This window comes from Ambystoma mexicanum, chromosome 3q (genome assembly GCF_040938575.1).
Source record: "Ambystoma mexicanum isolate Mex_15411 chromosome 3q, UKY_AmexF1_1, whole genome shotgun sequence".
NCBI classification, from domain to species: Eukaryota; Metazoa; Chordata; class Amphibia; order Caudata; family Ambystomatidae; genus Ambystoma; species Ambystoma mexicanum.
Window position 1 is genome coordinate 908,649,087 of NC_090926.1, and position 288,358 is coordinate 908,937,444.

Sequence of the window (288,358 nt, forward strand, 5' to 3'; positions counted from 1 at the left end):
CAGGGAACTTTGATGGAACTAATTTAAATGATTTTGAGAAACGTGAATTGACTCCCCTGGGATGCTCACTTTTAACAAATAGAAGTAGACCTAATGTTACTTCTATTAGGCCATCTGATAAACTATCTCTTCCTTTCCAAACTCTAATTTCCTTTAAAATGGCTCCGATAGGCAATAAGGACGCTGTGCCCCCTTCCTACTCTATTAATCATAGCCCCGATTCAGTCCCCTTTTGTGTACAAAGAAATGGCACTCGGCCAATGGGAGATTTTGAAGGTTGTGTGAACATTGTAAACTTGACCGGGGAGAACAGGCCTCTGTATGTAGGGGGGCCTGTTTATTTCGTTTGTGGTAGTTCAGCATTTCCCTGGTTGCCCAAGGATTGGCAGGGAACGTGTTATTTAGGAATCCTGTTACCTGGGGTATTTATAGCTAGTACATTGGAAGTTTCTAAGGCTCGCCCACGGCGGGACGAGAACGGAGATACCCCTGGGCAAGTATTGGGAGATATAGAGAAATCAGTTGTGCCATTTTGGGGACAGATAGCAAACTCTGAAAACATTAGGGGGCTAGCAAGAGTACTGGAGAGAACCATCAACCGGACCACGGATATACTCTACAATATGACACTAGAACAAAAGGCAATAAGATTGGTAGCGCTCCAAAATCGGATGGCATTAGATGTCATCCTGGCAGAACGTGGTGGAGTATGCAAATTAGTTGGGTCCGCTTGATGTGTTTTCGTACCAGATACCTCACCGACAATTTTCAAAGCAATACAGAACTTGCACATTCTTAGTTCTGTGGTGCATGTTCCCGTGGGAGATTGGAATATTAGCGCCTGGTTCTGGGATTCTCTACGATCCTGGGGTTGGAAGGTGCTTTCTGTTATCCTGGTTATTTTGGGAATCCTGCTATTCCTTTGTTGCTGTTTCCAATGTCTACCTAGTATATGTGCAATGCTAGGGGGATGTTGTGCTCAAGCGGTGAGCACAGTAGGGCACAAAATGTATGCCCCAGACACAGCATCTAAAGAGTTTGTGTTACAAGAGGTTCTGATGAACGACCTAATGGCTATAGACATTACAGATAATGATTCAGGATGTATGGACGACAATGCATGGAGTTATTTACAGAAGTATTAGAAATGATATTAGCACTTGGCATAGGCCAAAAGGAGGGTTTGTCGGAATTGAAACAATATTATGCCTCCTATCACAACAATTGTATGTGTATTGGCCTACGCCAAGTTGTCTAAAACATCATATGCGAACAAACTCCACGGCAAGGTCTTGACCTTAGAGAAAAGTAATATAAGTCGCCATCTTGGATTAAGCCGCCATTTTAGGTTCTCTTGTAATATGGAAGTCACCCTGAACATCAAAATGGAGGCCGAATGTCATTCTGAGTAAGATTCTGGCCGTAGTGACCTCCGTACACATGAATAATTAATATGCCTGCAGGCCACTTGTCGGGGTCGCGCACTGAGATCTTGTCCTACTGTTGACCTATGTGTAAATGTACAACTATATCAGCGAAACTAATCAAAATGCATATATTATAGGATTGACCTGGCAAGGAACCCATGGGCCCGACTCGTAGAATGGTTAACCCGCGAGAGGGTTGGCCAAGGGCTGGACAAATAGTATAAAAGACCCAAGTATTCCAATGTACGGTCTCTCTCACTAATACATCGAACCTTCGTTGAAGTTCGTTACGTTACTCTGAGAGCCGAATAGCTATCCGTTTGTCAATTGACTTTGGTAACTGTTGTAGCTTTTAAATAAAGCACTTGTATGTTCTTTGTAACCTGTGTTGGTGTGTTTCTTTTTGGGCTTCCCGGCCTCATATTATTTTTCTGTTTCCACAGTATGACCAAGAGTCTGGGAGTCAGACCAACAACTTCCCACCCCACCCACTCCTGTGGTCTCATCTTACAACCACTGCCCCTAGACAGTCTTCATAAATCCAAATCCCTACTCCAAGTATAAGTGAACCGACCCATTCTGAGTCCCAAGTCAATCTCCTTGTTGTGGGGGTACCCTCCACCACTGCTCCTCGCTGATCCAGGTACTGTGCAGTTGATTCCAACCAGTTCCACGCTTTGTGCTGTGATGCAAAGAACAGAGAGTTTCCATCTGCAAAACCTTCAACTTCACTGAGAAAAACATCATATATTTTATATTCATTTCCCTGAGTTGCCTCCTCACTGCATGTAAGGACCTGCACTGCCTTTGGACCTCCTGTGTGAAATCCGGGAAGATGGATGACTGCATTTTGCCCACATCATAATTACCAACTTTTCAGGCTTCCTACAGGATAGCATCTCTCTCCCACAAATGTAATATCTTGGCCACTATCACGCTTGGTGGACTACTTGTGGCGGGGTCTTTCCTGGCACCCTCTGTTTCCTCTCCACCATGAAAAATTTCGAAAGGCCCTTCAATTTCGGCATATCCAAGAACAGTTTTTTCACAAATAACTCAACAGTGGGGCCTTCCTCTCCCCGGGACTCCCATTAACCATATATTACAATGTTGGGAATGACCTTCCTCATCTTCTGCCTTAGTCTTCAGTGTTCTTGTCGTCGCCACAAGGCCTTTACCTGACTTTGAGACATTGCATAACATCCTCCAACCTGCTCACTCTGCTCCTTCTCCGTCACCCTCACACATACCTTGCGTAAGTCTGCTCTAACCAGGGATACATCCTCACCAACCTCCTTAATACTCTCTTCCATCGAGGCTCTAGTTGCCTGGATTGCTTCCATCAAATTGTCCAGAGGGACTGTTATGTCAGCACAGTAAACCTCTCTCACCACCACATTATTTTTATCTGGTTCCTGCTTGGGGTCCTCATACTTCTGCATTTTATGCTGTCTCTTAAGCATTTCGTACTATATTGTGCTCCAGTCATTCAATCTATTCTCCAATCTCAAGAGAGCTGCCACTCCAGGCCACTTTAAGAATCGACTCCACACTGTGTACCCCAAGCACTCCTCCCAAAACGAGTGTGCTAGCAAACACCAGTCCGTGTCACCAGTAGTGACTCCAGTCCAAAAATGAAACATAGCTCGAGCTCATCAGGTATCCAAAGTAAGTCCTACATCCCCACCTACAACTTAACAACTCAGGGTATCTTCTCAGCAATCTCAAATGGGCTCCCTCTCTTATGATGGCCTGCCAGGTATATGGGTTAACCACCCAACTCGTTCTCTGTATTCCAATCTCGGCGGGCTGCCCCCTGCCTCCATTGCCGCACACCCACCATCTCCCACTGCCTTCTCTGGCTGCCAGTGACTGCCTCTCCGGTATCCCTCATCACTGCTCCATGTGGACAGGTGGCCCAACCACCACCCCTCTCCCAACACATAGCCAGCAGGCCACCCTATGGCCCACCGCTCTCCTGTCGCATCTGCTGTTCACTGGTGACTCCCATTCCTGAGTCCCTCTTCACCGTTCTACATGGACAAGCGTCCTGACTGCTGCTGCTCGCCCAGCATGAAGCTGTCCCAACTGCATGGGTGCCCAGGCCCTTCCAAGATGGCACCTCTCTTACCACTGTGTTAGAACAGAAACTACCCTATAATATGAATAGTATGTTGGCCAGAAACCAATCGCATCATGTGACAAATATCGCAAATGCAGAATCGTCAATGTAACCAGAGGGCGTCCATTTTGTGAAATGTCAGCCATTTGCTTTCTTCCTTTCTGTAAAAAACGCTTTGCAAAATGTATTCTATGCTTCTAACTCATACACGGTGCAAGGCCACGGCCTGAATACTGAAAGACTAACACAGACAGGAATGTCAAACGATAAAGAAATACATTGTTTTCCTCCCTCATGAAGTCCTTGAAGGCGAGCAGAAGTCACATCTAATCAACGGCCCAGGTGCCGGCCTCTCTTGCAAACGCTGTAGTAAAAGGCTGTTAAAGCATGAATTATATTCTTTTAGCTGTACTCCTTTGCGGAGACTGGTATTTTCTGTATCAGAACTGTCTGACCCTTGGTTCATGAATAGAAACACATAGATAACGTGCTAAGGAATGTTTCTCTCCTACGAACATGATAGTCTTGTTGAACTAAGAGCTTTATCTTCCCCATAACAGAAAGTTGTCTCTGCTACTGTTGCTAGAATAACTATATTTAGACTGAATAGAGACTTGTCATAACGTGTCAGAATTGTCATGATTGTCAGTCACTGAACCCTAGCCTGAACGATACATTTATGGGCGGTTTGAATTGCCTTCAAAGATTACATGTTATTTATATATATTGCTGCTTGAGCGTTGCTCGCTCTCTTGCGTCTCACGAGGTCTGGGTACACATGTTGCGAGATGTTGAGACCCCAGTCGGCCGACTGAGAATACTTTGAAATAAACCAGACTTGTTTGGAAATCGAACCTCGTGTCTGTTGTGTCACATGGTTGTATATGGTTATTGTGCCTTAGTTTCCATATGCAGTCTTTATGGCCTAGCAAATATGGTGCCCGAATAGGAACCCTCCCCCTTTTGCTCCATCATATACGTTGAGTTTGAAGAAGGCAAAAATGAGTTGGGGACGAATCCGTCGAGCCGGGATCGAAAGGTGTTCGGGGTGCCCCTGTTGAAGTGATGAGAGACTCCTTTGTAGATTTGTACACAGCAGATCCCTGATTGACGAGCAGCGCCCAGAGAGCATTGAGGCGAGGGTCCTGGAACAAGGCCGATTGAGCCAGACACAGAGTCACGTCGATTCTTGGTTGCGTCTGTATACGGACAAATTGCGTCCTGAGTGACAAATTGATTGATCAGGTGAGTCGTGCCCCGATTCTTAAACGTCCTGATATTGATCGAGAGTTTCTCTTGCAAGATCAAATGACCAGGGTAAGAGAAGGGTAAGGACCATGCCTGGGAAATTGTCTTTCTGCTTAGTGGGATTTTTTCACTGCGGTAGACAATCTTTGGAAAGTGGCCAGGTCGCGCCACCCACGGGGTCGCCGGCATATGAAATGTATGTAAAATACGGTATAGGGGCAATAGTGTTTAATGCGATTTGGCATAGGCAGAGCAGACATGTATCAGACTTACAGTGGCCTAATGATGGGAGCTTTGAATTAGCACATATAGAACACTTAGAATCAGTATTGCTACACATGAAAGCCAGACCTATCGGCATTCGATGGCGTGAGAGACTGGAGGAAGGAAGCTAATCTCCGTTACAGAAGTAGAGAGAAACACACGCGCAGACATAAAACGAACACAGAGAAAGCACTAGAGCATGATCAGCATCAACAGACAGAGACCCTTAGGAACATGGACAGGGCTTTCCAATTAGGTGTAAAGAAAATATATCCGCAGCAAGATTTGCATACATCAGATGAGCTAATAAACAAAATTTTGAATGAGCGAAGAAACGAACATCAAAGTACTGACTTAGTTGCACCTCCTCCTTACGTACCTCCCATTCCCTTTGTCCCATCTGCACCAGTAGCCAGTTCCTCTCCCCCTGTGCTTGTGACATCATATCCTCCACCGCCTTCAGAGCAAGAATTTGCCGCTTTAGTAGGCAGTTCTACAGAGATGTGGCCTGTGCAAGGAAGCAGTAGAGTAACTCGAAGTACGGTTAGCAAAGACAGGAAAGAAGAGCTTGGACCTTGGGCAGAAACATACATTGAAGGTGGCGATGAAGCAGCTGTGCAAAGTTCCATATCTGATCATAGAGGCCTTGGTGAACAGCAGGTATTGTTAGAATGTATGGGAAATTATCTTGTGAAAAAATGGAGTGATTTGACTGACACATTGGCACCGCAAGAGTTGCATGAGTTGGTTGTTCTTTCTCATTTGCGAGATAATGCGACAAAGTACGAGAATGTAGGCCGAATATTTGGGTTTAAGCACGAGCTTGATTGATTGCATAGAGAATTAATGAAGAAAGATAAACCGCATATGTCATATGTCCAGCAATGATTTTTTCTGTCGTTGAAACCCGTTAGTGAAGAGATGAGAATTTGTATGCGAGATACGCTTAGATTGATTACTGCCATTAGATGCTGCCATTTCTCCAATTGAAGTGCAAGATATGTTTAGTCAGTATACACCAGAAATGCAGAGAAAGGTATTACAGGTCATGGTAGAGTATTTGCAAGATGAATGTATGTAGAATAAGACATGTTGTCCCGCTGATTTAATGACGATTTACAAAAGAGCATTTTCGCCTGAAATTGGAATGACTGCTTTTTCTCTTGATTTAGCTTTATTGCTCAGTAAACAAACAAATTTAGAAACGCCTAGTTTGCAATTACCCATGAGGGAAGTGCCTCCCACGTTTGTCCCGAAAGTAGAAGTTGCTGCCGCAATGACTGCAGCGAACACGATAGACGCCCATTATACTACACAGTTTGTACATGTCCCTTTTTCTAGACAAGAGGTAAATAATATCAGGCAGATGATCCCTGATATTACGAAAAACCCGTCAGGATTCTATAAAGAAATTGAATCTGCTTTGAATTCATCTGTTTTTACATTGAGTGACATTGATTTATTGTTTCCCGTGATTCTTCCTGTAGACATATGGAATCAGGTTAGAAATAAAAATGACGCAGCGATATTAAGTGATACATGGGAGAATTTGATTACAATTAATGGTGAGAGAAAGGCTGGAGAAAAACCGCCGCAAGTTAGGTTGGCTTTACCACCGCGAATAGTAGAGAAATTGAAAACTTTGGTACCCGAGAAGAGAATAGTTTGGGATAAATTGACTGCTTGTTTACAGGGCAAAGATGAAGGAGTGACTGATTATTTTAATCAATTTGAAGAAGTATTTGCAGATTTTAGTGGTGAAGACTTGAGTACTGAACCCGGGAAGAGATTGTTTGTTGATAAGGGTTGTTACCGAAAATTCAAAATTTAATAATGACATCTGAATGTGCATGGCAAGCAAAAACACAAAGTGAAGTATTACACATGGCCCGGTATTATGAGAACAGAGTAAATGCAGAGAAGGACAAAGAAATAAGGCACAAAGGGAATTTGAAAACAAGAGTATTGATGCAGCAAGTAGCAAACAATAATGGAGGTGGCGGGAACGCACAATCCAGAGTCCAATTTTCAAACATGCAGAGTAGTCTAGTAGGTATTAATCAATATGCCTATTGTAGACAAGAAGGCCATTGGCGAGTACAGTGCCCGCAAATACAGAATAGAAATGGGACTTTCCAGAGAAGACAGAATAGAGGTCGGCCGGGAACACACAAGGACAGAATAGAAACCAAAGAGCGCCACAATTTCAGAATAACCAGGGGAATCAGAATCAGAATCAGTATCAGAATCAGAACCCACAGCGAAACAGCACAAGTGATGCAAATGTTTTTGACAATCTGTCCAATGCATATTACACTGGCGACTTTACATCAGACGATGTATTGTTTTACTAGGACAGCCCAAGACAGGGGTTCGAACCAGTATCTATTCCCGTAGACCAGAAAGGGCTCTACGTAGAAATGAAGGTTGGGAATAGGGAACAGATTTTTTCTAGTGGACACAGGTGCACAAAAATGTTTGATTGACCATCAGCAGGTTCCAAATATATCACTGTCAGGGCATAACAATGTCTCTGTAGGGTTCTCAGGTACACCAGTAATAAGTCCAGTGTCACAATCAGTACCTATAACACTAGATCCATTCACTGAGTCTTGCCCATTTCTTTTGATGAAAAATTGCGGTGAAAATTTGTTGGGATAAAATTTGTTGAAGAAATTGAATGCCGTTAATTATTGTTCTCCTGATGGAGTGTGTTTGACGATATTGCCACAAAGACTCCTGTATCACAATTTTTATCTAAACCATTACCGACTGAATTGAGTAAGGTACCGGCATGTATATGGGCAGTGGACAACAATGATGTTGGTTGTTTAAAAGTAGACCCAGTGAAAATTGTTTTGAAAGAAGGAATTACATTGCCGCGTATTCCGCAATATACAATTGCGACCGAAGGGGAGAAAGCATTGAAATGCACTGTGTCAGAATTGATTAAAAGAAACTTGATTGAAGAAACTTCTGGTCGCACTTGCAATAGCCTGATTCTTCCGGTTTACAAGAAAGGAGGCAATGACATACCGTATCGTTTCATAATTGATTTGCGCGGAGTGAATAAAGTTGTTGATCCACAATTTCCGTTAGTCCCGGATCCCAGATGTAACTATAATTTTGACCATGATTCCGCCATCTGTATTTTATTTTAGTGTTCTAGATTTGAAGAATGCATTTTTCAGCATTCCCGTACATCCAGATAGCAGATAGTTATTTGCTTTTACTCTAGGAGGACGTTCCTTTACATTCACACGAATTCCGCAGTGTTACACTGAAAGTCCAAGCATTTACACTAGCGCATTAAAGGAACAACTAGATATGCTAGAACTACCAGCAGGTTGTGTTTTGTTACAATATATAGATGATTTATTGTTAGCAGCAGGCACTGAAGAAATTTATAAAGAAAGTACAGTTGCACTATTGACACATTTAGCAGCACATGGACACAAAACTTCACTAAAGAAATTCCAGTATTGTCGAAAAGGAAGTAACCTACTGGGGCTACGTCCTTTCGAAGGAGGGAAGAAGATTGACACCAGAAAGAATAGAAAGTATCTCTGATATGCCTATTCCAAAAACGCAGAAAGAAGTCAGGGCTTTAATTGGCATGGCTTCATATAGTAGGCAGTGGATCGCGAGTTTCTCTATGATTGTGAAACTGATAGTGGCATTGACAAGGGAAGATGTTACCTTACCTTTGCCATGGAACATGGAATGATGGAATGTCAAGAAGCATTTGACCTGCTCAAAGCTGCATTATGTTCAGCTCCAGTTTTGGGCACACCAGATTATGATAAGAGTTTTAAGTTATTTGTAGATGAAAATAATGGTTGTGCTTTGGCTGTTCTGACTCAGGAACAAGGAGGGAGAAATAGACTATGCGGCTACTTCTCTTCCACGTTAGATCCTGTTGCATGTGATTTGCCACGCTGCTTGCGAGATGTTGCTTCAGCCGCCGCGTCAGTAAAACAAACCGAGGGTATGGTGCACCATTCAGTGGACGTTCTTTTAAATAGAACACAGACGCAACACCTTACATCAGGCAGGTTAACAAGGTACAAAATTGTTTGCACTGCATATCCAAATTATGAGGTGTTGCGCTTTGAATCCGGCCGAGTTAATGCCCCCTCCCAATGAAAAAGGGGATGAAAAAGAATTACCTCATGATTGTTTAATGGTTACGGAGCAAGAGACGAAAGGAAGAATTGATCTAACTGATACCCCACAGAAAGAGCCAGATGGAGAAATGTTTTGTGATGGTTCTTGTTTTAAATTACCCAATGGTACATCAACTGATGCATATGCCATCACTACACTGAAAAGTATTGTAGAAAGCAAAAAAATCCCATACAACTCAGCACAAGCCGCAGAGATAACAGCGTTAACCAGAGCATGTGAAAATTCTGCAAACCTCAATGTAAACATATATACTGGCAGTCAGTATGCATTTCTGGTGGTACACAATTTTGGTCGATTATGGGCTGAAAGGGGTTTCCTGACATCACACGGAAACAAAATACAACATGGCACTTTGATAGTGAAACTGTTGTCTGCACTTGCGCTTCCCAAACGATTAGCAATAATGAAATGTGAAGCACATAAAAAAGTAACATTTGATGTTGGAAAGGGAAACGCATTTGCAGACCAAATTGCGAAACAAACTGCCACTGATTTATACACAAAAATGTATGTTGAAAAAATGAAAGAAGTACCCTGCATGATAGAAAATGGTATTGCCATAGTTAAGGAGATGCAAGCAGAAGCTACTGCAGATGAAATAAAAACATGGTCTGAGGGTCCAGCAGAATTAGACTTTGAAGGTTGTTGGGTGGACAAAGCGAACAAAAGATGGATGTTGCCAAATGCCTATGTAATGGTAATGGTCACTATGGCCCACAGTCCAACACACATATGTTGCAAAATTGTAACAATTGTAAACCACTGTATTAATCATACATATTTTATATCAGAATATAGCAAGGACTGGATCCTCAATAAAGGACTCACCAGCGGAGTAGGGTTCTTGAACACGTCTGTGTCCGTGGCTCAGGAGAAACAAAGCTATAGGAATCCCCCTTAAACCTCTCTCTCACTCTGTGACAAAAAGCCCCGGATGGAGAGAAGAACTCCAGGGAAACCCTCGGGTGAATAAAACCCTGTGCGTCTGGAAATTGTCTGCTTCGGGTGTTTCTTCTAAGCAGGAACTGATTCGACTTAGCTCATCTGTGGTGTCTACTCAGAAAAGATGAGAATGACATAGTAAGTAATAATAAAGAGAAGATAAAGTATGGTGTGTAATGAAAGAGAAGCTGACGAGATTCACCCCTTAAATGCTGACTGTGGTGAAAAATGACACATAGACCAAAGATCTCGAACCTTGGAAGGATTCACTACCAAAGAAATGAGTGTTAGAGAAGAGTAGTGAGGAGGAACAGTGACTGTATCTCTGCCCGCTGGAATGTACCTGATATGAGAAACGGAATCGCGTCTGAGCTGTGAATCAAATGCCGGATATTACTACGGTAAAAAGAAGACTGAAACATAGAAGATTGCAGAGTTTAATGTAATCTAGTGATAGAGCTGAACTAAGAGGCTAGCACTGCCCTTCGTACCTCGGAGGTAGCCGGAGAATGATTGGAGTTGGAACGCGAAGGTAATCCGGGAGAAGTCTGTGTTAGCACAAGAGTTCATTCCTCCAGGGGGTACTACAGAAGAGGTTTCAGATCCGTGGATGGAAGTCAATACGCGCTGATACATAGAAGACAGAAATGGAAAGTGAGCATGAATAAAGTTCGTAATATGGACAGGAAGACAAAGCCTAGGTCTGTACTTATGAAGCGTTGTTTTAGCAGAGTAGCAACGCATCTGCTCGTTGTGGAGAGAGCCAGGTATGCTGTGCGCGGCGTTAGGGGGCAGAGCCAAGTTGCCATTCGGGAGCTGAGCAACTAGACTGCAGCAAGCGGATTGAACCGCCATCTTAGGAGTAAAAATGGATGCCGCATATCTTTGAGTCCAACGATGCCAGATGGACGAACGCCTCCTAAGGGGCGTGACATATGTGCTAAGAAAATTATTCAACATCTAGATACAGTATGGCAGAATCCACATATTAGAAAAACTGCTGACAGATTGGTCCACAATTGCATGACTTGTTTGGAACATAACATTGGAAAAGGAACATGGCTTAGTCTTCCCCACTAGCTGCTAGGAGTTCTTCCTCAATTTCCTTGATGCTGATAACAGTGTGTGGCTTCATCCTCCTTTGCTTGCCCCTTAAGGCACTTTTGGAATAGATTTAATCTTTATCAACTCCATTTCCTTTACACAAATGTGTGTCCAATACTTCTTGTACCGATCTGATTGAACTCCTGTGCCATCTGCATCATCTGGCAAGATAACACTTCTTCCCACATTCTGTTGAAATTATGCTGACCGCATTTCCATATCAGAAGCATTTCCTGAGGATGATGCTTTGGGAATCTTTTTGATTATAAGGCAGCATCAGTATTTCTTCCATCTCCCTGGGGGTGAATGGTTTCCCTTCCTCTTTGAGTTGCATGCTAGCAATTGAGAGAATAGTCCATTCAGCCTGGTTCTTAATCTTTTCTGATTCTAGATATGTATGCATCAAGTATCTAGACTCAGTGTGCTTTGCTCTCATCACCATTATAATGGCTTTCTTTTGTGACAGATTGTTCTTCTTCCAAAGTGCTTCCCTTAATTTTGTTGTGGTGGCATTAAATCTTCAGTCGGTCTCCAATATGTTCTTCTTGGTAGTATTCAACGTTACACTTCACTGAATGACCTCTCAGAGACATGATACATTACTCAATGGTCTCTCTTTTAAGATTTTCACATGTGGTGAATTTTATAATGCTCTATAATTGTATTTTCCTTTAATTTTCCTTTGCTGCGAAGTGCTTATTGAGTTTGTTAGGCTTTTTTTGTAAATAAGTTGAAAGTCCCGCACTTTGAGGGTCAAGTGGTTCCTGCAGTCTTTTGAATATTGTTTGGCTCTCATGCCCTAATCAGTGGAAAAATAGGGATGACTTTCCATTCCAGTGAGTATGTGGGGCCCAAACAGTACAAACATGTACTTAAGAAACTCCTCTTTCCAGTATTTCCACTTCTCAGCGAGTTCACATGCTGTGGGCAAGAATAAGGATGCTCCCAGCACATTGTCCATCTGTCTTTCCTCTTTAATGTTATTTGGGGGCTGTGATTTTACTGAGAGATGCTTAAGTGAAGAGTGTTTTGTTTATGCAATCATGAGTGTCTTTGAGGATTGTGCTTAATTTTCACTAGAGTCCATGCAGTAATCAAAGGTTAATATTTGCAGTGCAGTTAATATCCAAACCTTTGACGGAAGGTGTGTTGCTGAGGGTGACCATCTCCTTTCCTAGGCAACTGTTTCACATAGCATGGTATCATGTCTTCATAAGATGACAAGTGTGGAGATATTGATGGGAATGCTTACCTGAGGTAGATCCAGAGGACTTGTTGAAAGCAGAGGCAGTTATTGACACACTGCCCTTACTGTTGAGTATTCGGATCATGAGAGGAACAGCACAGCGTATGTCTCTGGTATCTTGATCTTGCACAAAGGGGCTTGGCTGCTGCTGCTCCTCGTCACAAGTAGTGAAGGTGTAGGTACAAGAGTGAACACCACAGCAAAGATCAGAGCATCAAAGGTAACTTTATTGAAGAGCATAAGTACATAGAAGTAGCTCTGACCGGGGTCCTCCTCAGCTGTCCCAGACATCAACTCAAACAATGTTTCCAGAGCACCTGACATAGCAGGTGAAAGTGAATTAGGGAACCAAAATGCAAACATGGTATTGTCAATGAGAGCGAATGTGGCAGGTGGCAGGGAAAGAGCAGCAGTGGGGGAGGTAAAGTAGGGAATGTGGACTGAGGGAACACAAAGATACAATACAGTACCTGCCTCTATGCTGGTTTGGCTGCGTGAAAGTGAACATGAATGAGAACTCTGAAGGACCTGACCAGATGATCTATTTTCTAGGAGCAGAGCTGTGCTGCTACTCAGTCTAAGCCTCTCAATTATGAACAAATACAGCAACAATTACAATTGTTAGAAGCACTAGGTGGGTTGATCTCAATTTTGCTTTGGGCTCAATGTACTGATGCAACACCAGATGCTGCAGAGAAACATTGACACATAATCGTGCAGTGCCATAAGCATTTGATGATGAAGAGGGCTGTGACCATTTTCTGGGTAACTGAGACTTCATCCCGACCCTCACCAGGAACCCCATTGTGAACTCAGTGCAACAGCATTATGTCCACCAATGGTAGTTACATCCCTGCCAAGGACCTTTAAAAGGCGTAAGCGGCTTCATGGAGATCAGGACATACTCAGGGATGTGAGGAAAGCAGGCATGCCCATCATGGTAACACATAGGATTGACCTTCAGGGAAAACAGAAGAACAGGATCACCGGCAGGGACAGAACTAATTGGAGAATGGCTCCGAGAGGAGGTATAAAAAGGCAGAGGAGTTTCCCCACATAATCAAAATAGAACCGCTGAACATCGACCAAACAGACATAAGAGACATTTTGCACCAAAGAACACCCAGGCTGCTCTACTTGGTGTTCATTAAATTAATGTGGTAGTCTGAATACTATGGCACACCCAGCACCCATGAGGGCATCCTATGTGTTTTTTTGGTTTGATATTTATCCCAAATCTGCTGTTGGGTTCAGCTGGTGTGCATCGAATAGTGTGTTTAAATTACACATGTCTATATTTTATTTGAAATTATGGTGGTTTCCACTCTTTTCATTAACATCTCTGATTTTGCTCCTGCTACCTTACACCTAATTCACAAATCCTAAAATGGGAGCAAATATGGAGAGGACTGGTGCATCCCTGAGATGCACTTGAGCAAATATTTGCTCCAGGCATCTCCAGATTCATCCCAGTTTAAGGCTTTGTGAATCAGGACTGCTCATGGATATCTCCGATTTGCTCCAATGGAAATCTTTGTGATTTGGGCCCATTGAATCTATCATTCAAGGGTGCAGTTTTGCACTTTCTTATTTGTTCTGGATTGAGGAAATATTTGGCCTGGGTATGAAGGAATGAACAGCTAAAGGTCAGACTTGCGGAAGTATTTAAAATTTTGATAATTGTTTCAGCAGTTATAAATAATAGTGTTCACAAAAATGGAGATTGCTAAATTGTTAAGGGAAACAAGAAACAGTAATGGAATGTGTGCAAAATAACTCAACAGAGAAACTTGGATTTATTTTAAAAGTTAAATTGTTTCCCATTCTTGTTCTCACGTGAACACCTTGCTTGGTGGATCTTCTCAGTGCTGTTGTTCGTAAATTCTCCAAAGACGGCAACAATTTTAGAGTACAAACAGTTTGTTTTGTTTTGTTTGTTTGTTTTGTTTATTTATTTGGTAATGCGCACCAAACCCTTAGGTAGCTGGGCGCAATAGGACATGGACAAGATAACTTAGAGTTTAGTTACAGAAGCATGTCAAGTATATACAGTACATACAAGAAATAAGTAGATTACTGCCACTTCCGGTTACAATAGAGTGGCTCACATATTATGTAATACATAATGCAATCGATAGGTAAGATCAGTGGCAAAATTCAAAATGGTAGTAGAGCAGGTGCAGACTGAGTAGGTAAATAGTCATTAGTTCAAAGCCATTTGAGTACATTCCATCTGAATTGAGGGTATGGTTGTTCCATTCTGTGTTCTAGGGGGAGGACGTTCCAAGATTGTGCACCTTTAACTGGAAAACTAGTTCCACCAGCTGTGGTCCGTTTAAATCTAGGGGTCTCTAACATGTGGGCATTAGTGGCTCTCATCGGTCGGGTAGTAGTTCTCCTGTTCATCCTTTCAGCAGGGTATGGGGGTGCTAAGTTGTTCAAACATTTGGAGGTGAGTGAGACTGTTTTAAAGAAGATCCTATCAGGTATTCTTAGCCAGTGGACCTCTCTTCTAGAAGTAGAAGTATGTTCTCTGAAGGGGATGTTCAACGCTGGTTTTAGGCATTATTCTGCAGTCTTTGGATTTTGTCCGTGACATATTTGTTAGCGCCTGAGTACAAGGTGTTGCAAAAATCTAGCCTGGACATTATAAGAGCATTAGCTAGGGTGATGCAACTCATGGTAGAGAGGAAAGGTGTACAGGCTTGATGAGCCTACAGGTGTAGGCTGTTGTAGATGCAAGTGAATTAACTTGTTTCTTGAATGTGAGTGAGGAGTCAAGGTAAAATCCTAAGGTCTTGACTCCAGCAGGCATCACCTTAATGAGGTTGTTGTCAATGTTGAAGGAGGTGTAACTAGGAATAGATTTTTTTTATATTAGTTTCAGAACCTAAGATCAATATCTCGGTTTTATCGTTTTAGAGGCTGTGAGATGCCATCCATGCCTGAATGAGGAGGTATATCTTATTTTCTAAGGCTGTGTCCTCAAGGAAGTTGCCCGAAAGGGGGATGAGGATCTGAGTGTCATCTGCATAATTTGTGTAAGTGACACCCAGTCTGTCCAACTTATCGAACAAAGGCTGAGTAAAAATGTTATAATGAGACACACAATCCCTGTGGTACTCCGCACAATATTTGAATTGGGTCAGCGGAGGCTGATGGGGAAAAGACTCTCATAGTGCGGTTAGCCAGAAAGGATTGCACCAAGGCTATGGCCTCCCAAGAAAAATGGGCTGCCGACCTTAGGTGGTTGCATAAGACTGCATGATCCACCAGGTCAAAGTCTGTCGATAGGTCCAGGAGAAGTAGCATAGCTGTTTTCCCATTGTCCTTTAGCTCGTCAATTTGGGTCTTAAGGTCTAGCAAGGCAGTTTCCGTGCCGTGAAGAGGGCGGAAGCCTGATTGCCGCAATCCTAGTAGCTGATCAGATTCCAAATAGTCCTGAATTTGAATGTAAGCTACTCTATCAATAATTCTAAGTAGAAAAGGGACAGTAGTAATGGGTCTAAAGCTAGTTGGGATGGTAGGGTCTAAGGTTTGTTTTTTAAGCAGGCGGAAGACCCATGATTGTTTAAGATTGTTGGGCACTGTATTAGTTTTGAAGGAAGCATTGATGAGTTTAGAGATGAAAGGGGCCACGTCTCTAGCTGTGTCCTTTATAATTTGGGCTGGGCAACTATCGCCCTTACAATATGAAGATTTTAAAGAGAGTATGATTTTCTCCGTCTCGGGAATGGAAATCATTTTGAAGCTAAACGGTAGGGTCATTTTATTCCCAGAGTATTGGAGGGGTTGCTGCACCGATGGGGGCAGTGAAGCCTTCTTGTTAGCTATTTTGAGTTGGAGAGATGCGATTTTATTTGACAGCACATTTTGTATGGCAGTGCACCATAGCTTGTCCTTGGGGGCATTGTCTGTTGGCTGGATTGGAGATTCCATTTCACGAAGGATGGTAAAAAGTTCCTTAGTGTTGGAATTTGCCTTAGCGATTCTCTCGTTGAATATAATCTTTTTAGTATTCATTATTTCTTTTTTGTGAAATTTGGAGTGGTCCGTTAGCTTAGCCTTATTATCGTCAGTAGGGGAGTGAAGCCAGATGGATTGAAGCTTTCTTTTCTGTAATCTTAATTCTTTAAATTGAGGAATAAACCATGTGTTAAGATGGGATTTATGTCTCCCTTTGTGCAATTTGATAGGTGCAATAGTGTCCAGAGCCTTAGTCATGGAGTTATTGAAAACCTCCACTAATAGATTTGGGTCTGAGTTGGTATCGAGGTTGTTAATGGATGGAAGGAGGTATGGGATTGGTTTTTCCACTGTAAGGTCCTTTTTTCTTCTGGTTGGGAGTGGGGGTGCCATGTCAATAGTTTTAGGGCTGAGGAGATCTAATGTGGCAGAGAAAGTGATTAGAAAGTGGTCGGTCCACGTTTGGGGCAATATCGGTGATGTCAATATTACAATTCAGATCAGCCACCCAGTCAAGTGTCCTTTCTTTGATGTGGGTAGGGAATAGGACTTTTTGTATGAGTCTGTGATGCTATTGATTGGGTATCTTTAATGTTGATGTCGTTGAAATCAAGATTAAAGTCCCCTAGCAGTAGGGTTTGTGAATGGTCTTTTGTGTTGGTGGCTATGAGGTTGGTTAAGTCCCCCTCGAATGTTCCCAGTGGACCCGGGGGTCTGTATACCAATTAGATAGTTAGCGTACGGTTATTAGATAGGGGAAGTTTAGCTGCGAGTATCTCGCATGATGAGCAAGATGGTGGGGTGGCAGGACTGATGGCTAGATTATTTTTTAGAAATGATAGCTAAGCTACCACCTCTACCGTTGGGCCTGTCTGTTCTGAGTATCTGATAGTTATCAGGTACTGCCACCATAAGGGTTGGTCCTGCAGCCTCATGAAGCCAAGTCTCAGTTATGGCAAGTATGTCCAAGTTCTCATTAATTAGGGTGTCAGCAATTTCAGTAGCGTGGGCCACCATAGATCTGGCATTAATAAGTGATCCAGATAGAGTCAGTGTGCTATTGATATTAGGGCTAGAGGGAGGAATATGAGCTAAGTCCAGGTTGTTAGGTCTAGGTGTCACTGCTCGTCTGGTCAAGCGGTCATTAGTTTGGGGTGCGTTAAGTATGGTGAGGCTGTTTGTATTAATTACTTTTTTCAGGTTCATAGAGACGGGTCAATCTAGACCTAAGTCTCATATTTCTATCCTTAGGTGAGCTTGTTGAGATAGTGGAAGCGGCCATAATGGCGAGGAGACCAAGTGTAAGTACGATAGACTGGGTCCTCTGGTTTTTATTTCATTCATATTCAGTGAGGTAAGTAGGTCAGGATGAGGCAAAGATGGGCTACTCAGGTTGTCACAGAATAGGCTAGAATAGGCTAGTTCTGGTTGACACAGTAAGGCTCGAATAACTTTGAATAGGGTAGGCTAAAAACACTTAACATAAGATAGGCTACAATCACTTTGCATAGGGTAGGCTAAAAACACTAAGCATAAGGTAGGCTACAATCACTTTGAAATGGGTAGGCTACAATCACTTAGCATAAGGTAGGCTGCAATCTCCATTAGTATATGGTGAGCCTGTCAAAAATCATAAGTACACTACCTCGGTGCAATTAGTATAGCCTAATGTCAATAAAACATTCTCATGCCTTTTGAAAGTGTGCAGGCTAGGTAGGCTGAGCACACCAAATAGTAATGCATGTAGTAGGGTAGGGCACATCTACTGGCATATGGAGGCTATGCTATGGCATAGCAGTAAGGGATCAACGTACAAAAAAAGAGTCTGTTGGTAATGGCATAGTTTAGTCTGGCTAGGTGCACGAACATTGGGTAGGTACAGTAGTGGCAACATGTATAATAGTTAAGTTAAGTCACACGAGAGAGGGTACGAGTTAGATTAATAATATCATCACACACAGTACAACATTCTGGTAAAGTGGCATGCATGAAGATAAGTCCAGTGTGGGATACTTGATAAGTCATTGGAGGTGGCAATTAAGTTATGTGCTGTGCGAGCGTGACGACAGTTCAATAGTATTATTAGAGCATACTTCCGGGCAAGGGTCCAATGGTATACAGAAAGGAGTGCCAGGAAGATCAGGCGGTAATGGATCTGCAGTGGAGGGGGAATGAGTGGGAATGACAAAAATTGTTGATGGAAGGAGCAAGTTTAGAGCGGTGTAGGTTGATCTTACCTCAATAATAATGAGGACGTCTTCATTGCACAAGCAGTGCGTGAACAGGTGCAGCACAGGGCCTTATCTCTGCGGGCCTTACCGGATGCAGGCCGGCTTCCACCTGCCGGCGGGAAGACTACTTTTAAATTTGAGCCGGGTTGCTTGGCAACGTGACACTGCACATTGCGAGTGGATGGGCGGCCATTTTAGGTAGCAGGCTTAGCTGGGGCTCATCTTTCAGATGAGTGGAGCTTGTGGTTCGGCTGCATGTGCAGCACGAGAGGGCCTTGGGAGTTACAAGCTTTCAATTAATATTCACATCAATGTGTCTGCCTCCCAAGCCACCCCTCTGCCCCACCCGAAGGACCAGGTACCATATTCAACTGGAATGTGCCCCTAAGTAATAGCAGCTTTGGGGATCTACTAATCCACTGGGTCCCAAATGCCAAACAACCCAACCAGTTCTCAGCCTGCCTACTGTTCCAAGGCATACTGGTCAGGACTGGTAAAGACTGAAAATGAAAATATACATATACTGAGTGATATTTTGCACAGTATAGTCTGATGTGCTTGACAGTGGCCTAGAGGTGATGCACCAAACACATAAAACTTGAACAAATTATATAAATCAGTTGTTTAATATTGATGACCATTGCCTCACACATGACCTATTTTGTGACTTCTCTTTTCGCTTACACCACTGGATTGTGGGAACAGCAGACTCATCACATCTAAATTGCCATTCATGGGTGGGGAAATATGTTCCCTCTCACGGTTGACAACACTTGAAATGTTTAAGATAAAAAGGAATGTTCTAGAAACCTACCTTCTTTTGTTGTATTTATTGATTATTTTTTACATTGTTTTGAAAGGTTTGTGTGCGAAAACAAGAGTAGATGATTAGCGAAGTCTAGCAACTGATGCATTGACCATGCAACAAAATTAGGTATGCTTTTCCAGATTTCTAGTTGCAATGGCAAATAAGAACAGTACCGAAAAGTTTGGAAGAATATATAACTGACGACTGGTGCCCACGAACACGCGCCATAAGACTGTAATCTTTCTGTAAATATGTATACAGCCTTGTTGTGTGGTTTATGACATGGGGCGCACTGACACCCAAACACACATTGCACCACAACTTCGAGATGGGCTGATTCCACATATTTACATGAACAAACACCAGTTGAAGTCAGAACCTAACCTGCAAAACCTGGAACACATTGCCAGTGTGTGGGTCTTACAGAAAACTTTACCTCCATCTGTAACGTAATATACGTTTTATTGAATTACGCACATTTTAAATCTGTGCACTTCATGAATAGTCATGTGTACTGCTTACGTAGAGTAAAGATGGAATAGAGACACACGACCCCACTTAACATTGTCAGGACAATTAAACCAAACTAGTGCCATTCTAAATTCTGGCAGCACACATAAATGAGCTTAAAGCGAGAACAAGCTTATATGCCATTAGTAAAGGTCTTCATTGTACAATCCTGAAAAATACATCCCATTTCCTCTAAATTTGTGATCCACTCTCCTAGCTGGGATCTACTTTTGGAGAGTCAAATTGTTGATTTGTTGGTATACCTGTTACACATGTGTGGCTCATTATCATTCTTCTCATTTGGACTTTTCTGATGTGAAATGGTGCTTATGATGCATGCTGTGCTGTTTCCCCTGGTTCACAGACACACTGCAAAACAAGCTTTGAAGCAACAGAGCACTGTAAAATGATAGGAAGCACTGATAGGGTACAATAAAACGGATACAATTAGAAGGATAGACTATTAAGGGTCCCCTAGAAAGGTCATGGAAGGAAGTGCTAAGAAGTCACCTTTCTTCTCCTGTGTTCAGGCTATGATAGGAATCAGTCCACAACTAGGCAACAAGATTGTTCCCGATTCCACCTGTCTCTCCTAGTGATAAACGCGGCAGAGCATACACTAGCAGGGCTCTCAGGAGGTAAAAGGTACAGTATAGGAATATACAATTCCATGAGGGAATGACCCCACAGTGTATTTCTTAAAATATATCTACATCTAGTTTTGCTGTGCAAATAAAAGGAAATGCAGTATTACATGTAAATTCAAAAAGGGGTTGTTCAAGTTTGTAAGTCATGACCCTGCCAAGTTGGGACACTGGGAGAGTTCAGGCACAACCAAATCCTCCAGACTGAGGGTGAAAGATTAAAAATGTCAAGGGTTACTACTACATAATAGAAATACACCAGTCATGAGGCCAAAGTTACAATTGTATTTATTAGCAAGTGGCCACTTGGTTCTCAACACCACCCAATGTGTGCAAGCAGACACCGTGAGATGAGAGACTACTGAACATTCCAAAATATACACATATTTATACAAATTCTTCACAGCCTTGGACACATCGTCCTGCCACTCTTCACATAATACATAACCTAGGGTTTGTGACCTAACTACATAACTAATTAATATTCCATCAAACAATTCACATGTTTTCCAAATACAAGACACAAGGTAACATTCTTCATTTTACTCGCGTATATTTGTCTACCATTTGTTCTTTGAGCTTTAAGTCAGTTAGTTCCAAGGAAAGAAAACAAGGATTTCTGCAGAAGAGCACGTTCAGCTATTGATTATTCTACTTTACTGTTTACTGTTTGAACAGGGAAGGCACTGTTGGGAAAGATGGCATCTAAATTACTGATTAGTACAGTTTTTGTTTAGCTTCAAGGTTCTCCAGTGCAGGATAAACAATCCACCTTAGCAGCTTCAGCATTCTTATCTAAGTTAACATCATAAAACAGCACAAAGTTCATCTTGCTGTGTTGAAGCTGAAAACACAAGTTCTGAACATGGAACAGAAAGAAGGAGGTGATAAAAATGGTGGACAACTCAAAATGGCAGTGTAGTCAGCCTGTTTCAAGTTCATTCAATGCAATATTACAGTGCGATGCAAATGTGCTTAGGCCAATATTTACTATCAGGCGGTATTATAGAAAATACATTTTCACAAGGGTTGTCCAAGTTAGAGTTAGGATAATTCACCAAGTCATGTTATCTGATTTGGGGGTATGGTTCAGTAGCTGATGACGCATGTCCAGTAGCCGTGAGGTGCAGACTGTGTTCCAGAGATGCAGATCAGGTAGGCCTGGGGCTCCTCGAGGCCCAGGGCTTGCAGATAAAGGTTTCTTTACTTTTGTGACTGCAGGCCTACTGACTCAAGCACTTACTTGCTTCAGTGGTACAGTCATCTCTCTCTTATTGGCAAGCCAACGCAAGCCAAGCAACTAGGCTTCTGTTGGGAGCGTAGGGTTTTGGAGGCATCAATCCAGCGGGTCCTTGCCAAGTCAAAGGGAGACAGCAGCACTAATGGCTCCCTCTGCTAAGTGGATGGCTGAATTCTCAGATCGCAACAATGGTTTGCCTTCAGAGTAATTGTTGGCAGACTGCTGCAACAGACATACCACGGGCAGTCTGCAGGGTTAGATTGATTCTCATTTTTCATGACGTTGATAAATAATAAATTAACCTATCCCATTGGTTGTTTATATAGCGCTTAATATCCAGAGGTTTCTAAGCATTGACCCGGAGATCGAACCTGTGTTGCCCAGCGTTGTTATGCTTCCAATGTGAGCGCGTTGCCCCTGAGCTATCCTCCCGACTTGCCTCATTGACTGACAAAGTTTAGGTGATGCTTCCCCTATCTTCTAGGTATATCGGAAGTTAGGCTTGCACTCGATCTCCAATCACAAACAGGTACCCTGCCAAACATTTAGCACCCAACCAATCATGGAAGTTCCCTAAATTGAAAATGTCTAGGGCGTCTTTTTGGCCAAGAACACCATTGAAAATGTCCAGGGCGTCTTTTCGGCCAAGAACATCGGATGTGATTCGGTCATGAATCCCAGGCATCATTTACAGATACTCACTAGAACTGACTTTGCTCCATTGGCCTTCCTGGGCTTGTGGTAGCCAACAACATATTTTGCCACATCTTCCTTTTAAATCACAAAACCAAATTTAGCTGAGTCGCTCTTTCAGAAATACTAAAAGTAATCACAAGTGAGTCTATGCCAATGTATGTGCAGGCTTCTTAATCCCAAATTCCCGGCTGCCACCATCATCAAGGGCACACACAGCTGACTAGGCCAGTTTACTGGCCAAGGACAAGATGGGGTCTCTTTTGGGCACCCCACCCGGAGAGACTTAAGATCTCATCGGGTGCACATTTGACAGAGTTTCACCTTTAGTAAGGCTTGTGATTATTTATGTTTCGTGTTGCATCCACTGACATGAAAGAGAAAATCAGGAAACGCACACTGAAAATGTTGTACTATTGATACAGCCCTACCCCAGATTCACTACATATAGAAAAACACAAATTGACCTGAATGACTGTGGTTGTTTGCACTATTGGGATACCATCATATCTCAGAAATTCTTTTAAATTTAAAATTCAATTTTATTAATTACCAAAATAAAAATGTATTAATCAAAACAAATCGTTCGTCTTATATTGAATCATACAAAAACATTTAACAATACATTATCATAAACGCTTTCTAAAAAACATTTAATTTCGACCAACGCCAAATATTTAATTACTGGAAAAAGCATCTCCAGATGATGTCAGACCCAGGGGACATTAGAAAACAACCACTCTCATACAAACGTGAAAAGGTACCACGGCCCAAAGAGAATATACTAACACTCAAATTACACATTTATGGGTAAATACATCACAATCTCAAAACAATTATGAAAAATAGTCGAGATTAATTAAAAGGAATTCACTGTTGCCTGATTTCTAGACTCAGTTCGTATAAGCATGCATCAATGTATGCAAACGTGCCCAACATAACATGCCATGTTTCTGTTCCTGACGCAAAACATGGCAAACATTCATCAGGGGCAGTTCATAGTGTCTTCACAATTGAATTTGGGAGAATGTAAATGCTCATCCAATTAGCAATGATCGGGAGAATTCTAAATCGATGAATGACTCAATCAAGGATGGGTTCTTAGAGACTGCCACCAACTCAGTAAATCCTACATGGGTAGGAGTCTGCCTAGACTGTACCTCGAGAGCAATCTCCACCTCTAACCTTTTAGAAAATAAGTCAATAAGCAAAATAAGGTACATCCTCTTCCCCCTTTCACTAGTGACGGGACCCAGAATGTCAAGTGCAATGTAGTCCCAGGGTTTGCTGGCTAACCCAGTGGCCTAAGTGGCTGTGCATAGTTCCTGAGTATTTTGTTGGTCTCCCCACACGCTGTGCAACCCCTCATCAGCTCATCTATATGAGCATCTAGCCTCGTTCACCAGTAATCACTCCTCAGTCTTCCGTTGGTCTTCAACATGTCCTGCCTCCGGCAACCTATGTCTTAGACCCTGTTGCAGCACAATGCGGCCCACCTTGCACAAACATTCCCCTTCCAGACTCAACTCATTCTTCATTTTGTGGAACCCTAACAGAGTATCCAAAGCCATCCCACGCCAACCAGTCCTCACGTAGTCCATAACACGTTTGAGATCTACATCTTGCTTCATAGCTTCTGCCCACTCACAAACCAGAAAAACGTGATCCATCTCTCAACATCTCCTTCTTCCTGTTCCACTTGAAACTGCTCCACTGCCCAAGAAAAAAATCTGCTACTATATTTTCCTTGCCCAGAATAAGTTCCAGCACATATTCATGCCCTTGCATTGATGTGACCCTCCTCATTATCCTCCACCACACCTCTTTTAGGCCACTACTCATAAACACCCCAACTAGGAGATTGTGATCTGTGAACACTTTATAAGGTCTTCCTTACAGCAGTGCCTTACATTTTTTGACTGCCCAATACAAACAGGGGACTTCCTTCTCAATCACTGTGACCCGAAAGAGTGACTCGAGCTATTTCAGATAAACAAAGAGGACTCTGAGCTCAGCTTAATATGGAGATCAAGCCACATGACATAGCATGTTAATGAAGGAGGAAGTACGCACCACAACACCAATTTTCAAAATGTAATTAAACATAGAAGTGGGACAATGCAGCCTGGACGTAGCACACATTGAGGACCGAAGAAAGCTGTGAGAGTATCACCAGAACACCGCTGGTAAGGGAGTGCTCTAGCACAGCAGAATGACCAAAAGCAAATTTGGAGTCATGTTGTGCTGGCCGTTGATTAGAACAGGAACCACCACGAATAATTGTGTGGGCCTCATTACGACCCAGGCGTTAAGGGTTAACGCCGTCGTTAACCCTTAACGCCTGATTCTGATTTTAACGGCTGCTTTTAGCAGCTGTTAAAATCCATGGCGCTAACCCGCCATGATGCTAATTACGCCACCGTAATTTATGGTGGCGTAATTAGCGCCTTCCCCACTCCCATTATGCCCTATGGGCAAAAATGGAAATGGGGAAGGGAAAATGGGAAATGGGGATTTACCGCCCCACTCACCTTGGAATGGGGCGGTAAATCCGCCATCCACCATGGTGTAAACGTAGTTTACACCATGGTGGTAAAGTTGGCGTACTTAGCGCCTGGGTCGTAATGACCCCCTGTGTGTGTGTACTGTCGGCCGCTATATTTTTTAGATGCGATTATGTAAAGATCCTATGCGTGGGAACTTGTCTATTTTGGATGACCGTAACACAAAGCAAAAAGACATCAGAAACACAGGAGCTGCAGCGCTGGATACAAAGATGACATCAGAAGATTATACCAGGTAACACTGAATAGATGAGATGACCGCACACTTGCTCTATCAGTGATTGGGCTAGGGATGTGTACACTTTGATCAGTAAATCGATTGCATTGCATCGCAGAGTAAGAAGATGAACATTGTGTGAGTGTGTGCCCGGGAACTCTGCCGAAGTAATATTAAGCACCGGCCCAGCAGTGGAACACATTAGACGAGGATGTCAAACTACAAAATGACAGCAGGTAAATTAAGAACTAAGAATGTAATCAGGCCCTTAAGGAACGGGACATTGATTTCGCTGCCTAGAGTTTGCCACCATTTTAGAATTGTGAAGGGGTCAAACAACTCAATTGAATGAGCTCTTTTGAATTTGAAAAGATAATGAGGGGTGATCTTATGGAAAGGGTGGTGTCAGGAATGCCCCTTGAGTATCTAAAGGAAGTGCTGTTACCATATGTCCTTGCACCCTAATAGTTAATACCCTCAATAGATCTGAATTCCCAGATTCTTTAGTTATCTATATGACTACAGGTAAGAACAAGATATTCCACAGTTCAACTCAAATATAGTTATTAAGAAGAGATGAGACCCAACAGGAATCACTGAATGAAGGGGGTATTGAGCTAGAGGGCGATACACCCAGTTGCCAGTCATTCTAAAGTGAGAGCATGGGGATTAGTATCCTATTATGGTCTAAGTAGGTATATGACTGCATGGGAATTGATATTCATGTTAATGTCGTTTCAGGTATAAAGAGAGAGTCGGCCTGAAATCACACCAAGAGTGTACAGATTAGTACTGACCCGAAGAACATACAGGTTATTTGTTGTAAATGTGTGCAACTCTAAACCCAAGACAGACAATGGGCCTCATTACGACCCTGGCGGAGAGCCATGGTGCAATTTGCACCATGGTCCATGGCGCAAAGCTGCCAACTCCGCCATGGGGGTTGGCGGACTTACCGCCCCATTCCGACCTTGGCGGGGCGGTAAGTCCCCAATCCCCATTTACCCTTCCCCATAGGGTATAATGGGAGTGGGGAAGGCGTTAATTACGCCACCGTAAATTACGGTGGCGTAATTAACGACAAGTCCCGTAGCGCCATGGATTTTTCCGCCTGCAAAAAGCAGGCGTAAAAATCACCATGGCGCTACGGGAACTCGTAGTCGGGCGGAAAGGTACGCCATGGTTTACGCTGGCGTAAACCCCTTTCCGCCAGGGTCGTAATGAGGGCCAATATATTTTAGGGAAGCTGGAGCCGGCATGCCCCTGAAGAAATTCCTTGATACGGTTTTTAATGTATAGAGAGGAATGAAACATGTAGAGCGCATGTGGTGTGAATCTGAATGAGAGAAGTAGGTTGTTGAATGAATTAATTGCTATTTTCTAAGCCTTGTGGAGTTATTTGCACTAAGAGCACTAGCTCTTTGATAACAAAAAGGGTGGTGAAGAGACAAGGACTGTTTTTCCGTTATTATTAATAACAATCGCTGAACAGTTAGTGTTGACAACACAGTTTTGCTAGATGATCTGTCTGTAGTATTTTTGATAGGAATATATTATTTATGTGTTTTGAATTATATTGAATTTTGTGGATTAATGAATTACAATTCTTTTTAATTTAAATATGGCGTTCCGTGTGACGACCTTCTGTTTTGTCTGAAATGACTAGACCCTTTAGCTTTTTAAGTATTTTGTAAGGATAATATATGATATGACAGTCTATTTATATAGCGCCTATACATAATGTGTTTCAAAGCGCTTCAAGGCAAGGGAGGGAACAAGGGAAAATACATTGACATTCTAACAGGCTAAGAACAGTAAGGATGTGAAATTAACTATTGTGCTCGACCTGAAGACATTAGCAAGAGCTAAGAAATAGATAAGGAAGGGAGGGGGAGAGTGGGAAGGAAATCGAAACAGACAGGCGACTACCGTACGAGGCCTGACGACATTTCTGGTAGAGCCGGAGAAAAACAAAAGATGAGGGCCTGGGGTGCAGAAAGGGTGGGGAGGAACAAAACAAACAACTATCGTAGTAGGCCAGATAGTGCCGGAGGGGACAGGGGCGGGGGGAAACAAGTAAGGGGAGGGGCGAGGAGACAGATGAGGTTGCTATCATGCTAGATCCAGGGACAATTCTGATAGAATAAATGCATAGAATAAAGTAAGGTGGGGAGAGGAGGAGATAGGAAAAGGGAGAAAGGGAGAGGAGGAGAGAACAGAGAGTAAGCAGTCAAAAAGAGTGGAGAAACAAGTGGGGAGAGCGAATACAATTGCAGAAGTCAGTAGTAACACATAATGTTGCAAGCCATGATACAAGATGAAGATGGGAACAGCATGATTCAGGGCCGCGATGAGTACAAGATGCAAAGGAAGTCCAGCATGAGAGTTGAGAAAGGGTGACACACCGTGAATCAATGAAGTGCATAAAAGTCAAATGCAGCATTGGCCACAAGACGGTGAGGTGAAACCAGAATGTATCAGGACAGAATCCTGCAGACGTAGGCTGGGGGATGGGGGGTGGAGCAGGGTAGAAGAATCAAGCAAAACAGGCAACATCTGTGTGCGAGAAGGGAGGGGGGCACAAGGGGAACCAAAGGGGGTGGGGATGGCCTGTGGGGACAGAGGGAGTAAACACATTTTGGTGCATGCTTACCTGCTGTCTGAGTAGGGGGTCTAGCACGGGGTCCTCCTGGTACGAACAGGTCCAAACAGGAATTGCCCTTTTCTTCATCAGCCCTTCACTTCAAACGCCCGGGATCTAAGAGTTAAGAGCAGGAAGGAAGGGGCAGGGCTAAGAAGGTAGGTGGGGCTTAGGCTAGGTGACCTATATCCACTTGCACCTGCTCCCCATCTGCAAAGGAAAAGAAGCTGGAGGGCTCCTTAAGTAGGGAAAAAGAGTAGCAAACAGGAAGGCACCAGGTGGACAGGGCTTGCTAAGTGGGGAAAAAGAACAGCAACCATGAAGGCACCAGGTGGGCGGGGCTTAGGCCAGATGACCTAGATCCACTTGCATCTGCTCCCCATCTGCAAAGGAAAAGAGGCTGGAGGGCTCCTTAAGTAGGGAAAAAGAGTGGCAACCAGGAAGGCACCAGGTGGGCGGGGCTTGCTAAGTGGGAAAAAAGAGCGGCAACATGGAAGGTGCCATGTGGGCGGATCATAGGCCAGGTGACCTAGATCCACATGCACCTGCTCCCCATCTGAAAAGGAAAAGAGGCTGGAGGGCTCCTTCAGTAGGGAAAAGGAGTGGCAAGTAGGAAGGCACCAGGCGGGCAGGGCTTGCTAAGTGGGCAAAAAGAGTGGCAACATGGAAGGTGCCAGGTGGGTGGGGTTTAGGCCAGGTGACCTAGATCCACTTGCACCTGCTCCCCATCTGCAAAGGAAAAGAGGCTAGAGGGCTCCTTAAGTAGGGAAAAAGAGCAGCAATCAGGAAGGCACCAGGTGGGGGGGCTCGCTAAGTGGGGAAAAAGAGCAGCAACCTGGAAGGCGCACGGTGGGCGGGGATTAGGCCAGATGCCCTAGATTCACTTGCATCTGCTCCCCATGTGCAAAGGAAAAGAAGCTGGAGGGCTCCTTAAGTAGGGAAAAAGAGTGGCAACCAGGAAGGCACCAGGTGGGCATGGCTTGCTAAGTGGGGAAAAAGAGCGGCAACATGGAAGGTGCCAGGTGGCCGGGTTTTAGGCTAGGTGACCTAGATCCACATGCACCTGCTCCCCATCTGAGAAGGAAAAGAGGTTGGAGGGCTCCTTAAGTAGAGAAAAGGAGTGGCAACCAGGAAGGCACCAGGCGGGCAGGGCTCGCTAAGTGGGGGAAAAGGGCGGCAACCTGGAAGGTGCCAGGTGGGCAGGGCTTAGGCCAGGTGACCTAAATCCACATGCACCTGCTCCCCATCTGGAAAAAGGAAAAGAGAGTGGAGGGCTCCTTAAGTAGGGAAAAAGAGCGGCAACCAGGAAGGCACCAGATGGGCAGGGCTTGCTAAGTGGGGGAAAAGAGTGGCAACCTGGAAGGCGCCAGGTGGGCAGAGTTTAGGCCAGGTGACCTAGATCCACTTGCACCTGCTCCCCATCTGCAAAGGAAAAGAGGCTGGAGGCCTCCTTAAATAGGGAAAAAGATCGGAAACCAGGAAGGCACCAGGAGGGTGGGGCTTTCTAAGTGGGGGAAAAAGAGCGGCAACATAGAAGGTGCCAGGTGGGTGGGGTTTAGGCCAGGTGACCTAGATCCATTTGCACCTGCTCCCCATCTGCAAAGGAAAAGAGGCTGGAGGCCTCCTTAAGTAGGGAAAAAGAGCGGCAACCAGGAAGGCACCAGGCGGGCAGGGCTTGCTAAGTGGAGAAAAAGAGTGGCAAAATGGAAGGTGCCAGGTGGGTGGGGTTTAGGCCAGGTGACCTAGATCCACATGCACCTGCTCCTAATCTGCAAAGGAAAAGAGAGTGGAGGGCTCCTTAAGTAGGGGAAAAGAGTGGCAACCAGGAAGGCACCAGGTGGGCAGGGCTTGCTAAGTGGGGAAAAAGAGCGGCAACATGGAAGGTGCCAGGTGGGTAGGGTTTAGACCAGGTGACCTAGATCCACTTGCACCTGCTCCCCATCTGCAAAGGAAAAGAGGCAAGAGGGCTCCTTCAGTAGGGAAAAAGAGCAGCAATCCGGAAGGCACCAGGTGGGGGGGGACTTGATAAGTGGGGTAAAAGAGCGGCAACCTGGAAGGTGCCAGATGGGCGTGGCTTAGGCCAGGTGATTTAGATCCACTTGCACCTGCTCCCCATATGCAAAGGAAAAGAGCATGGAGGGCTCCTTAAGTAGGGAAAAAGAGCAGCAACCAGGAAGACACCAGCTGGGCAGGGCTTGCTAAGTGGGGAAAAAGTGCGGCAACCTGAAAGGCACCAGGTGGCCAGGGCTAGGCTAGGAGCCCTAGACCCAATTGCACCATTTGCAAAGGAAAAGAGGCTCGAGGGCTCCTTAAGTAGAGAAAAAGTGCAGCAACCAGGAAGGCAACAGGTGGGCTGGGCTTGCTAGGTCGGGAAAAAGAGAGGCAACCAGGAAGGCGCCAGGTGGGCGTGGCTTAGACCAGGTGACCTGGATCCACTTGCACCGGCTCCCCATCTGCAAAGGAAAAGAGGCTGGAGGGCTCCTTAAGTAGGGAAAAAGAGCAGCAACCAGGAAGGCACCAGGTGGGCAGGGCTTGCTAATTGGGGAAAAAGAGCGGCAACCTGGAAGGCGCCAAGTGGGCAGGGCTTAGGCCAGGTGGCCTAGATCCACTTGCACCTGCTCCCCATCTGCCTATAGAGGGATAGCTAAATTGAGTCCGTAAACAACCCTCTTGTCTCATTGTGTAGTGAGGCTTCCCTACAGCAATGCCTTATATTTTTTGACTTCCCAAACCAAACACAGAACTACCTTTTCGATCACTGCGACCCGAATTTCAACTGCCCTTAATACTTGTGAGGCAAAGGCAACTATTCTGTACACCCCATTTTGTTTTTGCAAAAGAACATCCCCCAAACCCAAATCACTAGCATCAGTCAAAATACCAGTTTTACAATACGTGTCAATGTTCACTAAGGCTGGCGCACTCGCAATGGCACCCTTGACATCATTAAACTCTCTTTGACAAGAACTACTGCAATTAAATTCAACACCCTTTTTACACAGGTTACTGATGCATCTCCCTGCAATACCTGACACATTTAGCATTGTATTCAATGAGACCCAGAAATGACATAACTCCCTGCCTTTCTTTCAGTGGTTCAAAATTCACCAGTTCTTCTTGTGGCTCTATTCCTTTACTACTCAGTTAATGACCCAAATAGTCAATGGACGTCACCCTTAAGTGACATTTCTCCTTCTTGGTAGTGAGACCAGCCTGGACCAGTAGCTCCAGGACCTGCCTCAATTTCTGATAATGCTCAGTGTCATCCTTGCCCATAATTAAGATGTCATTCTGATGTATACCACCCTTTTGACATCCTCCAACGCCTTCTGATAAAACACAGCAGCAGATACTAGCCGAAAGGGCATTTTTTTTAACCTGAAAGTACCTTCATGGGTGACAAACATAGTATAGTCCCTCAAATTGTGGTGAAGTCTCACTTGGTGGTATGCCAAGGCCAATTCCAGAGTACTGAATACCTTTTCTCCAGAATCCAAGAACACCAACTCCCCAATATTTGGCAGTGTAAATGTGTCTCCCACCAGTAGGTGATTTAGCCCCCTCAGGTCAACACACAACCTCACTTGGCCATTTGCCTTTCGCACTCAAACCACTGTTGAAACCCATTCTGATGCATCCACCGTCTCAATGACACCCTCCTGATCCAGCTCACCCCTTCAGACACCCCAACTTCTCCACAAGCATTTCCTCAAAGATTTCTTTGGGATTCACTTTGTCATCCTTGGACACTGCAACAATCATTCCAGTGTTGTAAAGGTCCAGATCCAATGCTGCCAAAGGGGGGTACACATATCAATTGTACAAGTAAGGTGGTGGGTGACATTAGGAGTAAGGATGTCATTGAACATGGCACTGCTTTCATTAAATGGCATAGAAGCAGGCGCAGTGCGAGGAGTCCCAGGGTGGAACTCCAGGAGGGGTGGGTGCTTCATGGGCATCATGTGTAGTTGCATTGAACGGGCATAGGGTGGGGGTGCCCGATGCTGTAGGGTGGATTATAGTATGGGGTTCTTTCTTTGAGTAATATATGTACAGTAGAGAAGCCATTTTGGTTGTAGTCCCACATTAAGAAAGACATTCTCGCACACACCTCATAAGCAAAGAGCTGCAGGGCTTCTGTGACAAGCAGAATATATTTTCTGAACTTTCAGCAGAAACAGTGTGCTGAAATGTTTCACAGCTGAAGGTTGCCAGGAGAACGCAACCACAGTAAAGTTATTCTAAAAGGTACTTTCCAAGCCAATGAGCTAGGCACCTGTGTGTGCAAGGAAAATTGGCAGAGAAATGGAAATGAAATACTGTTAATTAAACTCCAGCCACGGTGTGGTCAGACTACACATGTTAGCAAGATGTGAGAAAGGAGATGGGGGGCCAAAGTATTGAAGATGGGACTATCGGGCGCGGGCTGGGGAGCCAATCAGCATAGGGAGGTTTTGATATCCTTAGGGTGCAACATTGTACAGTGTCCTCGCTGATGTCCATGGGGTACATTATGGTGGGAATGTCTTGGCCCTTGCCATATCAAGCTATTTTGTATATTGGACATTGCCAACCAATGGCTGTTATTTTTTGACTTTTCAGCAAAATTGTGTCATTGAGGGACGTTGTGGGAAAAGTTGTGATGTCACGAAGGATGATATTATAATTGTGGCCAAAAGTTCTAGCACCCAATTAGGATCATTTTACATATATTTGGCTATAGGAGACTGATGTAGTCCCACCAATCAGCACATGTGACCCTCCTTAAAAATGTAACCAAAAAGGTTGTATGATCATTTGATATGTTTTGTATAAAAAGGTCAGCCGCAGTGCACAGCATCCAAAGCTCACCATTCAGTTCGGTTCCATGGGGCCGACTGAACCGTGCTTCCCAGCTGTTTGGGTCCAATAAATTTGTGTTACTTCTTGCTTGGTATACACTGCTTTTTTAGATTACTTTTTCTTTCCTTAGATTACGTTTGGCGCTGTTGCCCTGGTTCACCATGCCCACTGGGGTCAATTTTAATTCCCATTTCGCTTTGCTCATATCAGCCCAACAGCTTCCCTCCGCTCTTTGAAACAAACACCTTGGCCATGGTCTTCTTACCTTTACACTTGACTAGTGCATCAAACACGTCCAGAATCTGTGTGCTCTACTATGGGAATTTGCTCTCACATTGGGTGCCCTCAGCTTGACCCCTTTGAACGTCTCCTTCCACACACAATTCTCAATAAAGTCAGAGTCAGAACTAATGACTATCGGCATGGGCACCGCAATGCCATTCATGCAGATGACTGCATAGGGTTTCTCACCCTTCCTGAGCCTGGACCCCACTTGGCTAACTGACCAACAATCCCCTTCCGCAACTTCTGTCGGACAACTCCCTGCCGCTTCCTCCCCTGAAATGCCACTTATTTCTCAGTACTGTGAGAAACCTGAGGGTATTTTCACTCGTAAACCCCTTGGATCCTCTGTGCAGGTGGCCAGGGAAAGGCCATCACTCTTGGATCCTGACCCTGGAGGTGGAGAAACGAGGGAGGATCACCTGGGTTGAGGGGCCTTGGGGACTGGAAGTGGGGTGCCGTCAGGTGAGACATGGCATCCTCCTTTTCCAGTTAGTGACCAACCCAACCCTTCCACCATCTTCATGGGCTGTTTTAAGCCAGTTCTCATTTCTTCTCATTTGACACTTGACAGTACTGGGACGAAGAAGAGTCAACCAAGAACAATGAAGACCACACTCTTGGGACGAGGAAGATGACTGCTAAGAACTGTTAAATTCAGGCATGGGCTGTTGATTGTGGTCAGGCAGGGCTGATTGGACATCCACACCTGCAGCCTGTCAAGGGGCTACAGGTGTATAAAAGGAGAACAAGCCCAACAACATAAGAGACAGTTAAAACTTGGTTGGTTTAGGAATACTTTGCATCATAGTGGTTGCGTGTTTGAGGAAACATGTTTGAGGAAACACGTTTTCGACATTTTCCGAAGATTGTACATTGTGTTTGAAGTTTACTAAGGAAAAATTACACCAAATGTTGAATGAAAGGTGTTCTGAATGCAAATCATGTTTCTTAAATAACTAACTGAATGAAAATCTTAACAAGTGCAACCCGTACCTATTGAATATTGAATTTAGTACAATCAATGTTTCTTGATTACCGAACAGAATGAAAATCTTAACAAGCGCAACCCGTACCTATTGAAGATCGAACTGAGTACAGCCCATGTTTCTTGAATACCGTACTGAGTGAAAAACTATCAAAAGAGCAGAACTGCTGCATACTTGGTCCAGAAGTAAAACAGAACTTAAAATTCAAGTGAAACCATTAGATACTGCAAACTAAAATTAATGATACTTTACATCCAAGTGAAACCCATATGTGCTGTATCCTAAAGTGAATGGAACTTTAAATATTGAAACAAAGAAAGGCATATTGAATACCAGACTACGTAAAAACGACATCTAACAGAATATTACAGTGAGAGCAGAATTTACTAAAGCTTGGAAGATTATTCCAATACAGTTACAATTTGTGCATGGAAAACCCACCATAAAAGAAGGTACAAGAGTGGCAAAGAAAGAATAAGGCATACTTTTGTGCTGCTGAGATTAAGTTTTGGGGAAGAGAACCCTGAGACTTGAGACATTTATTGACTTGAGACTGGAGTTTCAAGGTTCTTTGGTGCTTGGAACTGTGTTACTTGGAATTTGGGGAAGGGAACCTTGAGTATTGGTTAAAACCGTGTCATCTTGAACTCAAGAGAGGTACATTTGAGACTTTTTGGCTGGAACTATTTTATACTTAAGGGAGGGAGCTGAAAGGAAGCTGTGAGCTGGAAGAGGCTCAGAACTTTATGTTGGGCACTGTTTTCTTTTGATTGCTGACACCCCTAAACATTGTATAGATTAGCTGCGAGGGCAAGTATAGTTTTTGGACACAGACAGATTCTTCAGTTGAACTCTTTGACTTAGACTTTCCTTAGTTTTCTTTAGGTAGGGAAATCCCACCTTAGCATAGGGCAAGTTAGGCCTTACACCATCCTGACATTTAAGTTAATAAAAGTGCTTTGTTTAATTATTGAATCTGCTGTCTGTCTCTTGCTTCAGGATGCCTTCACAGTACAACATGAAAAGTATTCACAGCAATGTGCAAAGTGCCCCTTTTCTCCACACTTATGGCATTCCGCTTTAATTTTTGGACACATCTCTGAACTGGCAAAATGAAAAGTACTGCCATACATGAAGCACCTGTTGACCCCTGAGACCTGTTAGAGATATTTTGGTGGTATGTTTTGGTGGTATTTCTGGTGATATTTCTGTAGTACAGTGGTGAGCCTAAATATTGGGAACTGCCTGATAATTGTTCTTATACTGGGGTCACTAATGGTAAGCCAATACTGGACTCAGTACACTTAAGATCATAATTCAATGTCCCTGCAGTATTTTATTTACAATACCATGGTATGCCCTTTTGACAGTATCTCATGTATTAACCATGTGAACAAAATACTGTCATTCATACAGAGCCCCTTAGAAGTACCCAATTCACAGTGACAAGTTGGTTTTGTATTTGACCACATGTGATAAGGTGAATTACTGGTAAAATTAGTAAACCGTTTGCTTTATATCGGTCTGTATGATAACACAAGGAACCAGGACACATAATAAGTACCAAAGCTGACTTGTTTCTGAACCCAGATCACAGTATTTTATGATATCTAATTTTTTACCATAAGCAATATTAAAAATACCTCCTTAGTCCTGTGCCCATCTACAAGCCAATTCAAGTTATCGGGGTACAGAATAAGTAGACCAGACCTCTTGTTGAGAACTTCCTTGTACTTTATAGGCAATTGAGATTCATGACAGGCATAAAGCAAGATATGCAATGTGATTGTTATGGCATTCTTGGCCATAGACAACTGAAAGCGCAAATTTCCAATCCTTGTTTTTCTTTTGCAATGATAGCAAATTAAATTTTTCAGGTTAAAACACGACCATGAACATATTTACTAGTAACTCTTTCCCCACGATAAATTAACTTGTTCACATTCAACTTCAAATAGCCTCTTGCGATAGTTGGCCAGGACCCTGTGATTTCTAACCTTGAGACCTATAGTTTGTCTTGGCAGCCTAATGCTCACACTAAAACTGAAACTTGCTATTTGGACGATTAATAAAACACATGGAAAATTGCTGTCCCTATTTGTAAGTGTAAAGTATTGCCAGCCTGCAGCTGCCCACAATACAATCATACTATGTGTATTCACACAAGTAGACTCTCCTCAGTTAACTTAATCTTACCCAAGTAAATGATGTTTAATCGTGTGTGCCCCAAACTGCAAACAACCTCTGTCTAGCTGCCCAGACAGGATAATTCTTTATCTCGTTCATTCCCTGTGCCAGCCTGGAAGTAGCCCACAAAGTCTTTCCCCAGACTTTCTGCCTGTCAGCGACTGCCGAATGCCAGGAGGGTGAGCCAGAGATTAAGAGTACCCAAGACTGCCAGACTCTTTTGAGACACCAGCCCAAGAGAATGAGCCAGTCCTGCAATCTTTTTTAAGCCCTCTGCCTGATACTGCCCACAGATATAGATTTTACTTACATGAAATGTAAAAGTGCCTGCCTTTCTCTGTGATGTCATTCTCCATCAGAACCACCTCCCTTTCAAACAACCAACCCTGCAGAAATGTCCAGAGCGCGTGATTATCTTGTAACCTCTGCACAGAGCTTCAAGTAGCAACAGATGCAGATTGTTGCATTTCTCTGCGCTATTTTCCTGTCCTGGATCTTTTAGACAATACGCTAGCTTTGAGTGAATACATTCTCCAGATCGCATTCCTCACTGCAAAGCAACTTTCATTCTGCACATTTTATTCTGCACGTTTTATTCTCTTTTAAAATAAGCTGGCTTGTCATCAACATTTTGCATCACAGGGCCACTAGTGGGAAAAGTTTTCATCTTTGTTGAAATGTGGAGACTTAGCTCAAATTCTGAGCCTTAGCTCAAATTCTGAGCCCCCTCTCCCTATACTCCCTCCTTTGTTTCTGTTGGGACCTAACTAAAGAGTCACTGCAGAAACACACAATGATAACATTCATGTGGGTTCCTGGGCACACAAAAATATATATAACCTCAATTGTACCTTGATTTAAAACAGTTAAACCAATCAAATAAAGCTACACAAAATAAAAACATGCAAACGGCAATGTTCACATACCTCCCGATCTGTGTGTGTGTGTGTGTGTATATATATATGTATATATATATTATTTTTTTGGTTTGCTATTAAAAAATATTTAGATCTTTTTAGATTTTATTCTTTGATCGTTAATTTATATAATTTTCATTTTAAACCTTTAAAGTTTTCCTTTTAGTGATCAGTTATTTTTTTTGTATCTTTACATTTTTTTAAAATCATTGAAAAGAATAACATTAAATTCAAAACAACCATTAGTCCATGTAGTTGTGTCAGTGGCATCAGTCCAATCCTGGAAATGTTTGGGAAAACAATAAAAAATAAAATAAGATGTCCAAAGCAAGAGTTCAACCTTCATGCTATTAAGCACTTCAACTGGCCATCAGGTGGTGGTCTGCTGCTAAATTTCCACTCAGGCTCTTCTCCAGGAAATGCTCTTTAGTGAAGTAGGCCTCCATACTCTGCATGCAGGACTTCCTTCTGGTGTTACCATCTTCAACCCCTTCTTCAGTCCAGCGTTTTTTTCCTGGTGGGACACCCGTGGCTCCGAGGATCCCGCTTCTTCCAACTCCTGGGATGCTGGCGAGACAATCAATACATTTCTAGAGCAAAGAAAAACGTAGCACATTAAGAACCAAGTACATAACACTTATTCCCTGTCCACTTTTTTTGTTGTTGAAAAAACACCTGAAATCAAAAATGAATTATGTACATAAATGTACAACACATAACAATGATTCTTGATCTTGAACCAAGGATATTTCCCACAATCACCTGCAAGTGACATAGATTGAACACAAAAATCACTTTTATCTCAAACTATGAATAAACAAATAAATATATCAACACAGCATCAATCAAAACAATATAAATGAATTTAACATTGGCACAAACTTCAATTTCCATTCAAAATTCAAAATCCCAGCGAATCTAATCATCCATCACCCTGTGACACTACTTTCGTTCTTATATATTTCCTGTATGTATTCTCTCATATTTTTCTTTTTACTCACCCGTTAAACCTGTTTTCTTTTTTTTACCTCCTGAACCTTGTGCTCATATTTACATTCATGTACTCACCTGTTTCATCCCTCCTTCTCTCACATATAATTATACAAATATATGCAGTTTGGTTATGTTATGTTATCTGAATTTATTGAGCGTGTGCACACCAAGAGGCATCATGGTGCTTGTAACGTAAGAGGGAGATCCTGAGAGAAAAGATCAGAATATGAAATAGCCTAAAATAGAAAGGTTTTCTGCAGCCGACAGAAGATAAGATGGTCAACGGTCCCGCGTAAAGCGAGAGGCAGACTGTTCCAGGCTTTAGCAGCAGCCACCGAAAAGGCCCGCCCATGTGTATGTGAGAGTCTAATCCGGGGAATCGCCACACGCAGCGCAAATGGAGAGTGCAGGGCACGAGTAGGAGCATACTGCACAAATTTCTCCTGCCGTTACTCAGCTCCCATCCTGTAAAAGGTACGATGCATAATGCACATAGACTTGAAAAGGATGGGGCTCTCAACGGGGAGACAATGAAGCTGGCTCAACAGTGGGGAAATAGGGGCTCCAAAAGGGGGGCGAAAGATGGATCTAACAGCAGCATTTTGAAGTAGCTGAAGACGGTTTATCAAATAGTGAGGCTGTGCTAGGTACAAGGAATTGCAATAGACCAGGCCACTCAGGACAAGCGCAGCCACAACTGGGGCCTGGCAATCTGCGGGAATGAAAGGAAGCACCTTTCGAAGACTACACAGCTTAAAATGCCTGGTTTTACAAATCAGCACAGCCTGCTCGTCATTTGCAAGGGACGCAGAGATTTTTACCCCCAGATTCCTGCCAGAAGAAATAGACATGGGGAGAGGACCCAAAGAAGTAGGCCAACACTCTTCAGTCCAGAACCGGAAGGGCAACGAAGTCTCAACAACCAGGACCTCGGTCTTGCTGCCATTAAGGTTTAGCTAGTTAGTTCTCATCAATGCTCCCAGATCCTCAAGGCACTTTCTCAATCGAACTGCTGTGTCAGCTTGGGTAAGGTCAAGATGCACCAAGACTTGAGTGTCATCCGCATACGAATAGTAGCGAAACCCATGTGAAACAATAAGAAGAAGGAGAGGCCTAATATAAACATTAAACAGAACAGGTGACAGTGCCAAGCCCTGAGGGACACCACAGGAAAGAAAGACCGGACTAGAACGGAAAGTGGGAAGAGAGACTGACTGGGAACTTTCCGCCGGGAAGGCTGCAAACCAGTCAAGCACTTGCCCAGACAGCCCAGCGGCAGAGAGATGGGAGATCAGGGCAGGATGGTCAACCGTGTCGAAAGCAGCTGAAAGATCCAGCAACAGAACTGCTCCGACACTCCCCTGATTCACCATGCATACCAAGTCGTCTAGTACCGAGCTCAGAACTGATTCAGTGCCTCTCCCTGGCCAAATCCCTGACTGAAACGGGTCAAAGTAATTCTAGAAAAGTAGAACGCAAAGGGGACACCAATGCTTCCAAAACCTTCATCAGGAAAGGCAGAAGCGAGATGGAATGATAATTAGCTAGCACTTCTGGATCCAAGGAAGGCTTCTTTAATAAAGGAATCACCAGTGCGTGCTTAAGCGTAGGCAGAATCACCCCCGTCGTGAATGAAGCATTGACTGCAGCAGTAATGTGAGCAATTCAATTGACCAAAGTTTCTTTGAGAAGGGCAAGAGGTATGGCGTCGGCCGGAGATGCAGACTTTTGGTGCTGAGTAGCCCCTAGTACTTCTGTTTCAGAGAACGTGGGAAATGCAAACGATGAGCCATGCGTGGGAAAGGGCTCAGTGGGAGCCATATCATGAGGCAACTGCAGAATCCCACTGTTTATCTCTTCACGAATAGTGGCAATTTTTATCACAAAATGTGAGAGAGAATCACACAGAGCCTGTGAAGGTGGCACTTGGGCAGATGCCTTTACTGGAGGGAATAAAGACTGGACAAGATCAAAGAGGGCCCTAGATTTATTCAGGGCACCCTGTACCTTGAGGTCAAAAACATTTCTTTTAGTATCTATAACAGCTTTGTGATAGGCAGTAAGAGAGAGGCGGAAGATGGATTTAGCCTCTACGGAATAGCTGACCCGCCATTTTCTCCCTGCCTGTCTAAAACAAAGTTTAATAGCTATAAGTTCCTCAGAGAACCAGGGCTCAGAGGAGTGGGTTCTCTGCCTACATAGTTTAGCAGGGCCCAGTAAGTCAGCAGTTGCTTTAAATGAGGCCTCCATAGTGGCTAGGGAACAGCTGGCCACCTGGCCACAGTGATCTAGCAAGGAATCAGTGTGCTCGGATTTAAATACCCTATGCCAGCTCCGTTTGGAGATCGAGGGTTTTGCCACAGGGGAAGGAGGTGTCTTATGAATGATGGCGAATGGCACCAAACAATGATCAGACCATGTGACCAGACTGGGTGAAGCTATAGTGATGGACGGCACTGGTGTAAAAACCAGGTCCAGAATATTTCCCTGTTGAAGGGTGGGTTCGGTCAACCACGGCGGGAGTCCCAAGTCTGACAATAGGGCCATACAATTTGCCACCTGAACCATTGTAGCGGGATTTACAAGGAGATTAAGATCACCCACAATGAACAAGTCAGGATGTTTGGTCTGAAGTTGCAACACCAGTGCCGGGAATTCTATATAGAATATGCTGTCAACCCCAGGGGGACGATAAACCACAAGGACGGTAAGTGTTGACATAGTAGAGACAGTAATATGGGCCAATAGGCACTCCAGTTTCAGGGAATGCTTAGGGACCATACACATAACATTATAATTGGTTTTATAAATCAAGGCCACCCCACCGCCAGGATGCACTGCAATGCGTTCTACGTGTTCCAGTGCATAGTTGGGTGGCGCTGCACCATGGAGGGGCCAGATGCCGCTCCCATCCAAGTTTCTGTAAGAAACACGAAGTCAGGAAGATGGCTGGAGACCAGATCCTAACATTCCACATTCCATGGCATGTGCCACTAATGAACGGGTGTTAATCAGCCCGCACTGTAGGTGAGCCACCTGTTTGGTTTTAAAAATAGTGGGAGCCTTGATAATGCCTGTAGGCCAGCTGGTGCTCGTAGGAGCCAGTGACAACAGTGCACTACGTTCCAGTACAATTCTTCCCCCGGCGTTGAGTTCCACAAGTGTATCGGGAAGCGCCTAGAAGTCCTGCACAGTCCGTGCATGGATGGGCACAGGTGGGCTTACCTTAAGCGCGCCTTCAGCCAACTCACAGCGCGCCCGCTGCATGGACGCGATTCACTGCACATATGATGGCGGAGAATGCTGAAAGTGAGGCAAGGAGAACGCCCACTTCAGTAATAGAAAGCAGACTGGGCGAACAGCAAAGTCCAATATAAATAAAACTTCTTGGACTACTTAGGGTCAGTCACAGTGCACATTTACTCTAGACTGTGACCCTTTTTCTTATCCAACCCCTTGAGGCAAGCCATTATGTGTTCTATTTTCATTAGTAAGGGCCTCATTACACGGAAGGCGGTAAGGGTTAATGGTCACTGGTAAGGGTACCGGTGACCGTTAACCCTTACCACCTTACTACGAGGTCCCTTTGTGGGACCCGACCTTAACGGCTGGTGTAGACCAGCCGTTAAAATTGGGACCCGCAAAGGGACCCTCGTGCTAATTACGATACCACAATTTGCAGTACCGTAATTCGCTCCTTCCCCATTCCCATTATGCCCTATGGGGCAAAAATGGAAATGGGGAAGGGCCATGGAGAAAGGGGAAATTACCTGGAATGGGTTGGTAATTCCCCTTTCCTCCATGGTGGTACCGGTATGGTACCGGCGGCAACCATGGTGCTAATAGCACCATGGTTTACCGCCTACCGTGTAATGAGGCCCTAAATCTATTACCTCGTACAGGCTTGGTCCATAATTCCTACCTTACTTTGCTCTCCCTAACCATTAGCATAAATTGATCCTGGAGTGGTTTGTGGTACGAAGGACCAAAATTACATTTATTGGCTAGTTCTCTGAACTGCGTGATGATGTCCTCAATGAACTCTCCAACCCTTGTTCCTTGTTCCCGAATGCCAAAGTAGTAGCTCTGAAGAATTATACTGGATTTTTTGTAAGAGTGCAAGTCCATCTTGTGCAGAATGTCTTCATCGGGATGTAGGGATTCTCCACCAGCAGGTACCTCCCCCTCACCACGTGCAGGGGTATTTCGCGGTTTTGGGAGACTCTTTAAAATACTATGGCTATGCATGAGAAGCACCTGGCACCTTTTGACACTAAAGGATGGTCCATATATGGCTAAGACATAGTCCTGGAAGTCTTCTGTCCGGGTTTCCCATTTAATCGTGGGCTCCCCACGATTGTTGCAAACCAATCCTGTTGCTAGAACCCGGAAGGGTTTGTCACTAATAATTGAAAACAGATCCCCTTACCTCTTCAAATCCCCAATACCAAAAAGATTCCCTTGTCTCCTAAAATCCTCTGTGCCTAAGGTTTATCTATGCACTTATGACTAAGGCTACGGCGTAAGGCTATGGCAACACAATAGCAGGTATTACCTAGATCCTAGGCACTTCCTCAAAAGCAGTCATCTCCATGTTGATGATGGCCGTTTGCCCACAAGGAGACCCGTTGCCTTGGAATGCTCTCTGTGGCAATCACAGCCCTCAGATCCCTGTCGCTCTGGCAGACTCACCAACATGCAGCTGCTGTTTCAAAGCTCGCGCCGAGTCATCGGCTTCTCATCGCTGACTCAGTGACTTCACATCTATGTTGCTACTCCTCAACGGCCCTCGGTAGCTCATCCCGGATGCAGCAGATTTCCACTGGCACTCCACACCACCACACATGGCTCCAGCTACAGCAGAGCAGTCCAGCGACCCTGCCTGTCCCCTGGGAGCCTGAGAGAGCATAAACAAAGCAGCTGGGCACCACAACACAACCCGCAGAAGACCCTCCTCATCTGAACAAAACGGCACTCGGCATGGCCATGGCCACATTGGCACAGCTGTCTCCGGGGGGCAGAGCCTGGGGGTCCCTTCGATCAGCTCATCGCCACTGGTACACCAAAGACCACCGGTTGTGCAGGTGAGAACTTCTTTATTTCAGTAATCCAGAGTAAACAGAGTGCATGGGTAAAGAGTCCTCCAGGTAGTGCCTGCTCCTGTCCTGTCCTCTCACCAACTGACCTCTCCTTTCAACAGATTACAACAACCTGAACATTCTCACATCCAAGCATTCCATGCTGGAATCCCACCTCTACTTGAAAGTACACAGTTATAAATATTCTAATAAGTAGCCAGTAATATGTAAGCAAGGCAACATCAATCACATAATATAACAAACAGTCATTACATAATATTGAACATTGGACATTGAACAGACCTACATGGAGTGCATGGAGCCGACTGGAGTGCATGGAGCAGACTGGAGTGCATGGAGCAGACTGGAGTACATGGAGCGGACTGGAGTGCATGGAGCGGGCTGGAGTGAATTGAGCGAGCTCGAGTGCATGGAGCGGACTTTAGTGCATGGAGCGGACTGGAGTGCATGGAACGGATTGGAGCGCATAGAATTGCGCCACTTACATGGAATGGTTTGGAGTGCATGGAATGTTTGAAAGAGCTTGTAACCCATCATATCACATCACCACGCTTACTCTCTTCTTTACACCACCATTCAACTAGGACACAGAGATACTATGACACCATTCGGTCTAGCTGTTCTCATGCCAACATCTGCCTCATACTCCCAATCACTCTATAACTAAACACTGCTGGTTACAGATCCCCCTGCCAGGCGTTCTCCTCAGGCCTAACGCAGCCACAATCGGTCTGGATAAATCCTGCCAGAACAAACACATACTCTTGATCTCTCAACCACCACACCTAGCGCTAAGAAGCAGCTATTACACGAATGCCACACCCGCTGCACACATATCCGGTGCTCACACGCACCTTTGACTCTCTCTACTCTCTCTACTGACTTGAACTTCGGTTCCCAAGGGTGTTCACCCTACCAGTGCCTTCAGACCATACCAATGGTACATAAGGCGCTATATAAATGCAAAGTAACATAACATAACATATCCTGGCTTCCGCCGCAGAGCGGCCATGGAGTGTACAGCTGAGTGTGCAGACTTGGGCAGACCTCACCAGCCGCCGATAAGCTTGGCGCCCATGGAGGGCCCTTCAGAAGGCACGTTGGAGCTGGTTCCAGTGCCGGACTCAGCAAGTGAGGATACAAGTGAGGCTATCGTTCGTGCAGGTATGGCGTCTACCCTTACTTCTCCTACCATTCTGGCTTCCGCAACCCCTTACCCGCCCTCTCAACCCTCTGAACCCTCCCAACCCTCCTTTTCTATACCTTCTTTTCCAATCTTTCCTTCCCCTGTGACCCGTTCCCATGCCCTACCTGCCGACAGCCCCTCCGCGCCGAATCAGGCGGTGCCTCTCAGACGTGTTCTCCGGCTGCCAAAGGAAACTGTCATCTTCAAAGCCAATCTGAAGAAGCGGGGCGAGAAGCTAGCTGCTTCTAAGCGGATCCAGAAGATTACACCCACCGCCGAAATTCTTGATATTCCACCGAGTAATGCGCGTCGGACTTCAGATATGCTGGTGGGTGGCGCTGCCCCTCCCGCTGACTGTGTCCCTCCCATGCATGAGGAAAGGATCCCCTGGAACCCGACGCATAAAGCGAGTCCGACAGCCTTGGTACAGGTGGGCACGGTACCGGGTGACACCCAGATGGCGTGCCCGCCCCGGCGGGGGGGCTTTAACTCCTCCATTCATTCATTTACAGCACAAGAGAAATTGGCTACGTGATCTGTGGTGAAATTTTACTACTAATTATGTTCCTTTTATGTCATATCTCTATTTATTTCCCAGACTCTATTATAATGAGGAAAACACGCTCAATCCTTTAATAGACTAAACGCTGCATTTTTCTAAACGTTGCAGAAGGAATTAATGGAGACCTACTCCAGTTCATATATGTATTTCGATCCATATTTTATCAATTCGATGCACAGTTGATAGTAGGGCTGTTTAAAGATCTGAAATAAACACTCCATAGAAATATTTCAAATATTGTACGATCATCAAACCACAACATTTTTGTAAAACACCTACATTTTCTGCATCCTTATTTTTGCTGTCAAAACATAAATATATACATTAGGGGTGTACCGAATAGTAGATTTAAGTATTGGGCGGAGTGTGCAGCTGAGTGTGCAGACCCAGAGTCTTTCTACTGCCTCTACTCCTTCTTGGACATTGAACACACCTACATGGAGTGCATGGAGCGGACTGGAGTGCATGGAGCAGACTGGAGTGCATGGAGCGGACTGGAGTACATGGAGCGGACTGGAGTGCATGGAGCGGGCTGGAGTGCATTGAGCGGTCTTTAGTACATGGAGCGGACCGGAGTGCATGGAACGGATTGGAGCACATAGAATTGCGCCACTTACATGGAATGGTTTGGAGTGCATGGAACGTTTGAAAGAGCTTGTAACCCATCATATCACATCACCATGCTTACTCTCTTCTTTACACCACCATTCAACTAGGACACAGAGATACTATGACACCATTCGGTATAGCTGTTCTCATGCCAACATCTGCCTCATACTCCCAATCACTCTCTAACTAAATACTGCTGGTTACAGACCCCCCAGCCAGGCGTTCTCCTCAGGCCTAACACAGCCACAATCGGTCTGGATAAATCCTGCCAGAACGAACACATACTCTTGATCTCTCAACCACCACACCTAGCGCTAAGAAGCAGCTATTACACGAATGCCACACCCGCTGCACACATATCTGGTGCTCACACGCACCTTTGACTCTCTCTACTCTCTCTACTGACTTGAACTTCGGTTCCCAAGGGTGTTCACCCTACCAGTGCCTTCAGACCATATCAATGGTACATAAGGCGCTATATAAATGCAAAGTAACATAACATAACATAAGATATCCTGGTTTCTGCCGCAGAGCGGGCGCGGAGTGTGCAGCTGAGTGTGCAGACTTTGGCAGACCCAGAGTCTTTCTACTGCCTCTACTCCTTCTTGGACTTTGAACACACCTACATATTCTGGCTTCTGCCGCAGAACGGCCGTGGAGTGTACAGCTGAGTGTGCAGACTTTGGCAGACCTCACCAGCCGCCGATAAGCTTGGCGCCCATGGAGGGCCCTTCAGAAGGCATGTTGGAGCTGGTTCCAGTGCCAGGCTCAGCAAGTGAGGATACAAGTGAGGCTATCGTTCGTGCAGGTATGGCGTCTACCCTTACTTCTCCTACCATTCTGGCTTCCGCAACCCCTTACCCGCCCTCTCAACCCTCCCAACCATCCTTTTCTATACCTTCTTTTCCAATCTTTCCTTCCCCTGTGACCCGTTCCCATGCCCTACCTGCCGACAGCCCCTCCGCGCTGAATCAGGCGGAGCCTCTCAGACGTGTTCTCCGGCTGCCAAAGGAAACTGTCATCTTCAAAGCCAATCTGAAGAAGCGGGGCGAGAAGCTAGCTGCTTCTAAGCGGATCCAGAAGATTACACCCACCGCCGAAATTCTTGATATTCCACCGAGTAATGCGCGTCGGACTTCGGATATGCTGGTGGGTGGCGCTGCCCCTCCCGCTGACTGTGTCCCTCCCATGCATGAGGAAAGGATCCCCTGGAACCCGACACATAAAGCGAGTCCGACAGCCTTGGTACAGGTGGGCACCGTACCGGGTGACATCCAGATGGCGTGCCCGCCCCGGCGGGGGGGCTTTAACTCCTCCAGGCAGGAATTATGGTCCTATCGAAGATGTTGGGGCCAACAAAGGAGGCGTGAGCCATATCCCGCAGCTCAATACTGTCTACCCGGATCCCGTCATTACCAACTATCAGGAACACTTCTTACAGGATGAAAACTTTGAGGAGGGATCGGGCCCTAATGTTGACCAAATAGACAATGCTGCTAAGGTGAACGTTAACAAAATTTGTGTTATTGATATTCACACAATACCTGCGCGGGAGGATTTGAGGAGCCCAAAGGCTGATGTCACCGCTTCCCCTCCCATCCAAAGTGCCTGAGAGCTTAGTGTAACAAACTACAATCACTCCAAGAAGCAGCCTCTAGCGTCCAGAACTAACTCCATCGAGGAAAATCTTTCTGAGAACTGCCTTGGGATAAAGGACCTGCAGGAACCTTTCAGCCCTCAAGGGCGGGTCTCCCCCAAAGACACAGCTCAAAGCCTTATCAGTGAACCTGAGGAAGAGGGGCATGTTGACCCAAATGACCCTAATGAGCAAATGAAAAAGTCACAACGAGGAGTCTCAAATGTGGGATACCGCTCCACGGTACTGACCCAGCATTCCAAATATCATCGCTTTAACATTAGCAAAACAACAAAAAGACTGATGGCAAGACCTAAGGTACTAACAAAAATTGGTCCTAGGAAAGGACCGATTAAGCCTTTTAACGTGGACTCCCTAAATTACTTTTTCAAGAAGAAAAATGAGTCACTGCCGAACCAACTGAAAGAAATATCTGACAGTGAAATCCTGGACAGTATTTCCCAAAATAAAACACTGATTGAGCCATCACAAGCAATTAACACCGCTCCCAATAACAACCAGCCAACAAAAGAATCAGAAATGTTACTGCCCCTGAAGAAGATGGGGAGCACTCTGGTGCTTAGATGGCATTGCGGCAAAAAAGCTAAGGCTGACACTCGAGCTGATTGTTCGCGGAGTGGTAGTTTGGTGCCCATGACCAGCTCCACGGAAACGTTTGAACTTGAAAAAGACGACAGAGAGTCAAAGAAGACCAACCGACCATCTGGCTCAAGCCCACCTACGAAGTCTCCAAAGCAATTATTGCAGGGCCCCGGTCCTAAGAAAGACAGATCTCTGGAGATGATGACGCCAGGGCCCCAAGAAAAACTATTGACTCCAACACAGGTTGGGACAATTACAGCACCACCTGGGCAGATGCCGAGAAAGTCAGCCTGTGTGAAGGAAAGAGGGTGTAGCAACCCTATAGAATTGATGCATACCCCTATACCGATGCGAAGACTGAGTGAACTTCAACATCGTTCTTCCCAAGACTCTCCGCAAAAGAAAGTGATTTGCTAAACATCATGTCCACAGTTACGATCGCGCTTGCGCCATTCAGCAAGCTTTATGAGAGCATAAACGATACTCTGCATGATCAGACATTGCTCATTGCCCTGATGCACACCAAGCCGAACTATCTGGAAGGTTTCATTGTCGGGACTGAGGGTAGTCTGGCATCCAAGATAGAACAGTCTTTCAGGGATCGAGCACAATCTTCATGTAGATCGAACTCTGTCAAGGAGGTTTCGGGAGAACGCACTCACAGAGTATCGAAGTATACACAAACAAACTTTGACATAACCATTGCTGAAAGTAAAGATCCACCTAAGATGACAGTCCACCACAGCCAGAGAACCATGGCCATGGACCCAGTGCAACCAAACGACCCCTTGGCTGAAATAATTGCCATAATTGAGGAAGAGGAAGAAAAAAAAACAGGCCAACTCACAAAGTGACGAAATCATCAAAGGGCAAGGTAAAGCCGTAAATCCCTTTTCATACACAAAGGCACCAGAAAGTAATAGAGGTCAAACCAACACACCAAAATCATCAAATTCCAACTGATGAACGAAACAGAAAGTTTATCGATTCTGGGATACGACCTAACAGAAGCCACTTGTTTGATCGACCCTGTGAAAACGACTAGGAGAGCCGACAGGGAAACAGAAAGTTCAAAAACAATCTTGATGAACCTCAGATCGAACACGCAAATACTACAAAAGCAGGATGGAACACCTATGCACCTCTCATGTAGAACAAGTATCTGAGAGACGAAGAGTCCTTACAACCTTTCAACTAGATCCGAAGAGTCAGAATAGGTGAACACGCAAGGACGATAGCTCTGACGGACAAACTGCCTAAGCACCCAGATCCCCACCCTCAACACAAAATGCTATGCCATTAATGAGAACCAAAGGAGCACGGGATAAAAAACCAAAACTGTGTTTGTGGTCTAAGACGTCCAGTAAATTCCAACAAAAAAACTAATCACTATTGGCAAAGGATGGAAGACAACAAGCCTCAAAGGCGACGACGTGGAAGGGAGGAATAACAACACTAGGAAAAGTATCAAATTTGGTTGTTTGAACACGCAAGGTTTTGAGCACCTCACTAAAACAACTGACGTTAACCTTGGCCAATTTGATATACTTTGTCTACAAGAGACATGGCTGATCAATAAACCTCAACTTGACGGCTTCGAATTAATCTTCAATGCAGCAAAGAAAGGGGCAATCGGTCGGCCAACAGATGGTCTCATAACTACAATAAGAGCAGGATCGGCATTGACGTGTTCGAAGTGCTCTCTTCGCAACACTGGCTCCAGGCAATTTTATTAAATTGGAAACACACATCTGATGATTCTTACTCCCAGAGAGTGGAGAAAATTCTCCTAATTAATGTGTACTGGAACCCAGAGACAACATCCAATGAGGAATTTATTAAAGTGATGCGGAACATTTTGGATGTGGTGGATTAAAAAAACTTGGAGCATCTCCCAATTATCAACGGTGACTTTAACGCTGCATGCGAAGGTATTGATCAGCATGCCAAACATCACGATCAAAACCTCCCAGTGAGCAGACGTGGGAAGTTGTTGGAAGACCTAATGGCAGTGAGAGACATGCATAATTTACATTGGCTGCGATCAAAAATAAATCTAAAGATTCCATCATGGCAGAGAGGAATTCAATACGGGACGTATATGTATCAAAGGACCTGCTCTCGGAGATTAATAACTTCAGGATACAGTCAACAACGTTTAGTGATCATAATCTTCTCATCACAGAATGCCTTGCAACCAGGTCTCAACTCTTCGTCGAACATTCCACCTATTGAAGTGGCATCCGGGGGGAACCGTGTTAAAATTTCAGAAAAAGGTCTCCTCCTAATAGACAACCAGTACAAGCTACTGTCTGTTGATGGGTTGAAGCCTGTAGAAATCAGTAAGGCTGACTGGCATTACACCCCCCTACTGACAAGGTTCTCGATGACCACCATGAAATCAACCAAAGCTCAGGCAAACCACCATCACTGCTACAATCGAGATCTAGTCGGAAAAAGACAACTTCACAGAAGCCTCAAGAAAATCTGTCAGAAAGCACCGTCACCAGAAACCAACGCGAGATGGCTAACAGCCCTTTGCAATTATAGGAGGTGGCTAACGCACTATCGGCATAAATTATTCCATCAAGTTTATGCTCTGCGCAATCTGTGGGAATAAAACGAAGGAATTTTGGAATATGATTAAGGGGACATCAAACAAGATGAATGACAACATACAAAACAACGTGGGAGAGGCCCGTTGGATATTGCACTTTGCCTTCCTGTACGCCCCGATACTGGGTGATGCTATACAGAACGAGAATCCCACTGGTGCGAAAACAAGGGCCAAAGCTATCTGGAACATCCCTGCCAATAAAGAAACGATCTTAAACAAAATCTCCAAATTAAACAATTCAAGGGCACCAGGTCCTGATGGGATCTGTAACTTGGAATTAAAAAAACATCCAGAACTGTGGGCCAATATAATGAGTAAGATCTCTTCCAACTGCAACAACACCCAGGACATTCCATCATCTTGGAAAAAAGCAACCATCGTCCCCATCTTCAAGAGAGGAGCTACGGGTGATCCAAAACATTACCGACCAATCGCTCTGCTGGACGTGATGGGGAAGGTGTTTGCCTCCTTGGCCCTGGTGCTTTCTCAACATGGCTTCGCACAGCAGATTTTGCAGACCCCTTTCAGAACGGTTTTGTCAAAAACTCAGGAACTACCAAAAACATCTTGTTGCTAAGTACTATGAAAGCCAAAGTTCTCCAGGGAGGTCCTCCTTTTTACATGGCTTTCATTGACCTGGTCCAAGCGTTTGACCAGGTCAATATTCAATGCCTGTGGACAAAACTCGAATCAAAAAATTGTCCTCGCAAAGTTTTGGACCCTATCAAAGCCCTCCATCAAGACACATTTGTACGGGTACGTCTCAGTGCAGAAGGCCGTCTGTCAGAAGAAATCCAGACAGCCAGAGGAGTAAAGCAGGGGTGTCCCCTTGCGCCTATGCTATATAACTCTTATATAGCAGACTACAGAGATTCAGCCTGTGTGGTCAGACATTTTCCACCATCGTTAGGAGGCTCAAAGATAGTGAGACTCCTTTATGCTGACAACATAATCTTGATGGAACTTACCCCTATAGGCCTTCCAAGCCAACTCGACAATTTGGTATCCTATTTGAAAAAGAACAACTTACAATTGAACAAAGCAAAAACCAAAATTCTGATAATGGGTAAAACCACAAAAAGGAATCAGAAACTCTCATGGTACTGTGAAGGTCTTCTCTTAGAAAAAGTGTGCACCTTCAAATACTTAGGAATAATGCATAGCATTGACAAGGAGGACGCGGCTATGCAAGAATCTCTGTGGATCAAACAAAAAAACCTAACGCCACAAGCGAAGGCCGTAGATAGGAAACATGGAAGATTCTCCTTTATTCCCACCTTAAGATTCTTCAAGATGAAGGTTGTCACTGCCTTGATATACGGCATGGTTGCTATGCCATTGGCCCCGAATTCAATCTGGGTGAAATTAGAACGTTTCTTCTGGCGAGGCGTTTTGGGGTTGCCCAAATCGACAGTGATTGCGCTCATAAGAAGAGAACTGTGCCTGTCATCTTTGTTGGCAACCAAAATGAGAGCAACTCTAATGCTCTATCGAAAAGTAATAAATGCCCCGGAATCCAAGATGCAGGACCTGATCATAAGGGAGACAGAAATTGGGGTGAATCGGATGATAAACAACTGGGAACAATTCAACTTGACCATTTTGAAAGAACTAAACGTAACAGTAGAAACGCTGATCCAAAACCCAAATAAAGTCTCAAAAAAACTCTTCAAAGCCGATTGGATTCACACGATGGAAGACGCCAATAGCTATTCTTTGACTGCAAACTTACCGTCGACCCCAATGAAGCTCAACGAGGTACGAGGATACCTAAAACAATGCCCTGATAAAAGGCTGAGCAGAACATTTCTAGGATTCCGACTAAACCAGCTGAAAACCAACGAAATCTTAGCCATTCAAAATCAAGTTCAATCAAACAAGTGCCGCTTCTGCAAAGACAACCTTCAAGTGGAAACCTCTAAATGTTTGCTGTTAGACTGTGAAGGTCTTGTAAAAGAAAGACGCAGGTTTCTAGCGGATCCACTGGAAAACTTAGGCTCTCTTAATTCAGACAGCCTTTGGGCTCTGCTTACAAGTGGAAACAACAAACGAGGTGTGATCGGAGTGACCCTTTTCCTGAAGTCGCTGAATCTGTCATTCTTTGGGGAAAAAATTAAAGAAGGGGAAACCGAACAATCTTGCCTCGATACACCTCCACGTAATTTGGAACAAGACGAAAAGGAAACATAACGTTGGCTCCTATTGTGTGGAGGATTTTAAAAATATCTTTTTGTAAAAATTGCATTGCAATTAAACCAAAAATAAAAAAAATTTAAAATAAAAGTATTGAGGCGAATACTCCGTCTCGGAGGAGCCTGAGAAACTCGGAAAGAAAAAACGCAGCGTTTTCCAACACAACCGCGTTGTTTCTGCCTGAATCTGCTTTCCCATTTGGGGCTCTCGTGCTCCCCACGGGGAGCCCGAGAGCCCCAAATGGGAAAGCAGATTTAGGCAGATAACGCAGCATTTCACATTTTCCATTTGGGTCTCTCGGGCTCCCCACAGGGAGCCCGAGAGCCCCAAATGGGAAATCAGCTGCAGGTAGAAACACTACGCGGCATGTAAACATAACCGCGTGTGTTTCTGCCTGCTGTTGCTTTCACTTTGGGTCTATGGTGCTCCCCTGGGAGCACCGGAGACCCAAAGTGATAGCCACAGCAGGCAGAAACACACGCGGTTGTGTTGGAAAAAGCTGCGGTTTTTCTTTCCAAGTTTCTCAGGCTCCTTCGAGCCGGAGGAGCCTGAGAAACTTGGAAAGAAAAACCACAGCGTTTTCCAACACAATAACGTTGTATTTATGTTTGCGGTCACTTCAAAAGCGACCGCAAACATAAATACAACGTTTTCAAAGCTGCGGTTTTATTTCTAAGTTTTCCGGGCTCCTCCAGCCCGGAAAACTTAGAAAAAAAACTGCAGCTAGTGCTTATTTAAAAAAATAAACAAATAGCACTTACCGAGATTCAGCTGCAGCTTTCCTGCTCTGGTCTCGGGTCCCCGTCCTCCACCTACAGCACTAATGAAGGGAAAGCCACCCAGCGGTAGCCTTTGTTTACAACAGCTGGCTGGCTTTTCCTTCATTAGTGCCGCAAAAGCAAAAGCCAGCACAGGAGTGCCTCCATTTCACAAAATGGATGCGCCCATGTGCTTGCTTTTGCGAATTTTGAGCTTGAATAGCTCAAAATTTTACATAGGAAGCTTTAAAACGGAGAATGCTAGTATTTTTTTTTTATGTTGCCTATCTATTTTTTAAATAAAAATGTTTACTAGACCATCCCTTTAACTAAGCTAAAAAAAATGAGATAAGTAATACTTACTTCAAAAAATGACTTAGGTTCTTACTTAAGATACTTATTTAGCTTGCTAAATCAGCCCCACATGTATATTTATGTTCATTTTATTCTATATAAAAATGGTTATTTTGATTGTCTTTGAACAAGAGTTATTGATAACATATTATACACACAGTTTCTGATCTCCTCGTTTTGAACATATTTCATACGTTCACTAATCCTTTCCAAACATAGTCATACACAACTTCAATCACCCGAACATTAGTTCCCTCTCCCTAAATTGTATTTTACATACATTCATGACGGTTGGGCAGTCATTTGGGTTTTTCATTCTAAAAAAGTATAACTAACAGGGTAATTCATAGAATTTCGCACAAAAGTGGCGCACGCGGCTGGCGCACAGTGTCCCGTGCGATACACTGCGCCAGCCGCGTGCGATAAAATCCATTTCATCGCACAGCGTATTCATGGATTTTAGCCTCCAAAACCAGCCGTGGCGCAGAGTGGGGCAGCGACCCTGCAGCAGCGCCATTTACGCCCCCAGGAACGCCCTCGCGCAAGGAAAAGCCATCAAAATTCCCAATTCATCGCAAATGTCTGCGCTAACCCTGGACCAGTTCACAGGGCTGCCAAACAGCAAACGCCAAGCGGGGAACATGTATTTCAGTGGTTCGCGGGAAGTTTCACACGCAATTGTCCTGGTTACGTGTACATCAGGGGTGCACGTGAAGTAATACATGCAAATCCATCAGGGCACGTGTATTCCAGGGGTGCGCGGGAAGTATCCCATGCAAATCCATCAGGGCACGTGTATTCCAGGGGTGCGCAGGAAGTATCACACGCAAATTCAGCAGGGTACGTGTATTTCCGGGGTGCGCGGGAAGTATCACACGCGATTCCATCAGGGCACATTTATTTCAGGGGTGCGTGGGGAGTATACACGTGAATTGGCCATGTGGGTCCTCCCAGGTGTTCCCTCTACACCCTCCACAGCCCATGCAGGCAGCCCACACCACAGGGGACTACCCTGCACCCCTGCTCATGTCCTGCAGGCAGCCCCTCCACCATGGGCATGCCCCCCAGCCAACCCACATGTCACCTTGCACCACTGATCAACAACGCATGTCTCCCAGCACCCTCACCCCCCAGCACTGTGGGGCACCTGCTAGCAGGCCCCCACACATGTCCAACTCATGTCCCCCTGCACCCCCACCCCCCTGCATCCAGGGGCACCCTCCACCAGGCCCCACTCATGTCTCCCTGCACCCCCACCCCCCTGCATCTAGGGGCACCCTCCACCAGGCCCCACTCATGTCCAACTCATGTCCCCCTGCACCCCCACCCCCCAGCACTGTGGTGCACCCTCCACCAGGCCCCCACCCATGTCCAACTCATGTCTCCCAGCACCCCACCCCCCACCAGTCAGGGGCCCCTGCCAGCAGGCCCTACTCATGTCCAACTCATGTCTCCCAGCACCCCCACCCCCCACCAGTTAGGGCACCTGCCAGCAGGCCCTCACTCATGTCCAACTCATGTCCCCCTGCACCCCCACCCCCCTGCATCCAGGGGCACCCTCCACCAGGCCCCACTCATGTCCAACTCATGTCCCCCTGCACCCCCACCCGCCAGCACTGTGGGGCACACTCCAGCAGGCCCCCACTCATGTCCCCCTGCACCCCCAACCCCCAGCACTGTGGGGCACCCTCCACCAGGCCCCACTCATGTCCAAATCATGTCCCCCTGCACCCCCACCCCCCAGCACTGTGGGGCACCCTCCACCAGGCCCCACTTTGTCTCCCAGCACCCCCATCCCCCACCAGTCAGGGGTACCTGCCAGCAGGCCCCCACTCATGTCCAACTCATGCCCCCCTGCACCCCCACCCCCCTGTATCCAGGGGCACCCTACACCAGGCCCCACTCATGTCTCCCAGCACCCCCACCCCCCACCAGTCAGGGTCACCTGCCAGCAGGCCCCCACACATGTCCCCCAGCCAACACGTCATCACAATCTAGATCCCTGGCCCTTATGGGCAGCCTCCACATGCCAAACACCCACCCAAGTATTGCATCCACCCACTTAGAAATGCCAATTACATGATACAACCCCAATGGCAAGTATGTAAATGAAGACATGTCCCTCACATACACACAATGGGTGTCAGTGAATGTCAAAACCCATATCATGACATGCATGAAACCAATGAGATGATACTACACATTGAAGTATGATGAAAAAATATGCATTAAAAGCAACATAAATGCAATCAAAAATAAACAAACGAAAATGGGAATTAAAAACAAAAAGCAGCATGTCCGTAAAATAATGTAAAACCACAAATCATAATCCAAAGGAAAGGTGTCCAAAGTCACAGTTCACAAAAGTAAATCCAATGGAAAATTAAAACCAAAAACCATTGCTCCATGGGTAAAATCAAAATAAAAAAAAAATCCAACAAGTCAACTATATACAGATAAACAATCCAGGGTCCATGATCCCAACAGAAGAAATGAAACCTATCTAATAACACTACCTAATAAAAAAAACTATATACAAAAATGTGGTCCATTGTCCAAAAGGTCCAAAAAATATAAAAAAGCAAAGGAAACCTAACACTAACTACAGAACTATTTACAAGGGCAGCGGGCCAGTCCGACGGCTCACTTCGGGATGTTCCGGGCCAGGGCATCATCAAACTCCTGCTCAATGTCCCGGAGGCAGTCCTCCTCCATGGCCCCGAGGGTCCGCAGGGCCGACGACATGTTCACCTCCAACTCCCTGCGGATTGCCTTGAGGCACTCGGCCCGCCTCAGGGCCCTCCACATGGAGTTCTCCGCCCTGACCATCGTGAGCTGTGCCTCTTCTTCCCGCTGCTGCTCCGCATCTATGGCGTGGCCCAACCGCTGCCACACGGAAGACACTTCCCGTCTTGGGTCCTCCTGCCCTCCGGCCGATGCCTGCTCCTCCGATGTCGAAGGCCACGAGCCATCATGGCTCCCACCTCGTTGCTGTTGCTGCTGTGCCTGTGCCCGTGCCCTGGCTCCTGCTGCCTGCACATCCTCCACCGGCTGGGGTGCAGTCATTGATGTGGCCACCCCTGCTGGACGTCCGACTCCCGACTCTGGCAGGGATGCCTCCTCCACCAGCCTGGCCGCACCGTCAGAGGCAGCTCCACAGGGCACCCAGGTGACAAATGGCACGGAGGACGACTGGCGCATAGGGTGTTCAGTTGAGGAGGGGGTCGGAGCAAGCTGCAGCAAACGGAGGAATCCGGCCTGGGTGACCTGTCCCAGTAGGCCGACGCAGTCAACGAGCCATTCGAGATGACGTGCAGTCTCCTCATGAAAAGACTGCAGGTCACCTCGCATGGCCCGTTGACGCAACGCCACACCAGTCAGGACAGGCTGAACCTGTACCTGCATAGCCACGTCCGCAGGCAGAGGAAGGGCAGTTGTTGTGAGCTCATCCCCTGCCTGAAAACGGGTCTGGACGTAAGCATCCCTGCTGGTGCAAGATGATGCAGTGACAGGATCAGGGACAGGATTGCACACAGGTACCTCCGCGGTGGCCTGTGCTGCCTCCTGTCCCTGGTCCTGCACTGCACCACTAGCACCAGTGGAATCCCCACCTCCAGACCCCGTCTCTGTCGCTTGCACAGCCTCCTCCTCCACCAAAACCCCCCACCAACCTGGATGACACCGTGCCATCTTCCCCCGTTGGGCCCCATTCGAACTCCGACCTCTGCCTCTTGGACCTCCCCCCGGCAGCTGCAGCCTGGGACGCGGCACCAGACTCCTCACTCCCCGACGAGATCACAACCTGGGAGGGGAGCCGGGCTTTGCGTCTCCGGCTGGCGATGCGATTCCCGCCGCTGTGCTCCACAGCACCTTCTCCGCCCTCTTCATCAGTTGACGCTGCAGACAGGGAGAAATAAAACACAGGCATCAGGGCATTGTACAATGGACACATACACACATGACAGTTGTACATGAGTGGCATTGGCAAACCTCAGACATGGCATCACAATCGCCAACACACATGTCATTTCAACTCGCACACATGAGCCATACCACAGCCATATCGCAACAGCCAGCACCATCCTTACACATACAACAGCATGAGCAGGCAAAGGTGAGCCAGATATCACATGTAACACAGGGAGTGCACTACACATGCACACACACCACCACACTTGCATGCATGTGTACACCTCTGCCAACTGTCGCAGTGTTCAGATTGGCATCCATGTCACATCTGCCAATCAGGCTTCCACATCCCGCTGTCACATGCATCCATGTTGCATCACTGTTGCACCCTTGTCAAATACACACACATGCACATGTACACAGTGCTGATACATGCAGCTGAAAACAACATCCATGTGTGACATCACGAACATGCCTACTTACATACACATTCATTCAAACATGTGTGCCCACACAACTGCATTTGGCATGCAAGCCTACACACACAAGCACCATCCGTGTCTCACACATGACAGCCCTCGCATGTGTTAGCCTCACGGCCCTGTACACCCCCCCATACTTGGCCCCATAAAAACACATGTGCAACCTGCACACTACTGGCACATCACCACACGCACAGCTTACAATCATGATGCATGTACACTTACCGCTCAACTCCAGACGGGTCTGCCTCTCAAGGACCTGGACGTGGAGCGCTGGGGATATGCGTTCCAGGACCCTCATCTGATCATCCGACAAGTGGCGCCCCTTAGCATCCGCTGCCTTCAAGAGGCGCCGGGCCTTGTTGAGGGTCCTGGACCTGAAGTCCTCCCAGCGCTTCTTGACATGATGGAATAGTCGGACTGCCACCCCCTCCGCGTTGATGGCAGTCACGATGTCCGTCCAGATCTGAGCCCGTCCTTCCTTGTCGGCGCGCAAACTTCCGAAGAGAGCATCATACTGCCCCAGGACTTGCTCCACCAGGACACCAACTTCAGTGGCAGTGAAGCTGGTTCCCCTCTGCCTCTCTGGCCGGGGGTTGTCAGTGGTGCCAGATGTTGCAGTGCCCGACATGACAACCCCAGAGGCAGGAGTGGGTGGGCAACTGGGTCCTGGGGCTGGTCTGTGGAGCGATGGAATCCCAGTCGGGAGTCTTCGGTTCCAGCACGGGTGGTCACAGCAACAGCACCCCTGGCTGATGTGCAGGCAGCAAATGGCAGGGCACATGGGCAGCAGGCAATCAGGCGGCAGCAGATGGCAGGTAGGAGCGTGCTCGGGGCTCTGGGGGGCAGTAATTCGGCCTTCTGGGCAGGAGCGTGGTCTTCCGTGTGCTTACGCGTGGCCAGCTTGATAGGGAGTGATTTGGCACGTGAAAATCCAGCACGTCTGCGTGTAATTCGAGGTAAGGGCCTTAGCGCGTAAGCACGTCAGCACACGTACGCGAATTCATTGGCCCAAAGGCCACCAGCGCGTATGCGCGTCTGTGACGTGCGTGCGCGGGTGTTTCCCTGTACACGGGTGCATGTTACACGTCCAATGACTGCACGTCAGAGTGTCAGCGCGTGTAATTGGAGGATGGGGCCTTAGCACGTACACGCGGAAGTGACGCTGGACGTGTGGGCATGTTTAAAAGGTACGTGTAGAACGTAATTTCCTTGTACGTGCTTTTCGTGGAGAGCGAGTGGGTGAAATCTGTACTTCTTGTCGGTTCACACGCGATTTACTTCACGGCGTTCCAAGTTCGTACTCCCTTTTACCTCTGACAGCTTTTTCTCTTCTTGTCTTTTTCCTGGGCCTGTTTCCTCAAATAGCGTTCACTTCTCCTGTTGTCCTGTCTCCTCAGACAGCGTACAATTCTTCTTTTGGCGGGGGTGTTGCCAACGCGCACACACGCGTATTTTTCACCCGATTTTTCCTGGCAGACGGTGAGTCGCGCACGTATTTGACATCTGTGCTTGCCCCGTGTGTTGCCTACCCCTTCAGAGGTCAGTCTAGGCTGCGTGTGACACGCATACGTTCATTTTTGTGTTTCTGGGTGCCACAGCGTAGTGCAGGTTTATTTTTCCACGCACGTGGTCTAGGAGGGGTTGCGTGCACATTATCTCCCTTTTTCGGGGTGCCTGTGCGTTGCGTGACCCGTCATCTTCCCCCAGGGGTCACATACAGCCTTGCTAGAGCACTAGGGTACGAATTCCATCTAGTACCCTACCCCTTTGACCCCCAATTGCCCAGGACAATAGTTTACTGCAACTCCCATACGCACAACAACATCAGTGCCATGGTTGGGAGGCGAGCACACGGTAAGGGTGGCAAAGGTGGGCGAGCCACAAGAGGTGGCCGTGGTGGATATGGTAGGGGACGTGGCTGGGACTTGCAGGGTGCCCCTAGCCCCCCATGTGTGGGTGACCAGTCAGGGACACCCATGCCCCCCCTCTGGTTGAGGGTAACGTGGCTGACACCATCCCTGCTTAGCCCTTGTTGAACCAGCCCATTGTGGCACCAGACCTGGCACAGGGTGACTCCATGGCTGACTTCCAGGTCAGCAGGTCTAGGCCACGTATGGCGGTGCAGGTTGGTGTCACCAGCCCACGTGGATCAGGGGCAGCTATGTCATCTGCTGCCCCGAGTAGCCAGGGTGGGGAGGCTGCAGGGGCAGCTGCGGCTCCATCCACCCCAGCTCTGAGTCTCCCAGCCAGGACAGTGTCGGTCCTAGTCCATCCTGCTGACGTTCCCCCTGACTACATCACACTTCAGCTAATGCCTGCACCAAGTCCCATGGTGAGTGTTCATTCCCACACTCCTAGTCCACAGTCCACCGGGGCTCCTGCCCCTAGTGTCCAGAGCAGCGTAGGACACTCAGTATCACCACCACCTTCCAAGCAGAAGAGGAAGAGTGCCCCTCCAGTACAGGCTGATGCCCCAGACACGGCTACACAGTCTGGCCCACCAAGGAAGCCCAGCTTCAATCAGGCCGAACTTGATGCACTTGTGGAGTATGTGTCTGAACATGACAGCGAAATGGTGATTACTGCAGGATGCAAGACCACACCTGCACAACGTCAGGCACACTGGCAACCATCGCGGACCTCATAAGTGCCCTTGGATTCGTGAGGCGCACAGCTAATGATTGCTACAAGCGCTGGAATGACCTGAAGCGCAGGGCAAAGAAGAAGCTGGCCTCAAGTCATGCCACAACTCTAGTGACTGGAGGTGGGTCTCCAGCAGAGGACATATAACTCACTCCACATGAGTATGTTGCTGGGACCTACATCACGGAGGAACAGATCCAAGGCGTGGGAGACCTGCCAGAATACGAGGCATTGTCCGGTGAGTGCACATGCATGTGTGTGTCATCCATGTGCATGGTGTGTGTGAGTGCTTTTGATTGAGTGCCAGGTGAGGGGGTGTGTGCCTGAGTGGTTTGGGTCACCCATGTGTGTCATCCAATACATTCTGCGCACCAGGATTTGGGTGTTGCAGTATCCCTTCTGGCAACAGTAGACATTCAGCCCAACCTCACGCCAGTTGCCCTTGAAGTGTCATCTTGCCACAACATAGTTGCATATTATTCTGTGTTCATTCAGGCTGATTGTCTGCATTCCACCACTTTCACTAGGCATTTCTCAGTCCTATTGTCACATGTGTGACATGGCTAGGGTACATGCCATCTGTGTGATGGCATGTGTCATGTATGTGTATTGGACATGCCAATCACAGGCCAATGTGTGATGGCACTGCTAGCCAGCATGCAGCAAATTTGTTGATCTTCCATCTTGGTGTCATCAATTTAGTGCCATTTGCCTCCCCTTCATACGCAGTGACAGTGCATGCATGGGAGGGTTATAGTCATGTGGGACATGTGTCAATGAAGTACTGTTTCTGTTGCTTCTCAGCCCTAATTGTGTGCCATGGTGCTAATGCCTGTTCCCATTTCTTTTCTTTCATGTCTTTGCAGGGGATGACGCACTTGATACTGCTGGGGTTGTGGAGATGGTGCAGACCCAGGAGGGTTCTCAGGCCCGACCGGGCACCAGTGAGGGACATGGTGTGGTGGTGGGTGAGAACCCACACTTGCTGCAGACCATCATCTCAAGGGGTGTCTCTGGGTGCACCTCCCCCGAGCTCTATTCAGGTGTCGATTAGGATGATGAGACTTATGTGCCATCGCAGGTAAGTGTTTCTGGGAGGGATTCTGTACTGTCCAACCCACCTGCACCAGGGGTAGAACCCTCAATGGGGATATCAGTGTTGGTAGGTCCGCCTTTGGTGGTTACGGATGCAGGGTCACACTCCGCTACATCTGATCCTGTTCCTTGGCCAGCAGATCAGAGGGGGAATGCAGACCTGCAGCCTCAGGCAGTGCCGGCACAGCAAGGCGCAGTTCGCCTTGCCGCAGACAGGTGTGGTGCCCGCCGACACGGTGGCCGTACGCCACCTGGCAATACCGCATGGGAGCAATCCATATACGGTATGGCAAACCAACAGGCAGCATCAACTGAGATGATGGCTCAGGCCATGGATAGGGTGGCCACTTCTATTGTCCCCCAAGAAAGGCTGATTGAACAACTACAGCAGGCAACAGACTCCATTTGCCAGTCACACAGGGAGGACATGTTGGCGTCCAACAGGGACAGTCGGGCGTCACTGGAGACTCTGCGGGAAGCCATTTCTATTGAGTCCCAGGGCCACAGGGAAGCCCTGAGGGTGGAACTCCGTCAGCTCAGGGTAACTGGTTGAGCTTGAGGCTTCAGCTAACACGAGGACAGAACAGCAGCTGGAGTGTCTCACACGTACGCTCTCAGCTGAGATGCAGGCAACTAGGGAGGAGGTCCGGGAATCCAGTGAGTTGTTGCATGGGGACCTCTGCACGATTATCCTCCAGAACTAGACCTTCCACACCTGCATGCTTGCTGCCGTGGAGGACCAGACTAGGGCTTTACGTGTGCTGCCTCCCATAGTGCCACCACCTCCTGATGCAGCTGCAGAGGGTGAGGAGAGCGACAGCAGCGATTCTCCCACAATAGGGTAGCCGTGCAGGCCATGAGCCCATGGAGGTGTTTTTTTTTCGCAAGATCCACACAGGTGGGTTTTGGTGTGCACCCTGTCCTCGGACCTCCTGGGTGGCCTCCCCCAACCCCCTGGCCCATTCATGGCCATTTTTGATTTTTGTTTTTTGATTTTTGATTTTTGATTTTTTGGACAGTGTGTTGCCTTGTGTGGCTCCTGTGGGCATACACTGTATTGTGGCTGGGCACATGCAGGATTGTCCTGAATTTGAGTCAGATGCTTGGGTTTGTGTGACACACACCCCTCCTGCTTCCCGTTTCCATGGGCTTGCAAAGGGTGTGCCCAAGTGACATTGACTTACACAGTGACGTTGGACTCCCATTTGATGTGTGGGCAGTCTGTAGTCAATACTGTGTATACATTCCTAGTGCATATTGTTGTTGTATTGTACACTGCATGGTGTATTGAAATGTGCCTCTGCATCCATCTCATCCTACTAATTTACAGGTACATTTCTCATGTCTTCACAAGGCGGTCTACTTTGGAAATGGAGTCCATGTTGTAAGCAGTGCACCTACACTTTTGCGTGGCACTAACACTGTACAGTTGGAAGTGTTCCAAGTGCTGGCATTATCAGGTAGTGAGGCTACCAATTTTTAAAGTCCGTACTGTCATGTTTATGGTAGGTTGGAGGTTGTGTAGGTGATTAGTATTATTGGTAAATATTTGGTAATGTGTGTTGTTGGTCCTGCATTACTGTGAGCATTTCATGTGTGGCCAGTTTCCATTAGGGAGACTGTAGTTGGTGACACTTGTGTCATGTTGTGGGGATTAATTTTTTTGCTCTCACATAGCATGACATGCCATGGTGTGTTGTGTGGCGGTGCCGGGGAGGGGTTGGGTGACATGGCACTGTTCTCATGTTGTATTTAGCAAGTGGGTATTCATTTTTGCTGCATAGAAGTGTGTCTTTTGATGACACTGCATTGGTGGTGTTTGTGTAGGTAGGGATGCACACATTGGAACACTTCCAGGTGAAAAATCTCAGGCTGCTATGGTTATGACAGTTGACTGTCCCTTAATTCATCAGAATTGTCAGATTGAGTCATCATTGATTGTCAGATGGTATGTGCCAGGGCTGTGTGCACTCCACAGGGGTGTGATTTCTATGTGAAGTAATTAGCCACCAGCTGCGTATGGGATGCCTCACCCCGTGCCCTTTCCCCTCCCATGCGCAGTAGGCGTGCATGTGGTTGGGGATGTGGGGGCACCACCATGTCCACAGCCAGGCCCCGACGTGTTGCAACATTGTGCAGGACACATGCTGCCACTATGATCCTGCACACTACTGGGGGAGCGTATAACAGCTGCCCGCCAGAACGGTCAAGGGAGCGAAAGCGTGACTTGAGCACTCCGAATGTGCGCTCCACTATGCCCCGTGTTTCAATGTGGGCTTTGTTGTATCTTACCTCGGGAGGTGTGATGGGGTTCCGAATTGGCGTCATCATATGGGTGCTCAGAGGATAGGCACTGTCACCTGGGGAGGTGGTGATGGGTATCATTAGTGGGGTAGTGACATTACTCTGTATCTGTCATGCATGCGTGTGCTGTGGCATTTATACTCACCAAGCAGCCATGCATCGCCATGCCGCCCAGCTTCCATGTCCCGGTTTAGGGTTGACATCCTGTAAATGAAGCTGTCGTGGGTGGACCCTGGATAGTTGGCATATACTGAGGTGATGATTCCCTTGGCATCACATACTACCTCGACGATGATGGAATGCCAGTGCTTGCGGTTTCTATAGATGTGCTCAGATTCCCTGGGGGGACGTAGAGCCACATGGTGCAATCAATGGAACGTAGCACTTTGGAGAATTGTGCCACCCTGTAGAAATCCTGGCTGACAGCCTGTCTTTCTGGAGGTGTTCTGGGCAGGTATATGTGCATGCGGACTGATGGGCTTGCAGTGATGATGGCCAACACCTGGTGTAGGCACCGTGACTGTGTGGCCTGTGACAACCCCCCCCCCCACTATGGCACTTGTCCGCTGAAATGATCCGGTAGCCAAGAAGTGCAGTACATTGAGGACGTTCTCCAGGGGGCTGAGTTCTTGGGAGCACAGGGTGGGTGATGTGAGGTCATCCTCCCACTCACTGACCAGGTCGAGTATTATGTGTGGTGGAAACCTGTACCTCCCATAAACCTGGTCATCAGGCATACCAAATAGGCTGGTTCTGGGTGTGAAGATTCTGGCCCTGACTATCCTCCTCCTCCTCCTGCGGTATCCCACGGCCACTGCTGCTAGGAACGGTATATTTATCCTTGCGTCTGAGCTTGTTTGTTGTTTGCGCACTCTTTTATGCTGCGCGGGATGTGCACCGTGTTTCCGGATTGGACCTTTTTTTTGGGCGTGTTGTAGGCGACCGTGTAAATCTTCCCGCCCACCCCAGGAATACACGTGACACGCTCTCCCAGGCCCAGTCGCAAGTAAATATTCCCACCCACCCCAGGACTACACGTACCCCACTCTCACAGGCCCAGTCGCGTGTGGAAGTTCACGCGACACACTTAATACCCATACCCTGCTGATATTGCGTGTGGAAGTTCACGCGGACCCATAATACACATACCCTGATGAAATTGCGTGTAAGACTACCCGCGCACCCCTGAAATACACATACCCAGGCAAATCGCACTGCTGGGGGGTGGGAGGGGTGGCAGACATGAGTGGGGGCCTGGTGGAGGGTGCCCCTGGATGCAGGGGGTGGGGGTGCAGGGAGACAGGAGTTGGACATGAGTGGGGGCCTGGTGGAGGGTGCCCCTGGATGCAGGGGGGTGGGGGTGCAAGGAGACAGGAGTGGGGGCCTGGTGGTGGGTGCACATGGATGCTGGGGGGTGGGGGTGCAGGGAGACAGGAGTGGGGGCCTGGTGGAGGGTTCCCCTGGATGCAGGGGGGTGGGGGTGCAGGAAGACAGGAGTGGGGGCCTGGTGGAGGGTGCCCCTGGATGCTGGGGGTGGGGGTGCAGGGATACATGAGTGGGGGCCTGGTGGAGGGTGCCCCTGGATGCAGGGGGTGGGGGTGCAGGGAGACAGGAGTGGGGGCCTGGTGGAGGGTGCCCCTGGATGCAGGGGGTGGGGGTGCAGGGATACATGAGTGGGGGCCTGGTTGAGGGTGCCCCTGGATGCAGGGGGGTGGGGTTGCAGGGAGACAGGAGTGGGGGCCTGGTGGAGGGTGCCCCTGGATGCAGGGGGGTGGGGGTGCAGGGGGACATGAGTTGGACATGAGTGGGGCCTGGTGGAGGGTGCCCCTGGATGCAGGGGGGTGGGGGTGCAGGGAGACAGGAGTGGGGGCCTGGTGGAGGGTGCCCCTGGATGCAGGGGGGCGGGGGTGCAGGGATACATGAGTGGGGGCCTGGTGGAGGGTGCCCCTGGATGCTGGGGGGTGGGGGTGCAGGGAGACAGGAGTGGGGGCCTGGTGGAGGGTGCCCCTTGATGCAGGGGGGTGGGGGTGCAGGGGGACATGAGTTGGACATGAGTGGGGCATGATGGAGGGTGCCCCTGGATGCTGGGGGGTGGGGGTGCAGGGGGACATGAGTTGGACATGAGTGGGGGCATGGTGGAGGGTGCCCCTGGATGCAGGGGGGTGGGGGTGCAGGGAGACAGGAGTGGGGGCCTGGTGGAGGGTGCCCCTGGATGCAGGGGGGTGGGGGTGCAGGGAGACAGGAGTGGGGGCCTGGTGGAGGGTGCCCCTGGATGCAGGGGGGTGGGGGTTCAAGGGGACATGAGTTGGTGGGCAGTAGTGCAAGGTGACATGTGGGTTGGCTGGGGGGCATGGCCATGGTGGATGGGCTGCCTGCGGGACATTTGCAGGGGTGCAGGGTAGTCCCCTGTGGTGTGGGCCACCTGCAGGGACCGTGGAGGGTGTAGTGGGGACAGCTGGGAGGAACCACATGGCCAATTCATGTGTAGGACTCCCCGGCACCCCCGAAATACACGTAGGCTGCTGGATTCGCGTGTGGAATTTCACGCGCACCCGGAGTACATGTACCCTGCTGAAATCGCATGTGGAACTTCACGCGCACACCGTAATACACGTGCCCTGAGAATTCACGTGTGAAACTTCCCGCGCACCTTGGAATACATGTACCCTGCTGAAATCGCGTGTGAAACATCCCGCGCACCTAGGAATACACGTACCCTGGCCAATCGCGTGTGGAAGTTCCCGCGCACCCCGTAATACACGCACATTCTATTTTTCGCACAGCGGGTGTCCGTGTTTGTCGGTACCCCTTTGCACCTCATTTGTCCTAGAGGGCCACAATATGGATCATTCATCATAGCTGTATATAGGTGCTTTTTGTTAGCGCACATTTTGGCGCACATTTATTTCAGGCGCAGGGACGCTACCGCCTGCTTTCTAGTGGCGGACTTGTTTGGCCCTTTGCGCATCTTTGACCGTGCGCTGGTTTGCCCTATTCGATTCCATGAATACGAGTTGTGGGCGAGCGTGTGGGCGTTCCGCGCACTTGCCTCCTGTACTTCCCCCGTGACGCCCATATTTTCACGCGTTGTTCCCCATTCCGAGTGTTACGCCCCGTGTTCCGCCTACTTTTGTTATGTGCGCCGCGCTATGTGCGATTTCGCAGCGGCCGTGGCACACGCCGTTGGATGACGTGTGCGCCGGCGTGCGCCGTGCACTTTTTCAGCGCACATCCAAAAAGAATTTCGCGCACGGACTTCCATGAATCGATGTGCGCTGGTTTCCCTGTGATTTTCGCAGTTGCACTGCGATTTTCGCACTTTTACTGCGAATCGCACGTTTTGGCACCTCTGCGCCGGAATTTTCAGCGCACATTAATTCCATGAATCGGCCTGTAAGTTTTTTGTGGTTCAAATTCAGAATCAGTCATGTGCAGTCAGAAGCAGAAGCAGGGGGTTGCACAGAGATTTATGGAAAAGGCTTTAGTTGAGGGTGAGGTAGAACATTGATAGGATTTAGTTGAGAGTGAATTAGAAATTAATATAGCCAGATATATTGGGAGTTCATGGATTCTGCAAACACAGGGCATGTCGGATTCTGTGTTCTTCTTTTATGTGGAGAAGGCATTTGATCAGGTGAGTTGGAGATGTTTTGGAAAGTACATTGTGGAAGATGGAATTTGGTTCAATGTTTTTGAGGGCTGTGGTTTGGCTACATCGGGAAATAACAGTGAAGGTTTTGATGAATGGCATGTTATCAGATTTGTTGTCACGGGGCACTAGACAGAGGTGCTGTCTCTGTGCCTGTTTAACATAGCTTGGAACCATTGATCGGCTTATATTCCGCATGGAAGGAGAATTTGTGGGATTTGTGTGGGGAATCAGAGGGCAACATTTTTTCATATGCTGATGACATGCCGGGGCTCTGTCTAATCTGGGAGATTGTGGTTTACTACTCAAATCCATGTTTGAGGAAGTGGGGAAACTGTGGGAGCATGTGATCAATTGGGACAAGACAGGCATAAGCCCTCTCTCAGCCGCTTGTAATAGGGAGATTCTTTCCTCGTGGAATTTAATGTGAATAAGGTAGTGGAGACAATTGTATATGATGTTGGAAAGTGGGAGAGGCTGAACTTGACTGTATGGGCTAAGGTCAAAACTATTAAAATGGTTCTGTTGCCAAAGTTTTTATATGTCATGCAGTCACTTCTGTTGGCAATCTCTAAATTGTTGTCGCAGAGAGTTGATAAAGTCTTTTTGTGGGTGGTTGGTAAGTGACCAAAAATTCCAAGATTCATTTTATTGCGTAGTATTACAGAGAAGAGCTTAGGTTATCCGGATCTTGGGAAGTACCAAAAAGGATTTCTACTTAAGAAAGCGGCCCATTATTTTGTGTTGGACAGCATTGCACAGCCACTCTGGTTGAAATTGGAGTGAGATGTATGCAGATGGTATGCTCTGAATAATTCGTACTCAATGTAATATTTGCTGAATATGAAAAGTTGCAGTCTATTGTTACTACTCGGGGGGCTCTGGTGGCATGGTTTGTGGAAAAAGACCAATATTTGTGGCTGCATTATGATGAGTCTCCATGGCACAATCCAGTGCTGCAGATTGAAAATAGAAGTTTGCATTGGCGTAGCTGGATTGTGAGAGATATACTTAGTGTTTGAGTGATGTTCTGAGGGAAGGAAGGTTGCTGAGTTTTAGGGAACGCCAGCAGAAACTCCAGTTGGGAAAAAGGGAGCTTGGGCGTTATATGGAAATGTGGGCTCTGCTGACTCAGAGCCTTGATATGTTGGGTACTGCATTGGTAACTAGACCGGGACTCTGCAAAGTCTTTGATATGCCATCATAGCTGGAATTTTGAGAGAAACTTAGATGATTTAAACTTTGTGATTTCACCAGGGGAGTGGGATGGTTTACTCAGAATTGGATTTAGGACCAAGATGGATATGAATTTGCGTGTGATAAGACAGGATATTGTGGGGTATATTTATTAGACACCAGTGCAGATGCATGGGCTAGGGCTGTTGGGGTGGTGGTGGAGACAGGGGCACCCTGCTACACTTGCTTTGGAGCTGCTTGAGGGTACGTGGATTCATGAAGGAATTTTTGGACAGGGTGGACATGGTCGTGAGTATAAGGTTCCCTAGAATACCTGCACCAGTGTTTTTACTATCACATGGTGGGAGATGTGTGATTGCAAGGCATTGTGAAGAATGGATCTATAAAGCTCTAATTGTTGCAGGCAAGCTGATTTTAAAGGTTTGGAAGACTAGAAAAAAATCTTGTGTGGAAGATTGTTTGGTGGAGCTGCAGGTTCGAACAGCTATGGGAAAGTGTTGATCTTGAATAAGGATCGGGAGGATTTGTTTCTTGTATTACGTACATCTTTTAATACTTTATATGGGTGATTTTATTTTATTTTTTACGGTGAGGTTACTGTTTGAGCAGTAGTTTGGTGTTGTATTGTGGAAGGTTGTTTGTGTGTTTATATTCGTGTTGTGTTTTGTCTGTAGGTGAATTTCACATGGTTGCTGTATTGTATGATATTTGAATTATATTGTTGCTGTTTATTAATTATTTTGAAATTGTTCTAAATATGGTTAGAGTTGTACATGCTTTTATGGGTAATTATGAATGAATGTATTCCAGTTGCTTTCTTCTTATCCTTGACTATTTATTGTATGAATTCCAGTTGCTTCCTTCTTATCCTTGACCACCACCTGCAGGCAGGCCCCGCCTCATGTCCCACCACCCCACCAGTGACGGCAACCTGCAGGCAGGCCCCGCCTCATACCCCCCCACCACCATTGACGTCAAACTGCAGGCAGGCCCCGCCTCATGTCCACCCACCCCACCAGTGACGGCAACCTGCAGGCAGGCCTCGCCTCATGTCCTTCCACCCAACCAGTGATGGCAACCTGCAGGCTGGTCCCGCCTCATGTTCCCCTACCACCACCAGTGACAGCAACCTGCAGGCAGGCCCTGTCTCATGGGACACCCCGCACCCCAAAACACATTGGACCAACATACAATCATGCAGCACATGTCAACCAAAATGCCACCACACGCTGCACACCCCTGGTGCACCCAACACCCATCCATTGGTCATGCTACCCAGTACAATACCCATGGGATGGGAATCCTGAAATCACACATGCATGCATGTGGCACACACATAAACGACATTGGTCAACAGCAGGGACACACAACAGAGTCAAGAAAGAGTGAAACATGCACTAAACCATTGAGACCAGACACCGCTTTGATTTCAACGGATACAAATATATTAAAAACATGCATGAAAGTCACACTCTTTGAAAAAAGCAATATGACCTGCATGAATCAAATAAAAAAACAAGAGAAAGTGGAAACGGAAATAAAAAGGATGAAAAAAATGAAAAAGTCCAAAAAGTGGTCCATGTCCATTAATGTATGTCCAAATAAAAACACACATTAGAACAAAACCATTCCTCCATGGTGCAAAATACATTTTTACAAAAAAAGTCAACTATATACAAACGTCCGGGGTCCATTGTCCCAAAACATGTATGAACTTCTAAACAAATTCATCAAAAAAGAAATATATACAAGATGTGGAGCAAAGTCCAGGAACTCCAAAAAAAGGGAACAAACAAATGAAACTTACTCCCAAAGAATTATATACAAAGGCAGCAGCTAGTCCATCTCCTCACCATGCTCGCTCATAAAGTCTCCGCTAGGGCATCATCGAACACTGCGTCCACCTCCACTAGGCCGGCCTCTGCTTCCCCATCGAGGGCTTGCAGGGATTCCTCCATTCTCCTCTCGAACTCCCTGCAAGTCTCCTCGAGGACCTCCGCCCGCCTCTCTGCCCGACGCAGTAAATTCTCTGTCCTGGCTGCTGCTCTGCCCTGATCTGCTGGCCCAAACGCTCCAACACGGAAGACATCCTTGTCATAAGGTCCACGTTTCCCTCCAGCCCGATGGCCGATACCTGACCCTGTGATGTTGAAAGCCCAGAGTCCGGTCGCCTCCTACCCTTAGCCTGCTGCTGCCAAAATGCTAATTGCCTGCGCCACAAGGACAGCCTCCGGGATGATGACACTACCCGGGCCGCTGTGCACGTGCCCTGTTGCTTGGTGCCTGCTCTTCCTCCATTGCCATTGCTCCTGTTGCTGCAGTACCACATCTGATGACTCCACCTCAACTCCCGACTCTGGCATGGATGTGGGCTCCACCAGACTGGCCGCAAGGCAAGGTACAGGGGGCCCTGGTGGGATCTGGGCCGGAAGATGGCAGGGAGGATGACTGGCGCACAGAGGAGGCACACGAGGAGGGAGTCAAAGAAGTGGCCAGCCCACAGACCCGTTGCGAGACCAAAAGAATGTGATAGCCAGGTCAACAGATGCCAGACATCATCGTGATGACGTGCAAGCCCCCAATTGGAAGACTGCACTTCATCATGGATGTTGCCTGTACGCCTGCTGATACCGGCTAACACAGGTTCCACCCTGTCCCAAGTGGCGACATCTGCAGGAATTGGTGTTTCCGTTTGCATGGAAACATCCGCCACCTGCGGATGGGTCAGGCTTGAGGCATGCCTTTAGGTGCATACTGATGCAGCTGCAGTCCCAGAGGCAGGAATCAGCACAGGCACCTCCACGGCGACCTGCGCTTCCTCCGGCACCTGAGTCTGGTCTGCACCAGTCACACCCACGTCATCACCACTGCCAGGCCCCATGGGCTGGGCTGATGTGGCCTCCTCCTCCTCCACCTCCGCCACCAACCTGGCTGCCTCGCCAATGTCCTCCACAGTGTTTTGCCCCTGTGTGGGCTCATCTGTCCCTCCCACTGCTGAGGAGTCCTCTACCGCCTGCGCCCTCTTGGACCTACCCTCAGCAGCTGCGGCTGTTGACTCAGACACGACACTATTCTCCTCGCTCTCGGAAGATGACAGTACCTCGGAGGATGACTGGGCCTTGCGTTTACGCCTGGTGGAGGCATCCCTCCTGCAGTGCTCCACAGTGCCTTCTCCGCCTTCTTCTCCCATCGTCGCTGTGGATAGGGAAACATAGAACACAAACATCAGCGTACTGAACACATGTGTGTTTCTCACAATGCTAATGTACATCAGTGGCACTGTCAGTGCCACTGATCACCGTCCACTACACACAGGGAAGTGCCATTCACAACAGATATTCACATCCTTGGAAAAGGCAGCGGCAGCACCTCAAAATTGTGTTCCCAGCCCACATACATCATGGGTCATAGACATCTCATTCACACACATCACCTGACAGTCATTAAGCAGGCCATGGAGCAATCACGTCAGAGTGCACTTGAGGTCAAATTGGCAGCATGAGGCAATTACACAATCAAAAACTCTAGTAACATACATCCCGGAGTGCTGCCCAGTCACACACTCACTACGCAGACACACACATACGTACACCATGCATGTCCATGATGTTGACATTAGCACCCGTGTCTCACAGCTCTCGCATGCCCCAGTCCAGACACAGGTATGCAAACATGTGTATGTCATTACATTCCGGTGCGCATCATGTATTGCAACACAGACATCATTGATGTGGCACACGCCTGAATGGACTCACATGCAGCAGTGTCAGGTACATGCACCCAGACATCTGTACAGGAGCCATGCCAGACATAAGGCCAAGGTGCACACTCCAGCCACATGTCAACATGCACATGCACTATGGTGGACAAGAACACATGGACACTTACCAGTCGACTGCAGACGGAGCGCCAACTCCAAGACCTGGGTATACAGCGCTGGGTAGAAGTGCTCCAGGACCTGCATCTTGTCGTTGGTCAACCGGCCCCGGCGCCCCACTCAGTCATCACCTGCCTTGAGGAGGCGCCGGGCCTTGTTGTGGTTCCTGGACATGCAGTCTTCCCAGCGCTTGTGGACATGTTGGAAGTCGCCGAGTGCCTCCCCCTCCGCATTGATTGCACCCACGATGTCCGCCCAGATCTTCCTCTGTCCTTCATTGCCGACTTGCGATGGTCCATGGAAGAGGGTATCATGATGCCCCCGGACTTGCTCTTCCAGAATGCCATCTTCCCTGGCTGAAAATCTGAAGCCCTATGCCTCGCTGCCGGGGGGTTGCCACTTGCCACAGATGGAGATGGGTCAGACATGGCAACCCCCGAGGCAGGTGTGGGTGGGCAGGTGGTCCTGGGGTTGGGCTGTGGAGCGAAGGTATGGCAGTCAGGAGTCTTCTGGATAAGCAGAGGTGGTCATCACAGGAGCACTTGCAATGGCTTTAGAGCAGGCACCAAAATGCAGGGCACGTGGGCAGCAGGCACACAGAGTGGGCTGGCAGCAGCAGATGGCTCGTAGGAGGCAGCTCGGCGCACTCAGAGGCAGGTATATTGGCTGGTAGGCAGTAGTGTGGGTCAGCCGTGTTACTTGTGTGGCCAGCCGGGAACAGAGCGACTCTGCACATGCGGAAACAGCGCGTTAGCGTGAAATCAGAGGAAAGGCCCTAAGCGCGTAAGTTACGTGACATACAATGTACGTTGGGAATTACCCTTCAGTATCAGGATAACATTACAATGTACGTGCATAGCGTGGACTTCGGAGTGTTTTGGGGTCACATGCAAATTGTTCACTACTGCGACAGTGTATACTTCTTATTTTGGAGGGGGATTTGCTTCCGTGCACAACCGCGTGTAATTCTTTTGGTTCCAAGAGGCAGGGGGTGAGTCGCATATGCTATTTTCCATACTGTGGTTGCCCCTGCGTATTCCGTACCCCATTTTCGAGGTCATAGTACCCTACGTGTTTCTCATGTATGCATTTTTTGTGTTGCTGGTTTCCACAGCGTACTGCATAACATTTTTACTTCACACGTGGGCTACCGAGGGGTTGCGTACACATACATTTTTCTTTTTGGGGTGCGTCTGCGTTATGCGGCCCGTTATTTTTTTCCCACGGGTTAATTTGAGCCTACCTGGAGTACAGTGGTGCGTTTTACATCACGTATCCTGCCCCCTCACTCCAATTGCCCAGGACAATTGATAGCTGCACCTCCCATTGCGCTAATACATCAGTGCCATGTCTGGGAGGGAAACAAGTGGGAAGGGAGGCAAAGGTGGCCGAGCTGGCTGAGGTGGCGGAAGTGGCAGATCAGGCCAAGGTGGCGGAGGTAGGCCAGCCAGCCGAGGTGGCCAAGGTGGGTGAGGTGGGCGAGGCGTCACAGATGTTTGAGATGTCTAGGCCTGTGTAGGCAGAGCTATGCCCCCACCCAACAGGGTCAGAGTGTTGCAGCTGATGCTGACGTCCCCAGCACCCGGGGTCCTGGACCAGCAGTGTCATCTGCCGTCCACAGCAGCCAGGGTGTGGAAGCAGCAGGGGCAACTGTGGCTACCACCACTCCGGGTCAGGGTCAGCCAGCCCAGACTGTTGTGGTCCCGGTCCAGGCCCACAGTGACTCAGGGGCAGATGTCCCTGTCAGTAAGGGAAAGAGATGTGCGGTGCCAGGTACTGGCACCAGCACCCTGGTACAGATACCTGCAAGCCAGCCTACTGTTGTCCCATCAGTGGCTGATGACATGTCCCAGTCCACCAGTACTCCAGCCCCCACTGAGCAAAGTGGCACAAGCCACTGCGGGTCTGCCTGACCTTGCAAAAAGCAAAAGTGTGCAGTAGTGGGACAGGCTCCAACCCAAGGCACAGCACAGGAGCCCCACACATCGAGGAAGAGGAGCTTCTGTGATGAGGAACTGGACATTCTCGTGCACTACATGTTGGAGCACAAACGTGACATGCTTGTGCGGGCAAGGAGCACACATACGCCTGCTCAGCGTATGGCCCACTGGCAGGCCATCAATTATCATATAAACGCTATGGGCCATGAGAGGTGCACACCTCAGGAGGTGGTCAAGCGTTGGAAAGACCTTAGATGCAGAGCCTAAGATAAACTGGGTGCCACCTATGCCTCGACTGTGGTGACTGGAGGTGGAACACAGCCAGAGGATGAGGAACTCACTCCACATGAGGAGATTGTCAGTGATCTCATTGATGTGGAGCAGATCCAAGGCATGGGAGACCTGCCGATTTATGAGGATTTGCCAGGTGAGTGGTGATGCATGTGTGTCCGGGACATGTGTATGTTGCTTGGATGAAGTGTAAGGATTGTTTAGCTGTTATCTCAGCATTTTCATGACTGACATGAACTTGGTGGACTTGTATGTGCCTGTTGCCATGCAGACTACATGCGGGCAATATGCTGCCCACCGGGTCAATCCTCATCCCCACTCCTGTTCACTCATCCCATGTCACTCTCTCTCCAGCCTCTCTTGGCCCTCTTCCTGCTGCAACCTGTTATGGCATATTGCTTGTGATGATCATTGTATGCATACTTGCATTCTCTCGTCACATCTCTTGACATCTGTGAGAGGTCAACCTGCCAGCTGTCCCTCCCCAGAGGTATTCTACCATTCAGCTCATTCCTCCAGCAGCTCAATGTCTCCAGGGGACTCGTGAATCCTATGCTGGACTACTGTGACAGACTATACAGATATTCATGTGCCTCTGCTCTCTTCCCTCTGCAACTCACCCAGGACTGGGCTGTGTGTATGGTCCTTTTGTTTTGGGGCCAGGTATCACAGTAGGAATGTGATGATGGCACTGGCTCCCAGCCACCACCCGCACTTGGGGGTATTTGTTAGATCCCTGCAAACCACTGGCGGCACTTGACACCTGATTCATGCACTTGCCCTTACACTGCCATCAGCCCGCAACTTTGGCTTTGCGGGCAATGTCGTTTAATTGTACGTTGAGCACGTTCCCATGTACTGCAATGGCCCCTCATGATATGATATGATATGATATGGTATTTGTAACGCGCCTATACACAAGTGTTTCAAGGCGCGACGAGGCAGGGAGGGAGGGAAACAAGGGGAAAACAGACAAACGATCCTACTAGGCCAGGTGTCATTCAGATCGCGCAAGTGCAGAGGTAAGGGGAAAAGGAGGAAGTGCAGGGGGGAGGAGGTGGGGGGGAAGTGCAGTACAAGGTAAGTAGCGTAAAAAAAAATAAAATAAAATAAAATAATAATAAATAATAAATAGAAAGGGCCAGCTGGTGGCAAGTGCGAGGTAAGTGCAGAGCAAGTGCTGGGAAAGGGGCTGTAGGGATACAGTGACAGTCCCACAGTGCAGGGGGAGCCGGGGAGGCAGTGCAGGTGGAGAGTGGCTGGGCCCTGGACCGAGGTTGCTGAGAGTGGCCCAGATGCAGGTTTGAGCTGAGTTCAGTGGGGAGTTAAGCAGGATTAGCAGGGGAGAGGGAGAGAGAAGGCAGAAGCGAAGAGGAAGGTTTTGAGGTGCTTCCGGAACCGGAGATGGTTCTCCTCAAGTTTCAGGGACGCAGGAAGGCTGTTCCAGAGGGAGGCCCCTGCTGCGGAGAGAGATCTACCCCCAGCTCGTTGCTTCGAGAAACGGCTGACCATGAGGGAGTTGGAGACGGATGAGCGAAGGGCTCGTGAAGGAAGATATTTAGGAAGAGAGAGTTGGAGGTATTTTGGTCCCAGGCCCCAGAAGGCCTTGTGGACAATGCAGAGGGTTTTGAACTTGATCCTCGCGGCCACTGGGAGCCAGTGAAGAGATTTCAGTCCTGGAGAGATACGGTCCCTGGGCTTGAGGCCAAGGACAAGTCTCGCAGTTCTGTTCTGGATAAGTTGCAGAGGGCGGAGAGTGGAGGCAGGCAGATTAAGATAGAGGCTGTTACAGTAGTCCAGCCTTGAGAGAACCAGGGCTCGAGAGTTGAATACCCTGGTCTCACCTTCTACATGGCTATTTACTTGAATTCTGTCAATGTGATCTGGACTCATGGAATCAGTGTGCCTGCCTTCACTCTGTTCCACCAGCCTAGCATCGTAGCACTGTGTGAAACTTGTGTTTTTGCAAATTGGTATGTACATGTAATATCATGTCACATGCATTGTACATAGATCAGGGGCAGTGGACATCACCTTACATGTCATGCTGCTTGACGGTTCAGGCATGGCCATGCTAGTGGCATCTGTGTGTTTGTATCAGTGATGCTGGTGACTCATCTATGCCAGTCTGGTGCTTTTGTGGGAAGCAGGTGCCATGCACCATATGTGGTGTTGTGCCCTTTACCGCGCATCCATGTCTGCTTTCATGATACCCTTGCCTTCCAATGACACTGCGTACATGGCAGAGTTTGTGTACTCACTGATATGGCAGGTTGAAGTGTTGCATGACTACATTATGATGCCTATGTGTGTGGGCTAGGCTTTTTAAACGTGTATTCATGATTTGTCTGTCCTTCTGCAGGTGATGAGCCACTAGATGCAGAGGAGGAGGTGGAGGAGGTGCAGGAGAATGTGCCGCAACGAGGCACCAGTGGAGGACGTGGTGTGGTTGCCTATGAAGAGCCACTGGTGCTACAGCCCATCCTGGCCATTGCTCACTCTGCCTCTGCCTCTGAGGAAGCCATTGGTTCTGGTGATGAGTCGGACATGGAATCCTTGGAACTGTCCCAGGTGAGTGATTCAAATGTGGGTGCTGGCCTATCCCAAACAACTTTAGTGGGGAAGAACCCTCACAAGGCCAGTCACTGTTGGGACATCGGCCTGTGGTGGTTACGAGTGCAAGGCCACGCTCACCAGTATTGGCTCCTGTTCCTAGGACAGCTGTTCAAGGGAGGAATGCAGTCTTGCAGCCACAGACAGTGCCAGCACATCAAGGACCAGGTTTCCTTGCGCCAAGCAGGTGTGGGGCATATCAACGTGGTGGCCGTGTGCCAACAAGCGTTAATGTGTGGGAGCAGTCCATGTATTTAGTTGCACAACAGCAGGCGGCTGCTTATGAGATGTTGGCTCAGGGCATGGATAGGGTGGACAATTCCATTCTCGCCCCAGAAAGACAGATGGAGCTCTGGCAGCAGGCAATGCGGTCCACATGCCGCTCGCACATGCTCCAGATGCAGGCCAGCAGCAGGTGCCAACGGGCAGAAATATGGTCCCTGTGCGCAGCCATGCGTGCAGAGGGTTGGGCCCACAGGGCTGCCCTGAGGGAAGAGGCTAGGTCACTGTGACTTACACTGACTGCACTCAAGTTGGCATGCAGTAGACGGTCAGAAGTGCTCATGCAACAGTTGACGCACATCATATCTGTGGAACTGTGAGCAACTTGTGAGGTGTTGCAAGCAGAACTTCATGAATCCTGTGAGGTGTTGCATGCAGACATCCGTGCCATCATGTTGCTTATGCGCACATCTCAGTCCTGCATGGCCACTGACATGGAGGACCAGGACCAGGCCGGGGCTGTACGCAGTGAGCCTTCCTTACCACTGACACCTTCTATTGCTACACCAGAGGATGGCGACAGCAGCAACAGCTCTCCCAATACATGATGGCCGTGCGGACCATGAAACCCAGGGAGGGGATTTTTTTATCTTCAATATCAACACATGTGGGTGTTGAGGTGCACCATACCCCTCCCCCCTCCTGGGTGGTGCCTCCTACCCCCGGTCCACCATGGCCATTTTTGATATTTATTTGTGTGGCATTCGAGGGCATCTACTGTAGGTTCCAGCTGGGCCCATACAGGCTTGTCCCATGTTGGTACCCTCCTTGTTTGTGCCTTAGGGTACAAACACATGTGCTACTCCTGCCTCCCTTTTCCATGGGTTTGCAAGGAGTGCAGCATGTGAAAGTAACTTACACAGTGGCATTGAGGTTCTGTTTCATCTGTGGGCTGTCTCAGTTCCAACCTGTGTATACACCCCTAGTGGGATTCCTGATTGTTTGTCCAGTGCATGCTTGGCATCCCTTTTTGTTTGAAGTTGAGATATGGCCTTTGTTCATGTTCCATCTTCATGTATTTGCTTGTCCATCTCCATTGTGGTTGGCCTTCCTGCGGTATGCGCTTCCATGCCACCTTTAGTTGGCAGGATGACAATACTAATGGACAGGGCTGTGTGCACTCCGCAGGGGATGGATTTTAGGTGAAAATGGTGCCACAAGCTGGGTACAGGCAGCCTTGCCACGTGCCCTTTCCCCTCCCATGCGCAGCAGGCGTGCATGTGGTTGGGGATGTGGGGGCACCACCATGTCCACCGGTATGCCCCGCTGTGTTGAAACATTGTGCAGGACACATGCTGCCACAATGATCCTGCATACTACTGGTGGTGCGTATAGTAGCTTTCCACCAGAGTGTTCAAGGCAGCGGAAGCGTACCTTGAGAACTCCGAATGTGCGTTCCACTATGGCCCTAGTTGCAATATGGGCTGCGCTGTATCTTACCTGGGTTGGTGTGGTGGGGTTCCGTATTAGCGTCATCATGTAGGTGCTCAGTGGGTAGGCACTGTCCCCTGTGGAGGTGAGATGGCTTGTCAGTGGTGTGGTTTAGTCTGTGTGAGACATTCATACATTTGCAGGGCCATTTGTACTCCCCAATGAGCCATGTGTTGCCATTCCTCCCAGCTTTCAGGGCCCAGTGTAGGGGTGACATTTGGTACATGAAACTATAATGGGTGTACCTAGATAGTTGGCATATACAGAGGTAATGAATGATCCCCTTTGCATCACATACAACTTGCATGTTGATGGAATGCCACTTGCGATTCCAATAGACGTGCTCAGTGGCCCTAGGTGGACGTAGAGCCACATGTGTGCAATCTATGGCACCAAGCACTTTAGGGAAGTGCGCAACCCCATAGAAGTCCTGGACCACGGCCTGCCTTTCTGTAGGTGTTCTGGGCATGTATATGTACCTGCGGACTGAGGGGCATGCAGTCATGATTGCCAACACCTGGTCTAGTCAGCGTGACTGCGTGGCCCATGAGATGCCCCCGACAATGGCAGTGGCCAAAGAATGCAGTACATTGAGCACCTTTTCCAAGGGGCTCAGTGCTTCGGAGCACAGAGTGGGTGATATGAGGTCATTTTCCCACTCCCTGACCAGGTCTAGGATGATATGAGGTTGGAACATATACCTGCAATAGACCTAGTAATCTGGCATCCCAAAAAGGCTGGACTTGGGTAAATAAATGCAGGCCCTGGCTATCCTCCTCCTTTATTCTGTGTCCCACGATCACTGCTGCGAGAATTGGCACGTTCATCGTAGCTGTATCCGCTCATTTGTATTTTGCGTGTCTATTTATGCATTGTATTGTGCGCGGTGAGGCTTACTCCTGCTTTCGATTGGTGGACGTGTTTCCGGGTTTGCGTGTCTTTTCCCACTCGCCGGTGAGCCCTTTTGATTCCATAAATATGTGTTGTAGGCTCGCGTGTGGGTGTTGCGAGTATTTCGCAGTGGTACTTCCCACATAATGCCCACATTTGCGCTTGTTGTTCCCCACTCCACGTGTTCGCCCCCCTTTTTGGGTGACTGCGCAGGACGGTACGCACCTTCGCTGGGATTCTCACGCAAGGTGTAGGTAATGTCACAGTGACGTGATGGTCTCACGCGGATTTATCGCAGGTCGCCGGTAAGCCACGCGCATTGTATTCCATGAATCAACAAACGGGCGTTTTCGCACGCTGATCCCCCTTTTTCGGCGCACATAATTCCATGAATCGGCCAGCTTGTATTTCGGTTGTATCAGTTTGTTGGTATCGGCTAGTCTGCAGGGTCTGGTAGATTGATCTATGATGATTTTCTGGGCCAGGTAGGGGGAGCTGAGTTGGAGAGACTTCAGTGTGTAATAGATAATGTCTTGGAGATAATTTGCTCTCAGATAGGAAGCCAGTGAGCATTTTTTCTTGTGGCTGAGATGTGCTCTCGTCGCCGAATATTGAGAGCAACTTGGATAGCATTATTCTGGATCACCTGTAGCTTTTCAATGTAATGACAGGAGGAGGCAGCTAGCAAAGCATTGCAATAGTCAAGCCTTGATCCTTTGATTTCTCGTGCAATTGTAAGGTGACTGTCCTGAGAAAGGAAGGATCTAGAGGCATTGATCAGTTTAGTTGTGTGTGCAGAGGAAGAGGCAATAGCATTCACCTGGCACGTGAGTGAGAGGGTAGCATCAAGGGGAACTCCCAGTGTTCTCACTGATGATCAGACCGGTATTTGAATGCCATCTGTATTGAAGGATGTGTATTGGGCATTAAAATTCTTGATCACTGCCGGCATCCCTACCGGGAAGAGCTCTGTCTTCTCGTCATTCATAGAAAGGCAGTGGGTGGCCATCCAGGCCTGGATCGTAGCGTACACTTTATTTAGTGAACAGGTGTCATCTGGGTAGTTTCCAGACAGGCGGAGGAGAATCTGTGTATCTTCGGGATAGGTGGTATACAATATGCCATAGAGTCAGGAAGATCGGAGAGGGGTCTGGTAAATATTTTGTAAAGGGTGGGGGATACACAGGATCCTTGGGGAACCCCACACAGGATAGGAGCGAGTGATGCACTGTTGTTCTCGGTGAAAGCTGTCATGGATCTTCCCTCCAGGAAGGATGTAACCCATGTAGTGGCTTTGGTTGAGAAGTTTGCTGCGGAGGTGAGATGCTCACAAAGGATTGATGATTGACCAGGTCGAAGGCAGCTGAGAGATCAAGGAGGAGGAGGAGGGCAGGTTTTCCCTTGTCTCTGATCTCGTCGAGCTGTTTCTTCAGGTCAAGCCATGCATATTCTGTGCCATGGCCCAGCCGGTAGCAGGATTGTCGTTCACCCAAGATGTTGTGGGCTTTGAGGAATTGTTAAATTTGAATGTATGCTGCTCTGTCAAATATTTTTAATAGGAAGGGAGCGGTGATGATGGGGCAATAGTTGGTGAGGATCACAGGGTCAAGCAAAGGCTTTTTGATCAGCGGGAGTACCCACGTTTCTTTAAGGTTAGGTGGAACTTGGCAAGAGGTGAAGGAGGCCTTAATGAATTTCGTAGTGAAAAGGACTGGCACTTCTGAGCAGTCCTTGATGATGGAGGCCGGGCAGGGTCCACCTTTACACCTATAGGGTTTCAGGCTTTTTAGAATGGTAGCAACGTCCGTCTTGGAGACAGTGCTGAAGTGGAACATGGGGTGCTGGTTGGTGGTGTCTATCAAATTCACTCGTATGTGAGTAGACAACGGTACCGGGGCGGATTTGAGCAGATATTGCTTATGATGTATTTCCTTGTGCAGGACGTCCATTTTATCCAACATGGCCTTTTGGATGTTCAAGCATCAGGTCTCATCTTTGGTGATGATGGGAGGGGAGGCAGCTGGGGTTTCTAATTCCCTCAGAATTGTAAATATCTCTCTCGTATTTGATTTGTCGCTGGTGTTTCTTATGTTGTATGATGTGGGTTTCACCAGGATGATGGCTTGCCTATAGAGTTTTGCTACCGAAGCAAATACACATTTCTGCATGTCTGTGGGTGTTTTCTTCCACTTTGCTTCAGCCAGGCATTATTTTTCCCTAAACTCAGTGAGTTCAGCAGTGAACCAGGAATTGGCGTGTTTAGCTCATTTGGATTTGTAATCTTGTGATAGGCATAAAATGTGTAAGCCCGTTGGCAGAGAACAAACACAGCCACATAACCTGTTCTATGGGTTGGTTCCCACTCGGGATGATACAAAAACCAAGTATTAGCTCCCTATACCTTTAACAGAGTAGAAACATTTGCATTTCAATCAGATCACACCCAAAAGCACAGTAAAGCACTGAAAGTTTGCACTTTGCTCAACATTCCTCTGATCATGAGTACAAACAGGAACCCAGCTTCATCTCACTGATGATGGTCAACATGGCTAAAACACTTGTTCAGAACTATAGATAGCCTCAAAGTTAATACTAAATACCTTGAAGAGGAGGTGCCAAGCACGATTCGCACTCCTACCGCCCATTTTGAAGTACCAGTAACATTCACGCCGAAATATATGACGTATGATGAACAAAAAAAACAGCAGAGAGCCCAGTGGGGCTCTGTGCAGTACCTATCAGAATAACAGCACCTATTGAATTACCGACATCTAAGAAAACCTGGACTGTAAGGCACCCATTGAGAAAACCATATCGACAAATTAGGTAGAATGACGATCGCCAGAATGTAATACCCGAAGAAGCTAAGAAGATACTGAAGGAAGACGAATGATGACGTCATAAGAACCCGGACTGACTCACAAATAGAAGATATAACGACCTGAGAATGATGACAAACGAGATGAAACACCATGGCCAGGTAACATCCTAAGCCTAAAGTAAACCAATTGATGTCAAGATGTCAGAAACTTGTGCCATAAGCACAATGAAGATATTCAGTTAATTTAAACGTGTACATATGCAAAGTAACCACAAGAAGCACAGACATCATGAGGCTTGCTTATGCTTAGTAGTAAGATAGATTGCGGCAAGCGTCACCTGTACATATCTACCTCAAAGAAGCACTTTATATAAGTGTTCTTCCACTACACACAAGAGCAGAATTAACCAAAGGTTACTAAAGGTCTCAAGAGAAGAGCTTTGCAGCAAACAAATCGAGAATTAAAGATGGAGAGAAGCTGAGACGAGGGTAACCATGCCAAGAAGCCAAGGTCGTATTGGCTGAAATAGGCCAACAGTGGATACAATTAATGAGAAGAAGAACAGAGTATCCTTTTCAGAAAGGTCAAGATAAGCCACAGATGGCAGACAACTGGCAGAATTGAATCAAATACATGAAATTGCATGAAGGAAAGACCGATTTCACGGTGTCGGAATCACGTGACCGAGCAAGCAGAAGGGATGAGACTTTTACACCTATGCATGGACCCTTGCCATGCCCAGATGCCTTAACTTTCCAGACCAAGAAGCAGACTTGAGGCCAACCACGAAGAAATAATGGACTCATGACCACTGAAGTGATGATTGATTGTAACAATAATTGGAGGGAAGCTGTGGGGGTGCAGCCGAACTCCCTGCACTTGGCCGGCTATTCTGCACTCTGCTAAGCGCAAGTGGAAAATTATGAGTGGGGTTGATGCCAACCCAATCATAGTGGAGCATGTAATCTAGGGTCCTTTAGTTAATAGAACCAATGAGACGTCGTACTTTTAGTGACGTTTACAGTAGCAATTTTGAAGGAAGGGCTTAGTTGCCCCACCTGACATTGTCTATCCAATCCCCTCAACCCGTTACCATATGCAGATGTAGTACCTGTATTAAAATTAACTTCCTAGAACCAATCAAGTTGCATGCTAAGTTTTAAGAGTTACACATCAGTGATGACGAGTTTTTGGTATGGATGGTATGTTTTTTCTGAAATTAATTGGAGTTGAAGTGAGAAGGAAGATAAAGCGATTGCTAATATTCATGAACTCCCCGTTTTTTGTATTTGTCATTAAACGGACTCCTTTTGCCAAACTATTGAGTTGTCATTATTGATTTGATGCAAGAGTATTCATCTGCATCCCCATCCATCTCAAGAGTGCTGCTATTCATCTTAAAGTGCTGTTTGGGAAACACCTAGTCCTATGGGCCGTCTGGGGTCCCTACTGCACACTTGGTAGCAGAGATTGATGGTTTGATTAGAATCGATTAGATAAAACACTCATTGGCCATCAATATAAGTAACTCCGGGTCCTTGGCAATATCACAAGCCTTTGCCATCCGGCTAAGTAGAACGAGAGGCTCCACGTGGATAGTGGATAGTCTAAGTGTAAACCCTGCAGGTTAGGCCTGATGGAACCTGTGCTTCCCCCACAAACCCCTTCCCACTTCGAGCAGCTAATCGGACGAACAGCACAGAGAGGCGGTAACGAAGGCGGTGAACCCAAGCGTCCAGAGAGGAAAAAAATGCGAACTGTGAGTGAAAAAGACTAAATGCTTTTCCAAAAAGTTGCATGCCTTAGAACGAGGAAGGGAAGGTAACGGAGTCAGGTGGGACAAAAAATAACGACAGAGTAAGAGTATAATATATATATATATATATATATATATATATATATATATATATATATATATATATATATGGGGAAAATATTGACTCAAGGGTGGCCGAGCAATAGAGAGAGATACCGGGAGGATACCCGAGAATAGAGAAAGATACCGGGAGGATACCCGAGAATATAGCGAGATACCGGGAGGCTACCCGAGCAAGAAGTATACACCCAGATACCTAGGTTTTAATATAGCGCTAGAAGAAGCCTGCATTTAAATTCTGAATTAATAGGATGACGTAGGAGACCAGAATCGATTAAAAAGGTGATCTGAAAGAAATGGGCTTACCTTCCATGTCGTAATAATAATAGGGGCAGAAATGCATCTGAGGAAGCAGATGGCATGAGATTTATGTAGCCAGCCAGAGTCTGTCTAGTCTGTCGCGTCTGTCTTATGTTCTTCTCTGACGTCATAAGGTAAGAAAATGTTTTGGGGAAATAGCATGAAAATTGTGTGATTGAATAGAAAAAATGTTGTATGGCATGAATTGATGGTTGTTGTTTGAAAAAAATAAAAGTAACATTTTTGTGAAAAAACGGGATTGGAGCTTGCGACGATTGGTGCTCGCTCAAATTGCTGATCTTGTTTGAGAAACGTAAAACATAACAAACTGTTATATGAGGACAAGATAAACAGCTGTAAGCATGGAAGACATTACACCGTTTTGATCATGTGGGCAAACAGTTTCCAAAACATACTACTAAGCTGAAAAAGTAGAGTGCAGAATGGGTTAAACTGCCCACAAAATGTTTATGCCATGGCCCCAAGGCAGATCGCTATCTAAAACGGTCCTGCAACACATGACAACATATTTGCACGCCACGTATACAGGCAAAACGTTAGATAAACGCCTAGCTAGTTTAGAGCTTTGGAAGATGTACCAAGAGGAAAAGGAAGAGGAGCCACCGTTAGATTGGATATTTAACATATGCACATATGAAACGCCTTCTGCGCCACCCGCCCCATCTGAAACAAAAAGCAAAGCCAGTAAAGACGAAGGATTATATCCGTTAAGGGAGCTTAAAGCAGCCAGGGGATATAGCAACCTGGCATATGAGTCACGTACGCAAAGTAGTGACGAAAGCCCAGAGAAAGATAGAGATAGAGATATCACCTCCAGAGTCCCGAGGGACAAGGAGAGGCGTGAGACAGAAAAAGGAGACCAAGCACAAGCAAGTACATCTCTAGATACGAGTAGAGAGGGAAAGAGATGGAAAGGAGATGAGGACAGAAATGATGAGATGGCATTCACACAGAACAAATGGATGGGAGGTCAGATTTTATTGAAACTCGATGGTAAAGGCATTGCGGATGTGAGACAAAAGGGAGAGTCAGACGATTCAAAAAGGAAAGAGAAGGAAAAGGACAAATGATTGAGAGACGAAGGAACTAAGAAAAAAGATAGTCAGAAACAAGAGCAGTTATATCGTGAGGAGCAAGGAAGAAAACGCAATCATAAGCAAAGAACAGCTTATGATCAGGACAGACAGGAACAAAGGAGAATAGAAGAAGAAGAACAAAAGATATGGGACAAGAAAATAAAAAGACAAAGGGATGAGGAAATACGAAGGGCAAATGAATGAAGAGATGCAATGAAATAGGAAGAAAATAGGGTCAGAGAGGAAGCAAGGAAGAGCAGAGAATTCAATGACGACATAAAACGCAAGCGAAGACACAGAGCACGAGATCTTGAATATCTGGAAAGGGAGGTTAAAAAACCTAATCCAGTAGTAGACTGGGAAGATATAGAAGAATTCTTTCCTGAGTACAATTTAGTACCAGGCATGTCTAGGGAAAATATGGAAGATTACTTCGACACTAGAAGCATCGGAGAGACGACCGAAAGAATATGTGATGAAATGGGGCTAGAACAGGTACCCCAAGGGTGAGGAGAGGACGAGTGCCTTGGGAGCACTCAGTTGTATGACACTTAGGACGCCTCCCGAAGTAGCAGAAATAGAGAACTGTCCCTAGGTTGACACTAAACAGGAACGAGGAAGATGAGAGGAATTGCACAAGTTGGGCACAGACAATATCAGACGCAGAAAGAAAGGAATACGAGGAAAAGAAGATGAGAGAAGATGTGAAAAAAGCTTCTCTAGAGGAAAGGGAATAAGATGGTCAGATTCTAGTGAGTCTGCACCTAAGGCATCAGAGTCAGCCACACAATCAGACCGACACGAAAGAGTATCTTATGGTCAGAGGGGGGTGTCTCCACCACCATATGTGAGCAGACTAAGGACATTGCCAGGTAGATGGCGATGTGGGAATATAACCCCTGCAGTGGATAGAAAAATTATGAGAGAGGAAAAGGGTGCCATGTGTTACAATTCACGTTACTCGAAAAAGGAGGAACGAAGCCACAGCATATACCTTGGCCACACATGGATCGAGAAAATCTGAAAAGTAAGCTTCCAATGTTGACATCGGGAGCCAGAAAATGGATGCATGAGCTACAAAAAATGACAGGAGGAAACACGTTAGCTATCGGGGATATTAAGGGTCTTTTAATCACCATACTTGGTGATAAAGCTGACGATGTGTGGACAGGAGCAGGTTACCCAGTCGTAACTGCAGTTAATACTGCACATGATGGAACTACATTTAACAATTACAGAGCTGTGGTATGGAAAGCATTACGATTGCTATTCCGGATACTTCTGGCATGGGAGCTATAATGACACGTAAAATGAAGGAGTCAGAGGATCCTTTGCTTTACATCCAGAATTTCCTAGAAGTATGGGTGTTGGAAACTCGCAAATCTTTGCGGAAATCCATACCCTTGTTTTACCATATATTTTGCCAAGGGCTGCCAGATCAGGTACAGAAGCAGCTCAAAGAATTGGTAGTAATAGAGGCCAAACCGTGGTCTGAAATACAGTTGACCATAGCTCACTATTGCAGGCTGCTGCAAGAGAAAAATTGCTAAAAAAGAGGCTGCACGAAAAGCTGAAGAGGCAAGATTAGTGCAGAACAAATTGCCAAAATATGCCATTGAAGGAGCAATGATAACTAGCACAGATGGATCGAACATACAGCAGGTCGATAATCAAAGGCAGGTTGATCATGGCAGTGATGGGTTTTACCCCAGAGGGAGAGGCTTACGAGGCAGTGCAGCTTTATTGGACAAGCTGATTAAGGCACTACAACTCCCAGTGGGCATAGCAGTCATGAAATGCGCCACACACAGGAAAGGGACAGATTTAATCTCACGAGCAAATCAAGCAGCAGACACGGAAGCCAAGCTTGTGTAGACCAAAGCTGAAATAATAATAAATGTGGAAATAACTGATGTGAATGAGAGAATGATTGTTGCACGAAGTGAACCTGAAGATTATAGTATCATGGAGAAAACCCAGTTAATGGAACTCTAAGGGGAGCACCACAGGAAGGAAAGAACCTCTGGAAGTGGCAAGGGTGTTCTTTAAACCCCTCCGAGAGCTTGTGGCGACAAAACAGCACTGGTAAACCGGTGATGCCTATAGCCTAATTGAAAATAGCACTGGAACAGTTACACTATCTAGCACACATGACAAAATAGAATCTAGCAGCGATGATTGCTGAAGACTGGTTTATACCGAACTTGGCAGAGCACATTGTATTTTTTATGGTGAACTGTATAATCTGCCAACAGTTCACGGCTGGCATACACTACCAGTAATTAGAGGAGTCATCCCAAGGCCCAACTGACCTTTTCAGCACTTACTTGCATGTCGATTATGTCGATATGATTCAAGTATGTAACGGGTACAGGTACCTAATTGTTGTGGGGTGTCCATTCTCTAGATGGATAGAAGCAGGTCCATGTACACACCTAGACTCTACCTGTGCGGCCAAATTTCTGGTGAGGGAGGTATTTCCCAGATGGGGAATATGTGAGGTCATGAAGTCAGACAATGGACCTCACTTGGTTAATGCAGTATTTGAACAGATCAGCTTGTTGCTTGGTATAAAGCACAAATTTACTTTGGCGTATAATCCTCAAGGAAATGAGATATGCGAGAAGCTCAACAGCTTGTTAAAGGAAAGGATAGCCAAGTTGAAGCTTAATCTAAATAAGGGATGGCTACAGTGTCTTCCACTGGCACTGTATGCACTCAGAAACCAGCCTGGTTCTGACCACCATCAAACGCCACATGAAATCGTAACAGGCAGAAGGATGCGCACGCCACTGACACCCCAAGATAGAGCTAGATGTGATGCTCAGCCAACAGGGGAAGTGTTAGGATCAGAAATGCAAAATTACTTGAATTGCATTACATCTTGTCTTACTGTAATTTCAGGACAGCTGCAGCGACGACAAAAAGGGTGCATGGCAGCACAGGACACAGAAGGGGATACTACAACAGACCAAGTTCAGGGTTTACGTGTTCCACAACTGTTCCCTGGGGACACGTCCTGCTGAGAAACCACACGAGAAAAATGTGGGACGAGCCAAGGTTCAACACTCCCCTCAGAGTGGAGGACATCACTCAAGTTACAGGGAAGAAGAGCTTGAATCTTTTTGGGTGACATCAAACCATACATCGGAGAAGACCCTCTGCCCACACCCCAATGCGTAAAAACTGCAGACAACGGGGAACAACCACAGCACATGCAGACGAGATCCATGACGAGGAAGAAGGACACATGACCAGCAGCGCAAAAGCAAAGAACGTTTGTGCAAGTTGTAGCTTAAATGTGGACATTTCCTCTGAGCAAAATAGGGGGATAAGGACATAAACACACGGACACTCTAAGCATCCTAGTTGCAGGGTGAAGAAGAAAATTACACATATAAGCCACAACATAGTCTGTTGACTTTGAACTTTGGACTGAGGCATACTGAAGCCTTGATAAGAAAAGATATGCCAAATTTTGATTGAGGACACACAAATTGGAAGAGAATACAGCATCCAGACTCTTTCAATACAGAAGCTTTATTTGGACTTACTTATGGTGTCACGCAGTAGTGACATCACTAAAGATGTTTTGATCTACTTCGAGTTAGAACTGAGGTCATAACCGTCGTTTGTGGGAAGGCTCACTAACATCACTGAATTTCTTCAGGACCCTGAAAACGAAAAGACAATAAGGAGGCTGCTCGTCGTCATTGCCGAGCAGTTCCTTTTGCTTCCAGAGTTCAGCGAGGACAAGACAAATGTCCCTGTCACCAGAAGATAGCAGACGAGCAAGCAATGTGTTTTTTTGCCTAATTGAGGACTTTCCAGAGCTTGTGGGGAGACCTACCTGTGGTGATATCCTCACTTTCATCAGAGACACAGCAAACTCTACACAGATGAGCATGTTCCTGCATGGTATTGTAATGCAAGTCGAACTTTCTAATCGTCATCAGAATTATAAATTGTAAACTTTCCGCCGAGGGACAGACCGAGAAAGTGTTGCCAGAGAGCTTCACTCCCGCTCATACTGACAACGAAATGACATGTCTTCCGGAGTGAAACAGATAAGAGGCATTGACTGGGAGCTTGTTTATTTTGAACACGCAAACTAAGAGACTTGCTGTACTTATTACCTTACCTGACATTTTCATATATGGAAAAGAGAACTGTTTCCAGAGACAAGAGACAATATATTATTCGTTCCAGTATCTGCAACCTACAAGCAGAAACAGTAGAACCCGGATATAACGACATTACCTAGAATGTATTAAAGAGTTAGGGCCTCATTACACGGATGGCGGTAAGGGGTTACCGGTACCGGTATTTTACCGGTACTGGTAAATCCTTACCGCCTTACTACGAGGTCCCTTTGCGGGTTGGGGAATTTAACGCCTGCTTTTTGCAGGCGGTAAAAACCAACCCTCAAAGGGACCAGGGAGCTAATTACGGTACTGCAATTTGCGGTACCGTTATTAGCGCCTTCCCCATTCCCATAGAGCCCTATGGGGCACAAAATGGGAATGGGGAAGGGCAATGGTGGAAGGGGGAATTACTGCCCCGCCAACCTTGGAATAGGGCGGTAATTCCCCTTTCCACCAAGGCGGTGCCGGCATTTTACTGGCATGAACCATGGCACAATAGCACCATGGTTCACCGCCATCCATGTAATGAGGCCCTTAGTCTTATTTCCTTAGATGATCGAGATGGGCAACCAAAATAGTAATCTTGTCCTACCTCAGGAGGGGAGACGCTCGTATTGGCCCGGAAATAAGTGTTGTAAGTTAACATACAGAGGAATCATTTACCTATGCATAGTGTTCATTATTGTTTTATTGTCACTGACGATTCAAACTGAATTTTTTATTGGTGCACAAAGCAATCCGATTCCAGTGCACACACTTAATGATATAAGCATGAAACCCACAAAGGTGCCCATTACTAACCCCTCCACCAAACCTCACTCGAACTCTCCCTTTCCTCTAAACTTTCTCTCCCTTTCTGAAGCCCTGTACTTTTTTGCGTATGTTTTCTCCCAAGAATAAGCTCAAACCTGCCTAAACATCTTCTTAACTTCCCTAAATATTCATTGCTCTTACAGGAAATTTGGTCAGATTCAGGCTGGTAGAAAAATCGCTGAGAACCTTCAAACCTACACGAATCTCACAAGGAGAAACTTCCCCCAGGTTTATTCTGGAGTACTTCGTTTTTGTCATCTTTACCACCTGATGCATCTTTTGTGAACCTTACTGACTGCAATGAGAGGCTCAAGGTGGAGTGGCTGTGAGCTACATTCCTCATCAATTAGGAAGGATCAATGCAGACAGGTCTACACGTTGGTACAGCGCGCCATCAGCAGATCAGATGATGGATGCAAATCTACTTAATGTATCTCACATGAGTAGGGATGATGATTCCCTACATTAGTTCAGTGAGCAGCGAGAGTTGCCATATAATCCATTAGCTTCCCCTCTGCCAGTGTACTGTCAGAGAGAGCCTTTAGTGCTGCCAGAGCTATTGTATCTGACTGAAGGAGAAGCCATGGAGGTGCCCCATACTATAGCATTAATAGTAATTGAAATTAAAAGACACTTCATTGAATAGGACCATGGGGAGATAGCCTGCCATAGCAACACAGAAGCTCCAATGATGATCTGTTGTCTGCTTCTTGTAGGGCTTCTGGTTATGGAAGAAACAGCTGCAGTGAATAACTGCTGGTCTAGGTGAGGTGGGAGTGCCATATCATTACGAGAGGACATCAGCATTGGTGCTACTTCTCTTCTTTTATTCATAGTTCTTGAACCTGTTATTATTAAACCATGGTAATGGAGGGAAGAGTCACCAACATTAGAACTGTTTTAGTTTTCACCACTACCTGAGAGCTACCAACCTGGAAGAGACCCAGAAATAAACATTGTTCACAGGGTCTACGTGGTAATGGCTGGTGAAATGTCAAATATCTACTGGGGACAGAGAAGTGACCACCAGGGAAAGAAAGAGGACTATCTACAAGGAAATGTCAGCAAGCATAGAGCCAATGGTGTTCTGGAATGGAGAGCAAGGGGGCAAGAACATGCTAAGAAACCGTGACGACGCATTCCAAGAGAAGGAGATGCAGTTGGAGGGGTAACCTGAATGGACATATCTTGGTCCTGTTCCCGATGTCAAGGGCTTGGGAGTTTCACTGAAGTGCGAATGGCAAGGATGGAGGAATCCGTGAAGAAGTATAGGAATTCACAGGTTTGGTGAGGGGCAGAGAGATTAAGGGGGCGAGAACATCATAGAGTGCAAGATTGCAGGATGCCAGGAGGAGAGTGGTCAGAGATGGAACTAGTCTGTTCTTGAGGGTTAGCTAGTTCATGTAAGAATACTGAACGTTTCAGAGTCTTTTCATCCTTGATTAATTTAGTGGGATGCTTGAGTGTTGGCCTTGCAAGAGAGCTTTAAGAGACACGTGGACTGCATTGTCCTCCAGATCCCCCTAGCTGACCACCGCCCTGCAAGGCAGGCAATATGTGCCTGCATACAGGAACAGAGGATCATGCTTACTGTTCTTGTACATAGGCACTGACCATTTTTCCGGTCAGTGCCACTGGCCGTGTTGGGGCCCCTTTCTCATGGAGCCATGTTCTCCGAGACAGTGGAGATTCACCTGCATCTCCAGGTACAGCATTTTATTTCTCTACTCCCCTGGAGGTGGTCAACATTGCACATTCATATTACAGGTTCTTTTATGCCACCACAATATGTGTTTACACATTTCATGTGTGCCCAATGCATAATGCACACTCCTCTTGCTCTGTTGCACTTTCGTCTTGCAGAGTTTGCATACAACTTCACATGCACTACCTGCACCTTCCCCTCACCCAGCCAGAAGTACACAAGAGACCCAGTAGCTGCCCAGACAAGAAAGTGTTGGGGTGACACTGACACCCTTAGGTTTGTCCTATCCCCAGCCTTGTCCTCTCTTTGGGACAGGAGCCAGCAGCATTCGCCCTGTCAGCCTCCTCTTCCTGTCCTTCTTCCACCTGCTCCATTTGAATATCCTCCTCAACCCCTGCCCCTACCTCCTCCCGTTCCCCACCTCAAGTAGCAACTGCTGCCCCTTATGCGCCTCCTCGTGTTCTTCCCATGTGCTGACTCAACCTCTGCATGTCCCCCCTCTTGTTGCCCTTCACTTTCTGCATCCTTTTGTTCCACCTCCTGCTCACCCTCCTTCACACCTGGAGATGAAATACTTTCAAAAAAATCTACATGTTCTACAACTGTATTCGGGATCAGCAAGAGAAAGGTCTTCACAAGGGTTTCTACAAAGGGGGAAATGGAAGGGGAAAGGGATTCCCAAAGAACACAAGCACAATGGGCTTCACAAGGGATTCTACAAAGGAGGAAATGGAAGGGGAAAGGGATTCCCAAAGAACACAAGCACAATGGGCTTCACAAGGGATTCTACAAAGGAGGAAATGGAAGGGGAAAGGGATTCCCAAAGAACACAAGCACAATGGGCTTCACAAGGGATTCTACAAAGGAGGAAATGGAAGGGGAAAGGGATTCCCAAAGAACACAAGCACAATGGGCTTCACAAGGGATTCTACAAAGGAGGAAATGGAAGGGGAAAGGGATTCCCAAAGAACACAAGCACAATGGGCTTCACAATGGGTTTCCACAAAGGAGGAAATGGAAGGGGAAAGGGATTCCCAAAGAACACAAGCACAATGGGCTTCGCAATGGGTTTCCACAAAGGAGGAAATGGAAGGGGAAAGGGATTCCCAAAGAACACAAGCACAATGGGCTTCGCAATGGGTTTCCACAAAGGAGGAAATGGAAGGGGAAAGGGATTCCAAAAGAACACAAGCACAATGGGCTTCGCAATGGGTTTCCACAAAGGAGGAAATGGAAGGGGAAAGGGATTCCAAAAGAACACAAGCACAATGGGCTTCACAAGGGATTCTACAAAGGAGGAAATGGAAGGGGAAAGGGATTCCCAAAGAACACAAGCACAATGGGCTTCACAAGGGATTCTACAAAGGAGGAAATGGAAGGGGAAAGGGATTCCCAAAGAACACAAGCACAATGGGCTTCACAAGGGATTCTACAAAGGAGGAAATGGAAGGGGAAAGGGATTCCCAAAGAACACAAGCACAATGGGCTTCGCAATGGGTTTCCACAAAGGAGGAAATGGAAGGGGAAAGGGATTCCCAAAGAACACAAGCACAATGGGCTTCGCAATGGGTTTCCACAAAGGAGGAAATGGAAGGGGAAAGGGATTCCCAAAGAACACAAGCACAATGGGCTTCGCAATGGGTTTCCACAAAGGAGGAAATGGAAGGGGAAAGGGATTCCAAAAGAACACAAGCACAATGGGCTTCGCAATGGGTTTCCACAAAGCCTTTCCTTTTCCTAGTTTTCCCTTTGGTAAGGAAGGGAGGAAGAGAGTGACAAAGCTAATAATCAGAAGGGGTCCACAAAGGATATATTAAAGGGGGATTCAGTCATTATGGCCCTTCACCAAGCATGCACAGCACAGAATGAAATGTCACAGACAGGAAATGGAATGTCAAAATGCCATAGGGCATGCCATTTCTGCCTCACCTCGTGTGATGAGGTGGCCCACATTTCTCCAACCCTTTTTGTTCACGCATTGCTCTTATCAGAATTTTTATTTTTATTTTACATAAACCAAATTATCACAATTTGCTTGTTTCCATCATTCATTTATATTTCGCCACATGTGTGACTCGGGTTTGCTCAATCGTCACTCATACAGTCTTCATATTCACTTAACCACATTCACACTCACACACACTACACATACCACTACTGATTTAGTAAGTCTTTAATTTATTTTCTGCAACCTATGTATCCATTTTGTGTTGCCAATCCTTAGTTTGTCTTTCAAGGACCATACTTTCCACTACATTCTTGTATGAATGCAATTTCCAAAATACATTTTTCATAGGTGATGTATGAAATGACATTTCCCAGCATGCTTTGACTTTTGTGGTTCATTTCTTTGTGCCCAGGCTTCACCATGGTGTATTTCTTGGGTGGTAGTGCAATGCAAATAGATACACGACTTATATGTGTAGAAAGCTTTAAAAAAAACATGTCTTCTTGAGCGTGATTACTCTACTTTTCTGAATGCGAACACCCACAAGCTATGTGGACAATTTCTAAGACTGAAGCAAGAATTGTAAAAACATGTTTAGGAACCAGTTTAAAGAAGCTCCAACTCTTACTAAGAGGTCACAGGCAGAGAAGAACTCAACACATTGGGCTCTAAAAGAGCAAGGAATCAAGACAGGAAGCATATTGGGGAAATATAATTTGGCACATGAAATATGTCAAATCTGTTTTCTAAATTGCGCTCACACATGAATTTGGTAAAAAGTATCTGTCCCAAAAGAAATAAGTAAGAATCATGACTATGGTACTGAAAACATACTACATCTGAATTTGTTTGAGTTGGGAGCATGAATGAGTGTGATTTAGTGACTGGGAGAACTGAATGACTGGAACGAATACATGATGTAAGAATTGCTCCAAATGTATAAACATAACATTGTGATATTTAATTTATGAAAACTAAAATTAAACTATTTTGATTAAAACTACTTCTTCCCTTCACTCTGGCCTTCCTCATTGGGCTCTCCCCTGATCCTTCTTCTGAAGCCAAAAACCTTGGAGTCATCTTCAACTCCTCTTTCTCCTTCCTCCCTCACACTCCATTGCCAAGAAGTCGCACTTCCAGCTCTTCCTTCTCAAAGGAAATCTACCTTTTCTCACCTTCCCCCAGAAGTTCAATGTTACCTGAGCTCTGGTCCTCTCTATGTGTGACTATTGCCATAGGCTCCTCCTGAATCTACCTGCTTGCACTCTGCGATCCCTCCAACTTATACAAAATAGGGCATCAAGACTTATCCTTGGCCTTAAGATCACACTATCTTCAACTTTATCTTACTAAATACTCTCCCTCTAGCCCACTACGTTCCTCTGGCACCAACTCTTTGTGTGTAAAGCGTTTTTCTAAACAGAGGGTGGGTGTTTGATCCCTTTCCTCAGCTGGCTCCTGCCTATGGAACAGCCTCCCCCTCCGTCTGCGCCTTGAGCAGGACTTCCTTAAATTCTGGAAGCTCCTTAAGACTTTCCTATTTACCTCCTCCTTCCCTTCCACTCTCCTCTGTTAATCCCACAGTTGCTGTGATTGGTGTCTCGGGCCTGTATGCATCTTCGGGGCCCCGGACCTCCCACACCCAATCGTCCCAGCTTCTCTTTACCCCCAGCACGTGCATTAACACACCCTCCGCCCCAGAGGTTTGCACTTACATCTAACGTTGCTCTGGCCGTGTAGCACTCAAGAATCATAGCACTTCATCTGTGGCTCACCCATGAGCTCAGACTCCCCAGCACTTAACCTCTCTGCCCTCTTCCTTGCTGCACTTGCACGTTCTGAATACTCGCAGGACATAGTAGTCCTTTTTCCTTGTCCGTCCCACTGCACTTAAATATTGTGTTTTGTAATGTGTTTCACGCCCTTGTTCCATCCCTTCAGCCTGTGGGTGCTCTGAAACAGTATTTTACTTGCTGTATAAGCGCCTAACAAGCAAACATAAAATTAAATTAAATAAATAAGTGCAATATTTTCAAAGTAAAGGTATAGAAACAATGTTCAAAGAACAGATTTTTAATGTTGCCACTTATTGGTATGTATCTTACAAACTCAGAGGAGGACTTGCCAACATTAACATCTTCTGATTGGGCTTCAGCTCAGCCAGCTTTATAAAATGATTTTCTAATGAGAGCATCTTGCCAGTGAACATCACATAATTTAAAAAATAATAATTGATGATTCTGTGACAGTAACTATTTGTCAATCCCACCATCAAACACAAAACATATGTATATCTATAGCATACAATTTAATGAGGACAAAGGCCTGCCATAAAATGCCATTGGACCCAGGGATTTTCTTTCATTCCTTTCTTTTTCTTTGGGTTTTTTAAACGAAGGAGCCACAGCCGTGAGGTTGCTGCTAACCTCCAACCTGCGAAACATGCAGACGTGCGCAATTAGGGGATCAGACAAGAGGCTGCTCATGCAAAATGCATATTTAACGCATTTGCAATCGTTATTTTAGCAGCAGTTTTACTTTCATCCAAAGGGTTCCAACTTTCGGGACCTTGCAGAGTCTCTAAAATTGTATTCCTCGGATTTATTTTAAAAGGACGTGGGAACCATTACACACTTGCCTCAATGTCTCAGATGTAAGATGAAAGAGTTTCTAAAAGAATAAAGAACACGGTAACATTATTTGAAATAGATTAGCCATGCTTACTCATGCCTGTGGTAGCATTTAGGTTGGGATTGTATTGCTAAGCATGGTGACGCAATTGGCAGGGTCAATAGGTCTAGTTTTGCGTTTTAGTAAAAAGCTCATGTCTGTTGCACATGATGATGTGTCATGATGATGGGTCCGCAGCTATGATACTGGGGGAAGCAGTTGTTAAAGGTGGTGTGGGCCTGGGTTAAGAGATTGGAGGGACACCATAGGTCACACTAACTAACCAGAAGGAAGATGTAGTGGAACAAATAACTAATGATATAACGACTGAGGCGGCAGTGAGGGATTCATCGAGTCTGACACAGCCTATCAGTCACATTGTGGGTATGAAAAGAAGACACATATCAGCTCTAAAGATAGTACTCTTGAATGCCAGGTCACTGTTAAATCATGCACTAGAAGTAGCTACTTACATCACTGATTGTGATATTGACATCTGTGCTCTTACGGAAACCTGGTGCTAGGAAGCAGCAGGTCCTACGCTAGGGCTAGCCATCCCAGCTGGGTGTAATATGTTGCGGCAGGACAGACCAGAAGGGAGAGGCGGTGGGATTGCCTTCAACTTCAAATCAAGTCTGGAAATTTTCGAGGTAGACATTCCAGGTATTGTTGGTACCAAATTAAAGCATAGGTATTAATGCAGAAACTACTATTTATACGCTACTAGTATGTAGACCACCGACTCCCGGGGTAGACTTCCCCACACAATTTTGCAATCTCCTACTACCCAACCTTAAACGACACACCAACTTTGTAGTTCTGGGCGACTTTAACTACTGACTTGGTTGCAATACTGATATTTCAGCCACTATGCTGGAAGACTCACTAAGTAACTTAGGATTCGAGCAACTCATTAGAATCCCGACACATTTCAAGGGGAACACCTTATATTGGGTTGCTACACACATCATTAAATCAACAGACCTAGAAGTCCTACCTTGCCCCTGATCAGATCATTTGTTTGTTCATTTTACAATAGTGGGTGATAAACCCTTAAGGATCAGAGTAAAAGAGAAAAATACTGTCTCAGTAAGGAACTTAAAAAAACTAACACAAGAGGTCCTGAAACCATGGCTACTATCTTTGGTTCCTGAGATTGCTAAAATAGAGACGGCAGAAGACATTTCTCATCTCTACACCAATCCCTACAGGAGATTAATGATACCCTGGCAACTCTTACAACCAAACAGATACTTGAAAAAAAAGTATTGACTGGTTTACACCCGAACTTCAAAAATTGAAAGCAATTAAAACCAAATGTTTCTATGCTTGGAGATTATCTCCACTCCAAGTAAGGAGGCATATTAAACAGCTGTGAAGGAGTACAAGATAGAAGTCATAGCTGCTAAGAAAGACATGTTTAATGTAGGATAATTCAATCTACTCAGAGGCCAAGGAACTCTTTAAAATATTGAGAGAGCTAGAAACCCCTTACCAGAAGAGCACTAACATACTGGTGAAAGATGCTGCTTGGTGTACATTGTTTCAAGATGCCATGCTGGGAAATCTAGATCAGATTAAGAAAGACATTGAAGCTAAAAAGATAAATATCAAAATGGTAACCGACAAATGTGATCTGGGGATGCCTGTGCACAAACCATCATATCGTCAATTTAACTTCACTTCTGTTTCAGAAGTCGAACTAGCAAATATTATTGATCACCTCATTCCTACCAGCTGTAATCCGATCCTTGCCCGGCAATGATTATAAAGTCCTGCTCCCCTATCTTGATCAGTGCCCTGTGTAAATTTTTATAATGCATCCTTTGCCGAAAACCATGTTCCAGTGGGGCTTTAGAATGCATGGATTACCCCATTACTAAAGAAACCCAAACTGTGTCTGAACACGGCAGCTGATTATCGGCCGATCACCAACACACCATTTATTTTAAAAATGTTAGATTGCATGGCTTATATCCAGATATCCGCTCATTTGAATGAACATATGATTTTAAACAAATGGCAGTCAGGTTTTAGGCAGGGCATGGGACGGAAACAGCATTACTGGAGCTTAAGTCCAGGCTACTAGACTCCATGGATAAAGGTCTAACTTCCTTACTGATGCTGTTGGATCTGTCCGCGGCTTTCGACCTGGTGGAGCATGCACTATTAGTCACCATGTTGAAGGAAGTGACTCACTTCTCAGATAGCGCTGCTCTCTGAATCACCTCTTTTTTGAGTGATAGACAGCTATACCAGTGTTGTTAGCATATGGTGTACCACAGGGAGCTTCCTTGTCACATCTCTATATAATAGGTTTACGGTACCTTTTTTTAACCTTCTTGAGAAAAATGGTGTGGGTTTTAAGGACTATGCTAATGATGTTCAATGTGTCATCCGGCTAACAGGTATACATTCAGAGGATGAAAGCACCATCAATAAGATATATGACCTTGTACAGACTTGGATGATACAGAATGGGCTAGCATTGAACAAAGAGAAAACAGAGCTTATGGAGTAGGGACCCAGAATAAAATAAGCAGATTATGGCCAGGCTACAAGGGTTTCTCAATCGCAGGGTTTGATATTGTGAATAAAAAGAAAGCGAAAACATTAGGTATTGTACTTGACCAGAACCTGAACATGAAAGCTCAGGTGAGCAGCCTGGTCTTCTCCTCAACGTGCCATATAAAGCTGCTAGCCCACCTCCAGCCTTTCATTTCTCAGAAGAACTCCTAAATTGTAATGCAACCGTCTCCAAGTCATCCAAAATAGTGCAGTGAGAGTTGTCACTGGTCTCAAGCAGGAAGACCACAACTCTGACGTGAGACGTCGTCTACACTGGCTCCCAGTTGAGGCCAGGATCCAGCACTGTCTACTTTTAATTACTCACAAATGCTGTGCCAATTTACTTGAGTGAGGTGCTGTTTGAGAAACCCAGTGTAAGACTCCTCAGGCCAACAATACCAATCAGCTGAAAATGCCATCCTGCAAATCTAGCAAGACTATGAACTGTGTGTTCGCCATAGCTGCACCCAGGGCATGGAATGCCCTTCCGCCTGACCTTAGAGAAATGTATTCGACAGCAGTTTTCAGAAAGAAGCTGAGAACACTGTTATTCTTCTGATGACAGCTATGAATCAATGACCCTGGAGCAGTGTATCTGATTGCATACCTCTTCTTCCTCAGGAAATGCACCATTTGTATCTTTCTGTCTTTCTGTGTTTTGTTCTGTGTGTGCCCGTAAACCTCAGGTTCCTTGGTGCACGTTATAAATTGAATAAAGTAAAGTAAAGTAAAAGTGAAGTCTTGTTTTGTGAGACTATGATTGTGTAAATTAGTGTATTTCTACAGAGCAAGCGGATGTGTGCACAGTGTAATAGGAAACCGTTAGCTGGCAGGCCCACTAGGGGTCACTCAATGAACCAGACTTATAGTTACTATTTTTGTTTTACCTATTGTTAGTTCACCAGGGTCACATGAAATCAAATAAATCCAGCATACCCGTGATTCTTAATACTGTGACTCCAGACTGAAACAACAGAGTGCATGTCAATGTATCTGGATTCCCCTTAAATGGCTCCGCCCTTTATAACAATGAACTCTTACTTCCAAAGTGGCAAACGGTCGCAGATCTGGTCACATGCCATCAATGTCCTTGCATGGGGCTAGTATTTTGCATCACAATGGTGATTCATAATGCTATAGTCCAGTTAACACCAGTGTCTCATTTCTGAAGACCAAACTACACCATATTGGAAGGGTAGCAGTTTAAATTTTATTTTCAGGGAGGTAAAGCACAGTTCCAGTCTCCTCCCCCCCCTTTCCCTAGCCTCTTTCACTTAATAGTCTAAGGGGTTAGGGATGGTGCTTTCTTCCGTCCGGTATCACTCTCCCTTCTTCCGCACGGTATCACTCTCCCTTCTTCCATACACGTTCTTACCTGAGCCTTCACTACACTGGGCTTATAAAATGTTCTCTTCCCACCATGCTACTATCCCTCAAATTACTTACTCCTCATTTCCACCTCCACCCTTTGATCTTACTTATTTTTTTACTTCTGTTCTTAATATTGCTCATAACCCCAACTACCCCCTACCTCTGTTATCTTCTCTTCCCTCTTTCATCCAACTCTACTTCCTTGCCTCGTGCTATTCTTGTTGCTGTAATCTCTGGCTCACACCGGCAGGGGTCAAATCCTAAAAATTGAAGTGGTGGGACTAATCAACAAACAAATGGGATGTGACGTAGCCAGAAATTATCATATCAAGGTAAAATATGCACATTTCATTAAATTGGTTTTGCATAACCACCCAAATTGCACAGGACGAATGGCATTTGCCTTTCATAAAATCAACACACACACAAAACCAAGAGAGGGTACTTTCTTCTAATAGTGTTTTTTAAAACGTTAAAAGGTGTGCATGTTTTAAACTCCAAGAACCAATACAAATGTTTTCCATGGGACTTGCTGTACCGAAATGGGACATTTCACCTTTAGTTGTTTGGTATTCTTCATCAGGTTACCTAGTGCAGTGGTGAAGTGTATGGCCTACAAACCCGACTACTGCGGTTTGATCCCTGAGTTTGGCTTACATTCAAAGAGCACATTCAATGTTTCTCATTTTAGCTGGGGGGACTGAGTCCACCCTTTAAATAAAGTGGGGGGACTCCGTCCCCCTGTGTGTACCCTCGACTTGAGCCATGGGGTCCGGGTTCCCTGAATGGGGAATTATCGGGCCATTCGGATCTTGGAGGGCCCGGTATTTCCCCATTCAGGGAAGCCGACCCCAGTACATCCTCATTCCCATGTGAGCCCCCATAGGGCTCAATGGGAATGGGGAGGGTGCTAACAACGGGCCTGTTAATAACGAGCCCATTGTTAGCACCCTGGTCTGCTCGCGGGACCCGCTAAGGGCGCCTGATAAAAACCAGGCATCCTTAGCGAGTTCCCGTGAGCAGACTCGTAATGAGGCGGTAAGGGGTTGATGGCTGTGGCACCTTTACCGGCGCCATTAACCCCTTACCGGCTCACTCGTAATGACCCCCATTGTCCCACTAACTGTCACACTTACTATTTTGTTGCTCCTACTATTTCAACTCCATACTTAACCCATGTTATCACCCTCTATTACCGCTCCACTTCGTCTTCAACTCACTAATGCCCCCTACTACCTACTCCACTACCACTCACTAAGACTTAGTTCTGTCCACTACTACTACTACCACCTACCATATCTTAATGACACCACCACTCTACTACTCCCACAACTACTACCACCCTTGCCACCACTACTGTCCTGCTACTCCTACTCTACCTCTAACCATGCTCGCCACTCACTCACAAATACTTCATAGACCCTCTAGCTTGAATAGCTTCTACACTCTGGTCATTCACATCTCCTCTGGTCTCTCAGACGTCTCCTTCACCACCTCCTGTCTTCACCCAACTAACCCACACTCAGCCATTCTCACACTCATGCTTAACTACCCCATCCACTCGCAGGATTGGTCACTGACCTTAACCAATAGCTTACCTGGCTCCAGGGGCTGTGTCAGGGGAAGGCCATGGGAGGGCTTAAGAGGGCTTGTAAGCCCAGCCTCTTTTCAACATCGACCCTGGTGGTATGGTGGGTTAAGGCCTTTCTGGGGGCCTTTATTTAATAATTAAATAATCCCTGTTGGGCTAACAGTGCCCTTATTCACGCTGCTCCACCAGATACGGTTTGCTTGAGCCATGTTGGTATTGTGGTTGTCACGGCACCCCCTGGTGCCACATACAACCTCGCAGCATCCTCCAGCCTTCACCACATCCCGTTCATAGATGTAGACTGCTGCTGCGCGGTCTCCGGTGTCTTCACTCCTTGCGGCACTGCTCCGTCTGCACCTTCTGTCCTCACTCCGGCACCAATAGGGATTTGGGGTGGGTCAGCTCGCAGAGGGTTAGCCCTCCTTTTGGCACCGTTCGTGGGGTTGCAGTGGGTTTTCTGGGCTCCCTACCCCCTCTTGACAGGGCCTGAAAACAGGCCCTGTCACAACAAATACATTCAAATGTCTAATGCAGTTAATACTTGCGGCCAGTGGAGAAACTTTGCAGTAAATGTTGGGGCAACATTGCATCTAAAGAAAATGAGGTGGACACAAAGGTGTGACACGAAATTTGGGGGGGGGGGGGTGGGGACAAACACCATTGTACCCCCCTATAAAATTATGCCCATGCTTCTGGATGCAATTGACTCCAAAGGAATCTGCCAACTTGGAAAAACAGATGGATTCCAGTAGAATCCATTGGCTTACTGTCAGCATGAAAATCTCATGCTGGTGGTAAACCTGGTGGGAAAGAGGGCAGTTAGGGGAAGATCTTCCCGCTCTCCAACTCTGCTTGGCAAATTATGTAATCATTATTGCCACATTTACTTTGCATTCATCCTGTGTTTTGGAAAATGATCCCCATAGAACTCTATTTGCCAATAAAAAGCCTCAGGTGTCTTTTTGCCAATGAAATTAACTCTTTGGGTGTCATCACGGGTTGGGCAGAGCGGCAAAAATGTGGAGGTAATGCTATTAGCGCTGCATTACTGCTCTGCCCAATCCTGAGTTTGGGAAGAAAGTGGGAGATAAATGTCAGCACTTTCCACCCATTTGAAGTGATATTTGCATGGTGCTAACAGCGCTGTGGTAATAGCGCCCAGAATGGGACCGAATGACAGTCACCGAGTTACAGGGCCTCATTACGACCCTGGCGGTAAGTACCGAACATTACCGCCATGGCGTAATTAACGTTTACGCCATGGCCGGATGGCGTAAAGTGCGGCACATTCCGACCCATCGCGCACGTGCATTACGCCATGGCGGTAATGCAAAGAACGCGATGCCGTAAAAGACCCCAAAATGGCCCCTACCGGCAACGTACGCTGCGCATGGTGCACTACTGCCACCCATCATAGCGGTGACCGCAATTAACGGTGACCGTAATTAGCAGTGACCGTATTTAGCGGTGACCGCAATTAAGCGGAAGCGGAAGTAGCGTCATCGCGGTGGAACGGGAAGGAGCACGGCGGCCATCTTTAAAAACACAATCCATTTCCATCCTCCCCAACCATACCAGAACCGACCCTGAAACCTTTCCAAACCCATCACCCACCCTATTACCCACCCGATAATGCCGAAAGTTGTCAAGAAGGCATGCGACCGGCAGCGCCAGGACCGCTTTACACGTGAGGAGCTCACCATGCTTGCCGAGACACTGCAGGACAATGCTGCAGTAGTATTTTCAACGCAGATGACCAGGCCGGCAATAGTACAAAAGAAGGCCATATGGGCCTTGGTGGCACAGCGTGTCAGTGCGGTGGGGGCCGTACCCCGCACTGCACAGCAGTGCAGAAAGCGCTGGGCCGATCTGAGGCTACGGGTCCGGAGCATACTCTCAGCAAACCGGAACCTGGGGACGGCAACTGGGGGTGGATCAGAATCCCCCATCAAGCTTCAGGCATGGGAAGAAATATGTGCCTCCACCATTGGGATGGAGAGCATCGAAGGAGTCGGAGGGATGGAGAGAGGAGCCCCGACATCTGGAGATGCAGGTAGGTGGCCAAATCAAGCCATGCTAAAAGCAACAAAGTACAATCATGTGAAGTACCATGTTGACCCATAGTGCATATGCAACACATCGGCAGGAGAATGCCCACAGACACATCCGGAATACACCCTGCACACATGCAGCATGCACACCCTAACTGCTGGCACCCACATACCACCATGCAACTTCCACACAAAAGCACAAAACCTGTATGCCCCTGCCGGAAATGTTCTGCATGTACCTACTGTTAAGATGTCACTCGTCACAATACACGGCCAATGTCCGCAGACCCATCAATAACAGTATCCCACCTTTGCTCCACCACAGGCTCTGATTCAGACCTCCAAGATGAGGACACCACTGCCTCCAGAGCCACCAAGAGGGCCAGGACAACAGTGGCAAGGCCGCAAGCCTCCACCTCAGCCATCCCTGGAAAAACACACCAGCAGCCACAAACCCTGCCAGGGGAAGAGGCCACAACAGTCATCGGACACGCAGCAGCAGCACCGCACACGTCAACAATTGTGCCCACCTAAGGGACAGGCTCCGCTGCAAGCAGCACCCTGGGGGAAATTGCTGCCATAGCAGCATCCTCAGACAGTGAGGCAGGGAGCATCAAGGACATAGATGATGGAAGCCCCACTGCCCACCCACATTCCCCCCACACATCCCTAAGCCCCCTGCAGGCGGATGCCACACAGGGGCATTCCGAGGCCGAGGATTGGCCAGCCACCCCATCCCCGCAGCCTGAGGCGAGCAGCCCAATGGACATGGCCATGAGCCAGCACAACCAGCAGACCCTGCAAGAGATATTCACCCGCCAGCAGCAGCTATCCACCCTCCTTGATGAACACGTAGCAGAGTGTGGGGGTGCAAGGGTTGACATGGAGAGAAGCGCGGACCGAGTCACGGCTGCCATTGAGTCCTCCACAAAGGACATCTGTACAGAGCTCGCTGCTGTGCGGCACGTCCTCACAGAACTAGTACAGGCCATTAGGGACACGCGTCCAATCGTGCAGCCAGGACCCTCCTCATCAACCAACTCGGCACAGAGCAGTCCCATCCGCAGATCTGGGAGGAATCTGCGCAGCAGGGATGCCTCGGGGGCCAGGGGAGGGGACTGTCAGTAGTGGCTGGACAGTTGAGCAGGACTCCTTCACACACTGCTGCACAGACAGTACCACACCTTCATAGGGATTGCAGGGGGGAGGTGGGAGGGTGGAGGGGGTGTGCTGGGGTGTTCAGGGGGGAGGTGGGAGGGTGGAGGGGGTGTGTTGGGGTGTTCAGGGGGGAGGTGGGAGGGTGGAGGGGGTGTGTTGGGGTGTTCAGGGGGGAGGTGGGAGGGTGGAGGGGGTGAGTTGGGGTGTTCAGGGGGGAGGTGGGAGGGTGGAGGGGGTGTGTTGGGGTGTTCAGGGGGGAGGTGGGAGGGTGGAGGGGGTGTCATTCCTTTTTGAATTCACAATACACTTTTTCGTTTTGCACAAATCATATGTGTGGACATTGCTCATTGCGTATGTGTGCTTTATTGTTGAATAGTCCGCAGTGTGCATTTTCAAGACACACACATTGGCCCGAGTGCCCTCTCCATGTCACACGCACACGACGTGTGTGCTAGAAGCATTGGTCAATGAGATTCTGACTCATTTCACGCCCCTTCTGTGCATCGCTGCCTCCTTGACGTACTGCCCCATCCCCACCCTCATCATCCTCATCGCCAGGTGGTTGCAGGTCTGCGTCAGGGGGCAGGGGCACATTTCGTCTGACGCACATATTGTGTAGCACGACACATGCCATGACAATCTCCGCAACCTTCTCATGGCGGTACAGGAGTGCCCCGCCAGACCTGCAGAGGCAGCGGAAAAGTGCCTTCAGTAGGCCAAATGCCTGCTCAATCACCACATGGGTACGTGCATGGGCACGGTTGGAGTCCTCCTCATGCTGGTTCTGTGGGTTCCGGACTGGTGTAAGGAGCCACCTCTTCAGGGGATAGCCTGCATCACCTGTAAGTGGACAACAATGTATGTGTCAGGGATGAGAATGATTACTGAACATGACGTGACGCCATGCCTTGCATTAGACTGTTACTTTGCACCACTTTTAGTCGCACTAATGGATGCACACTATGCAACCGGTATCTGTTCATGGCTTCCATGTACTGTTTTGCATGCCAAGTCACAATGAAGGGGTGACAAGTGCCTTGTGAGTGCACATCCACTGTGTCCGTTCAGGCTGTATTGTAGGTGACCTGGCACGTGTCCTGTGAGGTCAACGCTCACATGATTGCAACATTGATGTCTGGCACATTATGACCCCAGTGAACAATACTGATGTCAATGTGGACAGTTTGTGGGCCTTGCTGTCTGTGTTGTGGTGTATTGATGTTCCTGTCCGTCATGTGCCTCCTTTGTGCGCAGTTATGGGGGACAGGCCTATCAGTAGATGGTGTTTGGTGACGTGCATGTAGCTGCTATTCGTTGGAGTCAATGTTGTCACATTTTGTACAATACACTTGCAGATGGTTGTGTCATGGTTGGGACACACCTTCATTCCCATGTTAGGGCTGCTTAGGTCAGGCATCATGTATACAGTTGTCAGATGACGTAAGTGCTGCCTCAGGGTATGGCCTGGCTACTGCTAGTCGCAGCCAGGTGAAGTATGCATCATCCCCCCCCCCTTTCTGCCAGGTGAAGTATGCATTGGTACGTCGATCACCTACCCACTTCGCATTTCCATGGTCATGACATTAGACTCACCGAGTAGCCAGGATCTTGGGCCTGCATGTCGCTCCATGTAGCGTGGTATTGTGGAGTTCCTCAGGACCATTGATTCATGGGTTGATCCGGGGAATCGGGCACAACAATGTGTGAAGATCCTGTTGGAGTCACAGAGCATTTGCACGTTGATTGAGTGAAATAGTTTACGGTTGCGGTATGGTACCTCCATGGCATGTGTGACCACCAATTCCATATGGGTGCAGTCGATGGCACCAATGCAACCAGGTATGCCAGCTAGTGCATGGAAACCCACTTTGGTGTTAGCAATCTCCTGGGCAGACCGTGGCAATGAGATGTGGTCGTCTGTGTGCTTGAGGAGGGCATCGAGCACTTGGATCAGTGTACGTGAGAATAATGGTTGTGATATGCCATGCAAGTGCCCCACTGTGTGCTGGTAGGTGCCTGTGGCCAGGAAGTGGAGTACAGACACGACCTTCAGTAGGGGGGGATGGCGGTTGGAGTTTCTATCCTGCTGATGATGTCGTTGTGTATCATGTCTACGATGGCGGTGATGGTGTCCCGGTCCAAACGGTTCAGGGTGTGGATCTGCTCAGCAGTGAGGTTGAATGGATTGGCTCTGATGCGTGGGATTGGGGGCTGCCTGCGTGGTGGCACTGGCTGTGCTGGTGGGGCTTGCTGGGCCTGCCTTGCCCTCCTTCTCCTCCTGCGTCTCCTCTGTGCTCCCTGTTGTTGTTGTTGCTGTTGCTAGTCGTATTGGTATCATTGTGGAGTGTGACTGGGTGTGGGAAGGGGTGGGGTGTGCTCTTTTTGTACTTCCTGAGTCTGTATTGCCTTCACCTGTGCTGTTTCTGTGCACCTGTGGCAGCTGCATTCACTTTACATGGCCCTTTACGGTTGGTTCGCGATGGCGTAATTAGCACCATGGCGGTAAGGTACTTAACGGGCTGGGTGATGGCGTTAGGTGCATGTCCGCTTGGGTCGGCATTTGCGTACCTTTCCGCCATGGCGCTAAGTACGGTGTGGCCGGTCGTGTGCGCGCACCCTTAGCGCAGTTAGCGGCAGCGTTAACTACGATGCCGCTAATGGCATCGTGGTTAACGGTCACGGGTCATGATCGGACCTGGCGGAAAACGATGGCGGTAACCATTTACCGCCATCGTTTTTCACTTAGCGCCAGGGTCGTAATGAGGCCCACAGTCACCCCCGAAAATCGGGTTGCAGCGCTAATAGCACCAGGCGGAGTTAGGGTAACACAATTTGCGTGGCCGTATCCCGGTGGATTTACCACCAGGATACCACCAAGTTTGTGTTAGAGTCCTTTGTAGGCAAGAAAATGCATTCTGTTGATGTTACTGCAAGTGTGGTCTTTTTGTGGCAAGCCCAAAAAAATCTGTTACTTTGAAAAGTCTCAGAACACAGGAGGAGATTACATTCAGTAGCTGTACCAGAGTGTGCCATTTAAATACAAGGGAGGAGAGAGTTACCAAACTTCATGACATAAGTGCATGTGCCATTGCTTTTTAGATCAGGGAGAATAGGATCACAAAATGAAGTGGCTAAAGCTGCAGACATGAGATTACAGATAGTGTTTGTAAATAAGAGTGCTGTCCTTTCGTGGACAGTCCACATACTTGCAGCTTGCTGAAAAACATGGCCCACATACTTTATTCTTGAGTAGCAAAGTCTAACAAATCTCTTTGGAAATTCAAACTCTTAGAAAAATGTTATCCAATGAAAAGTCTGGGAATTCTTTGCAGGCAAGATGGTGCATTCAGTTTCTGTAATTGGGATCATCAACTTGTGTGGCAAGTCAACATACTTAGATATCCTGATAGGCTAAACACTTTGCCAATGACAAGTCTTAGAAATGGTTTTGCCAACAGAAAGGCTTAGAAATCTTTTTGCCAAGTCTCAAACATGTTTGTGGGCAAGGGAGTGCGTTTAGTTGCTGTTATACCTGATGTTTGAGTAGAAAAGTCTAAGGAATCGTTTTGTGAATTAGAACTCTTGGAAATCTTTAGGCAATGAAAAGTCTAATTAATCTTTTTGCTAAACAAAAGTCTTTGTGGGTATTTTTATACTTCATGCTAATATCAACAATCAACACATACAATGTCATTTTGCTGGTCTCCTGCATGCATTTTTAAACACTCTCAAAGCACAGTGTAATTGTGCAGACTAAACCCTACACCTTTGAAAGACACTACAGTGAGATGCAGGGCAAAATTTAAGTCTAAAGTTGCTTTCACGCTTTCATTTCGCGCTAAACCCATTAGAAAATGACACCCATATAAATGTTTGTAGTCAAGAGACAGCACTCAGTGGCTGTAACTGAGAGTGTTGTCTTATTTGTGCATTCCACACACTTGCAGATTAAGTGACAACAGTTATGTAGTGGCAGCGGCAGGCATGTAACTAACTATTACTTTATGTTAATAGTCTTTTACATTGTGCCAAATCCTCACTTTAGTACTTTCAGAGCACCTCGGCTTGTCCATGGTGTGGCCTGTTGTTGGCTCCGCCAGGGGTATCCAGACCTTAGTCTGCAGGAGGAAACAAAATAAGTAAAGGAAAGATAAAAGGGAAAGGGGAAATAGATGGTGTAAACAAAGAGGGGTAAGGATGCAGTGGGGGGAAAATGTTTTGTGATAGCATGGGTGCATGACAATCCTGTTAGGTTTACTATAGTTCAGCAACAAAAGAGAGGATGTGGCTATGGCCTTATCTATTGTGATAATTGGACTGTGATTCCAAAGCGGATTTGGAGAACTGTAAGATAGAACACAATGGGCCTCATTACAAGTATGGAAGTGTGTGTAAAAACGGCAGTAATGTGGTGTTAATTCCAATACCACTGCATTGCGGCAACGCCGTACTAAAGGTTTGGTAGTGAGGTGGAGGATTTACCTCCCGCAAAAAGATGGAGATAAATCCTCAACCCTACTACCAAAAATTGGCAAATCGGCGGAATTACTGCTTGCATATTTACAGCGGGTGGTAATTCCCTGAAATCCCCATGAAAATGGGGTTTAACACCACTTGAAGGGTTCCAAAGTAGACATGGGACACACAAGTTGCATGCTTGTTGGCATAAACCTTTATTGAACTGAAAATAAGGGAAAAATAATATGTTACCTGTCCCTATAACTAAGATGGGATGCCATGCCTCAAACAACTAAGGATAATGTCAGAATGTCAGTCAAATGTAAATAGTTCACTGTCCTATGTCCCAAACATATTTCCATCCCTTACACTTCAACAGAAACCTATAACTAGATTGTACCGTGCTTATAACAGTATTACCCAAATTGGTCGTTTCAAATTGACCGTATGGTACAACTGGCCGAATTCGGCAAGTACCATTTGGTCGTTTTGAAATGAGCAATTTGCATGTTTGGGAGCATGTTTGATAGTGATTGCCTTTGAGGACAACGGGGGTGTCCCCCACTTCCGGTGGTCTGGAGCCGGGGACCAAAAAACAACAAAAACAAAAACAAATGAAAAGCGGACCTTGCAGCATTGGATCCGACCTGCGTAGGAGGGATGGATCTGATGTTGCCGAGTAAAAACATGAATGGACGGCAACAAAGGTCAGTAGGGGGTGGGTGGGGCTATGTGTGGGGTGGGTGTTTTTTTTTTATTAGGGCCTTTTGGGCCGCAGCAAAATTGGCTTCTCAGCCGAATTGACAATGGTCAATTTGGTCGCAAACAATTGTGCCATGGCCCAAATTTACGCATCCCTTATAACAGGATTACTTCCTCCTTTGGGGTGTATCAGGCAGTTCACAAATGGCGGGGGAATATTCTTTTCCCCTAGCCATCACTAGGCTTTAATGTGTTGTTCTCCATGGTCAGGAAGGAGTTCTTTCTCTCTCCAGACCTTCTCAGCAAAGCTCCAAAACAATATTGGGAAGGTGTCCCCCTCCCCAAGCCTTTCCCAGGCTCTCCGTTCCAATAGCCTTATTTATGAAAGTGCTATTTTCTGCCGAAAGATATATCTCCCTTCCTCTGGTCTTCTCAGAACTTGTGTCAAAAGGATCTCTTCTCCCCTTTGGATTTTCATGACTAATTCCATATGATCTTTTCCCCTGGACTTCACCGTGACTTGTGCCAAAGGATCTCTTCCCCCTGGTCTTCTCATGTCATTGTGTGGATCCCAGACACTTTCTCAGTTCTGTAAGGTGGATTTCTTAAGGCTTCATGTGCCAAACATAATGGTGTATGTATAACTCTCTTGGTTTCTCAATGTTCGTGTCTCCGACCCCTCTTTCAGCTTTGTAATGTCCCTTAACTAGGCTCGGTTAACTATCCTGCAAGACTTCCCTTTCGGTCTCTCTGGGGTGGTCTTTCACCCCTGCATTCGCATCTGGTCTCTCTCTCTTCGGTCCCACTGGGATGAGGAAGATGGATCTGCACTTCCTCCCAACTACAGCCTCCGTCGGCGCTGTTAAACCCTTAACGCCTGATTCACACTTTGGCCCTCATTACAAGTCAGGTGGTGGACCATGGTGCTGCTAGCACCATGGTCCATGCAGGATTCCGCTATGGTGGATGGTGGAATTACCGCCCCATTCCAAGGTGAGTGGGGCGGTAATTCCCCATTCACCATTTGCCCTTCCCCATTCCCATTTTTGCCCCATAGGGCATAATGGGGATGAGGAAGGCGCTAATTACGGCACCGTAAATTACGGTGCCGTAATTAGCACCAAAGTCGCTTAGCGCCTTGGACTTTAACGCCTGCAAAAAGCAGGCGTTAAAGGGTGAATCAGGCGTTAAGGGTTAACGGCGCCGACGGCGCCATTAAACCCTTAACACCTGACTTGTAATGAGGGCCTTTAACGCATCATCAGCATCATCCTCTGGCAGATTTGGGGCCAGGGGCATGTTGCATCTGATGCAGATATTATGCAACATTTCACAGGCTAGGATGATCTGCCACACCTTCTCTGGCCTGTGCATGAGCGCACCTCCAGACTGATGTAGGCATCTGAAACATGCCTGCAAGAGCCCAGAAGCTCTGCTCGATGGTCGGTCTAGTTCACACATGCATCCTGTTGTATGCCATTTCCGCCTGCATCTGGGGATTCCTCATAAGGGTCATCAGACATGGAACCACCGGGCATCCTGAGGCACCTGCAAGGGGTAAGGACACATGTGTGAGTAATGATGCCCGTCAGTAGTGTTGCCTGTGAAGGCGGAATCTCAATGGTCAGTCTGTGTATGCATGTGCCATGTCTCACCAGGACATACTACATCTTGTGACCCTAGGTGGCCTAGTCTACAGATTCCCTGGCATTGGGTGGTGTTGCATTCTCGAACCTGTAGTGCATTATATGTGGATGTCCTTTTGGGTTTGAAATGGCTGGTCAGTAACTGCTACATCTCCAGTCATGTGCTACTCCTGTGCATTGTGGCATGTCAATTGAGGCATGCGCTGGTTGGTCCTGCATGTGTAGGGTGCTTGCCGGACATGCATTTGTGGCATATTCCCCCTTGCGCCCTTTGCCTCTCACCCATGCTGCAATATAGGTGTAAATGTTCATGTACTCAACCAGCATCCAGCCCTTTGTCCTCTGTGATGCACACATGTAAGCAAGCGGCAGGGTGTTGTTCTGCAGGACCATTGAGTTGTGGGCTGATCCTCGGGCAGTGCGTGTTGGTCAGGTTGGCATCATAAGTCACCTGGACATTAAGGTAATGGAACTGCTTCCGGTTCCTGAAGACCCCCTCTGAGGCATGGGGTGTGCACCAGTTATACGTGCGTGCAGTCCAATTCTGCCAACACAATGGGCTTGCCCGCAATGGCATAGAAGCAGGCCTTGGTGGCATTTAACTTTGCCTGGGTGGTGGGAAGGGCGCTGTGCTGCCCAACATGGTGCAGGCGGGCCGGCCGTTCCTGCACCAGCACTCTGGAGAAGACAGGTTACAAAATGTCATGCAGCTGAGTCACAGAGTGCTGGAACGTGCCACTGGCCAGGGAGTGCAGGACAGCTACCAGCTTCAGCAGAGGTGTTATGGCTATCCTGATGCCGATCCTGCTCCCAATGTCCTCCTGGATGTGGGCCAGGAGGTCATGAATGACCTCCCTGTTTAGGCAGTACAGTGTAAGTATCTGGCTGTCTGTGAGAGAGCCCAGGGTGTGGCCCTTGTGTGAGGGAGTGCAGCACGCCTCTGCCTCACTACCTGCATCATCCTCCTCCTTCTATCCCTGGCTCCCTGACACACCTGCTGCTGCTCCAGCACCAGCACCAGCAGCTGGACATCAGCTTGGAGCACTTCCAGGTTCATGGAAGTGGAAATGCGTGGCATCATGGTTCTGTGGGAACATTTTCTTGGGGAAGGTGTGTCCCTTAAGTACTGGTTCTGTGTGCATTGGGTGCACCTGGGTGGATTTCGTGCACCTGTGGCCTTATTTCCCTCACCTGTGTCTATTTACTGGATGCATTGAGGTAATGTTATCTCCACCTTGGTTTTGCCAGTATTACCAGAGACATTGGTGCAGTGCGACAGCGGATGGGCGTGGTGGATGTCAGTGGGTGAGGTCTAGTCAGTCGGAGGCCTTAGTGGATCATAGCTTGTTTGGAGTAAATTTTCTTTTGCAGGATTTAAATTTTGGAAACGATAGCATTTTGTATATCAGAGCAGCATATGGCATCTTTGTTTAGGGCGGTGGGCGGGATGGTCCCAGTTTCTTATTCTGAGAATTGTGAAAATCTCATGAGTGTTCGAGTTTGCATTTGCAATATGGGCATTGTAGGTATAAGATTTGGCAGTGATGAGTTTTTTTTTGTATAGGTTGGCTGCTGTTGTGTACTGCAGCTTACTGGCGCCAAATGAAGGTTTCTTCCAGTTAGCTTCAGCTAACCGCTTGTTGGTGCAAATTGTTTGGAGTTCCGGGGTAAACCAAGAGTTTCTATGTGCCGATGGTTTAAGTTTACGGTGCTTTAGAGGTGCTATCTTGTTAATGGTGGCAATTAGTGTTTCTGTGTAAAGGTTGGCAAGTGTGATCGGGTCATTGGGGAAAGGGGGATTTGGTAGCAGTGAGCTCAGCAGGGGGGGCTAGGCATTCTGTTGTGAGGTTTTTGGAGCTGCGGGCTAAGGTAGCATTCAGGGTGGTGAGGATAGGCAGTATTTGGGTGACAGCAAGATGCAATAATTGCACAATGTTATGGTCTGACCATGGCCAGGGATTGTTGGAGAGGAGAGATACCTGTGAATTGAGGTCAGCGTTCCATTCAAGAGTCCTGCCTTTGTTGTTAATGGGGGTGTTGACACACAGTGAAGGAGGTTCTCTTCAAAGGTCAGGCATGGGCCTGGGGGTGGGTAGATGGTGTGAAAAGTGATGGAGGTTGAGTCGGTCAATTTTATTTCATGGATAGTATGTCAATGTTGTTCAGGAGTAAAGTGTTCAGTTGTCTAATGGGAAAGGTGTCCTTAGCGACCAGTGTTGCTCCCCCTCCTTTGGCATTCATTCTTTCTGTACAGTAGATGGTATGAACGGGCAGGAGGGCAATAGACAGGGCAGGGCCAGAGGCTGCATGTAGCCATGTCTCGGTAATTGCTAAGATGTCTAGGTTACTAGTGGAATGAGGACATAGATATCTGTGGCATGTGCTGGAATGGATCTAGCATTGATTAGAGCACATTGTAGGGGGGGTAGGTAGGTTTGTTTAGGACACTGGGTGCACTCTTCTTTGTGACATTCCAGTTTTTGTTGGTGGTGCAATCTCCTGAGGTGGAAATTCCTTAGTGAGGTGTTGGGTGGAGTGGTGGTGGGCTAAGGCTAGGGTGGTTGAAGTAGCATGGCAGCGTTCTTCTAGAGAAGTGTTTCTTGTGGTGTTTTTTTATGGGCATGTTTACTGGCAGTTGGGTTGATGCCTTGATTAGTGGTGGGGTGAGGGAGTGCCCAGGCTGTTGGGTTAAGGGGCGTATAGGTGTCTGAAGTGGGTGAGGTCAAGGAGCTATTGTGTTTGTTGATGGAGTCTGTTTGGTGGGGGGGAGGGTTTTGACTTCTAGATGTAGTGACTTAGTCGAGAGCTTCAAGGATGGTAAAAACCAGGTGGGTTTTGGCAACAATACGGCTGTCTGAGGGTATGCACAGTTGGAAAGCTTTGATGATTGTTTACGGGTATGATGTTTTCTGAATGGGTAGTCTGGTGGTTACAATGAGATCCAGAGAGAGGTGCTTAGCATTATGAGGCGTGCGGGTGTTGCTGAGACTGTCGGTCTTCCCACTAGCAGCGTATAACTTTTGGCAGTGTGTGGGCGTGGATCAAGGCTTTGCAGGGTTAGGGCATAGCAGGACCCAGGACCCTGATGGAAGGGATGCTAAGTGGGGGAGGAACCACGTTGGAGGGGGCAAGGGTAGCAGGGGCTTATTCTACCGGAAGGAGCTGTGCTCAGAAACCTCAAAGCAGGGAGAGATGCGGTGCATAAAGCAATGATGCCATTTACCTTGCACAGGTGTCCAGTTCTGGGAGTCCAGGTCGGTGCTTCCGATTTCTGCCTCTGGAGGTTTAAGATGTGTATGGTCAAGATCCAGGCCAGACAGACCAAGACAGGTCACAACGCCCTTAAACGCGGCCCTTCGAAGTGGACTGACTGTGCCTGTCGGCTTGTTGCTGGTGTTTCCTTTTGCTCCAGGGGCGGCCAATCCTGCTGCAGGTGGGTGGAGTGTTGAGGAAAGTCATTCCGGGAGCACAGTAGGACCTCGGGGAAGATGTCGGTCATTTTTAAGCAGTTTTCTAGGTCAATGCAATGTATTGCCTGCATTGTAGGTGCTGGGGGGACCATAAGATGTTGTAGCGCGCTAGAGCTGATGTTAGTTGATCGGGCCAAGAAAGGCATCAAGGCCCCTAAGCGCGGCCCTTTGGAGCAGACCGGCTGCACCTTCTGGCTTGTTGCTGGTGTTTCCTTTTGCTCCAGGGGCAGCCAATCATGCTGCAGGAGGGTGGAGTGTTGAGGAAAGTCCTTCTGGGAGTACAATGGGACTTCAGAGAAGGTGTCTGCCATTTTTAAGTGTCTTTCTCGGTCAATGCAATGCATTGACTGCATTGTAGGTGCTTGGAGTCCTGGGGGGACCATCAGATGTTGTAGCTCACCTGAGCTGATGTTATTTGATCGGGCCATGGCATTCATTAAGGCCTTTAAGCGCGGCCCTTCATAGAGGACCAGCTGCGTCTGCCTGCTTGTGAATGAACAATAAAACATGAATACAGTGAGTAATGCCCAGTCTTGTTGCCTCACTGTTCTGACTTATTGAGGAGGTTGTAAAAAGTTGTACAGGCTTCTGTGCTATCTTCTCTGGCATGATGAAGTACTGACACACCAATGAGGTGCCCTAACTGTAAAGTGCTGGAAAATACTGTTTTGTTTGTCTCATCCTTTGGATCACCTTGATTCCTCTGCAGGCTGGGAGGCACCATCATCAACTCCATCAACATCCTCCTCCTCTCCCTAGTCTACCTGCCATCCCTACGCAAACTCCCCCTCTTTGTCCTCCTCCTCTTCCTCCTCCTCTTCCACCTCCTGCCTCTTATTTACCTTCTCCTGCCTTGCATTTGACCCTTCCTGTTTCATCACCTTATGTACCACCTGCTACTCCTCAGCCACTTCATCATGCCCCCCGCTGAACCTCATTTTTTGCCTCTTTGCGTTCCAACTCATGCTACCCCTCATCATCCTCCTGCTGGTTTACATCCTGCTGTTGCAGGCCCTGTGCCTTAACCGAAGATGAAATGCTCCCAAAAAGATCCACGCGTTCCTTAACAATTGTGGAGGTGGGGTGGCATTAAGGGAACCATTATGACAAGGTGCTTATACTAGTGCAAAGGGTTTTACAGCAGGTTTCCCTTTTTCTGTTTTGGGGGGTGTAAGGGAAAAGGGAAAAAGCAATAACAGATGCTTGTGGTTGACATGCACACACTAGGTGGTGTACATGGGCTCTGAGATGTAATTGTAGGGATATTTTCTTTCTATGTGTTCCAGTTTCCCACAAACATGATATTTGATGGAAGCCTGTTCCTATGATGGAAGTCCAGTATTCATAACCTCAGATATAACTGGTGTCAGACCAGGGATTACAGTAAAGGTTTACCTTAGTTACAGCCTCCATTGTGGGTTTGACTGTGGCGGCAAAGGAAAAGACTGCAAAACCCAGCCTCCCCGCTCACAGATCTTCCCGACAAGGAGGGGCATAAACTAGAGGCGATGGGGCGTAAGGTCTCAACGGCGGCATCATTGACGGTGCAGGTCAGTAATACCGTGGCCATGATGGCCAGGCTGGGTAGAGAGTTATGGCTCCGTATATCCCGTCTCATAAAACACCACCCAAGGAGTTTCAAGAAGAGGTCAAAGCCATTATCGAAGATGGCAAAGCGGTCTCGGACCAAATTATCGACACCTCTGTGGACACCGCTCACTGTGGTTTCATGCAGATGGCAAATGGCACAGTCTTGGGACGAGAAGCCTGGATGAAGGCCATAAGTTTCAGACCAGAGGTACATGCTCATATCCTAGAAATGCCCTTTGATGGACAAGACCTATTTGGAAAGAAAATAGATGACAACTTGAAGGGCATCAAAGCCGACACCGACACAGCTAGGGCGATTAGCTCTTTAAAGGACAAGGACCACCGTTTTTTTCATCCCTTTCGAGGCACCAGTTCCAAGTACATGTCATACAGCAGGTCTATCTAGGGTCAAGCATTCTCTTCAACCTCCTACCAATCGGGAGGAAGATATCAGCAAAGTTCCACCAGGTACCAGAACCAACATGGCAAGAGGAGCTCAAGCCAAGGCAGGAGCCAAACCAAGAAGAACCGACTCATACTCAGCGTGCCTTTCACATCCCACCCCAGTGGGAGGACGTGGTTCACTGCACCTCAATCATTGGTACACCATAACATCGGGCAATGGGTGCTTCAGGTAAGAAAAGGGGACATATCATATACTTTCTTCAGCGACCACCACATTGCCCGCCGCCAAGTAAAAACATTCTCCGGCTGCAACAACTAAGGGCAGAAGCTGCAAAGCTTTTAATAAAGGCTGCCAATGAGCAGATACCACCTCTACAATGTGGAAAAGGATTCTACTCCCACTTCTTTCTAGTAAGGAAGAAAAACAGCCAATGGCGCCCAATACTAGATCTATTTGTATATGTTCATCATCTAAAATTCAAGATGACCTCCCTTCAACTTGTCCTTCCATGGCTCAAAAAGGGCAATTTCCTCACTACACTAGACTTGGAGGACATCTACTTCCATGTCCCCATCCATCCCACAGACAGTACCTTCGGTTCACTGTCAGTGATCAACACTTCAAGTTCAAGGTATTTCCTTTCAGGTGGAAGTCCAAGCCAAGAGTGTTTACGAAATGCCTGGCCCCTGTGGCTGCTCACCTCAGGCACTCCGAGGTACATGTTTTTCCATACCAAGATGACTGGCTAGTGAAAGGAAGCTCCCTGGGAACCGCGTCAGAAGCAGCGGGGAGAACAACAGCCCAGCTACAAAACTTAGGCTTCTAGATCAATGAGGACAAGTCTTCCTACCTACCCGCACAGACAGCAATCTTTCTAGGACCAGATCTCAACACTCGAGTTCCAGGGTTCCTCCCACCCCGGACAGAGTGGCAACAATGCAGAACCTCATCACATGGTTCAAAGAGTGAACAAGCTCCGCTGTCAGACCATACAAGTCGCTCCTGGGCATGATGTCCTCCTGTATTTTCCTCATACCAAATTGCAGACTGAGGATGAGACCACTGGACACACTGGACAGCCAATGGGCTCAACACAGTGGATCATGGGAGGACATTGTGCGCCTCCTGCCTAATTTCCATAAGGCCTTCAAATAGTGGCCAGGCACCTCGTTCTTCAACAGAGTTTACCTTTCCATCTACCCACATCCACTCTTCTCTTAAGAATAGACGCTTCACTCTTGGGCTGGGGACCCATCTGGGCGATATACATGCCAGTGGGGTGTGGTCCCCAGCGGAATCCTGTATGCACTTAAATGTGCTCAAAGTAAGGACAATTCAGTGAGAGCTAAAATCCTTCCTACCAGTACTTTCCAGGCAAATGGTGACAGTGCAGACGGACAACACCACATCAATGCACTACACAAACAAACAGGGCGGCACGAAGTACAACATCCTCTCGCTGGAAACTCAACAACTCTGGAACTGGGCACTACACAACAGAATACACATGAGGGCAGAACAGCTCCCCGGCAAGGACAATGTGTTGGCAGACAAACTCAGCTGAAAATTCCTCTAATCCCACAAATGGGAGATCAACAACCGCAACCTGGACAAACTATTCATCAAGTAGGAAAAACCCACCATTGCCTTTTTGGAACCCAGGTAAACAAGAAAGCGATCAGTTTGCTTTCAGTTACCCAGAGAAACACTCCCTGGGAGATGCATTCACCAAACAATGTAACAGGAAATTCCTTTACGGGTTCCCTCCGACATTGTTGACCCTGCGGGTGCTGCACAGGATAAACAAGCAACCCTGCACCATGATACTGATAGCCCCGATGTGGGATGCCTACTCAGCAGTGAAAATTCCACAAACTCGTTCTAAATCCCGAATGCTGGGGTATACTCCGAGCTGCCAGGTCTCCACCTACCATGGTCCTAAAATGGAAATGGTTCAATTTCTGGTGTTTGGAAGTGTGCACAGATCCCTTCTTGGCACCAGCGGAACAAATCTTACCTTACCTACTACATCTAACAAGGGGCGGTTTGGCAATTTCTTCGATTAAGGTCCATCTATCGGCCATTTTCAAGTATAAAACCATGCCTCATCAACACTCCCTAGTGGCACACCCAACGGTCAAAACCTTCATTAAAGGGCTTATGCCCTCTTTCCCAGACAAAGGAAAAGTGTTCCTGCTTGGAGTCTTCACACAGTCTTATCTGTGCTAATGAGCGCGCCCTTTGAACCTATTCAGAGGTGCACACAAAGTTCTTATTGTGGAAAACAGCCTTCACCTCAGCCAAGCGCATCAGGGAGTTACAAGCACTGCCCACCGAACCACCATTCACCAACTTTCACATGGACAGGGTCATTCTTCAGCCCCACCCGAAATTCATTCCAAAAGTCATATCTGAATCCATTCTAGCGGAAAGAATCGTTTTGCCCACTTTCTTTGGCAACCACACAACCGCAGCGGAAAGGACACTACATTCACTAGATGTGGCGAGTACACTTAAGTTCTACATAGAAAGAACAACACAAAGTCTGGCATGTTGGGTCTCCAGTTGCATTACTGACTGTCATAAAATCAGAAATAACCCTCTGCCAGCCACGCCCACAGTGCACTAGACCAGAGTGAGAGTGGCCTCAACAGTGTTTCAAGCAGGAGTGTCTCTAAAAGACATCTGCCGGGCAGCCACCTGGAGCTCTCTCCACACGTTTGCCCGACATGGAGCACTCTCCACACGTTTGCCCGACATTAGTGCTTGGAAGAAGACAGCAGAAGGGAATCAGCAGTAGGACAAGCAGTGCTTCAGCACTTATTCACTTAAGGTAGGAGCAGCCATTTGTTCCTTTACTTTGACTCTTGTTTGTTCCCACCATCCCATTGCATGTACTTTTCTGGTAGCCTTACTTTATATGCTATAAGTCTGTTACACAAGGTTACACAAGCTATATATAGCGCATGCACGTACAGGTGCTACTCTCCAGCTATCAGACATATTGGATTGTAATTAACTGCTTGGTATTCTATTCTAGCAAGCTATGAAAGATTCAATGTTGGAGAAGTCTTAGTTACTTACCTGTAACTGTATTTCTCCAGCATTGGTATCTTTCATAGATTGACAAGCGCCCGCCTTTCTGCCCTGGGGAGAGGCTGCTCCTTCTCCAGTCAGTCATCAGTTACTAGCTTTCATGGTTCAAAATCTGAACATGGTTGACTGGGTTGGAGCCTAAGACCTGCCACCTCATTGTTTGGGGCCAAAAAGGACCAAAGGAGGTGGAGGGAATCCACAGGTGAAGGGCTACACAGACCCAATAGGGCTCTATGTGTGTAGCTGTTTCCTAAATTAAAACTTTCTTATTTTACTATGAGGATTCCCAATCTGACAACAGGGAATATTCAACCATGTGAATCTATGAAAGATACAAATGCTGGAGAAATACATATAAAGGCAAGTAACTAAGACCTTTGTAGCAATTGGGTTTTTCAATACTGTCCCATTTAACCTCCATCCCAAGAATCTAACAGTATCTTCTTTTCCTCAGAAGATGATCTTTATTGGCTTGTGGTCTGAGATTGTTCTGCATAGTAGTATACGTCCATTCAATTAAAACCACTGACATGGATGAATATTCAATGCAGCAGAATGTCAGGTGGAAATAAGAAAAATGCATATAGTCTCTTACCAGATGATCACAAATCATCAAAGTGCATTGGAAAAACGTAATTCTTCACAGCTAAGTGCAAGTGCATCCCTATTTGGGTTACACCTAAAGTGCTAGTGCATAGTCACACTTAGAACAATAAATCGACGAATCAAATATTGACCAAAAAAGCAATGTGGTCAATACAAAGTGCATAAAAGTCAAACAAGAACATCAAATGTCAATCAAACAAATGTATGGTTACAATGAAGGACAATGGGCCTCATCCCATGATTGGAGGTAGACATGGCGCCATTTGCGCCATGGCTGCCTCCATTACCGGGTCCGGCACCGGTCTGGTTCAATGGGGACTTACCGGTGCATTCTGACCCGGGAGGGACTGGTAAGTCCACATTGAACCAACCATTCCCATTTGAGCCCCCATAGGGCTCAATGGGAATGGGGAAGGCGCTAATTATGGGCCTGAGGCACGTAATTAGCGCCCTGGTCCCCTAACAGGACCTGTAAAGGACGTGTTGTCCGACCACACGTCCCTTGCGGTTCCCGCTAAGGGACCTCGGAATTGGGCGGTAAGGGATTACCGGCACCGGTCTCCTTACCGGTGCCCGGTATCTCTTACCGCCCAACATGTAATGACCCCCAGTGTCATTTCTATAGACTCTACTCACGCATGACTCAATGTTACGAAAAAAGCACCAGTATTACTTTCTATTGTTGGTGCGTGGGAGAAAAAATTGCAGAAAAACTTGTCAACCATTTCAAGACATAAAACGCAAAGAAAATGTACTAGTACCACCCTTTAGATAACACTGTTAAAGGGATTAACAGGGACTACGCCAGCTCCTTGTAAATCGCCCTTTTTTTGGTTTGTGTCTCGCATAGTCCAAATTGTGGCAGAAGTTACCTGTAGCACTTGGGTACGGTAAATGAAGACATGCTTCTGCGCGTAAGTAATGTGGAGAACTTAGTAGTTTCATGCGTATTTTAGTGTTCAAGTCACATAGTACGGCACAACTTCTCCACATTGGGAAGCATAATGTGGCACCATATTCAAACAGTTTGGCAACTGCATATAACGTATTGTATACTGTTCTGTTCTCCCACAATCACTGACAGATCATAATGCAAACAAGACATGCAATTACACCGTATTACAGAAAGAAGCCTGCCATTATTGGCAATCGTAATAACATAGACCCATTACTCAAAATCGATACTCTCTATTAGAGCACACCATATTGTGGCAATATTGTTGGTTCTATATTATGTTTTAAATAGTCTAAAGCTTAAAAGCCTAGTTTAGGATCAAATTAAAGGCCCTTCAGACCTATTATATTCCTTTCTTGCTCTCTAGAAGTATATTGATTAGAGTGATCTAGGGCTAGTAGAACTCTTCTCAAACTGCTTGATAGAGTTCATTAAGACCCTAATATGTGTTTGAAGTCAGTGTATCCATTGTGACTTTTTGTGCAACAAAGCACTCTCTACATTGTTGGGACTCTACATCTACTATCCACCAAAAATGTTCTTCATTTATTTGGTTCTGTTCAACATAATGTTGGGCTAGCTTGCTCCATCTTTTTGCATTTGATTCTAGAACGAAGTTCTGCAATTCTTATGCACCCTTTCCTAGTGGTTTGGCCCACATACATTAAATTGCAAGGTCACTTCACACAATAAATGGCTATTCTCATGTTACAATTGGTCATGGTTCTTAAGTGTCAATCCTTAGTGCGTATCTTAAAGGAAACTGCCTTACCAGTGAATCTGCAACTAGCACACGAACCACAGAGATAATGGCCAACAATAGGCCATAAATTCCACAATCTGGTGTTACCTAGTTTCAAGGAGCATTTGTGTACTAGTTGATCTTTGAGATGTTGTGCTCATTTGAGCCCAGCCCAAACCTCGGAACTTGGCATATTTGGTTGAACAAGTGTCCAATACTTTTTGACCACTCATTTGATACCTCCAGTATGAGGAGAAAAAGTGGAAACACAATTTACTGCTTCCTTATCCTGAGATTTTTCTTGGTTGGAAAGTAGAATTTCACGAGGGATATATTGAGCTCTTTTTCTAGATTGGAAAATCTGTTTTTTTGGGTAACCCGTTTCTACAAGATGGATATCCAACTGTGTTGTCTGGTGAACCCAGAGAGCGGGTCCTTTAAGACAAGATAACAGTATCTGAAGAAGTTGGCAAAAGTTAGAGCTATTTTAATAACAATTCCTTAAAACAGGTAGTACAACGGACATCAACAGACGCCGCACAGACTTATCTCAACACAATTCATAAAAAACATAGCCATTATACTAAATATACGTCATGAGTGGCGTCAGGATACGTGGCAAAATACGAAAACCTACTACTGGCTGTGATTGGTCAACAGGGAACATCTACATATACTTTCTATGGGATACTGGGACATGATTGGATCTCTAAAGTCAGGTGGGCACCTAGGCCCATCTCAAGTGCAAGTCATCTTCTGTATCATAAAAATATACAACATACGGCTTATCAAACTATAGGGCTCTTTTCTACGTGTTCCTCTATGATTGGTTGGCACGCTTGTACCCTTCTGGAAGACTCCACATGCTAGTAGCATGCAACTGGGACTGCAGGTGCTGGGGCGTTTGGCCTCATCATGCCTGTCCACCCAATTAGCCCAACATCCATCATCACTCCTGCGGTCTGCAATTCAATTAATACCTTTGAACTCGGCCTTGCAGAGGCTCACTGCACCTGAGAATAAAAGGGAGTGAAGCATGGTCCTATTTTCTGGTCTCGGTGTAGCTCGACCCAAAGTCTATTCTCATCCGATCATGTGAATGGAGACCACGTTTTTGAGCTCTTTGTTGTATTTCAATACCATTAAATGAAGAAATCTTGGCACCCTTGATGGTTTTCATTACACCTCAAACAGGAGCTGAGCGCACTTTTTACATTTTTGTATATTCTTGAGTATATGGCAAGGCTCTCGGCAGGCCCTGACTCTTGACTCTGGGCCAGGCGAGCCTTTCTCGAATCTTCCTTCGCTGTCCGCTATTATTCTGCTGCATAACACTTCCAATTCTTCCATTCATGGGGTCCAAGTTTGCTAAAGTGCATTTGTGGAACATCCAGATTCTATATATTCCTATGTATATACATTGGTGCATCGCCACAATCTATTTACTATGCAGACAGCATTATGATTACTTTGTCTACTTGCGTTACTGCATCTGTACAATTGTAAAATGCTTTTGCATTTTCTTCGGTGCCTCTCCGCATCATGCAATCTTCATTTCAGGGGCGAAATGTTACATACTTCATTGCTTCGCCCTCAGGTTTCTATAGGGTCTATATTCTTACTTCAATTATATCTCTTTTGTGTGCGTATGCGTCACCGCAACTTCATGTGACATCACCAGTTTTTTCTTCATTCATTTTCATACTTCTTACGGAACTTCCTTCAGAAGGTCATCATTTCTTCATGGATTCATATAGGGTTTTCTCAATGGATGCCTTGTTTCAAGGGCTTTTTGGGATATAGGCACCATTATTGACTTTGTGCATTTCCCAATTTCTAGTTGCCAACATATAGGCAGAATAGGGGTGGAACATCGGGTAGAGGTACTTGGCTCCTCCTCTACACTCCCCCTCTGGGCATTCATCGACCACTCTCCCATCAGTCTTCACATCTAGACATCCTCGTCTGAAGTGATTTTTCTTTGGAGTCCATGGGCCTCATTACGAGTATGGAGGTAGCCATGCCGCTTTTAGCGGCATGGCTACCCCCATACCGGGTACCGGGTCTGGGTTCCTTGAATGGGGAAATACCGGGTCATTCCGACCTTGGAGGGCCCGGCATTTCCCCATTCAAGGAACCCGGACCCGACACATCCCCATTCTCATTCGAGCCCCCGTAGGGCTCAATGGGAATGGGGAGGATGCTAACAATGGGCCCGTTAATGACGGGCCCGTTGTTAGCATCCTGGTCTGCTCGCGGGACCCGCTAAGTACGCCTGGTTTTACCAGACGTCCTTAGCGGGTCCCACGAGCAGACCTCATAATGAGGCGGTAGAGGGTTAACGGGGCCGGCAGCTCTACCGACGCCGTTAACCCTCTACTGCCAGGGTCATAATGAGGCCCCATATCTTTATTACTCATTTCAGGCATCCTGCTGACTTCACATGCTCATCAATATTCCAGGTCATAAGACTGCACTGCCATTCAGACTGCAGTACATCCATCTTCCCACATGTGGTTTCTTGGATACAGGAATTTTGTTCCCTCAGGGGCGTGAATACTGGCCTTTACATAGTCTCTGATTTCTTCATCTGTCATGTGGGATATTTTGACCCATGCCAATGTGCCCCACTGCACCACTTTATAAATGGGGAAAGAAACAGCTAAAAATGGGTGCGCTAACCTCTGTGCGTGCAAAAATCTGCAAAACTGCGTGGGCGTCACAATCACAAAAGGCTGCACACCCCTGCCACACAGACACAGTGGGGGTGAAAACAGAATTCTCACTACAGGAGCATGCTAGTGGGCTCTGTTCCATTCCACATGAAGCAAGGCCACAGAACTGGGCTAAAAACTGAAAATGCCTTTAAAATGCAGCTTTGCAACCCTCAAAGCGCTGTTTTGGCAGTAGATCCATTCATTTTCCAGTGAACCATTGAATTTAAAAGGGTTACAGATCATCCAGGTGGCTCAGAGGAGCTGGGCCTCACTGACTGACAGCAGCTAAGAAATGTATTTCATGAAAAAGGCAGCCCAGCAACATTGTTTCAGTTCCACGGGAGGAATGCGGCTAAAAATGGTAGCATGTAACAATTTCAGCTGTGCCTTGCATGCTAGGCGAGACCTGAGTGTATTTCCTGATTGAAATCCTTAACCGATTTGGTGGCCCGTGCCGTGATTTTGAGCTCAAGTTACCACCCATGACAGTATAATACAGCATACTTGCCTGCAGGGTACAGACACCTTGCTGGGTTGGGGTACTGTGCTACACTGTACAAACATCTCTCAAAATAAATATTCCAAAATTAGGCCTGTTTGTGAAAGTAAATCCACCCTAAAATAAGTCATAAAGAAAATTGATATTTCCAAAATGGCGATCCCAGTAGAAATTAATATGGCTAGGGAACACCTCCTGCACAAACTGTTTGTCAGGGGTGAGTGGCCCGAAAAGAATGAACAGGTATGGCTGCAGGAAATCAAAGAACAGGTCACTGCCATGGACCTAGATATATGGCAGGACAAGGGCCCATTACACCAAAATAGCGGCCTACCTGTACCTCCACATAAAGTAATGCAGGAAGAGCGTGCAGAAAACATAGTTTTGGCAAAGAATCAATTGGAAACACAAGAAAGAATCCAGACTGATGTGGAATCAGAGACAGATGTTAGCCAGTATCTGACAAAACTAAAATACGATCAGGCCCTCCTCCAGCAAGAGAAGGCAGAGCAAGACACCCAATTACAGGCACTAAAAGAGGGGTGTCAGAAAAGGGTGGACTCTCTGCAACCGAGTCAACAGAAACTGGAGCAGCAATTAACTTTTAACAGAGTCTGCGCAGAACAGGTAGTTATCTTACAAGACCGGATAGACAAATTAAAAGAGGAAAACAATAAATTAATTATTAAAGATTTAGAATCTCAAATAGAATTTGATAAGGTGCGCCAGAAATCCAATGCATTCAAAAAACAGAGGGATGACTTGGCTGAACAGAGGGGCACCCTGAGTCAGGAGAGGGACACCTTAGGCTAGGAAGTAAGCCAATTAAAAAGGAAGTAAGCCAATTAAAAATCAAGCTAGAGGAAAGAAAGCTAGCCCTCCAGGAGCACAAGGAAGTTAAAACAGAATATGAGAAGCTACTAGAGCACACCAGGTGGGTGGAGGATGTTCTGGAAAAGAACAACCGGACCAATGATGCTAAAACGCAGGAGGTAAATCTCCTGCAGCAGACATTGGCCCAGTATTTCCAAACCAGGCAAGAAGCACAGAGGGACAATGAGTCTCTCTGTGAAAAGAATAATGTGCTCCACAAACAGATAGCCATGCAAGAGCAAATTATTGAGACCAGTAAGGCCCTGATAGAGTAACAAAAGATTCAGATTGTGGCATGTCACCAGGGAATAGGGGCTGAAAGAGAAGAGATAGTGAGGGACAGAGAAACCCCTGATCCTGACATAAGGACCTCTGTACTCAATGACTCCAACCCATTCAATGCAATGAACTCTGCCACCTTCATGTCCACTGACTCATATGAACCAGGGGGCAGGGGGATGGTAGACTTCAACAAAATGGGTAAGATAGGACAGACAGGTCAGCGCCTCCCAGAAATTGATGGACAGGCGTTTCTGTACAGATCCCCAAATGTTAGGGCTACCATCTCTGATCCAGAAGACTCCTATGAGGGGAGAGTCAGGGAATTGGATCTTCAAAAATACCACCTACCAAAAGATCAGTTTGTAAAATTTGGTGGGGAACTCCAGGAAATCAATCCCAAAAAGAGTATCCTAAAGACCTCTTCCCAGCTAGGACAGTGGGGGGAGGGTACTCTGCCAATCCTGGGAGCAGGGGAGAGTCAGAAGACTCTTCTGAGCACCAAAGGCATCAAGAAACTAGGCTCCCACATTCTGCAAGCCATTCTCAAACTCGCAGAATCAGGGAAAGCCTAGAGGATCAGATAGCCACCTCCAGTAGTAGTGCCTCTGAGTCAGATGATGAGTGGACTCAGGTGACTAAGACCAAAAAGGCCAACAAAATTAAGAGGGCTCTACTAAAAGATCCCCTGAAGCAGATCAAGGCCATTAGGAGTTTTATAACTGCCTATCACAAAAATGGCAAGTATTCAGTCTGAGAACACCTAGAATTATACGTACAGATGATGGATACTTTTAATCTGAAAGATAGTCAGAGTTGCATGCAATATGTAAAATGGACATTTTCCCCTGAGTACTCCAGCTTCTTTGCGGGGCTGGAGGATCAGAATCACTCAAGATGGTTCATCTACAGGGTGGCCATCTTAAAACCCTTTTCTGTCCATAGAAATCCCCAAGAGACCCGCAAGGCGGCCTACAATCTGCAGTGTGGGGAAGATCAGGCCCCACAAGAATTTGTGCAAGAACTTAAACGTGCCTTTGCAAAGACCACCAGGGGGGTGTGCACAGACAATAGGGAGTTCATTAACACCTTTTTCCATGCACTCCCTAAATACATCATGACCCAGCTTTCACGAGGAGGGATCACTGGACTGGGTCATTGAACGGGCGGCCCATATTTATGAAGTGCAGAAACCTGTAGAGAACAAAAATACCAATAAAAAACCCACACCAGCCAACACCCCTGCTGCTGCTAAGGTGGCGGAGGTGAAGGTTGCCCCATTTTAGATCTGGAAATGGGGGGGGCCTAAAAATATACCTATACAGAACTTACCCAACCAAAGAACCAGAAGGCCCTCATGCCAATCCCAGACAGGTAGTCAGGGAGGTCATCCCACAAATGGGACCCCTAACTCTCTGGACTACATAATCCCCTGTTACGAGGGCAACAAACCCATCCTGGGGTATGTGTGGTTTCCCCCAGCCCAAGGGGGGGTCCAACCAGGTAGCTACCAACCCAGGAAACTTCCCGCCTAACTTTCCCCAGGAGGGCAGTAATCCCCCAAAGGCCAGGTTGAGCTTATTTCCCCAGTACCCGCAAAACGTCAACCCACAAAACAACCCTCCTTTCTTTCCCCACTTTCCTGAGCCCAGACAGCTCAATCCGGGAGAGGGGAGGCGAAGGGTAGAGGGTTACTAGAACTATCCCAACCCAGGGTATTATGGGAGAAGGGGCAGTTACCCTTCCCTTGATCCACCTAGGGTGGACCAGAGACCCCTGTACCAGCCAGAACGGGTGTCCCAACTGGAGCGCCAGGTCCAGAACTTGTCCCAGGATCTGGGCCACATGTTGAGGGCCCAACAGAACCCTCAGATGAACCTAGTGGCTCAGAACTCCACAAACCAAGGGTTTGTTGCTCCAGAGCAATGACGGGGAGAGAACTCCAACAATTCACCGGTTCCAAAGAAGGAGGCACGGGGGGAAGAGGGGTATGAAGCCTTAGAGGAAGCTTCCTTCCCCACTTGTTAAAAGCCCATGGAAACCCAGGAACCGGAACCAAAATCTCCTACCCCCGAAAGTCTGCTACCTAAGGAACAGAGGGCGCGTAGGAGAAATAAAGGACCTAAAAAGACCCATTTTGTGGAGAAGGTTAGTGTTCTCCAATTTGAAGGAAAGGGGTCTTCAGAGGATTCTGGGAAAAAGATCTTCTCCTTCAGGGATGGGGGAACTCCTCCCAAAGAAAAATGGGTCCCAAGAGATCCTAATAAAGACTGGGTAAATCTGGGGACTGAGTTAGAACTGCCCATCATTCAACCCCAGAATGAATGCTTGGAAAACCATCTTGCCCAAACATATTCTGGTGAATGCCTCCAAAAAGGGGGAGGGGGGTTGGCCCAGAATTAGAACCAGGGGAGCCCAGAACTCTCCCAATCCCCCAATATCCAACTGCCATATTTCTCTTACAGATTCCCAAGCTCCCACACAGAATCCTGCCCAAACTACCCCTGTGTCAGAATCAAGAGTCAAGAAATTAACCCACCAACTGGCCCAAAATACACATTGGGGGTCATTCCGAGGTTGGAGTAAAGGGAAAAATGATGCCGGTAAGTGATTACCGGCATTGTATACCGCTACGGCCCATTTCGACCAACCAGACCGCTATTTACGGCACCGTAAAGTAGGATGCAGTAAATAGCGGTCTCGTGTCGCACGCGCGACACACCGTGCCGATATTAGCGGCATGGCGTAAACCGGAGCTGATCACAAGGAACACGCACACGTAAATAACGGCTTCCTTAAGCCCGTAAAGTACCTTACCGGCATGGAGTACATACAGGCATCTCAGAGAAGGAGTATAGAACCCTGAGCAGTAGTTCCCAGAGCCACAGGTGCACACAATCAGCACAGGTGTAGTCAATGGAGTCTGCCACAGCACAAAAGGACGACACCCACACACCACACCCCCTCCCATACCAAGATGATACCAATAGTGGTAGCAGTACATGAAGCAGGAGGCCCTGCTTGCAAGGGCACAACCACAAAAACAACACCAACAACACCAGGCCCCACCACTGAGGAGACACAGGGGGAGAAGGAGGGTGAGACAGGCCCAGCATGCAGCACCAGTGCAGCCTCCGTCACCACCCCAGCAGCCCCCATTCCCACGCATCAGGTCCGGTCCCTCAAGCGAACCCCTGAGCAGATACACACCCTCTACCAGCTTGACTGTGACACCATCACCACCATAGTTGGTCTGAGAAATTATGAGATAAGTGAGCATCATACAAATACACACCACTATCCCCGCTCAACTGAAGGTGGTGCCTGTGCCCCACACCCATGCCACAGGCACCTACCAGCACACAGTGGGGCCCATGCATGGCATATCACAACCGTCCATTTCACGGACGCAGAACCAAGTGCTGGATCACCTCCTCACGCACAAAAGGGGCTACAAATCCTACCATGGACTACCCAGGAGATGTACAACACAAAAGTTGCCCCCCATGCATTGGCAGGCATGCCAAATAACATGGGTTCCCCTGACTGCACCCATGTGGATTAGGCGGACCTGCATGGCATGCAGGTGGCGTATCGCAACCGCAAGCAATACCACTCCACTAACGTGCAGACGGAATGCAACACAAGCAAGAACATCACACATGGGTGGGCCCGACATCCAGGACCAACTCATGACTCAATGGGCCAGCTGAACTCCACGCTACCCTGCCGCATGGGGCAACATGCAGGATGATGTGCCTGGCTGCTTGGTGATTTTTCTGACTGTGTCATGCCAGTGCATCAGTGCCATGAGGTGGGTGCCTGCATAAGCAAACTGGGTTGAAATGATTAAGCTAGTGCACGATTTTCACCCCACCAAACATCGTGCCACAGATCCAGTGTAACGGCACATGAGTACAGATTCCTACATTGATGGAGTAAGGCACACACCTAATACAACATAACCAAAATGTGACAAGGCCAAATCCCACAACACATGCACCACTCATTGGCAGCCCCCACACACCGTAAGGCATATAGGAAGACATACTGCATATGCAGAATGTGGCTGCCTCCAGCATATCACCACACTGGAGAGTCATCCCTGGGAGTGGATTGAACTGAGGGCAGCAGGGATACCACACCACATTACCGGTTCGGCACACCCATAGGAGTGGTGGAATTCACCATAGTACGGATCAGAGCAGTATGATGAATATGCCACTGACTCTAGCCAACACACCCAACTACGGAATCACACAGTACACAGCACTTCACGGATCTAACCTCAAGACTGCTGCATGCATCAATGAAGCACGTACCTCGAGATGTGCGTGCCATTGTTCATAGACCATCTCGAAGATGCTCCCCCCTACAGCATTCCATTGCACAGGACACATATTGGGGCCATGAATGGGCTAAATGCATCCATGGACATGTGCGTATGGGCATCAATGACCTGCTGCCATGTAAGACAAGTTCAGTTCTCCACCATGACAGTCCAAACACTTACCTTCATTGGCCAGACATGCAGGTGTTGGTGGCTGTCCCTTGACACCATGGTACAGGACCCCTGTCAGAAACCCACAGAACAGGCCCAAGGAGGTTTACAATACTGCCCATACCCGTTCATGCGTGGAGATGAAGCAGCCACTTGGCTTGCATAAGGCACATATGAGTTGCCGAAGCTGGTCTGGTGGGGGACACATCTACTGCAATGTGTAGGTGTCCAAGACCCCTATGTCATGTGTAAAGCTGAACAAAATGTGCATCCCTTGGAACGTGGCCCTGTCCCCTGACTTGGGACTGCTAACACCAGATGAAGATGGAGTGAAGGAGGAGGAGGAAGGGGCAAGACAGCATCATGGAGCCGGTGCACAGGAGGGACATGTTGTGTGGCAAACATTGATTGGACATCAAAACCGAAAAACAAGTCAGCAGAGGGTGGCATGACATGGGCTCACAGGGCACTGGGTGTGTGGATACTTGTAGACCATGCACAGTCAGACATCCTAATACACATGCTCAATGATGAATGTCCACACAGGTTAAACTTTGCGACCCCAACGGTGTATTGTAAATTTAAATGCATAAGTGTAAACATTCCCGATACCACCCCACCCCTCCCCCCAACTCTGCAACAAACCCTCCCCCCACCACCCTCCCCCCAACTCTGCAACAAACCCTCACCCCCCACCCCCTCCAACTCTGCAACAAACCCTCACCCACCATCCCCGCCCCCCCAACTCCACAACAAACCCTCACCCCCACCCCCCTCCCCAAACTCTGCAACAAACCCTCACCCACCCCCCCCCCACAACTCTGCAACAGTAGTCCCATGGTGACCATCAAGGCCGCATGTGGCAGCTATGCCAACTACTCCATGCTCCTGGGGCCCGGGGGAAGCATGTCCCGGTGGAACAGAGAACGCAGAGAACGTCGCACTGGGCTTGCCGGGGTAGAGCTACTGGATGAGGGGGTGTCCTCTTGCTGAGGCGGCTGAGTGGGATGCGTAGCCTCAAGGGCATCTGCAATGCGTCCAAGGACATAGCATAACCGGTTTGTACTGTCCGTGACCACCTGACGCATTGCCCTCAGTTTGTCTAGCCACTCCTCCCTGCCTGTTGTCTTCCATCACTTCAGTGATGAGGGCAGTGAGCTGTGCCGCATGCAGTGCATCCAGTGATGGGGTTTCATCCCTGCAGGGGATTGGGCTTACATGCCCTGAAAGGGCCTCGACTGGGGGACTAGGCATGGGATTGGCGTCTCCCGGTGCTTCGCCACGTGCACATCGGCCAAGTGTGTCAGGCTCCCCTGAGTCACTGCACGACACCTGGGGGACATTGCTGGGCTCTGGGGTGTGGACGGTAGGGTAGAAGTCCTCCTCTAATGCCCCACAGATGGAAAAGGGGCTGTCCACGGTTTCCAGGGGACCCGTGGATGCCACCTCCCCAGCGATGCTCGTCTCCTCTGACCTTGGGGTGGGCATTGTGGCAGGTGCCGATGCAGGGATGGATGGGGTGGTGCACCCTCCATGGGCCTTGGAGGAGCCGGGTGGATGTGTCATTCCGAGCTGGTATGCGGCGGACCCTGCCTTTGCCCCTGGAGGTGGTGGGATGGCTTGTCTCGGCCTCCTCGCTCTCATGCTCACTGCCTGTGGGGGTAGAAGAGAGGGACGGCATGAGTGATTGTTTGAGACGCTAATTACATTAATGGCTGCATTCACATTTCAGTCATTTGGGGTTTGTGGCCTTTTGAGCGTTGCAACATGTGTCTGATATGTACGCAGGTGTCGGAGTCACTCATCCTGGCCTGGTACTGTGCAGTCTGACTCGCACACTGCCAACCTAGCTGCACAGTGTGCATCATGGGATGTTCCAGTTTGTGCACTATGTGCGTTATGTACTTGCACTTGGCACTTGTGTAGGTGGCAGTTGGCTCAGCATGATTTGGATGGGGGGAGGGCACCATGACAAGGTACCTTGGATGGCCCTTGGGAGTGTATTTATCATTAATTGCCATTGGCGGTGTTGACTTTGGACACTCACCTCCATCAGCAGACGATGGTGCCCCACACTCCATTTCACCGACGCCCTCTATGGATGCGGTCCCAATCAGTGCAGCGCATGTCTCCTCCCATGCTGTGAGTTTCGTGGGGGAACTTGGGCCCCCTCCGGTCTGCTATGCCTGACTCCGGTTGGCAGAGAGGATGCTCTGCACCCTCATCCGCAAGTCATCCCACTGCTCGCAGCAGTCCCTGGGGGTGCGGGGGGTGGTGCCTACAGCGCTCACCCTTTGGGCAACTTGTGCCCAGATGTTCTTTTTATAGAGCACCGCCTCCCGGCGCATGTCCCCGTGAATACAATGTCAGTGTGCTCCTCCAGGGTGTCTACCATGGCCTGCAGCTCTTCCGGGCTAAATCGCTGCTTGCGGAGCCGGTCTGCTGACTTCTTCGGGGCTTTTGGCATTCCTGCAGGGTGTGATGGCTTTTTCCGTGTGCTCCCAAGGGTGCTGCCTGATGAGGATGGCAATGGATTGTGTTTTTAAAGATGGCCACCGCGCTCCTTCCCGTTCCTGTGCGATGACGATATTTCCGATTCCGTTATTTAGCAGTGTCCATAATTTACGGTCTCCGTTATTTACGGACACCGCTATTTCCATGGCGGTATTGTTACTTACGGTACGTATCATGCCGTTAGGGGGTTTTACGGGCCCTTTTGCGGCATGTCGCTAAGTGCTTTACCGGCATGGCGCAAAGCTCGTGCCCGCAAAGTCGTAATGGCCCGCAATTAGCGGCCTGAGGCCAGATCGGACTCGTTCTTTGCGCCATGCCGAGAAAGCCCGGTACTTACCTCCACTCTCGGAATGACCCCCATTATCTTTGCCCCCTTGAGGAGAAGTGTTGTGACGTAAACCAGACCAGGTGAGATTAGATGTCAGTTTATTGCTTATTGCTGAAGACACATAGTAGAGACCCCCAACCAGCTCTGCAACACAGCACCAACTGCCGTTTGTCAGGGAATAACATTCTCAGGAATCCTCACTCTAGAACGGCATGACCTCACAACTAGTACAAGTGAGATCCATATAGTAACATAGGAGCGATGGTAACAAGGCATCATCATAACACACCCCCATCCCTTATCCAAAACAAAAAAAATAAATATGTACATTGACATTTTTTGCATGTTACAAAAGATTGGTAAAATGAAAAATTGATAACAAGGCAGATTACCAAAAGGTGAGGAACAACTGAGCATGAAAGTTACATTTCTTCTTGTTTCCTCATTCTAGCAACTCTTAATACATTCCATATTGGACCACTTTCCAGTTTCACGACACCCTCAAAAACGTGGGCAACCCTAACTGGATCCGAATACAAAGGATCACCCTTCTTGGGAATAACAGCTCTTCTTATTCTAACAAACTCACCGAGCTCAACAGCCGTTCTCTTCCTGGGAAACTTCTCATTGATTTTCTTAACCCATTTTCCCTTTCGCTCATCCATCCTCTTCTTCACTTCATCCACTACTTTATCTGTCTCTCTTGCCCGACCAAGCCAAGCCGGAGACAACAATGTATTCCCCTTTCGACCTCTCATTAACTCAAAGGGACTGACCCCTGTTTCGACATTGGGAGCCATCCGCAAAGCATACATCCGTTCTTTGACCGCAACCTTCCTATCAAGACCACATGCACTTGCCCCTCTAATTCCTTCCATTATACACCGGTTGACTCTCTCACTCATACCATTACCTTGAGGATAGTAAAGCGCAGTCCTCTTGTGTTTTATCCCACACTTGTACATATACTCTTGAAACAATCCCCCCATGAACTGTGGACCATTATCCGTAAGCACACTCCTGGGCAGCCCTTCCCTCTCAAAGACTTCCTCCAGAAATCCCACAATACTCTGACACGTGACTTCATTCATCACTTTGAACTCTGTCCATCGCAAAAACATGTCCAACAAGGCAAATACAAATCTACCTCGGCCCCTACCCATATCTACTGGGACCAAGACATCCACTGCAAGATCCTGCCAGACTCCTTTTGGTCCTTTCATTTCCCTCACTGGCTGGACCACAGCTGATAAATTCTTGCCCGATTTAATACAATCCACACATCCCGCAACTGCCCTTTCAACTTCGCGATCGAGACCTAGCCACCAATAATCAGCTTTTAGTATCTCTTTGGTTTTGTACGTTCCAATATGACCTTGATGAGCAATGGTAATCAGTCTTTTCCTCAGACAACCAGGAACAACTAACTTGTCCCACCGGTATACTAAACCATCCTTCACTGACAGCTCCAATCTCACCTCCCATAGAGATCTCTGTTCACCAGATAACAGTCTCTTCTCAGGCCAATCTTCTCTGATAAAGCTCACAATGCGCTTCCACATTTCATCTGATTCCAACGCTTCAATCCATGCTTCTCTACGTATCACACCTTCTACAGCAGCAAAAACCATATTCCCTACCTCCACATATTTTCCTCCATCATTTTCATCATCTATTCTTACCCTAGAAGCATGATCTGTATGCACATTGTCTTTACCGGATACAACTTCGATAATAAATTTATGACATTGTAACCTGGTTACCCAGCAGGCAACCCTACTCGAGACTTTATCCAGACCTTTACATTCAAAAATAGCTTTCAAAGGCTTATGGTTGATTCTTAGAACAAATTCTTGACTCCACACGAAGTGTTTGAGTTTCTCTATGCCCCAATGACATGCCAAAGCTTCTTTCTCTAAAACAGAATAATTTAGTTCGGCACCCTTCAACATGCGGTAGGCATGCATCACCACTGACTCTGTACCATCCACTCCCAATTGAGACATCCCAACTCCAATACCTGTTTCACGGGCATCTACAGAGAGCACAGTCCTCTTCCTGGTATCATACATGGCTACTGGTTTAGCCATATCTATTTTAAATTTTATCTCAATAAATTCCCTTTCACATTCTCTGTCCCACTCAAATTCCACTCCCTTCCTCAACAACGCCCTCAATGCAGTCACACTATCAGCATCATTTTCTGAACCGATGATAAAACTCTATCGTTCCCAAAAACAATCTTAGTTCTGCCTTATTTCTTGGCGTTTGCATTCACTTTATTCCATCTACCAACTCTCTTTTTGGCCTCAACCCTTCTCCGGATATTTCATGTCCTAAATACTCCACAACACGAGTGGAAAAAACACACTTCTCCCCTCGCAGGGTTATACCACGTGCTTTGAAAATTTCCAACACAACCTCCACATTTCTTCTTAATTCCTCTTCAGTTCTCCCACAAATCAACACATCATCATGAAAACACCAGACACTATTCACTCCCTAGAGTAACTTGTCCATGACTTTTTGGAAAACAGAGGAAACTGATATTAGTCCAAATGGCATACGGCTGAATTGGTAAATCCCTTCATATGTGATAAAAGCAGTAAGATTACGTGATTCGACATCTAAGTTAATCTGGTGATATGCACTTGCCATATCTAACTTTGCAAAGTATTTAGCATTTCCAATTCTACTCAATAGCTCACCCATATTTAGAAGAGGATGCCGTTCAGCTATCACACATCGGTTCAGTTCTCTCAAGTCAACACATACCCTTAAATCCCCACTGGTCTTTTTTACCACTACTACTGGGGAAATCCATTCTACAGCTTTGGCTGGTTCAATAATGCCAGCCTTCTTTAACTTCTCCAGCTCCTCACGCACAGGATTATGCATTGACATAGACAAAGGTCTGAGTTTTGCAGCCACAGGTGTGCTCCCATCTTTGAAAACAATTTTATGCACCACCCCCTTGAGACATCCTACCCCCTTGTTAAAGACATCCAGATATTTGTCAGCATTTTCACCTAACTTATTGGTATCTGACGTATTTCCAACATTTAACACTTGCTCTTTGCTATTGGGATCTAATCTGATACACAATCCCCTTTGTTCTCTCCATCCTAGTAAGGTTTCAGCTTTCTTGGTAATGTACATTTTTCCACACGTTACCCTATCTTTAAATTTAAATTGAGCAGTACAACATCCCAACACCTCAATTCTGCCTCCACTATAACCCCCAGATTCTTTGTCAGAATGGCTCAAATCATCCATTCTGCCACACACCACATTTTCATACACTGCCTTTGACATCAAAGTGATTTTTGAACAAGAATCCGCCAACATTGTTACCTGATGTCCATTTACCTCAACCCAAGCAGATGGGTGTTCACACTCATCGACTCCAGAACATCGTACCATATTCACTGTGACTATCTCATTTTCTGACCCTTCACCCTCCTCTGATGATATCATGTCACCCTCCTCAACAAACAGGGTACGCTTTCCTGCACCAATGCGGTAATTCTTTCAACAATTTTCAAAATGCCCCCTTCTTTTGCAAATACTACAGTTAGCTCTTCTCCCAGGGCATATGGGAGAGGTAGATAGATGGTGCGCGCTTCCATACCGGAAGCATAAGCCGTCATCCCTCTTTTTGCCTCCTTGCATACCATCTTTTTGGGTAACTTTACTCCACATCTGGCTCCCATCACCCTTGCCCTGGGTAATATCACAACGCTTAGGCGGTCTAGCCTTCTGTCTCTTTCTCTCTTTAATGCCGTCTCTCTTTCTGTCGCCCACTCTCAGCACTTCAGTAGGCTGAGCAGCCTTGGATTCTTTGCTAGTCAATTTGGCGACACATTGTAAAGTATGTTCAATCCTCTTGGCAATACTTATGACGTCATCCAAATTGGGATCATCTTTTAACCACATTTCCTCACGAATGTTGTCATTAGAGCAGTGCAACATGAATTGATCCCTTATATGTTCATCCAACGCCCCGCCAAACTTACAATTAAGCGATAAATGTCTCAGCGATGGAATGTATTCTTCCACCGTCTCACCCTCATGCTGAAATCTCATGCCAAAATGGTACAGTTCTAGCACTGTGCTTAGCTTTGATTCAAAGTGTTTATCAAGTTTTCGCCAGCACCCGCCAGCTACTTGGAAGCGTCTCATATATTCGCTGCCCCTCATAACCCATAAAGTGCATGAGCATGTACACTTTCCTCTCAACTGACATTCTGTTTCCACATGTGGCCTTCACATAATGTAGAAGCCCTCTTTTCCAGGGGCCCCATTTGATTCTGGGTGGGCCAGAGGTTGGCATAAACATGTGTAGCCCTGGAACACCAGATAGGGGCATAGCTGTTGCGATGCAGTTTGGCTTACAACGATCACACTGCACTGCGGGTACTTCCTATTATGCTTATTGTCACTGCATCGTAGATATTTTCGCTTACAATGATCACACTACCATGAGGGTACTTCATAGTATGCTTATTGTCACAGTATTATAAATATTTTCCCTTATTTGAACTGCAGGTTTACTTGGTTCTCCCTCACCTGTATAAATGTAACTGTAGTCAAATCCAATGGGCCCCAGAATCCTCTTGGTGCAGCGCGGGCCCTCTGTTTCTCAGTTTCTCAAATGCTGCCCATAAACATTAATGAGGGTAATAGTGTGACGCGATCCGTACGATGCAGTTAAATGCAGCTGGTGCGCCCCAGCTGCTTCCTCGTTGCCACCTTCCCTAACGGGCCCTGAGCGGATGCGGCAAGCAGGATGTCAGGATTCTGCCTGACTTCCTGATGAGGCTGGTCGCGAGGTTATTTCCTCGCACAAATGGCACCCTGCTCCGAAACGTGCTCCCGGGACTGATTGGGACCTCACCTCACCGTTACAAGCGGGTGGCGTGTTAGTGTCGCAGGCACCATCCCTCCAGCGGATACTGCTACCTGGAGAAATCACACCTCCTGCCATGCTGCCTCTGCTCGATTCCGGCCAGCTTCTGTGTTGCAGGGAGCTCCGCCTCTCCAGACCTAAAGCCCTACGATCGGCGCCGAATAGCGGTGGTACCACCTCACCAGGCGTCAGGGGTTGGGGGTCTCAGACTCCACTGCTGGTCCCAGGTCCAGTCCCTGATGGCTGCTACCACAGCAATCCCATCCTCATTGCCAATGTTGGGACATAAACCAGACCAGGTGAGATTAGATGTCAGTTTATTGCTTATTGCTGAAGACACATAGTACAGACCCTCTGCAACACAGCACCAACTGCCGTTTGTCAAGGAATAACATTCTCAAGAATCTTCACTCTAGAACTGCATGACCCCACAACTAGTACAAGTGAGATCCATATAGTAACATAGGAACAATGGTAACAAGGGATCATCGTAACAAGAAGGAGGGAAGATTGTATTCCCCGGTCTAAATACAAGGGCAATGTTCATTTCCGGTGGATACTGGATCCCAAGCCATTCTTCTGTCAAAGAGAGCCTTTCATCAGCTGCATTCAGGAAGGGAGGAGAGATACCAGATCCCTCTCCCCCCTCTTTCTGGACAACTTCAGAACGAGGGGACTGCGGATTTTGGAAATTAAAATTGGGTAACACAAGGTGAAACACCCAGTCATAGTCGTGACTCTGGGCGGCTCACCATGTTTACTGGGGAATGACATCCTGCGTAGATTGTCTCCCCTAATAGACTGTGTAAACAAGGTCCTAACCGACCAATAAAATTAAAACATAGTGTCAACCATGTTAGTTTAAATGGCACATGCCACATGGTTGAACAAAAACAGGATCACATTGAGTTCCATTTTCAAAACAACCAAATCCCTGACGTGACAATAATTGCAGTAGGACAACAAACTGGTGATGGGAACTCTTCTCTATTTCTGAAAATGAACCTTCCTTCCAGTCTCCAGTAGCATTCCACACTGGAAGGAAATACTCTGAAATTCTATGCCAATTCATTATCAGAAAATCCCTCTTCCATAGTCCAAAATGATGAGAAACCAGCGCAAAGTTTACCTGACATTCAGAAGATTAGAGAACAGATGTTTATCCCTATTCAGTTAAATGAGAGGAAGGACTCTGTTCTCGCCCGAGTGTGTGTGAACAAGGGTAAGAGCTTCATCAGCGAAGCCATGTTCCGAAAACTCCCAAAATATACAGCCATTCCCACATTTAAATTGAAAGACAAATGGGAACTAGACCGGGAAACTCCCCCTTCCAAATATCTCCTGCCTAGCAGGTGTATACTCAAAATTTCTATAGGCCACAAATGTATACTAGATAACTGTTGGATCGTGCGAGATGTGCCTGCTGCATTTTATTTAGGCAGGACATTCTTAATCGCTTTGCCATTAGTTTGGACTTGATAAACTTCAAAGCCTGGTCCCGATTAGGGAGTAATCCCATGGACTTTGATGATTCAGAAAAAGCATTTCAGTCAGCTCAATTGCTGCCATATGCAGTTGAAGTTCAAATTGGAGAGGAAGTCACCATCCCAGGATGGACCCGACTAGCCCCACTTAAAGTAAAAATTAAAAGAGGACAGAAACTGCAAAATCCTGACGTATATGTTCATCTCAACGCCCATCTCCAACAGCAAGGGTTGGGGTTAAACCCAACACCATTAGTCAATATAGAACACAACACCATTCCAATAGTGGTGGATAACAGCGACCTTAGGATTATCACTCTGGGCGCAGGCACCATCATTGGAATGGCGGTTGATGACTGGCATTTTTCCATAGATTTAGGTAATTAACCGATAGGACCAATCCCCAATGACTGTTTTGACAGCGATAGCGACAATGACACAACACCAGAGAGGATCTTCACCCAGCATGGGGGGTATTTCCTGGTGTACTCTTCCTGCCCTTATGGTAAGGAAGAGGTGACCTGTGACTTCAGGAGGGATGAGGTGATCTTCCAAGTCTACACGGACTGTCTTCCCTGCCTGGAACCCTCAGTCCAGGTCAATACTTTAATCAGGGACTTCTCTACAAAGATGGAGGAGGTCGCTGAGATAGTCAAACCAGAAGTCTTTCCGGCTTCAGGCAAATGGTTGAAGAGAGAGTCAACCTAGCTAATGCCTGTGAGATTCTGAAGCAAGAGCAAAAGTTGAAACAAGTTTTCTTAGATTTTCTGGATCTCTTTGCAGTGGACTCATATGACTGTGGTCGCACCGAAATCCATACAACAACAATTCCCACAGACCCTTGTATGACTCCAGTGTTTGTGAAGCAATATCGCTTGCCTCTCCATGGAGTCTCTCACAGAAATAATAAAAAACCTTGAGTCCCGTGGGATAATTCGTCCAGTCCACAGCACCTTTAATAATCCGGTGATGGGGATTTTAAAACCAAATGGCCAGTAGAGACTCTGTGCTGACCTAAGGGAGCTAAACAAACTGGTCCACACATCCTGATGGCCTCTTCCCTACATTTACCAAAGGCTGGCCCAGATCCAGGGGTCAAAGGTATTCACTGCCATTGACCTGACCAATGGGTACTGGACCGTACCTGTCAGTAGGGAGGACCAATACAAGCTAGACTTTACCTTCGAGGGGCAGCAGTACACTTGGACCCGGACTCCCTTCGGATACATCAACTCCGCCAATGAATTTAATATCTTCTTGCATGAGGCCATGCCCGACTTGGGTGAAAGGGGTAACTTGGCCTATGTAGATGATATTCTGATCAAAAGCTCAACTGTGGAGGAACACATAGTGGAGGTCCGTTATGTTCTGACACAGATGTGTTACGCTCACCTGATATCCCCGGGGGCGTCTGAAAGGCTCTGAGATCTGGAACCCTGGATGCGTAGTTGCTCAGTGCTGAATAATGAATCTGCAATTACAGAAGGGAGGATTTGTGATAACTGTCTCTAATGGGTGAATTTCCCACCTCCCTCTGACCAATTCCCTTCCCACTGGGTTCTTGTCTCACCTTAGTTATTTGTAGGGTGAGCTATCGTCCTGCATTTCTTGTGCAGGGCCGCTTGATCTTTGTTGGCGAGCTGCCCGAGTTGCTTCACTGGTGCAGTACGCCTCCCTTGGGCCCAGGCCTGCTGTGACCCCAAATCTGCTGGTAGGCAGGTAGGTTTGTTAATTGTAAGTCTTTGTTCTGTTTATGGTGGGAATTTGTTAATGTCTTTATCTGCTTCTTCTTCAGGTGCGAAGGTCTTGATGCTGGCGTGCCAGATGGAGAGGCATGTTTTCTAGGTAAGAGAAAGCGTGAAGTGCAGCACCTTTATTGTCTTTTAAAGCTAACCTGTGTTTTCTTCTTCTTCTCCTCACAGGCCGCTGTGGTGCTGAGAGTGGATGAGAGCGTGATGAAAAACAGGCCCCCTTAATCCGTTAAGGTAAGTACAGCGCTGTGCGGTTGTTTAATATTGAAAGTGAACCTCAATATGTCTCTTTTCCTTTGCAGATGTTGCTGTGGTGCTCCGGATGGAAGCGTGGCATACCACGATGGAATTCAGGTAACACTGATGGATTTCAATGTTTTGGAAGCACGCGTTGTATATTGTTTTTCCCTTTCTCGTTATTGCGGGTCGCAATGTTCGAATAGCAACTGCGGTAGCGGTTCACCAGAAGTCCTTAAGCTAGTACTCAAAGGTGAGTGATGTTTCTTCTTCTCTCGGTTCCACAGATTGCAGCCCATTTGAGATGCTGAGTGCTGGATGGTGTTTTCTCAGGTCTTGTTCTTGCAGGATTACAGAAAGATGCTGAAGACCAGGAGCTGGACACAGTGAGCGTCACGCTGCGGGTTGCAGAATAACATGAAGCGTGTTCTGCAGTCAGGGTGTGGTTCATATAGCCCAGGTAAAGTAGTACCAGGGAAAGTATTTCCAGGCCTGCCATGCCCAAAACACCAGACCGCATGGCTTGGTTCTTAGAACTAGACTGTGTGGGTGCTTCCATATTGGGATTTAAAGGTCCATGTACATAAATGGGATCTAGTTTGAACAGCCCTTCCTTCCTACATATGAGCCTGGGCCAAAGGAGCCAGGAGTGGCTCCAGGAGCCCTTTTGCAGTGGTTTTATGGCCCTCAGGGTCCTGGTGGGAGCCTGCTTGTGGCACAACTTGTGCCACCTCACAGTTGTCATGACAGTTGAGGGCTGCCGGAGCAAAACTATCTGTCTAAAAGGCACAGTGGTGCAGGGCCCGTGTTAATTTCTTGGGGCATGAGATAACTCCTGAGGGTCTCTGACCCCAGAAAAAGAAAGTGGAAGCATTCCTGAAACGAAAAAAGACCCCACAACTCCGTGTGAGATTAGGAGCCTCCTTGGACTGACTAATTTCTTTAGAAGTTTCATTGAGAATTACACAGAGATCACAAGACCCCTGATCCATCTGTTGAAGGGGGGGTCAAGTGGGAGTGGGGCCCAGAACAAACTGAGGCAGTAAGGCAACTCAAAAGAAGCCTCTCACAAGCGCCTTGCCTAGCTTACTCTGTCAAAAACAAGGAGTTCTTCTTGGAGACAGGGTTCTCAAATATATGCTTGACCACAGTATTATACCAAAAGCATGACAAGGTCAATAACATCATCTCCTTTGCAAGTAAGATGTTATCCTCTGTGGAGGAAAAATTCAACGAGAAGGCACTCCTGGCAATGGTGTGGGCATTGAAGAATTACTGCCCGTTTATCCACGGGGAACACATCAGAGTGGAGACTCCACACCAGCCTCTGCAATATCTTCAAAGTGACAGAATCCGAGCCGGAAATGTGAGTAATTGCCAAATTACTTCCTGGATTCTGTCAATGCAAGGCTTTCCTGTGGGGGTCAGATATGGCCAAAATAAGAAGAGTCCCCTCGCGCAAGGTCTGGCTGACTTGCATGATTGTGCCAGAGAAAACTGTCTCAAGGACGAAAGTCTTAAAATCCAGGAAAACAAGGAGGCGTACCTCAATTCCCCACACAATGTCTATGAAGAATACAAGTGGGAGGGAATGCCCACTGTCTATGTTGATGGGTGCTCCTACCATGTTGACAACAATGGGGAAAAAGAACTAGTGGCCGGCGCGGGGAATGCCTGGGTGAATGATGCCCCGGAACTCTCAGCTGGGTACAAAATTGGTCCGCACAGTAGTCAGGTGGCGGAGCTGATGGCAATTCATCAAGCCATCCTCACTGCTGTCCAACACCAACTCCACAAACCGGTCATAATCACTGATTCAGATTATGTGCGGAACGGGTTTGTGGCATGCCTCTGGTTGCAAAACCAGAGGCATGCTATATGCTAACAACAAACCACTAAAACATGGAAAACTAATACAACATATTGATGATCTGGTCACCTCTAGTGGGATGCCCATCTACTGGAAAAAGATCAAGGGTCATTCTAAAGTAGAGGGACCAGACAAAACTGGAAATGACTTAGCTGATCAGCTGGCCAAAACCAGAGCCATCCAAGGGGATCTACTTGAGATCGAGTCCCTGCTGTGGGAAATCCAGGTCACTTCTATCACTAGGTCCCAGACAAATGCTCACAATTAACTCTCAACTGCCCAGTGGAGTAAGGAGACCCCAGATGCTGATTTAATCACGGCTCAAAAAGGGGATCCAACCATTGGTAAGTGTTATCAACACATTGAGGACCCTGTGAACTTTCCCCTGATGGATACCAATTCCATTGGGAAAGAGGACATCAGAGTGTTGATGAAATGTCCAAAAATGTTCAGAATCCAAGATGGTTTGTTGGTGAGGAGATCCATATCTGGCTGTGACCAGTGGGTGGTCCCTACCTCATTCTGAAGCCTGATGCTAAGTCACGCCCATGATGCGGCCATAGCCGGTCATCAGGGGTTTCATACTACATTAGAAATATTGCGAGAGGTTGCATACTGGCCACACATGGGGCAGGACCTCAACCAATACTTGAAGGGGTATCTTGTGTGTGCGCAATTTCAGCCAACATCACTCACACACCGTGCTCCCCTCCAAAAGAGGGGGATGGCACTGCCTTGGTCAGATTTACAAGTAGATTTCATCGGGCCCGTGATTCGCTCCTCTAGAGGGACCAAGTACATGTTAACCGTAACATGCTTGTTTACTAAATGGGTGGAATGTCTCCCGGCCCAAAATTGCAAGGCAGAAACAGCAGCTGCCCTGATGATCAATCACATCTTCTCCCGTTTTGGACTACCCCAAAGGATTGAGTCAGACCTATGTAGTCACTTCACCAGCAAAGTGATGACAAAGATATGGGAGATACTTGGGGTAAAAAGGAAACTACACATAGCATACCGACAGTCCTCTAGTGGTAGAGTTGAGAGGTACAATAAAACCATTGTGAGCATATTAAAAAATTTTGTGGCAGATTCTGGGCCAGGTTGGGATATTCAATTACCCCTTGTCCTGATGGCCATCAGATCTACCCCTTCTTCTACAACTAAAATGTCTCCATTTGAGCTGATGACTGGATGAAGGACGGTGCTACCCCAGCTTCTGCTCTATAGATCCCAAGAGCAGTCATTGATAAATGCCTCCACAACTCATGAGTATGTTGAGAATGTGAGAAAACATGTTCAACATGCTTTTGCGTATGCTCAGCAGAATCTAGAAATATCTGCAGACAGTATGAAGACCCACTATGACCTTAAGACAACAAAAAAGGAAGATGATGGAGGATAAGGGTCTACTTGTAAAATTTCCAAAGGAACCAAACCAAGGAGCGCATATTTTTGCCCAGCTGGTGGGTATCTTTTGAAATTGTGGACAAAATCTCACCAGTCGCCTACAGAATCCGCATCCCCAAGGGAAATTTGACAGAAGGCAAGGCAAGTGGGTCCACATAAACCAGCTAAAGAGTTGTCACCGCAGGCATGCTTTGCGGCGAATAGAAGAGCCTACAGAAAACCCAGAGGGAGAGAATGATGAACCCTAGGAAATTGTTAAATTATTATTAAATACATGCAAGGAATATTTTACATTGTCGTTAAATAGATGTAGGGAATATTGTAAATTGTCACTGAATGCATGTGTCTATCCAACTGCTGAAATCCCCATTGAAGTAGTAGTGGGAAAATGTTCATACCTGGGTTATGTTCTGTTTTCTAGTATTGGCGCTAAGTATACCTAATCACCAAGGAGGAACTCCTCGGGGACCCAGGAGGAAAAACCACAGAGATCCGGAGTGTCGCTCCACACTGGAAAAGAAAGCATGAGAGAAGACAGGGGTATTGTTCCTATTCCAACCACAGCCGGCGAGGAGAGCGTGTCACATCAATCGCTGACGGGAGAAGAACCTACACCTATAGAACCGATGTTCTTCACATGGACAGAAAGAAAAATCCCACACGCCCGACTTCCCCACGACTAGAAGTCACACCAAAGTTGGGGGGGGGCTTTTGTGGGATATTTTGACCCATGCCAATGTGCCCCACTATACCACTTTATAAATGGGGAAAGAAACAGCCAAAAATGGGTGTGCTAACCCCTGTGCGCGCAAATATCTGCAAAACTGTGTGGAGGTCACAATCACAAAAGGCTGCATACCCCTGCCACACAGTCACAGTGGGGGTGAAAACAGAATTATCAGTGCAGGAGCATGCCAGTGGACTCTGTTCCATTCCACATGAAGCAAAGCCACAGAATTGGGCTAAAAACCGAAAATGCCTTTAAAATGCAGCTTTGCAACCTTCAAAGTGCTGTTTTGGTGCTAGATCCATTCATTTTCCAGTGAAACATTGAATTTAAAAGGGTTAGAGATCATTCAGGTGGCTCAGAGGAGCAGAGCCTCACTGACTGACAGCAGCTAAGAAATGTATTTCATGAAAAAGGCAGCCCAGCAACATTGTTTTCAGTTCCACTGGAAGAATGCGGCTAAAAATGGTATCATGTAACAATTTCAGCTGTGCCTTGCATGCTAGTCGAGACCCGGGTGTATTGCCTGATTGAAATTCTTAACAGTCATCTCTTTGGGTTTTAACCCAGACTCAACATCATTCATGATCTTCATTCCTTTTGCTTTCTTTGTAGTCTTTTTGCACTGTGCGATTACAATCCTAACCACACAGAATCCAAACCAGCTGTCATCAGCAATATCTTCCACCTCATCTTCCATCTTGATGTGCACATTTTTCAACATTGTTATGGCCTCTGTCAAGGTGCCATTCTAGTCTTCATGAGAAGGTATGAATGTGCAACATGATTCTCCGGTTTTGTCACAAACACCTCCATCCATAGCTGTAATCATGTCCAGAACATATCTATTCTTACGAGTCATATGTGGTATGACTCTCAGCTCATCCTTGATAGCATTGAATACCTTTATCATAGCATTGATTGTCTGCAAAAGCTTCCATCTGGTTATTTGTAACCCCTTGACATTCGCCACCATTTGGATTCCCGACATAAAGATAATAGTAAAAAACTGAAGCAGTTTTGCTAAATAGTCTGTGCTCATATGGAATAGCATCAAAAACTTCTATTGACTTAGCTGAGAAGTAATTTCCTCTCTTCATTCGATCATGGAGCTCAACAGGTCTCTTCTTTCTCAGGTGAGCATCTGCTTTTGGAAATTCACCAATGTTCAGGTCACTCTTTGGAATCACTAATGGTGGGACATGAACAATCACCATTGAACATAGTTCTCCTCAATCTCTGGGCAGCTTCATATATGCTCTCGAGCCACATGCCCAATAGAGGTTCATTCTTATTACTGTCCCAGCCTTCATTCCTCGTACATCGAAGATTCGCCCACATTGTTGGTTTTCTCCAACTTTTCTTGTCCCATTATTTCTGAAGCACAGTTCTGCACTAGCAAGAGGCACTATCTGCAATGGGCCTCCTTTGTCTTTGACCCAGTTCAGCAATTTCATCATCCTTGGCCAGAGATGTTTGCATTCTTTTTCCACTTGGTCTATAACTGGTTTATGATGTCCTGTTACTGCCACAGCTCTGCATACAACTATGCCTTCTTCCCAGCTATCTGGAGAAAGTACTGTTCCTCAGATCTGCATCTGTCCTCTTTCCTTGTGTCTTCGTATTTCCTCATCAATCATTGCTTCACAAATGAGCATCTTATTTATTTTCCACCGGATTCCTGCTCCTTTCATGCATGGCTGTTCATATCTTATTGCGTGATCTCTGGTGTGTGGTCTTTCTCGTCTCTTGTCTTGAACATAATCATCTTCTTCTGGCGATGTACATTCAGTTGCCCAGGCTAAAGATGCCGCTCAACCATGTCATTGACCTCTTGTATGGCAGAATGCAAGGTGAGTTAAGCAATGGGCTGTTGGGACGTCTATCTCTATAGCTATGAATATCTTTGACTTTCCCATAGCATAAGGTAGGAGAGCACACATAACAATCCTCCTCAGAGGTCCTCTTTCCTACCTCTTTCATGTGTTGATACCACATGTTGTTCCCCAAATGTGCTGTACTGTCTAAATAATCATTTAACTCATAATTGTCTTCCCTTGCACTCCTCTTGTCTCTCTTTCTTTCCAAAAGAATACATGCAAAATGCTCATGGAGTACATCAGACATCATCCTCCCTGCAGGAGGAATCATAGGAACACTTGTCAGAGAAATCGGTGGCCTTACACGTATCACTGGTGTAGGAACGATCACACATATCCATGGCTTCCTTGCAACCTCCAACTCTGCATAGGTCACTGAAGTGGGGAGAATAAAAAGGGACGTCTATCTTTCTTGAACCAACAAGTTATGCAGCATGAATCAGCACAAATAGAAAGACAATAACAGATGTGCATATATAAATGATGCACCAGTACATTTTGCCCCACCATTGATGTCTCTCCACTTGTCGTTGAGTTTGTTCACTTTCTGGAACCGCATCATGCTCAATAAATCTCATTGTGCCTGCGTACTTATTTTTTAAGGAAGGAAAAAAACTTTTTAATCAGGCAGCCTCATTAAACGCTCATGTAGCTGCCAAATCTGCTCCATTATCCCACAAGTAACCGACTGTTTGCAGGACGATTTATAGGATCTCGTAGAAACACATAAGTATTGGTGTTGTGCCAAACAAGATATGGGTAAACTCGAATCAGGTGATATAAGACCATAATAAGTAGCCTGTGGGCATCTTCATCAGACAGGACCATGTATGCCTCCACAGAGGAACTCATTAAGAATCAAATCTGGAAACTGCTCCCTTTTCCAATCATCAAAAATGAGTTCTAAATCAGACATTTTCCATTTATCTCAGCACTTTCTAAAGTGCAATGTCAATTAATTCCTGTGGCTCAAGACCAATAATGCTGCCCCTCGATACCTTGCGCAAAGAATTACCTGAAAAACATATGATGGACCCACTAGAACTGTCTACACCAACTGTCTAATCGTACCCAGATTCAAATTAGCTAAAGCTTTGGGATCCACTTCCCTGTCAAAGCAGAGCAGCTCTGGAAATACCTCCCGCAGCCCTGGAGGGCCGACCAAACTTTTCTTAAACTGAGATACAATACCATCAACTGGCTTAGGGAAAATGACCACTAACCATCCATCTCCCAACTGACACTAGTCCCCACTATGACTCTCGCACAAATCCAACTGGATGGCATGACCACTTACCGGCTCATTATCTTAGTCACCTTTGACCACTGTAAATATATAATAACTATTTGACATTATCTACTTATATATTTGCTCTTGTGTAAATATTATTGTAATTTTCCTGCATCTCTACTATGTTTACCAATCCCTTAAATTGCTCTGTATTAGGGAGTGGTGCTTACTTCTGTTTTGTATCCTTGTAACATCATCATCTTTAAGCTGAATGTAATCTTGTAATGTTCACTGTACTCTGCGCCCTGATACCCCCGGGTCTGGTGCGCACTATGAATAAATAAACAAACAAAACAAACAAACAAACAATACCTTTCTCACTTCCTGCTAAAATATCTATAAGGATTGTCCAGGGGAGCCAAAGTCCAAATGCACTCTTGCATTTATTTATTCTGTAGTTTTCGCGTCCTTCTTCCTCGTCATCGATCGAGTCTGCATGCGCTGAACCGCTTCTTCTTGACTTGCTTCTGAATCGGGTGGGGGTGTTCCAGTTTCACCAGCATATGGCTTCACATCATTAAGGTGTATCCAGGCTCGCCTCCCTTGAACCTTTACTGCAGATGGAGTAACGTTCTCCAGTAAAAAAAGACCACTAAAATGGGGCTCATGCCACTTCCTTGTGAAATTGCGGATCAATATGAGATCTACACTAAATAATTTAGGAACAGGTAGTTCTTGGTATTCGGTAGTTGAATGGTCTTCATCTGTGTCCTGAGACCGACACACCTTACGCCTGAGTTGATCTGAGATGACAGAGATACTAGTGGTCATACATGTTGAATATGCATATAACTCATTTCCTAACAATTCTGCAGTTGGCTGGGCATCACTCCTAGTCCTCAATGGAGGAGTCAGAGGCATTCTCATTTGCCTCACTGTTACTAATTCATGGGGTGTGAGGTGGTGGTCCGACTGGACTGATTTCTCAATGCATATAAAGCAATGGCAGACAATACAGCCACCTCTTCTTCAGTGTTAATTTCAACTTGGCAATTCTCTCTTTGAGAAAGCTGTTGAGTCTCTCACATTTCCAGTTCGCTTGCAGGTGATAAACAGAGAAAAACTTATGTTTAATACTAAGCAATACACTAATGTGCTTGACCACCTCATTAACAAAATGGGGCCCATTGTTGAATTTTAGCACCTCACATACTCCCCATCTCGGAAATACTTCTCGGACTAAAACCTTCAAAGCACAAGTGGCATCAGGATGTGTGCATGGACCAGCTTCAAACCGTCTCAAAAAAAGGGGCACACTACCACCATTATATACCTATATCCACTACATACCTGCAGCATATCAACATAGTCAATATGTAAATTCTGAAAAGGATCAGTCGGTGGAGGAATCACTCCTCTAATTGTTCACAATGTGTGCCCAGCAGTAAACTTTTGACATACGATGCAATTTGCTACATGAAATTCAACGTGTTTTAACAGGTTCGCCACAAACCAGTCTTCTTCAATAGCTGCAGCGAGACTCTCCCTAGATGCATGCATTGGGTAGTGTAGCTGTTCTAACGCTACCCTTAATAAGGCTACAGGCATCACTGCTTTACCAGTGCTGTCCTGTCACCAAAATGCTTCAGAAGGGGATAAAGAACACCCCCTCTGTGTCCACAGCTCTTTTTCTTTTTGTGAAGTACTACCTTGAATTTCCATCAATTGCGTTCTTGACAAATTATTAAATCCTTCATTTACAATCATCATTGTGACAATTTTTTCTTTCACATTAGGAGTATCAAAACTAAAAATATCAGAAGCTTATGCAACTTTTTTGGCCGCTTCGTCTGTGACTTGGTTTCCGCAAGAAATAAAGTAATTTATCTTAGTATGTGTTGTGCACTTAACTACTGTGAGGGCTACTGGGAGTTGTAGTGCCCTAGTAACCCTGTCTAATAATGCTGCGTGTTGCACTGGAGTGCCATCCACTCGGAGGTAGCCCCTCCTTTTCCAACGTGCATGTACGGTTGACGTCATGTAGGCGGAGTCACTGTACACCATCATTTTCTGCCCTGCGTGATTCTCGAGTGTGACTATAAGTGCCACCAAATCTGCAGCCTGTGCTGAAAAATGAGACAGTAGTCTCGCACTTGCTACCACTTGAAATTCCCTGTTGGTTCTGTGCCTTTCCACAGCTGAACCTGAATGCCTTTCTCCATCAGTTTGATATATTTTGGAAGACCTGTCAATAAAGAGTACCTCCCCCTGCTAGAGCATTCTCTTTTACCCTTGGAATTTTGTCATAAAACTCCTCATAATTCGAGCAATCATGCACTGCTTGTCCTCTCTCACAGGTTTGGCTACAAACGTGGAAGGGTTCACTATGTTACACCTGACTATTTTGATTCCTGGGTTCAATATAGCTACCTCATATGCAGAAGCACTCTGAGATATCAGTTTACCCTTAGGTTTCTCCAAAACAGCAAACAAAGCATATTCAACAAAATAAAATCATGGAACACCCCATCACGATGCTTGCAGACTTCTCAATGGCGAATGTGGCTGCTACCAGTGATTGCTCACAAGGAAAGTATCTTATCATAACTGGACCTAAAATCCCACTATAATTTGCTAAGAGTTTATACCCAAGCATGGTTCTCTGTGTAAGTACTGCTGTCATAACTGTTTTCATATGCAAGAACACAAAGAACTCCTTGGAATAATTGCGAATTCCTAAAACTGGAGCTGTACAAATCGCTTTCTTCAACTCCTCAAACCCCTCCTCCATTTCCTCCGTCCATTCAATTTTCTCATTGTTCACTTGGGCTTTCTTTAAAGCTTGCAAAAGTGGACTCGTACATGAACAATAATCAAATATCCATGCTATAACATAGTTAGATAATCCCAGAAACTGCTGCATTTGCTTTATCGTGCGTGGTTTTGACATTTTCATAATCGCCTCAGCTCTTTCAGGTGTAACCTTCTTTCCTTCATGTGACATCAACTGGCCTATAAACAACACCTTTTCCTGGCAGTAATGTAGCTTTTCCTTATCTACCGTATATCCTTTGTCTGCCAAAATAGTCAGTAGTCAGATTGAATCATGCCTACACTCATCTTCTGTTGTGCTACAAACTAAAATATCATCTATGTACTGCAGCACAACGCTTGACAAATCAATATTGCTGAGGTCCACCTGCAGGACTGTTTTAAAGATTTATGGAGACTCATAGTACCTTTGTGACAAATGAGTACTTTTCAACTCAGTCTGACGGAATGTAAATGACGTGAGGGCTTGAGAATCCTTTGCATTTTTTCAAGTCAATCACTGTGAAATATCGCGCCTGTGTAGGAATACTACATAAAATCATCGCAGGGTTCAGAACTAAAGGAAAATCTGTCTCTACAATCTGGTTAACCAGCCACATGTCCTGAATTAAACGCCCTTTCGATTTTTTCACATGGTAAACGGCTGTATTACACAGTGACTCTGACATCACCAAGATGCCTTGTTCCATCACAGCTGATATAGTCTTAAAAATACCCTCATCTGCCTCTAAAGACATTGGATACTGCCTTGCTTGAGGTAAAATTGCTCCGGGTTTCAGCTTAATCTTAACTTCTCCCACCCCCCTCAATAGGCCTAGATCATAAGGGCCTGTAATCCATAAAGAGATCGGCACCTTTTCTATGTCCTCATCGAATAATGCACGGCGTTGCCGCACAATCACCATTCGCTGTGGGATTTCCCTTCTCCCTATTCCAACCCAATATGTAATACACATTTCAAATACTACTTTATCATCTGATGGATCATCTCGAAACATGTCTTCATCGGTGTTGTCAGTCAATCTATACCCTTCCCCATTGGCAATTACTGTTCTCCATGGTCTGCCTTCATCATCAAATCCTTCAAGCATGGCTAATTCCCTTTGTATGATAGATGCCTGCAACTGTAAGGGACAAATCTGTCCCCCCTTTTTGTCCATAGGTATCTGTGGCCTGAACAAAAAATCATCAGGTATTCTCATAATCCTTCCCACTAAGCCAGGTAACCATGTTAACAAAATACATACCCCATAAAGAAAAACTTCTGGCTCCAATGGCACTCCTCGCAGAGCTATCTGCCCTGTAAACACCATCATAAATTCACCCACTTTTAAATAACGTATCTCTGGAGTGGGACACACTATTCCCTCATCAGTGAAGGAAATTGTCATATTTAATTTTGTCATTAAATCTCTGCCCAGAATATTAACTGGTGTCTGCCTTGAATACAATAAAGGTACAGACATATCACATTCTCCTACAAAGACTGATCATTAATCAGTAAAAGTAACTTGTAGGTCCAGATAAGCCTTGAGCATTCATGGTATTTCCTGATAACGAAAACGTGAGTTGCTCCAGAGTCTACTAAAAAAGAAAAATATTTGCCTCCTATGGTAATTTGGTGTAACTGATAGTACTGAACACATTAAGGTACCTTCTGAGCTGTCCTATTGGGTGTACATGTATATTCCCGCGCCCGTGAAAGGACTTCCTCCCGCAATAGTGACACCCCCTACTCTAGGAGTCAATAACTGGCATGTTTGCACTCTGTTGTATCTGCATGTGTGCATGCTGCGATTGCCCTTGTAGTGGATTCAATTGTGTTTGCTGTGGTTGTAAAGCATGTTGTATCTTGCAGCACGTGTGCTTGATACACTGTCTGATCTTGGGTAAACCTGCCCCTACCTTGTGGGCTGTATGCTGTGTGTTTTAGCTGTCCCCCCGCTTGACAATTGCCCATTCTCTACATACCCTTGGCTCCCGCATGTTCATGCAATATGCCCTCTCATACCACATGTTGAACGTATAGGAGGGAATCTCCTCAATTGTCCTCCCTGCACATTTTGGCTATCATTCTGCAAATTCTGAAACCCGCCCTGATTATTGTGAAAACCGCTTCTTCCTCTAAAGCCTGTACCTCTGCCTCTTGGCAAAAACCCATTTCCTCCTTGATCCCACTGGCGTTGATTACTTGCCTGTTGCACACCCGCTATTTGCTGCGTTCCCAGGCCCTCTCTTGCTTGTCAATACTGCTCATTCTATAGCATACTTCGATCATTTCTTTGGAACTAACTAAGTTTCCTCAAGTTTCCTAGCATCCTCCTTCTTCTTATTTTTCTCTTGTAGTAGTCAGCAATGATGTGCGATATTCATCTTTATCTCTGCCCATGGATTCACTTCCATTCCCATGAGCTTCTTGAACTGTCTCTTTACCTGTTCTGGCAACCCCTGACCTCAAATATGGTAAAATACTGGCACAGACTTCCCCCAAGGCTCTGGAGATCCCGAGATCCACCGTTCCTGAAAACTTTGAATATGAGCAAGCAGATCTTCATTTTCTTGCAACTTACGTGCCATAATTGCACCCATATCTGACGTATCAGGATACTGTACTCTAAGCGCTTTCAAGATAGCCGGCCTACATCATGCGCTGTATTCTGTGCTGTAACACTCAAATAATCTGCTCTCGTCTATATATCATCAGCTATTTCCCCAGGAATGCCTGCTAGTGTCCCCTATAGCTAAAGTGTTTCCGCTTGTCATTTTTTCTAGCTCATAAATTTATTTCCCACCACCCGCCGTTAAACTGGGGAGTTTGCATCTTAAATTGTCCTTGTCCATTCAGGGCCAAGGAAAATACTGCAGTCTCGCCCCTCCTTTCTCTAATAAGGGGAATTGCGTAAACCCAAATCCGCAATCCGCTCTCCCATCGTCTTCCTACTCATAGTCGGAACAACGGTTCCTGATTGCCTTCTACCTGGCAATGACCTCAACCTGCTCACATATGGTGGCGATTCTCCTCTCTCGCTGTGTGATCGCCCTTTAGGGTCTGGTGTCGTATCTTTAGGTTGGTCTAAATCTGACCATCTGACTTCCTTATCCGTCTGCAGACATCCCTCAGGACTGCATGCACTTTCTCCCTCTTCCCCATGGGAGGTTTCTCTTTCTTCATCTGACATGTCTGGTCCCCAACTAGTGTGGCTTTCGTCTTTCTCATCTCTGTTTAAAGTTAGCCTGTCCATAAACAGGGCCTATGCTCGAGGCAAAACAGGTTTCCTTCCTTGCCTCGTGACTGGGCACCTGTGAGTCGATCATCTTTTCCCTTACTTCTCAACTTATTTTTTGTCCTCATTTCCTGACAAGCTTTATCAATACTATCTCCGATACTTGCTATCTCAAAATTCTCATCTAGGTTTACTCTAGATGGTCCTGGCATTACTCCTTGCGACGGGAGAAACTCCTCTATGTTGCCCCATGATATTACTGGGCTCGGTTCCATCAGCTGTTTCTCAATGCGATCAATATCGCATGCTCTCTGGGCCTCATTACAGGTCGGGCGGTCTGGAAATAACAGTGGCGGTAAACCCACCGCCACTGTTAATTCTGGACCACCCGATCCTGAGTCCTGCAGGCGGGAGGTGGCGTTCCCGCCAGGTCTGACCTGGCAGGTTTACCACCGCCCGCCTGCAGGCAGACGAGGAAACACCGACACCATCACGAGATGGTGCCGGTGTGTCCATGATCCCCATTCCCATTGAGTCCGATAGGACTCAATGGGAATGGGGATTTACACCATTCCGCCTCCGGAATTCCCGGGACACCGGGGTTGTAATGCCCCGGTAATTCCGGGAATCATGGAGGCGGAATGGTAATACGAGTCTGGCGGTAACCAGGTGGTTTTACCACCTCAGTTACCGCCAGACTCGTAATGAGGCCCTCAGTCTCCTTTTTATTTCGATTTCTTCATCGAATTCCTTTTGTTTTCTCTCTTCCCATCTAACTCTATCTTCTCCCTTCCTTTTCGCTTCCCTTCTTTCGTTTGCTTTACGTACTTCTTTGTCTTTGCATTTTTTTGTCATCATTTCTGTTCTTCTTCTTCTCTCTTCTTCTCTAATCTGTCTCGTTCTTCGATTGCTCTCTGCCTGTTGTCATACTTTCTCTGTTTTTCTGCCCTTTCTTCTTTTCTGAGTTGTTCCTCCTAATATATTTTCTCTCGCCTTTGTCTATTCTTCCTTTAATGCTCATCCTCTTTCAATCGTTTCTCTCATTCCCTGTCTTTTCTATCTTTTTCATCTTAATCTTGCCTTTGCCTTACTTCCTCAATGCTCTTTCCATCGAGTTTGAGAAATATCTGTCCACCCATCCATTTGTTCTGTACGAGCGTAACCTCATCAGTTCTATCTCTTTCTCCTTTCCATCTTTTAGTCTCCCGTTCTATGTCTAAGGATACACTTGGTCGTTCACTCTTCTCCTCTTTATCTTGCAGGACCTCAGAGGTCTCCTCCTTTTCTTTAACCCTTTCTCTTTCTGGATTCTCGTCACTGTTATAAGCAGGTGGTTCAGATATTGGATTACTGTATCATATTGCCGCCTTTAGTTCCCTCAATGGGCACAACCCGAAATCTTTCATACTATAGCCATTTACTTCAGGCGCGGTAGGGGGAGCAGAAGGCTCAACACCCTCCTCCCTGCACTGGTTAAGCATTCAACCACCAGGAGGCGGATCTTCTCGTTCCTCCTGGTATATTTTCCAAAGCACTTAACTAGCTAACCTTTTCTCCAATTTCTTCCCTGTGTACGCAAGTATGTGGTCATGTGTTGCAAAACTGCTTTTGGCAACGATCCCGCTTGTGGCCATGGCATGAACATTTTGTCTGCGGTACACTTACCAATTTCCGCAATGTACTGTTTAAGCTTGGGTGCGTGTTTTGGCAGTTGCTTGCACAAATGCATTAATGGAGTAACATCCCCCATGGTGACAAGTTTCAATTGGTTGTCAACACTTACCATTACTTTACACAAAATACGTTTAATAAAAACAATAAATATGAGCGTGCACCAAGGATTGCTGCTCAAAGCCTCTAGGTCACAATTTTACTCCAATCTATCTACTTCGATCGGTGTGGATATTAACTGAAACAGATCAATAATAACGTTTTGATCTCTACTCAACATAGTCTGTCCTTGTCGCTCCTCGACATTTCACTTCTCTTTATACATAAAATACACAGACAAACTAGTCGATTCTTCAACACATACTTCCTCAGCGCTCTTTGCTGCTATTACTCTCCCCTAATTACTCTGATAGGAGTGTGAGTTATTCCCTCTCACAGATCTATCTGTGTGCAGCTAGGTTCACCCACTTCGGCTTCGGAATAACTCCTTCTAGACACTTCTTAAGTGTAGGACACTGGGCTTATCTTGGACGCTCTTCGTCCCTGATGCTCCTCGTCATACATATTTACTCAATCAACCCCCTGTTGCTCTTCACTATCATTACACAATCCCCTGTTCTCACATTTGTTTTGCCACATCCTTCAATCCACTCACCATTCCCCTTTCGCCTCTTGACACTCAGGAACGTCTCCTTCTCCAATCGGCCACTTTCGCCTTTCAGCGCTTGTAGAAACCAGGAGGGATTTAATGAAAGAGGGGCCCGTCCCACCTATATCTTCTTTACTTGCAAGTTTGTCTATGAGCGGCTGCTCTACACAGGAAACCTCGCGTTCTTCCAGCTAGATGGCAGAGGACGCCCGATATTCCGCAGTCTCTAAGGACTTACTGAGATCGATGGGTCTGAACCATCATCTCTGCTACCAAGTGAACCCGGAGAGCGGGTCCTTTAAGATGAGGTAACAGTATCTGAGATGGATTGGGATGCAGATATTACTCAAACATCAATATTCAGACCGACTCAAGAAGTTGGCAAAAGTTAGAGTCCTTAAAACAGGGAGTTCAATAGACATCAATGGAAGCTGCACAGACTTATCTCCACATAATTCATAAAAAACATTGCCTTTATACTAAATATTTGTCATGAGTGACGTCAGGATACGTGGTAAAATAAGAAAACCTACTAGGGGCTTTGTTTGGTAAATGGGGAACATCTACATATACTTTCTTTGGGATACAGGGACGTGATTGGAAGTCTCTAAAATCAGGTGGGCTTCCCAAGTGCAAGTCATCTTCCGTGTCATAAAAATATATGACATAATATTGGCTTATCAAACTATAGGGCTCTTTGCTACGTGGCCCTCTATAATTGGTTGGCATGCTTGTACCCTGTAAGATTCCACACGCTAGCAGCACGCAACTGGGACTCCGGGTGCTGTGGGGTTTGGCATGCTCATGCCTCCCCACCCAATTAGCCTAACATCCATCATCACTCCTGCGGTCTGCCATTTAATTAATACCTTTGAACTCAGCCTTGCAGAGGCTCTGTGTCTGGGAATAAAAGGGAGTGAAGCATGGTCTTATCTTCTGGTCTCAATGTAGCTCGACCCAAAGTCTATTCTCATCTGATCATGTGACTGGAGATCACGTTTTTAATTCTTCGTTGTATTTTGATACCATTAAATAAAGAAATCTTGCCACCCTCAATGGTTTTCATTACACCTCAAACAGGAGTTGAGCTTGCTTCTCATGTTTTCGTGTCTTCTTGAGACTCGGGCCCAGGCTCCTGCATTTCCAGTTGCCCTTGCACTGCCTCGGGGCTCCTCAGCACTTAAGTGTCTGTATCTGCAAACCTGCAGTACCTTTTCTCCACACTTATGAGCCACCCGCTTGCTGCACTTGTGAGTTAACTGCACTTCACCCTTACCCTCCCCCCTGGCACGTCTCCCTTTCCTTCTTCCCTGCACTTGCAGGATCTGAATGACACAAGGCCTAGTAAGATTATTATTTTGTCTTCCCTTTGTTTCGCCCTTCTTGTCTTGTCGCACCTAGAAAGACCTTGTATCATATCATATAACTTATATCATATTATATCATATCATAATAAGTTGAGGTGTATCTTATCTGTTTGTTGTTAGGGAACATTCGATCTTAGGGTGATCCATTTTAGCAGCTTGCCTAGACGATTGTCTCAAAGGGTACGGATGACAGAAGTTATGTAAATATCGGATTTCCTGTGGGTTGGCCATTGTAGCTCGGGTCATGGATGATGGTATTCCTGTGTATAGGGCTTAGCAGATGAAGCTAGCTTGTATCACGGAAGGTATTCTTCTGGTTAAGTCTTGCAGAGGCGATGGTGTGGAGTTGACACGTGGATTATTGGTTCCCCCTGTTAAGAGACAGGAATACAGCCTTGTATATGTTGTTTGTCTTTGTTGGGATGTTAGCGCAGTGGGGAAATGTGGGGAAATGTTTTGGTAAGCACATTGGAGGGGCAGGTATCAGCGGTTTCTCTTTTTCTCCTGTGTTGTGAAAGTGACGTCACCAATCAGGTTGTTCTATAGGACTTTTTGGATGGGCGTAAATGGTAAGCAAGGTTTGGATAAGTTGTTGTGCTTTGGGGGCGCTGCGCGGCAGGCGCATGTGCAGAACCTTTGGTTGTGCCTTTGAGGCAGAGAATTTCAGAGGGGTGATGCATGGAACACTCCTGGGGCATTGGTTAAGAGCTGGAGAGGCTGGTGGTTTTAGTGGCTTTGAGAGCTATTTTGACATTTGGTGTTAAGGTGAAATAAGGTGAGTGTATTTGGTAAAGGTGGAAGTTTCGAAAACCCTGTCTTGGGGTCAAGTAAGTATTGAAATAATGTATTCAATTAAAGATATTAGTGATGCAACCCGACAACATATTTGCAATTCCCTCCCACGCTATAAGGACAGGATTTATAAATATAGCACGGAATGGACATGAGGTACAGAAGGCAAACTGCCGAAGCCATGGCCAAAAGAGGGGAGCTTCTCCAAATGTGTGCAGCAACCATTCATTACATGTGTATATCCATGAGGTTTACAGTGGGATGAGGTTGGGCATATGAATGGCTGTATTTGAGTTATGGAAAATGTTTCAGGACAATGAGGGGGATTTGGCACGGAAACACTGGATGCTGAAGCCAACAAGAGGCTGAAGGTGAAAAGCCCCACACCCTTCTCCTCCTACTCCTCCTGACCATGAAAACGGAAGTTCAGCAGTGGGGGCCCAGGGATTATAACCTGCAAGGGAATTAAGAGCAGCGGCAGGATAAACCAATCCCATATTTGCTCCTCCAGCATGCAGCAAAAGGGAGGGGCAAGACGAGACCGAACAAGTGACTACAGTAGCTCAAAGCACAGACGGCAAAAGAAAGGAGTGCAGCGAGATTCAGGCATGATTGAAAGAAAATGACACAGGGAAAGTTTGAGTACTGCAAAGAGGGCATGCTGCATCACATGTTAATACTTGATGACTTGTCTATTGCAAATGTAGCAGCAGCCAGTGCCTGTTCGCAAGAGTAATGTCCTCTCATTACTGGATCTAATTTTTAAAATGACACAGGGAAAGGGGGAAGTATGGAGGGAGAGGAGTCCAAAGTTCCGAACGAGTGTTTGGACAGATATTGCTTAAACTAGATGGGAAGGTAGCGGGAGGGATGGGAGACACTAACAAAGGAGCTACAGGTTGTAAGGACCTAGACGAAGTGAGAGAATGGGCAGAGATAATGGAAGAAGTGGAGAGACAGGAGAAAGAGGAGAAAGAAGCAAATAGTTCATAGAGAGATGCAGAAGGTTGAAGCACGAGAGCTAGAAAAGTGGGAAGCATGCATGGAGACAGAGCGAGATTGAGGACATGGCAAGGAGAAGGGCAGAAGTAGAGAAGGAATTGCAAGTGCAAATAAAGAAGGAAAGAAGAAAAGTGGAGAAGAGGACAGGGGGAACTGTAAGAGAAGTACAAGTAAAGATGGATTTAGCACCTTTTAGTGATGACAAGGAGAGAGAAACTCAAGGGAGACTGAGGCGGGAAAGGCAGCAGGGCTACCCCACGGATGGATAGAGACGAGATCCCTTACTCTGTGAGGGGGGAATGCGGAAGTAGGGGTCACCTAGAAGAGAGGCAGCAGGAAGGTACAGTCTTGAGAAGGCTTAGCTTCCAGGAGAACTTTGACAGCACTGATGGGGAAACGGTATCCGATAATGACTTTTTCGGGAGTGAGGACGAGGGAGAAGGATGGCCCTTCCCCTGTTGCTGAGAGTAGAGCCTAGACAGAGACACAATGTGGGGAGATGATAAAGGCATGGACGAACTAAGGGAAGACAGAGGGGAAAGATCGCAGTGCTCTGGATATATCACGCATCACAGACAGCGTTACTCCCATACACGCAAAGGCTTAGAGACCTTCCAGGATGAAGGAAGGGAGAAATGACCAGGGCATTTACCGCCACCAAAGACATAGGGAAGCAAATTGGAAGGGTAGGAACGACACAGTGCCCACTATTAGAGAATGGAGGGGGAGACCTCAATATATTAGTCATGGCAACAGATAGACAAGGATAATTTTAGGTGTAAGCTACCAACGTTGACCTCGGGGTTGGAAAGTGGATACATGAAATAGAAAGATTGACAGCAAAGACGACATTAGCAGTGGGTGACATGAATACCTTACTTTCAGCTATTCTTGGAGAGGTTGCAGATGATGTGTAGAAAAGGGTGGGCTACCCAGGAGTAACTGCACACAACGGCGCATGATGGTTCAACAATTGCAGAGCGGCCGCGTCACACGTCCTAAGGGTGCAGTATCTTGACACTTCAGATATTAGTGCGATTATGGCACGTAAAATAGGGGAAGATGAAGACGCCATTCAATATATTCAGGCTATTCAAGAGAAATGGAGATGAGACGCAGGGACCATAGGATAAATCAGTGATATTTTTCTACCATATATTATGTCTGTGATTACCTGAAAAGGTGCAAAGACAGCTCAAGAAGTGGGGATGAAGGCCCCAAAATTCATTTGTTCTGAAATTCAACATACTATAGTATATTATTGTAGACTAATGAGAGAACACGAGAAAGAAGCGTGAGGAAAGCAGGAAGAGGTGTACTTAGTTCAGAAGAAATTGTCAAAATGTACTATAGAAGGGGTGATGTTAACAAGGGTAGAAGAAATAGGTGCGCCACAGGTGCAGTACAGACAGCCACACATGGGAGGAGGCTTCATAGAGCAGGACGACATGCACCACTGGTTCAGAGGACGAGGGGGAGCACGTAGGGGATGTGGATAGGGACATCAGATGCAGCAGGGCCAGGAGGGGTCTCCAGAGGGCTACCAGAAACCAATGGGAGTACCACCTCAGTGTTGGGTGTGTGGACAGATAGGGCATATCTCTCGAGTGTGTAGAAGCAAATGGGGGGATGCAACAGAATGGGGGAATGCAATACCATATCTGGGAGAACAGACTGACTATTATGCCCAAGACCAAACACAGAAATAGATACCGACCCAAGATGAGCACATGCAAGCATACCACCCTATGGTGCAGATGCGCCAGGTACAAGGGCGCACAAAGTCATACTCTCTGGCACTGCCAGCACCTCAGATGCAGAGTAACATGCAATCACCACAAGCAGCACAGCAAAGTGACGGGACACTGACACACAGAGATTCAATGGTAGTAGCTCCCATTCAGAAGTTGGGGGAGTGACTGTAGTGGAGGGTAATCCATTCAAAGGGAATGGGATGTCATTATACTCACAATACGACAGCCCACAGACGGACCTGATGTGCTCTGTTCTACTGATTACACCCAATCCGGTAGAGGAACCATGTATAGGGGTGACGATAGGTGACAATACTTTTTTCCTTTCTCATGGACACAGGGGTGACTAGATCCTGTATCTGGGAGGATGATACCCAATGTCAGGCAACATCATGAATGTGCAGGGATTCTCTGCAGCGACGGATTTGGTTCTTTTCACAAACAAACTTACACTTTCTACAGGGGAGCACATTTTAGCTCTACCATCATTGTAGTCCCGGCAGACACCAGTGAACATAAGGAGAAGAGACATAATGAGCAAACTTAACATGCCCATTTCATTTACAGAACAGACCAAGATGCGTTCCATGCCCAGGATTCACTTCCTGAATGTAAGAGAGATTATTCAGGCCTATTGCCGGTACAGAGGGGGGTGCCAGAGGATTTGGAGCTATTTCAATATGTAATGGAAGTAATACTAGCGTGGCTCCCAGGATTCAGGGAAAGCTATGATGCCTTTCCAATGAGTACATATTCAGACCAGAGCTACCATTAGATGAGCCAGAGGGGAAGGTGATCTCACTAGAGCTTGAGGCAGTGGTAGTAGGAGAAGACAAAATAACATGCATGGGACAGATGACACAGGATGTGCTTGGAGGACAATGATTGCAGTGGGGGAGGGTTAACGGATGACTGACATGACTGACGAGGAATTATTTTCTGGAACAATCGTTCAGATCACAAAGTGGTGTTTGGCATTAGCATCACATATTGGACGAGAATACACTACAGGGAAGTACCACAGAGAATGGTGATGATGCTGAAAGCAATGCCACCATTTCTCGTGGAAGATTTGGCAAAGGTACCCAGAGCCTTATGGACCATGAGTCTCTATGACGTGGGGCTCTTGAAGGGGATAGTGGCAGTGAAGATAAAGCTCAATCCAGGAGCAATTTTACAGAGGGCCAGGCAATATCCCCTATCGATTGAGGCAGATGAGAGCATTTATGTGGCAATTGTGGCATTAGTTAATCGGGCATTATGGTACCATCAGAATCGCAGTGCAATACCATGGTGTACTCTGTGAAAGAGGCATCAGGGGATTTTGGCATTTTATACAGGATTTGTACACTCTGAACCAGATTGTAGAGGCAGAATTTCCTTTAGTTCCAAATCCTGCAACAATTTAGTTTCAGGTTCATAGATTTAAAGAAAACCTTTTTCTACATACCACTTCACCCAGAGTCACAGCAATTAACATTGTTTCTATATAGAAATAAAAAGTGGAAACATACTCGGCTCCCACAAGGGTACTGTGAGGCCCCCTCCATATTCAATTGGATCCTTCAAATGGACTAATGGGATGCACAATTGGAAAGCGCCATCATACAATACATGGATGACATTTTGATTTGCAGCAAATCAGAAATGCAGTGTAGAACGGACTCAGTGCACCTGTTGATCACAATAGCAGAAAAGGGATACAAGGTAGACAAAGCCATACTACAATATTGCCAGAAAGAAGTGCTATACATTGGACACTTGATATCACCAAAGGGATGAAAAGTGACACCAGAAAGGGCAGAGACAATCTGCAAAACACCAAAACTCATGACAGTGAGACAAATGCATCCATTTTTAGGACTCTGAAATTATTGCAGGGCGTAGGTATTTGATTACAGCAAATACAAAAGTCTTTTGTTAAAGCGCACTGAAAGAAGCACAAAGAGGGGTAATGACTGCAGTGCTCACACAGAAGACAATGATGGGTCACAAACCATTAGCCTACTATAGTGCAAAATAAGATCTAGTAATGAGAGGACATTACTCTTGCGAACAGGCACCGACTGCTGCTCCATTTGCAATAGACAAGTCAGCAAGTATTACCATGGGATGCAGCATGCTCTCTTTGCAGTACTCGAACGATCCAAGAGCACAATGACCACTCAAAGGGCTTCGGGGGAAGGATGTGATATTATCAAATCTAGCTATAAAAGTAGTGAGATGCAGGACAGTGAATCCTGCGCCATTCATCTGGCAAGCCCATAGAAGAAGGAGACTCTGGGCCTCATTACGAGTCCGGTGGTAACCGCAGCGGTACAACCGCCTGGTTACCGCCGGACTCGTATTACCATTCCGCCTCCGTGATTCCCGGAATTACCAGGGCATTACAACCCCGGTTTTCCGGGAATCACGGAGGCGGAATGGTGTTAATCCCCATTCCCATCGAGTCCTATGGGACTCGATGGGAATGGGGATCATGGGAACACCGGCAGCATCTCGTAATGCTGCTGGTGTTTCCTCGACCGCCTGCAGGCGGGCGGTGTTAAACCCGCCAGGTCAGACCTGGCGGGAACATCACCTCCCGCCTGCAGGAGTCGGGATCAGGTGGTCCGGAAACAACGGTGGCGGCGGGTTTACCGCCACCGTTATTTCCGGACCGCCTGAGTTATAATGAGGCCCTATGTGTACGATTGCACAAGAAACATAGAAAGTTGTGACGACATTCCGAGAGTAAAAGAGAAGCCACTTGAGGGGGGAGAAGTACTTTATATTGACGTTTCATCAACGATAGACCAGACCACTAGAGAAAGACATACTAGAATGGCAGTGGTGAGGCTAAAAGCGAATGGGACAAGTGAAGTAGTAGTAAGTGCACGCTTACCAGCACATTTCTCAGCACAGGCGCAGAGCTAGTGGCTCTTATATTGGCAATGGAGCAGAGCAAAAACCAGGAAGTGACAGTGCATTCGATTCAGCCTACGTGACGTCTAGAGTCCACTCTGGGCTGTCATGCTGGCTAAGGAGGGACTTCCAACGTGCTGATGGCACGCCAGTGGAACACACGCTCTTATTGGGTAGACTAATAAAGGTGCTCAGATTTCCAATAGGCATAGCGGTTGCAAAGTGTCAGGCCCATATGAGGGGGAAGGATCCCATCTCCAGGGGCAACGAAGTAGCAGATGCAGAATCTAAGCACGCAACATATACTGAGGATATCCTGAATGTGGATACTACATGCAGAGCGCGTCATTATGCGCCAACTATGGTACTAAAGGAAGGGTACAATGTGTTACCAGTAACACAAATAATGGGGTTGCAAGGGAATGTACCAAGGGAAGAAAAAGTGTTATAGGTGAAGAAAGAGTGTTCCATATCCCCTCAGATGCCCTGTGGTGACATACTAGTGATCCCATTGTTATTATTACAAACTGCACTGACACAGCTACATCATCCTACCCACATGGGGAAGGATGTACTTGCTGCTCACATTGGGGAATACTGGTTTTGTCCCAATTTGGCAGAATGTGTGACAGAATTTATGATCAATTGCATTGTTTGTAAAGGTTTCACAGCAGGCAATGCATTGATGGCAGTGAGAGGAGTCATACCTCGCCCACTGGGCCCATTCCAACACCTTCAAGTCGACTATGTTGACATGCTCCAAGTATGCCAAATCTACCGATACAGTTCTGTGCCCATTTTCACGATGGATCGCAGCAGGTCCTTGTTCCCATCTTGATGTCCTTAGTGGGGCAGAATTACTAGTTAGTGAGATATTCCCAAGATGTATGTGAGGTCCTGCGGTCTGATAACGTCCCTCACTCCTTAGATGAAATGTTTCAAAATATCGCAACCCTATTGGAGATTCAACACAAGTTCTCCTGTGCATATCCCCTGTAAGCGAACAAGGGATGTGAGTGCCTCAATGGGCTGCTTAAGGAGACGATCACAAAAATAAAAACAACCTTGAGTAAAAGTTGGCTCCATTGTTTGCCTTAAGCTTTGTTCGCATTGAACAATAAACCAGGGTGTGACTATGACTTGACCCCATATGAGGTGGTTACTGGACAGCGCATGTGACTTCCTCTGGCTCCTCCCACTTGTGCGTTAACTGATGCCGAGTTTGTGTCTAATGTATTGGGGAAAGACATTTGTGATTTTACTGCTGCCTTAATGGGTAGTGCGTCTTTTATTTCTCTTTTTTTTGCGCCAACTGCAGGCATGACGGGAGAGGTTCAAGAAGAACAAAGAAGATAACAGTGTAGAGATCTGTGAAAATCACCTCAAGCCAACACAGCTCTACCCAGGGGACAAGGTCCTGCTTCACAATTTTGACCAGACCTGGTACGAGCCCTGATTCATGGGATCCACACTGTAGAGGAAGTGACTGACAGAGCTTTCAAAATATGTGGAAAGAAAACTTGGAATTTCCTGGGGGATGTGAAACCCCGTCCAGCAAGGGCCTAGCAGCGACGAGGGGGGAGCAATGTCATGCAAGAAGAACAAAATGCTCAGCAAAGACAGTCACAACCCGATGAAATTCAACCAATGATCACATGATCCAAAGCAAGAGAGACAGTAAAAGGACTTCCTACACATGCAGAGTAAAGCACACTGGTTTTTTTTACACATAATTATTCATCATTGAAGTAGCGACTGCAATTTCTTTTGTGTCCCGTGATTCCCCAGGACCCTCATCCCTCGACCTATCAGGGTCCATTTGTCAAATTTCATTAGAAGGTCTGAATGGGAAAGAAGACCATCTCACATTTTATTCTTGCATGCTTTTCTGATCCACTTGGCCCAAACTGTAAGCAATAGGGGTACTATCCTCACCCGAGTCTTTACTGGAGAGCTCCTCTGAATGATGGTCCGGTGCAGGTGAGGATCCCTTCTTTCAGGATGACTTGCGGTCCTTGTAGAGGTAGGTTCTACCTCGAGTTTAAGCCACCATGCATGTGAGTATATGTTTCAGGCAAGAGACCTCTACCCGAGATAAACCGTAATTGAAGGGAAAAAGCTGTGATTGGCTGAAAAACCCTTCTGATTAGTCCAAAGCTGGTAGAATCCTCTCGCATCTCCCAAATGTGAGTAGAAATGCCCAAGATATGAGAGTCCTTAGAGGAGTGAAGCTGGAAATCCTCAGAGAAGCCAAAGTTGTATTGGAAAGAGAGAGTAGTAAGTAAAGGAAGGGCTTGCTAAGAATGCACTTAGCTGGATGAGGTAACAGCGGGAGAACAAGGAATACAGAGCATAAACCAAAGCAAAGGGAAGGACGCAAAGGCACAAGAAAGAACAAAAGAGTGAAAGTGAGTGAACAGGCAGAAGGAGGAAGGAAGGAGTAAGGTAGCACATCTGTCTGGAGCACTAAGCAAGAGTGAGAAAAAAGGCTAGCACACGCTGAGCATGGACAGCTTCTTACCCAAAACAGAAAGCACTGGGTTGCAATGCCATGATCAGGAGAAAGCCGGCGTTGCTAAGGATGGCGACGGCCATCTTGAAAAAGACTAGACTGGTCTTTCTAGTGCAGAGCAAACATGGCGAAATGTTAATGGCGGTTCAGTCACCAACATTTCCACAAGCTCTAGGGAGACGGGCTGATGACACAAACATACCCACGACTTTGCCGTAGATGTCCCTCAGCACTTGAAATACTCTGTGACTCTAGAGTTTGAGCTAATACTTACTAACAACATAATCACGCATTTCTGGGAAATTTCAGGCGGCCTCATCATCATGCTTGAAATTACATCACATCAGAGTAATTTATGGGTATCATTATTAAAAGTGTAACAGTGATGGATTGGGTTTCCTTTTCCCGCTCTGTCTTTACCCTCATTTCTTGTCAAAGATTACTTTTTGGAGAAGGACAAGCTGTGAACCCTACTAACGTGACTCCAGTATTGGCAGGTATGTCTTCCATGTCAGGTCAGGCGATGAGCACTGCCATGCCAATCAAAAGTAATAGGTGCAGTGCTGATTTAGATATAGAAGGGGCTGGTTCCTATCTAACGGATACATCCCAGGTCTCTAATAACATGTGGTACAGACACATGATCAAAGTAGACAAACAAACCACTGGAGAGAGCTGCTATGTCTGCTCCCTCATACCCTATGCCATGAGTGCATCCATAACAGGTGTGGCAACTGAAATCCCAGCAGCAAGAGCATAGTGCCCCATGTACCTGTAAATGTGTTCCACAAGAGGAAGATTCCAATGAAAAAGAGCAATCTTAAGATGGATGTCTAAAAAGGACTTCCCTCATGAGGATAGCTTTATAAAGACCCTAGACATGATGGACAATGACATGATTGGCCCTAGAATATCTAACTAACGGTCCACAACAGGGAGAAACTAGAGCAATAACATCAACAGAGGTATCATGTCTCAAGAAAGGTCCAGCAGAAATAGGGGCAGAACCAGGATGCTGGGAAAGACCGCCGATGCTAGTGTATGACCAAGTATACACAGCTGATTGAGAGAAAGAAGGGGTGTTGAGGAGCAAAGCATATATGCTCCTAACAGTTCCAGTTCATATGGTACAGGAATAAAATGTCAAGTGCTTAAAAGAATGGGAAGCAATTGCAAAGTTACTGACATGGGTAGACAACGAGCAGGGCTCATGCCCATAGTACCACTAAAAGGAGCAGCTTTATGTTTCCAGAATGATGGTCCAGTGAAAGTTGGGGAAATCAAAGAATGCAAGCAGACAATAAAAGTTCCAGGCATGAAAGTTGGAACAGCAGTAATGATGGATCACTATTGGGCCTGCAGATCTAAGACATATGAGAAGTTACCACCCAACTGGGGAGGAGTGTGCTCACTGGTACACATAAACACACCAGTAATGGTAATACCACAGAAGGACATCAAGGTTGACTATTTTTTGCATCCATTGTTCCTGCAGTACAGACCAGCACAAACGCAAAATGGCTCCAGATCACAAAATGGGAGCTGAAGCAAACAATCAATTAGACCATCAAGGGGTTCAATGTGATAAAATAAGAGCTCCGAGAAGTGAGGTTGATGGCGCTCCAGAATCGATATTTTCTGGACCTCCCGACAGCCATGGAGGGAGGAGTTTGCACCAAGATTGGATCTTCTTGCTGTACATTTGTTCCAGCAAATAACAAAGACAACGGCACACTCACTGAAGCAGTTACCAGTTTATCAGAGTTGCATGCCAAAATGGAAACAGAGACAAATGCTGCAGGGAAACATGAAAGCTCTCAATCATACATCTTCTCGTGGATACCAACATGGATGGCCAGTGGACTGAAGGTGCTAGTTGCAGCATTAGTACTGGTATTATTTACTTTTTGCGTCATCAGAATATGCATCACACAATGCCAAAAAACAACCAAAAAGATTGTAGGGATGAAAGTGTTGGTTGATACGAGTTCTGAAGATGACAAGATAATAGTAGCTTGAGATGCCCAGAGAGCCCATATAACAGATTGACCTCTCTTCCTGTCTGGAGTAATGTTCGAGGACCCCTATAACACCAAAGGCTATTGGAGAAAATGGGTTTGTTGCAACCCTGGAGGAGATTGCTGTTATGTGACATGGAGTTTGCATGACCATGTAGGATTCTATGGACACCTAGGGGGAGTGACGAAGATTTGACTCCCAAAGTTGAAGATGGATACATTTGGAGAAGTGGTCGACAGGTCGACCATAAGTGGGATTCAATAGGGGGCCCCTGGAATGTCCCTCCTAACCCCTATGCAAATTTCAACCCGCAGAATGAAGAATGATAGATGTAACTCACTGTTCGGTTCGGCACCAACTGCACCAATGTTTTCTACATATGGAAAGAGATATCCAATTGACGGCTTTCAAGAGACAGGTGCCACATTGATGGACCAAATTGGCTGATGACAATGTTCAGCCGTGATGACGTCACTAGTGACAACACAACATAGCCGCATTAGTCATGAAGCAAATTTGCACTCCTGCATGAAAATACGCAGACACACACACGTATACATGCATAACATGCCTATACCTTCTGTAGATAGAGGACAAATACATCTAAATACTGCTTTTTCTTAGCCAAATGCAGAAACGCAAGAAAGCCAAACATACATGTACCAAGCTTGCAACTGCTTTATTGCAACTAATCATAGGGAGCTACGGGAACATATAAGGAATCTATAGGGCTCCATCATGACTAACCTCTAAGAAGATATTAGAACTTATAGGGAAATCAAGGATGACTGTAGTGAATACACATGAGACCACAGGCCTCAAATACATGGAGGGAGAGATGCAGGCTCTGCAGTATGAAGCACAGAGGCAGTGTTCACAGCCAAGGACAAGGCGGGTGGAACATTCCTGATTCCCAAGGCAGGGAACCACCTGTGTGAATTCAGAATACTATCCTCATAATTTCAGAAAGGAGAGCTTCATTTTGCAGTCTTTACACACGTGACCCAGCATAGCCGAACAATGGCTATTTACTCACGGTGAGAAGAGAAGACATTCCCAGCAAAGCAGAGAAGATGGATATGTGTGTTGCCCACCAAAACTTCTAACCTGAAGGCACTCTCTCAGGCTAGGTGATCAGACCAGTGGCAACAATGGGAACACTTAGGCATTCCCATTACCTTGAAAAGGTACACCAAGCTCTGTGAACAGAACAGGGTCCAAGGCCTGGGAGGACCCGCTTTAGCCAATCCAGACACTTTTTTCATGGGGTGGTAGAGAATGTTGCACAGGGTAATGGTCTTCATGTGACCCTGCAACAATGTCATAGATATGTTTTTGGAGAAGTTGAAATCACCTGACATGTTAGACCAATGAGGACCCACATGTAGAGGGGCTCTATTATAGACCTGAGCTAACCAATTGGGATACCCCTTAGGTTTTTTGGGATGTAGCTGATGTTTGTGATGTCACCAGGGTACACAACTGGGTGACATGAGCTTGGGAGCTGTGATTGCTGGAGATTTGTGATTTCCTGTATGATCCCTGTCTAATGGAGAATAAAGATGGTAATCTGTGTCCCATGGCTGAGTCTTCCATTATTGCCAGGTGAGGTTGTGATGGGCCCTAGATACTCTACTGACTTGTGATATCATTGATAGGGCAAGAGCTTTAGGAGGTCCAGATTATGGATCATGAGGGGAGGAGAGAAATGCTTTTAAAAAAATGACATTCAAAGTTGCATTTTTCTTTCTCAGAAACTCACAACATGGCAACTTTTTTCAGCTTACAGATAACAACAACAAACTATATATTTTCTGATTCAGTGATTTATGTCAGGTCTCAGGACACTACTTTGCCGTGGCATGAACTTCCTGGAGTGAGCTATTGTTTTTTCACAGTTTATCCATACACCCGAATAGTTATGAACATCAAACTTCACAAAACACACTTTAATTCTACTTTCTATCAGCTCATCAACTTTTGGATTTCTGTCATCTATAGGATTGTCACAACCCCATTTGTATCTCTAGCTCAAATTACACACATTGTATTATGTTGATATTTACAAAGAAGTGACAGGATTTTTGTGATCTTTAAAATGTGTTTTATTTTATTTTATTGTGCATTTGTAAGGTGCTTATACAACATGTAAACTGCATTTGAAAACCCCCACAGGGGCAACATGGTACTGAAAATCAAAAAAAACAATGAAAGATGGAGGCAGACCTGTTAGGCCTTTTCAGAATTCAGAACATGCAAGTACAGAGAGAGAGAGAGAGAGAGAGAGAGAGAGAGAGAGAGAGAGAGAGAGAGAGAGAGAAGGGTTGAGGGGTGGGAGTGCAAGGTGTACCATGAGGGAAGTACTAGGGAGTGAGCAGCTGAACGATTAGTCCTGGATGAGCTTACTGGGATGCACAATTCTCTTGTTATTAAGGGAAATTGGTTCAATGTTATTCAAACGGCAATGAATGAATACGTAAGTCTTCAGTTTCACATTTGAGAAAACCCAGGCAGTTTCATTTCTCCATAGTCACATGACCTGCACATCTGCCTAGATCCATGTTATTCCAGCTTGTCAATTTAGTCCATTGGCATGTTTGAAGCTGAGGCCCTGTTTATTGGGATTGGAAAAGTAGTCTGAAAAGTCAGGCCTGTATTACCTTATCTGCCCTCTCCCATGGATTTGATCTACAATTGCTGTATTTTTTTGCATTTAACTGAAAACGGAGCACATTTATTGTATGCAACAGCCAAAGGTCTTTCGGGGTCATAAACATATAACAGTCTAGCAGTTCAATGGGGATACTGCAAAAACAAGCTGCCATCACATATGCAAGCTGAAAACAGTATCCTTTTAATTCAAAAGATGTGTTTTACATGTCATATATTTTATTTTCATACATTGCATTTGAGCCTTCTTTCCATGGGGAAATATATTTCCTTAATGTAACAGTTGAAAAAACATGAGTGTTTATTCTGAATTGTCCACATGTGGGCCATTATGCAACATGGGAAACCAGTGTCTATTTTAAAATCAAGCAGGCCTTTCCATTTAAATAATGTCTGTGTGTATGATGGAAAGTATTTCTGTTTGTGTCAAATCAAATATGTCACTTGTCTTCGCTTTTAGATATTAGTCACTTTTTCTTTTTATTTTCCAAATGCAGAACATTTTAATGTATGAAACATTTTAATGTATGACGTCTCATGTATCATGCTGCTGTTTGTTTTTCTCAGTGAAATTGTGCCTTTTCCCATTTTACATAAAGTCAGCATATGCAACAACACACATATTTTGGAATCCATTGGGCACAACCTTTTTGACAAGCAGCCAACGTGTGCGATTGATCGGATGGCAGAGCAGAAGGCCAGTTTCATCTTAAGCCTATCGATGACTTAGCCTATGGAAGAGTGCAACCTGCCGGAAATACAGAGATTTGCAGTGAGGTGACTGAGTAGAACACATTAATACTTGTGAATTGTTTGGCGAGCGAACGGAGAGTAAGTGGGGAGTAAGAGGCAGTCTCCTTTGCTCCACCCTGCAGCCGGCAGTTACTTCAGAACTGCAGAAAAAGTAAAAGGTGAAAAGGACGCCTTTACTTTTAAAAAGCACACAAACTTCTTTTTTTTTTTTCTTTTTTTCTTCCAATGACTCGCATGTCACGTGTGTGGCAGCTGAGCTCATTAGGACACCTGGTGCACCCTTGCGGCGAAAGCCCTGTGGCAGAAGGGCTGTGCGAATCTGTTTAGCTGTGGCGGCAGTGTGACCTATTTATTCATTCTACTGTGCTTCACCTATTGGATTGTTTGGCGAGCGAACGGAGAGTAAGTGGGGAGTAAGAGGCAGTCTCCTTTGCTCCACCCTGCAGCCGGCAGTTACTTCAGAACTGCAGAAAAAGTAAAAGGTGAAAAGGACGCCTGTACTTTTAAAAAGCACACAAACTTCTTTTTTTTCTTTCTTCCAATGACTCGCATGTCACGTGTGTGGCAGCTGAGCTCATTAGGACACCTGGTGCACCCTTGCGGCGAAAGCCCTGTGGCAGAAGGGCTGTGCGAATCTGTTTAGCTGTTTGGCGGCTTTGGCGTGCGTGCCAGAACTTACATCATAAAAGGAAAGCTCGAGTGTGAGAAGGGCAAGTGATTTTTGAAAACCCGCGGAAAATTCAACACGCCTGCTCGCTACAAAAGACCGCGCCACTTGAACACTGACAGCCCTGCACAATCAACCTGCGCTCCAGGAGACCGAAAGGGCTTGTCCCTTGGATCCTGTGAGCGCCAGACCTTCAATAAATAAATATCTCTACTTGATAACATCCTGATTTGAGATATCGAAAGAACAACCTCCTTGGATACACCTCGGAAATAGACAGTCTTGCTGATACCATCTGCAATCCAGGAGACTGAAAGGACTTGTCCCCTGGAACCTCTGCGTGCCAGATTTTCAACAGACAAAATCTCCCCCTGAAAATCACCTACGACACCAGCACTCCCAAACCCGGTACACTGCAGGAGACCGAAAGGGCTAGCCCCTTGGATCCTGTGCTTAGCTCTTTCACCACCTCAACCAATTTCTTAGGAGGAACTAAGTTACCACCACCAAAGGAGACCGAAAGGGCCAGCCCCTTGGATCCTGTGGTCAGCTTTTTCACCACCTCAACCAAACTTACAGGAGGAACAAAATTACCATCATCAAAGCCTGAACGCGTCAGGACACAACAGACCCGCCTACAAAAAAAGTAGAAATGTTGGCAACTCGACCCAAGCAACCACCAGCTGCCCGCCCGAAGACGAGACTGAGAACAAAATTCAACACAGCGGCCCAATCTGACCTCGACTCATCACAACTCACGATGGAACAAGCCATTTCACGAGGACACCCACCAAAGGTTGCTCTGAATCATTACCAACACAAACCTGACAATCAAATTGAGCAACTACTCAATATAGACCTTTCCATAAATGCAAGAAGCGACCCAACAGGGCAACCTAACAACTACCGTGACCTGCAAAATCAATTCAGCATACCAAACCAACCATACACTACATTTGAGACCTCTGAACATCTCACCAATAACCCTCGTGTCAATATCAGCGAAGATGTTCAGCTAATCGTCCAAACAGAAGACGTCTCAAGTGCACCACTACATGATACTCGAATTTACCTCGACCAAGACCCCCTGCTAACATTAGTCTGCAACAACTCTTACACCCAAAATGGCAAACTTGCATCTCCAATTAATGAAGAAGGAAACCCCCCGTCCGGACCAATGGACACCAACATTACCGACACCACAAACCAACTTCCCAAAACGACAACACCACCATTTCAAAGAGATCTAGCCGTACAACTAGCGGAAGAGACGAACAACAGTCTCATTCAAGAACAACCGGAAAAGACAAACAACCCACTGAAAAAGCGCCCTGAAGATATACGCGAAGAGTCGCTCCTAATTAACACCGTCACGCAGCTTCAAGCAGAACCAAGTGCAAATAGAGAGACCTCTCTCTCAACCAAACTGCACGACAGAGAAAATGTTATGGGCTTAATAGAAGACACAACCAATTCCGAACTGCAACTAGCCATAGCAAAACACCATCAACGAACCAGCAATACCGAACAAAAGAACAATGGGAAACAAGGGCTACTGGATAATACTATCAGCTCCTCCAAAATTCACAACTACAACAAAACTGTAGATTTTCCCAACCATGAACCTATCAAACCGCAACCAGAAGAATTACGAACTCTCACTAAACCACACACTTCTCTAAATAACACACTGCAGCAAACAAAGAAGGAAAAAGCAAGATTAGCCAAAATCGCATGGCTACAGACTCATAAATCAATCAAAAGCCCCCAATTGCCAGAACCTATCAACTCCCAAACTCTACTCAAAGCAAAAAGACTATCAATGGACATAACAGAAATAGAATCAATCATGTCAAGCCTTGACAAACGCAAAGAAATATTTAGTACAACTATAGGAAACCACCAATCACAGATGACATCAACCCCATGTCTAACACAAGAAACCGGAAATAGAACTATTAAGACAGAACGCGACACGAATCAAACAGGAAACCAGAACATTCCCAACCGATTCAACTACGACACGATAGAATCCTTCTACACACCAGATAACATGAACAAAAATGATAACTCAATGCCGCTAGCAGGATCAACAGAACGCAATTCTCCTACCTCAATACCCAACAAACCAGGAAACGACGAAAATATCAATCCAAGAATTCCAACTACAATGCTTGATTTGCAAAACATGTTGATGGCAGTACTCTCTCAAACCATGATACCTTTTATCAAACTACACGAATTCATGAACGACAATATCAAAGACCAAGGAACCCTTCTAGCAATGATTCATTCCAAACAGATCTATATCGAAAATGTTATAAACACAACGGAGGTCCGTCTCAACTTAGAAGCAGAGCAATCAAATCGATGGCAACAACGTCTAATAGAAATGGCCAGAAGTGATCACCAGGAAAAAACCAACTTAAACAACGAACTTCTAGCTCTACTTAAACTACAACAACAACTCCAATCAAACCAAAAACTAGTCTCAAAGAGTATTCAACTTCAACCACCTCAGAGTTCAAACACTCAACAAATTGCTACACAAATTGAAAGCTCGGACGCAAGCCTCGCACAACAACCGATGACATTGGCCTCATCCCTCCCAACAGAGACTCAAGTCACTTGTCAATCACAAGTGACCAAACCAGAACAGTTTAAGATCTTCTCGAAAGAAAAACTACCCCCCACAACCAAACCAACACAGTCCAAGACAACTAAGAAAAATTAAACAGGCTCCAGAGCCTTCCTCAGAACAATAAAAACTACGGATCAAGCTTCACAAGCGACAAAAGAGAAAACACTGATACAAGCTCACCAAGCACCACTGCATCAGGTAATACCACAGCTGACCAAACCTTCGAACAGACAACAAGATACTCAAGATACTTCAAACTTTCAACTGTCACAACTGCTCCCACACTCAGCATCCACTTATGAAGAACTTCTAAACTGCTCAACTCACGAAGATCGCGAAATAGACGACACACCACCACCCATTCATTCTACAACACCACCAAGATACATTATTCTTGACGAATATTCCACCAACCACGAACTACAAACCTCATATCAATATGAAGATATTTCAGAACATCCTTTACAGGAAACTTTCAACATTCTCTCGAACACTTCCGCCTGCAGATTATCTCTTCTTGATAACTACGACCAAGTCTCAGATGATTCCTTCGGCTCCCATACAATAGATTCTACCGATTGTATATGTCCCTCCTTCATCAACCCGTTAGAACAAAATCAAATTTATCAAATTCACATTGAAAATCAAATTACCAGATCAAAACCTCTAATACTCAACAGAACCAACACTTTTAGACTATTTGGAGCGATATCACAGCTAAAACACATAACAACTAACAAGATTGATTTAATCACTTTCAAAGATGAAAAGCACCTAGATAAAATCATTGTAGAATTATCTGATCCAGATGATCAAGAACTTATCATAACAAAACGCGAGCAACTCCGCAAACTTGGATTCAACTGCTGGGCTTCAATGTCATCAAGGAAAAATCCTGCGAAAAAGTATACGCAAAATTGTACCAACAACTATTCAACGAAATACTCAAAGTCGCCGTATTTTCCCAATCCCGAAGAATCAAACACACAAGAGAGACCATTCAAAAGAATTTATGATTTAGAAATGTCATTTATAGAAACCATTTCCTCAAGAAGTTCAACCTATTCCCACTCATAACAATCAATCAATAACAATATAATATGGTCTCTCTGCTCATGGAACACAAGAGGAAACTTACATTTGTTTACTCAACCCTCATCTGATCTTGAGAAATACCTCATCATTTGTCTCCAAGAAACTTGGATCACCGAAACTCCAGCATGCGACGGTTATCTCACCTTCCTAAATCCTGCCATAAAAAAACATCAAGGAAGACCAGCATCAGGTCTACTCACACTAATCAAAATTACCCCGCAATGGAAAGTAGAGCGCAATGAAAATATAAACCCCTGGACTCAATTGACTATAATAACAACACAAGCGCACCAACAACAAAAAAAAGGAACTGGTGAAACAACAATCGCCATCTTGAACCTCTATTGGAATCCTGCAGCTATTACATCTGCTGCATTCATCGATGGAGTATTCATGACAATAGACAACTTAGTAGGGACCTATCAACGCCTCGAATTTATACTGTGTGGAGACCTCAATATCAACCTAATCACACCAACTGGCACACCACGATCACTCGAACAATTGACAGGCAAAGCATCGACATGGATGAAAGAAATCATAACCCGAAATCTTATGCTCCTAAACCATGCAAAAGATAACTCCACTCCTTTTGTCCCAACATGGACCAGAGGCCATTCAGTAGCAATTATTGACTACATATTTCTTTCGCAAAGCCTTCATGAATCGGTCATGACAGCTCTAACGCTTATGGCTGATAACAGCGACCACAACAAGCTGACTGTCACCTCACACAATATCAGCCAACAAAACGTAAAAGTTGCAACGCTTGAACTTACTGGCACATCCTCAAGGCTACGAATACCACAATCAGCGCTATCACTTCTACCGATGAAATTACTTGCTTCAACAAAACCAGACCTCGAAAAGTTGAACTATGAATGGATTTTGCTTCCATTTCATCAAACACTAAAAAACTGTCCGAAAAGAACTCATGTACACTCCTATAACGAAGAAATAGCACAAAGAAAAAAGGAGCTGGCTAAACAGATACGACATCTCAAGAAAAACAAAACGCCAGAAACTATGACGGAGAGTAGAATATTGAAACTTCGATACAATAACTGGAGGAAATCACAACAAGCAATTCTCCTCCAGACAGATGCAGAATCAATAATGAAGACCTACAAGGCAAATAATACAAGAGAATTGTGGAATTTACTGAACGACAACCAGCAAAAACAACACAAGCTCACAGCTAACGTACCAGAACAAACATGGATTACTCATTTCTCGACCATGTATGCAGCACACGAACACCAATCTCAAGGAAATCTCAACCCCAAACCCAAAACAAAATGGACTGTAGTCATCACGCATGAAGAGCTACTACACATGATCCAAAACCTCAATCCCTCAAGAGCTCCGGGCCCTGATGGACTCTCTAATGCTGTCCTTAAACAAGATCCTGCGATATGGGCAGATTTTATGACACAGATTTTGGAAATTATAAACATACACAATCGAATTCCAACTACCTGGAGAACAGCCACCATAGTTCCGATCCACAAACAAGGACCACGTGACCTTCCTCAGAACTTCCGTCCGATTGCCTTGCTTGACCTACTCGGAAATTTTTTCGCACCAGCTCTCTTGAGGCAACTCATTGCATGGGCCACTTCCACTGGACGACTTTCACCACGACAAACAGGCTTCACACGTAACGTTGGAACTAATATCAATCTTCTCTTATTGCACGTCATCAAGCACGAAGCAATAAACAACAAGTCCATGATTTACACGGCATTCATTGATTTAAAGATGGCCTTTGATGCAATACCTCGTCAAAAGCTCTGGGAGAAACTGAGCAAATGGAACTGCCCTGCGAACATCCTTGAACCCATCATACAACTTTACTCAAACACGTCAATAAAAATCAGACTCACAAAACAAGGTTTGACAACGGAGCCTATCAACACAGTGAATGGTCTAAAACAAGGATGCCCCCTCGCAGCGACTCTATACAACTTGTTTACATCAGACATTGACCAACACCTTTTGAACACTCAAACAAATCCTCCAAAAATAAACTCAATACCGGTCCCCATCATGTCCTATGCAGACGACATCGTCTTGCTCGACAGAACACCATTTGGACTTCAACTCTCTCTTACAGCACTAAGTGACTACATGAAACAGAATGAGCTAACAATCAACAGCACAAAAACAAAAACCATGTCCCTAACGAAATCTAAAGCAAAAGCAAAAAAAACACCGGATTTCAACATCAATGGAATACGACTGGAAAATGTCACAACATTTAAATACCTCGGCATCATCATAAATCAATCAAAGACAGAAACAGACTGGTTAGACAACCTAGAACAAAAGGCTCAAGCGCTCGCACGACAGGGATGTATTCTACACAGAAAATACGGAAAATTCTCATTTAAGCCCATCATCATGTTCTACAGACAAAAATACATTTCTATCATAACATATGGAACTGAAACAATGATGAATGCAGACCAGGTAGACTGGGCGAAATTTGAAGCAATATTCTGGCGCAAGATCTTAACCCTTCCTCAATCATATCCCATGGCGAGAATTCGCTATGAAGTAGCTACCCAATCCATCGGCTCCATGGTACGATGGAAAAGACTGGATATCTACCGCAAAATATTGTCGGATGACAAAACCCCTGCAATCCAAATCCTGAAAACCAACTCAACTGCTCTAAATAATACAATACTACAAACCTGGAAAAAAACAATACCCAAAGAAATGGAGCAAGAGGACATATCGGAAGAACTTCTAACGAAACGCCCCCAACACGCCAAAATCAAAATGCTACAAAACGATAGGATCAAAACCATCGAAAAGAAAAACACATACAAACGGACTTTGCAGTGCAATAAGGACAACAGAAAACTACATGAACCACAACCATACATCTTATCATTCCCTGATCCAATTATCAGATCAACCTTCTTAAAAATCCGGTTCAACACCTTACCAACTAACGACTACTTGGCATCAACAAGACAGATCCCAAAAAACCAGAACCACTGTCGATTTTGTGAAATCATCACAACACCAGAAACCATATTCCATCTGGTCATGGAATGTCCCTCTCTCGCCAACCAGCGCAGGCAGTTCGGGGCCTACTTTGACCTTGCCTTGCAGCAAATGACAACAGATGAAAGATGGGCTGCGATTCTCAGTGGACAAAATAACAAATACATATTCACAGTTGTCCTTTACCTTCACAGTATTCTCGAGATCAACGGAGGAAAAACGCTTTCCTAGCACCACAGCCTACACCTTTTTTTTTTTTTTTTCCTCTTTTCTTTTAACCACGTATTTTGCACGAATCACAATGATGAAAAAGTTTGAGACAAAACTAAAACATCAAAAAAAAAAAAGAAAAAAAAAAATTGGGCACAACCAGCAGTATTAGGTTCTAAGGCACACTTTTCTTCACCTTGGTGCTTTCCCATTTTGGTTATAACGAGTGAGGCCCACTTTTTGCATTCACTAAGCCTCATGTTGGAAAGTAAGTGTTTGGGAATGGCCTGCAAGTTCCAATGGGTCTCATCCAACAGCCAGCTTTTATCTTGCACAAGTGGCCTTGCGTGGTGTTATATCTGTGCGTGGTGGAGTGCTCGCGTGGCTCCTGGAATGTTGGAATGTTCGTGTGTGTGTATGGAGGGATGACATGCGAGTGCTCTGACAGTTGGAGATTTGATGCCTGTCGGGTGGGGTGCTGCCAGTGTTTCTCCTACGATACCAACTATGATGAGGAGACAATTAACGTACTTAAAGTACAGCATTGTGTGTCACCTACTATCTATACTTACATTACTACACTGGCGACGAGGATTCGTGCTGCTGCGGAGGGGGCAGCAGAACTGATGAGAACACTGCCCTCCAACACGAACATCCCACCCGGCAAGGTTGGGCCAGTCAGGGACTGTGAGACTGGTCCAGGAGCTCTGGAAGTGAACCGTCTCTTGTGGCTACAGCGGGTGGTAAGGTGCCCCTGGGTCCAGTCCCGAAGACTCTGGGGTCCAATGTTGAATTGGCGGTGAGGTCCACCAGTGCCGGATTGCCCGTGACATCGATGGATGCAAGTGAAGTTGGACTCGTGGACGTGACGCAGGTGAAGTGCCCTGTGCCCATTCCGCAAGTGCAAAAGTGCCCTGGGGTCCAGTGCCAGAGGATCCAGTGCGTGACCTGAGGTGATGACGTAAAAAAAAACTAAATAGGGCAACCTCAGAGCGTGCATTGCGGAGGCCAGTACCAGAACGTGCCAGGGTCCAATAGCAGAGTGCCCAGTGTCCGATCAGTGTTGCCTGAAGCTGGGGCAATGGGAAGTGCCCTGGGGTCCAGTGCCAGACAGTGAGTGACAACAAGTGATATTGTCCATGCCCAGTGTCAGATCCATGCTGCCTGAAGCTGGGGCAATGGGAAGTGCCCTGGGGTCCAGTGCCGGACAGTGATTGACAACAAGTGATATTGCCCATGCCCAGTGTCCGATCCGTGCTGCCTGAAACTGAGGCAATGGGAGTGCCCTGGGGTCCAGTGCCCGACAGTGAGTGACAACAAGTGATATTGTCCATGGCCCTGTCTGCGCCGGTAGCCTCTGAACTGCAGGGAGAGGGCTGTGTGACACGCTCCGGGGGTGCCTTGCGTGTCCGGAGCTTAAGGATGGCCCCAATGTTTTGATGAGGCGAGTAATCAAGGTGCATGCGCGCGAATGGTGTGCAACGCATGCCCTGTAGTGGAACGCAGGATCGGTGCGGCGAGGGGGTGTAGTGAACAGAGCATCAAGGCTGACATTGAAACTGTAGGTCCGGGGCCGAGCATGGAGTCTGCGTGGGCCGTTTTTCTCATTCTTGGAGAGGCTTCCGACGTTGGTACGATAGGTGGCAGAGCGAGAACCATGAAGAGGAAGCACTGCAAAGGAGATTCTTTGGTGTTCCAGTTGAAGAAGGAGTGTTTGCATCGGTGCTCTGTGTGTGAGTAGGAAGGGTGTTTTCACAAGTCATTTTGCTGTGCGTGCCACGATCGTCTTCGAGCTCTCAAGGAATTGGATGAAGAGATATGCAACTTTTACATGAAGATAAACAACCTGGCATTATCAGAAGTTTAACTGTTTGGTTTCGTTGCAGGCCAGCATGTAAGTGTGTAATCCTTGTTGTTGTGGCCTGTGTCCTGCTGTACTTTGTTGGGCCTGGTTGTGTGAGTGCTGTATGATTGTTTATGTTGTGGCCCATTGTTATGGTTTAAGTTTTCTCGATTTCAGGAGGTTGTGATACCGTTTACCATTTTAACATGATGTTTTCTTTTCAGGTGCAGTGAGGATCCGTTGTCCTTTCTATTTATGTCTCCATCCCTGGGTAATAGTCGGACTCGAGGGAGGCGGGCTTGGGGTGGTTATTTCCGATTTATGGATATCTTCGATTTTATGGATATTTATGCTTTTACCATATTCTTTTGGAGCAGTTGGGAGGAACTTGAGGGTGGATGGTACCTTCATGTACTGCTATTCTTCATATTTTGTGTGTAGGATTTAAGCGGATCTATTGGAGTGTGGTGTGCCCAAGGAGCTTTATTTGCTTCTGTATGTTGTTTCCTGTTACAAGTGCACTGTGACAATGAATGACGCTTGCCTGGAGTGTTGGTACGCGAGTTTGGTGTGGGAGTTTGGTGTGCCTGTATGGGGAGGAGTTGCATGTGAAGCTACATGTGCGCTAGTTGGGTGTGCCTGCGTGTGTCAGGTTGTGCATGTAGGCGACATGCTGTCCCGAACGCCGGGTGGATTCAGTTAATGTAGGGTGCGGCTGTAGGTGCCTGCACTTTAGAGTTAAGGTTTCAGCTGTTTTTCACCTGTGGTTGTTTCCACTGTAGTGTTAGCACCTTAATGTGGTGTTGTTTTTGTCCCCATAGATGGCCGGGTGGATCTATTGGGAAGTTGGGTATTCTTAGACAGTTTCCTCCATGGCGTGTACGGTTCCGGCCGGGCCTTGCACGTTTTGCATTGGAGTTTTGGGTCACTGCATGTATGTGCATGTGATGTGGTTAGGGTGAGGGGCACACGATGGTGGTGGCGTGGTCGTGAGGGGTTTCCGTGCCTGGTTCAGTAACGGTTAGTTGGATGGGGCGAGTGTCATAGCATTGTGTTTGTGGTGTGTGTGTGTGTATCGAGTGTGTGGTGTCTTCAGATGGTAAGGGTTGTTGTTTAACCGGTTTGCAGTTAGTAGGGTTTTGTTTAGCGCTTTCTTTTTTTTCCCATTTTTGGTGGATGAAGGGACCTGTTTGTGGTGCTTGTTGTGGGCTATGGATGGCCCGGAGGGTCCATTGGCCGGTTGGTTAGTGCTCTGGTGTGGCAGGCTGGAGGCCCTGGGGGGCAGCCAGGGGAGGGAGGTGTTAAGTGTGCACTCATGGTTTCGGGTTGTTAGTTTGTATTTCCAGGGTTGGTCGGGTGTGGCAGACCTGTGCTCCGAGCGGCAGCTCGGGGTTGGTGAGAGTGCTTAGTTTCTTATTTTATATCCTCGAGGGTTTTGGTTCCGTCAGGGTTTAGTAGGTAGGAGTGTTTGTGTTAGGGTGAGTTTGCGGTAGGATGGGTTATAGTAGGGAGGAGTGGTAGAGATTGTTTCCGATATGCTGGTGAGTTAGTTGCAGTAGGATGGATGTAGTAGCCTGGGTAGGCTGGTGTTGCAAGTGGTTTCGGGGTGCTATTTGGCCCTCTCTTTCTTTAAAGTAGTGTTACCGTTTGGCAGCGTTCTGCTCTGTGGGTTATTACGGTTTCTTATGGGCAGGTTTAGTTTTTCTTCTACAGGTTGTGTGCATGGCATGGTGGCCACATGTCTGTGCATTTCAAGTTGGTTTTGTTCTCGTTGGGTCTATTGAAAAACTGTCGGAAGGAGAAGTGTTATATCTGTGCGTGGTGGAGTGCTCGCCTGGCTCCTGGAATGTTGGAATGTTCGTGTGTGTGTGGAGGGATGACGTGCGAGTGCTCTGACAGTTGACAGTTGGAGATCTGATGCCTGCCGGGTGCGGTGCTGCCAGTGTTTCTCCTACGATACCAACTATGATGAGGAGACAATAAACCTACTTAAAGTACCGCGCTGTGTGTCATCTACTATCTATACTTACAGTACTACAGGTGGCCTCTCAGTTCATATCATTCTGGGGCTGAATTTATACCCCACACTAGTCAAAAATGACATGGGCGAGGAGACAAAACTGAAGACCGGTTTAAAGAGGATGGTAGCAGTATGGATTCTGACTATAGACCGTTGCAAGGCTTCAAGGGCAGAAACATGGACATGCTCCCCAGGAAAACTGGAAAATTCAGCGAGTATGATATAGGAAGCGAAAAGCATATCAGTTCACAGTAATCAGAAAAAATATCTGAATGGCATTGGAAAATGGGCTTTTGAGTGAAAGGTTATATTGGAAGAAATGGTCAAGGGAAAAATAAATGGACTGTTCTTATAATTTTGCAGGTCTCAGGTATACTGTCTAGCCAGTCGTACTGTCCGTCACTGTTATGCGACATTCCCAGTGGGAAGGAATGCCCCAGGACGTTCATGGAATGGATACTGTGAAGCACAGCTGTGAATCGATGAACACAAACTAAGGACCAGAATTATCTCAGTCCTTCAATCCTCGTCAGAAGGCAGGTCTGGTGCCCGGGTACCTCCTACTGGTTACCAGGTGGATGACTTGTTGCTGCTACTCTGCTTCAGGTTCCTCTGTGGGGATCTGTGAACACAATGCTTTGCACCCTGCAAGCCATCACATGGAAGGGAGACGAGCAAAAGCACACGGATGATGCCCTTCTTTAACAGCTGCTGCCGGAAATGGTTGAAACGGGCCTGTATCATTCTTCTGGGACTTTCCATTGTCTCATTTCTGGATTTCCCGCTGCTTCAGAAGAACAGTCCCTTCGTGGTGTTTGCTCCTTCCTGAGACACTCTACATAGATCCTAATGCATAACATCCCTTCATCGTCAGGAGTCGAATCCCCATTAATGGAGGAAGTGAGTATCACATTATTACACAGTTACAGTTCAGCAGGGGTATTTTTTTTAAATGTTTGATGCTTTTCTATATTACTACCTGGGGGGGGGCGGGCTATGGCAGCCTCCCAGCCAATGAGGAGTCTCGGAACAGGGAAATTAACAGATGGTAATCCCCCCACTCCGAGCCGCCTCACGGCTGGAGGCCAGCATTTTCCCCCACCGGGCAATGAGGTAAGTGCTCGCCTCCCCCAACCCACACCCCCTCCATAGATTTCCCTTCCCACCTCCCTCCCCTCCCCTTACCTGTTTTTTTGGTCCTCTTCGGGAGTGCATGCGCTGGAAACACTTCTGCCTCCAGCGTGTCCGCTCCCGATCTGCGGCACGCCGCCATGGAAAGGAAGAAGGGACTACACATAGTCCCTTATCCCTTTCCATGGCAGCCATTTTGTCTGTTTACTTTTTTTCATCTATTTCCAATGGCCGCCATGGAAAGGGAGAACGGACTGAGTTCTCCCGTCTTTGGAGAGCATTTTTGTTTTGGTGTGAAACGCGCAACAAAGAAAAATGCTTTTAGTACCCTGATCTTACGGGCCGGGGTACTAATAGTAATAATCTCCTCGCGGGGGGGCATTACTGAGTCAAGTAATGCCCCAGGCCCTTCGTTAAGGCTCATGCTATGCTTGGGCTTATAACTATGGGCCCGGGGGCATTACCTGACTCGGTAACAGCCACCGGCTCGGGGATTATTGTTTAAGTAATGCGGGTGCTCATCAACAGTGACTGCCTGGAGACCTCTAAATGTGTTCAGTTTATTGGGAAAGTCTTTATCCTCATTTCATTTTCTGGGAAATGCACATGCCAGCTGTATTGAACGTTCCTTAGCCCTTTGGCCCAAACTGCTTTGTTTAGACTGGTTTCATGTGCACATCTGGAGCCCCCATCTCTGGAAAAGTGCCTGTTGGCTTTGCCTTAAGAGCACGTCCCTTGAGGCATTCTCCATGTATTTATATATGGGCACTGATTTCTTCTCACCCCCTTTCTTTTCAGAAGTTATCTTGCAGCAGAAGCAATGATGGAAATGAAGCTGCAGACCTAATTCTTAATATCTAGTGTCTGCAATATTCAAGCAGCTTAAGTGGCACACAAACAGCAGTTCACATTGGATCCATTTTGGGCCTTATTCACAGAAGCGTTTTATAATGGCAAAACCCATTGGAAAACGTTCAGGGCATTTGTGTCACATTACATTTAATTTGATCCATATGTTGCTATGCTATTTCATTTCGGTTTACATATATTATATATGTAGGTGTACCTCCAGCAATTTAAATAGACAGAATAGACTTATATAAATATGTATTAGTGCCTGACTACGAATGCATGCTCCGTGGCAATGGGGGCCAGTGTCAGCATTCTGCTATACACTGACTCAGACAATATAGCTCATAGTGACTTCATGAAGAGTTCTTGTGTGTTATATTTAAGTGCTCCACATCAATCATTGCACTGGTCTCATTAAAGTTCATGTTCTCTCCCACCTACTACTGTGACATAATCAACGTAAGAGCCTGAGAAAAGAAATCCAAATGCAACAACGGATACAGAAGAAGAAGGCAAACTCGGTCTGAATCTCAGACAATGGCGTTAGAAGAGGTTCACTTTTTCCCCTGGAGTAAGGAGTCCAACATATTGGGGGTAATTCATAGAATTCAGTGCACAAGTGGCGCACGCGGCTGGCGCACAGTGTGCGCATGCGACAGTCTGCCCCAGCCGCGTGCGCTAAAATCCATTTCCGCGCACAGTGTATTCATGGATTTCAACATCCAAAACCAGCCATGGCGCAGAGTGGCGCAGCGATCCTGCAGCAGCACCAGTTACGCCCCCAACCTCTCCCCGTGCGGCATGCACAGCGCCCAAATCCCATACATGGCGCACAGGCCATTGGACCAGCATACAGCCCCCCAACCACGAAAATGCCTGTAAAACTCCCCGCGAATCCCTCCGAATACATGTACACCCCGGCGCAGGGATTGGCCCTGTGCGAGCGGGGTACGTGTATCGCTGGGATTCGCGGGGAGTTTCACACGCGATTGGCCCTGTGCGAGCGGGGTACGTGTATTTCGGGGGTGCGTGGGAAGTTTCACACGCGATTGGCCCTGTGCGAGCAGGGTACGTGAATTTCAGGGGTACGCGGGAAGTTTCACACGCAATTGTCCCTGTGCGAGCAGGGTACATGTATTACTGGGGTGCGCGGGAAGTTTCACACGTGATTGGCCCTGTGCGAGCGGGGTACGTGTATTACTGGGGTTCGCGGGAAGTTTCACACGCGATTGGCCCTGTGCGAGCGGGGTACGTGTATTACTGGGGTTTGCGGGAAGTTTCTTACGCGATTGGCCCTGTGCGAGCGGTGTACGTGTATTACTGGGTTTCGCGGGGAGTTTCACACGCGATTGGCCCTGTGCGAGCGGGGTACGTGTATTTCGGGGGTGCGCGTGAAGTTTCACACGTGGTTTGCTGTCAGAGCGGGGTACGTGTATCCAGTGGGGTGCATGGGGAGTCCCACACGTGAATTGGCAGTGTGGGTCCTCCCAGGTGCCCCTCTACCCCCTACACGGCCCCTGCAGGCAGCCCACACCACAGGGGACTACCCTGCACCCCTGGTCATGTCCCGTAGGCAGCCCATCCACCATGGGCATGCCCCCCAGCCAAGCCACATGTCACCTTGCAATATGATCACCAACTCATGTCCCCCAGCACCCCCACCCCCCAGCATTGAGGGGCACCTGCCAGCAGGCCCCTACCCATGTCCCCCAGCACCCCCACCCCCCAGCAGTGAGAAGCACCTGCCAGCAGGCCCCCAGTCATGTCCCACTCATGTCCCCCTGCACCCGCACCCCCCAGCAGTGAGGGGCACCCCCAGCAGTGAGGGGCACCTGCCAGCAGGCCCCCACTCATGTCCCACTCATGTCCCCCTGCACCCCCAGCAGTGAGGGGCACCTGCCAGCAGGCCCCCACTCATGTCCCACTCATGTCTCCCTGCACCCCCACCCCCCAGCAGTGAGGGGCACCTGCCAGCAGGCCCCCACTCATGTCCCCCAGCACCCCCACCCCCCAGCAGTGAGGGGCACCTGCCAGCGGGCCCCCACTCATGTCCCACTCATGTCCCCCTGCACCCCCTCCCCCCAGCAGTGAGGGGCACCTGCCAGCTGGCCCCCACTCATGTCCCCCTGCACACCCACAGCAGGCCCCCACTCATGTCCCCCTGCACCCCCACCCCCCAGCAGTGAGGGGCACCTGCCAGCAGGCCCCCACTCATGTCCCACTCATGTCCCCCTGCACCCCCTCCCCCCAGCAGTGAGGGGCACCTGCCAGCCGGCCCCCACTCAGGTCCCACTCATGTCCCCCTGCACTCCCACCCCCCAGCAGTGAGGGGCACCTGCCAGCAGGCCCCCACACATGTCCCCCAGCACCTCCACCTCCCAGCAGTGAGGGGCACCTGCCAGCCAGCCCCCACTCATGTCCCCCTGCACCCACACCCCCCAGCAGTGAGGGGTACCTGCCAGCAGGCCCCCACTCATGTCCTCCTGCACCCCCACCCCCCAGCAGTGAGGGGCACCTGCCAGCAGGCCCCCACTCATGTCCCACTCATGTCCCCCAGCACCTCCACCCCCCAGCAGTGAGGGGCACCTGCCAGCAGGCCCCCACTCATGTCCCCCTGCACTCCCACCCCCCAGCAGTGAGGGGCACCTGCCAGCAGGCCCCCACTCATGTCCCCCAGCACCCCTACCCCCAGCAGTGAGGGGCACCTGCCAGCAGGCCCCCACCCATGTCCCACTCAGGTCCCCCTGTACCCCCACCCCCCACCAGTGGGGGGCACCTGCCAGCCGGCCCCCACTCATGTCCCACTCATGACCCCTGCACCCCCACCCCCCAGCAGTGAGGGGTACCTTCCAGCAGGCCCCCACTAATGTCCCCCAGCACCCCCACCCCCCAGCAGTGAGGGGCACCTGCCAGCCGGCCCCCACTCATGTCCCACTCATGTCCCCCTGCACCCCCACCCCCAAGCAATGAGGGGCACCTGCCAGCAGGCCCCCACTAATGTCCCCCAGCACCCCCACCCCCCAGCAGTGAGGGGCACCTGCCAGCCGGCCCCCACTCATGCCCCCCTGCACCCCCACCCCCCAGCAATGAGGGGCACCTGCCAGCCGGCCCTCACTCATGTCCCACTCATGTCCCCCTGCACCCCCTCCCCCCAGCAGTGAGGGGCACCTGCCAGCCGGCCCCCACTCATGTCCCACTCATGTCCCCCTGCACCCCAACCCCCCAGCAATGAGGGGCACCTGCCAGCAGGCCCCCACTCATGTCCCCCAGCACCTCCAACCCCCAGCAGTGAGGGGCACCTGCCAGCAGGCCCCATTCATGTCCCCCAGCATCCCCACCCCCCAGCAGTGAGGGGCACCTGCCAGCAGGCCCCCACTCATGTCCCCTTGCACCCCCACCCCCCAGCAGTGAGGGGCACCTGCCAGCAGGCACCCACTCATGTCCCCCAGCACCCCCACCCCCCAGCAGTGAGGGGCACCTGCCAGCAGGCCCCCTCTCATGTCCCCCAGCACACCCCACCCCCCAGCAGTGAGGGGCACCTGCCAGCAGGCCCCCACTCATGTCCACTCATGTCCCCCTGCACCCCCACAACCCAGTAGTGAGGGGCACCTGCCAGCAGGCCCCCACTCATGTCCCCCTGCACCCCCATCCCCCAGCAGTGAGGGGCACCTGCCAGCAGGCCCCCACTCATGTCCCACTCATGTCCCCCTGCACCCCCACCCCCCAGCAGTGAGGGGCACCTGCCAGCAGGCCCCCACTCATGTCCCCCAGCACCCCCACCCCCCAGCAGTGAGGGCACCTGCCGGCAGGCCCCCACTCATGTCCCCATGCACCCCCACCCCCCAGCAGTGAGGGGCACCTGCCAGCAGTCCCCCACTCATGTCCCCCTGCACCCCCACCCCCCAGCAGTGAGGGGCACCTGCCAGCAGGCCCCCACTCATGTCCCCCAGCACCCCCACCCCCCAGCAGTGAGGGGCACCTGCCAGCAGGCCCCCACTCATGTCCCACTCATGTCCCCCTGCACCCCCACCCCCCACCAGTGAGGGGCACCTGGCAGCCGGCCCCCACTCATGTCCCACTCATGTCCCACTGCACCCCCACCGACCTGCAGTGAGGGGCACCTGCCAGCCGGCCCTCACTCATGTCCCACTCATGTCCCCCTGCACCCCCTCCCCCCAGCAGTGAGGGGCACCTGCCAGCCGGCCCCCACTTATGTCCCACTCATGTCCCCCTGCACCCCCACCCTCCAGCAATGAGGGGCACCTGCCAGCAGGCCCCCACTCATGTCCCCCAGCACCTCCAACCCACACCAGTGAGGGGCACCTGCCAGCAGGCCCCCACTCATGTCCCCCAGCACCCCCACCCCCCAGCAGTGAGGGGCACCTGCCAGCAGGCCCCCACTCATGTCCCCTTGCACCCCCACCCCCCAGCAGTGAGGGGCACCTGCCAGCAGGCCCCACTCATGTCCCCCAGCACCCCCATCCCCCAGCAGTGAGGGGCACCTGCCAGCAGGCCCCCACTCATGTCCCACTCATGTCCCCCAGCACACCCAACCCCCTAGCAGTGAGGGGCACCTGCCAGCAGGCCCCCACTCATGTCCCACTCATGTCCCCCTGCACCCCCACAACCCAGTAGTGAGGGGCACCTGCCAGCAGGCCCCCACTCATGTCCCCCTGCACCCCCATCCCCCAGCAGTGAGGGGCACCTGCCAGCAGGCCCCCACTCATGTCCCACTCATGTCCCCCTCCACCCCAACCCCTCAGCAGTGAGGGGCACCTGCCAGCAGGCCCCCACTCATGTCCCCCAGCACCCCCACCCCCCAGCAGTGAGGGGCACCTGCCGGCAGGCCCCCACTCATGTCCCCCTGAACCCCCACCCCCCAGCAGTGAGGGGCACCTGCCAGCAGTCCCCCACTCATGTCCTCCTGCACCCCCACCCCCCAGCAGTGAGGGGCACCTGCCAGCAGGCCCCCACTCATGTCCCCCAGAACCCCTACCCCCAGCAGTGAGGGGCACCTGCCAGCAGGCCCCCACTCATGTCCCACTCATGTCCCCCTGCACCCCCACCCCCCACCAGTGAGGGGCACCTGCCAGCTGGCCCCCACTCATGTCCCACTCATGTCCCCCTGCACCCCCACCGACCTGCAGTGAGGGGCACCTGCCAGCAGGCCCCCACTCATGTCCCACTCATGTCCCCTCCACCACCACCCCCCAGCAGTGAGGGGCACCTGCCAGCAGGCTCCCACTCATGTCCCCCAGCACCCCCACCCCCCAGCAGTGAGGGGCACCTGCCAGCAGGCCCCCACTCATGTCCGGCAGCACCCCCACCCCCCAGCAGTGAGAGGCACCTGCCAGCCGGCCCCCACTCATGTCCCACTCATGTCCCCCGGCACCCCCAACCCCCAGCTGTGATGGGCACCTGCCAGCAGGCCCCCACTCATGTCTCACTCATGTTCCCCTGAACCCCCACCACCCAGCAGTGAGGGGCACCTGCCAGCAGGCCCCTACTCATGTCCCACTCATGTCCCCCTGCACCCCCACCCCCCAGCAGTGAGTGGCACCTGCCAGCAGGCCCCCACTCTTGTCCCCCTGCACCCCCACCCCCAGCAGTGAGGGGCACCTGCCAGCAGAACCCCACTCATGTCCTTCAGCACCCCTACCCCCCAGCAGTGAGGGGCACCTGCCAGAAGGCCCCCACTTATGTCCCCCCCACATGACATAATGATGCACAATCATGGCCCACTTCTACACAAAAATACCACAGCACGCCGCCCCATTCTTGAGACGCAATAATTTCCCAATCCACCCCACACTGAAATGCCTATCTCAAGACACAAACCAAAAGTCAACTATGTACATAAACACATGTCCGTCACACACACACACTGGTTGGCATTGATTGTGTAAACCCACATTTTCATATGCATGAACCCAATGAGCAAATCCCACACATGGAAGTAAAATATCAAAATGTATTATGTACAAAAATAAAGCAATGAAATGAAAGCATAACAAAATAGCAAACATGAAATGAAAAGCATGTGCAAAAGATGAGTAAATGAAAAGTATAACCAATCCAAAGAAATCCGAAACAAAAATAGTCCAAACTCTCCCTCCACCAATGCAAATCCAAAGGAAACGTAAAAAGAAAAATCCATTAATCCATGGTGAAATCAAAAGAAAAAATTCAAAATAATCCATTGTCCAACTATGTACAATCCATTGTCCAAAAGAAAAATCCATGAATCCATGTTCAAAATCAAATAAAAAGTTCAAATAAATCCATTGTCCAACTATGTACAATCGATTGTCAAGGGTCCATGAGCCCAACGAAAGAAATGAAACCTACCTAAGAAACTACCTAAGAAAAAAACTATATACACATGTGTGGGGCATAGTCCATTCACCCCAAATCAAAGGAAAAGGAAAAGGAAACCTAACTCTAAAAACTATTTACAATGGTAGCGGGCTAGTCCGACGGCTCACTTCCAGATTTCCCGGGCCAGGGCATCATCGAACTCCTGCTCGATGTCCCGGAGGCGGTCCTCTTCCATGGCCCCGAGGGTTCGCAGAGACGATGACATGTGGACCTTCAACTCCCTGCGAATTGCCTCGAAGCACTCGGCCCGCCTCAGAGCCCTCCGCATGGGGTTCTCCGCCCTGACCATTGTGAGCCGTGCCTCTTCTGCCCGCTGCCGCTCCGCACCTATGGCCTGGCCCAATCGCTGCCACACGGAAGACACTTCCAATCCTGGGTCCTCCTGCCCTCTGGCCTATGCCTGCCCCTCCGATGTTGAAGACCCCAAGCCATCATGGCTCCCACCTTGTTGCTGCTGCTGCTGTGCCTGTGCCCTGGCTCTTGCTGCCTGCACGTCCTCCTCCGGCTGGGGTGCAGTTGTTGAGGTGGCCACCCCTGCTGGACGTCCGACTCCCGACTGTGGCAGGGATGTGTCCTCCACCAGCCTGGCCGCAGGGTCAGAGGAAGCTCCACAGGGTACTCAGGTGCTACATGGGTGGGAAGATGGCATGGAGGACGACTGGCGCATAGGGGGTTCAGTTGAGGAGGGTGTCAGAACAAGGTCCAGCAAACGGGGGAATCCGGGCCTGGTGACCTGTCCCAGTAGGTCAACGTGGTCAACGAGGCATTCGAGATGACGTGCAGTGTCCTCACGAAAACAATGCAGGTCACCTCGCATGCCCCATTGCCGCAACGCCATCCCACTCAGGACAGGCTCAACCCGGTCCCGGATAGCCACGTCCGCAGGGAGAGGAAGGCCAGTTGTTGTAAGCAGATCTCCTCCCTGAAAACAGGTCTGGACATAGACATCCCTGCTGGTGCGGGATGATGCAGTTACAGGATCGGGGACAGGATTACACACAGGCACCGCCGCGGCGGCCTGTGCTGCCTCCTGTCCCTGCCCCTGCACTGCACCACTAGCACCAGTGGAATCCCCACCTCCAGACCCCGTGTCTGTCCCTTCCACGGCCTCCTCCTCCACCAAAGCCCCCACCAACCAGGATGACTCCGTGCCATCTTCCTCCGTCGGACCCTGTGGGATCTCAGCTGCCCCTTCTGCTGCCGAGGAGTCCAACTCCGACCTCTGCCTCTTGGACCTACCCTTGGCAGCTGCGGCCTGGGACGCGGCACCGAACTCCCCACTCCCTGACGAGATGACAACCTGGGAGGGGAGCCGGGCCTTGCATCTACGGCTCGCGGTGCAATCCCTGCCTCCTTGCTCCACAGCACCCTCTCTGCCCTCTTCATCAGTTGACGCTGGAGACAGGGAGAGATAGGACGCAGGCATCAGGGCACTGTACAATGGACTGATACACACATGACAGTTGCACATGAGTGGCAGTGTCAAACTTCAGACATGGCATCACAATCCCCAACACACATGTCATTTCAACTCACACACATGAGCAATTACACAGCAATATCGCACCAGGCAGTACCATCCATACACATACAACAGCATGAGCAGCTGAAGGTGAGCCTGATATCACATGAAACACAGGGAGTGCACAAGACATGCACACACGCCACCACACTTACATGCATGTGTACATCTCCTCCAACTGTCGCAGTGATGAGATCGCCATCCATGTCATATCTGGCATTCAGCCTTCTACATATCAGTGTCACATGCATCCATGTTGCATCACAGTTGCACACTTGTCAAATACACACATATGCACATGTACACAGTGCAGATACATGCAGCTGGAACCAACATCCATGTGTGACACCACAACCATGCCAATGTTCATGCAAAGTAATTCAAACATGTATGCTCTCACATCTGCATTTGGCCTGCATGCTTACCCACACACACACCATCCATGTGTCTCACACATGAGAGGACTTGCATGTGTCAGCCTCACGCCCCTGTACATACACATCCATACATGGCCCTACAAAAACACATGTGCAACCTGCACACTACTGGCACACCACGACACGCACAGCGTCCAATCAGTATGCATGTACACTTACCGCTCGACTCCAGACGGGTCTGCCTCTCAAGGACCTGGACGTAGAGCACTGGGCATATGCGTTCCAGGACCCTCATTTGGTGGTCGGACAGGTGGCCCCGGCGCTCCTTGGCATCCGCTGCATTCAAGAGGCGCCCGGCCTTGTCGAGGGTCCTGGACCTGAAGTCCTCCCAGCGCTTCTTGACATGTTTGATGTCGCGGACTGCCACCCCCTCCTCATTGATGGCAGTCACAATGTCCATCCAGATTGTGGTCCGTCCTTCAGAGTCAGCGCGTAAACTTCCAAAGAGGGCATCATACTGCCCCAGGACTTGCTCCACCAGGACACCAACTTCCCTGGCACTGAAGCTGGTGGCCCTCTGCCTCTCTGGCTGGGGGTTGCCAGTGGTGCCAGATGGTGGTGTGCCTGACATGGCAACCCCAGAGGCAGGTGTGGGTGGGCAACTGGGTCCTGGGGCTAGGCTGTGGAGCGATGGTGTCCCAGTCAGGAGTCTTGAGCTCCAGCAGGGGTGGTCACAGCAACTGCACCCCTGGCTGACGTGCAGGCAGCAAATAGCAGGGCACGTGGGAAGCAGTCAGGCAAGCAGCAGCAGATGGCAGGCGGGAGCGTGCTCGGGGCTCTTGGGCGCAGTAATTCGGCCTTCTGGGCAGCAGCGTGGTCTTCCGTGTGTTGTCGCATGGCCAGCTTGATACGGAGTGATTTGGCATGTGAAAAAATTGCACGTCAGCGTGTAATTCGAGGAAAGGCCCTTAGCGCGTAAGCGCGTCTGTGACATTATGCGCGCAGGTGTTTCCCTCGTGACGGGTGCATAGTGAATCAGCACGTGAAGACACCACACATACACTAATTCATTGGACCAAAGGCCCTTTAGCGCGTAAGCGCGCCTGTGACGTGACGCGCAAGGGTGTTTCCCTCAACGCGGGTGCATGTTCATCGTACACATGCAAAAACTGCATGTCTGAGTGCCAGCTCGTGTAATTGGAGGAAAGGGCCTTAGCGCGTGCACGCATAAGTGACGTTGTACGTGTGGGCTGGTTGAAAAGGTACGTGTAGGACGCCCTTTTCTTGTACGTGCTTTTTGTGGAGAGCGAGTGGGTGAATTTTGTACTTCTAGTCGGTTCACACGTGATTACTTTACAACGGTTCAAGTTCGTGCTCCCTGTTACCTCTGACAGCATTCAATTCTTATTTTGGCCTGTTTCCTCAAATAGCGTTCACTTCTTCATTTGTCCTGTTTCCTCAGACAGCCTACAATTCTTCTTTTGCCGTGGGTGTTGCCAACGCGCACACGTGTGTCTTTTTCACGTTATTTTTCCAGGCATACGGTGAGTCGCGCACCTATTTACCAACTGTGTTTGCTCCGTGTGTCGCGTACCACTTCAGAGGTCAGTGTAGGCTGCGTGTATTATGTGTACGCTTATTTTTGTGTTTCTGGGTGCCACAGCATAGTGCGGGTTCATTTTTCCATGCACGTGGTCTACGAGGGGTTGCGTGCATGTTCATTTTTGTTTTCGGGGTGCCTGTGCATTACGTGACCCGCCATCTTCCCCCAGGGGTCACAGACAGCCTTGCTGGAGCACTAGTACGAATTACATCTAGTACCCTACCCCTTTCACCCCCAATTGCCCAGGACAATTGTTTACTGCTACTCCCATACGCACAACAACATCAGTGCCATGGTTGGGAGGCGACCAAGTGGTAAGGGAGGCAAAGGTGGCCAACCTCCAAAAGGTGGGCATGGTGGGCGCGGTAGGGGACGTGGCCAGGATTTGCAGGGTGCCCCTAGACCCCTCTGTGTGGAGGACCAATCAGGGACACCCATGCCCCATGGTTGTGGGAAACGTAGCTGACACCATCCCAGCTCAGCCCTTGTTGGACCAGCCCATTTTCGCACCTGAACCGGCACAGGATGACTCCCAGGCTGACTTCCAGGTCAGCAAGTCTAAGCCACGTGTGGTGGTGCAAGTTGCTGTCACCAGGTCACGTGGATCTGGGCAGCAATGTCATCTGCTGCCCCAAGTTTGCAGGGTGGAGAGGCTACAGGGGCAGCTGCAGCTCTATCCACCCCAGCTCTGAGTCTCCCAGCCAGGACAGTGTTGGTCCAGGTCCATCAAACCGACATTGGCCCTGCCAACATCACCCTGCAGCCAATGCCTGCACTAAGACCTATGGTCATTGTGCATTCGCACACTTCTAGTACCCAGTCCACCGGCACTTCTGCCCCTACTGAACAGAGCGGCGTAAGCCACTCAGGATCCGCACCACCTTTGAAAAAGAAGAAGAAGGGTGCTCTGCCAGTACAGGCTGAGACCCCAGACATGGCTACACACTCCGGCATGCCAAGGAAGCCTAGCTTTAATGACGCCAAACTTGATGCACTTGTGGCCTATGTGTCAGCACATAGCCGCGAAATGGTGGTGACTGCAGGGTGCAAGACCACCCCTGGTCAACGTAAGGCACACTGGCAGACAATCGCGGACATCATTAGTGCCCTTGGATTTGTGAGGTGCACAGCTGATGATTGCTACAAGCGGTAGAATGACCTGAAACGCAGAGCAAAGAAGAAGCTGGCCTCAAATCATGCCTCTACTCTGGTGACTGGCAGTGGGTCTCCACCAGAGGACAACCAACTCACTGAACATGAGTCTGTTGCTGGAACCTTCGTCACAGAGGAACAGATCCAAGGCGTGGGAGACCTACCAGATTAGGACGCATTCTCCGGTGAGTGCCCATGCATGTGTGTGTAATCCATATGTATGTTGATTGGGTGACGGTTCTGATTAAGTGCCTGGTGAGGGTGTGTACTCATGAGTGGTATGGGTCACCCCTGTTCTTCCTCCAAAACATTCACCGGCCTTGAATTTGGGTATGACAGTATCCCTTCTGCCCACAGTAGCCAATTAGCGCAACATTACTGCAGTTGCCCTTGAACTGTCATCTTGCAAAAACATTGTTCAGATTTTTTCAGGGTTCATTCAGGCTGATTGTTTCAATTCTTCCATTTTTGCAACGCATTTATCAGCCCTAATGCCACATATGTGACATGCTTCTGTCATTGATTACACCCCTCATTGGGCCACATTTGTTACCTTGTCATGTGAATGATTAGACCATTCAGGCTGATTGAGTATTGGCCTGCTCACATTGATTTTTGGCGCCTGTTTGAATTTGGTAGATGATAGTTGTTTCCTGTCATGTTGAAGTGACCAAACATTGATGTGTACATCTGCCTGCCATTACTGTATTATTGTACACTGGATGTGTTGCAGTGTGCGGCACATGCGTATTTTGTCACACTATTTTGCATTTTTCATCTCATCATGTCCATCTCTAATGGACGGGTGACAGTACTCATTCACTGACATATGGCTGTACTTGTCAGATGTACCATGGCTATGCTACATGCCATCTGTGTGCTGGCACAGGCTAATGTGTGATACCAGTGCTACCCAGCATGCAGCAAATGTGTTGCTTTTCCATCTTGGTGTCATCAGTGTCTGCTTTTTGCCTCCCCTTACAACTCATTGACAGTGCAGGCATGCCAAGGTTATAGTCATGTGGGACATGTGTAAATCATGTACTGAATCTCTGGCTTGTTAGGCCTATGTGTGTGCTATGGTGCTAATGCCTGTTTCCATTTTTTGTCTTTCATGTTTTTGCAGGTGATGACGCACTTGATGCTGTTGAGGTTGAGGAGATGGTGCAGACCCAGGAGGAATCTCAGGCACGACCGGGCACCAGTGGGGGACGTGGTGTGGTGGTGGGTGAAAACCCAATCTTACTGCTGACCATACTGTCCAGGGGTGTCTCTGGGTGCACCTCCCCAGACCTCTATTCAGGTGCTGAATCGGATGATGAGACTTATGTGCCATCGCAGATGAGTGTTTCTGGCAGGGATTCTGTTCTGTCCAACCCACCTGCACCAGGTGTAGAACCCTCTATGGGGATGTCAGTGTTGGTAAGTCCGCCTTTGGCGGTTTACGGATGCAGGGTCACACTCCACAACATCTGATCCTGTTCGTGGGCCAGCAGATCAGAGGGGGAATGCAGTCCTGCAGCCTCAGGCAGTGCCAGCACAGCAAGGTGCAGATTGCCTTGCCCCGAACAGGTGTGGTGCCCGCCGACGCGGTGGCCGTACGCCACCAGGCAATACTGTATGGGAAAACTCCATTTACAGTATAGCAGCCCAACAGGGAGCATCGGTTGAAATGATGGCCCAGGCAGTGGAGAGGGTGGCCACCTCCATTCTCCCCCCTGAAAGGCAGATGGAGCAACAACAGCAGGCAACAGACTCCATTTGCCAATCACACAGGGAAGACATGTTGGCGTCCAACAGGGACCGACGGGCGGCACTGGCAACTCTGCGCGAAGCCATATCTATAGAGTCACAGGGCCACAGGGAAACCTTGAGGGTAGAACTCCATAACCTCAGGGAGACTCTGGGTGAACCTGAGGCTTCCCAAAATTTAAGGTCAGACCAGCAGCTGGAGCAGCTCACACGTTTGCTCTCAGCTGAGCTGCAGGCAACTCGGGAGGAGATCCGGGCATCACGGGAGGCCATGCGTGCAGTATTGCAGGCAACCCGTCAGGTGCTGCATGGGGATCTCCGTACTATCATCCTCCAGAACGAGACCTTCCACATCTGCATGCTTCCTGCCATGGAGGACCATACCAGGCCTTTGTGTGGGCTGCCTCCCATAGCACCACCACCTCCTGATGCAGCAGCAGAGGGTGATGAGAGCGACAGCAGCACTCCTCCCACACTAGCGTAGCCGCGCAGGCCATAAGCCCATGGAGGTATTTTTTTTCGCAACATCCACACAGGTGGCTGTTGGTGTGCCCCCTGTCCTCGAACCTCCTGGGTGCCCCCCCACTCCCCTGGCCCACCCCATGGCCATTTTTTATTTTTTTCCATTTCTTTTACAGTGTGTTGCCTTGTGTGGCTCCCGTGGGCATCCACTGTGTATTCCAGCTGGGCACATGCAGGCTTGTCCTGTGTTTGCGTTAGATGCTTGGGTTCCTGACACACACACCCCTCCTGCTTCCCTTTCCATGGGTTTGCAAAGGGTGTGACTAAGTGACAGTGACTTACAAAGTGACATTGGGTTCCCATGAGCTGTGTGGGCAGTCTGGTAGTCAAAACTGTGTGTACATCCCTTGTGGGGATTGTTGTTGTATTGAACACTGCATGGTGTATTGATATGTGCTTGTGCATCCATGTCTTCCTCCTTATTCACAGGCACCTTCTTCATGTCTTCACAAGGCTGTCTCCTTTGCGGATGCAGTACATGTTGTATGCAGTACACTGACACATTTGCCTGATGTCAACACTCTGCAGTTGGATCGGGTGGTTGTGCTGGCTTATTCAGGTTGTAAAACTTGCACTACTTTTATTTGGTACTGTCATATTTTGGCAATGTTTCATCCTGTGTTGCTGTATTGTGTTGCTGGTAAGTATTTGGTCATGTGTGCTGTTTTTTATTGATTACTGGGAGCATATTGTCTGTGGCCTGTTTCCATTTGGGACAGTTCACTTTGTGACACTTGTGTCATGTGTTGTGCATTCCTTTGTTTGCGTTCACATTGCATGACATGCCATGGTGTTTTCGGTAGCGGAGATGGGGAGCGGTTGGGTGACATGGTGCTGTTTTCATGTTGTATTTTGCAACGGGGTAGTCATTCATGCAGCATAAATGTGTGTCTTTTTGTGACACAGTATGGGTTGTCTTTCGGTAGGTAGGGATGCACACAATGTAACACTTCCAGGTGACCAATCTCAGGCTGGTATGGTCGTGACAGTTGACTGTCCCTTATGACATTATCATTGATTATCAGCTGGTATGTACCAGGGCTGTGTGCACTCCACAGGGGTGTGATTTTAGGTGAAGTAATTAACCAGCTGCGTACGGGCTGCCTCACCACGTGCCCTTTGCCCTCCCATGCGCAGCGGCCATGCATGTGGTTGGGGATGTGGGGGCACCATGTCCACCGGCAGGCCCTGGCAGGTTGCAACGTTGTGCAGGACACATGCTGCCACTATGATCCTGCACACTACTGGGGGCACGTATAGCAACTGCCCACCAGAGCGGTCAAGGGAGCGAAGGTGTGACTTGAGCACTCCGAATGTGCGCTCCACTATGCCCAGGGTTGCAATATGAGCTTTGTTGTATCTTACCTCGGGTGGTGTGGTGGGGTTCCGAATTGGCGTCATCAGGTGGGTGCTCAGAGGGTAGGCACTGTCCCCTGGGGAGGTGATGATGGGTATCATTAGTGGGGTTGTGACATTACTCAGTATCTGACATGCATGCATGTGCAGTGGCATTTATACTCACCAAGCAGCCATGTATCGCCATGCCGCCCAGCTTCTAGGTCCCGGTTTAGGGTTGACATTCTGTGAATGAAACTGTCATGGGTGGACCCTGGATAGTTGGCATATACTGAGGTGATGATTCCCTTGGCATCACATACTACCTGCACGTTGATGGAATGCCAGTGCTTGCAGTTTCTATAGATGTGCTCAGTTGCCCTGGGAGGACGTAGAGCCACATGGGTGCAATCAATGGCACCTATCACTTTGGGGATGTGTGCCACCCCGTAAAAATCCTGGATGGCAGCCTGCCTTTCTGCAGGTGTTCTGGGCAGGTATGTGTGCCTGCTGACTGATGGGCATGCAGTCATGATGGCCAACACCTGGTGTAGGCAGAGTGACTGCATGGCCTGTGACACCCCCTCCCCACTATGGCACTTGTCCGCTGAAATGAACCAGTGGCCAAGAAGTGCAGTACATTGAGCACCTTTTCCAAGGAGCTCAGTGCTTGGGAGCACAGGATGGGTGATGTGAGGTCATCCTCCCACTAACTCACCAGGTCGAGTATTATGTGAGGTGGAAATCTGTACCTCCCATACACTTGGTCATCAGGCATCCCAAAAAGGCTGGTCCTGGGTGTAAAAATTCTGGCCCTGACTATCCTCCTCCTCCTGCGGTGTCCCACGACCACTGCTGCGAGGAACGGTATATTCATCGTAGCGTCTGAGCTTGTTTGTTGTTTGCGCGCACTTTTATGCTGCGCAGGTCCGCTTATGCCTGCTTCCTGCTGGCGTACCTGTTTCCGGATTAGCGTGTCTTTTTTGGCGCACACGTTTGCCCTGTTCGATTCCATGAATACGTGTTGTAGGCGTGCGTATGGCCGTTCCGCGCATTTGCCTCCTGTACTTCCCCCGTAACGCCCACATTTTCACGCGTTGTTCCCCATTCCGCGTGTTACGCCCCGTGTTGCGCCTACTTTTGTTGTGTGCGCCGCGCTATGTGCGCTTTCATTATGCACGTAGCGCACGCCGTTTGATGACGTGTGCGCCCGAATGCGCCACGCAGAATTTTAGCGCACATCCCAGATTTTACACACGCACGGACTTCCATGAATCGATGTGCGTGGATTTCGCACGCTTGCACTGCGATTTTCACACTTGCGCTGTGATTCGCACGCTTTCACACGCTTGCGCAGAGATTTTCAGCGCACATTTATTCCATGAATCGGCCTGCTAATGTTCAGGGTATAAAGCCTTCACGTAAAAAGGCCCAGACTACGTGTGAAAGTTCATCGTCAATGAAACTACTTGCTAGTACCTTCAGTAAGGCAGTACCTTTATGGCCCCCCAATCTAGACTGAATTGTCCAGATGAAAATAGAGGAAGGGTCATTAGAGTATAGGGGCCACTCGAATGCCCTTGATGGGCACATCTAGGTTTTTATATTGTGCTTCTTGCTGGATTCCAGACGCAAAGTATGGGACGGCAGTGGGTATGGACACAAAGCTGCTCAGTGCAGTCTTCTTGCCAAGATGAGCAGGTTGTCACCGAGCAATCACCACCCAACTTTGGTCCTAACTGAATTCTATCCTGAAAAGTGACATACTGGTGCATTACAAACCCACAAGTAATAAACCATTGAAATGAACAAATAAATAAGAAGTTGGGCAGCTGGAACCTGGCCGTTGCTGCCTTCCCTGAACTGCTCCTGCGAAACTGCTGAATGGTGCTGTTCTGGAATAATCTAAGGAGGACTTCCAGGGTTGCCTCTTCACTCATTGGGCAAAGGCAGTACTACTATCATTAATACCCTGACATGGTAATGTAAAGTGTCCCCCATGGATCAGGATTCCGTGGGGGACTTTGGAGACAGCATAAAGGTGCACAGAGTGAAGAATTCCAGGGTGCATGTGTGACATTACGAGGCTCACTACTGTCAACCTGTGAATTACCAACATTTAAAGATTGGAGGTCTAAACTTTGGCTTCGTATGCAGACCCCACCTCAAGCAAACCTTTAGGAGCTAACTATTCCTAGGGATACATCATTGATGCAGTAATGTCGACCATTGCTTGTGGTATGTCAATAACAATTCAAGCCTATTCAAATGTAAAATTACAATCGTAAAACATGCAAAGAAAATATAAAACCAGATTAAAAAGATGAAATAACGTACGTTTCAATAGTCCTAAAAGTCATATAATTAAGTCAAACAGCAATTTCATAAAGTCAAGAGTCTACTAAACCGGTGCTAAGGCGTGATTTGTTTCATACATGTACGCTTAATATTGAGGGCAAAGTGCAGACAGGACAATAATGCCCATCCAGTAAGAACTGAATCCACCATTGGCAGATAGCAGAGCGCTGGTCGGCAATGAGGGATGCTCGCCTTCCTCAAAATTAAGTTAAAAGTGCACTGCCTGATTGACTGAGTGCCATATGAGCACATTAAGCATTGCAAGGCACGCTATATTGCATTTGTTGTGATGAATGCATAGATACTTTTCTAATCCTTGAGATATAGAAGCCGTGTTAGAGCCGAATGATCTACTGTACGTTTCTTTCTTACTGTATATCAGACAAGCTCTACGTTTGAAGCCGTCTGTCCCAGCGTGTTATAGATAGGTTCCAGCATTTCAAAGACTGTTAAAAGCATCTCACTAAGAACAACAGCAACTGCCAATGAATCTTTAGGGTTTACTTGTGCACTGATTCTGAAACAAAGATCATAACAGCAATGGCCTCTTTAAATGCCCCAATTGTACATGGCTCGGAGCTGGATGCCTACGTTGTCCAAGTACAGAATGTATGTCTTTCTTTATATGCTTATATCATTATATGTTATCAGATGTTTATAACTGGTTGTGACAGAGCTCTAAAGCAGCAAAGTATATACGCACATATGATCAATCCGCTTTAAAGCAATAATGTTTTATCAGCTTCACTTGTGGGCCTGCAAGTGTTGCTACATTTCTACATATGGGAGTTTCCGATGATCTCCCAAGCTGACAGATGTTTAGTCTGCTGCCTTTTCTGCCAGCTTTGAAAGGACCGCTGGTAGAAAGCGCATCTTGTGTTTGCTTCAATCTTTGCCAAGGGAATGATCGCGTGGGAAGTTCTCTATTGTAGCAATGCTTTGATGTCTCCTGGGTGGGGCAGGGCATGTGGATGAGTTTAAGCTCTCCAAGGCCCAATCAACACATTGTTAACAGACCAGTCATCCTCTGCTCTCCAAAGGGTAGTTTACATAAACTGCTCTTGTGCCATGCTTCTTGTAATGGTGCCAGGATATTTGCCACTGACAAATGCACCCTACTAGGTGTAAAGAGAATAGCAACCCAAAACCTGAATGGAAAAAATAATCCAAAATGCCAAATAATCCCTGCACCTCTTTGCAAGGGAAAACAAGGTTTATTACATACAAAATGGTCTCAGATTGTCCCGTAGAATCAAACAGATATGGAGCTTGTCAATTCACAATCCTTTAGAGGCTATATAGTGGTAAACCACAAACTCTGAATGCACTAGTTTCAATGCTATACCGCCACCCTCATTGGGTACCACCTGAAGAACATGCTGATACCCCTCTATAGTCCCTGGACTGATTGGCCACACCCATTCCCCTAGACACGTGGCCCACTACATCATCACTATTGAATCTAGGTACAGGATTGGTTGTTTGAACTTACTGACACATTAATAAATGAAGACCATCACGTGATGTGCATTCCTCTGATCCAGACGCGATCAAAGGAAACTGGTGAGGCCAACTCAGCTTTGATAAAACAATGGGCCTTCTCATTATACCAGATGCAGCGGTGCACACAAGCTGCACCCCGACCTTGTGCTAAATGTATTGGCATGCCCTCTGCTCCTCCTATCCCAAATCACGCAACTTTCCAGACATGGCGCCCCCCTATCTCTTCAACTCCAGTTGCTCCATTTTGACTTGAGTGGGCACCGCTCTTGAGTCTGGATTTCAGGGATTTATTTGTTTTTGATTATACGTGTGCTCATAATTGAAATGGGATGACCACTCTTGTGTGAGGGCAGTAGTGCTCTAAAGGCCCTGATTCATGGAATTATTTGTGTGTAAAATGGGGATTTGTGTGCCATTCTGGCCGCGAATCCCTGTTTGAGGAATGGGGATTTGCGGGCAGAATGGCATGCAAATCCCCGTTTTACACGCAAATAATTCCATGAATCAGGGCCTAAATCTTCTCCTTGCCCATTGGCATCACAAAACCTTACGCCATATTCTTATGAATTTGTCCTTCAAATGCCAAATCCCTTCCTGCTCTTCCCACAGTAAACATTCCAATCCCACCACATTCAGGCCCTGCAGCTGGATAAAATTTGTATTTATCTGTACACAGTTGGGGCCTCTGACCTTGGCTTCTCTTCTGGGGAATGGAAAGGGATCTTCTCGGACTGAACTAAATAGAACAGCAGCTCCACATCAGGGCCTATATTCTATTCTGTTCATGGGATTGTGACAGGGCCAGAATTGTGGCCCTGTAAAGGGGGTGGAGGGAGGGGTGGCTGAGAGCATGCAGACCCCCTCCCCAACCCTTGTTACCTGCAGTGATTGCGGCATCCCCACAGGAGTGGCAGCATTGCAGCTGCGAGGAGACCGATGAAGCAGCGGTCTGCAAAACACAAAGGGGTGCCACGAGCGGCACATTTCAGACCGCCTAACGCAGAAGGAAGTGGAAGGGGATTGCAGATAACCAAAGGGTGCTGGAGCACCCACAACATGGTGGTCAAAGTTGCAAGGATCCCACCTGGGACAAGCCTCCACTAAACCCCCAATGAAACTTTAAAGAATAAATAAAGGTCCCACGAAGGCCTTAAAACCCCATATGCCAGCAGATATTATTATTTTAAAAGACCTGGCAGGCTTTCAGTAATGCAGCATCCCTGGACTACAGTAGGGTCCATGTTGGAAAAAGGGTGGGACTTAGCAGCCCTTTTAAGCCCTTCTACGCCCTTCCCCTGTCAAACCCCCTGGATCCAGGTAAGCTATTCATCAAGGTAAGTGGGCAATCCTGGGAGGGGATAAGGTATTTAAGTAATCCTGTGTGAATGCTTTACTGTGGGTTATTTGGGTAAGGATAGGAGGCAGCAGAGGATGTCCAAAAGACCAGAGGGGGCGAGAGCGATTGGAGTGCCGAAGCTATTGTCAAAGAGGGCGGTCTGTGGAGTTTTTGTGTAAGAGAGGGGAGAGTGTGAGTAGTAGAGGTAGTAGTAATTGCAGAGGTAGGCAGTTGTAGTAGTAGTTGGGAGTAAAGATAGTTGGGGCGGGAGTAGCAAGTGAAGGATGTAAGTAGAAGAGTGGCAGGTATTAGCAGAGGGGTGGGCAGGGCACCATATCCCTGACTGTGCCTTAAGGTTTGAACAGGGACTAGGGAAGGCGTGAGCAAGACATCATATCCCTGAGTGTCTTGGAGCAGTAAAGGTAGTAAAGGGGTAGTGGGAGTAGCGGAATAGAAACAGTAGTAGAGTGGGAAGTGTGACAGTGTCAATAGGAGAAGTTATTGGCAGATGGTGAAACAGCTTGTAACTAGAGGACTAATAGGAAGTGGGGAAGTAGAATAGGATGAAGGAGGGAGGAGGGGATAACTGAGATAGAAGTGTAGTTGGAGGTACGAGTGATAGAAAAGAAGAGGAGAAGGATTTGGAGTAAGATCAAAGGGTGGAGGTGGAAAGGTAGACTGAGACATTTGAGGTGAAGTGACCTGGTTGGAAAGAGAACAGCCCGTGAGATTAGTATAGTTAAGGGTCAGGTGCGTGAGGGTGTGAAAGGAGTAAGTGCATTTACACCTGCTTTTTGTCCATGACAATCCTCAAATTGTGAAGGGCTCCTATCGTGTGCATCAAGGACCCATTGTCTGCATCATTTGGGGGTTATACATGCAGCAATACAGACCAACTCTCTTGCACATGCCCCCCTCCAAAGCCATGAGCAAAACAAGAATGGATATGTTCTGGAGAGTCATAAGCCTGATTGCCCGTAATTCAGTCCTTATCCAATTAAGACCCTGCTGCATCTGGTGCGCCAGCTGAAGCATCTCTCACCTGGTGATCTGCAGCCACTTAGCATTTTCTGCAGTCTGGAAACCTCGAACTGGGAGGGAGGTGATAAAAGTCACAGTTTTAGTAAATAATTCATATTGATCGGGATCTCCTTTAATTTATCAGAGGAATCTTTTGAAAGATCATTCAATCTTTTCTGATGACTAAGCCTTAGCGAGCAAGGGGCACACTTGTTGGATGGCAGCTTAGTTGGTTCTGGGGGCGTCACATTTATAACAGTCAAATGTGTATCAGAAACTACCAGAACTGCTGAGTGCAGGGTGGTCAGTGAACATACCAGTGGTGGCTCGTCCATAATCGTATATGGGGTGTCAACCCACCTGCCCCCTCACCAGTTATGCATGGGCTGAGGAACTATTCCAGTGAAACACTGAGCCCTCCCTCAGCTTCTTTCCCCAGTTGAGGGCACGCTTCTGGGATGGCTGAACTGTCAAAAGGAAGCAGTTGTAAAAAATAATGTTTTTTTTATTTTGCTTTTATAAAGCGCGCTGACAGCCCGAAGTTATTGAGGCGCTGTTTCAGGAATATGACTTTGATATTTGGATCATACAGGTGTTACATGAAAGAATTGCATGGTAACAAGAATAGACAGACACAAGTGATCAAAGTTCAAGGGTGTTTATTAAACTGTATAGGTAGGGTGGAAAAATGCCTAATCTAAACCTAAATCTAAGATGGGAGCAAGCAACAACCATCAAATCAAAATAAGGCTGTCCTAGTGGTGTCTTGTCAAATAAAAGGGCCTAAACGAATAAAAACCTATTGTCAATCCTTACGCTAAATACAAAAGAGTGGGGGATAGGGCTCACAAGAAAGAAAAGAAGTGTTCAGAGATGATAAGTCATGATGTGGTAATTGTGGTCTCCCTTCCCCACGTTTGAGCACAGGACAACGTAGGACCCTGGAGCACAGCACACGCTCGAGCTTTGCCAGCATGAGACAACAGTTCCTTTCTTAGCTATCAGGACCGTCGATGGCCAAGTCTCTTTCTCTGTCAAAATTCTCTTGCCTTCGATGACCTGAGGTGTTCAAAATAACAACAAAAATTTCTTTTCAGTGGTGCATTGGGTGATGCCTTTTCACCCGTGGATCCTCCTCTTCCGGGTTCATATCCCAAAACAGTTCTTGGCGATATCAGGACCTTCGGAATTTAGCTTTCCTGCTTCCGATGGCCTGATGAATTCAAAGTAAACAAAAAGTCCCTTTTAGTGTTGCACTTTAGGTGATGATTGTTCACCCCTGGGTCCTCTTCTTCCGGGCCTCAAATCCCTCTCGAATATTTGCCTCCCTCTTTCGGGTTCACTCTGGCTTGTATTGCAAAACGATTTCTCTGTTGCTTTCATGTGCTGTTGGAGTGATGGTTTCTCACCCCTGGTTCTCCCTTTCTGGGCGCAAATCCCTCTCAACTGTTTGCCTCCCTCTCGAGTTCACTATGGCTTTTCATACAATTTCTTTTGTGATATTCACAAATCTCAACGTCTTAAACAGTTCACTATGGACAACCCTCTGCTGGGTTCACTTTTGTCAACACACTGTTCCTACCACTTTTTTAGGATGTGGGATTCACTTCCCTCAGCTTTACTATCATCTGCCAGTCAAAGACTTTCAACTGTACAGATTATTTTACTTGACCCCCATATGACCACTTTGACCCTCTTCTCACCTGTCCTAAGGCCTTCTGCTAACAGTAGTTTCAACAATCGGTTAATCGCCCAGGGATTCTCAAGTGAGCACCAATGTGGTGCCTGGCTCCTCTGCAGCTGGCTTTTCCCTTTCACATTAACAAGGCATTGTTCTTTCGGCCATCAGACGTTTACAACTTTTGTTCAACACAGTTGGGTTTCTTTATCGGTTCCCACTCGACTCACCGGCTGTGATGAACTACTTGGCTTTTTTCGTATTGAGCGTCAAGGTCGGTACCACGGTAGCAGGAATATCCCTCTGTCCTGCTTATCAGCATAGGCATGGTCCATATACTGTTGACATCTGCTGTAACACACTTGGACTATTGTTCACAGTCTTACGATTCCTTTTCTGGAGGTTGTACAAACTGGGTTGGAAAGGGCAAGGTTGCTTCTCTCCTTGTCCGCCTTTCTGGTCTTGTCGCCTTTCTTCTCCTCTTGAACTGCTTTGTGTGGGCAGCTGTGTCATTGTGTGGTCTGCCTTGCTCATCTTGTGCTCTCGGTGTCCACCTTTTATCCCTGTGCGGAAAGGAAAGGGCTGTCAGGTGTGTGTGATTCTGGTTAATTGCCTGACTCTGCCTGACCCTTGTGTCGGGACATGTTATGTAAACAGCTTTAGGGTTAGTCCGCTGCCTTCAACTGGGTAAGATAGTGTTTGTGTCAAAAAGGGGGCTTTGTCATGAGAAATTATAGTCTTCGTCCTAAAGGTGTTGGTAAATACAGAAAGATGAGAATGGTAGTGTTTTTGAGGCAAACGGGAATGACCAGGATTATTATCATGAAATAAACATGGGGGATTGTGGAAACTGTTAAGTATTTCAATCAGGCAATACACCCTGCTCTCAGCCTAGTATGCAGCGCACAACCAAAATGCTTATATTGTTATATATGTAGTTTCAATATTTGAGTGATACACCACCCATATCACACCCCTTTTCAAATAACCTGGGTCACGATGGACAGGAATCAGGCTGGTTGGTAAAGGTAATATTTATTTATTTATTTAAAATTCAAATCAAACATAGGGCCTCATTACATGGTAGGAGGTATAACCATGCCGCTATTAGTGGCATGGCTACTCCCTTACCGCATACCGGTCCGGGTAGGCGGTATGGGGATTTACCGGGTCATTCTGACCCTGGAGGACCTGTTACGCTCACCTGGACCCCACAGGGGTGTCGATCGGACCTGGACAGCTGCGGTCTCCGTCAACGTGATGCGTAGTGCAGAGATGACTGTCTGGACTGGCCCGCCTAGTCTTGTCTGCTGGACCCGAAGAAGTATTTTCCTGCAAATGGAGACAGGGATTAGCCACCTGTGGGGTTTACTGATGGCCTCCCAACTGTTCTCGCTCTCCCCCACTAATCACCTCCGATATCCCCTAGTAACCTCACCTTATGTTTGTAAAAGATGAGCTCTCCATCCTGCGTGTCTTGCAGGGGCGCGTGAATACCAGTTACTTCACTGGTTTGAAGGCGTTGGGAGAGTTCCGGTAAGCATTGACTCTGAAGTCCCAGGCGGGATTGGTAAGTATCAAGTTCAAAGAGTTCAATGTGCCCGATGTTCACTCTTGTCCCCTTCCTTCCTTAAGTTGCAACAGAGTTCGTGAGAAGAAGGTCTCGTAGCTGCTGCTGGCGTTCAGGTAAGAGTCTGTGTTACCCAACGCTGTCCGGTAACTATTGCATGCGTTAACGTGTTGTTTTTCTCCCTCTTTACAGATGCAGCATATGAAGATATGGAGAATAATACCGCCGGTGGTAAATCAGGTAAGTCTATGGTGGTAAGAGGTATTTGTTGATTCCCTTGGCTCACCTTGTTATTCTTGTGCCCCTAGGTGCTGGAGTACGGCGAGAAGAAATGATGGAGACAGTGCCGGATCGAAAGATGCTGTGAGAACTGGTGAGTATGGCGCCGTGCTGGAGCTGGCGAAGCGACACGTGCAGGACTGATGTACTTTCCAGGTCGGGAGATGAAATGGATCCGGAATCAGGTGAGGAATTTGAAATAAGTTTGTTTTCTAACCTTGTCCTTTTCTTCCTCTTTATTCTAGGATCTCCGGATTCGAGGCGGGAGTGGCAGAAGACTGGATGCTGGCTGCAGGCACGCGGGCGTGGCAGAAGACTGGATGCTGGCTGCAGGCACGGTGAGAGTCCCGCTGCTGGATGCAGAATAACAAGAAGCATGTGCTGCTGTTCGGGCGTGGTTTAAATAGCCTCCAAAGTAGTCCCAGGAAAGAAGTTCCCCAGGACCACACCTGAGTAAAACATAGTCCCTGTAGTAAAATAATCCCATCCAGGCCTCGCGTTGGCTTGGATTTATTTGCAGCATGGTCTGCATGAGGTAAGTAATGTCTATGAGCCCGGCGCCTATGGTGCCAGGACTGATTTTTATTATGAGCCTGGTGCCTACGGCGTCAGGACTGAACCCAGACAGCCCCTAGCTGGGGCTGCTGGGGTTTTTGTAAATGTCTGGATGCCTGCTCCCGGGCTGATGGGCGTGATCCGGATGCCCGGGGGTAGGCATCATGACAGCACTCCCCCACAAGGCCCCTCCTAAAGTTGTTCTTCCCCTTGGCCCTGGTTTGTCTGGGAAGTTCCGATGGCATTTCTACACCAACCGAGGTGCATGAACATGGTCACTAGGCTCCCATGACCTTTCCTGTGGTCCGTAACCTTTACAGTCGATTAAATAAAAAAGTCTTGATTCAACCAACTTAGAGTCCAGGATATTCTTTACCTCAAATTCAGGTTCTCCATCTATTAGGATGGGGTCAGGTGGTTTGGCAAGTCTTGTCCCGGGTTGAACTGGTTTCAGAAGTGAAACATGAAAGACAGGATGGATCCGCATATTAGAGGGTAATTTCAACTTGACGGCCACCGGGTTGATAATGGTTAAATAGTGTAAGGTCCCAAATACCTAGGATTAAAAGTCTGAGTTCCTTTTAGAGGTATGTGTTTTGTAGCCAAACTTGATCCCGAATCTGATATCGTGGAGCATTGCTTCTATGTTGATCAGCATTTTTCTTATATTTCTCTTTCGCTTGTTTCAAATGTTCTGTTGCCTCCTTAAAGGCTTGTGTAATAGTAGAGTGTAAATGACTAACTGCAGGCATTTCTAAGTGCTGAGGCAAATCGAGTTCTGAGGTTCGAGGGTGATGTCCGTATATGGTATAGAAGGGGCTTTGTCCGGTTCCAGAATGTACTGAGTTATTGTATGCATATTCGGAAATCCATAAAATATCCTTCCAATTGCTTTCGGTCTGGTGCAGCATGCAACGTAGGTACTGTTCAAGGGTCTGGTTGGTCGTCTCCGTCTGACCATCGGTCTGGGGGTGGTGACTGGTTGATAACCTCACGTCGATTTGCGCTAATTGACAACATTTCTTCCAAAATTGTGAAATGAATTGACTGCCTCGGTCAGAGACCAATACGGAAGGAAATCCGTGTATTCGAATAATGTTTTCGAGGAACTCCTTGGCCGAAATTGAAGCGGAAGGTAATCCTTTTAAAGGAATAAAGTGGGCCATCTTGAAAAAAAGATCCACAATAACTAGGATGGTGTTAAATCCATTACATTGAGGTAGATCTGTAATAAAGTCTAAAGACAAGGTGTGCCATGGTGTAGGTGGAATATCCAAAGGTTGTAAAAGGCCTGTGGGTCTTTTCTTCTGGCTTTTGTTTTGGGTGCAAATGCCACAAGACATCACAAATGACTTTACGTCTTTTTGCCAAGTGGGCCACCAGAACTGTCTCTTAATTTTCGCTTCAGTTTTTGCGATACCTGGGTGCCCTTCCATCAGGGTGTCATGGTAATTGGAGATGACTAGTTCTTGTATTTCCTTGTGTGGTAGAACTAGTCATCCTTGATAGTAAGATAGGTCATTGACGACTGAGTAGTCCGGGCCTTTCTTTACCCAGTCCTGCCGGGTTGCTGGATCGAAGAGTTGTTAGATTTTTGAATGAATATCTTCTAGTGTCTGTTGAGTAGTTATGCCAAGAATTCTTTGCTCGGGAATTATTGGCACCGGTTCCGGGTTTGCATATGTCTCCCGATCCCTGGTTCTCTCAAAGCTGGACTACTGTAACAGCCTCTGTCTTAATCTGCCTGCCTCTACTCTCCACCCTCTGCAACTCATCCAGAACAGAACTGCGAGACTTGTCCTTGGCCTCAAGCCCAGGGACCGTATCTCTCCAGGACTGAAATCTCTACACTGGCTCCCAGTGGCTGCGAGGATAAAGTTCAAAACCCTCTGCATTGTCCACAAGGCCTTCTGGGGCCTGGGGCCTAAATACCTTCAACTCTCCCTTCCTAAATATCTTCCTTCCCGAGCCCTTCGCTCATCCGTCTCCAACTCCCTCAGGGTCAGCCGCTTCTCGAAGCAACGAGCTGGTGGTAGATCTCTCTCTGCGGCAGGGGCCTCTCTCTGGAACAGCCTTCCTGCCTCCCTGAAATTTGAGGAGAACCATCTCCGGTTCCGGAAGCACCACAAAACCTTCCTCTTTGCTTCTGCTTTCTCTCTCCCTCTCCCCTGCTAATTCTTCACTGAAACTGCACTGAATCTGCAACTGGGCCACTCTCACCGACCTCCGTCCTGGGCCCAGCCACTCTCCACTTGCACTGCCTCCCTGGCAATCCCTGCACTGCGGGACTGTCTCTGTATCCCTACAGCCCCCCTTCCCAGCACTTGTCTGCACTTACCCTGCACTTGCCACCAGCTGGCCCTTTTCTTGTACTGCACTTCCCCCCTCCCCTTCCCCTTGCACTTCTCCCTTCCACCTACCCCTGCACTTGCCCAATCTGAATGACACCTGGCCTAGTAGGATTGTTGTCTGTCCTCCCCTTGTTTCCCCCCTCCCTGCCTCGTCGCGCCTTGAAACACTTGTGTATAGGCGCGTTACAAATGCCATATCATATCATATCATATCATATGCTTCTCCCATCCCTATTCGGGATAAGGCATCTTCTTTGCCATTTTTGCGGCCTGGTCGATAAGTGATCACGAAATCGAATTCGGCAAAGAACAATGCCCATCGAAGTTGTCGTGATGATTGGGCTATGGCTGTTTTTAAATACTGCAGGTTCCGGTGATCAGTGATTACGGTAATGGTATGCCTGGCACCAAGAAGGTAGTGCCGCCAAGCCTTAAAGGCGGATTTGATAGCTAATAGCTCTTTATCGGTAATCGCATAGTTTAACTCAGGTGCTGAGAACTTTCTGGACCAAAACGCTACCGGGTGAAGTTGACCGGTTTCAGGATCCTTCTGGGACAGGACAGCTCCCATGGCTAAACTGGATGCATCAGTTTCTACTATGTATGGAAGCTCAGGGCGTGGATGCTTTAAGACAGGTGCTGATGTGAATTTCGCTTTCAGCTCTTGGAAGGCCTTTTCAGCCTCTTCGGTCCACAAGAAGCGTTTGTTTTTTCGCAAAAGTGCTGTGATGGGGTGTACAACATGGGAGAAGTCTGGAATGAATCTGCGGTAGAAATTAGCAAATCCGAGCATGCTTTGTACCCCTTTGACTGAACTGGGTGATGGTCACTTGAGAATTGCGTCCACTTTTCGAGAGTCCATTCGGACTCTCTTTGGAGTCAGGATAAATCCAAGAAATTCAACTTCCGTAGCATGAAAAACACATTTTTCCAATTTTGCATATAACTTGTGCTGGCGTAGTTTCTCAAGGACTGCACGCACGTGCTTAACATGGTCTGATTCTGTGGAGGAGTACACTAGAATATCATCTATGTATACTACGACACAGACGTCAATGAGTTCACGAAGGACATCGTTCATAAAATACTGGAAGGCTGCTGGTGCATTGCACAACCCGAAGGGCATCACCTGATATTCGAATAATCCGTACTTGGTGAGAAAGGCAGTCTTCCATTCGTCGCCTTTCTTGACACGTACCAGATGATATGCCCTCAGAGATCTAACTTAGTGTAGATACAAGCATACTTTACTTGGTCTAGTAATTCGGGGATCAGAGGCAATGGGTATCGTTTTTTTACCGTAATCTGATTTAATGCACGGTAATCTATGCACGTTCTAAGGTCACCTTCCTTTTTTGGCACGAAGAATAAAGCTGAGGATGCAGGCGACTTGGAAGGACGAATAAAGCCATTAGCAAGGTGTTGGTCCAAGTATTGCCGTAGGTGAAGATTTTCAGGTTTCGTGAGGGCGTAGATTCTACTGCATGGGTGTTGTGCACTGGGTAGGAGGTCGATTTGACAATCGTATGATCTGTGAGGAGGTAATGTATTGGCCTGTTCTTTTTGAAAAACATCCTGAAATTCTTGGTATTCCTGAGGTAACTGCACGATTGGGTTAACGACTGTAGCCAGGCCTTTGTTCAAAGTTTTCTCCGGGTAACAGGTGTGTGCACAATCGAGAAGGCAGGGCTTTAAGTGGGCCGGGACCTGCCGGTGCTAGGCCCCGGCAGGCTCCGAAATTTCGTTTAGAGGCGGGGCCCTGCCGGGGCCCACTAATCTCCCCTGGCAGACCTGGCCACTACACGAAAAGGCTTTTTTTTTCTACAGCCTGATGCTCTCGCTCGTGTGCGAGAGCTTCAGGCTTCAGAAAAAAATGCCTTTCAGCCATAATGGTGGCGCCGCACCTACGAGGCAACCCTTTAATGAAGTGATGCACGTGGGCCGGCGCCACCATTATGGAGAAAACGTGAGGCCGCTGGAAGCAGAGGCCTTGCTTTCTAAATACTGAAGCTCCCGCGGATTCGCGGGAGTTTCAGTCTTTAGGAAAAAGGCCTCTGCTTCCAGTGCCCTCACCCTTTCAGCCTTGATGGTGACGCTGCCCCTCCCCAGCTGGCGAGGGGCAGCACCACCATTAAGGCTGAATAGGCGAGGCGCTGTCCCCTGCCAGGCAAGCCTATAGAATATAAATGCAGAGATCAGCACCCTCTCCATCATAGGGGAGAGGGTGCTAATCTCTACAAAAGCTGCCTGGCAGGGGTGCCAGTAGCCCATTGAGCCGGGGCTCGTCAAGGGGCGTGGCCTAAAGGGCCATCAAGGCCCCCGCTGTTAGGCCACGCCCCCTCGATGAGCCCTGGCTCGATTTGTAGTGCCACTTAAGGCACTGCGGGAAGGTTATTCTCTTCTCTCGCCATTCTATACAAGGATTATGTGTTTCCAACCATGGCATCCCCAGTATTATCTGGAACTGTGGGGCTTTGATTAGATCAAACACAATAGTCTCTCGATGCCCATCTTGACTCAACAGTGTCATCTCTGTAGTGGAATGAGTTACAGGCCCCGAGGCAATCTCAGTTCCATCAACTGTGGTGATGACATCCGAAGTGGTCTTTTTGCAAAGAGGTAGATTCATCCTTGACACCAATTAGTGGTCCATATAGTTTCCTACGGCCCCGCTATCTATGTATCCCCTTACTGCGTGCATACATGATGGCTGCCTAGGATCAAGTAGGACCATTGGGGTGATCAGATGCAAGGTCTGTGTGCCCTTCTTTAAGCTCGGCAAGCGGACCTCTACGCTTGTCGGGCGTGGTCGTTTCCTGAATCAGGCTCTATGTGGCTTTTATCAGCAACTCCTACCACCTTCTTGGGTGGTTTTGTAGGGCAATCCTGTAGAAAATGTCCTGAGGTTCCACAGTACAGACACAACTGCATCTGTCGTCTTCTTTCTCTTTCCTTTTGAGTTAAGGGTCCTTTAACCCCCCCGATCTGCATAGGTTCAAATGCATCTGTTCCTTTGGGGGCAACGTTGGGTTTAACCAATACCCGATTCTCGAACTTAGCTCGATCAGTCTTTCGGTTCTGAAGTCGGTGGTCTAGCTGGACCACTAAGTCTATAAATTCTGTGCAATCCTGAGGTGGGTTCACAACTTGAGCCAAGACGTCTTTGAGTTCTCCCAGAAGTCCACGATGAAACAATGTAATTCATTTTTCCTCCGGCCACCCGGTTTCCACCACCAACCTATTGAAGGTTGCAATATAGGTTAGCAGATCCTGGTTACACTGTCGTAAGGATAAAAGTCCGTTGTCCAGGGCTTGACCCTGTGAGTGTCTGGCGAATAGTTTTTCCATGCTCCTTTGAAAACCCTGAAAATCCCGGAGAAGAGGATCATCCTGGTTGACTAACGGAATGGACCAATCCGCTGCGCTGCCACTAAGATATGACAATACAAAGGCTACTTTGGCTTGGTCATTTGGAAAGGCTCCTGGTCTGCATAAAAAGTGCAAGCAGCATTGGTTCATAAACATGGTGAACCTTTTGGGGTCCCCAGCAAAGAGTTCGGGTGGAGCTAACAGAATATTTCCTGGTAAAACCACTTGCACAGGATTGCTTGATGAAACGGGGGTTGGTTTTCCCCCATACCCAGGTAGGGGCGTTTGCCCAGCTTGGTTTTGCAGTAGTTGCCTAGCCAGGTCATCAGTGCGCTCCTTTGAGACAATCAGTTCTCTCCTGAGGGTATTAGTCTCTTGGTGAGTGGCATGTACTTCCGCCCTAAGTTCCCCCAATAATTGGGCCTGTTGGTCGGTTTCCGAGGTTTCCATAACACCCTGGTGGGTATTTTTAGAAAGGCTTTGTGTTCTGTTACGCTCACCTGGACCCCACAGGGGTGTCGATCGGACCCGGACAGCTGCGGTCTCCGTCAACGTGATGCGTAGTGCAGAGATGACTGTCTGGACTGGCCCGCCTAGTCTTGTCTGCTGGACCCGAAGAAGTATTTTCCTGCAAGTGGAGATAGGGATTAGCCACCTGTGGGTTTTAGTGATGGCCTCCCAACTGTTCTCGCTCTCCCCCACTAATCACCTCCGATATCCCCTAGTAACCTCACCTTATGTTTGTAAAAGATGAGCTCTCTATCCTGCGTGTCTTGCAGGGGCGCGTAGATACCAGTTACTGGTTTGAAGGTGTTGGGAGAGTTACGGTAAGCATTGACTCTGAAGTCCCAGGCGGGATTGGTAAGTATCAAGTTCAAAGAGTTCAATGTTCCCGATGTTCACTCTTGTCCCCTTCCTTCCTTAAGTTGCAAGTGAGTTTTTGAGAAGAAGGTCTCGTAGCTGCTGCTGGCGTTCAGGTAAGAGTCTGTATTACCCAACACTGTCCGGTAACTATTGCATGCGTTAACGTGTTGTTTTTCTCCCTCTTTACAGATGCGGCATATGAAGATATGGAGAATAATACCGCCGGTGGTAAATCAGGTAAGTCTATGGTGGTAAGAGGTATTTGTTGATTCCCTTGGCTCACCTTGTTATTCTGGTGCCCCTAGGTGCCGGAGTACGGCGAAGAAATGATGGAGACAGTGCCGGATCGAAAGATGCTGTGAGAACTGGTGAGTATGGCGCCGTACTGGAGCTGGCGAAGCGACTCGTGCAGTACTTTCCAGGTCGGGAGATGAAATGGATCTGGAATCAGGTGAGGAATTTGAAATAAGTTTGTTTTCTAACCTTGTCCTTTTCTTCCTCTTTATTCTAGGAGCTCCGGATTCGAGGCGGGCGTGGCAGAAGATTGGATGCTGGCTGCAGGCATGCGGGCGTGGCAGAAGACTGGATGCTGGCTGCAGGCACGGTGAGAGTCACGCTGCTGGATGCAGAATAACACGAAGCCTGTGCTGCTGTTTGGGCGTAGTTTAAATAGCCTCCAAAGTAGTCCTAGGAAAGAAGTTCCCCAGGACCACACCCGAGTAAAAAATAGTCCCTGTAGTAAAATAGTCCCATCCTGGCCTCACGTTGGCTTGGATTTATTTGCAGCATGGTCTGCATGAGGTAAGTAATGTCTATGAGCCTGGCGCCTATGGCGCCAGGACTGATTTTTATTATGAGCCTGGTGCCTACGGCACCAGGACTGAACCCAGACAGCCCCTAGCTGGGGCTGCTGGGGTTTTTGTAAATGTCTGGATGCCTGCTCCCGGGGCTGATGTGCTTGATCCGGATGCCCGGGGGTAGGCATCATGACAGGACCCTGCAAGTCCCCATTGCAAATACCATTCCCCATTCCCATTTGAGCCCCCATAGGGCTCAACAGGAATGGGGAAGGAGCTCATAACGGTACCGCAATTTGTGGTACCGTTATTAGCTCTGAAGTCCTGGTCAGACCAGGCGTTAAGGACGGGACCCGCAGTCGGGACCTCGTAGCAGGGCGCTAAGGGATTACCGGCACTAGTGACCTTACCGGTACCGGTAATCCCTTAGCACCTACCGGTTAATGAGGCCCATATACTTTTTAATAGGGAGCAGCAATCACCAATGTGGTGACAATAACAGACAAGTAGGTATGTAATGCACTTAAAATCACTCTTTAGCAACAAAATAGAAAACACCATAGAATAGAACATTTTTGGCTTTTTTGGAAAGATAGCACTTAAGTTAGAATTTCCCCCTGCAATATTCCTCAACCCACAAATAATCAATTAGATACAAGGAAGCAGCAGGTAATTAGGAATAAGGAATGAGAAACAGAATTCAAATCCAACCTTCCCTTCCCAAACAAGAGAGAAAAACAGATTTGAAACCTTTACACTGTTTAAAATGACATTCGGAAATGGCTGAGTAAAACAATGAATGTGTGCAGAAATCTGTAAATAAGTACAAATCTCTATAGATGCAACATTGGAAAGATACTAGCAGTCATAAGCAATAGTTTGAGCAAAAGTAAACAATTCGAACTTGAATGAAAGGTTGAAAATAATTTAGAATAAAAATAACACGTGTAAAACTTGGCAAAAATGTTGATTCACGCCGAAAATTAACCAAATGGTTTTTAATTAAAAAAAGGTGAAATTCACTGATTTTGAGTTGGGATGTAGATATAGGTCTTAGGTACACTCTGGAAGTGAAATTAAGTCTCTAGCTATTAAACGGAGGGAGATATCTCATGTAGAAAGAGAGGCGTTTTTAGAAAAGTCAGGTAGTGAAAACAGAAAAGGAACTCAGTTTGGACAAGAAAATATTTGCTATAGTTTTACTCTATACTAGAGCATTCCAGCTAGAATACCAAAGAGGGACACAGTAAGCTCTAGAGTTGATGCATGACTTCAACCCCAGATCCACAGCGCCCGCCCTGGTGGAAACAGTCTGGTCACTCGAAATAGGTTTGATAGTTTAGGATTTAGACAGGATAAAATGACTAAAGAAATGGTGCTTAGCAAGATAAATCAAGACAGGATGGCAGTAAGGACTCTGACAATGTTACAAGTTATTAGGTAAGGATAGGATGGTTTAGATGTTGGGATAGGACAAGGCAAGGCAAGGTATGCTATGGTTTTCTATGATTCTTATTAATACTTACAGTCCACTTTAATTTAGGATTTTGGCCCATCAAGGGTTCTGGATCACCACACGGATCTGGTCTACCACAGGACAGCTGGGCAAATCTGGCAGAACAGGATCAGCTGGGCCGTTCTGGTCACCGGACTGCACTGGACTGGCACTTCTGGTTACTGGATACTACAGATCAGTGGGGTGGCAAGTTGCAGCAGGCATGCATTTAGTAGAAGCAAACCAGACTGGTTCAAGACGCTTCCTTTGGATTTTTGGGATTTTTTTTTAATTTGAGGCCTAGCTAAAAAGGGGTTCAGCAATGTATAGGCATTGGCTTTGCAATGAAAATCTGGAATCAGGATCAAATAGGATGAAGAAATCAGGAACAGGACGCCACGCAGGAATTCAGGAAGAAGGTCAGGAATCAGTGGCTTTGTGCTGTCAGGGGCCCTTATTTATCATGCCAGATGACATCACTACAGTATATAGCAGGGGCAGGCTTACTACCCTGCCCCTAATACTAGGATTGGGCAAGAGCATAGTTTCCGCCTTGCCCACAGCTAATTGGATCACGGAAAAAGGATGTCATGTTTATGGGGTGATTTTTACAGCATTTAGAAACCTCCCCTAGCTACTGGAACCAAAATCTTATTTTGCCACAAATACATTTTTATGCAGTTACAACCTCTGAGAAAATCAGATACACAGGTTACATATTTTGTGTGTCATATTTCAATCCAATCTCCAAGTCTGTGGGACCTGGTTTTGCCTTGCTGACAAATTTTGTTAATTTTAACCATGAAAAATGTGGCCTAAAATTCCCCACTTTTGTACACAGGTGTGCATTTACTCCTCGGATGTGTGTACAAAATTTTATGTTTGCAACATCAATACTTTCCCCGTAATCTGTAATTTTTTATAACTTCTTTTCCTTACGCAGTAATGAGTTCTAACAACTTTTCAAAGAAAGAGCACAAAATTAAATTTAGAACTACAAACTTTTCATATTTTTCCTAATTATTGCTGCAAAGTTAAATGTCTTTAAAGTTCAGTTACAAACTAGGCTTTTAAAACCAAAAGGAAGTCCATTGTCACTGGATTCCTTTTGTTTTTCTTTCCCCAACTGCTGTTAAATTTCACTTCCTTTGAAGCAGGATGAGGGGCCTCTCTCTTGATTGAAGGTTTTATTGCCCCTCACACTTGGAAGGTGAGAGTCTCCGCCTGCTATTGTCACAGCCTGGAGCAAAGACGAATGTCTGATGAACTTGTGAAGTTTCTTTGTCCTAGTGCATTCAAAGACTTGTAAGCTAGCAATTAGCGCTTTCCTGTCCCAGAAGTTTATGAGGTGTCACCCTTTCTCAGGTCTAGCAACTGGCAGAGCAATTTTTTTATATAGTTTGCCAATTTAGCCTATGAGTTTAAGATTTTATTTTCTCATTCTACATCTTGACTTAAATCTGAGGAATTAAAAAAGTTTATAGGTGTACTTTTACCAGTAACAAATCCCTTTACATTGTTAAGTAAGTAGGCCTTCACACAGCAATTTACTTTTAAATAGGCGATTTTCTCTCTTCAGTCAGAAAAAGCACATTTTACTATTTCTTTAAATTTGGGTTTCATCTGCAGGAAATACACTCTTTCTGCACCTATAGTTCTTTTCTTGGGTGCTGGAGTTGTTTTGCAGCATGGATACATTTAAAAAGGCATCTATTTAGAGTCTCTCTCTGAACAGCTGAATCCTGATACACTTGCCAAGAAAATAGACAAGTTTCCCATGTAAAATGAAAACAAAACCCCTGGTTGATTTTTCAAAGATACTTTTGACAGGAGCTGTCATTCAAATGAGGCCCAGTTCCTCTGAGGCATAATGAATGATCCTAGGCATTGCAGGGCCTTTTTAATCACAGCAGTTTCATGGTGAAAGGATGGATTTAGCCCCAAACAGCACTTTTAAAGGTTGAAAAGGTGCCATTTTAAAGAGGCATTTTGGGTTTTCAGCAAAGTAATGCTGCCTCTTTCACTTCACTCCATGTTAAATTTTGCAGAGCAAACGGACACATTCCTGCAGTGAGTACTCTGTTCCACCCCACCTGAAATGTATGTGGCAGGGTGGTGCAGCCATTTTCTGGTTGTTGCAAAAATGCAGTTTAGAGATCTTGCCGTGCACAGGAGTCAGAGTAGCCATTTTGCTCTTTCTTGCACCAATGCAGCAAGTGATGTGGTAAGGCACATCTGAGTGGGTTAATTTATCCCACAAAATGGTAGTGTTTTATCTAAGCAGGTTGGGAGTGTATGAAAGAATAATCAGAGGGACATGGAGAAGGATGATAGGGAGTATTTGGGTGGAAACCAGGAAAACAAGAATTCTGGGAGTTGTGGTTTTCGATTGCAAAGGGGTTTGGATTCCTAGTTGATTTACCATAGGTGTAGGGGTGATTGGATGTTAGTAAGGGAGCTTGCTTGGGTGTAAGGGAGGTAGAAGTCGAATAACCCAAAAAAGCCTCAGAGACTTCGTCCCCCTCACCTTCTTCCTCCGTAAAATACTGCGGCTCCCTTGGGGCATTCCCCTGAGCATAAGCCCATGTTCCCCTACCCAGGTGATCCTTCGTCGCTCGTCGACCCCTAGGGTTGGGATCTGGGAGGGCAAGTTCGTCCCTGGCCACCTGAATAAGGGAGTCCAGGGATCTACTTGGGAGAACACCCTCAGGTTTCTCACACAGTTCAGTTGCCCATCCGCTCAAGCTCAATGACCCATGCAAGGCTGGAGGCGTTTTGCTTCCCCAGCCTTCTATTTTTTATTTTGTTTCATTGTTTAAAGTGCAGACCTAGCTCGAGAGAAGCAGAGCACTGTACAGAGTTTGGGCAGGCGTCATTTGGGCTGGCATCATTTAACAGTAGAGCAGCACTGTGAGATCTGTGCGTTGGTATGTGCGTTCATTGTAATTAGTCCATGGAGAGTGTTTTTGCAAGAGTCATGTTTTGAGAGATTTGCAAAATTGGTGAATTGTGGGGGCATTCCAAGCATGACAAGAAAAGGATTGTTTGTGGGACCTCTCTCTGCAGAAGAATTGTGATTCAAGACAGTTTTTCAATTTGCCTTGCATAGCTCATTGGAAATGCTGGCTGGGTAACTGCTTGTCAGTAGGTGCGAGGGGGTGCTCCTGCACATCCTCGCACATACAGACAGAGCCGGCTGGAGTGAGGCATTTCATCGTCCATGATCAGGCCCCCTGCGCTAATGTGTAGGAACCAGGAAGCTCTTACGTCCTGATTCCTGTTCATGCTGCAGGAGCTGGAGGGTTGGGGAGGAAACCTTATGTCCGGGGCAGAAGGTATGTTTATGTTATTTTATTTAATATTTAAATGTGTGTATGGATCCATGTATGCTTTTGTTATGAGTGAGTGAATGATGATGGGTGCTTGTGTGAATGATCGAGTGCTTGCTGTGTCAATGTTGTGTGAATGTGTGTGTGTGATGGTCCATGGAGATGATTTTGCCAAGTGCGGGGAAGGAGGATTGTACAAAAACAGCACTTGCCTTTGTTGCCCGATCCCCCTCCCCACCGGCCAAAGTCAGCTCTCCATCTGAGGAGCTGTGGAGCACAGGAGACAGCGATGGTATTTTTTACTGGACATTCACCAGCCGCCACAGGAACATGCACCCCCCCATGATGGCGGGAGGTGTAGTTACGTGCATTGTCCACACACCCAGTAGACATGCATGAATACTGACTGCTGTGCCTTCGGTAAGGGCAGGGATGAAGAGTGTCTTATAACAACGAAAGGTTTGTTCCTCTAGCTGTTGTGCCATTTCCTCAGAAGCAAAAGGAATACTCAGCTGGCCGCTTTACTTTTGCTGGTATTTCATATAACACATTCCATGTCAATTTTGGTACGTCATTTCCCATGTCCTGCCACAGTTCTTATTAATATGTGCCACTACATCTTCTAAAAACTCCAGTAAGGCCCCATGCTGCACAGCTCACTACTTCTGCCACCAATCTATTGTTGGAAAACAATGCTCCTTCCATCTTGAACAATGGTCTTATTTTACAACAACCTTGTTTGTTCTTCTTGGCACACTCTTCATCATCTCTTACCGCTTAGACCATGTGCCCTAGGAGAACACTTTGTACTCTGAACAGGGCCAAGTGTACCAAACACAGGGCTATAAAAGGCAGCATTTCCTGAGGTATAAACAACTTGGGTGTGCCCGTCGCATGAGGTATCAAAGGGCATACATAGTAGCTCTCGTTTGACCTTTCCCTTCTCACTTTGCGCATGTCATTATACCATCAAATTCAGGGTGGTACAAATCCAGTGTCAAGTATTACTGCTTTATATTCATTATATTATATCTCTACCTCAGTTTTCTCTCCTGGTTCATGTCCTCAACAATACATCTATTTTGTTCCCCATTGATATGCCCCAACCATATAAAATGACCACACAAAAACACTATACCTACTCCAGAAAGACAACAACATATATAACATAAGACATATATAAACCAAAACCTGTAGCGCTGTACCTGCTGACGGAGGGAAAACACAGACAACCTTGGAAAAAAATACAAATTCTTCATCATAATATAAGGATCTATCAACTGCAGTATCATAAGAATATGTGCTGCAAAATATACTTTAATATCACTCAGTAATGTGTTAATTCTCGTGAGAAGGTGGGGCGGTGGGGTGGTGCTTGGTGCTTTCCAAGCATTAGATAAGTGGACCCAGTACCACAAATTCTTCATGTGAACTGCAAAGGGGGTCGTAGCAAAAATGACAGTAAATTGCCCCTGGAATCTCAGTAAGTTCAGTTCATCTGTCAGTGATTCTTCAACTATGGCCCTCATTACAAGTCAGGCGGTGGACCATGGTGCTATTAGCACCATGGTCCATGCCGGATTCCGCCATGGTGGATGGTGGAATTACCGCCCCATTCCAAGGTGAGTGGGGCGGTAATTCCCCATTCAGCATTTGCCCTTCCCCATTCCCATTTTTGCCCCATAGGGCATAATGGGGATGGGGAGGCGCTAATTACAGCACGGTAAATTACTGTGCCGTAATTAGCACCAAGGTTGCTTAGCGCCTTGGACTTTAACGCCCAAGGCGTTAAAAAAAGCAGGCATTAAAGTGTGAATCAGGCATTAAGGGTTAACAGCGCCGACGGCGCCGTTAAACCCTTCACGCCTGACTTGTAATGAGGGCCTATGTCTTCTCTTCTAGGAGCAATCTGGCAAGACAAAACCTTTATACTTGATGTTAGCTCTCTCAAATACCCTTGAAACTCCTCCCCAAAACACCTGCTGCCCTGTGAGCATCTGATGCTGTGCATGTTGAAGTGAGAGATGTGTGCATTCTTCTCCCCATCCCTATCTCGTGTGGGGACAAGTGGTGATCTTTACTGGGCTGAGTCCGTAGGCTAAACAAACAAAGATAGTGCAGCAAGTTCCTCCCTAATGTTGTGCATATCTTAGACAGTTTACTCTTCCATAGTCTATTCATTTTTTCTACAATTCCATGGGCCTGAGGATGATATATTGAACAGTTTGTGCCATATCCCCAATAGGGATGCAATCTCTTTTAAAAATGTGTTAAACATAAAAATGTGTTAAAAAAGTGAGTTCTATTATCAGATTTTAGGACCTCACATACCCCCCAGCTAGGAAACAGCTTGCACAACAGAAATGTGGTTGCTGATTTTGCAACAGGGTTTGCACAAGGACCAGCCTCAATCCAACAGGAAAACTGACATACTACAACAATAACAGAAATTATTGCACCTGTTAAGCATGTTCACATAATCAATTTGGAGTTCTCATAAGAAATCCTAGGGGGTTGGGTCAATGTGCCATGCAACATCCTGAGAGTCGGCCAGTGTTGTAATGATGACATGCTGTGCAATTTTCCACAGACACATTGACATATTGCTGCAGATTGGGGACAAACCAGTCCTCCTGGATATCTGCAGCAATGTGCTCTTTTGAAACATGCACTTGGTAGAGCAGCTGCTTAAAAGCAACCATAAGCAACTCCCATCACTGCTTTACCTATAAGTTTTGTCTCCATATGAAATCAGTCAGTGACTGTGAGAAACCCCTTTTGACCTAAAGCTCCTTCTCTTGCTGTGGTTGCAGTCCTTGTAGCTCTATTATTTGTGTGTGCTGCACTGCCGTGTAAGGCATTGGTAGCTGCAACTGTTGGTTTGCCACCTCAGGATATGCAGTGTCATCTGGGTCACTGTGATACGCCACTTCTTTGGCAGCCTTATCTCCTGGGTTATTTCCAAGAGAAACAGGGTCTTATTTTGAGTATGGGCAGCACATTTAACCACCGACTCTGGTGTTGGGCAACACAGGGCATGAATTAATCTTTCCAATAAGGCTGCATGCTGCAGAGGCAAGTTGTTAGACCTTTGCAATCCCCTCCTTTACCATCTTGGACAACCCTAATGTACGGTGCTGGTCACATATGCAGAATCCGAATATATAGTCACTAAGCATCCTTTGGATGCTTCTAATGCATCAATGAATGCAATCAGTTTCGCTGCCTGAGCTGAATAGTGTGTTGGTAATCTTTTATGAACTACAACCTCATATTCCACCTCTGCTGCACCTGTGTATCCCTGGCCAGTCTCCTGAACAATTGTTGATGCCCTATCAATGAAGAGGACCTCCCCTTCCTCTAGTGCATCGTCCCTTGTTCGTATTAATGTTACTCTCACCTTGTATCCACGGGGGTGCCACACGATACTGGATGGAGGTCTAAGCACTATCCCGGAGCCCTCTCTGCTTGGTTATGTGCCAGACGTTGGGCGTTCCGTGGACCTAGGTGCTTCACTGGTCTGTGTACCCTTATGTCGGGTCCAGACCGGCTGTGACTGCGACTCTGCTTGCAGTCTTCCAGGTGAGTTACAATGTATTTTCCATCTTTAATCTGTCTCTTTCTTTCACTCCATTTTCTCTGTCTTCTCTTCGTCTTGCTCCACTACGCTGTTCCCTAACAATGTCTCTTTTGTTTTCATAGGGATGGCTGCGATTTCCCGCTCCGATGGCAAAGACCACGGTGAGTTATTGATGCACAGAGTGCTGCGCTGTTTATTGGTGTTAATGGCTAACCTGTGTTCTCTTCTCTTCTTTGTACACGTTGCAGTGTCGTTCCGGAGTGAAGAGCGATCGAAGCGTTGCTTGACCAGGTAAGTGCTTTGTTAATTCTGACCTTGTTCCTTCTCCCTTCCATTTTGCGGTGAAACCGGGAGATGGGCAAGGTAAGAGAAGTGCAGGGTGCTGCCAGGACTCGTTATGTTATTAATGCTGTCCTTGTTTCTTTACCTTTGCAGGTTGCGGCGCGCTCCGGAGATGGGCGAGGTAAGCGAAGCACAGGATGGATTCAAGGCCGGTTACTTCACAGGTAAGTGTTCTTCTTCCCTAATGCTATTCTTCTTCTTCCAGGTTATTAATGGAATCCGGATCTAGGGCTTCAGGATTGGGCCACCGGAGAAGCAGATGAACAGAAGCTGGACACGGACAGCGTTACGCTGCAGGAGTGCAGAATAACGCAAAGTGTGTTCTGTTGTTTGGGTGTGGTTTATATAGCCCAGGTAAAGTAGTTCCAGGCCAAGTAGTTCCAGGCCCAGCCACACCCTAAACACTAGACCGCATGGCTTGGTTCTAAAGAACTGAGCTGTGTAATAGACCTCCATGTTGGATTAAGGTATGACTTTATTCCTGATAATGAGCCTGGTGCCAAAGGCAACATGACTGACCCCATGTATGTTTCTGATGGAGTTTTAAGGCCCTTGGGGCCTATGTGAAGGGCCTTAGCCCAACTGCTGTCAGGGGCTGTTATTCCTGAGGGGGTCAGGGGCATGGATCGTGACAGCACTCCCTCCTAAGGCCCCTCTCAAGGTATTTCCTCCATGTGGCCCTGGTTTGGTCAGATGGTTCCGATGAAATAGTCTTACCAGGCGTGGCACATGGACGTGCTCCCTAGGCTCCCTTGTCCTGTCCTGAGGGCTGTATCCCACTAAGTAATATAACTTGGACCTGGTGAGTTTAGAATCTAGGATGTGCTTAACTTCAAATTCGGGTTCTCCGTTAACCAGTACTGGATTTGGTGGTGTTTTGACCCGAGTTCCAGGCTGAACAGGTTTTAAGAATGACACATGGAATACGGGATGGATCTGCATTTTTGATGGTAAAGCTAGTTTTATTGCCACAGGATTTATAATAGCCTTGATGGTATATCTGGGATGAAATGTTCGAGTTCCTCTTATGGGCACGTGCCGAGACGCCAACCAGACTTCATCTCCGACTTGGTAGTCTGGGGCTTTTCTTCGGTGTTGATCAGAGAATCTTTTCTGTCTTTCTTTGGCTTGGATCAAGTGTTCTGCTGCCTTTGTGAAGGCTTGAGTGATGGTTGTATATAAAGTCTTCACCACAAGCATTTCCAAGGCCATGGGGGTATCTAATTCGGAAGTATTTGGGTGCCTTCCATATACGGTATAGAGTGGACTCTGTCCGGTACTGGTGTGTAGCGAGTTGTTGTGGGCATATTCGGTTCTCCACAGCACATCCTTCCAGCTTTCTTCCACTTGATGTAACATGCACCGTAGGTATTGCTCTAGTGTCTGATTCGTCTGCTCCGTTTGAGGATGGTGACTAGTGGACAGACGAATATCGATTTGGGCAATTGCACAACTCTTTCTCCAGAAGTTAGACACAAACTGACTCCCTTGGTCATAAATCAGGACGGAGGGGAAACCATGTGATCGTACGATTTGCTCTAAAAACACCTTTGCCAGACTGGATGCGTTTGTTAGACCCTTAAGCGGAATTAAATGGGCCATTTTAGAGAATAGGTCAACAACCACTAGGATAGTGTTGAACCCTTGACAGGGAGGCAGATCTGTGATGAAATAGAGCGAGAGTGTGTGCAAAGGTGCCGGTGGAATTTCCAGGGGTTGAAGCAGGCCTGCAGGTCTTTGTTTCTGGGATTTATTCTGTGCACAAATGCCACATGACAGAATAAACTGCTTAATGTCCTTTCACCAGGTCAGCCACCAATAATTTCTTTTCACCTTGGCTAGGGTCTTGGCAATTCCTGGATGTCCTTCTATCAGGGGGTTGTGATAAACAGAAATGACTTGTTCTTGTAGTGCCTTATTCAGTAGATATAAACACCCTCTGAAATATGGGAGTTGGTTCTTTGTTGTGTAATGTTCACCTTGATTGGTCCAGTCTTATAGAGCCTTGGTGTTCATTAGGAGCCAAATTTCCTTCTGGAGTTTGTCCAGAGATAACGTTGTTGTAAGTCCTAGTAGTTTGTCACCTGGAATAATGGCCACCGGGTCTGGGGTTGAATATGCATTCTCATCAATACCCATGCAGGATAGGGTGTCGGCTTTTCCGTTCTGGACTCCAGGTCGGTACGTGATTATGTAATCATATTCTGCAAAGAATAAAGCCCATCGGAGTTGACGGGATGATTGAGCCTTTGCCGTCTTGAGGTATTGTAGGTTGCGATGGTCGGTGATTACTTTGATGGTATGTCTGGCGCCTAGGAGGTAATGCCATCAAGCCTTAAAGGATGCATTGATCGCTAGGAGTTCCTTGTCTGTTATTGCATAGTTAAGTTCAGGTGTAGTAAATTTTCGCGACCAAAAGGCAACGGGATGTAACTGGCCTGTTTCGGGATCCCTTTGGGAAAAAACAGCCCCCATTGCCATGCTGGAGGCATCTGTTTCCACTACATATTGGAATTATGGGCGGGGGGTGTCGTAGCACCAGGGCTGAGATAAATCTTTATTTGAGTTCCTGGAAGACCTTCTCCACCTCTTCTGTCCAGTGGAACAGTTTGTTGTTTTTTCATAATAAAGAAGTGATCGAGTGCACAATCTGGGAGAAACCCGGGATGAATCGGCGATAAAACTTTGCACAGCCGAGCATACTTTGGACACCTTTGACTGAAGACGGTGATGGCCAGCTAAGGATGGCATCTACTTTGTTCATATCCATCTGGACGCCTCTGGGAGTGAGGACAAAACCAAGGAACTCGACTTCGGTGACATGGAATGAGCATTTTGCAAGTTTGGCGTATAGCTGGTGCTGTCAGAGTTTTGCAAGGACGGAGAAAACATCCCTGACATGGTCCTGTTTAGAAGAGGAGTACACCAAGATGTCGTCGATGTAAACTAGGGCACATACGTCAATCAATTTCTGTAGTACATCGTTCATGAAGTACTGGAATGCGGCGGGAGCGTTGCAAAGCCCAAAGGGCATCACCTGATATTCGTACAGCCCATACTTAGTACGAAAGGCGGTCTTACATTCATCTGCTTTCTTTACACGCACAAGATGGTATGCCCCCCTGAGGTCCAATTTGGTGTAAATTTGGGCATCTTTGACTTGTTCCAGCAGTTCTGGGATAAGGGGTAGAGGATAACGTTGTTAACTGTTACCTGGTTTAGTGTGCAGTAGTCGATGTACATTCTAAAATCCCCCTCCTTCTTGGGTACGATGAATAGGGGTGAGGCTGCCAGGGATTTGGACGGGCGGATAAAACCATTTGCCAGGTATTGGTCCAGATATGATTTCAAGTGGAGATTTTCAGGTTCGGTGAGTGCATAAATTCGACTACACAGGATTTGTGCACCAGGTACGAGGTTGAACTGACGGTAATATGGCCTGTGAGGGGGTAAGGTGTTAGTCAGTTCTTTTTGGAAAATTTCTTGGAAATCGTGATATTTGCTTGGTAGTGTACTTGTTACACCTAGTACCAATGCCTCTCTATCTTGGACAGGTGTCTCCGGGTCAGACGATGGCATTTCCACTTGGTAGCACGCATGAGCACACTCATTGGAGAAGGCTAATTTCTTGGCTCGCCAGTCAATGTTAGGATTGTGAGCCACCAACCAGGGCATCCCTAGAATCACCCAGAACTGAGGGGCCTTGATAAGGTCGAAGGCAATGGCTTCCCGATGTCCGTCTTGGCACAGAAGGGTCAATTCTGCTGTGCGCTGAGTTACAGGACCAGAAGCTATCTCTGTGCCGTCGACAGTGGTGACCTTCTCAGTTGTCGTTTTCTGACAGAGGGGAAGCTCCATCCTTTTTGCCAGGCCTTGGTCTATGTAGTTACCAATGGCTCTGCTGTCTATGTATTCCTCCACAGCATGCATCCGAGACGGTTGTTGGTGACTGATCAAAATCACAGGCAGGGCAAGGTGTGAGGTCTGTGGCTCTTTTCCTTCGCTCGACAAACGGACCTCTACGCTTGCCGGGTCTGGAAGTTTTCCGATTGTTGTTCTCCTCCTTCTTTCTCAGTAGCTCCAACTGTTCTCCTAGGGGGTTTTACGGGACATTCTCTGAGGAAGTGACCTGATTTCCCGCAGTACAGGCATAATTGCTGTTGTCTTCTTTTGTCTCTTTCGGCCCTGGTTTATGGGCTCCGTATCCCCCAATTTGCATGGGTTCTGAAGTGTTTTCTGATGAACGTGGACTGTTCTCCTTTGAGTGTACATACACAGTCCGATTCTCCGTTCTGGCTCGATCTGTCCTTGGATCTTGCAGTCTGTGGTCTAGCTACTAGACTAGGTTCATGAACTCTGCACAGTCTTTTGGCGGGTTTACTACCTGAGCTAGGACATCTTTTAATTCCCCCCGTAATCCTCAATGGAATAACGTTGTTCGTTTCTCCTCAGGCCACCCAGATTCAAAGACAAGTTTGTTAAAAGTGGCGATATATGTTAATAAATCTTGGCTGCCTTGGTGGAGGGACAGAAGTTTGTTATCCAGAACTTGGCCCTGGGTATGTCGGGCGAACAGCTTCTCCATCTCCTGTTGAAACCCCCTGAAATCCCGCAGGAGTGGGTCATCCTGGCTTACTAACAGTATGGACCAATCTGCAGCACTGCCACTCAGATATGACAGAATGAAGGCAACCCACGACTGATCGTTAGGAAAGGCTCCGGGTCTACAAAGAAAATGGAGGCGGCACAAGTTCATGAATACTGCATTCTGTTCTGCTCACCTGGTATCTGCGGGGGCGCCCCGTGTTAGGCAGAAACCTGTGCAGTTCCCTCTGGGACCACTGCAAAAAGTTTAAGTCTACAGCAGTTAGCGGTAAACCCAATTGGTAGCAGTCTGCACCACCCAGATTTACCTGGTAGCTGTGGCTGAGCAGTCAGACCGCTCTAAGGACGAGTTAGGCAGTATTTGGAGTATACAGAATAGGGCAATCCACACAGTAGAACAAGCAGACATGGATCAGAGCTTGGGTGTAAAGATATATAATTATTTATTTAAAAACACATCTATGAAAAACACACTGGCACTAATATGGCAAACAACTCCAATCACAATCACTATAAATATATATCAATCCCCTAACAATATTTCAACAAGTCTAGGTTCAAAGACACCACTTATTTGCAGACAGAGGTGAGTGCTTTAGCCTAGATGGCACTCTAATATTTGTTAGAAAAAGGGAGAGAAAAAGGCAGAGTAGGAAACCAACTCAGTACCAACACTTTTACGAAACAATTGCAAGGCAAACAAGGCAGGGTCTGCTGTAGATAAAAGTTCGGAGGCCAGGCCCACTCAGAGAGAGGCAAGGCGGTATGTCCCAAGAATACCACAGTGGAAATGTGCTTCAAGTCTTTGTAGCAAAATGTCACAGAAAGGTTGGCCCAGTTTAGAACAAAAGTTAAGAAGGTCTGGAGGTGACCCAGTGGAAAGGTAAGGATTTAAGACACCTCACGCTAAACGTCACAAGGGAAGCCAGGCGGACACAGTACCTTGTAAGTGAAGAGACAGCTCCGGCGGGGGCAGTTGTTCCTGGTGGTGGATGCAAGTCGGGGCTTTGCCAGAAGATGAGGTGATGTCATCGTCGAGGAAAGTTGAAGATCGTTACACCGCCAGGGAAGAGACCAGCCGCGGAGTGCTCCATCACAAGGCACCACCTTTTGGTCCCGGTACAGTGGATAGTGGCTATCCGGTTGCCGGGGTGCTCAGCACGGGCAATTCGACCACTAGTCGTCCTGGAAGCGAAGAAAAAGCAAGGGACTGGTTGTTCCCACCAGTCAGGGGAAGAAGACTCTCCAGTAGGGAGATCTCCTCTGTCGTTGGGAAGTGGTGAGTCGGTTCAGCAGGGCTCCACCGGAGGTGTCGTCGTTGCAGGTCAGCTCAGCGTTACCCTCGTTGGATTCATAGGTCCTGTGGCGACTTCTGAAGTTCCAGTCCCAAAAGCCCTGCTTTTATGCAGAAAACCCCCATTCATTCAGCCTAGCTGTCAATCAAACATGCTAAGTGGTGAGCGGGGCGGCTCACCACTTGGGCCAATCACACCAGAGTGCGACTTGAGTTGGCAAGGCAACTCAGTCCAGGGTGCCTAAACCCCCTCCCACACCCCCTGTGGTACCCAGACAGAATGGCACCACTCTGGAGGGCTTCTGTGCAGAAGCCCGCCAAAAGTGGAACAAAGGGCTCAACCTTTGGTTTCGGAGTTACAGATGCGAACACATACGCCATTTTAAAAACCGAGTTCTGGCAGAAAATACCAACCGGTGGACTTATTTAAGACAAATAAACCAGCGGTATGTTAGAGACTAATGTGACAAAGTATTAGCCTCGAACAATGGGAAGAATCCCATAGGAATATATTTGCGGTCAAATATAAAAAGTAGTATCCACTGCCACCAGCCAAAACTCGACGAGGGGGGACGGGACAGTGCCCCCTCGAACAACAGTCGAATTACCCCTACCGGTACGTCCACAATAGGATGGTTTGTACTGGTTCTGTTAGTAAATTTAGGTCTAGAAAAGCCAATGGTGACTTTACATGCCCTGGGAGACAGTAGTCAGTCCCAGGGTATGGAGTCTATGGTGTGTAACACACATAGCCAAACACATGAGACCCTATGGAGTAAAAGACCCCATAGCCCATAGAACACATTAACATTCAAATAAATACCCCAATCATGTCCAAGAGTGGGAGGAAAGAGTCTCACTCTTGGCAGGATGAAAAAAAAAACTCCAGAAATCCAGCAAAGCTGCTGGGGGACTCACTAGGTTAGGAAATTCAGCCTAAACAGAGAATTCTCCCTAACACTCGCCCCACCAGACTAAGGGACAGGAGGATTTAATCCACTCCTGGATGAATCTCATACCTCTAGTCGATGATATACATCCTAGAGAGACTATCAGCATTTTGGCGGTGACACCCTGACCTGTGCTCAATGGTGAAATCAAACCCTTGCAGGCAGATTGACCATCTCAGTAGTTTTGGGTTTTCCCCTTTCATTTGCATCAACCATCTCAAGGGTTGGTGGTCAGTCTGAATGACAACAGTAGAACCATACAAGAATGGCCTAAACTTCTTCAGAGCCCACACGATAGCAAAGCACTCTCTTTCGATTGTTGCCCACCTTGTTTCAGGATCCTACAGCTTGCGGCTGATGAAGCAAACGGGGTGCTCCCTACCTTTCCCATCCAGTTGACTGAGTACTGCACCTATTCCTACATTTGAAGCGTCTGTTAGCACATTGGAAGTTTGGTGGTAATCAGGAGCTCTGAGTACTGGGGCTTGGTTTTCAAAGGCCTGATTGCACTCCTCGTTCCATCTAACCTTCTTAGGGAATTTTGGAGAGGAGATGACATTCAGAGGAGAAGCTATGGTCCCATAGTTCTCAATGAAATTTCTGTAATACCCAGTGAGAACTAAGAAGGCTCTCACCTGGGTCTGAGTAGTAGGTGTTGTCCAATTTTGCACAGCTTCAATCTTACTGGGCAAAGGCCTTATTTCTCCACCTCCTACCTCATGTCCAAGATAGGCTACCTTACTCTGTCCAATTTGGCATTTACTCGCCTTTATGGTCAGATTGGCTCGTCCTAGCGCCTGCAAAACATCTCTCAGGTGGTTTACACGTTCTTCCCAGGAATTGCTGAACACTGCTATGTCATCCAAGTATGCCATGCAGAAGTCCTCCATCCCATTCAGAACCTGGTTTACCATCTGTTGAAATGTAGCAGGTGCATTTTTCAATCCAAAAGGCATTACCTTAAACTGGTATAAGCCCACTGGTGCAGAAAATGCAGTTTTCTCCTTGGCATGGTCCATCAGGGCTATTTGCCAATAACCTGACGTCAAGTCAAATGTGCTGAGGAACTTGGCTGAACCAAGTCTATCCACCAACTCAGCTGTTCTTGGCAAAGGGTGGGCATCAGTCTTGGTGACTGCATTAAGAGCTCTATAGTCCACACAGAATCTAAGTTCTTTAGATCCTGCCTTTGGTACTAACACAACTGGGCTAGACCATGGACTAGTAGAGGGCTCTATTACCCCGAGATCAAGCATCTTGCTGACCTCACCTTTGATGTGGGTTCTTACATTTTCTGACATTCTGTATCCTCTGCTTTTGACTGGCAGACAGTCACCAGTGAGTATGTCATGCTGGCCCCAAGGGGTCAAGCCTGGTGAAAGTGAGAACAAAGAGGCAAACTGATTCAACATAGATTTGCACTCTTCTTGTTGCTCAGGTGTCAGAGTTGAAGAGAGATTTACTCCTTCAATTTTTTCGTCTAAAGGTAAGCCTCTGAGGAGATCCGGAAGAGCCTCACTCTCTTCTTCTTCCTCTGATGATGCGAGAAGCAATGCTTCTACATCAGGTCTCGAGACATACGCTTTGAGTCTGTTGGTGTGGAAGACTGTCGGAGCCTCCTTGGGATTGCCCAAGTCCACCAGATAGTTGACCTCTCCAAGTTTACCCACAACTCTGAAGGGTCCCATCCATTTGTCTTGCAAGGCCCTCTGCCTTGTTGGGATCATAACGAGAACTAGCTGGTCTTGAGTGAACTCAACCATGATCTTGCCAGTGCTTGACCAATGCTTGTCCAGCTTTCAAGTTATCACTTGCTTCCGCCATCATGTGTGACATTCTCCTCCGGAGACCTATCATGTAGTCAGTCACTCTGACTGGCTTGGGGGAAGGAGCACTCTCCAACCCCTCCTTAATCAGGGCCAATGGACCTCTGACAGGATGACCATAGAGAAGTTCAAAGGGAGAATAACCTACTCCCTCCTGAGGGACTTCTCTATAAGCAAAGAGAAGTCATGGCAGTAGAAGATCCCACTTTCGTTTAAGGGGGTGCTCTAAAGCACCTATCATGCTCTTCATGGTTCGGTTGAACCTTTCTACCAACCCATTGGTTTGTGGGTGGTAAGCTGTTGAGAACTTGTAAGTGACTCCACAGGTTTTCCACATGGCTTTCATGTAGTGGGACATAAAGTTTGACCCCCTGTCAGAGATTACTTCCTTAGGAAACCCGACCCTGGTAGAAATACCAAGGAAGGCCTTAGCTACAGCCGGAGCTGTAACAGTCCTCATAGGAATTGCCTCAGGATACCTAGTAGCATGGTCTACTACAACAAGTATAAACCTGTTGCCTGTGGAGGTTGGAGGATCAAGGGGACCAACAATGTCAATCCCTACTCTCTCAAATGTGACTCCCACAACGGGGAGAGGCACTAAAGGTGCCACATTCTTGGAGCCAACCTTACCAGAGGTCTGGAAGGTGTGGCAGCTCCTGTAGTGTCTTTCTACTTCGGCCCCCATCTTTGGCCAATAAAAGTAGAGGGAGAGCCTTTCCTTAGTCTTCTTGAAACTCAAGTGACCAGCCAAAGGAATCTCATGGGCTAACTGCAAGAACTGTTGTCTGTTCTCTTGGAGTACTACAAGCCGTTTGTAGTCTCCAGGTTCAGACTCGGTCAGTTCATTGTAGAAGAGGCCATCTTCCCAGTGCAACCTGTATTTCCCAGGCTCTTGCCCTTCAGCCTGAGCTTCTGCCTGGTGGCGAAGACCTTCCAGAGTTGGACATTCTCTCTGCCCCTTACTGAAGTCTGCCCTGTTGGGTCCACCTTCTGCCAGTAACGACTGCAGCTCAGGATGGTCAACAGGATCCAGATCTCCAATGAGTTCCTGGCCTTCCATTAGCTCTTCCTCAGAGTCTAATTCTACCACACAGGGTTGTACCACCCTCTCAGCCTCAGCTGGATGGGGAGTTACGGGTGTAACTTTGGACAACCAAGGGGAAGTCCTTGTTGGCTGCACTGAAGTGCTGGCTGCTGGTTTTGGTATAGAAGTCTTAGGTTTCCCTTTCGCTTCTGGTTTCTTTGAGACAGCAGCTGACAAATCCAGTGGAGCAGGAGTGATATCTTTCTTCATCATCTCTTCGGGAGTACCTCTCAAGGTTCTCTCCCTTGCAGGTCTGGTTAGCTCCTGTAACCGTTTACTAGGAGGTCTGTGGGTATGAGGCACAACTCTGAGAGTTTTTAAATCGTTACCCAACAGAACTCGTCCTGGTACCTCACTTTGTATGCTGACAGGTATCTTCACAGTCATGTCATTACACTGGATGAGAACTGGTAATTGGGGAAGCATCTGCACAGGCCCTCCAGCTAACTTGGTGAGGCGTTTGGGTGCCTTAGCAACATCCTCAGCCTGAAAAAAAGATGTATCCACCACAGTTATGCTGGCCCCACACTTCCCTAATGGCAGGAGTCTCCTGACCATTCACCTGGACACTGTCCTTATAATACTCTTTAGTATTATCTGGGATAGAATTATAGACATCTAAATTCTGTTGTTCCGACAAACCCAGAGACACTAAAGAAACACTGGCTGAGACTCCAATGGGTTCATCAGCCAGCAGTAGAAAGTTTCCACTTGCCATTTGGACTTCCTCCTCTGGAGCAAAGGCTAAGGAGACAAGCTGGACCCCTGAAGGTTTACCCTTGCATCTGGGATCTCCTTTCACCTGGTCAGTAGAGCCACAAACAAAGCATTTACCGAATGCTTTCTGGAATGGTGGCTTGTTCTGGCCTCCCTCCGGTTTGGCACCAGAAGGTACACTACTCTGCTGTGGTTTTCCTTGTGGCTTACCCTTCTGGTTTTGTTTGGGGCCCTCTTTGGAATTCGAGTTATTAGAATTCTCTTTTGAGTCTTTTTTGGGCTGTTTTCCCTCATCCTTTTTCTGAGTGGCCCCAGAATCCTTATGAGTGGCCCTGTTGGCAACCCACAAGTCAGCAGCCTTAGCTAGCCTCCTGGAATCCAATTTCTTTGAATCAGCCAAGTGCTGTCTGAGCTCAGGAGAACAGGCATCATAAATAGACTCCAACATAAAAGGATTCTTCATACCCTCATAAGTGTTCACCTTGTAACCCTTAATCCATCCCTCTAGGTTTTTCAACCCTTCACTCACCCAGGTAGCCCAAGGGGTACCATCATGCTTTTTGAGGGATCTAAACCTCTTAAAATAATGGGAAGGGGTCTTCCCAAATCTAGCTATCAGAGCTAGTTTCACACTTTCATACTCTTTCCTATCCTCCTCCCCCAACTCCATTACCATATCAGTTGCAACAGGGGGGCCTAGAGAACAACCAGGTAAGTAGCTCCTTACCTGTGATGTTCTGGAGCCCATGATTGTACTCAAACAAACTCAGCCAATCCAACACATCCAACTTTGGTTCATACATACCAATTAAGTCCTTAGGCATCCAGGGTTTTTTGGGACTGGAACCTCTAGAGGAGCCAGCGACAGAAGCAGTTTCAACAGACAACTTTTTCATTTCTAACTCATGCTTGAGCTCCATTTCTCTGAGCCTAAGAATTTGTTGCATTTCTTGGTGTTTCTGTTCAGTTTGAGCAGTAACCCTTCTGAATTCCAAGTCTATTTTCATTTTTTCTAGTTTGAGGACTTGAGGACTTAGTGTGGGACCTGCTATAGGCCCAGTAGGTACAGCTGTTAAGGCAGACAGAGGGGTAGGGGAGACAGTTTCATTAGCCTCTCCTTCCTCTTCAGCCTCTTCATCACTATCATCAGAACTTTGATTTAGATCAACACCATTACTGTTATCTACATTTGCTGGAGAAGTCGGTTCCTCTGAACCAGTACCCAGACTTTGGTTTTCCTGCAATCTCGCTATCAGTTCTACTTTCTTGCCTCTTACAGAAAGATTCTCTTGTCTACAGAGAGCTTTCAAACTCTCAGTATTGTTACCTGACAAGGACTCTTGACTGTAAACTTCCATAGTAGACATGTTTTTGAAAGTTGCTTGTTAGTGCTAAGCTTTGTGATTAGTTATCCTAAAGTGTTGAAAAAGCACTCTAAACTGTATACTCTATACAAATCCCACTGCTGTACACCAGTGTTAGGCAGAAACCTGTGCAGTTCCCTCTGGGACCACTGCAAAAAGTTTAAGTCTACAGGAGTTAGCGGTAAACCCAATTGGTAGCAGTCTGCACCACCCAGATTTACGTGGCAGCTGTGGCTGAGCAGTCAGACCTCTCTCAAGACGAGTTAGGCAGTATTTGGAGTATACAGAATAGGGCAATCCACACAGTAGAACAAGCAGACACGGATCAGAGCTTGGGTGTAAAGATATATAATTATTTATTTAAAAACACATCTATGAAAAGCACACTGGCACTAATATGGCAAACAACTCCAATCACAATCACTATAAATATATATCAATCCCCTAATAATATTTCGACACGTCTAGGTTCAAAGACACCACTTATTTGCAGACAGAGGTGAGTGCTTTAGCCTAGATGGCACTCTAATATTTGTTAGAAAAAGGGAGAGAAAATGGCAGGGTAGGAAACCAACTCAGTACCAACACTTTTACGAAACAATTGCAAGGCAAACAAGGCAGGGTCTGCTGTAGATCAAAGTTCGGAGGCCAGGCCCACTCGGAGAGAGGCAAGGCGGTATGTCCCAAGAATACCACAGTGGAAATGCGCTTCAAGTCTTTGTAGCAAAATGTCACAGAAAGGTTGGCCCAGTTTAGAACACAAGTTAAGAAGGTCTGGAGGCGACCCAATGGAAAGGTAAGGATTTAAGACACCTCACGTTAACCGTCACAAGGGAAGCCAGGGGGACACAGTACCTTGGAAGTGAAGAGACAGCTCCGGTGGGGGCAGTTGTTCCTGGTGGTGGATGCAAGTCGGGGCTTTGCCAGAAGATGAGGTGATCTCGTCGTCGAGGAAAATTGAAGATTGTTGCACCACCAGAGAAGAGACCAGCCGCGGAGTGCTCCGTCACAGGGCACCACCTTTTGGTCGCGGTACAGTGGATAGTGGCTATCCGGTTGCCGGGGTGCTCAGCACGGGCAATTCGACCACTAGTCATCCTGGAAGCGAAGAAAAAGCAAGGGACTGGTTGTTCCCACCAGTCAGGGGAAGAAGACTCTCCAGCAGGGTGATCTCCTTTTTGTGCATTGAACTCTCCGTCCTGCATCTCTGTGCAGGGGCGCGTGGTTGGTGCGGGCGTCCCATGGACCTAGTTGCTTCAATGGTCCGTGTGCCTTTATGTCGGGTCCAGACTGGCTGTGACTCCAACTCTACTTGCTGTCTTCCAGGTGAGTTATAATGTCTTTTCCGTCTTTATTCTGTCTCTTTCTTTCCCTCCGTTTTCTCTGTCTTTTCGGCGTCTTGCTCCACTACGCTGTTCCCTAACAATGTCTCTTTTGTTTTCACAGGGATGGTTGCATTTTCGGAGTTGCCGCGCCGATGGAGAAGTCCACAGTGAGTTATTGATGTGCGGAGCGCTGCGCTGTTTATTGGTGTTAATTGCTAACCTGTGTTCTCTTCTCTTCTTTGTACAGGTTGCCGTGATGTTCCAGAGTGATGAGCGATCGAAGCGCTGTTTGCCCAGGTAAGTGCTTTGTTAATGCTGACCTTGTTCCTTCTCCCTTGCAGGTTGCAGTGAAACCCGTAGATGGGCGAGGTGCTCCCTGCTTGCGAAGGTAAGAATTGTTATTAATGCTGTCCTTGTTTCTTTACCTTTGCAGGTTGTGGCGAACTACGGAGATGGGGGAGGTTAGCGAAGCGCAGGATGGATTCAAGACCGGTTACTTCACAGGTAAGTGTTCTTGCTCGCTAATGCTGTTCTTGTTCGTCCAGGTTATTAATGGAATCCAGATCTAGGGCTTCAGGATCGGGCCACCGGAGAAGCAGATGAGCAGGAGCTGGAAACGGTGAGCGTTACGCTGCAGGAGTGCAGAATAACGCAAAGCCTGTTCTACTGTTTGGGTATGGTTTAAATAGCCCAGGTAAAGTACTTCCAGGCCGAGCCACACCCAAAACACTAGACCGCATAGCTTGGTTCTAAAGAACTGAGCTGTGTAATAGGCCTCCATGTTGGATTAAGGTATTACTTTATTCCTGATAATTAGCCTGGCGCCAAAGGCACCAGGACTGACTCCATGTATGTTTCTGATGGAGTTTTAAGGCCCTTGGGGCCAATGTGAAGGCTATAGCCGCACTGCTGCCAGGGGGCTGTTATACCTGAGGGGGTCAGGGGCATGGATAGTGACAATTAAATCACCTTCAGGACCTTCTTAGGTAACACAATCATGCACTTCGTCACCTTCCTTAACAGGTATTGCAATAAATGTGGCAGGGTCACTGTGCAGCATCTCACAATGTTAATGGATGGGCTTGACAAAATTACTTCATATGCAAAGGTCCTTTGTGTGGTTAGAGTGGATTTAGATCGCTCAAGAATTGCTAACACTGCATGCTCTACATATAATGTCAATGAGCGCCCCATAGTGATTGTTGAGGATTTTTCAATTGCAAAGCCTGCAGCAACCAGTGCCTGTCCAGAAGGAAATTGGCCCTGCATCACTGAATCTAATATGCCACTGTAATATGCTAGGGGTTTGTGACCTAGGGATGTTTGGTGATCCAACACAGCAGTCATTACTTGTCCATTGGGGTATGAGAACAAATACAACTATTTAGTGCAATCAAGGGTTGTTAGTACTGGTGCATTACTGGTGGCGTTTTTGTCCTGGAAACATTTTATCATTTCTCCTGTCCACGTGAGTGACCCTTTCCATCTCTGTGCTTCTTTGAGTCCCTGCAGAAGAGGTTTTGTGTAACTAGATAGTCAAAATCCATGCTTTACAATAGTCCACAAACCTCCAAACTGTTGCATTTCCTTAACCGTAGTGGGTTGTGGTGTGTTCTGTAGCTGCTCTTTCCAGAGTTACTACTTTTCCCTGCTGATGATATTATTTGTTCCAAATACACAACCTCTTTCTGGCAGAATTTTATTTTATCTTTATCTAATTTGTATCCTTTGTCCACAAGCAGTGGCAGCTGTATAATTGATTCTACTCTACATAGGTCCTCTGTTGTGGTGCACACTAGGAGGCCTTCTACATACTGAATTACTCTACTCAGTACATGTATATTGCCCAAATCCATGTGAAGTATTCTGTTAAAAATGCAGCGGGACTCACAGTGCCCCTGAGGATGTCTGGTGTGTTGGAACCTTTGCCTACAATAGGTAAACACCATAAGATATTGAGAATCGGGGTGCAATTGGAAAAGAATGCATTTTTCAAATCAATAACAGTAAAATGTGTGGCCTCAGTTGATATATTGTAGAGAATTGTGGCGAATTCGATATAACTGGGAACTCAGCTTCAACAATGTTATTCAATGGGCGTAAATCCTATATATTCCTCCAACTTGACCCTCTTGCTTTTTTGACAGGGTATATCGCTGTGTTACATGGGAAATCTAAGGGCACTATGGGACCCAGCTGCCATAGCGCAACAATTGTCTCATGCATTTACTTATCTGCCTCTCTTGACAATGGATAATGTGGGTAACACTGCTCCCTGCTTCAACTTGTCCTGCTCCTATACAATTCAAGAGCCATACATCATGGGGGTTGTCTGTCCATAAAGTGCTGGGGACCTTTAAAAAATCTTCCTGTAAATACCCGGACATGGACTTGGCAATTAGTATGGGACAAGCAAAGTAGACTCCTATGCTGAATCATTATTTGACACAGCATACCAGCCTCCAGAATCATTTTACCACCTTTGTCAACATCTTCATACAGCTTTCCATCTGACAACCTGCTCAATGGTTGAGCAGGTTCAATAAACAAAACTGTACACCACTCATCTCCCTCTTAATCAGTCCCTACTAGCACTATCTTGCAATCTGCCATCAAAACACCTCCTTCAAAGCTAGCGTGATAATGTAACCGGGAGCATGGCCTTGGGGCACTGCTTGCGTAAACAAAAATTCTGACGGTACCCTCCATAGCTCAACAACACGGTCGCTCGATACATAAATAAATGCGGGTGCAAAGGTATTCCTCTAGTGGTGCCATCACTGTACAATGCTTGTGTTATCACCTGGACCCTAGCATAACAAATTCCTGGTGTGGAGTACACTACCCCTTCTTTCGTGAATGAGATTGTCATATTCAGCTTGCTTAACAAATCCCTGCCTCACAAGTTCACCAGGTTTTGGATTTTAAAACAGTAGCAGAGCGAACATCTCTTGGTTACCTATCTTGATGAGAAAGTCTTCTGTAAATGGAACATGAATTGAATGGCTCAGAGAACACTTGCCAGTCCATTATCTTTACTGATAAGGGGAAGCACCCTTCCCTTATACATGAATTTGTTACATCTGTGTCAACCATGAAAACAAATGATTTGTCGCCTATCACCACAACTACCATGAGTTACTCTTCCGTGTCGGCAGTGACTCGTAGGACTAGGCACATAATAGCTCTCTGTGGGCTGTCCTAATCTGGGTATGTGTTAGATCCTGGGAATACAAAGGGGTTATCGCCCACCACACTCACCCATGTATACAGTGTTACTGTGCTGTTCAGCAAAGTATTGTTGTTGCATACTTGTGGTGCTGGATGTTGTGGCTGCTGCCGTGCATACACTATGGTGCTATTGGGTGTTGGAGGTTGCATCTGTGGTCTTATTGTTACCTGATATTGATACTGGGACTGTTGGCCCTGCTGGGGTACCTGTGCAGGCACTGCACCACATGGAACACTTGGAGGCACCATTCTGTACTGCTGTGGATATGTTACTGGCGGCCACTGGTCCGATAGGATATGTGCGGGGATCATACATGGGTATTTGCCTGTTCCTACACTCTCTTCCAAAATTGCCAAATTCTCCTACATTACCAACATGGTCCTGGTCCCTTGAATCTCTGCCCAATCCCTCCAAATCCTCCTCCTCTACCTCCTTGCCCTCATTGGGATCTGCCTCTCCTTCTTTGGTAACCTCCCTGATAACCTCTGTTGTCTGCATAGCCTTGATATCCTCCTCTCCATTCCCGTACCATTCTCGGTTTCACAGGTGCCATTTCCAGATCTACCTGTCCTGAAGGCGGGGCCAAAATTACTACTCCTTCGATGCTCAACTTCACTAATTTCTTCTGTACTAACTTTGCCCCAGCCTTCTGCATGTTTTCCACTACTTCCTTCTCTTTCTCCTGCCTTCACCTACAATGATGTTCTAAGATTGCCTGAATCTCTGCCCAACTCTTGGCCTCAATCCCTACTACCTTGTCCAAGTCCTTCTGCATCTCTTTTGGAAGTCATTTCTTTAACATACGATAGAACATTGCTATAGTCTCATCCCATGGTTGCCCTGTCTCCTCTCTTCACATCTCCTGAATCTGGAGTATGTAGTGTGCCAGGTCTTCAACTTCTATCATAGCACATGCCATAATTGAATATATATCCGGTGTATCGGGATGTTCTGCTCTTAGAGGGGACCATACTTTAGCACAACAATTGATAAAATGAAATTTGCTCCATGAAGGTTTATTATCGCCTATTCGTATCCCTGGATACCCGCTTTTTTCCAAATATCATCTGCTTGATCTCCTAATAATGCGGCAAGCAACCTTTTCATGTCTCCTACCTCTAGTGTAATACCTGTGGTCTGTTTTTCAAGTGCATATATCCACTTTCCTGCTCCTTCTCTTGCTGCGAGCGATGGCAGTGCCTTCATCGATGTGTTTCGATCAATGTCTGGCAAGGGCATTTACTGTGCCCTACCCAGGGACGTCATTCAGGGGTCACCAGAGGTTTCAAGAGCGACCTCTGCTGATTGGCTTGTGACCTATGTCTTTCTCTTGCGAAGGGTTTAGATAGAAGCGCACACCTATAGTAAGTAAGATTAGTAAAGAGATTCGAGGATTATGTTGTATAAACTTTTAGGTGCGGGGGGGAAAACTGAGGTCATGGCACAAGACCCCGACAATAAACAGTAAACAGAAAGAGGATTCAACTTGGGAACCATCCCGTCTAAATGAGGATTTCACATTGAACTGTTTTCTGTGATTTGAATTTGACAATAAGGAATGATTGATCTTCAACATAAAATTGAGAGTCACATTGCTATTCCTGTGTCTGACTGTGATCTAAGGCACTACTTTGTTGAGACTAGTAGATGGTTGCCATAAAAATAATTGCCTGTAAACACAGTGTAAAAATTGTTCTTATTCTTAATTTTCATTGTTTGTCATTCTGTTATACTTATCACATTTAATTTTGATCTTTTGTAAAATAAATGCATTTACCCCATTGAGATTGCTATATTGCACTAGGTTGTCCATGCAATGAGAGAGAGATTTAAGGTTTTTTTTCCCTCTCCCTGCATAATGTGAATCCATGTGATCCACCTATTTTGAACTGATAGGTTACACATGGTCATTAAATGACCTTAGCCAGATAATCTGAATATTATATTCATTTTTTCCGTGCTATTTTTTTCCCTTTTAAGATCCGAGCGTTTCGTTCGATTCAAGACCCTTTGTCATTGCTAATTTCGACTCTATTTCACATGGTACACTATTTTTCTCAACTTTCCTCTCCCCGTTCTACGATGTGCGGACTAGTATTTGTTATGTCCGATTTACATCGCACAATAGGTTTCTGTACTGTATGAATTTTTTCCTTTTAATTTATTTAGTTACGCACCTTTACGCTTCCCGATTTAAGTTACTTCTTGTCATTGAATGCCTAGAGATCTACACCTTCATTACAATATAACCTCGTTCCAAGATGGCCGACCTTGAGGCCCATTTACTTCTTAGTCCTTTTTCTTCACCTATTACTTCAGTCCTCTATTTATCTCCGTCTGCCAACTCACGAACTGTGCACTCAGTATGAAATACTACGTGCGCTTTCACTGATCGTTTTGTACAACACTACGTGCAGTTTCACTGATCGTTGTAGCCCGAATATAGACATATCATTACGCCATCATAATAGCTAAAACAACGCTTTCAAATGCGAACATATTTGACAACTTCTTAAACCTTTAAAGGTAATCACATATAGTCTTGCGCCCAATCTCTTGAAACTCAATACAGTTAAGTTAATATAACAAATACTAAACGGACGGCATGGATATATCTGTTAAATTTAAACACCTATCTCGCAAAGGCGAACAAGGGACCACAATGATGCAACTAAATCACGTACTTTTCACCATCTCACTCAACTATATAAAAACGGATATTCTTTCCTAATTTCAGGGATCTGACCCGATTATTGTGGACAACGTCTTGCCAAACTTGGTAGGGGCACTAGAAGATTCTAAGGTAAAAATGAATAAATGTCCATAACTCATAACAAGGTCTAGTTCAAGCAAGTTGATTATCACGTTGATAAGGAAAAAACCTAACGAATTGTTTTACATTATTCTTGCTTCCTCCTCACTCCTTCCCCTTTCCCCATCCCAATTATTGTCTGGCTTTTATTTTCTTTTATTATTATACATTTTTTTATTAAATGAATGTTTGAATTTGGACTTAAATTGACTGTAACGCATACATGTTTATTTCTCTAATTCGTGTTATAATACTTGGTGTCATGATAGTACATTGGCCCTGATTTGAAAAAGGTCTCATGGGAGACCGAAACACGTGTCATTGTAAAAGCGCATTTTGTTAAATAAATCATACCCTTTCACAATTGGGCGCAGTCTCATTCCGGGTTACTCTACCTTTACCTATATTTTTTAAATCTAGTCACCCTACCTGTCCATCCTTTTGGAATAGGATTATGGGTTACTCCCAAATAGTAAATACATAAATCCAACATCTTTTTTAATAGCACACAGACTGGACGTCTTCTCTGCTGCTTCTAATAATTAAAGGCAATGGGCCTCATTACGAGGTAGGAGGTAAGGGATTACCGGCACGGGTAAGGGTGAAGGAGCCGGTAATCCCTTACCTCCATATTCCGAGGTCCCTTAGCGGGTCCCTTACTTAACGCCTGGTCTGACCAGGTGTTAAAGACGTGACCTGCTAAGGGACTTCATAGCTAATAACAGTACCGCAAATTGCGGTACTGTTATTAGCTACTTCCCCATTCCCATTGAGCCCTATAGGGGCTGAAATGGGAATGGGGAGTGGTTCTCAGAATGGGGACTTACCGGGTCCTCCAAGGTTGGAATGACCCGGTAAGTACCCATTCTGAGAACCCGGACACGGTACGCGGTAAGGGGGTAGCCATGGTGCACCATGGCTACCTCCTACCACGTAATGAGGCCCAATGTCTCTATGAGGCAATTAAAGTTCTCCTGGTGCCGTTAGTTATGTGGGCCGGGAGCAGCAAACAGGAGGAGGACCCACCAGCAACCGTCCCCAAACCCATGCACCCTGATGTTCTTGTTTGCATTCGGAATGTGTTGGAGTCATTGAAGGCAAGGCTAATGTGATGCATTGAAAGTGCAAAACGCTGAGCATGAGCGTTTCTCAGGGCGGTGATTATATTGTGCTTTTAGGACCATGAAAGAAAAGGGGGAAATGTGGAAATAAAAAATAAATGTTAATTTAAGAAACGAATGATACAAAGAATATGAAAACAAATGGGAATTAAGCATGATATTATATGATATGGCATTTATAACGCACCTATACACAAGTGTTTCAAGGCGCGACAGGCAAGGGAGGGGGAAGACAGACAGCGATCCTACTAGGCCAGGTGTGATTCAGATCGCGCAAGTGCATGGGAAGAGGAAGGAGGAGAAGTGCGGGGGGTAGGGAGAGAGGACAGTGCAGTACATGGGATAAGACAATAAATAAACAATAAGTAAAAGTACGGGCAGCAGGTGACAAGTGAAAGGGTAAGTGCAGACTTCCGGTGTCAAGTGCTGGAAGAGGGACCGTAGGGATACAGAAAACAGTCACCAAGTGCAGGGGTTGCCAGGAAGGCAGTGCAGGAGTGCGACTGGTGGGGGAGTGGACCTGGGCCTGAGATCAGAGGGTGGCCAGGTAACCAGTGCAGTTTCAGTATCAGCCAGGGAATCGGCAAGGGAGAGGAGGAGAAAAAGCGGACGCAAAGAGAAATGTTTTAAGGTGTTTACGGAACTGAAGATGATTCTCCTCAAGTTTCAGGGAGGCAGGGAGGCTGTTCCAGAGGGAGGACCCAGACAAAGATAGAGATCTACCACCAACTCGTTGCTTGGAGAAGCCACTGACCCTGAGGGAATTGAAGGCAGATGAGCAAAGAGCTTGAAAAGGAAGGTATTTAGGAAGAGAGAGTTGAAGGTACTGAGGCCCCAGGCCCCAGAAGGCTTTGTGGACGATGCAGAGGGTTTTAAACTTAATCTTCGCAGCAACTTGGAGCCAGTGCAGAGATTTCAGTCCATCGAGAGATACGATCCCTGGGCTTGAGGCCAAGGACAATTCTCTCAGTTCTGTTCTGGGTAAGTTGCAGAGGGTGGAGAGTAGAAGAAGGCAGATTTAGAAAGAGGCTGTTGCAATAGTCCAGCCCAGAGAGAACCAGACCTCTGGAGACAGTGAGCTTCTGGGGGACGGAGAGGAAAGAAAGAATACATTTGAGGAGGTGCAGCTGGTAGTGTGACTTCTTAGAGATGTCAGAGATGTGAGGAGATAAGGAGAGTGTAGAGTCGAAGATGACCCCGAGATTTTTAGCCTTGCAGGTGGGATCGATACTTTTTATTGTCCAAATCTGAAAAAGGCCAAAAGACTGTGAGGGCTGTCAGTGACTGCCTCTTCAGCGGTCATTGTTGACAGCATTTGCCAATCTAACCCTTGTATGAACTGTACCAAATGAAAATAAATAGAAGCGCTCACCCATCCCGAGCCAAGCACAAATTTTGTTTGTTACGCCCGCCTCTCCGTGCTCGGGAGAGTCATGCTGCTGGGAGCAGGAGACACGACCGTCACCGCATCATGATTTAACTTTCAACATGCAAGTTAAGGCATGTAAATGTTGGTGGAGGCAAGAGGGGGTCGTTTTGCAATCCCTCTCAAAGATCAGGGAGATGGTTTTCTGTGCTGCCTAAAGTTACGCCCTTTGCGAGAAGGGTTGTTAAAATGATATCCAGGTGTGAAAGAGATACATGTGAGAAGGATAGCCACATTCAAAGGCAAAGGCTTTTTGTGTGAGAATGGACGTGCAAGTGGTGTAAACATGCGAACGTTCAGAGAATAATACCCACCCAGCACAGTGTGAGCACACTCACCCACGACCTGCGTCCTACACTGACAGGGGGCATTGCAAATGGAGTTAGAGAAACAGGCACGGACCGGAGTCTCTTTACCTGCTGCCTTCTCATAAGGATAACAACAATTATTCCAGGGATTACATTGCCTGACCTGACCCACACAATCGTTGTGGTGCAGCAGTCACAGCTGATCGGGCCTGGCAAGGAGTCCTGCCTGGGCAGCCGGTGCTGCGGCCCTGCAGGCTGGTGCAGCGGCCCATGTCCAGCACACACAACAAGGAGGCCCCACCACCATCCCCCCCCAGCACTGAGCACACTCTCACCACAACCTGCTCAATCACTCGGCTCTTACCGCGTTTTAGCAGCCCAGGAGCTCGCTCATCGGCATGCGTGCAGCCACGAGGATGAACCACAAGTTCTACTGTGAGGGGAGGCAACACGGACGCACCAGGCACACGCAGCACCCTGCTTGGTAGCTGTGACCATGCCCCACCTCTCCCACCCTCACCAATCCAGCCAACGTTCACTCTCTTCCTCCCTCTTACCAATCAATCAATCCAAAAGCACGCATATTTCCTCTCACATACTCACCCATTAAACACAGATCTACTCACTCAAATGTAAAGTGGCAGGGTATCTCCATTTTGAATTAAGAATACATATAGAATAACTTTGAAATAGTAATTAACTAATAGTGTAACACCGTAGCTGCTCGTTTCAATCAGTTTTTAGGCAACTGAGTACACTACAATATGGCCGCTATGCAATATACTAATTAACATACTATGAACAAGAAATAGAGAAGGGACTGGCAAGGAGGCATGTTACCTTGGTTACGCTAAGAACACAGATATACACAGAGAGGACGCCTAATGGCGCCCCCTCGAGATATCTTGCAGCACGCGATTGAACATGCAACATTTTCAGATGGTAAGAGACCGTCTGCCAACTCACAAACTGTGCACTCAGTATGAAATACTACGTGCGCTTTCACTGATCGTTGTGTACAACACTACGTGCGTTTTCATTGATCGTTGTAGCCCGAATATAGACATATCATTACGCGATCAAAATAGCTAAAACAACGCTTTCAAATGCGAACATATTTGACAACTTCTTAAACCTTTAAAGGTAATCACATATAGTCTTGCGCCCGATCTCTTGAAACTCAATACAGGTAAGTTAATATAACAAATACTAAACGGACGGCATGGATATATCTGTTAAATTTAAACACCTATCTCGCAAAGGCGAACAAGGGACCACAATGATGCAACTAAATCACGTACTTTTCACTATCTCACTCAACTATATAAAAACGGATATTCTTTCCTAATTTCAGGGATCTAACCCGATTATTGTGGAGAACGTCTTGCCAAACTTGGTAGGGGCACTAGAAGATTCTAAGGTAAAAATTAATAAATGTCCATAACTCATAACAAGGTCTAATTCAAGCAAGTTGATTATCACGTTGATAAGGAAAAAATCTAACGAGTTGTTTTACATTATTCTTGCTTCCTCCTCACTCCTTCCCCTTTCCCCATCCCAATTATTGTCTGGCTTTTATTTTCTTTTATTATTATACATTTTTTTCTAAATGAATGTTTGAATTTGGATTTAAATTGACTGTAACGCATACATGTTTATTTCTATAATTCGTGTTATAATACTTGGTGTCATGATAGTACATTGGCCATGATTTGAAAAAGGTCTCATGGGAGACCGCAACACGTGTCATTGTAAAAGCTCATTTTGTTAAATAAATCATACCCTTGCACAATTGGGCGCAGTCTCATTCCGGGTTACTCAACCTTTACCTATATTTTTTAAATCTAGTCACCCTACCTGTCCATCCTTTTGGAATAGGATTATGGGTTACTCCCAAATAGTAAATACATAAAGCCAACATCTCTTTTAATAGCACACAGACTGGACGCCTTCTCTGCTGCTTCTAATAATTAAAGGCAATGGGCCTCATTACGAGGTAGGAGGTAAGGGATTACCGCACAGGTAAGGGTGAGGGAGCCGGTAATCCCTTACCTCCATATTCCGAGGTCCCTTAGCGGGTCCCTTACTTAACGCCTGGTCTGACCAGGTGTTAAGGACGTGACCTGCTAAGGGACTTCATAGCTAATAACAGTACCGCAAATTGCGGTACTGTTATTAGCTACTTCCCCATTCCCATTGAGCCCTATAGGGGCTCAAATGGGAATGGGGAATGGTTCTCAGAATGGGGACTTACCAGGTCCTCCAAGGTTGGAATGACCCGGTAAGTACCCATTCTGAGAACCTGGACACGGTACACGGTAAGGGGGTAGCCATGGTGCTAATAGCACCATGGCTACTTCCTACCACGTATTGAGGCCCAATGTCTCTATGAGGCAATTAAAGTTCTCCTGGTGCCGTTAGTTATGTGAGCCATGAGCAGCAAACAGGAGGAGGACCCACCGGCAACCGTCCCCAAACCCATGCACCCTGATGTTCTTGTTTGCATTCGGAATGTGTTGGAGTCCTTGAAGGCAAGGCTAATGTGATGCATTGAAAGTGCAAAACGCTGAGCATGAGCGTTTCTCAGGGCGGTGATTATATTGTGCTTTTAGGACCATGAAAGAAAAGGGGGAAATGTGGAAATAAAAAATAAATGTTAATTTAAGAAACGAATGATACAAAGAATATGAAAACAAATGGGAATTAAGCATGATATTATATGATATGGCATTTATAACGCACCTATACACAAGTGTTTCAAGGCGCGACAGACAAGGGAGGGGGAAGACAGACAGCGATCCTACTAGGCCAGGTGTGATTCAGATCGCGCAAGTGCATGGGAAGAGGAAGGAGGAGAAGTGCGGGGGGTAGGGAGAGAGGACAGTGCAGTACATGGGATAAGACAATAAATAAACAATAAGTAAAGGTACGGGCAGCAGGTGACAAGTGAAAGGGTAAGTGCAGACTTCTGGTGTCAAGTGCTGGAAGAGGGACCGTAGGGATACAGAAAACACTCACCAAGTGCAGGGGTTGCCAGGAAGGCAGTGCAGGAGTGCGACTGGTGGGGGAGTGGACCTGGGCCCGAGATCAGAGGGTGGCCAGGTAACCAGTGCAGTTTCAGTGTCAGCCAGGAAATCGGCAAGTGAGAGGAGGAGAAAAAGCGGACGCAAAGAGAAATGATTTGAGGTGTTTACGGAACCGAAGATGATTCTCCTCAAGTTTCAGGGAGGCAGGGAGGCTGTTCCAGAGGGAGGACCCAGCCAAAGAGAGAGATCTACCACCAACTCGTTGCTTGGAGAAGCCACTGACCCTGAGGGAATTGAAGGCAGATGAGCAAAGAGCTCGAAGAGGAAGGTATTTAGGAAGAGAGAGTTGAAGGTACTGAGGCCCCAGGCCCCAGAAGGCTTTGTGGACGATGCAGAGGGTTTTAAACCTAATCCTCGCAGCCACTGGGAGCCATTGTAGAGATTTCAGTCCTGGAGAGATACGATCCCTGGGCTTGAGGCCAAGGACAATTCTCGCAGTTCTGTTCTGGGTAAATTGCAGAGGGTGGAGAGTAGAAGCAGGCAGATTTAGAAAGAGGCTGTTGCAATAGTCCAGCCCAGAGAGAACCAGACCTCTGGAGACAGTGAGCTTCTGGGGGAAGGAGAGGAATGAAAGAATACATTTGAGGAGGTGCAGCTGGTAGTGTGACTTCTTAGAGATGTCAGAGATGTGAGGAGATAAGGAGAGTGTAGAGTCGACGATGACCCCGAGATTTTTAGCCTTGCAGGTGGGATCGATACTTTTTATTGTCCAAATCTGAAAAAGGCCAAAAGACTGTGAGGGCTGTCAGTGACTGCCTCTTCAGCGGTCATTGATGACAGCATTTGCCAATTTAACCCTTGTATGAACTGTACCAAATGAAAATAAATAGAAGCGCTCACCCATCCCGAGCCAAGCACAAATTTTGTTTGTTACGCCCGCCTCTCCGTGCTCGGGAGAGTCATGCTGCTGGGAGCAGGAGACACGACCGTCACCGCATCATGATTTAACTTTCAACATGCAAGTTAAGGCATGTAAATATTGGTGGAGGCAAGAGGGGGTCGTTTTGCAATCCCTCTCAAAGATCAGGGAGATGGTTTTCTGTGCTGCCTAAAGTTACGCCCTTTGCGAGAAGGGTTGTTAAAATGATATCCAGGTGTGAAAGAGATACATGTGAGAAGGATAGCCACATTCAAAGGCAAAGGCTTTTTGTGCGAGAATGGACGTGCAAGTGGTGTAAACATGCGAACGTTCAGAGAATAATACCCACCCAGCACAGTGTGAGCACACTCACCCCCGACCTGCGTCCTACACTGAGAGGGGGCATTGCAAATGGAGTTAGAGAAACAGGCACGGACCCGAGTCTCTTTACCTGCTGCCTTCTCATAAGGATAACAACAATTAATCCAGGGATTACATTGCCTAACCCGACCCACACAATCGTTGTGGTGCAGCAGTCACAGCTGATCGGGCCTGGCAAGGAGTCCTGCCTGGGCATCCGGTGCTGCGGCCCTGCAGGCTGGTGGAGCGGCCCATGTCCAGCACACACAACAAGGAGGACCCACCACCGTCCCCACCCAGCACTGAGCACACTCTCACCACGACCTGCTCAATCACTCGGCTCTTACCGCGTTTTAGCAGCCCAGGAGCTCGCTCATCGGCATGCGTGCAGCCACGAGGATGAACCAATGAACCACAAGTTCTACTGTGAGGGGAGGCAACACGGACGCACCAGGCAAACGCAGGACCTTGCTTGGTAGCTGTGACCATGCCCCACCTCTCCCGCCCTCACCAATCCAGCCAACGTTCACTCTCTTCCTCCCTCTTACCAGACAATCAATCCAAAAGCATGCATATTTCCTCTCACATACTCACCCATTAAACACAGATCTGCTCACCCAAATGTAAAGTGGCAGGGTATCTCCATTTTGAATTAAGAATACATATAGAATAACTTTGAAATAGTAATTAACTAATACTGTAACACCGTAGCTGCTCGTTTCAATCAGTTTTTCGGCAACTGAGTACACTACAATATGGCCGCCACGCAATATACTAATTAACAGACTATGAACAAGAAATAGAGAAGGGACTGGCAAGGAGGCATGTTACCTTGGTTACGCTAAGAACACAGATATACACAGAGAGGACGCCTAATGGCGCCCCCTCGCGATATCTTGCAGCACGCGATTGAACGCGCACCATTTTCAGACGGTAAGAGACCGTCTGCCAACTCACGAACTGTGCACTCAGTATGAAATACTACATGCGCTTTCACTGATCGTTGTGTATAACACTACGTGCGTTTTCATTGATCGTTGTAGCCCGAATATAGACATATCATTACGCGATCAAAATAGCTAAAACAACGCTTTCAAATGCGAACATATTTGACAACTTCTTAAACCTTTGAAGGTAATTACATATAGTCTTGCGCCCGATCTCTTGAAACTCAATACAGTTAAGTTAATATAACAAATACTAAACGGACGGCATGGATATATCTGTTAAATTTAAACACCTATCTCGCAAAGGCGAACAAGGGACCACAATGATGCAACTAAATCACGTACTTTTCACCATCTCACTCAACTATATAAAAACGGATATTCTTTCCTAATTTCAGGGATCTGACCCGATTATTGTGGACAACGTCTTGCCAAACTTGGCAGGGGCACTAGAAGATTCTAAGGTAAAAATGAATAAATGTCCATAACTCATAACAAGGTCCAATTCAAGCAAGTTGATTATCACGTTGATAAGGAAAAAACCTAACGAGTTGTTTTACATTATTCTTGCTTCCTCCTCACTCCTTCCCCTTTCCCCATCGCAATTATTGTCTGGCTTTTATTTTCTTTTATTATTATAAAAAAAAATTCTAAATGAATGTTTGAATTTGGATTTAAATTGACTGTAACGCATACATGTTTATTCCTCTAATTCGTGTTATAATACTTGGTGCCATGATAGTACATTGGACCTGATTTGAAAAAGGTCTCATGGGAGACCGAAACACGTGTCATTGTAAAAGGGCATTTTGTTAAATAAATCATACCCTTGCACAATTGGGTGCAGTCTCATTCCGGGTTACTCAACCTTTACCTATATGACTTAGTGGGTTTGTTCTTGGCCAAACCCAAAACCCGGTGGGACGCAACCATCTACACTGAACGGACTCATCTTGATAATTATTGATAACCAATCTAACTATGTCGCCATGTTAGACCAAACCGCAGCAGCCAAGCTCCTATAGAAAATTTAGATTTAAAAAATAACAAACCGGGCCAGGGCAACTAACATAAAAGTAGCAGCACTAACTTTAGACAGTGCCAGTCCAGACACGGTAGTCAGTAGCGGTTGGATCTCACTATCTTACGTTGCAAAATGCTGCGTTTCTTCTTTGGAACATTGTGCATTCCCGCCTGCCAGTTATGAAGACCAACTACCAAAAACCGGCACCACAGTTTTCCAATGGAAAAATAATCTTGAGAAGGGGGGACGGAGCACCTATTCCGGGACAGATAGGTCTGGCAAACCCTTGACGTCTTGTCACCTTGTGGGAACCTGGGGATCCGCTATAGGTGCTTCTGGCCCGAGGGTCGCTGTGAACAATTGCACTCGCTGATACCATTGCTTCTAGATCCTCTTCCACACTGCCATGCTTCTGAGCAGGGTGTGTACCCCCCAGCCCCTTCTAGCAAACACCCACACACACTTGAGTGCTACAGTGCAAAACTGTTATATATGGTAGGTTTGAGAGCTTTTTGTATGGATTGGTGAGTTGGGAGAGTGAGAGGGTGAGTGTTGGAAGTATTGACTGCTGAGTGAGTAGATCTGTGTTTAATGGGTGAGTATGTGAGAGGAAATATGCATGCTTTTGGATTGATTGACTGGTAAGAGGGAGGAAGAGAGTGAAAGTTGGCTGGATTGGTGAGGGCGGGAGAGGTGGGAGATTTGGTAAGCGCAGGGTGTGTTTGCTGGATGAATGGATTGGTAACTGTGGGAGAGATGTGTGGGTTGATGAGGGTGGATGGCCAAGAGGCTGAGTGGGAAACGGTGTGATAGATGGATACATGGAGTGGTGGGAGAGGATCTGAGAGGGGGAATACTGGATGGTTTCATCAGTGAAGGAGTGAGAAGGTGATTCCTGAGCGTGTGAATGGATTGGGGACTGAGGGAGTGAGTGGTTGAGTTTTGGGAGGGTGCATGCATGCATGTATCACTAGACTGCATTGAATAACCCAAAAGAAACACCTGTTACTTATGTACAGGGCCAGGATGCTTGAAGGCTGTCAGAGCAAACGTTACATAGTTATGCAATTAGGATAGACACTCTACTGTCTGCTGCACGGGTTGCAAGGTGGCTTGCTGGGCACTATATGACACCACAAAATAGATGGCCATTGTGTTTTAGCGCGATACTAGTAATGTATAGAAACAAAACTTGAAATGTTTTGTTCCTCTTGAGTCATGCAAGCACTTTGAAGAGATAGAGGAAGATCATCAGGTAGCAGTATTTGCTAAGGCGCTAATCAAACCAATTTTAAACTTAGCTCTAGGTTCTGAAGGAGATTAAAATCGGAGCTGTCTGGCTGTTTTGTGCAGGAGTAATTAAGTCCATGAAACAACTGCAAACAGTAAACACAACACTGAAGGTAACTTGTAGAATCAGAAGAAAATGGGGTAAGTGCCAAAATCATTGAAGACTGTGGATGCCATTGACTATCCCTATACCTGCCTATCCGCCCCTGTCCCCCAGAATGTGATTTTGCTATGTAGTCCTGTTGAAATAACAGGGCAGATCCACATAAAAAGGGGATTTGGGTTCATACACTTCCCATGGCAACATGGGCCTTGACACACTGCTACATATGATGATCCATTCTTGTATGAAAAGTCACAATACAGTGATAACGTAACCATATTTTTCTTAGTGTACTGATGGATAATGCTTTATAATGCCACTTGTTGTGATGTCACATGGGGTGGGGTCAAATGACTTCCTGTGATGTCACACGGGGCAGGGTCAAATGGCATCACTTCCTGTGTTGTCACACGCGTGGCGTGGCATTGTGATGCCACTTCCGCTACTCCAGGCATTTTGGTGAAATGACGTCCATGGACCTACCGGGAACTTTAGGTAACAATGGAAACTGTATTCCCACCTGCTTAGCTGGTAAATTTGTTCCCACTCGTTTTCGCTTCACCACCTCCATACTATTAATTGACCACCCAAAAACAATAGAGACCAATCTTCCCTTTCTAACTTTACTTGTGACAACTCTGCTTCAGTACTTCGCAACGCTGTTCCTAAATCTCTTTGGGCCCTGTTCTCTGCCTCCATCACTAATGGGTTGCACATGGCATTCGCTGTTTGGTGATGCAGGACGTTTTCATTTGTTGCAGGGGCAGAGATGTCATTTCACCAAAATGCCAGGGGTAAAGGAGGTGAAATCACATGACCCTTGAACTCTGATGACATCACAGGAAGTTATGTCATTTGACACCAACCCGAGAAACAACAGAACATCACCTTTTCACGACCTTTCACCCTATGTAACATATGTTATGAAATCACTGTAATGTGACATACATTTCATACAAGAATGGATCACCATATGTATCGTTAATATCAGTGTGTATAGGCCAATATTACCAAATTACTGTGAATGCAAGCAGACGTCCAAAGCCAAATGATAATGTTGTGTTATTATATAGCACTTGCGCTTTATATAGAACAAATATACATACATTATTACCCAACCTGTGTTGGTACTCATTTATCAACCTCAGAAGAAGGAAAGTCAGAGTTGCCCTTGCCGGGATTCAAACCTGCAACCTGGATCTACTTTTCAGGCTTCAGAGGTTGGCAAAATACATACCATTGGGAGGGTCCATAACAATGTATTAAAGAATGTAGAGCAGCACACTCACACGGCATCACATACTCTAGGCACTCTTTACCTCAAACATGCAAACAAACATCCTCAATAGCATGCCATGGAGATAGGAAAGATAGACATATTACAACAAAGCATTAATTGTGGCACAATGAAATCAAGGGTCACTTTATGTGCTATGGTCAAAGATTTTTCAACCATAGACAAGCTTTTAGGCACAAGGATTTTGTCAAGTGACAGAGGACACTGAGATGCAATGTCTTGTGATGATCGTAACAGAGACAACTGCATAAAAAAAACATGCTAGAACTGCACCTTGCGAAAAGCAAAATACGTAGTCCAAAATAGATGCTACTGTAAATGCATTTTGGAAGTTTTTGTCTGCATTGTGAATTTGAGGTGTTTAAGTACAGACCAAATCTCACCCCCTGAAGTGTGGCTGAACTAAACCTTTAATGAGTCCTGCAATTATTGTATAGAATTCCAATAAGACAAAATATTTGTTATTCTTATTCTTTCTTATTTAGGTTCACTGCTCAAAGTGTTACACTTCTGGCACTCCCAGGTTTTTTTTAGGAGGCCTGAACAAGAAAGCCAGTCACTCCAGAAATAAAGAGCCACATGGCACTTGCCACAGCCAAGGGACTTCAATTTAAACAAAAAAATATACATATATATATATATATATATATATATATATATATATATATATATATGTTTTTATTAGTTTATTTTATTTTTTATGGGGTAGCCAGGGAGACCACAAGGGTAGCAGGGGAGATCCAAGGGGTCATAGGTGTGACCCCTGTTGATCCCCAAATGTGTACTGACTGTCTGTATATATGTTTACATTTATGTTTTCATAAATTTCACATCCTCTGGTTAATGCTATTATTTCTGCAGCCTGTGCTCAATTGTATGGGATCCTTTTGCTTTCTACAATAGTCTTTACTGTTGTGATGGCATATGCAGCAGTTGATGTACCATCAGGTAATTTAAAACAAGAACCGTCACAAAACAGTTCTCCATCTGGCTCTTTCTGTGGGGTATCCGTCAGATCAATTCTTCCATGTGTCTCTTGTTCAGTAACCCTTAAACAATCATGGGGGAATTCTTTCTCACACATTCCTTCATTAGGAGGAGGCATTAACTCAGTCGGATTCAAAGCGCAACACCTCTTAATTTGAATATGCGCTGCAAGAAGCACTTTTTCTTAGCTCGTCAGCCTGGCTGATGTAAGGTGTTGCATCTGCGTTCTGTTTAATAGAACGTCTACTGCGTGAGGCACTATGATGGTTAAAGCGTGACCCAAAACCATCCCCTCGGTTTGTTTTACTGACGTGGCAGCCGCAGAAACAGGTCGAAAAACGTGCGGCAAAGCGCATGGTCTATTTCTCCCTCATTGTTCCTGCATCAGGACAGCCAAAGCACAACCATTGTTTTCATGCACAAATAACTTAAAATTCTTGTCGTAATTTGGTGTGCCCAAAACTAGAGCTGAACACAATGCAGCTTTGAGCAGGTCAAATGCTTCTTGACATTCCATGTTCCATGGCAAGGGCAGAGTGACATCCTTCTTTGTCAATGCCACCAATAGTTTCACAATCATGGCGAAGTTCGCGATCCACTGCCTACAATTTGAAGCCATGCCAATTATGGCTCTGACGTCCTTCTGCATTTTTGGAATAGGCATATCAGAGATACTTTCTATTCTTTCTGGTGTCAGTCTTCTTCCCTCCTTCGAAAGGAGGTAGCCTAAGTAGGCCACTTCCTTTCAACAATACTGGACATTTTTTAATGAAGCTCTGTGCCCATCTGCAGCTAAATGTGTCAATAATGTAACTGTACTCTCTTTACAAATTTCTTCTGTATCTACTGCAATCATTAAGTCATCAATGTACAGCAATAATACACATCCTGCTGGTAGCTCTAGCATTTCTAGTTGTTCTTTCAATGCTCTACTGTAAATATTCAGGTTTTCAGTGTAACTCTGTGTAATGTAAATTAACGTCCTCCTAGAGTAAAAGCAAACAAATATCTGCTATCTGGATGTACTGGAATGCTGAAAAATGCATTTTTCAAATCTACAACACTAAAATATGATGCTGATGCTGGAATCATAGTCAAAATTGTAGTCACATCCTGGACTAATGGAAATTGGGGATCAACAACTTTATTCAATCCACGTAAATCAATTATGAAACAATACGGTATATCATTACCTCCTTTCTTCTATACCGGAACAATTGGACTATTGCAAGTGCTGCCTGTAATCTCTTCAATTACATTTCTTTTAATCAAATCGGAAATGATGCATTTCAATGCTTTTTCCCCTTCCGCTGCAATCTTATATTGTGGAATGCGTGGTAGTGTAATTCCTTTTTTCAGAACAATCTTTACTGGCTCTACCTTCAAACAACCAACACCATTGGTTTTGTTTCTGATTTTGATTCCCCTGGTAGTTCTGATTTTGTAGCGCTCTTAAGTTCCTATTCTGTCCTTGTGTTCCCATGCGACCGCTATTCTGCCTTCTTGGGCAAATCCCATTCAAATTCTGTATCTGCAGGCAATGTGCTCGCCAATGTCCTTCTTGTCTACAATAGGCACATTGATTAAGTCCAATTGGACCACCATGCATATTGGAAAAGTTAGCTCTTGTTTGTGAGTTCCCGCAACCTCTGTTATTGTTTGCTACTTGCTGCATTAATACCCTTGTTTTTAAATTCCCGCTGTCCCTTATTTCTTTCTCCTTTTCTGTATTTATCCTATTCTGATAATATTGGGCCACCATTTGTAATAATACTTCACTCTGTGATTTTGCTTGCCATGCACTTTCAGATGTCATTATTAAATTTTGAATTTTCAGTAATAACCCTCACACGCACTTATCAACAAACAACCTCTTCCCGGGTTCAGTACTCAAATCTTGGCCACTGAAGTCTGCAAATAATTCCTCAAATCGATTAAAATAATCTGTCGCAGCTTCATCTTTACTCTGTATGCAAGCCGTTAATTTATCCCAAACAATTCTTTTCTCAGGTACCAACATTTTCAATTTCTGTACCATTCGCGCTGGTAAGGCCAACATGACCAGCGACGGCTTCATACATGCCAACATTCTGTGACCAAAAATCTGTAGGAATCTTAAAGTTTCAAAAATAGTCAGTCGAGGAGGTAATGATAGGAATAGGGCGCGTCAGCAGCCCATTGTCATTGAATGAGCCCGCCGCCGCGGGTGCATTCAATGACAATGAGGCGCCTGCCACGCCTTCTGCCATCACGCCAGCTCGGGGGAGCCCTTGAAAGACTCACCAGAGTTGACGTGGTGGGGGGGCTAATGGCGCCTTTTGTGAAAGGCACTCGCGGCGGAGGGGCGCCTTTAGCCCACCGCCGTGGACGCCTTTTACATCAAAGGCCTGCATGCTGCGCCTTCTCCCGCTACGCCAGCTCGGGGAAGTCCTTGAAAGAATCCCCCGAGCCTGCGTGGTGGGGGGCTAATGGCGCCTTTGACCAAAAGGCACCCGCGGTGGAGGGGCGCTTTTAGCCCACCGCCGTGGGTGCCTTTGACATTAAAAGCCTGCATGCTGCGCCTTCTCCCGCTACGCCAGCTCGGGGAAGTCCTTGAAAGACTCCCCCGAGCTGGCGTGGTGGGGGGCTAATGGCGCCTTTGACCAAAAGGCACCCGCGGTGGAGGGGCGCTTTTAGCCCACCGCCGTGGGTGCCTTTGACATTAAAAGCCTGCATGCTGCGCCTTCTCCCGCTACGCCAGCTCGGGGAAGTCCTTGAAAAACTCCCCGAGTTGGCGTGGTGGGGGGCTAATGGCGCCTTTTGCCAAAAGGCACCCGCGGTGGAGGGGCGCTTTTAGCCCACCGCCGTGGGTGCCTTTGACATTAAAAGCCTGCATGCTGCGCCTTCTCCCGCTACGCCAGCTCGGGGAAGTCCTTGAAAGACTCCCCCGAGCTGGCGTGGTGGGGGGCTAATGGCTCCTTTGACCAAAAGGCACCCGCGGTGGAGGGGCGCTTTTAGCCCACCGCCGTGGGTGCCTTTGACATTAAAAGCCTGCATGCTGCGCCTTCTCCCGCTACGCCAGCTCGGGGAAGTCCTTGAAAAACTCCCCGAGTTGGCGTGGTGGGGGGCTAATGGCGCCTTTTGCCAAAGGCACCCGCGGCGGAAGGGTGCTTTTAGCCCACCGCCGTGGGTGCCTTTGACGTTAACAGCCTGCATGCCGCGCCTTCTCCCGCTACACCAGCTCGGGGAAGTCCTTGAAAGACTCCCCGAGTTGGCGTGGTGGGGGGCTAATGGCGCCTTTTGCCAAAGGCACCCGCGGCGGAAGGGCGCTTTTAGCCCACCGCCGTGGGTGCCTTTGACATTAAAAGCCTGCATGCTGCGCCTTCTCCCGCTACGCCAGCTCGGGGAAGTCCTTGAAAGACTCCCCGATTTGGCGTGGTGGGGGGCTAATGGCGCCTTTTGTCAAAGGCACCCGCGGCGGAAGGGCGCTTTTAGCCCACCGCCGTGGGTGCCTTTGACATTAAAAGCCTGCATGCCGGGCATTCTCCCGGTGCGCCAGCTCGGGGGAGCCCTTGAAAGACTCCCCGAGCTGGCGTGGTCAAAAAAAAAAAAATGTAAAAAAATTTTTTTTTTTTTTTCTTTTTTTTTTTACAAAAAAAAAAATCGGTATTTCATGTCAAAAAATCGGTAGGCGGTAGGACTGCTTAAAAAGCGGTATCCTACCGCCTAAATCGGTAGGGTTGGCAAGTATGCGGCTTCTCAACAGCTTTTCTGTCTGCATCAATTCTAATTTAATTTTGCCATGTGTCACCCAAAATATTTCCATCATCTACATTTCTAACCTGTTTCCATATGTCTACAGGGAGAATCATGGGGAATAATAGATCAATATCATTCATCCTGAAAACAGATCAATTCAAGACAGACTCAATTTCCTTATAGAATCCCGCCAGGTTTTTTCTAAGATCAGGGATCATCTGCTTAATATTATTTACCTCTTGTCTAGAGAAAGGGACATGTCAAACTGCACGGTATAATGAGCTTCTATTACCCGCGCTGGATTTCCTCCAGCTGCAGCAATCTCTACTTTCGGGACAAACGTGGGGGGCACTTTGGCAATTGTGAACTGCGTGTTTCTTCATCAGTTTGCCTGCTAAGTAATAAAGCTAAATCAAGAGAAAGGGCAGCCAGTCCTGTTTCAGGTGAGAATGCTCTCTTATATATCGTCATCAAATCAGGGGGGCAACATACTTTCTTTTTCAAGCACCCATCTTGCAAATACTCAACCATTACCTGCAATACCTTTCTCTGCATCTCTAGTGTATATTCACTAAACGTATCATGCACGTCTATTGGGTAAATGGTAACATCCGTAATCCATCTAAGCGCCTCTCGCATACAAATTTTCATCTCTTCACTAATAGGTTTTAATGGCGGCAGGAATCATTGCTGGACATATGGCGCTACTTGCTGTTTCCCTTTTTTCATTTCTTCATTAAATTGATCAAGCTCATATTTAAACACAAATAGCCGGCCTATATGTCTTGCACTTCCGACGCCTTATCCCGCAACTGAGAAAAGACATTTAAATCCTGCAACTCCTGTGGTGCCAAAGTACCAGTTACTTTTTTCCATTTCTCCACAAAATATACCCCCATGCATTCTAACAATACCTGTTGTTCGCCAAGCTTCTTGTAGTCATACATGGAACTCTGCACGGATCCCTCATCGTTACCTTCAATAAACTTTTCTGCCCAGTCTTTCAGCTGCTCTTTCCTCTCTTTGCTAACCGTACTACGAGTTACTCAAGTGCTTCCTTTTAGCGCAGGCCCCGCCTCTATAGAACTGCCTCCTGTGGCAGCTACTAACTCTCGCTCTGTCAGCAGTGGAGGAAATGGTGCAGATGGAATAACAGGAGTTGGAGGTGGCAACTGAGGTGGAGGAGCAATGGGTAGAGGTGCAATAGGGTCAATACGACTTTGAGGATGTTCATTTCTTTTGTTTATTAGTTCATCTAATGTATGCAAATCTTGTTGTGGATATATATTTTGTACGCCTACTTGAAAATCCCTGTCTATTCTTCTAAGATCCTCTGTCACTTTGAGCTCATCAAGTTCTAGCGCTTTCTCTGTGTTTGGATTTGTGTCTACGTGCATGTTTCTTCCTACTCTTCAGACGGACATTAGCTTCCTCCCTCCAGTCTCTCACTACATCAAGTGCCGCTGGGCGTGCTTTCTTGCGTAACAATACCGATTCTATGTGTTCTATATGTTCTAATTCAAAAGTCCCATCATTTGGCCACTGCAAGCCTGATACATGTCTGGTCTGCCTATGCCAAATTGCATTGAACATTATTCCCTCTCATCACTTTTACAGTTGAGCAGTAGCAACAGTCTATGCTCCAAATAATCGCCAAAGGAGGCGCATGGGTTGTGCTTCCAGATTCCTTTAGGTGGGTTTGGGTGTATGATTATGGTGGTGGTGGTGTTGGGTCTATCACACCACTGTGCTTCTACCACTATTGTTGTGGTTTACCCATTTTTTGTGCATGCCTGGTGAAGCCATTTATCAGTCCTGTGACATTACATATATGAATCATGAGAATCAGCTAGTGGTATTGGTATGGTATGGTATAGTTTATTTGTAAAGCGCCTATACTCAAAGCAAAGTGTTTCAAAGCGCTCAAGGAGGGAGGGAACAAGTGGAAAAAACAACAGTGATTCAGAGCCCCAGAGTTTCTGAACAATACAAGTCTGTGCTAGGCAGAGTAGCTGCATGGAACAAGTGCATAAATCCAATTAACAGTGTAGATAACAGATAATAGGTCTGATGACGATTCTGAAGTTTTTCCAAGTGCATTGAGGCGCCACCATACAAGGAGGGAGACAAGGGAAACAGATAGACTATATTCAAGGCAAGTGGTGTTTGGGGGAAGTCAGGGTCATGAAAGGTGCTGGGTTTAGGGATACAAGGTCCTCCATATACTGAACCTCACCTCCATTTTACTTTGTATGGTATGGTATTGTTTATTTATAAAGACCGTATACACAGGCAAATGTTTCAAAGCGCTCAGAGAGGGTGGGAACACAGGGAAAATACAACAGTCGCTCAGAGCCCTTGAATATCTGAGACGATAAAAGTCTGCACAGGCAGAGTAAGTGCATAAAATACATTTAACAGTAGAGGCCCAAGTAATGTCTTTCAGGTAGGTCTTATTGCTGTTTATTGAGTTGTTATTCTTGCATGCCTTTCTCTGTTTGATAATGTCTCTTTTATCTCCCTTAGATGGTGAACTGGCTAAGCTGGGCCTCGCCGGTAAATGATGGCGCACAATAAGTGCTATGATGCAGTAAGTGCTTTGCGCAGCGCTGCAATGTCTTGTCTTCGCTGACCTGTGTTTTCTCCCTTTTTCGTAGGTCGCGGTGTGCTCCCAGCGCGTGTGGATTCCCGGAGCGATGCCGGCCGAAAGGAGATCAGCCAGGTAAGTCTTTTAAGCAATTCGTGGTTGAAATGTCTCTAATACCTCCTTTAATGATGTCTTTTCTTCCTTTTTCAGGTCCTTTGGTCCGGGCAGAGCGCAGATCCAACAGAGCTACCCAGGAGCTGCCAGCAGTGAAGGATGGAGATCGCAGGTAAGATGCTGCTGCTAACGATGTTCTTTTGTCTTTCTGCAGGTTCTGATTTCCCAGGCTCGTGTGTAAGCTGGACACGGTGAGCGTCACGTTGCTAGCTGTAAAGTAACGCTCAGCGTGTTGTCTTGTTCGGGTATGGTTTAAATAGCCTCTGCAAAGTAGTCCAGGTAAAGTAGTCCCTAGGCTACCACACCCAAAACACTATACTGCATAGCTTGGTTCTTAGGAATCAAGCTATGTGGATGCCTCCATGTTGGATGAAAGCCTAAATAAAGTAGTTCCCTGAGCAGATGTCTTTCACTGTGTATGAGCCGGGCGCCCAAGGCGCCAGGACTGGCCCCAAGAGGGCCTGAGACGTGGATGCCAGGCCTTATTTGAGATCCGAGTCCTGATTCCACCTGGCCAATGGGCTTGCCAGTGGGGATCAGGGCTGAGGGTCGTGACAGCACTCCCCCCCATGGCCCCTCCCACAGTGTTTCTCCTGTCTGGCCCAGGTTTAGTTGGGAAGTTCTGATGAAACTTCCTGATCAGAGGTGGTGCGTGGATGTTCTCACTGGGCTCCCAGGATCTATTTTGGGGTCCAAATCCCTTCCAGTCTATGAGATAATATAACTATGCTCTAGAGTATTTAGAGTCCAGGATGCCTTTGACTTCAAATTGAGGTTCTCCATCAATGAGTATGGGTTTTGGTGGTGTCTCAATTCGTGTACCGGGTTGCATTGGTTTTAAGAGGGACACATGAAATACCGGAGGGATTTGTAGATTAGGTGGTAAATCCAATTTGACGGCTGCCGGGTTGATAATTGCCTTAATGGTATAAGGTCCTAAGTATCATGGGTGGAAGGTCTTGGTCTTTTTGATGGGTACAAATTTGGCGGGTAACCAAACCTTGTCTCCCACTTGATAGTCTGGGGCCTTTTTACGACGTTGGTCGGTGAAGTGCTTTTGCTTTTCCTTAGCATGAATGAGATGTTCCTTCGCCTTTCTGAAAGCCTGAGTGATGGTTGTGTGGAGAGTTTTTAATGCAGGAATTTCCAAGCTGGCTGGAAGGTCGAGTTCCAAGGTACGTGGATGCCTGCCATACAGGGTGTAGAAAGGTGTTTGTCCTGTGCTAGAATGTTCGGAATTGTTGTATGCATGCTCGGCTATCCAAAGTAAGTCTTTCCAATCTCTTAATTCATGGTGCAACATGCACCGTAAATACTGCTCGAAGGTCTGATTGGTCCTCTCGATTTGGCCGTCCGTTTGGGGATGGTGACTGGTAGATAACTGGATGTCAATCTGTGCCATTGCACATTTTCTCCAAAAGTTGGATACAACCTGGCTGCCTCGATCAGAGAGCAGAACTGATGGGAAGCCATGTAGCTCAACAATGTCCTCCAGAAACACTTTTGCTAAGGTGGATGCATCTGGGAGGCCTTTGAGAGTAATAAAGTGTGCCATCTTAGAGAATAAGTCCACAACTACAAGAATGGTGTTAAACCCTTGACTGAGAGGCAGATCAATGATGAAGTCAAGGAAAGAGTGTGCCATGGAGCGGGAGGAATAACCAATGGTTGTAGGAGACCCGATGTTTTTTGTTTTTGTGATTTATTTTGTGTGTTGACACTGCAAAACTGAATATACTGGATGACGTCCTTATCCCAGGTAGGCCACCAAAAGTTCTGTTTCACTTTAGCTAAGGTTTTGGCGATCCCAGGGTGTCCTTCGATCAGCGAGTCATGATAATCTGAAATAATATGCTGTTGTAATTCCTTCTTGGGTACATATAGCCGGTCTCTAAAGAAGGGCAATTGATCCTTGATGCAATATTGTTCTCCTTGAGTTTGCCATGCGAGGAAAGCATCAGGGTCCATCGCTCATCAAATTTCGTTTCGTAATTCAGCTTGTGTTAAGGCTGTCATGATACCCAAGAGTTTGTCTTCAGGTATGATGGGTACCGGGTCTGGGGTTGTATATACCGTTTCATTGATTCCCATACGAAATAAGGCTTCAGCATCACCCCTGGTCGAAACGTGATTACATAGTCATATTCAGCGAAGAAAAGGGCCCACCGCAACTGGCGCGAGGAGTGGGCTTTGGCTGTTTTGAGATATTGCAGGTTTCGGTGGTCTGTGATGACTTTAATGGTGTGTCTAGCCCCCAGAATATAGTGTCGCCACGCTTTGAAAGCGGATTTGATGGCCAGGAGGTCTTTGTCCGTGATGGCGTAATTAATCCCTGGAGGTGAGAACTTTTTTGACCAGAAGGCCACAGGATGCAGCTGGCCAGTTTCTGGTTCCCTCTGTGAAAGGACAGCTCCCATTGCCATACTGGAAGCATCAGTTTCCACGACATAAGGGAGGTCTGGACGAGGATGTCGCAGGATTTGGGCAGAGATAAATCTTTGTTTCAGTTCCTGAAAAGCTTTTTCCGCTTCTTCGGTCCAAGCGAACCTTTTATTGGTTTTTTGTAGCAGTACAGTGATCGGGTGCACAACCTGAGAGAAGTCTGGGATAAACCGGCGGTAGAAGTTCGCAAAGCCCAGCATGCACTGTATCCCTTTCAGAGACTTTGGTGATGGCCATTTTAGAATGGCGTCTACTTTGTGTACATTCATTCTGATGCCTCCTGGCGTAAGGATGAAACCAAGAAACTGTACTTCGGTGACGTGAAAAAAAGCATTTTTCAAGCTTTGCACATAAACCATGTTGACGGAGCTTGGTGTGGACTGAACGAACATGCCTGATATGATCTTGTTTCGAGGCTGAGTACACTAAGATGTCGTCTATGTACACTAAGGCGCAAACGTCAATCAATTCTCTCAAGACGTCATTCATGAAATATTGAAACGCTGCTGGAGCGTTGCACAACCCGAAAGGCATGACTTGATATTCATACAAGCCATATTTGGTACGGAAAACGGTTTTCCACTCATCTATGCTTCTGACTCGCACTGGGTGGTACGCTCCTCGAAGGTCCAATTTGGTATAAATCTGGCATCTTTGACTTGGTCCAGCATTTGAGGGATAAGTGGCAAGGGGAAGCGGTTCTTCAGGGTGATCTAGTTTATTGCGCGGTAATCAATACAGGTTCTCAAGTCCCCTTCTTTCTTCGGTACCAAGAACAAACTACTGGCTGCCGGGGACTTTGATCGGTGGATAAATCCGTTTGCAAGGTACTGGTCTAAATAGGATTTTAAATGAAGGTTTTCTGGTTTGGTGAGAGTGTAGATCCTGCCGCACGGGATTTGTGCACCAGGAACAAGGTCAATCTGACAGTCATATGGCCTGTGCGGCGGCAATGTGTTAGCCTGGTCCTTTTGGAATACGTCCAGAAAATCGTGGTATTCATGTGGCAAGGTATTAGTTACTCCTAGGGTAGATACTGCTGTTCTGGGAGTCTTTGAGATACGGAAATCGGGTTCCGGCTCTGGATAATAGCAGGCCGGAGAGCAGTCGCCGGGGAAGGTTAATTTCCATGCCCACCAGTCTATCAAAGGATTGTGAGCAACTAACCATGGCATCCCTAGTATTAACCAGAACTGAGGTGCCTTAATGAGATCAGACGAAATACACTCCCGATGTCCATCCTGGCACAGCAAGGTTACTCCAGCTGTGGACTGGGTTAATGGTCTGGAGGCGATTTCTGTCCTATCCACGGTAGTTACCTTGTCCCTGGTTGACTTGGAACATAAAGGAAGCCCCATCTCTGCTGCTAGCTCTTGATCAATATAATTGCCAACTGCTCCGCTGTCGATGTACGCTTCTACGGCATGCATCTTTGACGACCGTTGGTGGTTTATTAAGATCACTGGTATTGCAAAGTGCGAGGTCGGTGGCTCTTTCTTCTCACTCGACAAACTGACCTCTACGGTTGCCGAGCTTGGTAGTTTTCTGATTCCTTAACTTCATCATTTTCTTTGGCCCCGACTGTTCTCCTTGGGGGTTTTACTGGGCAGTCCTTCAGGAAATGTCCTGGTTTTTCACAATACAAACAAAGTTGTTGTTATCTTCTTTTATCCCACTCTTGTTTTGTTAATGGAGGTCGTATCCCTCCGATCTGCATGGGTTCTACAGCGTTTTCTGGCACCCGTGGTGCATTGTCCCTTGATCGAGCATAAACCACACGAGAGTCTGTTTTGGACCGGTCTGCTGTTCGATCCTGCAACTGGTGATCTAGCTGTACGACCAGATTTATGAATTCAGTACAGTCTATGGGGGGATCAACTACCTGGGCTAAGAAGTCCTTTAATTCACCTCGCAAGCCTCGATGGAATAACGTGGTTCTTTGGTTTTCTGGCCACCTGGCTTCGGCAACCAGTCTATTAAAAGTAGCAATGTACGTCAACAAGTCCTGATTCCCCTTCCGGAGGGATAAGAGTTCGTTGTCAACTGCTTGTTCCTGGGTATGGCGAGCAAAATGTTTTTCCATTTCTCTCTGGAACCCCCCATAGTACTGTAACAGTGGATCATCATGGGTCACCAACGGCACCGTTCAATCTGCTGCGCTTCCACTCAAGCATGATAAGACAAAAGCTACCCGAGCTTAGTCGTTTGGAAATGCTCCAGGGCGACAAAGGAAATGAAGGCAGCACTGATTTATGAATCCTGCATACTTCTGTGGGTCGCCTGAAAACCTTTCTGGTGGTGCCAGGGGAACTGTTCCAGGTAACATGATCTGTACTGGAGTAGGGGTAAAAGATGAGGAGGTGGGATTTTGCATCAATGGATTTCCCCCAGGCAGAGGAGTCTGTCCTGCCTGTGATCACAAGAACTGTCTAACGATCTCCTCGGTGCAATCTTTGGTCACTTTTAGGTCTCTTCGGAGTGCATTAGTCTCTTGTCGGGCAGAATGAACCTCGGCACGAAGGTCCCCCAACAATTGGGCCAATTGGTCAATTTCCGATGTCTCCATGGCGCCCAGGTGGATTAGTTATGGTAGGCTTTGCATTCTGTTACGCTCACCTGGTATCCACGGGAACGCCACCCAGCCAGTTTGTCACTGGTATCCTTCTTATTGATTCCCTGGTATGGTTCTCGGTGGAAGTTCTGCCTGGAAATACAGGAGGACTGTGTTTAGGACTGGCCGACCAAGGTAAGTTTTCCCCCTACCTCCCGTATGACTTCGGCCCCTGGGCCCTCTTCTCACCTTGTTGGAGAAGTTAGCGTGCTCTCCGTCCTGTTTTCTGGGCAGGGGCGCATTGTCTGTCGTAGGCATGTGAGGTCCAGTTACTTCACTGACAGCGGCCCAAGTAATATCTTTCAGGTAGGTCTTATTGCTATTTATTGAGTTGTTATTCTTGCATGCCTTCCTCTGTTTGATAATGTCTCTTTTTTCTCCCTTAAAATGCAGAGCACCCGCGTGGCAAACTGGCTAAACTGGACCTTGCCTGTAAATGATGGCACACAATAAGCGCTATGATGCGGTAAGTAAGCACTTTGCGCAGCGCTGCGTTGTCTTGTCTTCGCTGACCTGTGTTTTCTCCCTTTTTCATAGGTTGCGGTGTGCTCCCAGCACGTGTGGATTCCCGGAGCGATGCCGGCCGAAAGGCGATCAGCCAGGTAAGTCTTTTAAGCAATTTGTGATTGAAATGTCTCTAATACCTCCATTAATGATGTCTTTTCTTCCTTTTTCAGGTCCTTTGGTCCGGGCGGAGCGCAGATCCAACAGAGCTATGCAGGAGCAGCCAGCAGTGAAGGATGGAGAACACAGGTAAGATGCTGCTGCTAACGATGTTCTTTTGTCTTTCTGCAGGTTCTGTTTTCCCAGGCTCGTGAGTAAGATGGACACGGTGAGCGTCACGTTGCTAGCTGCAAAGTAACGTGAAGCGTGTTGTCTTGTTCGGGTGTGGTTTAAATAGCCTCTGCAAAGTAGTCCATGTAAAGTGGTCCCTAGGCCACCACACCCAAAACACTATACCGCATAGCTTGGTTCTTTGGCATCAAGTTATGTGGATGCTTCCATGTTGGATGAAAGCCTAAATAAAGTAGTTCCCTGAGCAGATGTCTTTCACTGTGTATGAGCCTGGTGCCAAAGGTGCCAGGACTGGCCCCAAGAGGGCCTGAGACGTGGATGCCAGGCCTTATTTGAGATCCGAGTCCTGATTCTACCTGGCCAATGGGCTTGCCAGTGGGGATCAGGGCTTTGGGTCGTGACAGCACAGAGGGTCACAGGGAGGGGAGTGTCAAGTGCACCCGGTCGGTTGAGACTGGGGTAAGTGCAGAGAGATCCACTCTCTTGGGTTCATTTATCAGTTTGTTGAGTTTGGGTGTGGTGTAGGGCCCTGAGGCAAGTGTGAGAGAGGACTGTTGTGGTGGTGGGGACCAGTGAGACTCTGAGGTACACCAGCATGTTGTAAGGAGTAGGAGGGTGAGAGGGAAAGGACAAAGGACTAGGTTAGCAGGGTAGAGGGAGAGAGAAGGAAGAGGAGGAGGGGAAGGTCTTGAGGAGTTCTGGAATTTCAGGAGATCTGGCTCAAGACGTAGGGTGGCAGAGAGGCTATTCCAAAGGGAGGCACCTGCTAAGGATAAGGTTCTCCCTGCTAGGAGAACCGGCTAACTCGCAGAAGGTTGGAGGTAGATGAGCGGAGGGCTCGTGAGGGACAGTAAGTAGGCAGCGTTGAAGGTAGGTGGGTCCCAGAAAGCCTTCTGGACAATCCAAAGCATCTTTACTTTGATCATTGCAGCCACAGGGATCCAGTGGAGGGATTTCAGCACCAGAGAGATGCAGTCTCTGGGCTTGAGGCCAAGAATGAGTCTTGCGGTTCTGTTCTGGATGAGTTGCAGAGGGTGCAGGGCAGAAGAAGGGAGGTTGAGGAAGAGGCTGTTGCAATAGTCTAGCCTGGCGAGAACCAGGGCTCTTGAGACACTGAACCTCTGGGGGAAAGTGAGAAAGGGTAGAGTACCCCTCTGAGAAAGCTGCTTACAGCACTGCCTTTCCTCTCAAATGGAGGAGATCCTGTTTCCTTTCTCTTTCCCTCACAAAGTTAATAATAAATAACCTATCATATCATATCATATCATATCAATATATGCTGTGACGTCACATTTTCTCTCGGTGGAGGAGATCCCTCTGGCCACTCCTATATATAGAAATAAACCACTATATCTTGCCAAGTGGTGTTTTACAAACCACACACTGACAATTATTTTTTTTTTTTTTTTATTTTTTTTATTTTACTTGTAACAATTAGTTATTTACACAACTTCAATTACAAAAATTCATACAAAATTTCATCATCTTTCTTTGTCATCAATTAGCTCTCTTATAGGTTCATTGTTTTCTTCCGGCTCTTTCAGATGAAAAGTTTGTTTTCAGCACAAGGCTTTCTCCAAGATGTTATCGAGAAAATCTACCACTGCACAAATTGATTTAACATTATTTCCAGCTACCAGCATGCACCACAGATGGTCCGTTGGTTGGACAGTTGTTAGATGTTTAAAGAAAAATGCACGCTGAGTCGCCACCTGGTCACAATCAGAGACTAGATGTTTAAGTGATTCTACTTCATTATTACAGAGCCTACAATTATTATCATCTATCTCTTTGTAGTGTCTCAGGTACATTATCTCTTTAGTTTCATATAAATTTAGCCGAAATCTTAAAAATTTGTTGCGATGGTATCTTGACGGAAATCTTGTTAAGTATTTGGGCAGCTTGTCTAGAGTATTACATGTCAAGCCTAAATTAAGCGAAGATGACATTGCCATTCGACGTTCTTCGTTTTTTATCCAGTACCAGGATCTCAGTTTTCTTTTTGCAATCTGTGGTGTGTTACATACAGACTCCCAAGAGATATCCATGACCGCTAGAGATTTCCTAATTTTCGTAGCCCAAATATGTATCATCCCTGAATATTGTTTATCTTCTTTTTGTTTTAAGATCTCATAGGCTGGAGCGACTATTTTTAGGTTCATTTTTCGTAACAAAACAATGGACTTCCAAAGAATCAGGCCGTCTAAGGGATCAAGGCCTAGTTCATGTCTTATTGCGACAATAGACACACAGCTTGGCAGAGCTAAAACTCCTCTCCAAAATTGCCCTTCCAAAACTGCCCAAATACGATTATCGATGTTTAGTCCGGCCTCCGCCCCATAGGTCAGAGTAGGAATGACTTTTTGTCGATAAAAGGTTAAGACTGGAATCAGGGTAAATTTGCCAAATTCGTTATGTAGGCGTTTTCCTTGTAGGGTGAAAGAAGTCATGCGATGCTTCAAATCTAAGATCCATTCTTGTTCTCTGATGGATTTGTTTATTTGTATCCCTAGATAACGTATAGTGTGTACAGTCTCGATCTTTTCTCCAGCTGCATACCAACTGAAATTCTCAGCCAATCTTTTCTTTGTTGGTCCAAAGGACATGATCTTTGATTTCCCAGCATTTATTTCCAAACCGTTTGTCTGCAGATATATTACCAATGCTTGTATTAGACGTTGGAGTCCTATTTTAGTTTGATCAAATAATACAATGTCATCGGCATATGTCGCATAACTAATAGGTTGGTTATTTATTTTCGGTGGAAAGCAGCGAATATTCGCAAAGGCCTTTGGTAAATCAGCAATGTATAATTTAAACAGTAGGGCTGCCAAGGGGCATCCCTGTTTCACTCCTTTGGTGGTTGGAATTTCATTTGTCACGGTGCCTTTATTATCGATGCGGACTTTTATTGAGGTACCTGTGTGTAGGGCCATAAGTGGATGGAGAATATTTGGAGGGCATGACCATGATGTTAATTTTTCCCATAGATTTGTGCGATTGATTTGGTCAAATGCCTGCCGCATATCTATGGATGCTATGAAGATGCTCCCTTTGTTCTTCAATGATTCAAGTTTAAGTATGTTTAGGATGAAGAGATTGATTTCAGTTCCGACCTCCTTTGTGAAACCTGTTTGTCGCTTATCCAATAAGTTGTTACAAGATGCCCATTTGGAGAGTTTTTGTTGTAAGCAAGTAGCAAAGATTTTCCCTATTATATCCAAGAGGGCAATTGGGCGGTAGTTGGCCGGGTTCTCCCTATTGCCTTTCTTGAATATTGGTACTATAATTGCAGTCCTCCATGAGCACGGTATCATCCTAGCTTCTGAAATTAGCTCAAACAGGTCTACAATAAAGTCGGCCCAAAGCTCCTTTTTTTCTTTTAATAGAACATTTGTTAGCCCATCAGGGCCCGCTGCACAAGAATTCTTCAATTGTGTTATTTGAGTAAGAATTTTTTCTCTAGATTCACATACATCCCATGTGACCGGATTTATCTGTTGTATTGGGCTGCTTAAAGTTGAAGTGCTTACAAATACTTTCCTAAAATGTTGTTCCCAGGTAAGCTTTGATATTCCATTAATGAAACCAGAATCTTGAGTGTTGTTGTTATTTAAAATTTTCCAGATGTCTCGTGAGTTCCGCTGAATAATTAGGCCTACCATTGTTTCAGCTCGTTCTTGATCTCTGATTATCTTGAAAGATTTTAACCAGTTTCGGTATTTCGTTTTACAGTTTTGGATTTCCCTTTTTTTCTCAAAAGACTTAATATCTTTCTTGTTGATTTGCCTGATGCTTTTGGTCATTTGTTTCTTTTGCAAATTTACCTGTGCACTATATATATATTTTTTCTGAGTTTGCGAGGTTTTGTGAGTTTGTTTTTTTGTAGTGCCAAATTGGATTAGCAAAGGTGCATAGTTTATTTTGTCGGGAGTCGTTGTTATGTCATCCTTAAGGCCATCTCTCAGCTGACGGATGTGATGGTTTTTGATTCGTAGCCTACTCAGCCCCTCATTCGCTTCCAGAGGTAAATCATACTGTGCTGATGTTATGCACTGTTCTAGAATACAGATTAGTTCCAATATACTATGATCACTCACTGCTGTTTTAGTTATTGACATTTTTGTAACTTTTGACCAGAAAGGAGCAGAGATCCAAAAGTAATCTAATATTTTTTGGCTTTTATCTTTGTTCCAGGTAAAGTTTGGGGGAATGTCACCTTTAATTGAACCATTGACCATCTCGCAGTTTCTCGATTGCATCGCTTCTAACCATTTATCTCCTCTAGTTCGTATTACAGTTTGTTCAGTCTTATTTTTGGGAGGTAGTTCGAGCCATGAGAAGTTAAAGTCTCCACATATTATTATAGTGGTCTCCAAATCTGATGTTAAATAGGGATCAATAATTGCCGTTACTGATTTAATGAAACTTGCAGTAGAGATCATGGCTGGGTTCCAATAAAGATTAATAATTAGCAGTTGTGGGGAGGGTATATTTTCCTTCTGGCTCAGCTGTAGTAGAGTTCCTAGTACAAAGAGGTTTGGCATGAATGTTTGAATGACCTCCCATCCATAGGCATTATTAACCATTGTGATTAAACCAGAGAAAGGTCTCCCACGTTGATGTTTTCCTGCTTTATTTAGAATGATGGAATAACCGTCTTTCGATGGAACTTCTCGAAGCCATGTTTCTTGGAGACAAATGGCAAAATTATTTATTAAGGCCTTAGGAAACTCATTGAATAGATGAAGGAATCCTCTGGTGTTCCAAGAGAGGATCCCGCATTTTTCCATATCCGTTTTTGGTGATGGTTATGTTTGTTGATCTTTCTGTGATGTAGCTCGTTTTATGGTTTCATCATAATTTTTCCATGTAGGTTTTGTTTCTACTCCACATTTTCGCAATGACAATTGGTTCCTCAATTTTTCGCGACGACAATCATTTCTTGATTTTATTTCATCACTTTTCCCATAATTTAACATATTTCTCTCTGAGTGTATTTCAAAACCAAAGGCCAGCAGTTCATCTTGTGCAGCAAAAAGAGTTTTTTCCACTGCTGATGAATTAATATGTAAGAAAACTTTGTCAGCGGATTCCTCTGAAATGTATTCAACAATTTGAATGTCTTCTGATGTAATTGTACGGAGTGAAGGGATGATATGCAGTAGTTTCATAATGTTTCTTCCGTTTAAGTTAACATCTTTATCATCAGACATCACATTTTCCACTCTAATTCTCCAAGAATGATATTTGGAGCTAGATTGACGTCCATCGCTTTCACTTATTCTTAATGAGATTTGTTTATTTCGCTGAGCAGCAGTCATTTTCGGATTAAAATTTTGTAATGATTCAGATACCATTTTTCTGTTTGTAACTTGGTGTGTTCTAGGTTGATTAGGTTCCGAGGAGTTCGTATCAAAGGTAGGAGGAAACATGGTGACCTTTCTATGCCCTTTATCCTCATCACCTATAAGTTTCCTAGAGAGTACTTTGCTTGGTCCAATTGGTTGTCTTTTACTCAATGTCTCTGTAGGTAAGGTCAAGGAGGAACTGTCAGAGTCAATTGAGTAAGTTGAGAGGTCACATAGGTCTACTGAGTCCTCATCTTGTGCAGAAATCGAATCTAGACGAGCACGCTTATTTGGATTTTGTTTTTGTATTGACGATGATTTTGCATCATTCAATTTATTCCGTCTCTCCTTTGATTGCACAGTGATGACATTATCTACAGCAGCCTCTTTTGTAGGTCGTTCGAACAGCGCAAGCTTTTGTGGAGTTACTATATTTCTTACAAACTGTTTTACATTAGTATTACGTTTTTTTCCTTGATTGGTTGCTTGCTTTTTTGGAGCCAATCGTTCCTTTTTTTCAGACAGTGTTGGTATCTTTAAGCTGTCCACTTGAAAATTTTTTGCTCCACCCTTAAAGATGTCAAACGAGTTTATGAGCCTCGATGTAGACGGTAGTGTTTGATTTCCAGTCGCACTGTGAGTTTCCAGTGATTGTATTGGTTCTCCGATCTCTATAGCCAAGTGGGTCGGATCTGTTATTTCTGCAGCATCAGAGGAGGTCTGGGTTTCTTGTATTTGTACCGTTGAAGTTGTTCTTCTGTCTGCAAGTGCCCTACTAGTATTTGTAGTTGAGCAGGTCAGCGGGGCTTCAGTATTTGGTTTAGTTTTGACTGCTTGAGCAGGAATTTCCTGGAGTTGTCTATTATTCCTGTTAGAACTAGATGACTCCACTTGAAGATTGTTCTTTGAGAGATGGGCCGCAGCTGAAACGGAGTTTGTGATTTTAGGAGCAGGAGTAGTTTTATTCAGCGTGACAGCTCCATTTAAGTGCTCTGGTAATTGTTCCGTATTTATTGGAATATTGTGCCTTGCCCATTTCATACATTCAAGCGTTGCGGCCATTAAGGTGGAATTATCCACGTGGGTACTTGCTAGAAGATCTCCAAGGCGATATTGCCATTGTGAGGACGTCTCCGCCTCTCTGTCCATTCTTTGCAGCAAGGCATTATTCATATGTTCCATCTTGTCAATTTTTGAGATAAGCTGAGTAATTTGCGTACTCTGCTCTTTTATAGCCTCATTTAGACTCTCGTACAGTTTTACGAACGGGATTAGCGCCAAAGAAGTGGCGGCCAATACATTATTGTGGATTTGAATGCCAGCTGCTACTGACAGGTTGGATTTATTCATTTGATCCTGTGCAGAAGTAGCAGCTGTAAGTTTTGGCGCCGTTTCATGTGTTTGTTTGGCCATGGAATCTCGTCTCTTCCTACGTTGCTGTAGAGACTCATTTTCTACCTCGTCTTCATTCATTTGGATTAGATTCTCCATCTCAACTGTCTTTACAGCATTTTTATCACCGATGGTTGTGTAATCAATTGTTGAATTGTGGTTTGGAAGATTCTGATCAAAAAAACCAAATTTAGAGTGACGGCAGATGTTATTGGGGCTATGTCTGCTTAATATACGATTTACATGCTTAGAGTTGGACTTTTCTCCGAAACTCTGTATCAGTTTTTCTTTGATGGCATTGTAATCAGCAGTTAGCCTCTCTGTCAGACGTGCCTCTCGTCCTACTGGATCTAGAGCTTTTAATGAGGTCTCTAAAGTTGGTATTGGATTTGTTTCTATATTAAGCAGATGTGATTGAGGTGTTGTAGAAATTTCATGTGGGTTCCAAGTTTCCACTTCATGTACTTCTCCGGTGCTATTTGCTGTTATAGGTAGATGAGAGTGTAACAGGTTAGACTTAGTTGAGCTCTGTTTGCGGTTTACAAGTCCAGTTTTTGTGGCACCTCGGGAGGCATATGATGACATTAGCACGTTAGATTCAGCTTCATGCAGTTTTGCAGTTGCTACCATCATGGGCGTCATAGCTCCTTCTTTAGTTTGAGATTTATTCTGTACAGTATTTTTGTCTACCTGACCATTTGATTGATTTAGGGGGGACATGGATAAGGTGTTTGCAGACACTTGGATTGACAATAGTTCTGAATCCGTTACATCGAAAGGAGACTGGATCAAGGAGGTATTTATCTCGCACACATTATCCTGCGTTCTCAGTTCCGCAACTCGGGTCGTAGAGCCAGTAGATAAAGTCACGGACCGGATTGTAAAGATTTCACATTTATTGCAGTTCTCCGCTAATGCTGTTTTATCCAGAACATCTACACTTTCGTGTACTTGGGCATATTTTGTGTATGCAGCACTTAGAGCACTCTTTCTTGCTTGCCTCGTTAAGCATAGAGCGCAGGGCAGTAGAAGTATTTGTTCACGTGTTGCATTTGGCGTCAATTTCAGTCGACAGTGAGTTAGTAAATTGACATTAATAATAAGATTTTCTGTCAAAGTAAGCAAGGAGCTTACTGTATATAGTGGCGTTGTGTGTCCGCCATTTTCAGTTTGTGTGATTTGAGACATGTAGGCACATTTAATGTGACAGTTCTTACCTCATTTACATCATTGACCCTCGAGGTATTTTCCTCAGCGATGTATACCGATGCCTGCAAGGGATGATCCGCTCGTTCGGACTGTGTTCGTGTTTTCTGTTTTTGGCGTGTTTGGGGGCCCATCATACGGCTTATTTGCGTCCACTGCGTACAACAGCCGTATAACAGCCAATGGGCTTCTTTCCACCGGGCTTACAGCCACAAGGGTGGTAGCCTCCGGGTTTTAAGGTGGCGCCAGGTCACGTGATACAGTCACGTGCTGAGTGACACGCCTCCTCCAGGAAGCGTGTAGCTGGATCGAAGTCAGGCACAAAAACGAACGTTTTCCTCTGCAAGTAAACGCTCACACTGAGCGGGTGGCAGCCTCCGGGTTTTAAGGTGGCGCCAGGTCACGTGATACAGTCACGTGCTGAGTGACACGCCTCCTCCAGGAAGCGTGTAGCTGGATCGAAGTCAGGCACAAAAACGAACGTTTTCCTCTGCAAGTAAACTAATTCCACAAACACATACACACACACTCCTCTTGTTGTTTTCTCCCGCAAAGGTACACTTACATCTATGTGTTCTATCGAGTGCCTCAGATACGTGGTCCCATAAAGAGGCTGCACAATCTGGAGCAGGCAGGCCTTCTGGCAACATGGCGCCTAGCAACCTCTTCAGATCATGCACTTGGGACTGGTCACCCCAGGATGCACAACTGGGACACCCCTCTCGACTTCACAGAGAGTCTGGGATCACATCGGGGTCACCAATTTGTAACGAGAATAGCAACCCAAAACCCAATCTGTAAAATGAATCCAAAAGGCCAAATAATCATTGCACCTCTTTGTAAGGGAAAACAAGATTTATTTCATGCAAAAAGTCCTCAGCCGGTAACATAGGACCGAATTGACAGGGAGCTCATCACCTCCCATACAGTTACAGGTTACATAGTGATAAATTGAAAAATCTGAATACACAAGTTACAATTACAATGTTATTCCACCACCTTCATTGGCTACCACCTATAGAACATGCTAATATCCCCCACATGCTAATTTCCACCCCTCTGCATACACTTCTCAAACTCTAACCAAACACAACCACAACCTTACAACACAACAATCCGCACAAACTTCACTACACTGCAACAACAAAACAAACCACACATAGACTCACACAACAGCACATGACGACTACTGACAGTAAAATACCCCAAGCCCAGCCAATTGAATTACCGGGCTGAGGCCGCCAACAGCACATCACTGCTCTCTTGCACTTTTCCAGCTTATTCCCACTAACTCACCCCCCTTCCTTTTTCTTCAGAGCCGCTAGAGCACCAGGGGACGACCCCGGTGGTGATAGTGCACAGTATAAATAACCTTTAACATTACCATTAACACATAGTCCCTGGACCGATTGGCAACACCTTATCTAAACCGATTCCCCTAGACATGTGGCTCACTACATTGTCACTAATAAATTTAGGTACGAGATTGGTTGTTTGAATTTATTGACACATCAATTCAATCAAGACCATTAGGTGATGTGCAGCCCTCCGATCCAGGCGCAATCAAAGTAAACTGGCGAGGTAAACTCTGCTTTGATTAGACAATGGGCCTTCTGATTATACCAGACGCTGCCGTGCACACAAGCTGCACTCCCAACCTTATACTCAATGTATTGGCATCACTTCTGCTCCTCCTATCCCAAATTAGGGAAACTTCCAGACATGGCACCCCCCTTATCTCCTTCAACCCCAGGTGACCAATTATGACGTGACTGGGGCACCGTTCTTGAGTCTATATTTCAGGGACTAATTTGTTTTAGGTTATACGTGTGCTTGTAATTCACATGGGATGACCACTCTTGGATGAGGGCTGCAGTGCTCTAAGTCTTCTCCTTACCTATTGGCATAACAAAACCTTATACCCTAGTCTCATGAATGTGTCCTTCAAAGGGTGCATCCTTTCCTGCTCTTCCCACAATAAACATTCCATTCATACCACATTCAGGCCCTGAAGATGGATACAATTAGCATGTATCTGTACACCGCGGATGCCTCTTACCTCGGCTTCTCTCCTGAGGACCAAAAAAAAATAACCTTCTGGGACTGAACTAAACAGAGCCGCAGCTTCACATCAGGGCCTGTGTTCTATTCTGTTCATGGTATACTAGGGGTTAACATCCAATATGGTGACATTGCTATTATGTTAACACACTAACCTTGCTTCTACCACTGTACCTTCCTTACTCCATATTGTGCGGCTTGCTACAAATCATAACATTGGATACAGCTAAACACATGGCTTATTATACTGCCCTATCTAAACCGCTGCAAACGCAACATTTAATATGTTTCTTGCTCCTTCTGTGTTGCTATATGTGAGTATCTAATATGTGTCAAACCTAACTAAAAACAATATATGTGCCTTCGTCTACGCAAACCTCAGTCTGCTCCCACAATTTATTTATTCGAATTTATAAAGCGCACAAACGGCCCGGGGGCATCGAGGCACTATTTCAAGGCTTGCTTGCTTACAATGGTACTTGCTAATAGGTTTTTCTCATCATTAACCTTTTTGCCTGGCTGGGACACTGTACATGCATGCAACATAGGGTACAATGACAACTTTGCACTGGTTATTTAATAAAAAATTCCTGTCAGACCCTGATGCAGTAGCAAAACCTCTCATCAAAGACAACATTCCATTGTAATGGTGTTCTTGTGGTGATCTGTCTACTGTCTGTCTGCACACCCTTTTTCGATCTGTTAACGCCAGCAGGGGAGCCAACTTTCAAATTACCTGTGGCGTGACTGGACTTTTGGGTGGAATAGTGTGTGTGCTGGGAAGGGTAAGGCTAAAATGGTGCATTGACGGTGCAGAGGGGCCTCATTCCAACCCAGGCGTTAAGGGGTTTAAGGCGCCGTAAACGGCGCCGACCCTTAACGCCTGATTACAAGGTCCCTTAGCGCCATGGTGAGTTTAACGCCTGCTTTTTGCAGGCGTTAAAATCCATGGGCCCTCATTACGACCCTGGCGGAGAGGGGTATACGCCAGCGTAATGCATGGCGTACCTCTCCGCCAGATTACGACTTTCCGTAGCGCCATGGTGATTTTTACGCCCGGATTTTCCGGGCGGAAAAATCCATGGCGCTACGGGACCTCTTGTTAATTACGCCACCGTAATCTACGGTGGCGTAATTAACGCCTTCCCCACTCCCATTATACCCTATGGGGCAAAAATGGGAATGGGGAAGGGTAAATGGGGATTTGGGACTAACCGCCCCGCCAAGGTCAGAATGGGGCGGTGAGTCCGCCAACCCCCATGGCGGAGTTGGCAGCTCTGCGCCATGGACCATGGTGCAAATTGCACCATGGATCTCCGCCAGGGTCGTAATGAGGGCCATGGTGCTAAGGGACCTTGGAGATAATTACGCCACCGTAATTTACGGTCGCGTAATTATCTCCTTCCCCACTCCCATTATGCCCTATGGGACAAAAATGGGAATGGGGAAGGGTAAATGGGAAATGGGGATTTACCGCCCCACTCACCTTGGAATGGGGCGGTAAATCCGCCAACCACCAAAGGTACGACCCAGGCGGTAACTTACCGCCTGGGTCGTAATGAGGCACCATATGTCTGTGAGGGGTGATGTAATATCACAAGTAAATGTGGAATGAATGGAAGGGTGAGGAAAAGCTTTTAGACTTACCCTTAACTCGTTTCTCCAGTGGGAACCCAGGCCCTGAGGCAGACACCTACTCGGCGCCCCTGATCACCAGTTGGAAATGAATTCATTGTCGGATCTCACCGCCCCTGGCGGGAGTGGTGTCTTTGTGATGGGGTGGGGCCAGTGTACTGTCCTGTTTTGTTGACATCAGAACACGCCTGGACTTAATTCGGCTCCCAGGTGCTCGGCTCGCCTTCATCTCTGGAGGCAGGGGCAGACTGAGACCTGGGAGGGACTGGTGCTGTCCCATGTCTATCCACTGAGACAAATGTTGCCACACTTAGTCCTACTCCTGCACTGGTGATTGTTGGCCGCGTATTTGATAATCAGTACTTCTGTTTGGAATTCTTCACTGTTGGGAGATATTCTGCTGTGGTGCAGGAATTCTCAAACTAATTTCAGTAGCTTGCACTATTTTTTGCCATGACTTTCACGTCACGTGTTGGTTTGTTTCTTTTTCCATGATAAGATCGCAGAATGTTTCAGTGTATCTTGAGCTATAAAATATCTTGAATTATGCAAACCAAAACAACAACTTGAAAAGGGGCAGGGTAGTAACAGATTTAAGGCAAAAGATCCTGTGAGCAAGATTGATGGATGGCTACAGGTGTGAGGGACAAGGAGGCAGAGCTTGGCGTGGTAGGAGCTAGCGGCTCTCTTGAGTGAGACAGTGATGGGCTTTAGAGACAAATGTTCCATGTTTTATAAGTTCTCTTTTTTACTGTTGTACTTTTGTGTGTAAGGGTTAAACACTGACTGCTGACAGCCTGGTCGGCATATCAGGGTTTGCTGACATGAAATGATTTAGCCAGGAACACTCAGATTGTTCAAGTAGGAAATCCGCTCTCCTCTTTCATCTGCTCACCACTTCAAAAACCACACTCTCGCCTTCGACTTCCAAAATCATCCGACTTGCTCTCTATCTCCACTCCCTCTTCACCTACCATAAGGCCTCCAATCCTTTCACCTTCCATTCGCTCTCTCTTCACTTTCCACAAATCCCACCATCTCTCTCACCTTCCATACCCCACTCTCTTTATCTTCCACCCACTCTCCCCTGGCCCTCAGAGAGAACTGCCTTCGCTGCAGTTTGCACAATCTCTGGCAAAGCCAGCAAATTGGGTGTTTCTGTAGACATGGGGTAGGCATTTTCCTGGCACTTGCATAAAATGGCAACAGCTGCAAAATGGCGTTATTGCCTAGACATAGGATAGATGTACCTATAAACCAGCCAAAACAGTTGCCTTTGTCAATGCTTCAGTTTAACATCACTTCAGTGGAAGCAACAGATTTCAATAAAGTGGATGAAGAAATGTTGGCCCCAAAGTAGCACAATTACAGCTACACTTAAGCATTAACTCTCAGCAGACTGCTTAGAAATAACATTGGTAAGTCAAATTTGGATGTTCCTGCTTGATAGAAATAGCTTAAAGAGGTCCCAGGAGGATGTGTTTTTGCCGAGCAGGAGTAGGTGCAAAGGGCCATTGGGATTTGCATGGCATTCGGCAGTCATTGGGTGGGTAAATAACCAAATATCACCCACAAGCTATGTGTCCCTCCTCACTTGTCACTCCTAGTGATACTCAATTTCAATAGTTTTGGATTATAGGGGAAATTATATGAAAAGTCATTTATATTGTCCCTGTACACCAGTGTTTCTAGGTGCGACAAGACAAGGGAGGAAAGACAGAGGGAGGACAAAACAAACGATCTTACTAGGCCTTCTATCATTCAGATTGTGGAGGTGCAAAGGCAAAGTGCAGGGGGGAGTGAGATGGGGAAGAGCCAGAGAGAGGGGAAAGGGAAGTTCAATCAGGGCAGCATTGCTCTGAATAAGTGCAGGCAGGGTTACAAGGCTCTGGGTAAGTGCAAAGAGGCATGGGGCTGTAGGGTTACCGTTACAGCCCCAAAGTGTGCAGTAGGCCCGGAGGCAGTGCAGGGGCGACTGGTAGTGGAGGAGACTGGTACCCAGTGAATCTCTGAGGGTAGCCAGGCGACCAGTAAGCACAGCAGAAAGGTAGGTCAGCAGGGGGGAAAGAGAGAGGGCGAGAGAGAGAGGGAGAAAGAGAGAGAGAGAGAGAGAGAGAGAGAAGGAAAGTCTTGGGCTGCTTCCAGATCTTCAGGTGGTCTGGCTCAAG